At 43.1% G+C, this 288,358-nt stretch overlaps 1 protein-coding gene and 2 pseudogenes across 2 annotated transcripts; all 3 read left to right on the top strand.

Annotated features, from left to right (window-relative positions):
* Positions 1-10,453: 10,453 nt before the first annotated feature.
* On the top strand, positions 10,454-235,817 carry CNST (consortin, connexin sorting protein). Of its 2 annotated transcripts, none has more exons than XM_073628017.1 (11): positions 10,454-10,580; positions 85,388-85,818; positions 96,708-96,895; positions 103,624-103,654; positions 109,355-109,441; positions 113,646-113,760; positions 130,253-130,274; positions 132,711-132,808; positions 179,861-180,659; positions 226,091-226,226; positions 230,622-235,817. In XM_073628017.1, exons 2-11 carry the CDS (start codon positions 85,422-85,424, stop codon positions 230,825-230,827), a joined length of 2,079 nt encoding a protein of 692 aa, XP_073484118.1. In that variant the 5' UTR covers positions 10,454-10,580; positions 85,388-85,421; the 3' UTR covers positions 230,828-235,817. The 2 variants fall into 2 exon arrangements, with proteins under 2 accessions (XP_073484118.1, XP_073484119.1); XM_073628018.1 differs by having other exon boundaries at positions 96,711-96,895.
* Positions 185,836-185,951, top strand: LOC141142029 (5S ribosomal RNA; annotated as a pseudogene).
* Positions 235,818-262,377: 26,560 nt separating the features above from the next.
* LOC141141686 (5S ribosomal RNA) lies at positions 262,378-262,496 on the top strand (annotated as a pseudogene).
* Positions 262,497-288,358: the final 25,862 nt, after the last annotated feature.

Here is a 288,358-nt window from a genome sequence, read left to right on the forward strand (position 1 = left end):
GACCCATAGGCACGAAACTGCGCCTGCACGAGCCGCTGTACAGGTGTGGCAATTCAACGCTGCCTACCTGCCGCAGTATATCTGTGTGAGCTGGTTGGCAATCAGTTAAAGCGGTAGTAAAGTGTCCATGAAAAAAAATCTTTCCCTCTGCAAGGTAAAGTTATAATGTACTAGTATGCATCGCATACTAGCACATTATGAGAGACTTACCTGTGAAATGGGTCTGTCTAGCGGCGCACTGTCACCGCTGACAGGGCTTCCATCTTCACCTGGTCTTCCTTCTGGCATGTGCGTGGGAGTCACAGCCGCAGCACAGCTCTCTCAATGGCAGTGTCGCCAACCTACCAGATTGAAATTTACTGGCACAACCCCCAAAATTTACTGGCACCACCAAGTTTTTACTGGCATTTCACAAAATTTCCAAAATTACATTTTTAGGTGTAAATTTCAGTATTTAGGCTACAAACAGGTATGCTAGGCAAATAGCAATGTGATTTAAGGTAGATATTAAGGTAAAAAAACATATTTTTGTTATTTTCGACATAATAAGGAATTATCTAGTCCAATCACCTCCTGCCTCCATCACCTGTCACCATTACTCCCTGCCTCCAACACCCCCTGCCAGACTGCCTCCATCCCCCTCTGCCACCAACACCACCTGCTCCAGTCCACCCCCCCTCTGCCACCATCCCCTTCTGCCACCGACCCCTCTGCCACCATCATACCATGTCTCCACCCCCCTCTGCCTCCATCCCCCTCTGCCACTATCTCCCTCTGCCACCATCACCACCTGCCACCATCACCCCCTGCCACAATCCCCCTCTGCCACCATCATATCCTGCCTCCACCCCCCTCTGCCACCATCACCCCCTGACACAATCCCCCTCTGCCACCATCATATCCTGCCTCCACCCCCCTCTGCCACCATCACCCCCTGACACAATCCCCCTCTGCCACCATCATATCTTGCCTCCACCCCCCTCTGCCACCATCACCCCCTGCCAGACTGCCTCCACCCCCCTGTGCCACCAACACCACCTGCTCCAGTCCATCCCCCTCTGCCACCATCCCCTTCTGCCACCGCTCCCCTCTGCCACCATCATACCATGTCTCCACCCCCCCTCTGCCACCATCACTCCCTGCCTCCATCCCCCTCTGCCACCAACACCACCTGCTCCAGTCCATCCCCCTCTGCCACCATCCCCTTCTGCCACCATCATACCATGTCTCCACCCCCCCCTGCCACCATCACACCCTGCCTCCATCCCCCTCTGCCACCATCACCCCCTGACACCATCCCCCCTCTGACAGACTGCCTCCATCACACCCTGCCTCCATCCCCCTCTGCTTCCATCCCCCTCTGCCTCCATCCACCTCTGCCACCAACACCACCTGCTCCAGTCCATCCCCCTCTGCCACCATCCCCTTCTGCCACCATCATACCATGTCTCACCCCCCCCCTCTGCCACCATCACACCCTGCCTCCATCCCCCTCTGCCACCATCACCCCCTGACACCATCCCCCCTCTGCCAGACTGCCTCCATCACACCCTGCCTCCATCCCCCTCTGCTTCCATCCCCCTCTGCCACCATCACCCTCTGCCACAATCCCCCTCTGCCACCATCATACCCTGCCTCCACCCCCCTCTGCCACCATCCCCCTCTGCCACCAACACGACCTGCTCCAGTCCATCCCCCTCTGCCACCATCACCTTCTGTCACCGTCGGCTGGGCTGTCACTCTGTCCCAGACTCCCCCCGGTTCCCGTAGACTCTGGATTGCCTGGTCCTGGATGCAGGGCTCCCCTCCATTCCGCCGGCGCATGCTGCTCAGCCTCCGAGACCTGCTGCTCCAGTCCAGTGCTCCAGATTAGTGTTACAGATTTTAAATGTTGGCGCGCCTGGTGGCGGGATGTGCTAATACATCACTCGCCTTGCCACCAGTAAAGCGCGCCAGCGCCGCTCAGACTCCGTGAGATCCGCCCCCCCGCCGGCCGAAGAGAGGATCTGCTCGGCAAGCTCCGGAACTGCGCATGCGCAGTTCCAAGCCGGACCGATCACGGCTATTTTTTACTGGCACATTCCCGCTACTACGGACATTTACGGGCGGGGAAAAAAGTGCCCGTTTTTACGGGCTGCCCGTAAAAATACGGGCGGTTGGCAACACTGCTCAATGGACAGCGTGCCATCTATGGAGAGCACAGTGCATACGCACATTTGATGTCACCAACTGCTAAACCAGTAAATATCTTCCACACATTTAGGAGATATTCACAGTACCTACAAGTAAGCCTTATTATAGGCTTACCTGTAGGTAAAAGATAAACAAAGGAGTTTACTACCGCTTTAAGGGCTCTTTCACACAGAGCAGCTCCTCCTTGTTAAGTAGGGTGATTTGTGAACAGATCCTCTGCTGAATCAGAGATGAACGGGTCGGATGTCATTGTTTTGACGTGTGTCTGTTCAGTTTGTGCTTGCATTTACACAATGGACAAAGGCAGACCTGTGATAGCTCTATGGGAGGCCTAATGCAAAAGTGGAACTAAACCTATCAAACTAACAGTTTAAAAAAAACAGTTACATTACCAGCATGCTGAGATTGTAACGGTCACATTTGTTGTGCTCTCAACCGAACTGTTAAACCATCAAATGGTTGGTGCCATAACTGATAAAATGTGCAGTACCATGGCAACTGCAGATCAAACAAAGGCTAAGATGGCAGCTTCCTTGGCTGAAAAGGATAGGAAGGCTTAGTACTTTAGTTATGCTTAAAGCGGTTGTAAACTGCCGATTTTCAATGAAAAAAAAGACAAAAACCTGCAAGGCAATGGGATAATGTGCTAGTATGCATTGCATACTAACACATTATGAAATACTCACCTTGAAACAAAGCCCTCACTGTAAAGTCACCGCTGAGAGGGCTGACATGTTCCTCCTGTCTGTATTCCGGGTTCGCAAGCTCCAGCTATGTGATTGGCCAGGGCGAGGATGATGTCACTCCCGCGCCTGCGTGCAGGAGCCGCTGTTTCCGACATGGGCTCTGAAGCCACTGTAAGCCATCGGCTGCATGAACTCTGAATATCTCCTAAACTGTGCAAGTTTAGAAGATATTCACAGTACCTACAGATAAGCCTTCTTATAGGCTTACCTGTATACCCCTTTCACACCGAGGTGCTTTACAGGCACTACAGCGCTAAAAATAGCGCCTGTATAGTGCCTGTAAATAGCCGCTCCTGTCTCTCCTGTGTGAAAGCCTGAGTGCTTTCACACTGGAGCGGTGCGCTTGCAGGACGTTAAAAAACTTCTGCAAGCAGCATCTTTGGAACAGCGAAGGAGCGGTGTATAAATCGCTCCTAAACCGCTCCTGCCCATTGATATCAATAGGGCAGCACGGCTATACCGCCAGCATAGCGCTGCTGCAGCAGCGCTTTGCAGTGGTTTTAACTCTTTCTCAGCCGCTAGCGGGGGGTAAAAGAGCCCCGCTAGCGGCCGAATAGCTCCGCAAAATTTCTGGTAAAGCGCCGCTAAAATGTGGCGTTTTAACGCCGACGCACCCACCGCCCCGTGTGAAAGTAGCCGTAGGTACAAGTGGTAGTGAAGAGTTTACTACCATTTTAAATGGACCTGTGCCCGTTTACATCAGGCTACCTCAGATCCGTCAGGTCCAGAAAAAAGGATGCAGACTCGGAGGTAGGCGGTTGTAAATGGACACAAGCTGAGGCCGGGTTTACACTGGTACGACGCAACAGTCATACCACTTTGGATCCAACTTTGCCCTGCGACTTGAAGTCCCACATGCGTCCGACTTCAATGAACATGGATCCAACTTTGATCCCCGACAATACCAGGCACTGTGTCTTGTATGAATCTTTAGGGGGAACTCCACGCAAAATGTTAAAAAAAAAAAAAAAAAAAAGGCACACAGCTCGGCAGGTTAGAAAAGGGGGTGGGGACGAGAGAGCGCCCCCCTCCCGAACCGTACCAGGCCGCATGCCTTCAACATGGGGTGGTGGGTGCTTTGGAGCAGGGGGTCCCTGCGCCCCCCTGCCCCAAAGCACCTTGTCCCCATGTTGATGAGGACAAGGGCCTCTTCCCGACAACCCTGGCCGTAGATTATTGGGAGCTGCGGGCGGGAAGCTTATCGGAATTTGGAAGCCCCCTTTAACAAGGGGGCCCCCAGATTCCAGCCCCCCACCCTATGTAAATGAGTATCGGGTACATTGTACCCCTACCCATTCACCTAAAAATTCACCTGTTGGTGTTGTGGAGTGTTACAGTCCCATGGGCTCAGTCCCTTCTTTTCTTTTTTTCTATATATAGTCCCCCAATATGGGAGGATAGTAGAAGTATAGAATAGAAGAGAGGAAGTAGAAAGATAGGGGAGAGAGAAGTAGCAGACAGGGTGGGGGGGGGTGTGTTCCCACGATCATGGAACGTCGGGGAATCTGGATTGAATTATAACTGTGGAGTTTTGTGCCACTGCATATAGGGCTTGGGGGCAGTATGCTGTATTTTATATGTTCATGCATCAGCCTCGGATCTTCTCAGGGCTAGGCCCTCAGTCGAGTATATAAACATATTCCATTGCTGCCAGGTTTTGGAGAATGTCTCCTGTCTAATTTGCGCTGTGAGGATGAGGTCCTCCATTTTTTTTATTTCCTCTACTTTTTGGAGCCATAGGTCAATGGTTGGTGGAAGGGCAGATTTCCAGTGAAGCAGGATGCAGGCTTTGGCTGCATCTAGTAGGTGGCGGATCACCGATTTCTTGTATATTCTGTCAGGGTTGTTCGATGCATGTAAGAGAAAGAATGCTGGGTCGTCTGTAATGGTCCGGTCAGTAAGTTGTTGTACTGTTTCACGCACTACTCTCCAGAAGTGATTCGTTTGGGGCATGACCAAAAGATATGCAACAAGGTCCCTTTGTCTGCCCGGCAGCGCCAGCAAAGGTCCGATGTCGCTGAAAAAAATGTATGTAGTAATGTTGGGGTTCTGTACCATCTTGAGAGGATTTTGTAATTTGTTTCTTGGATCTTGGCACAAATGGAGGACTTGCGTGTGAATCTAAGAATGTGCTGCCTCTTGGTGGTATTTGGTGACGGCAATCTAATTCTTTTTCCCATTTGAGTAGTCCCGGGGGTATGAAATCTGCCGGGGGTGTATTTAAAAGATTGTAGGTCAGTGAGAGTGTGTGTGGTAGAACTCCCGTGGTGGTACAGAGTTCCTCCAGGGTTGTGGGCGTTTGGCTGCTGTCTGTGGAAGGTTGGATGGAGCCAAGGAAATAGCTTAGTTGAAGTGCTCTTAGGAAGTCTAGGCGGAACGGGCCTATGGGGTTAGAGAGTTCTGTGATTGTTTTCCAACGCCCTCCAGAGCTAAAGTGGGAGGCTTGGTGTAGGCCCCCGTCACCCAGACCCTGAAAGATCTCATCATGTAGACCTGGTATAAACAGGGGGTTTCCTAGTATGGGATATAGAGGTGAGTTCTGGGAGGACAGGGATGTCTGAGAAATGAGCCGTGCGCAGATCCGTGATGAGTTACCAATCAGTAGGTGGTGTTTAATCTCTGCTGGTAGGCCCGAGTAACACCATGGAGTTCCGCGTAGGGGAACTATACTTAGGGGATTGCTCCAGTTGGGTCCACAATTTGGTCTCTTGGTGGCAACACCAATCAATGAGTCTCCCCAAGTGCACAGCCTGATAGTAGGCACGGATATTTGGTAATGCCAAACCTCTGTATAGTTTGGGGAGGACGAGTAGTTTGTTGGTAAGTCTGGGTCTGTTCTTGGCCCAGACGAATTCTGTAAATGCTGACTGTACTTGTTTAAAAAAGGTTGTTGGTATGTGTATAGGTAAGGTTTGCATAAGGTAGAGGAGTTTCGGGAGGATGGTCATTTTTAAGATATTGCAGCAGCCTAACCTGGAGTGTAGACCAGATTGCCATTGATTTAGTAGTGTTTTGATTTTTTTTAGTAGGGGTGGAAAATTAATTTCGTATAATTTTGAGAATGTTTGGGGGATATATTTACCTAGATATTTCAAGGCCTTAGTTGTCCATTTCAATTTAAAACTGGATTAGAGGTGTGTAAGTTGTGTTAGCGGTATCCCTATGCCCATTGCCTCTGACTTAGCAAAATTTTTAGGTTGGAGAGCGCCCCATATGTTGTAAATTCTCGTAACAGGTTCAGAAGGGAGACTGTTGGGTGCGAGAGTGAAAACATCAGGTCATCTGCATAGGCTGACACCTTGGATTGAGTTTGGTTGATCGATATTCCCGCAATGTTCGAATTTAGTCTTATGTGGCATAGAAAAGGTTCAAGGGATAGTGCAAAGAGGAGGGGTAAGAGTGGGCAGCCCTGACATGTCCCATTTGTAATTAGAAAGGAGTCTGATGTTGCGCCGTTGGTCCTGACCTTTGCTGTCGGTGTCGTGTATGTTGCCGAGATCCATTTGATCATATTACTGCCTAGACCCACGTGTCTTGAGATCTGTATTCAGTAAGGATATTGGACGGTAGCTCCCGCATTGAGCCGGGTCTTTACCTTCCTTGGGAATCACAGCTATTTGGGCATGTAATGCGGAGTCATGTAGCATGCTCCCCTTACTAAGGTCATTGAAAAGTTTGATAGATGATTACCTAGGGATGGGAGTAGAGTCCTATAATACTGAATTGTGAGGCCATCTGGTCCCGGGGCTTTCCCTTGTTTGGTGTTTCCTGTTGCCAGCTGTAGTTCTGTCAATGTTATGGGTTCGTCTAGGAGGTCACATGTTTCAGTCGGTAAGGTGGGCATTGTGGAGGTGGCTATGTATTCCACTATGCGTTCCAGGGGAGGTTGTGCTATGTTCAGATTGTATAGAGTCTCGTAGTAAGACTTGAATTCTTGAGTGATTTGATGGGGTAGAGTTGCTTTTTGTCCCGTTGGAGAGTATATGTGTGGTATATAGGATGCCAATCTCTGAGATCTTAAAGATTGTGCTAGCAATCTTCCGCATTTATTACCCGATTCATATATCTTCTTGCGGGAAACTTGGAGAGCCGCCTTAGCTTTGAATTGGAGAAGGTCAGTTATCTGTGTTCATACTGTGTCCAGTTCGCTTCCCAGTGGTCTGGTTGGTGTCTGTTTGTGTTTAGCTTCTAGGGTCTGGAGTTTGTTAAGTAACGTTGTTAGTTGAGCAGTCCTTTGCTGTTTTGATGTCGCTTCCGCCCAGCAATTGTATGGAGACGGGTGGGGGTCATCTTCCCCTCACTCATCTCCATACCCAGCAAGTAACAGGACGTGATTGCCTTCTGCTGCTGCCGATGGCTCCGGTAAGCAGCGGAGGGCACCGGATCGCGGTGGGAGGGAGCCCCTCTCCCGCCGCCAATAAAAGTGATCTTGCGGCAAATCTGCTGCAGAGACCACATTTATCTTGTAGCGGACCGCCCGCTGAAGAAGGGGATACCGGGGTTATGGCAGCTAGCTGCGGCGGGCAGTCCGTAAGTGGTTAAAAACCTTTGTATTGTTTTATTTTTGACACTTTTTTTTTAGGTGAATGGGTAGGGGTACAATATACCCAATACTCATTCACATAGGGTGGGGGGCCGGGATCTGGGGGCCCCTTGTTAAAGGGGGCTTCCAGATTCCGATAAGCCCCCCGTCCGCAGACCCCGACAACCAACGGCCAGGGTTGTCGGGAAGAGGCCCTTGTCCTCATCAACATGGGGACAATGTGCTTTGGGGTGGGGGGGCGCAGGGCTGAGCAAGCAGTAACTGTCACAGTTGCTTGTGCTGTCAGTTGAACAACTATCAAGCCATCAAGTGACTGATGTCATATTTGATTATGTGTATTACCATGGACACCGCACATTAAACAGATTCTAAGATGGCAGCTTCCTTGGCTATAAAGAATTGGAGTGTTTAATTCGGCTTAAGAGTCAGCTTTAACCTCATCTGCTGCAACGTGAAGAAGCCCTTAGCTGGGGGCTTCCAGGATAAAGAAGCCAATTTTCAGGTTTTCTACAACTGGAGCACTCAGAATCTAGTGCAGCTGTGAATGGTAGCCAGTCAGCTTGTTCAAACCACTTTAGGACTGGGCCTCTTTTTGAGATGTGTTGTTTTCAAGTTAAAAACAGGTTTTACTGCTAGAAAATTACTTAGAACCCCCAAACATTATAGATTTTTTTTCTAACACCCTAGAGAATAAAATGGCAGTCATTGCAATACTTTCAGTCACACCGTATTTGCGCAGCAGTCTTACAAGCGCACTTTTTTTGGAAAAAATACACTTTTTGAATTAAAAAATAAGACAACATTAAAGTTTGCCCAAGTTTTTTTATAATGTGAAAGATAATGTTACGCCGAGTAAATTGATACCCAACATGTCATGCTTCAAAATTGCACCCGCTCGTGGAATGGTGACAAACTTTTACCCTTAAAAATCTCCATAGGCGATGTTTAAAAAATTAATTAATTAAAATTGTACAGGTTGAATATTTTAAGTTACAGAGGTCTAGGGCCAGAATTATTGCTCTCGCTCTACCGATCGCGGAGATACCTCACATGTGTGCTTTGAACACCGTTTTCATATGCGGGCGCTACTCACGTATGCATTCGCTTCTGCATGCGAGCTCGGCGGGACAGGGCACTTTTAAAATTTTTTTCTTTCCTTATTTATTTTACCTTTTATTTTTACACTGTTTAAAAAAATGGTGTCACTTTTATTCCTATTACAAGGAATGTAAACATCCCTTGTAATAGGAAAAAAGCATGACAGGACCTCTTAAATATGAGATCTGGTGTCAAAAAGACCTCAGATCTCATATTTACACTAAAATGCAATAAAAAATAAAAAAAAATTGTCATTTAAAAAAAAATGGCCCTTTAAGAGCTATGGGCGGAAGTGACATTATGACGTCGCTTACGCCCTGCATTGTTATGGAGACGGGTGGGGGCCATCTTCCCCTCATGCGTCTCCATGCCCAGCAAGGGAGAAGATCCTATCCGAAGATCTGCTGCCTCAGGTAAGCGTGCACCAGAGCGTGGCGGGAGGGGGCCTCCTCTCCTGCCGCCGATAAAAGGGATCTCGCGGCGAATCCGCCACAGAGACCACTATTATCGGAAACCGGACCGCCGGCCGAACAAGAGGATACCGGGGGTTATGGCAGCTAGCTGCTGCCATAACAACGATATTCCTCTTCAAAGTAAGGACGTATATCGGCGTGCGGCGGTCCAAAATTGGTTAAGCATTGACAATAAACCCTCGTTCACACTAAACACGGCTTTGAAATTGTGAGTTCATTTTAAAGCCACATTTTAGTCTGACTTTGGGGGGCGACTACTGAAACATCTGCGTGGGTTCATTCACAGATGTTTGTTGAAATTGCCCCCTAAAGCCTCGTAAATTGCATCGTGTGTATGAGGCTTTAGTCGCCAAAAGTAGTGCAGGAACTACTTTAGGAAATCAGTGCGGTGCCGTACCAATAGACTATGATTTGACATGCAATTTGACTTGCCAAATTGCGTCGATGTGAACAGGGGGCTAAAACCTGGAAGCTGATTGGTTACTATGCACAGCCGCACCAGATTTTGCACTCTCCAGTCTTAGTAAATCTCCCCAATGTCTGTTTCAACAAAATGACCTGATCAGACATTCGAGTGAGACAAACAAGGCAAATCGATCAGTTGTGTGGTGGAAAAATAAACATATATCCCTGAAAAAAAAATTTAAAAGTCAGCAGCTACAAACACTGTAGCTGCTGACTTTAAATAAGTACTTACCTGTCCTGAGTGCCCGTGATGTCAGCCTCCCGAGGCCGACCCGTCCCTCGGCACCGCCATCCTAAGTAAGGGAAAAAGGCAGTGGAGCCTTGGGGCTTCACTGCCAGCTTCCTACTGCGCACGCGCGAGCGGCGCTTTGAGAATGGCCCCGTGGTGTTCTGGGAACACACACAGTTCCCAGAAGGCAACGGGGCCGCTCACCGAGGAGCAGAACACGCCGCGGAATAGGAAGAGGCAGATTAGGAAGACTGCCTAGCAACAAGGGTTTAGGTAAGTTTAAATTTTTTTTTTCAAATGTTTTCTTCTTTAATTTTTTTAGGATTTTTCATGCAATTTTTTTTTTAGGGTGGCCCTCCACTTTAAACACTTATGATCGATCAATCCTGTATGATCATTTTTTTTCTGCCACAGTCGACAGACTGGGGTTGAATGGAATTGTCACCATGCATTTAGCTGTGCTATATTCATCTGGCTCGATCAATTGGTCGCTCAGTTTTATTGCACCGTGTATGGCTATCATTACACCCGGGCACTATGTACAATGTTCTGCGTCTTCTATCTCACAGAAAAAATAACGTCAGCTCGGAGGACAGAGCACACAGACAGCGTCCGCTGACTTCCACCTGTCCCTACCCAGCATGCTGTGCGCGCACCCTCCGTGCCTGCACACCCCGCCCCTCTGTGGTGACGTATCCCCGGGCTGGTCACGTGACGTGTCGGTGGCCTCATCTTTGTTGCGTTGGTTGGCTGGTGAGGGAGCGGAGAGCCCGGAATAGGGAGCCGGGACTGTTCTGTCATGGGGGCTGGATAACGACACCGCTACGGTATAGGTGAGTGAGAGCGGACGTGTATATATGGGGTCCTCTAGTAATGATGGCTTTCAGTCCTGTCACTGGTCATAGAGCTGGGGATGACAACGTTCATTACTGAATGGCACTTACTGAGGGGAGCATTCAGAATCTGGAGCAGCTGTGCATGGTAACCAATCAGCATCTAGTTTTCATTTTCAAAGCTCAGCTGCACAACCTGAAGCTAGAAGCTTATTGGTTCCTATGAAGAGCTGCTCCAGGCTTAGTAAATCCCTTCTTTATAATTGAAGTTATTAGGTGTCCAGGTATTAGAGGAGCTGATTGGCTGTGTGAATTCTTCAGTGAAAACCGGGCCTTTTATATGTAGAGGATTGTGAAGTGTATTGGCCTTTTACCCCCATATGATGGTGAGTATTGCTGCAGTCTTGTCTAGCTGTACCATGGCAGAGATGCTGCGGGTGGTGAAAGCGGACCTTCCCTCTAAGCGTTCTCCTTTCCTCCCTCCATCTCTTCCTTCTCAACAAGTTTAACCACTTGTCTACCATTTGCCATTAACCACTTACTGGGCACTTAAACCCCCCTCCTGCCCAGACCAATTTTCAGCACTGATGCACTTTTTTTGAATGACAATTGCGCGGTCATACAACACTGTTCCCAAATGAAATTTTTATCGTTTTTTTTTTTTTTTTCCTCACAAATGGCTTTCTTTTGGTGGTATTTAATCACAGCTGGGGTTTTTATTTTTTGTTGAACAAACAAAAAAAAAGATGGAAAATTTTGAGGAAAAAAAAAATCATGTTTCATAGTTTATTATAAAATTTTGCAAACAGGTAATTTTTCTCCTTCGTTGATCTGCACTGATGGGGACAGATAAGGCGGCACTGGTAAGTGACACTGATGGGGTAGCACTGTTGAGGCACTGGTAGGCAGCACTGTTGTGCACTGCTAGGTGGCACAGGTGGGCATGGATGACTCTGTGGCGGCTCTCCTTGATCGGGACCGATGTCCCTCTGAGAGCCGCGGGTGATCAGTTTTTTTTTTTTTTTTTTTAAATAGCCGATTACCGGCTCGGTTTACATCACATGATCAGCTGTCATTGGCTGACAGCTGATCACGTGGTAAGGGGTCGGAGTCTCATAGACTCACTGAACACAGAGCGAGCCGCACGCGCCCTGCAGGGGGCACGCAGGCCACTCGGGCACGGAAGGACGTCTATTGACGCCCTCCTGGGAAAGTAGGTCTGCGCTGTAGCCGTCGTTCGGCTATAGCGCAGATCTGAAGAAGTTAAAACCTGCATTTTTTTTTTTCTTTTGTTAGAAATGACTGAAACCCCTAAAAAGTATATATTTTCTGAAAGCAGAGATCCTAGAGAATAAAATGGTGGTAGTTGCAATTTTATATGTTGCACGATATTTGCACAGGTAACTTATCAAATGCATATTTTCAGGAAAAAGTACACTAAAGTGAATTTTAGTGCAAACACAATATTATAGCCAATTTTAAATTTGTTGGTAAAAATTTTAAAAGGTGGGGTTGCGACGAGTAAATAGATACCAAACAGGCCAAATCTGAATATTGCACACACCTGTAGAATCACAAAAAATTATGGTGCCCAAAATCCTCCCTAGATAATGTATTAAAAGTCTTAAAGCAGTTGTAAACCCTGTGAGAAAACAAACAAACAAACCAAAAAAAAATATGCATAGAGACAAGTGTAGGTGCAAACAACTCAGGAGTCATATAAATCTCAATGTGAATCTGCTAATAAATCAACATTCTATGATGGGACAGAAAAATGGTGAAATGTCCATATAACATACACAGGCTAATAAGTCTATGTGGTCATGCTGGAGGGGCTAAAAAAAAAATGAAGGGAAGCAAGCAGGGCTACCATCATAATGAGATAGAAACCATATTCCAGGAGCTGCAAAAAAACACAAGTGGAGAGGCGCCTCTGGGTGCAGTCGTTTTTTTAAAAACACAGCTTTAATAACACAGTAAGATCAACTCACATTTGCATGGAGATAAAAAGGCATGGTATCAATATGTTAGGATGACGCTCCAGATTCCTGTGCTGAGCAGGTTCATTGCTTTAAGCGATGATAATGTCTCTTCCAACAGATGAAAAAGCCGGCTCTGGAAGGCGGCCTCAGAACGAGGCGTGGAACGCAAGGGACAGCTGACTGCAGGGGGATAATGTCATCAAAGGTGGACGCGTTTTGTGAGCATGCGCACTTGAATGTACTGCAAGTTGCGCTCCTTTCTCAACAGACCTGGTCTGTCCCTTGCCTTCCACGCCTCGTTCCGAGGCCGCCTTCCGGAGCCGGCTTTTTCATCTGTCGGAAGAGACATTATCATCGCTTTCAGCAAGGAACCTGCTCAGCACAGGAATCTGGAGCGTCATCCTAACATATTGATACCATGCCTTTTTATCTCCATGAAAATGTGAGTTGATCTTACTGTATTATTAAAGCTGTGTTTTCAAAAAAACGACTGCACCCAGAGGCGCTTCTCCACTTGTGTTTTTTTGAGCTAATATGCACCCCATGCTAGCGCATTATGAAGTACTTACCTTAGGTCGAAGCCCTCGCAGCGGCACCCGGTCACCGCTCAGGGGGCTGACATGTTCCCCCGTCGTTACTTTCGGGTTGATGTCACTCCTGCGCATGCTTGCGGGAGCCCTCGGTTCGGGCAAGTAGCTCTGAGGTTTCGGCACAATAAGCCGGACCTTCAGAGCGCATGTGCCGCTGACATCAGGGGCTGCATTCAGGGTGAATATCTCCTCAACGGTGCACATTTAGGAGATATTCATTTTACCTACAAATAATAGGCTTACCTGTAGGTAAAAATCACAAAGCTTGGGTATACAACCGCTTTAAGTTCCCATTCACACCGTTGCGACTTGTCATACGATTTGGCAGGTCCAAATCGCATGACAAGTCGGCAGTGGAACTGTTCAAATCGATGCGACGTCGACTTTGCGGTGCTGCACCGATTTGAAAAAGTGGCTCCTGCACTATTTTTGTCAGTTTCGGGTTCGACTTGCAGGGTCATCTGTGTGTGAATTTGCACAGATGTCAGCCAAGTCGCACCTGAAGTTGCACTGACACGAGGCTTTGAAATCGTGCCATTTTTAAAGTTGGATTGAGTGTGAACCAGGGCTTACAGGTCTTCAGTTTAGAGTTAGCTGTGAACAATGGCCCTTGACTTTTTGCTCTCATTCTGATTTCTGTGACCATACCTCATATGTGAGCCTCAGTTATTATTTACATACATGCTTTTTTTTAGGTGAGGTTTGTGAAGGGGGTGCTTAAAATGTTTTAAATTTATTTTGAGCCTTTTTTTTTTTTTTTTCTTTCCTGTTATTGCTATCACATAGGGGGCTAATAATCCTCTAGTGCACCTATTCCAGCACAGATCAAGCTATTATAGTGGCATTCTCATTACACTAGCCGAGGAATGATAGCTGTGACCCCAGATGTGACCAAGTACCGGTAGGTGGGGTGAAACATGTCAGTGCTGGTTGAGGCCATATCCACTTCTGAAGCACTGGGTCGGTTTTGAGCAGAGTCAACCACAAATGTAATACATATTACTTCTGGGTTCATTAGTCATAGGAGGAATTGGGGAACAGATGTTCCCCTTGCTGTAACCAGGGAAGCAGTTTCCTGTGGTCTTTGGCTCCCCAGGAGAACAAGAGAACCTGAAAACCACGGCAGGAGCCACTGCAGAGGGCACCCCTATGAGTACCCCATCTAGAGCTTCCCGAACACTTTTATTAGAAACTCTTCACTGGCTCCTAAAACTGGAGCAGCAGCTTTTGAGCTTGATTCAACCTCGTGTCTACCATGACATTTATAAATGTACCTTAGTAGACAAGTGGATGAACACCAAGATTTTTTTCTTTTTTGTTTAAGTTTTGTTCTGAGGTCCACCCCCCCCCCCCCCCCCCCCCCCCGCCATCCTTGCCTAGGTGACTGACATTTCCAGCCTCCTGGTATATCTCCTTCTTACATCCCAGGAAGTACCAGAAATCCATGCAAGGCTGGGGCTGTTCAATAGTAACCACAGATCCGAGTGCTGCACATCTGTTCCTGTATGCAATGCTCAGATATTTCTCAGGGCGTATGCATCTCTGCACCTGTGTGAATGAGCCCTAAGGGAAATGTTAGAAATGAACGGCTATTAACAAGACTATCAAGTTAAGCTGTATTGTTGACACGTTTTACACTGATGTTAAAAAAAGTTTTGTTTCAAGGCCTCGTTTACATGGACGTACTTAAAGTGATACTAAAGTCTCAGGTTTTTTGATTAAAAATAACAAATATGTTATATTTGCCTGCTCTGTGCAGTGGTTTTGCACAGAGCAGCTCCGATCCTCCTTTTCTTGGGTCTCTCGCCAGTGCTCCTGGCCCCTCCCTCCTGCCCATTACCCCCACAGCAAGCAGCTTGCTATGGGAGAACCCACCCGAGCCACAGCTCCCTGTGTCCATTCAGACACGGAGTCGCTGCCCGCCCTGCCTCCTATCTCTCCTCATTGGCTCTCTAACTTTGACAGCAGTGTGAGGCAGTGGTGCCCCCTGTGTATCTCTGCCAATCAGGAAAGAGAGTCCCGGACAGCTGAGTCTCTCCTGCAAAATCGCTGGATCGGAGGCAGCTCAGGTAAGCATTAGGGGGGCTGCTGCACACAGGTTTTTAATCCTAATGCATTAAAATAAAATACCTTCTGCCTTTATAATCACCTTAAGCGCACATCGGTGCAAAAGAGCCATATTCACCCACACGGGGTGCACAGGTGTTGTGTGTATCCGCATTCATGTAGTCGCATTCATGCCAATTGGGACAAAGCGACTGCACGGACATTGCTGCTGATCCCAATTCGACATCCGTGTGGGTGCGTGTCCCCGAACTCACACTGTCTGTGTTTGGGGACACACACCCAAACCCACATGGATGTAAAATTGGGATCTGCCGATATGATTGGGACTATCTGCATGAGGATGCATGCAACACAATGCCTTTAGGCATCTAAATGTGGTGAAGACGACTTGCTGAAGTTCAAACTGAGCATCAGAATGGGGAAGAAAGGGGATTTGACTGTCTTTGAACGTGGCATGGTTGTTGCTGCCAGACGGGCTGGTTTGAGTATTTCAAAAACTGCTGATCTACTGGGATTTTCATGCAAAACCATGTCTAGGGTTTACAGTGAATGGTCCGAAAAAGAGAAAATATTCAGTGAGTAGCGGTTGTGTGGATGAAAATGCTTTGTTGATGTCAGAGGAGAATGGGCAGACTAGTTTGAGATGCTAGAAAGGCAACAGTAACTCAAATAACCACTCGTTACAACCAAGGTATGCAGAAAACCATTTCTGAACGCACAACACATTGAAGCAGATGGGCTACAGCAGCAGAAGACCACTCCGGTTGTGACTACTGTCAGCTAAGCGCAGGAAACAGGCTACAATTTGCACAGGCTCACCAAAATAGAACAATGGAAGATTGGAAAAACGTTGCCTGGTCTGACGAGTCTCGATTTCAGCTGCAACATTCTGATGGTAGGGTTAGAATTTGACATAAACATGAAAGCATGGATCAATTCTGCCTTGTATCAATGGTTCAGGCTGGTGGTGTAATGGTGTGGGGGATATTTTCTTGCCACACTTTGGGCCCCTTCGTACCAATTGAGCATCATTTACACTCCACAGCCTACCTGAGTATTGTTGCTGACCATGTCCATCCCTTGATGACTACAGTCTACTCCTCTTTTGATGGCTACTTCCAGCAGGATAATGCACCATGTCACAAAGCTCAAATCATCTCACCACTGGTTTCTTGAACATGACAATTGGTTGTCTGTTCTCCAATGGCCTCCACAGTCACCCCTTTTCTTTCCAATAGAGCACCTTTGGGATGTGGTGGAATGGGAGATTTGCATCATGGATGTGCAGCTGACAAATCTGCAGCAACTGCGTGATGCTATCATGTCAATATGGACCAAAATCTCTGAGGAATGTTTCCAGTACCTTGTTACATCCATGCCACTAAGAATTAAGGCAGTTCTGAAGGCAAAAAGGGGTCCAACCCTGTACTAGCAAGGTGTACCTAATAAAGTAACCGCTATGTGCGGCCCAATCTGGCAATATACAGCCCACACATGGGTGTATGCTTTAGTATACCTGTATGAAGGAGGCCTGATACAGCAATAAATAAAGTATTGGCATCTTATTTTATTAGAGTTTTCTATTGTGCCTGTGCTGCCAGTGGTGTTATACCAATGTGACTCAGAGGAACCAGACCATGATTGGTTGTCCAGGGAGGAGGTGACAATTTGAGCAGTTTTGATAGAGTGCAGAATTGTTGAACCCTCTGATTTTGTGTCATCTGTGTCTCGTTGGGAACAATCCCCTTCTTTTGAGATACAGCAGAAGTGAAAGGACATGACGCCAAGGTGAGGGAAATGTCCCTGGAACAATTGTTCCCAATGGAAGATCTCATCTCCTCATTCTGAAGACAACTCAAAATGTGGGATTTCCTTCACTGGACAGTGTTCTCTAGGACACATCGAGAGGGTAAATCTCCCCCGCAGGGACACAGGTAGTAGTAAATACCTGATAGTTTTCAGCCCCTCACCATCTAAACTAAACCTAAATAAAAGTTTTGGAAGCCGTGGAAGCTAAAGTTAGCTGTATGTAGAGGAGGTCACATAATGCATTTGATGGGAAACGCCTACAATCTAGAGGAAATGCAAACGTGCACATATTATATTGTGCTTGGTAAATGATGTTGATGATTGGATGTTCATATAATTTCTGACTCATGGACTGAGTATGAGTAAAGGCCATTTTACATATTTAAAACAAACCTGTTTATCCTTGGTGTCAGTGTTTTGCAATGCTCACTATTACCCTTAGCAGGTCCCACGCACACTGCTCATGGAAACATATTGGTGCAGGTTACAGACTGTTTCCTATGAGGCTCCCAGAAGCTTAATAGAGGCATCTGTCACTTGTGTATTCTTTCATAAAATCCCAGTCACCATGGTGATCACAAATTGACCAGGAAATGTCCTCTCATTTAGTGTTCTGAAATGTCCCATCTGCTCCATATCAAAATACTTTTCTCCCTTCTGTTCTGATGAAGTGGGTCCAGCACTGTTGAGTACCGTATGGGTCTGGTAATAATGGCTACATTATCCTTGATGTAAATACCACGTGATGTATCCCCCGCGTGCTGGGACTTTGAACTGGAGTGAATGTAGGTATTGGTGCCTACTTTTGTAAAATTGTATACTGGGGACCTGCTGCAATGATTTAAAGTGTTACTAAACCCAGGACCCTGCATTCACTATATCTGTTCTCCCACAAAATATACAGATCCTGATCCAGTGCTTGTGCTGTGTAATCTGCCCCTCTCTAAACTGTAAAAAAAAAAAACCCCTAAACCTGGCACTTCCTGTACGCCCTCTCTACACAGTACACAGGCCATGTGGCCTGCTGTCAATCACATCCAATGACGTGGCGCTCCGGGGGGCGGGGCCTAGGGATACAGTGAGCGGCTATGGCCGCTGGCTGTATCACGGGAGCGCGCCCGCAAGAACTCACCACCATGCGAGGGAGCTCGCATGAAGGTGATTAGTTCTTGCGGGGAGGAGCTGAAACAGCCACCGAGGGACCCCAGAAGAGCAGGTTCGGGGCCACTCTGTGCAGAACAAGCTGCACAGTGGAGGTAAGTATAACATGTTTGTTATTTAAAAAAAAAAAAAAAAAATTATCTTTAGTGTTCCTTTAAAATTATCACTGCCAGCCTCTCTATTAGAGGCTGGCATAGCACCCTGTCAGTAGTTTTAAAAAAACGAGTGTTCTAAATGCCAAATTTGAGCTGTCTTCAGGCCGGTCACTTGACTCGCGGCCGCTTTACAGCTCTGATACAGGGCTTCTGTGGAGGAGACGAGCTGCCACATAATTTTCCTGGCTGACGTCAGAGGGAGATCACGGCTCCTCCCACAGAAGCAATCCATCGGAACAGCCGCGAGTCATGTGACCGGCCTGAAGACGGCTCAAATTAGGTCTTTAGAACACTCTCTCTTAAAAAAAAAAAAAAAAACTACTGACATAGTGTTCTATGCCAGCCTTTAATAAAGGGGCTAACATAGTTTTATATAGATGGGTTAACAAACCCTTTAAACACAGCGATGGTGTGTCGCCGTACAGGTAGGTCGCTTCGCGCAGGCGAGCCAACCTGCCGCAGTTAATGTACGTGAGCCGGTCTGCAAGTGGGTAAATAGAGACATCTTAGGGGCTAGGAATTTCGAGGGTGAAAGAGACAAGGTAGCACAGGTCAGAAGGGCTTAGTCTGATGTTCACGATGGAAAAAAAATATAAAAGCTTTTAACAATTTCTATGTGTAGGGATATCCCTGTAGGAGCTGCTTTGTTTGTTCAGTCTGTTACTCTGCCTCTCAACCCTAATAACAGCCTCAGCCCCCTCTGGCACACCTGGCAATAGTCTAAGTGCAATGACCAATGAGAAACACGCACGTTATGATTAAACACAGAAATTCTTTACTACAATATTTCTATGGAAAGATGACTGGCAGTAACAGTATATATTCAAGTAATCAACTTGAGAGCAATAACTGAGATTAAGAGCAATATAGCTCAATCCTATATTCAAGCTTCTCTCAGGAGATTCCAAACCTGAAACTGTCCCCAAGAGCAGAGGTACACTTAAATGGCAAATCACAATGTGACACTTCAACTTGGATTGGTTACCTTTACTCAGGTTGGCTCTAGAAGTCCAGGCAGGAGGAGAGCAGAGGAATGACTTTGTGTCAGGCCTCTCTCTTCTGTCCCCTGACACCACAGGCCCAACTTAAACACTCTATACAAGTCAACACGTAATAGCTTAACTTCTTAGATAAACTGTCCCATACACCCAATGCATATGCAGAGCCCTGAATATGTGTGTGTGCGGATCCGTATGGCACTGGTAGCTTTAGTCCTTTTGAAGAAAAGATAAGATTTGGTGCACTTAAACTCCTGTAGCGGGCCCAAACATCACAACTGGCCCAGCTCATCAAGTGAAATGGGCAGGATGCTCCTCAGCAAGGTGAGAGGACAATGATGTCTGTATACAGTGTCCCAGAAATGGATAACCTTATCCCTTATTCCTGTGGTACTAAAAGTGTCAGCAAGATGACTACCAGCAACGATGTCTGTATATAGTGTTCATACTCCTTCTGTGGTGCAGTGTCTCTGTTTCCTGCAGATGGGCAAAATGCCCTTTCACTAAATCCTGTGATCAAGGCCCAAACGAATGTCCTGGAACAGCGGGCTTTCTTGATGACCCGACTAGTCACCTCACACTGGAACGCTTCACCGTCGGTGCAGGTGCGCCTTGATATGCACCTCGAATCCCCCTCTCTCAGGCTGGATGTCCTGACTGGGGGTGGAGGCCTGAATTGCGCGGGGAGATCTGAGAGACAGCATCTCTCCCTCAGGTCTGGTCTCTCTCGCTGCCTCATCGTGACTGACTTTCCCCTCAGGACACAAAATGGAGTCCTCAGCTCCTTTTTGTGCAGAGCATCCAGGGCTTTGTAGTTTCTCCCTGCATACCAGTCTATGGGGCCGTTTTGTGAGGGAACTGCATGTCCCAGAATCCATTGCAGCTCATCCTGCAGTTCAGTCTCTCTGATTGGCTGCTGTAACTGTGCCTTTAATTGGCTTTCTTCTTCCTGCCAATAGGGGCACAAGAGAGGCTACAGAATGAACAGCTGTGTGTGTCAGGGGGTGAAAAATCCCATGCAGACACTGACAGGTGCTTTCTCCCTAACTCAAGCTAGAAAGCCTGTGTACATTGCTCCGGCCAGCTTGGCGGGGTTGTGGGCATTGCGAGCATCAGCATCCAATACATGTGTTTGTAGTAAAGCTTCTAGACATGCACTGTCTGGATACCAACATGTGGGTCCTAATTAAAGCAGCATTTAACTGTATCTGAGGACCACAAAGTGATAACTATGTTTAATATTGTCCAAAGCAAACTCTGCTCTGCATCCATGTTTCCATGCTTTATTTTGTTGAGAAATCACTTTGAAAAACACCCCTCTAGCAGTTCTCGCTGCAGCCATCTTCAGCAAGGGCAGAAGAGTCTTGTAGCTTTTACTTCTGGAATCCATCTCCCCCTAGCTTGGGCATGTAGGCAGGAGGGTGTGCTTAGCTGAGAGAGACCCTCCTCCCCTCCTCCTTCTAGACTAGAAACCAGAAAGAAACTGAACAAATGTGTAAAAAAACAAAAACAAAAAAAAAAACCCAGGGGCCAGTTCACACCACATGTAGTCCAGTGCATTTTTTTTTTTTTTGTTTTTTTTTTTTTTTCTGTCAAAAACACATGGAAAGTAGGTTATATGGTTTCCAATGGCATAGTTCACACCAGTGCAGTGGTGTGAACTATGTGTAATGATTGAGTTAGTTTAGCTTTGCTTTAAGAAAATTTCTTTCTGAGAGATCAACTGAAACCTCAATAAAATACCACAGCCTATGAATGACTAGCAAGTGATCAATTGATACCTTAATCATGTGTATCTGGTTATAGTCACATTAAGTTGGTTCAATGTGAGAGCATGTATAAATGTGTAAAATATACATGGATCGTGGCTCCTACAGCTATATTCAATCCATTTGGCCTTATTAAATATTTATACTTTAGCTGTCATTCCAAGAAGTCTGATCCTTTCTTTTTGTTTGCATCAATGAAGCAAGCACATTATTTGGAGTCTGTTTCTGAAAGCTAATGCAAAGAAACAGTTAAGGGATTGTAAAGTCTCTCCAGGTTTTTCATCTTGATGCACTAAGGTGGAAAACCTTCTGTGCTGCAGCTGCCCCCAGACCCCCCCCCCCTTTTTCTTATCTGAGCCCATCCATTCCAGCGATGTGAACCAGCCGCCGCTGTCTCAATCCTCTTTGGTTATATTGATAGCAGCAGGAGCAATTGGCTTTCAATCACATCCATTGACATGGGGGGGCAGTCTGTCTTGCTGTCTGTGTTAATGGACGCAGCAGCTGGACTCGGGAGCGCGCTTGCACAGGTACCCCCATGGAAATCGGCTCTCTGTGGGGGCACCCGGTGAAGGGAAGGAGTCAGGGCCACCGCTGGGGCACTTCAGTAGAGGAGGATCCGTGCTGCTCTGTGTAAAACCCTTGCACAGAGCAGGTAAATGTAACATTTCTTTTTTTTTTTTTTTTTTTTTTTTATATAACAAAGTCATTTGAACTTTTACAATCACTTTAACGGTGTTGTCTGTGGATACCAGAAAGGCTACAATATGCATTCTGCACTAGGAACGCAAAACATGGACGTTGTTTAATGTCTGGTCTGCACAAGTTAGGTTTACTCTTGCTTACCATAAAAAAAAAAGTATGTAATTCGTGTTTCTTGAAAGGTCTGATGCATATAACATAAAGGAAACCTATAAAGAGTAATGTGTAAAAAAAAAAAAAAAAAAAAAAAAAAAAAAAAACTCTTTCTAAAAAGCTGACTCCTATGCTGAGCTCATAACTTCAGTACTTTAGATGTTGAGCATGAACAAGCATGTGGATCAAAACCTCTGACTTTACTTGATTTTTCTGATCTGCATATTTGTTCCTGGTTCAATTATTTTTGGGAGTGTAGCAATGGCACCAACTGTATTTGTCTCAATATTGGTTTCCATTAAACTCAATTCACACCTGTGCGGTTTGTTTTGTGTTAACGCGTTATGGTGTGCATTAAGGCAACCCATTCACCCAGACATTCATTTATTCAAGGCTGTTCATGTGCCACAACTGTCCTGAAATCTTACCTACACCATTTTGAGGAACAATAGGAATAGTTCAGGCAAATCCAACTGAGCTGGGTGCCAAGAGCTCTCTGATCCCCCACAGCTGTAATATGTGTCACTGGACCTGGCTGAAATTTGCCCAATTTTTTTGCATTTGTGCTTTTAGGTTATCTAGTAGGGCTGGATACATTTATGCCATCAAAGTAAAAGAGATGTTGTGGGGAAACCTCTTTCCCATGTGGCTCCCTGTGTATATTGGCTGCATTTCTAAATAGGTTCCTGAGACTCTCTTTTTATTCCTGAACTATACCTGTCTTGATCTTTGAATTATACAGCATGAACCTCTGTACATATTTTCAGTTTAATTCTTTAGGTTCCTAAAATCCAAATTTTAAAATGCCAACCAGTCTTTCATGGTCCTGCTCTGGCCCATCCAATTCTTCCTTGTGGGCCCCAGTGTGACTTGTGGCTTTACTTACCAATAGGGAGATGAAGATCTCGGGCAAAAGTGCACCCATGCAAGGTCTGGTCTGTATTTGCATATACCCAAAGATTTGGTCTACTGGAATCTTCTGGAAATAAACTTGGCATGTGTTTTTTCAAATTTAATCTTTTGGCTTTTCACAATAATGGGTTTTGCTTCTCAAGACTGGGTGCCTGAATGGCCAGTTACCAGGTTTGAATGCTGTTGTATGTGTGGTGAGAATCCTAAAAGTCTAAAGCTGACCATAGAAAATCGCTCAATTTCCCCCTTCGACACAGTTAAAGTGATTGTAAAGCTTTGTGTGTGTGGTGGTTTTTTTTTTTTTTCTTTGCCTCTACTGTACAGTTCATTTTGCACAGAGTGGCCCCCAATCATCCTCTTCTGGGGTCCCCCAGCGGCGCTTTCAGCTCCTCCCCTGCATCGTATAATCCCTAGGAGAAGCGCTCTCCTGGGGGGGTTACATTGCGGGCGTGCTCCCGAGTCCAGCATTTGCGTCCATAGACGCAGAATGTAGGACTTGGCCCGGCGCCCGCATCATTGGCTTTGATTGATAACAGTGCAGCAATTGGCTCCCGCTGCTGTCAATCTATCCAATCAAGACCAAAGCACCCCGGGCAGAGATGTCCAGCTTATCTCTGCCGAGGGAACGAAGGGGGTCAGGTGAGTAAAACGAGGGGGCTAGGGACCGGTCACTGTCAGGTTTTTGGATGCATTAAGGTGAAAAAACACAAGGGTTTACAACCCCTTTAATCCCTCCCGTGAAGCTCTTGTGTTCTTCCGGCGGGGAAGCCCTCCCAGTTGGGAGAACTCAGTGATTCATAGCAGCTTATAAATCTGACAGGCTTGTTTTAGCAAAGTTGATCGATTTTTAAGTTGGGTACATTCAGCTTGCCCATAGATGGTTCGAATCTTGGCTGGTCCCTTTTGAACTGGTCAAGATTTGAATAGTCTGTGGCCAGCCTAACTCCACTTTTAGACTCTGCAAAGTGGGAACAAACACTTGCAATCAAAGGCTTAAGTGTACTTCCATTAAAAATGGAGTTACACTTTAACCCAGTGTACATTTGACCCAGAGCTGACCCTAACCTACTCAGGAATTTCGGAAAGGGCTTCCATCAGGTGAAGTGTGGTGGAGGATCACAAATGGAAGGCAAGCAAAACTTGTGTAGTGGGCAGGCTATTCAACAACCTGCTACTTATCTCTGAATAGGCAAAATACAGATCCACTCTATCCTTCACTGCTACAAACAACATCATGGAGCGCACTGATGGATGGGAAACCTCGCTGGGAAGGGGCATCCGATGTATTATTTTTATTTTGGTTCTGTTTTGAGCAGGTAGATGACAGAGATTTGTGCAAATCAATGGGTGGATCATGTGTGCCCTCTAACCCCCCCCCCTCCTTTTTTATTTTTACTTTTTTTATTTTAATTTTTTTTTTTTTTTACACCACTTCAATACTGCCTATTGTCATATGATGTCCGCAGATGGGATCTCGCACATCACCGAGGAGCCGGTGTGCGTGCCTGGCGGCCGCGATGCCCGCTGGGCACTCGCGATCGCTTGTGACAGAGCGGGAACGTGGATCTGTGTGTTTGTAAACACACAGATCCACTTCCTGTCAGGGGAGAGGGGACAGATCGTGTGTTCCTAGTATATAGGAACACCGATCGGTCTCCTCCCCTAGTCAGTCCCATCCCCCTACAGTTAAAATCACTCCCTAGGTAACACATTTAACCCCTTGATCGCCCCGTAGTGTTAACTCCTTCCCTGCCAGTGACATTTATACAGTTATCAGTGCATATTTATAGCACCGATCGCTGTATAAATGTCAATGGTCCCAAAATAGTTTCTTTATAGTGTGTACCCCACTTAAGGGTAGTATAGTGACCATTAGGTATTTAGCCTAGGTTCACATTGTTGCCATTTGGTGGCTATTGCCGGCAATGGCACAGTTTGAATCGGTGCAACGACGCACTGATTCCCAGAATTTGTTTCTGTACTACTTTTGGCAACTTTGGGTGCCATTTCAATAGACATCTGTGCAGGAACCCGCACAGATGTGTCTGAAATCAGACTGAAATGCAGGTATGAAATTATGCACCCAACCTGAGCCAGTCACCTGCATCCCCTGGCAGGCTGGCACTCCCTGCCTCTGCCTGTCTCCAGTCCAAAGACTCCGGGAGTTGTAGTGGAAAAGTAAGCTGCTCTCAGTTTTTCTCTATGTATCGCTAAACTTCAGGTGGCACTGTTGCAGGCTTGCACCCATCCAGCGCTCAGCCAGAGCCAGTCACATGATGTGCGTGAGGCCCCGCCCCTGCTGGCCTCTAAAGACTCCATCTCCAGGAGTTATAGTTTCCTGCTGCGCGCCGCTGCTCAGTTCTTCTCTCCACCCAGCGCCACCAGGAACTCTAGCGCGGTCCGGACTACAACTCCTGGAATGCAGCGTGGCAACAACACAGCCAATCGGTGGCCAGCGCGGCCGACTTCCTCCACAAAAACAAAAATGTCAGCAGATAGCAGCTGTTTTGAATAGAGGTTAGGCGGCCTGGGGGAAATTTCCACTCTGCCCCCCTGCTTGAAACCCCCAAACATATTTGTGCAGCGGTCTTTCAAACGCAATTTTTTTTTTGGGAAAAAATACTTTTAATAAATTTAAACAAACAATAAAGTTAGCCCAATTTTTTTTGTCTTTTTTAATGTTGAAAGATGATGTTACGCCGCGAGAATCGTGATATTTATTCTAAGCAAAAAAATTGTGATTCTCATTTTAGCCAGAATCATGCAGCTCTAGCTCACAGGTGTGGAGAAGATGTCTCTTTGACCAGTTATTTTTTCTTCGATGGGAAAAGTCTTATCCTCGGCAGCATTTTATACCATTTCCATTTCCTGGGTTATGGCTCATCTGCTTTCTGGTAAAGCTTGGGAAGCACCATATCAGTAGTACAGTATGTTCTTTCTGGGTATATTTATGTTATTTGATGTACCTGTGAAGCAAGGAATGAATGCTCCTTGGATTGACAGCTTAGTACAGACCCTTTATCCTGCTCTGCTCCCCTGCTAATTGCATGCAAAGTTGATGATGAGGCTAAATCAAGTTTGTGCTTGGGTTCCCAGTAATTCCTAATCATGAGCCTCAATTTATTCCGGTTGTCTTAAAAAAAAGTTCAAGGTGATCTAAAGTGGAGACTTGAGTGAGAGATGTAGGCATGACTACTGGTATCCTCCTGGGGTCAAGAAGCCATCTGCACCTTTTAACTACACAGTGAGTTGTCTGCTTTCTGTGAAGGAAGGTCTCAACAGGAGTTTGAGCTCTGGGTGTGATGACAGATGGGGAAGATGAACACCTGAGAGTGAGAAACAGGATAGAGACTGAAGGGTTGCCAGATAACTATAGGCCATACAGGATACCTGACAAAGGAGCTGGCGATGAGCACATTGGTGGAACCTAAGAGGGGGAGAGGTGAATTCAGGGATAAATGTAAGCTAAAGGTCTCAAAAAACAAGATATTTCAAATCTTTCTAAGATAACAAGTGGAATTGTATGATGTTGGCCTAAAAGATATATTTTTCATAAATTTTATTTCAAATAATTAAGGGATCGTACATGGTAGGCATGTGCATTTCCTGTACCCCTCCTGGCACCCATGATGTGTGTATTGTGGTTTTGTTTTTTAACCATTTTACCAGCTGAGTAAGATGTTTTATGGAATGATCCTCTGTAGCCATTTGTCTCTGGTTTGCCATATAGATTGATCATAAGGTACAGCAAGAGATCAAACCTTTTCCCTGTCTTGCTTGAGCCATAAGACCAAATTCAGGTCTTCTTATTACCACTGCCATGGAGTTTGCTGCTAAATTCCATCATGAAGGAAGTCTGTCACAAATAAGTGCTACTCATCATTATTCCAGACTATCGCTAATCCTTGGTCATGTCACTTGTTAAAAAACAAAATAAAAAAACAGACATGGCCAGCCCCCTCATAAATGTTTTTTAGTTTTGAATGCAATATATCAAAATACATTCTGTGCCAACTGCTGTGTACCATTCTCCAAGATATAGACTGTGACAGACCTAGCCGGGAAAGAGACTTTTGGAGGGGACTGTATGCTAGCCTCTTATCGATCGGGGGCCCTTGCATTTGGGGGAACGGTGCTCTTTGTGAGCTTGTATGTCTGGGGACCCTGGATTTGCCATATTAGAATAGGGGCTGATTCATAATGCTGGGACAGATACTGTTAGGAGATGCTGATGTAAATTCCAACACCTGTCTGTCTATTGTCTGCTAAAATGTGTATTGTAAATAAATCTACTGTGGGATCTAAGAGTCATTAGATCTAGGGCTGAAACAACTAATCGATTAATCGACAACTAATCGATTATGAAATTAATCGATTACTATTTTTATAATCGATTAATCGGCCAGTAACATAATGGGGTTAAAAAAAACCCTAAAACGAGCCCTTTATAGAAGAGCAAATAATCGCTACTGCAAATATTACTTTCACAGTTCTATACTAAAAAAAATTAACCCCTTACAGTAGTGATTATCTGCTTTTTTTGTACTATAAAGGGCTAATTTTAGTTTTTTTAACCTCATTATGTTACTAAACTTCTTAGGCCTCTTTCACACGAGGGATCCATATGTCCGTTTTTCATCCTTCCGTTTTCGGATGAAAAACGGACATACATGTATCCCTATGGAGCGTCGGATGTCAGCGGTTTCATGTCCACTGACATCTGACCCGCTCCGATCCGAAAAGTGTAACGGAGGAAAACCCTACTTTTCCATCCATTATCGGATCGGGTGACGACGGACACTACGGTCCGTCATCACCCGATCCCCCATAGGGGAGAGCGGCGCTCTGACAGGTCCGTCGCTGCACAGTGTGCAGCGATGGACCTGTCATCTTCCTGCTCAGCGGGGATCGGCGGAGCCCTTAGACCTGGTTCACATCTATGTGTTTTTTGGTGCTTTTTGCAGAAATGCACTGCAGCTCATTTACATGTTTTCCTATGGGACACGTTCATGCAAAATGGTGCTTTTTTGGTTCAATATACTTCAATTGAAAAGCTGCATAAAAGCATGTAATGCGTTTTTGCAGCAATTTGTGTTTTTTAATCTGCCCAACAACAAATTGGCCAAAAAAAATGCAAAAATGCAAATCGCAGCAAAATCACGTGCGCAGAAATCAAAACGCACAGCAAAAAGCACTGCAGAAACAGATCAAAAGCAAACTGCATAGGTGTGTACCGAGCCTTATGCTGACCACACGGATCAATTTTCAGACAAGAATATTCAGACGAAAAATCTTTGTACATTCGCTGAATGAAAGAACGAACGTTCTTAAAATGACATTATTTTTGAAGGAAGACATTGTTTTTGTTTTTAATAAAAAAATTTGATCACTGAGTCTGATGATATTTACCAGATTCACCCTTTAATAGTATATACAGTATATCTCCTCTAATAGTTTATACAGTGTATCTCTTCTAATAGTATATACAGTGTATCTCCTCTAATAGTATGTACAGTATATCTCCTCTAATAGTATGTACAGTATATCTCCTCTAATAGTATGCACAGTATATCTCTTCTGTCTGTTATTCTCAGAGTGGATTTGATATTTTGCTCCCTAACCATATAGTTGGTTATTTATATGTTCCACAGCATAGAGATATTTAAGAATAAATTACCTTTTTTTAAAAAACTTTACACATTAACTAAATTATACACCACACTTTTTTTTTAAGGTTATTAATCGAATAATCGATTAATCGAAACAATAATCGGCCAACTAATCGATTATGAAAATAATCGTTAGTTGCAGCCCTAATTAGATCCCCATTGTTATTTGTGTTAATTAACTCTGCTATTGTGTGAAGAAGAGTCTATGTTGATTGATTGGATTTTCTGAACTACAAGACGGCCAGTCTGGCCTAACGGTCATGTCTGAGTCTTCTAGTCTGTCTAAAGGGATTAGTTAATTAGCTCGTGTTAATTAGTTAATTAGGTTACAGCTGTATTGTTAGAGTAATATGAGCAGGAGGTCTGCACCTACACTTTGAGTGTATAAAAGCCTGTATTTTGTCAATAAAGATAGATTCCTGTTTGAACTTACATACAGCCTGCCTGGTGTTTGTTCTGAGCTATCACAACTGGGTTAGAACGGCACATAGCTGAAGTTCTAATCCTGGAGCATTGGATGACCGAATCATCAGACGTTGCAATCTGATCCAATAGCTGCAGAGGAGTGTCGGGAGAGTAGAATCGAGCGAGAAAGGGGCTCGTTACATTGGTTGGCAGCCGTGGGATTTGCTCTCCAGTTACTGGGACACTCCAAACCAGCCTGCAGGAGAGCCACGCTGAAAGACTTACTTGGGAGCCGTGGAGGGAATGGTGGGATCGTGCTTCCTTGCCGTGAACACATCCAAACCATCACCTGGATCCATGGTAGCAGGAGAGGAGAGATACCAGCCACCATGGATGAGGAATTCAGAAGGAGGTTGCGAGAGAAGGAGATACAGCACAGAGGACCAGTATCAGAGCAGGTCCTGCTAGGATGGCTTGATTCTTTCCGCTGTGAACTCTGGAAGGAAGCGCTAGCCCGTGAGCAGCGACACCAGGGAAAAGTTCTCCCCTCCATCCATGTGAAGTACTGGTCGCAGTATGAAGTGCGAATGCTGTTTTTGGGGGAACAGCCGAACCAGGAGTGGACAGCCGAGTTAAGCAGGCTGATCCGAGCAGAAATGCGGTTGGACGAGAGCTACAGAGCCCTCCAGTGGTATGTAGCCCAAGTGTGCCCATGGACAGCGGATGACAGCCCCACGGAAGGCTTTGACTACGATGGCCTGGGATTGTTATACTGGAGGCTGTCCAGGGACCCTGACTTTGGAAGTGATCGGGAGTGGCGTTTGGAGGAAATAATGGAGCACAGAGAGCGGAGACTGAATGTCTCAGAAGTGCACTGGGCACTGGAAGATTTGGAGTTTCTGGCCGTTCAGGAATGGGAGTTGGAGATCGCCTACAAACAGCTGTTAGACTCTGCTCAGCAGCAGGGTGGTGCTCCCTTTGCCTGGGACTATCATGAAATACCAGTTGACAACTCTGAAATCCTGGCTGAAGAGTTGACAATGTGGCAGAGTAACGGTGTACTTTGCCAACCTGGCCCCGCAGCTATGGCGGCAGAGGTCTTATGGCGGATGCAGCAAGTGCTGACTGACCTTGATTAACCTGTTTCTGCATTGGATGATCTTGGATGGAGGAATGTGCCTGTCCAGCGGAATGCCAGAGAATTGGCAGTGGAAAATCTGAAGATTGCCGTCCCCAAACCTGAAGTGCTGACAACAGGGCAGAGCTCTGCTAACCTCTGCCCAGCACTGATGGCATCTTCTGGGTTCCACGGAGAGGAGATGGTGAACCTTTATCCCCAGACACCAGTTGCAGAGACAGGGGATTTGATAGACTTTTCTGCTGAGGAAGAACAACCTGGTGAGCCTCCAGCAGAAGAGGAGCTGTTATTAGGGCCAAACTTCACTATGCTCTGCCCAGCACCAACAGAAGTATCTGTGAAGTTACAAGGAACTTCCCCAGCTGAAGCGCTGGCAACTGGACAGAGGGTCCAAGATCTCTGCCCTACACTTGCGTCGGTTCCGGAGGCTCAGGGTGAGAAGGAGGTGGTCACTTCCCAGCAGCAGATCAGGATACAGGGGGGGAGAAGGGAGAGGAGGTGTTCGTCGTCCCTCCCCAACAGTTAGCCGGAGCAGATGGTGTGGGGTTTCCAGCAGAGGGGCTGGCAACAGGGCCGAGTACTGCTGGACTTTGCCCTCAACTAACAGAGCATGGATGTCCTGTGAAGGTGGATGGGACTTCAGTCTCCACCTGTATACCCCAGGGTTGCTGGGCAGTCGGCCCAGATCCCCAACAGCATGACGGAGTGAGCCCAGACACCCTGTCTTCTCTCCAGTGGCAGAAAGGACTCCAGGGAGAAGTGCCAGTCCAGGCCTCTCCCCAGCAGCAGATATGTTCTCTGAGAGAGGCAGAGGTTGGCTGGGTGAGTAATGCTTTGTTTGGAACAATTTGTTTGGGGTACTGTGTGGGTACAGGCATTAGAGGACTGGAACTACTGACTAACTTCGGAGTCAACCCGTCTGGGGTCTCCTCCTGTGTTAGTCTCCTGCCAAAAAGGGAGAAATGTGACAGACCTACCGGGAAAGAGACTTTTTTGGAGGGGACTGTATGCTAGCCTCTTGCCGATCGATCGGGGGCCCTTGCATTTGGGGGAACGGTGCTCTTTGTGAGCTGTATGTCTGGGGACCCTGGATTTGCCATATTGGAATAGTGGCTGATTCATAATGCTGGGACAGATACTGTTAGGAGATGCTGACGTAAATTCCAACACCTGTCTGTCTATTGTCTGCTGAAAATGTGTATTGTAAATAAGTCTATGGGATCTAAGAGTCATTAGATCCCCATTGTTATTTGTGTTAATTAACTCTGCTATTGTGTGAAGAAGAGTCTATGTTGATTGCGATAATGTTGATTGGATTTTCTGAACTACAAGACGGCCAGTATATATCATGGGTATATCATGATTATTGTAAGCCTTTTCATACATATTCTTTGTTGGTATTCCAAATATAAATATGTATATTTATGTTCATTTCTGTGCCTTTCAGACAATGGCAAAAACTTATCCCTGAAGAAGAAATCTAATCATTTTGAAATGCGTCGGATTATATGATTTTTTTTGCCACTTCTGTAGTGTATCATATTTGTTTTCTTTATAAATGTATATTATTTTTGTATAATAAAATTTATTCAATTTTTAAATTATTTCTATCTTTTGTTGCCTTAAAAATCCCAATCATATGAGGTTCCTATTTTTCACTGTTATGGGATGATGGCAACCCTTTCACACTAATTTTGGAGAAGTCTATATTTATTCAAGACGGCCAGTCTGGCCTAACGGTCATGTCTGAGTCATCTAGCCTGTCTAAAGGGATTAGTTAATTGGCTCATGTTAATTAGGTTACAGCTGTATTGTTAGAGTAATATGAGCAGGAGGTCTGCACCTACACTTTGAGTGTATAAAAGCCTGTATTTTGTCAATAAAGATAGATTCCTGTTTGAACTTGCATACAGTATGCCTGGTGTTTGTTCTGAGCTGTCACAACTGGGTTAGAACGGCACATAGCTGAAGTTCTAATCCCGGAGCATTGGATGACTGAACCATCAGACGTTGCAATCTGATTCTATAGCTGCAGAGGAGTGTCGGGAGAGTGGAACTGAGTGAGCAAGGGGCTCGTTACACAGACACTTGTGTATATATACACGTATATGTGTGTGAAAATATAGAAAACCATTAGCAGTAATGCATAATGCTCCAGATCTCCCTCTTTGCCCCCTTTGCAAGATTTTAGGTTTTTTAGAAGGCATATTTCACAATTTCCCCCCCCCCCCCTTTTTTTTTTTTTTTCCCTTTCTCTGAGTTCTGTAACATGAGAACTGACATAACTATTTATAGTCACTTTTTAAAATATTTTGACAAGTTTTGAATGTGTCCCCCTCCCATTCGGCTCTGCTGCTGATGTGGTTATGGTTTTGCATGTTTCCATTGAGCTGAGGTTTAATCTTGCTTCAAAGGAACGCCCTTGCCTCCAGTCCTAAAAATAGTTGCCAAGAATTTTTTTTCTGCCTGGCAAAATAGATTTTAACGTGATTTTGTGGGGTAAGGAGTCTTGTTCAGCGGACCATACAGTATATACTTTGTGAAGCAAAATTGTTTGATTTAAAATAATACACTACGATTCCCCCCAGGCACTGATGAGCCATATTTTTTAGTTTTTTTTTTTTCGGCCAATATTTAAAGTTGATTTTTGCCAAAAGCAGGGCTTGACAAATTTACTTTGAATCGAAGAGCCAGCTAAAAAAGTTAGAAGCCAGTTTTTTTTTTTTTTTTAACTAACAAAGCTTTTTTTTCAGTGACCAATACCCCTTCTCTTATGTAGCCCTCATGTGTATCTTTACAGATGCACGACGCGGGTTTACACACACAGAATACATGGAGGTGTCGGTATGTGAAGTAAAAAAAAAAACTTGAGCTCTGCTGCAGGTTGTGTGGTGTGTCAGTTGTTTTAAAAAAAAAAAAAATAAAGATGTTATCCACTTGCCTACTGGGCACTTTCACCCCCTTCCTGTCCAGGCCAATTTTCAGCTTATAATTTTTTTTTTTTTGAGACTGATAGAGCTATCTTTTGTTGGTATTTTAATCAACACTGTTTTTTTTTTTTTTAAATTGTTGCTTAAAAAAAAAAAAAAAAAAAAAAAATTCTTCTTAATTTTTGTAAATAAGTAATTTTTCTTCTCCACCGATGAAGGCAATGGTGAGGTGGCACTGATTATCAGTGTAAATGTACCTGTCAGAATTCCTCTTTCCTCATGCTGTGACAGCTGTAACTGGCAAGTCTGTTTGCAATGTGATCAGCTGTGATTGGCCCTTTTACCTCAATCCAAAGGACACATCGCTCAGAGTGTGCTCTGGGGGCACGCAGGGAGGCAATAGACACCCTCTGAGAAGTAGCCGACCACACGGTCAGCAACCAGCTGCCCAGTGCCTGGAACTACATGTCAGGTGTGTTGTGCAAAAGTCATTGCTTACGCCTGACAATGGGCTGACACAAGCCCAGGTCACTAATTCTAGTCACAATGGTGACCTGGTGCCTGGGATTTGCCAAGCTCTGGCCTAAAGTGAACCTTTGCTTGGCATATGCAGGTGTAAGCAACAGGATCACTTCAATCTCCCTTCCCTTCACTCCACTCCCTTACCACTCTATGTGGCTCCCGGGAGCAATAAAAAAACTGTTCTATGTAAGTTACTTGTCAATACATTGGTAGCTCACACAGTGCTGTGGACTTTTCTCTTGTGACAGTGCCTGATTACTATCAAAGGGCTCCCCCATACCTGGAGGTACTAGGTGTTTTCTTTTGGCCTCATGGGTGCCAGTCAAGACTCTTAACTCTTTTAGAGGCATATCCAATCTGTTCCTGATTACTTCATTACATTTATGGTGTCCTCCTGTGGCTAGGGCTGGGAACGAGAATAGTTGCCCTGTGAGAGCTTACACCTCCTCTGATAGTGGCTACCTCTAAGCCACACAGCGCTGTGACTTGGATGACAAAATAGCCTGCGATGGAGTGCCAGCTATAATTGCTCTATCATTCACAGGCAATGTCTCGTGCTGCTTCTTTTACATAATGTTTTGGTTTACACTCACTTTTTTAAATGTTAGCCCAGATAGCACTCCCAATATATTGATTGATTTAAATGATCACCATTCACACAGTGCCCAAAATTTACTATTTTCTCATATTTTTGTGCATTCTACTCCCCCCAAAGCATGCATTTGATGCTCCACAGTTGTTTCTGAAAGATAAAGTTCAATTCAATAAAGTGTTGAACTGTTTTACCTGCCAAGATTCAGGCACCTCTGTAAGATGGCGTAAATTCGTCAGCTTTCTTTACAGAAGGAGCACAGTTTGGCTTAGAACACCATCCTTCTGCTCTCTCCTTCCAGAATAATCATGATATTGTTGGCACAGCCTTAATAGTTCAGATTTCTGCTTTTATATTACAGGGTATTGCAAAAGGTTAATATAAAAACCTTTAGGTGCTTATTCACGATACATTTAAAAAGGAATAATGTAATGAATGCTGATTCATTAGAGAATATGCATACCTTCACCTTGTAAAACAACCCATTCAGTATAAAATAAGAATGAAAGGCAAAACATTTTGTGTGTGTATAAAAAACATTCTACATTAACTCCCCCACCCCTTTTATTTATTTATTTATTTATTGAGTGATCACATACCCTCTCTTTTCACCTGCATAAGGAGCTCAAATAACTGGGAGAGAAAAAGCAGCAGCACACTGAGCTTCCCAGTGAATGGCTGTGCAGTGAGGGCATGTCAGCAGAAGTGTGTTCATTAAAGGAGAGCACACTGAGTTCCCAGCATAGCTAGAGAACTGACCACAGCATGGTCAGTTTTTAATAGGAAAGCAGAGGAACTGACCAGAACACCAGGGATTTCACACAAAGCAATACAAAGAGAGAACAGGATACTTCTTCATACAAGTACTTGATACAGCAGGCACGTGTGTGTATCTATCTATCTATCTATCTATCTATCTATCTATCTATCTATCTATCTATCTATCTTTGTGCCTGCTTGAAAATACACTTAAAGTGGTGGTAAACCTAAGGAAGGTTACTGTCCTAACGTGCTAGTATGCATCGTATACTAGCACATTATGAAGAACTTGCCTTTAAAACGAAGCCCTCCAGTGGCGCGCTGACACAGTTGACGGGGTTTCCATCTTCACCAGAGCTGCACAATTAAGCGTCCAAAAATCGTGATCTCGATTCAACCCCCCTAACCATCTCTATTGCAGAGTTTGCAGATTCTTTCATATAACAAGTGGAGAGACTTATCTGCTCACTCAGCTGTCAAAAGAAAACATCCCTAGTATGCCAAGTTTTTAACATGAAACATTGTAACTAACTTCCTCCTTAGATCAAAGGGATACACTTCTGTGTGTAAAGAAGAAATCCAGGCAGTCTGACAAGTTTTTAACAACGTGTAAATGCAGAAAGTTTAACCACTTAAAGTCTAAATCTTTTTCTGACACTTGTTTCTTAAGGTAAAATCAATATTTTTTGCTAGAAAATTACTTTGAACCCCCAAACATTATATATGCAGAGACCCTAAGGAATAAAATGTCTATTGCTGCAATATTTTATGTCACGCTGTATTTGCCCAGTGGTCTTTCAAACGCATTTTTTTTTGGAAAAAATACACTTCAATGAATAAAAAAAAAAAAGTAAGTAAGTAAAGCCTCTGGGGAAAAAAAGTACACACTGCAAGACAAAGGCATAATGAGCTAGTATGCATAGCATACTAGCTCATTATGAATTACTTACCTGAGATAGAAGCCCCCCCGCATCGGCCCTTGTTCGCCTCCGACGCCGCCATCTATCCCGGAGTGACTTCCGGGTATCGCGACTCTGGCGCTGTGACAGGCCGGAGCCGCAATTACATCACTCCTGTGCATGCACGCTGGTGCTGCCACTAACTGGATAATCGCCGTTAGAAATGTCACGCTCACTGCGCCTGCGCCGCTATTTCTGCAAATATCTCCTAAAGGAGGTTGGGGAGGTTTGGGAGATATTTCTTGCACCTACAGGTAAGCCTTAATCTAGGCTTACATGTAGGTTAAAGTGGTTTTAATGGGTTTACAACCACATTAAAGATTTTACTGCAGTAAATACACCTCCTATTAATTGGGTCATAAAATTTGGCTCATAGAATTCATTCCCTTTTACTAAATTATTACTGTTTTTTTACAAGAATGGCTGACTAAATTCCACCTCACCTTCTTCTGCTTTATGGCCTAATGCACACAGGGCATTTTTACAGCTGCTCCTAGGGACTTCAGGTGTGTTGAAGGAAAAAAAAAAAAAAAAAACACACAAAAGTCCAGACTAAAACTAAAATCCCTGTGTCTATAGCCACCAACATTCTAACACTAACCTATCTAGCCCTGAAAAGAAAAAATCAGTATACATTTTCTGCAGGCGATCCGACCTCCAGCGGCCGAAGCTCTGCAGAGGACACGGACGACAATGGCTGTGAAATGAATGGGAAGTGACGTCACCCATAGACTTACTATGGAGCTTCTGATGACGGACGTGTCCTCTGCAATCACCCACACAGCGAAGCTGCGGCTGATAGCTCGGCATGGGATCAGAGCTTCTACCGCTGGAGGTCGGATCGCCTGCAGAAAAGGTATGTATACTGTTTTTTTTTTTTTTTTTTTTCAGGGTAGATCGGTTAGTGTTAGAATGTTGTTGGCTAAAGATGCAGGGATTTTTAGTTTTAGCATGGACTTCTATTTTAACCACTTAAGGACCAGCCTCGTTTTGACATTTTGGTGTTTACATGTTTAAAATAGTTTTTTTTTTCTAACACCCTAGAGAATAAAATGGCAGTCATTGCAATACTTTTTTCACACCGTATTTTTGTAAAAAATAGGACAACAGTAAAATTAGCCCAATTTTTTTATATTGTGAAAGATAATGTTATGCCGAGTAAATTGATACCCAACATGTCACGCTTCAAAATTGCGCCCGTTCGTGGAATGGTGACAAACTTTTTACCCTTAAAAATCTCCATAGGCGATGTTTAAAAAAATTCTACAAGTTACATGATTTAAGTTACAGAGGAGAATTATTATGGCTAGAATTATTGCTCTCGCTCTACCGATCGCGGCCATACCTCACATGTGTTATATGAACACCGCTTTCATATGCGGACGCTACTCATGTATGCATTGGCTATTGCACTTGAGCTCGTCAGGACGGGGCGCGTTTTAACAAAAAAAAATTTTATTATTTATTTTACCTTTTTTATTTTTACACTGTTTTTAAAAATAAATAAAGTCACTTTTATTCCCATTACAAGGAATGTAAACATCCCTTGTAATAGAAAAAAGCATGACAGGACCTCTTAAATATGAGATCTGGGGTCAAAAAGACCTCAGATCTCATATTTAGACTAAAATGCAATTAAAAAAAAAAAAAATATTTGTAATTTAAAAAAATGTCCCTTTTAAGAGCTGTGGGCGGAGGTGACGTTTTGACATCGCTTCTGCCCAGCAATTGTATGGAGACGGGTGGGGGCCATCTTCCCTTCACTCGTCTCCGTACCTGACAGGATGTGATCGCGCCGGGACCGGATCGCGGCGGGAGTGGGGGCACCCCCTCTTTCGCCACCGATAAAAGTGATCTTGTGGCAGATCCACCGCAGAGACCACTTTTTATCTTGTAGTGGACTGCCATAACTGCCATAACTAGCTGCTGTCATAACAACGATATTCTCCTTCAAACAGCTGCCGTAAAACTGCGGCGGGCGGTCCGCAAGTGGTTAACAACGCCTTCCTATGTTGTTCTATGTGTCCATGCACACATAGGCTTTTAGGAGCACTCAGTCACACCAGTACAACTTCGGGCACAATATACAATTTACAAATCGTACCTGAAGTGGCAATGTCTTAATAGGTGTACATGTTCATGTACTACTGTCTGTATCAGCACTACGTGAGCCCTGAAAGAAGTTGCATATTAACCCTTTGCTAGTTTAAACTTTTGTTCATAACATCACCTCCCTGTGACATGGACAAATTCCCTGTAATAGGAATAAAAGTGATCTAAAAAAAAATGTTAAGGGAAAGTGTAAAAATAAAATCATAAATTTTTTTTTTTTTTTTTTTTTTTTTTTTTTTTTAAGTGCCCCGTCCCCGCATGCTCGCACGCAGAAGCGAACGCTTACATACGTCGCACCCACATATGTAAAAGGCGTTCAATCCACACATGTGAGGTATTGCCGCGAACAAAGATCTCCTGTGTAATTCTAAATAGGTAACCTGTAAAAATGTTTAAGGCGTTGCCTATGGAGATTTTTAAGTATCGAAGTCTGGCGCCATTCCACGAGTGTGCACAATTTTAAAGCGTGACATGTTGGGTATCTATTTACTCGGCGTAACATCATCTTTGACGTTATACAAAAAATCGGGCTTACTTAAGTGTTTGGGTTTTTTTTTTTAATTCATGAAACTTTTTTCCCCAAAAAAAGCGTTTGAAAAATTGCTGCGCCAATACCGTATGACATAAAAAGTTGCAATGACCGCCATTTTATTCTCTAGGGTCTCTACTAAAAACACGTATATAATGTAATGGGCCCAGGTGGGAAGTCGTTAAATCGTACCCGGTGTAGCCACAGGCTAAGTGGCATAGGCGTTTTCAAACTGCAAAAAAACCCAGGGCCATTGCGTTCTGGGGCTTTGGCTGTATACAGCGTTAAGCTGCGGCAAGCATTTTTAAGCTATAGTAGTTGGATTTGGGAGTGGAAAATAGGGCAGAAAAACACTGCTTAACGCTACTGTGGCTAAACGCACATTGACGCCAATGCAAAACGCTTCTTAAAGTGCTTTTTTTTTTTTTTTTTTTTTTTTTTTTTTTTTGTTTTTTGTTTTTTGTTTTTTGTTTTTATTTTTGTTTTGTTTTTGTTTTTTTTTTTTTTTTTTTTTTTTTTTTTTTTTTGCCACTTTTTCCTGGTGTCAGTACTGGCTTTGGAGCTCGTTTTTTAAAACGCCCTGTGTGCATGAGGCTTAAGTGACTCATGGCAATTTTGTTCCTCCCTTTTTATATAAACGTTGGTATTGTGTAACCTTCTCACTTATAAAATCAGTTATGAGGTTCTGCCATAACAAGGATTGTGACTGAAATAAGTAGGTCATACTAGGCTTAGGATGTGGGAGTGAAGTATCCCTTCGCTCAGATTTAATAGTATTTCTGTAGCCAGCCCTTTCACCAGCTTGTACAAATCAATGACTGGCTGAAAGACGATGCAGTGTTGTACCTGTGACGGCACATCTAAGTGGTTACCCTCTGTCCTGACCCTGGCAGGGAATATGAATGGTTTGTTTCTAGAGCCCTCCTCCATCCCTGTACGTATGTATCCATTCAGATGTGTGGTTAGAGGTGCAGCTGTGGTGTCTATGATTTGTACAAGCTGCTGGCTGTGACTGTTCAACACCTGTGATTTCCAGGTAAACTACAAATGAACAATGCTCTGCTGCAGGTTATACTGTACATTTCTCTCATTCTCTCCCAACTGCAGGAGCTGGCTCCATTCGGTTGTGAGCTGCTACATATATAGTATTTTGAATATTTCAATACAAGGCGAGCAGAACCGCTCACCATAAAAGCAAACCTTTTATTTTATTGAAAATAAGCCACAGACATTCACCCAGGGCCATAGGAGCTGCAACGCGTGTCACTCCTCACAGTGAACCCTATACCTTTTTTATTTATTTAATTTTTAACCACTTGCCTACAGGGCACTTACACCCTCTTCCTGCCTATGCCATTTTTCAGCTTTCAGTGCTGTCGCATTTTGAATGACTATTGCGCGGTCATGCTACACTGTATCCAAACAAATTTTTTTTATCAATTTTGTCACACAAATGGAGCTTTCTTTTGGTGGTATTTAACCACATAAGGACCAGCCTCATTTTTGAATTTAGGTGTTTACATGTTTAAGACAGGTTTTTTTGCTAGAAAATTACTTAGAACCCCCAAACATTATATAATTTTTTCTAACACCCTAGAGAATAAAATGGCGGTCATTGCAATACTTTTTTTTCACACCGTATTTGCGCAGCGTTCTTACAAGCGCGCTTTTTTTGGGAAAAAAAAATAACTTTTTTGAATAAAGAAATAAGACAACAGTAAAGTTAGCCCAATTTTTTTTTTTTTTATATTGTGAAAGATAATGTTACGCCGAGTAAATTGATACCCAACATGTCACGCTTCAAAATTGCGCCCGCTCGTGGAATGGCTTTTACCCTCAAAAATCTCCATAGGCAATGTTTATAAATTCTACAGGTTGCATGTTTTGCGTTAGAGGAGGTCTAGGGCTAGAATTATTGCTCTCGCTCTAACGATTGCAGCGATACCTCACATGTGACCACCGTTTTCATATGCGGGCGCTACTCATGTATGCGTTTGCTTCTACGCACGAGCTCGTCGGGACAGGGGGGTTTAAAAAAAATATATATATATATATTATTTATTTTACATGATTTTATTTATTTTTACACTGTTTCAAAAAAAAAATGTGTAACTTTTATTCTTATTACAAGGAATGTAAACATCCCTTGTAATAGAAAAAAGCATGACAGGACCTCTTAAATATGAGATCTGGGGTCAAAAAGACCTCAGATCTCATATTTACACTAAAATGCAATAAAAAAAAAAAAAAAAAAAAGTCATTAAAAAAAGAAAAAATGACATTGAAAAAAATGTGCCTTTTTAAGACGTATGGGTTGAAGTGACGTTTTGACGTCGCTTCCGCCCTGCAGTGTCATGGAGACGAGTGGTCGCCATCTTAGCCTCACTCGTCTCCAGGCACAGCAAGGAGACAGACGCGATCACCTCCGCCGCTACCGACGGCTCTGGTAAGCGGCGGAGGGCACCGGATCGCAGCGGGAGGGGGGGCCCTCTCCCGCCACCGATTAAAGTGATCTCGTGGCAAATTCGCTGCAGAGATCACTTTTATCTGAAAGCCGACCGCCGCATGAAAACGGGGATACTGGGGTTATGGCAGCTAGCTGCTGCCATAACAATGATATCCGCCGCCAAACTTTGGACGTACATCGGCGGTCGGCACGTGGTTTAATCACTGCTGGGTTTTTTATTTTTTACTTTAAAAAAAAAAAGGGGGGGGGGTTTCAAAAAATTTTTTTTTTTTTTTTTTTTTTTTTTTTCTTGGTTATAAAAAAAAAAAAAATATTTACTGACAGAAACTAAGTAAGTAATTTTTCTCCTTCACTGATGTGCACTGATGAGGCGGCACTGATAGGCTAAACTGGTGGGCACTGATGAGGTGGCACTGATGAGGAGGCACTAATATGCCGCACTGATGGGTTGCACTGGGCATTAATGGGCGGCACTGATAGCCAGCACTGATTGGTGGCCACTGATTGGTGACACAGTTGGCGCTATATTGGAATCAGGGCACTGATGATCAGTGCCCTGATTATATGTGTAGATGTTCCCCTGCATGGAGATGCCGCTGATTGGCTCTTCTCACCACATACTGTCAGTGTGAGGCGAGGAGCGCCGATTACTAACATCTCCATGTTTACACGTGACCAGCTTTTATTGGACACAGCCGATCGCATGGTTAAAGATCCGTGGACGTGGCTCTTTACAGAGATTGGGGGTCGCTCAGTGTCCTAGCAACATGGCACGGCCACACTGCCCGTCCCGGCGCGAAAGTGTGGCCGTTCTGCGACACCGTCATATGATGGCGTCCCAGAACGAGAGCCGCCCCGCCATCATTTGACGGTGGGGGGCGGCAACTAGTTGAAGGTGTTTTGGTTTTACAGCAAAAAATACAACAGAGATGGACTTACATTACAGGCGTGTAAGGTGCTTATGACTATACCAAGTTATGTACTAATTAGTGTACACCAAGCTGGCAGTCCGTGAAGGAACAGACAGACCAACAGCATTAAAAAATGCACACGTTCAAACCCACACCACATATGACCCCATGTCAAAAGCAGATTTTCAAGGTCCCCCCATGTAGCAGAAAGTTCCACACAGAACAATCCCTGGTTATTGTGCAGGCAACCTTCAGATCACTGTTCCTGAGCTACATTAGTGGAAGACTCACTGAGTGAGTTGTGATGAAAGGCCACCCCCCCCCCCCCCCCAGAAATCCCCAGAAATCCCCAGAAATCCTCAGACATCAAACCAATTTAAAATTAGGGAGAACCCCATGAACGTTACGAAAGAAGGCGTGGGCCGAAAGAGGGCCCACGTCCTTCCAATGCAATAAGATGGTTTTACGTGCATAAAATAACAGTATACGTAACAAAGTCCTGGCGTGGGTACGAGGAATGTGATCATTAAGAATTCCTAAGAGTCCAAGCTCTGGGGTATGAGGTATTGGTAAATGAAGCTTGTGGTCAAAAAAAGCAAATGGATCTTTCCAAAAGGTTGAGAGTCCAGGACAGCTCCAAAACATATGAGAAAAATCAGCAGCAATCATCGCATCTAGCACATACAATATCCCGACCCAATCCCATCCGAACCAGCCTGGCGGGTGTGTTATGCAGGTAATGTATGAACTTAAATTGGATCAGTAGGTCAGCAGTGTTGATTATATCCTGAAAACGTATCTCGGTTGCCTCTTTCCAGTCCTCTTCAGAAAGCTCAGGCATTTGCGATGAGAGTTGTGGAAAGGATCCACCCCTACCAACTGGAGGTGACCATAAAAGGTCGTCGCCAACTTGGCAATCTCCGGAAACGATAAGAGGTCCTCAATAGATGATTCCATGAGCTCAATGGTCAACAACCCAAATTGTGCCCGAATGGCATGTCTTAGTAAAAGATATTTAACGAATTTATTGTCAAGACCGTATTTATGTCTGAGTGTGTCAAAGGGTAATAAGATATTATCCTCAACTATATGGGAGAGATGAGTAATTCGACCTCCACCATGGCAAGTCTGGATGACCAAAGAGCTCAGGGAGATTGGGATTCTGCCACAAGGGGGTCTGTGGCGAGTTACCCAAAGAGGACTGTCAAAATTTTATCCCCCCTCCCTCCAAGCCATAAAACTGACATCAACAGGAGAGAATCTGGAGCCCACAGATCTCATTGACCTATATAGCTCGTCCCTGAGAGAGGTAGGAGGTCCAAAGAGGGTTGTCAAGAGCCCTGTGGTGGGGGTCAGAGTGTAACTAAGCATGGACGTAGGTGAGTTGGGAAGCAATAAAGTAATTCCTTAAGTTTGGACAGGCCAGGCCTCCCGCGGTCTTAGCCGCCTGTAGTGAGGACCTGGCTATACGAGGCTGGCGACCGTTCCAGACAAAGGAAGAAAGGGTGGAGTCTATTTTCGCATAAAGTGTTTTAGGGAGAAAAACTGGGGCAGCTCGAAAAAATATAGAAATTTTGGTAAGAAAATCATTTTTAAATATATTTATGGGGCCAATTAGATTGAGGGGCAGTGATGTCTAGGTATAAAACCTTTCCATCATCTGTTTGACTATAGAGGTGATGTTGAGTTCTTCGTATTTAGAGAGATCGCCATGTATTTGGATGCCTAGGTATTTAAAGGATGACGTGACCTCTGTAGATATTCAATAGGAAAAGGGGGGCCTATGGGAAATGCCTGAGATTTTTCCCATGCCACCTGAAGCCCCAAAACTGCACCAAATTCCTCCACTACATGTAGCAGTTTAGTAAATGAGCTATCTCTACCGTCCAAGTATATAAGGGCATCGTCCGCGTAGAGAGAGATCTTATTTTCTATTGGACCAGAGCGGATGCCCCCTATCTCTGACGTCTGTACAGCCAGGGCCAAGGGCTCAATGGCCAGTGCGACCAGAAGTGGAGAAAGAGGGCACCCCTGCCTGGTACCCCTCTGCAAGGAAAATGACCCAGAAATATCTTTGTTGGTGTGAATTCTGGCCCTTGGGTCTGCATATAATAGTCGAATCTACCAACTGACCAACTCAGTGTCGAAGGCTTTTAACACGTCTAAGGATAGAACCAATCCACCACGTTTCGCGTGTGATGCACTATGGACATACGAATTTTATCAAAGGTGCTCTTGCCAGGCATAAAACCGGATTGGTCCGACAGTATGAGAGAGAGCATAACCATCTGAAGTTCAAAGCAGCATACACACGGGCGGACTTTTCGACTGGACTGGTCCGACAGACTTTTGATGGACTTCCGACTGACTTTTTAACGAACGGACTTGCCTACACACGATCACACCAAAGTCCGACGGATTCGTACGTGATGACGTACACCGGACTAAAATAAGGAAGTTGATAGCCAGTAGCCAATAACTGCGCTAGCGTTGGTTTTTGTCCATTGGACTAGCATACAGACGAGCGGATTTCTGGGTCCAGTGGAGTTACGTCGTAAAGATTTGAAGCGTGTTCCAAATCTAAGGTCCATCAGATTTTCGACTGGAAAAGTCCGCTGAAGGTCCAATAAAGCCCACACACAATCAGATTGTCCGCCGGACTCGGTGCGTCGAACTAGTCCGGTCGAAAAGTCTGACCGTGTGTACGCTGCATAAGAGTGAGAATCTTTGCTAGTATTTTTGTATCATTGTTCAGGAGAGATATGGGACGATAGGACCCACATTGCAGCCTATCCTTACCAGGTTTGGGTATGGCAACAATGAGTACTTCATTCATAGTCAGGAAGTGTCCTCTGCTTAAGAGTCCTGGAATGTCTTAAGGAGCCTGGGAGCCAGGTCCTCTATGTGTGCCTGATACCATTCTGAGGGGAGGCCATCTAGGCCCGGAGTTTTACTGGTTGTTAATAGGCGTATGGCCGTAGTTACTTCCTCTAGCGTGATAGGGTTATCTAAGAGGAGTTGCTGGGGAGGTACTAAGTGCTGGAAAGTCAAGTGATTCAAAGAAACCCATAAAGACTTGCTCTGAAGGTACAGTCAAATCCTCATAGAGCTTGCTATAGAATTCTGCAAAGGTTTGGTTGATAGTTAATGCATCAGAGGTAGTTGACCCATCTGGAAGTTGAATTTCAGCAATCAAACTGTCCTGAAAGTCCGTGTGGGCAAGATACGCAAGAAGCCTACCGTTTTTTCCCCCCATGCTAATGAATACGAGCAGAGAGAGGTATAATTGTTGCTTCCTGGTCAAATCCACCATATGAAGCTGCAGCGCCCAATGAGTGCCTGTCAGCATACCACATTTCTTGGAGGAAGGGCTACCCGTATGACGGGAGCGTGCCTCATCAAGTATCTTTTGGAGAGCCTTTTGCGTGGCACGCCCAACAGATCTGTAACGTTTAATAAGTGAGATATTGGAACCTCTGGCCACAGTCCTAAAAGGCATCCTAGACAGGGCCCCCGGCTGCAGAGTCAGAGTTGGAGGACCAGTAATTGGCCATGTCAGTTGGAATGGACTCTAGTATTAACAGCGTGTAGATCCAGAGAGGGCTGAGTCTCCAAGCCTGAAACGAGGGTCTGTGGCCCAAAGTAAAACCCACCTGTTGTATGGAATGATCAGACACTGTCTGGGACAGATATGCTATGGACTGGACACAGGGTAAAAGGTCACCTGTGGCCAGTGCTTAGTCTATTCTGGAGAGGGCAGCATAAGACCTGGACTGGCAGGAGAACACCACGTCTCTGGGATATATTTCCAGCGCCATAGATCCACATATGCATTGGTATTGCACCACACACAAAACAATTTAGATTCAGATTGTAGAGGTTTCAACCTATCTAGTTCAGGCTGCAACACAGAGACGGTGTCAAGCGTGTGTGGTGGCAACCAGATGAGTAGCACAAAGACAAGTGTGTCTTGCCTACAATCAAGCATGGTGGTGAGAGTGTCATGGTCTGGGGCTGCATGAGTGCTTCCGGCACTGGGGAGCTACAGTTCATTGAGGGAACCATGAATGCCAACATGTACTGTGACATACTGAAGCAGAGCCTGATTCCCTCCCTTCGGAGACTGGGCCACAGGGCAATATTCCAACATAACGACCCCAAACACAGCTCCAAGATGACCACTGCCTTGCTAAAGAAGCTGAGGGTAAAGGTGATTAACTGGCCAAGCATATCTCCAGACCTAAACCCTATTGAGCATCTGTGGGGCAAGGTGGAGGAGCGCATGGTCTCTAACATCCACCAGCTTTGTGATGTCGTCATTGAGGAGTGGAAGGGTACTCCAGTGGAAACCTGTGAAGCTCTGGTGAACTCCATGCCCAAGGGGGTTAAGGCAGTGCTGGAAAATAATGGTGGCCACAGAAAATATCGAGACTTTGGGCAGAATTTAGATATTTTCACTTAGGGGTGTACTCACTTTTGTTGCCAGCGCTTTAGACATTAATGGCTGTGTGTTGAGTTATTTATTTTTTTTATTATTTTACAAAAATGCAAGGGGTATACTTACTTTTGTGAGATACTGTGTGTGTATGTATGAGATATAGATAGAGATATATATATATATATATATATATATATATATATATATATATATATATATATATATATATATATATATATATATATATATATATATATATATATATATATATATATATATATATATATATAAATTATAGTGTAATTGCAGTTTGCAAGTGATTTACTGGGGTTATGGCTAAAGCCATAACCGTGGTGGTACTTTTTTTGTTTTTTTGCCAGCTGCTGGCTTTTTCATGAAAGTGGTCCAAGCTGCTCATAAGGTGGATCACTTACGGAAGGGGTCATCCCTTCCAGTCGCTCGCTGAAGTTTCTCCGAGAAAAGATCTGACAGTTGGGCTGGCTGGACACAGAAACGAACAGAGACCAGATTGCCTCTATGGCCTTGGAGGGCCGAAGCAACATCATGATGTCATGTACGGTTTACAAGGAAAGTAAAATGTTTTTCTTTTTTAATCTTTTGCTTTTAAAGGTAAAAGAGATTTAGGGTATTTTTGGCCACCAGATCTCTCCGTAGAGAGGACCTGTCATTATTTTGATTACAGGGGGTGTTTAAATTCCTTGTGATAGGAATAAAAGTGATCAAAAAAAAAATGTAAGGCACAGTGAAAAAAATTAAATAATAAAGAAAAAAAAAAATGAAAGCGCCCGATCCCTCCAGAAGTGCACGCATATGTAAGTCACGCAGGCATATCTAAATGGTGTTTGCACCACACATGCGAGGCATTGCCGCGAACGTTGGAGTGAGAGCAATAATTCTAGCACTAGACATCCTCTGTAAATCTAAATGGGTAACCTGTAAATAAATGTCAAAGTGTCGCCTATAAAGATTTTTTTAATTACCGCCGTCATTTTTTGCCATTGCACAAGCGTGCGCAATTTTAAAGCACGTTGGATATCTTTTTTTACTCAACATAAAATTTTTCATGTTTTACAAAAAAATTGGGGTATATATTGTGTTTCTTTTTTTGTTTGAGAGTTAGGTGTTATGAAAATGCCAGTAGCGTTGGCTGTAGAATGCGTTTTGCAGCAGCGGTTTTTAGCTGTTGCAATTTTTAGCTTTTTATTAGCAAAACTTTAATCCCACAAAAGCTTATGGCTCAAAAACGCTGACAAATGCTGAATAGCTGCGTTTTTCAGCGTTTTAAAGCTTTTATCAGATTTAGAGAGGTTTTTACTGCTGAGAAACTTCTTTTACCTTCCCTCTTAGATTGTAGGCTCTAAGGAGCAGGGCCCTTTGATTCCTACTGTATTAAAGTTTATTGTATTTGTACTGTCTACGCTCAAGTTGTAAAGCGCTACGTAAACTGTTGGTGCTATATAAATCCTGTATAATAATAATTTTAAAACCCACTAGTTCTGGGGGTAGGGGGGGAGATTTTCCAGCCAGAAAACACCCCTGCCAAAAAATGCTAATAGCCTATGTGTGCATTGACACCTAGGATAGCGTGCTGGGGAATTTTACTGTCAAAAACAGTAGCTGTAAAAACATCCAGTGTACATGAGGCCTAATAAGTAATTTTCTAGCAAAAAATACTAATTTAAAGTTAACAAAGTGCCAGCAAAGGCCTGGTCTCTAAGTGGGTAATTTTGTCTATAACCACTGCTGTTTATTTTATTATCAGTGTGTAGATCCTCTACAGAGTAACAACATATGTGGAGATATTGGCGGAGGGCCAGGGGATCAGTCATTATGTAGACCTATCTCAAGGAAAGACCAAGACAGTAAAATATATACAGAGGTGATAACATAAGCATGCATGGGAAGACTTCCTTTTGAAGCACAGAGCAAGGGAGAGTGGGGGTCATACTCAGGCACGGTTTTCATCAAACATGCCCTTAAAGAGCACTTATCTTTAAACAGGAAATACTTCATACAAGACTGCTAGGGAAGCAGTATCAACAGGAAGTTGAAGTTGATGGCATATCCGCATCAAAAGGATACATTACATGCAGTTAGAGCTGGATCTTCAAATACACTATAAAAATTCAAACATTTAGGAGACAAACCCCAGTAATGTTGCCTCGCATACATCAAGTCTCTAACACAATAAGAGGTTAGGAGTCTTGGTGTATATGTGTGACGGCGTTTAGTTTCCATTGCAGAAATTATGCCTACAATCCTTCAGTTGAAAAATTGGAAAGTGGGATAAAAAATGTCAGTTGAACAAGGATTGCAGCAACAGTTCAGGTATTCTGACAGCCGCAGGTGGTACAATAGCTGGCAAGTGGTGATTCATCAGTTTACGCTGTTCATGTGGATGGAGGAATCTGTTCAATTTCTTTCTTTCAACTGGCCCAATAAAGGAAATCTACGTATGTGGCTAGTTTGTTTTTGGATGTTGCCTTTTGTTGCTTTATTACTGGAGATACCATAGGGCTAAGTTCATACTTGCAAAGAATTCTAACTCTGGCACTAATGCAAACCAGTGCTCCATAGCATTTGCGCGTGTTAAATGTGCTTTTAGGGCACGTTTAAAAAAAAAATGCACCTCAGGTGCCCTCCAACGGATATCTAATAAATGCTTGTCAAATGTGCTGTGAACGCTACAGGCACGTTGCCATAGACTTGAATGGAAGGTGTTGACAAGTTTCAACTCCTTCCAGACTCATCATGTAGCTTCATTGTTGCCGCACAGTGACGTAAACAGTTCTGTCCATATTATCCATTGTAGGCTGCTTTGCTAGGCTTTTGGGGAGCAGCAACATTTGCCCCAAATACCTGTTTCTACTGCCAGTGTAAACGGTGCCTAAAGCTGGTTATGGATAGTTAAGTGTCGAACTCCAGGTCTTGGGTTAACATGTAGTACAGTGACTTCCATTCCCATTCATGGAACAAAACTGAGTAGTGCTGAGCACTGCTCAGCCATTCACAGGAACCTTGTATTTTATCAATTGGCTGAGGTTGAAAGGCAGATGACTGTTAGAATCTCCACCTCCAATCAGACGAAGACGTCAGTCAGATGAAGCCTCATTTATATAAACTCAAGGCTACTTTTGAATGGCTGAACAGTGCTGATTTTGTTCCGGGAATGGGACATGGTGGCCTAAATTGAGAGAGATGAAAAGCAGAAGATCATAGACTAGGAGATGGGAGTGGTTCAGACAGATACCCGGAAGATCCCCTATTGAAAGGCCATGGCTTAGGCCCATGCAGCATGGTGGTGCAACTAAAGGCTGAGAAACAGGAGAGCTGAGTGAGATGATCTGAGGGACCAATCAAAAGTCAAAGGCCAAGATTTGGGGCATAAGCAGGGTGCTTGCTGAAGAGCGAGCCAAGTCGCTCAGTATTATTTTGACTGTGTCTGTTTTGATGGTTAAGACCTCTGCGTGGGAAAACTCTGATGGAAGGAGATTGCATTGTTTTTAAATAAAAGTGGGACAGTGAGCTATAAACCATTGAAAAAAAAAAATACTACCACTGAGCTAACATACCCCAGTATGACCAAAGAAAAATATATTATTTTTTTTTTATAATATTTTACTGATCTAAAGCAGCAGTCATGTTAAATATAATTTTTATTGATGGTTTTGATAAGGTTTTCTGCCTGTAAAACTGGTGGTTATTTACTCCCTTCTTCTTTTTTTTTTTTTTTTTTTATTGTATACAGACCTTTTGATCACAGCATGCTTTAACCAGTGCCCTTTTTTTTTGCTGCCTTTGGCTGTATAGCGTTGTGGTTAAGTTGCCTCCCTGTCAACATAAACTTTTATTTGATTCTCTTCTGTCTGAATATGAATTAACTGTGATTAATTGACGCACAGACAGAGGACACAGTTGTCAAATAAAAACCTTTAGTTGAGCAGTTTAACAACCCTGAAGCTCAGTCCTCTTCACAAGCCTGAGCAAACACACTTTTTGTCTTAGGGGACTGCCCCAGCCATTGCTGCTTGCTTATTCATGTGACTAATCCATTTTGTAAATTGATTCAGAGATTGTATTCCAATGGTTTTTCTATTTTATCTAGTTCAGGCTCTTGCATGTGACTCACTTACGGTGTTGCCCTCTATAGGAGATATTCTCAACCAGGGTTCCTCCAGATGTGTCTGGCGGTTTCTTGAGCTGTAAATATAGCTGGCCATAAATTACTGACCGAAAAAAAAAAAAAAAAAAAAAAAAAAAAACTGAACAAATTTCCCCATTCACACATTCTGAGCTGGGTAAGGAATTCCTCCCCACTGTGCCATTGTATTCTGGCAGCGGAACTCCCCAGTCCTCAGAATACACTGATCAGCGCTGCAATTGAATGGCTGTAGCAAAAATATACCAACAAGCCAGTTCATTAAAAATGAATTGTTAGATCGACTTCTCGTGAATGGGAGCGAACCATACATGGATCAAATCTCAGCCGGTTCCTGCTGAACTGGCTGAGTTTTGATCCAGGTATGGCCAGCTTTAAGGGTTACTAATTCGAGGACCTTGCATTCATTAGATCTGGTCTTCCACAGTACACAGAACATGGAAGTGCAATTATTTTTCTAAATATAAACTGCTAAATATCTTTTCTCATCAGCAGTTAGAGCAGTCTTTTTTTTGACTTCTATCAGTGCCCGACCCAAGCACTGGTCGTGCACTCTGACTGTCCTATGAGGCTGCATGACTCCTGACCCTCTGTGTGGACAGTGCTGATTGGCCCTGTGCTGATCACATGCACCCTCCCCCCCCAAAAAAATACACATTGCGCAGGAGTAACTACTTTGTTTCCACAGTGAGTATAACCAGCAAGCTTTACTGCATACAGTGGGGCAAAAAAGTATTTAGTCAGCCACCAATTGTGCAAGTTCTCCCACTTAAAAAGATGAGAGAGGCCTGTAATTGTCATCATAGGTATACCTCAACTATGAGAGACAAAATGTGGAAACAAATCCAGGCAATCACATTGTCTTATTTTTGAAAGAATTTATTTGCAAATTATGGTGAAAAATAAGTATTTGGTCACCTACAAACAAGCAAGATTTCTGGCTCTCACAGACCTGTATCTTCTTCTTTAAGAGGCTCCTCTGTCCTCCTCTCATTACCTGTATTAATGGCACCTGTTTGAACTTGTTATCAGTATAAAAGACACCTGTCCACAACCTCAAACAGTCACACTCCAAACTCCACTATGGTGAAGACCAAAGAGCTGTCGTAGGACACCAGAAACAAAATTGTGGACCTGCACCAGGCTGGGAAGACTGAATCTGCAATAGGCAAGCAGCTTGGTGTGAAGAAATCAACAGTGGGAGCAATAATTAGAAAATGGAAGACATACAAGACCACTAATAATCTCCCTCGATCTGGGGCTCCACGCAAGATCTCACCCTGTGGGGTCAAAATGATCACAAGAACAGTGAGCAAAAATCCCAGAACCACACGGGGGGACCTAGTGAATGACGTGCAGAGAGCTGGGATCAACGTAACAAAGGCTACCATCAGTAACACACTATGCCGCCAGGGACTCAGATCCTGCAGTGCCAGACGTGTCCCCCTGCTTAAGCCAGTATATGTCTGGGCCCGACTGAGGTTTCCTAGAGAGCATTTGGATGATTCAGAAGAGGATTGGGAGAATGTCATATGGTCAGATGAAACCAAAGTAGAAACGCAACTCGTCATGTTTGGAGGAGAGAGAATGCTGAGTTGCAACCAAAGAACACCATACCTACTGTGAAGCATGGGGGTGGCAACATCATGCTTTGGGGCTGTTTCTCTGCAAAGGGAACAGGATGACTGATCCGTGTACATGAAAGAATGAATGGGGCCACATATCGTGAGATTTTGAGTGCAAACCTCCTCCCATCAGCAAGGGCATTGAAGATGAAACGTGGCTGGATCTTTCAGCATGACAATGATCCCAAACACACCGCCTGGGGAACGAAGGAGTGGCTTCGTAAGAAGCATTTCAAGGTCCTGGAGTGGCCTAGCCAGTCTCCAGATCTCAAACCCATAGAAAACCTTTTGGAGGGAGTTGAAAGTCCGTGTTGCCCAGCGACAGCCCCAAACATCACTGCTCTGAGGAGATCTGCATGGAGGAATGGGCCAATATACCAGCTACAGTGTGTGACAACCTTGTGAAGACTTACAGAAAACATTTTGACCTCTGTCATTGCCAACAAAGGATATATAACAAAGTATTGAGATGAACTTTTGATATTGATAAAATACTTATTTTCCACCATAATTTGCAAATAAATTCTTTCAAAAATCAGACAATGTGATTGATTGTCTGGATTTGTTTCCACATTTTGTCTCTCATAGTTGAAGTATACCTATGATGATTACATCAATTACAGGCCTCTCTCATCTTTTTAAGTGGGAGAACTTGCACAATTGGTGGCTGACTAAATACTTTTTTGCCCCACTGTATACAGACTGAATTTACTGTTGTGGGTTTAGTACCACTTTAAGTGACATACCATCTAATTGTGCCGGCATAGTTCGGGGCCAAACACTTGGCAGAACCACCATCATGCCGCCAGTGATCTTTTTTTAGCTTTCATTAAAGAAGACATTCTGGCCACCACTGTAATAGAGGCACTCCCACCTCCTTAATAACTCCCTGGCACACTGGACAGCTTTGAAAAATATTGTTTGGCAGGAATTTAGCTCCTTTGTAATAAAGTGAAGAGGCACTATGGGTTAAAGAGGAACTGCAGTCTGCTCACAAAATTTGTAATAAAACATCTTTGTCATTCTGAAGCTTCCCTCCAACCACTTTGCATATTTTATATATACTGTGATTCTGTACTTGCCAAATATGCTGCAGAAATCTCCTCCCTCCACTGAGTCTGGCTGCAACCATTTTAACTTTGGGCAGCCGAAGCTGCTGCCTGTTCACTTCCTTTATTTACACAGACACACAGAGGCACACCTCCAACTCTGCAGCTCTCATTGCCCTCTTAAGACTCATCCCCCCCCCTCACTTCCTGCAAACTCTCATAAGAGAGCTGTGCATGATGTCATAAGCCTAGGCTTTTACCAGGCAAAAAAACAGGAAGTGGGCTGTATAAGGCATTTACTGGCAGAAAAAAAATGTTTTACTATCCAAAGTTAAAACAACAAGGGCAAAAGATTTAATAGATGGAAAGATGGAAAAATTACTGAAGTTCCACTTGAAGTCAAAGGATGTTCATAACCTCTCCTGGACTTATGTCTATTATTTACATTTGACAGTTTTATTGCACTCTGAGGATGGTTATTGATGTATTTCCAAGAGCCCGAAGCAGATCCTTCAAGTCTAAGCATCTTCAACTTTAGAGTTGTGCCGCTGCTATCCCTGCCCATGTCCTCCTTCCCAGTCACAGAAGCCTTTGTATTATGTGAACGCAGTCACAAAATACAAAGGCTTCTCTGAATGGGCAGCAGAGGGGAGTGGCAGGCATAGCTGCTCTGTGTTCCTTTGTCTCCTCTGTCACAGCTCTTTGCTGTATGCCTTGGTAGAGCCTTATACCTGTCAGATATAAATAACAGAGATGTTCAAGAGATGTTGTGCATCTATTTGGGCTTAAAGTGATTGTAAAACTACTTTTTTTCTTTGTTATTTAAAAAAAAAAAAACAAAAAAAAACAAAACGTGTCATACTTCATGTCATAACAAACATGTCATACATAATGTCATAGTTTGTTTTGCACGGAGTGGCTCCTCCATATAACCCGCTAGGAGGAGCGCTCTCCCAGGGGGTTGCCTTCCAGCTGCACTCCCAAGTCTAGCATTCGGTGTCCATAGATGCCAAATGTAGGAATCTGCCCTGCCCCTAGCACCCGCATCTTTGGATTTGATTGACAGCAGCGGGAGCCAATGACTGCACTGATATCTATCTATCCATCCATCCAATCAAGAGCTGAGAGCGCGTTTCCGTCATGGGAAATTACAGGGCTCAGGTGAGTAAAACGGGGTGGGGGGCTGGGGGGCCGGTCACTAGAAGTTTTTTCACCTTAATGCATAGGAAGCATTATGGGGGAGAAAACACGAGGGTGTACAACCCCTTTAACTCAGTGTGCTTGCACTTTTTGCAAAGTGGCTGAATAATGGAATTCAGCTTCATGTACGCCTGTGTTTGTTTTTATTAGACTTGCCATAATCTTTTGCATGTTGATCATCCTTAAGGCCCCATTCACACCTGAGCGTAGCGTTTTCAGGCAGAAATTTGTGCGTTTTTTTTTTTTTTTTCCTGCGATTTTGTACAGGTCAAAAGGTCACCAATGTGAAAAGCGCCCAAATCTGCCTAAAGAAAAAAATAAGCTCCAGAACTTGTTTGAGCTTCAGGCGTTTTGGGGCTTCTGGCGTTTTGGAGTGGAGATGTGGACCATCTCCATAGAGAATAATTGATTTTTATTCTATTTTTTTCCCCTCCAGCGTTTTGTAGCTTGAGGCTTCAAGCTACAAAACGCTCAGGTATGAATGGGGCCTTAAGGAAACCTACATTAAACTGATGATGTCCCCTTCTAAAAATGTTAGCTGCTTGGCTTTTATGTTGATCCAATGGCTTCAGTTTTTTCAGTCAATGACCTAAAATAAAAAACATGGATTAGTAGCACCAACTTTATTGCTTGATTCCTGCTCTGTGTTATTGGCTTGGAAAGCAACAAATCTAAACACAGCCAGGCAGTTGTTTTTTTTGGAATGAGGTGATCAGTGGCAGGCTAAACTTTTAATAATGGACAGGGCAAGGTTATGAGACAGTTTTGCCTGCAGTTGCTTTGTAGACATGACAGAAACCTTCAGTTTAATGGGATATATTAAACTTATTCATTGCCTAGGAGAGAACATTACCAGCTGTGGGTTTGTAAATACATATGACTTTGGGATTCATAACTGAAACGGATACAGTAGGATTTTTCTCAATTGCTCAGTCCATACTACTAAACAATTTTGAGTTTTTGTCTTTGCCTCAGAGAGAGCAGATAAACACATTGGGTCATATATGGCAGCCATGGGGGGTAATGACCACCTCCTGGGGAGAGATGTAGTAGGTAGGCAGATGTATGTGTTCTTATAAAAGTAGTTTAATAAAGTGATTTAAAAAAAAAAACACTGCTTACAAATGTAAAGTGTTAGAGGCCTAGCAGTGGCGCTATTAATATTGCATCCATAGCTATTGTGTTGCACAACGATGCCACACTTTTGGTTGGTGCAGAAGCTTGCTTGCCCCGCCCCATCCTGCCTTGTGGCCTGTTGGCCAGTGATGCAGTCCATCCTGTTGACGGGCCAGTAGCAGTGTGTGGTAGAGTGGAGTCCAGGAAGTACCAGAGCACTGTCCAATCAGAATGTTTCTGGATTTGGTTGTGACTACAAACTGCTACAGGTAGGTCCCGTTACATCTTTATTTTCATTGCCATCAAAATGTGGTGTTTTTAAAAAGCAACCTACAGCCATATACAGTACTTGATTCAAAATTGCATGTGCTTTATGTCTTACATTATTTTAAACCTGGTATATTTGAGTATGTACTAACTGCTGCATTGAGTAGTTGAGTTAAAAAGAAAAATAGTGATGTCTGCACATGTGAATATCCTGGGGATAGTTTTCAGGAATTGAAAATATGTTTAATTAGCAAGGAAAGCTTTTATGCTGGAATTTCTCTTGCTGATCTGATGAATTGTATTCTAAAGCACAAAGTCCTACTAATGGAGTAGTTTTTAATATAAGCATTTAATTTGCATTAAATCCTGATAAAGTCCTATACCCCTTCCTCTAACATTATGCGTTAAAGTGCACCTAAACTCTATAACAAAAATGTAATGGATCGTAGGCTACCATTCCTTTAAATGGGGTGGCTGCAGTTTATTTTCTTTTAGGCGTTTATTTCCTTTCTTGTCAAGACAACACTCATAAAAATGTGTGTGTGTGTGTGTGTGTATATGTATGTATATATATATTAAAAGAACTACCCCTAGGCCGCTTGCCCCTGGCTTGGGCTACAAAAAACCTCCCATCTTTATCTCCACAACATAGATGGAAGGTGTTCTGTAGTTCAGAGGTGAACTGGGCAGGGCAGAATAATGTACAGGAAGTTACACGCATTGGAGTTCTGGTAGAATCAACAGGTAAATTTTAACCACTTAACCTCCGGTAGGTACCCCCCTTGTAACCAAGGCATTTTTTGCTATTCAGCACTGTACTACTTTAACTGGCAATTGAAAAGTCATGCAACACTGTCTAAAACTGTCTATCTCTCTAAAACTGAGCTATTAATATTTCCCCCCCGCCCGTGCCCCCCTCCACGACTTTTCCATCAAAATCAACAATGCAACCATCAGTCCCTCCCCGCACGCCAGGGTACTAGGTGTAACCCTAGACTCTGACTTGTCATTTCAGCCTCAAATCCAATCGTTGTCAAAAGTTTGTAGAATTCACCTCCATAACATCTCTAAAATTCGCCCCTTTTTAACAAATGAAACCACCAAGCACCTCATTCACTTCCTTGTTATCTCTCGCCTTGACTATTGCAACTCCCTTCTCATTGGCCTGCCTCTCCATAGGCTATCCCTTCTTCAGTCTATCATGAATGCTGCTGCCAGACTTATCCACCTCACCAACCGCTCAGTGTCTGCCAACCCTCTACTTCAATCCCTACAATGGCTCCCAATCACCCAGCAAATTAAATTCAAAATACTAACCACAACATACAAAGCCATTTACAACTCTGCCCCGAGCTACATCACCAATCTTGTCTCCAAATATCACCCAAATCGTCCTCTCCACTCTTCTCAAGACCTCCTACTCTCAAGCCCTCTCATCTCCTCCTCCTCCTCCTCCTCCTCCTCCCATGCTCATCTCCAGGATTTCTCCAGAGCCTCTCCCATCCTCTGGAACTCGCAACCTCCACCTGTCCGGCTATCCCCTACTCTTGCTACCTTCAGGCGATCTCTGAAAACTCATCTCTTCAGGGAAGCCTATCACGTCTCTAACTAATCTTTTACCACTTCCATCAGCTCATTCCCCACAGTTACAACCTTTTGTACCACCTGCCCCACCCTATTAGATTGTAAGCTCTTCTGAGCAGGGCCCTCTTAATCCTCTTGTATCTTATTGTATTATAACTGTATTGTCTCCCTTTTTATATTGTAAAGCGCTGCGTAAACTGTTGGCGCTATATAAATCGTGTATAATAATAACACTGTATGCAAATTAAATTTATATCATTTTTTTCACAAAAATGGAGCTTTCTTTTGGTGGCATTTGATCACCACTGGATTTTGTATTATAAAATGAGAAAACGTAAAATTTTGGCAAAAAAAATATATTTTTTTACTTTGTTATAAAACATATCCAATAAAATCAGATTTCCTCATAAATTTCGGCATAAAAGAATTCTGCTACATGTCGCAAGTGCTGGCAGTGATCAGGGATGATCTTGCCAACACTGCATTTGTGGGGAGATTATTCTAATTCTGATCGTGAATAAAATACTGATCCTTACAGACACTATACTAGTAATGGCGGTTATAGTGTGACTGATAACGTGGTGGGCAATCTGTTGCTAACTGACACTGGCTGGAAGGGACACTGACTCTGATGTCTCTACTGACACTAATACAGTGATCAGTGAATAAGGATGAGCTCTGGCGTGCAGAGCCCGCCAGGAAGTCGGCACTGTGCTGCACTAATCGCTGGCAGTGAGACATTTCCCGAGCTGTGCAGCCGCGCATCAGGAAATGTCTCGCTGCCTGTAATTAGCACAGCGCAGTGCCGACTTCCTGGCAGGCTCTGCACATGGGGTGTGCGAACACGCAGGAGCTCATCCTTATCGGTGATAATACTGTACACTGGCTGGGTGACTGGAATGATCAGGAGGGCAATTAAGTGGTTAACAGTCTGCTTAACAAGTGTATAGCAGTGTGCTGCTTTTAATCACTGATCATCTGGCTGGGTCTCTGCTTGCAGTTCTGAACTGTAACTGAAAGCAGGGAGAAATCCAGACAGATCTGTGTGTTGTGTTTGCCAACACACCCTGAGTGATTGGCTGTAACCTGCTGACAAACTCGTGCTGTGTCCAATCACAGCACAGGTCGGCAGGGCACTCACCTAGATCAGGAAGTACACTGCCATGTACCCATACTCCGTGGTGCCTGAGGCCGCCAACAGTAAATGTACTGCTGGAGGCAAAGCTAATAATATTTTGACATACCTGTAAATTCAATATCTTGGAATACAGTACAGGGCACATGTCCCCCCCCCCCTTTTTTCTTTTTGGTCTTTTTATTGCTTGTTAAAATAAAAAAAAAAAACTGCTGCCTCGTGGATTTGCCAGGGTCCAGCCACGTATAGATAATGGCATGCAATCCCTGTACTGTACTCCAATATATGGGATTTACAGTAAACCTACATAAAAATGTGAATTTTCTAAGTTTCTATGCCATCACAGAACTGCAAAACTTTCCGCATTCCTCCCTCTCATGCTCTTTTTCTGGCAGGGTGACATCATGGCTGCAGGGAACTCATCCTTGTTGGCCCTCCACAGTGCAAAGTGACCACATACAAAATTGAGAAAACAGTTTTCAGAAAGCGATTTTATTCAAAAATGTGCACAGAGAGCATTAGAGCAAAGGAGCAAATATTTGACATGTAAGATAATATGTAGCCTTTGCTTCTGTTTCTAAAGTGGTTGTAAACCCTTACATATACCCAGTGAAGTTACTGGCTTCAGGCAATACACAGAGATGAAACCAATTCCCCAACATAAGTTGTACCTGTTTATCTGCAACATTCTCTTCTCTATATCTGTTCAAAGTACAGAATTTTTAAAGCTTGTCTGCACCGTTAGGGATAAAAAGGGGCAGAGAGCTGAAGTTACTCTGCAGAGCTCAGTGAGAAGAGCTCTGAGAGCTGATTGGAGGGATGGGACACACCCCCCTTCACACAGATCACAGGAACAGAGCTGAGGTTGTCAATCAGCAGGAGCTCCCTCCGCTGTCACCTTTTTTTTTTTTTTTTTTTTTTGTGTGTGTGTGTGTGTGTGTGTATCTATCTATCTATCTATCTATCTATCTATCTATCTATCTATCTATCTATCTATCTATCTATCTATCTATCTATCTATCTATCTATCTATCTATCTATCTATCTATCTATCTATCTATCTATCTATCTCTCTATCTATCTCTCTATCTCTCTATCTATCTCTCTATCTATCTCTCTATCTATCTCTCTATCTATCTCTCTATCTATCTCTCTATCTATCTCTCTATCTATCTCTCTATCTATCTCTCTATCTATCTCTCTATCTCTCTATCTCTCTATCTCTCTATCTCTCTATCTCTCTATCTCTCTATCTCTCTATCTCTCTATCTCTCTATCTCTCTATATCTATATCTATCTATCAACCCCCCCCCGGTACAAAAGGCACTTTTGAGGGCGAAATTTTTTAGATAAAAACACTGTCATTAACAAAGATAACAGTGATGCACAGAATAATATACAGTATCCATATGTAGTATATCAACAGAAAAGCACTTCTCCTATAGCCCGACGCATTTTGGGAGATTCAGGATATATCCCTTCTTCAGGGACATGGAGGAAACAGTAATTGGAGATGCTCTGAAACAGATTGTCCTTTTTTCTGTAATTTAGACTGTCGAACATGGAAAACCTCATGGCTAAAGTGTACATACCAATACTAATTTCATAGGATAGAGTGTTAAACTTGGATGGTTAAAAATGGTACCAAATGGGTGTAGAGACACATATCCAGGCAGAGGGGATGGTTACCCAAGCAAAAACATGAATCCTCAAGGCTTGAGAGATCCCTCACAAGGGTCCCCAAAAGCAAAGTGAGTCCTCTCAACAGAGAGACATGCAGGCTAGTGTATAGCTACACTTGTTGGAATGAATCAGTCCTACAGGGCAAATAACAAGTGGTAAATAAATATATTTTACAGAAAAGAAGGCAAAACAATGAACATGTAATATATAACATATATCAAGCATTGCCTCCTTTTGTAGCAGTAACTTAAGTATGTTAATTATATTAAATAATAATAGAAAGATTGATTGAACTAAGTCTCCTTGTTATAATAGTAGAACCAGAGGATAAAATCAAATTGTTTGATGATTGTCATTGCATAAATAAAAAGCTGTTTTTAGTACTTTAGTGGAGAAATGGCGGCGTTTGTCTCACACAGAACCTCAGCAGGCAGCATCCACATGGAGGAGGTGTGCCCTCTGGGGTTATGTAAGGACGCATGCGCAGTGCAGGACGCGGTGACGTCGCACGTCATCACGGCAAGCACATGACACGTGTCGTGACTGCGCGTCACGTGCCTGCCGCGGTCACATGATACAGTAGGACGTCTAGGTGTCAGTACGAGAAAGCGTAACAGCACTACGTACCAAATTACAAGGCAAGGGTACTAGAGTAGGGTATTCACGGATAGGGTCAATATGGTTGCTTTGGCAACTGAACTATAGTACCCTTGCCTTGTAATTTTGTATGTAGTGCTGTCACGACGCGTGTCATGTACTTGCTGTGATGTCGCGCTCGTCACCGCGTCCTGCGCAACAGTCGGCGTCCCTATATAACCCCAGACGGCGCACCTGCTCCATGCGGATGCTGCCTGCTTGGGGTTCTGTGTGAGACAAACACCGCCATTTCTCCACTAAAGTACTAAAAACAGTGACAATTATCATAAAATCTGCTTTTATCTTCTTTCTTCATTTTTTTTCTTTCTTCTTTCCCGATCCCACCCAGTTGTGTGACGCTGAAATTACTTTTCACACAAAATCTTACACCTGCTTCCCGATTGGCAGGTAGAAGACCTGTTTCCCGATTGGCCAAAATGTCAGGCGATCCTGATGAGCCAGGGAGGAAGCCGCTGGAGCCAGAGGAAGCCTGCCACCTTGGAGCCGCTGCCCGGACCCCACACTGGCTAGCCTGGAGCTGCTGCCTGGACCCCGCCAATCTGGATGACACAAACGGCTGCCCCCCTGAACAAAAAAACCACCAGCCACAACTGCTGAGGTCCCTCTCTGTCCAGCGATGTCCACGAGTGTCTCAGCCGTCCGAGATTCTCCTTCCTGATTGGCTAAGACACAGCAGCGGTGCCATTGCTTCCCGCTGCTGTCAATCAAAATCAGCAGGGAGAGGGGCAGGGCAAGGTCGGGCTCTGTCTGAATGGACACGGGGAGCTGTGACTCAGCTTGAGTGCCCCCATAGCAAGCTGCTTGCTGTGGGGGCACTGATCAGGAGGGAGGGGCCAGGAGCACAGAAGAGGGACCCCAGAAGAGAAGGATCCGGGCTGCTCTGTGCAAATCCACTGCAATAGAGCAGGTGAGTAGAACATGTTTATTTTTTTAGGAAAACAAACGACAATTTACAATCACTTTAAGTGTGTTTTAGACTTCAAATCAGTCCTGTGTCCCGGTGGTGCTCCATGGATCCCAGATTCAAACTTTACACAGGACCCCTCATATTTCCTTGAGTTGAGATTGAGCCCCAACGTTCAGGTGTCAAGTACCAGAGTGTGGTCGGTGATACAAAGAAAAAGGGGAAGATCTTTGAACATCAACAGAAGAATACAGAGCTTTCTTTAACCAATTACTTTTTTTTTTAATAGAAAAATATAGCCATGATAGTACTTCTTATAATAGAATGTTTGTTTTTATTTCTACTTTTCCATCTGGGCCTAATGTTGTTGGCAGAGAACTTGGATGCAATAATTCATAAGTGCATGTTTATCCATTTAAGGCAGTCCTGCTAATGTCACGTCCATGATTTAAACAGGATTAATATGGATTTGAAGCTTCACTTCTGACTCTTTTGATGATTAATCAAGTCTTGAGCAATTTTTCAACTAAATTACAGTTGGAACATTACAGAAAACACGTGATCCTTTTCCCAGCACAGTAAATCTACTAAATGATATTAATTGTAGAGCATTTAGTACTAAAACAAATATAGAACTGGAGCCTGTTTAAAGATCAACTATCTGTTAGCCTAAAGTGGTTTTAAAGAAGTTCATCTTTTCAGAGCATATTAGACCTATATTTAGGGTGTAACATACTTCAGGAGATCTCCCCCTGTAACAGTGGGTGGGGATTTGTTTTCCTACACCCGCTGTCAGTTTAAAAACGGTGCAGCCACGCGGGTATCCACCAACTTGGCCGCATCATTAATTCACAGAGTTCTTTGAGTGAAATACAACTACCGTCTGCCATTGTGGCTGTCTGCTTGTAGTGCTTAATGATCTGCGAGGGCGATGATGAGCGTTCTTGTAGTTCATTGAACTTCCATCTTCCCAACTGTATGGTAGTTACGGGTAGACAGTTATATTGATAATCTGCAGGAGCCAGCGGGAAAACATATTTTTTCTAATGCAGAAATATGTGCATTTTAATACTTTTTTCCCAAAAGGTAAACTTGGCCTTTAAAGTAAAATTGTTTTTTTACCTTTTTTAATGCATTCCCTGCATTAACCTCCCTGGCGGTATGATTATGTCAGATTTTTGAATCTCAAAGCGGTACACTTGTTTTGCATAGAAATTTGGAGTTTTAGATTGTAGGCCTGTAATTCTTAGGAATAACTCGCGTAAATCTGTCCAAACAAGAGTCTAGTAGACATCCTGGGTATGATTAAAGTATGAAACACAAAATCTTTTGTACTACTACTTTTGTAGGTATTTAAATGATGTATACCTACTATATATATTGTTTACAGGTAGAGTGTATATAGGTCAAATAAATTCTGATAATCAGCTTTAATCGTAAGGTGGAGAAAAGGAAAGAGAAGAAAAAGGATAGAAAGGCAGAGGTATAGTCCACAAGGGTGTCCCGCTCGTCAGTTTATTATTCTTTTTAGTTCTCTTTGAAGCCTTAGAATGGGTGTCTCTGTAAGTCATTTAATCTGTTACCATGGCAACAGGACAGAGTCATTGAAATTTGACAGGAATTGTTGTTTTATCCAAGGATGCCAAAGTTTTTCAAATTTTGGAATTTGATTTTGATCGATGGCTACCATCTTAGCATGGGACATTGTATTATTCATTCTGTGAATTGTTTCTGCTAGTACCAACGTAGGAGATTTCCATGCTTTGGCCACTGTTTGTTTTGCAGCCGTTGTTAGTTGGATCATAAGTTTGAATTGAGAGAGTGTTGACCATTCCGGTTTTAGATTAAGTAAAGTTATATATGGATCTGGTTGTATTATTTTTTTAAATATTTTAGATGCAATCACGAAGACTTCCTTCCAGAAGGTTTGGATTACTGGGCACGTCCACCATATGTGTAAATGTGTGCCTATTTCTGGGCATCCTCAAACAAAGAGCTGAGGTATTAGGTGAATATTTTGCCACTCTAGCGGGTACAAGGTACCAGCGAGTTAGGACTTTATAATTTGTCTCCAGTGCTAAGATGTTGGGTGAGGATGACTTAGATGTGAGCCATATATTAGACCAGTCCGTGTCTTCTAAAGTTCGTCCTAGGTCCTCCTCCCACCTCTGAACGTAAGAGGGTATATTAAGATTTACTACTCCATATAATTGATTATAAAGTGATGAAATTGTACCTTTAGCAAATGGATCTTTTGTACAGATTGATTCAAAAATGGATAATTGGGATAATGGTGTATCCCCCTTTAGGAATGTGTATAGAAATTTTTGATTTGGAGATATCTAAATATCTCAGAGTTTGGTAGATCATATTTTTCTCTAAGCGATGGGAATGAAAGGAATGATTTAGATGCTATGAAGTCATTTAGTGTCTGAATGCCTGATGTTGTCCAAGCTTTAAAAGAATTTGGGTAGATCCATGCCGGATAAAAGGCCGGATTTCTGATAAAAGAAAGGAGAGGATTGTGTGGAGATTGTAACTGATATTTGGTTTTTAGTTTATCCCAGAGAGATAAGAAGTGTTTAGTTATGGGATTATGAATTTTAAAGCGGTCTTAAGGATCAAGCCATAACAAGTTTGATATTAATAGAGGGTCATTTTCTGAAGCCTCTATAAATACCCATAATGGGATTTCCTGTTTTGCATGGTATTTGGACAGACTGGCCAAATGTGCTGCTCTGTAGTAGTTAGTAAAATTAGGGTATCCCAGGCCTCCTTTATTTTTGGGAAGATGTAGTGTGTGTATAGGTATACGTGGTTTAGAAGAGCCCCATATAAATGAAGTTGCTCTTTTTTGTACTATTCTCAAAAAATAGGAAGGAATTGGAATAGGGAGGACTCTGAATAGATAAAGCAATTTGGGTAGAATAGTCATTTTGATTGCATTAATCTTCCCTATCCAGGATAAAGGAAGTTGCAACCATTTGTTTTATTAGATTTGTGATCTGTCTTAATACAGGAGGATAATTGGTTGAGAATAAGTCAGAATGAGATGCTGTTAAATGAATTCCAAGATATGGGATTGATTTTTCTGCCCATGTGAATGGGAGTGCAGCCCTAGCCGGGATCAATTCCATGTTTGTGAGCGAAATATTAAGCACTAGGCATTTCTTAAGATTAATCATAAGGCCGGATAGGGCTGCAAATCCATCAAGAGCTGGTATTAAGTTAGGACCAGAGACCTGTGGTGATGATAGAAAAAGTAATATATCGTCTGCAAATATACATAATTTGTGTGTAATACCTCCTACTTCAATGCCAGTTATAGTTTGGTTTGTTCTGATGTATTGGGCCATGGGTTCGAGTATAAGGGCAAATAATAAGGGAGATTATGGGCAACCCTGTCGGGTACCTCTTTCGATATTAAAGGCATCAGATTTGTATCCAGCGTATTTTATATAGGCTTTGGGTTTATTATATAATGCTTTGATCCATGTTAAAAAGTGGGGTCCAAAACCCCATTTTTGTAATGAATATTGCATATATTGCCAGGATACTGTGTCAAATGCCCTCTTAATATCGAGAGATAGAAAACATAAAGGGATTTTCCGTTTTTTAGCAATATGTGCCAATAACACTGCCCTGCGTATATTATCGCCTGCCTGTCTATTTGGCATGAAGCCTACTTGATCTCTATGTATTAATTTTCCTATAATGCTATTGAGGCGTTTTGCTATTATTTTTGCTAATAATTTAATATCAAGGTTTAACAGAGAGATAGGCCGATAATTCACACAGGAAGTATCATCAGAAAGGGGTTTTGGGATCATACAAACAATTGCCATTAGTGTTTCTTGCCGAAAAGAATGTCCTCCTAGAAGTTTGTTAAAAGTTTCAGTGAGAATGTTTTATAGTATAAAGCCGAGTAGCCGTCTGGGCCTGGTCTTTTGTTAAGTTTTAGGTCTTTTATGGCGTTAGCAACTTCATCTATAGTTATAGGCTCATCTAAACTGCTTTTTTGATTCTGAGATAACTCAGGTAAGGTTATTTTTGAGAAGAAGGATTCAGCCTCTGTAGGATTAAATTCATTGTTTGTCTTGTATAAAGTTGCGAGATGTGAGTGAAATTTATGGACTATTTTAACTGGATTACAAGTATAAACATTTTTTGATAATTTCAAACGTATTGGTTTGAAAGATTTGTTAGTTGAATTTAATGCCCGAGCCAAATATGTACCTGGTTTGTTTGTATTCATGTAGAAATTGTGTTTGGAGCGTTTGAGGGATTTATCAACTGACTCGGTGAGAAATAGATCGTATTCCAATCTAGATTTTTCCAGATGAGATTTTGTACTCTGGGATGGATTATCTTGGAATGATATGTAGACTGCATTAAAATTTGAGTTCTAGTTTTTTTGCTAGATTTTTGCGTTCCCGTTTAAATAGTGCCATTTGTCTTTGTATTGCACCACGCAAGACAGGCTTATGAGCTTCCCACAGTGTTATTGGGGAAATGTCTGTTGTATTATTAATTGATATGTATTCCTTTAAAGCTTGTTCAATGGCCATCTGATGTAGTGGGTGTTTGAGCATTATGTCCGGTAAGTACCACGTTGGGTCATGCGCTTTTGGTATGGCTGAGGCTATAGTAGTGTATACTGCATTATGGTCAGACCACGAAATCGGAATTATATCTGATGCAATAATTTCTGGTATCATTCCTATTGTTAGAAAAATATGATCTATTCTGGTGAAGGTTTGATGAGGGTGCGAGAAATAAGTGAATTTCTTTTTCATTGGGTTACTTTCTCTCCACGAATCTACCAGATTGTATTTGGAAAAAAGTTGAAAAAAAGGTAATCTAGAGGTTATTTTGGATGGTGTAAAAGGTGATTTATCTAGAAATGGGAGGAGGACCTGGTTCGAATCCCCGCACATTATCACTGTTCCTATTTTGTGTGTATTAATCACTTGTAATATATGTGAGAGGAATGGTGTAGGTTGTTTGTTAGGAGCGTAGTAGGAAATCACCGTGATTGCTGTATCCATTATATAACCCATGAGTATCAGGTATCTACCTTCTGGGTCTTTAATTTCTGATGATAAGGTGAATGGTATGGATCAGTGAAATGCAATTAGAGTACCCCTTTGTTTGGTACAGGCAGAAGCCGTGTAAATTTGTTGATAAAAAGGAGAAATATATTTTGGAGTAGAATCTTTGGTGAAGTGTGTTTCTTGGAGGCCTACTATGTGAGCCTTCTTGTTATGGAAAGTTCGGAAGGCTTTGGTCCTTTTTTGAGGGACATTTATTCCCTGAACATTCAGGGAAAGTATATTCAGTGGTGCCATGGCAACAGATCAAATAGTTTTGACTTACTTTTTGTTATGCAGAGCTGACTGCGCAGATCAACCTGTGTGGACTGAAGAGATGAAAAGATAGAAAAGAAACCAGTGAATTCTGGAGTAAAGAGTAAACAAAAAACATATGAGATTAGATGATACATTGTATAAATTATTTTTTGCAAGTAATCACAATTTACCCGTGAAAGAGAATAAATATCTCTCTCAGGGGAATAAGTGCCTTCGTCACACTCCCACATAATATGGTTGGGAGAATGAGGAGGGCTAATGGGGGTACACGGATCTTCTGCTTACAGGAGAGAAGTGCTATGTCAAAAGACATCAAAATGATGTTTCATTAATTGGAGTGCAGAATATAGTTTTTGTTGAAATTATTTATTCCAGGGTGGTTGTATATGGTTAGTCTTGCCCTAGGCTAAATAATTCAGTTAGAAAGGTACTGTTAATAACTTTGGTATTGATGAAGATAATTTGAATTATTTTGGGATTTTAACCCTTTTAGAGTAAACAATTACATATTTTATTCATATGTAACTGTTTAGATATGTTAACTCCATAAAATTGAGGTTATATTGCTTCAGATTAGAATAAACAAAAACATAGTTCTAGGAACTAGTTAGGTATTAATATATTTGTTTTATCCCTTTCATGACTAAGCCTATTTTTGAAATTTGGTGTTTACAAGTTAAAATCTGTGTTTTTTGCTAGAAAATTAGAGTACCCAAACATTATATATATTTTTTTTAGCAGAGAATCTAGAGAATAAAATGGCGATTGTTGCAATATTTTTTATCACACGGTATTTGTGCAGCGGTGTTTTAAACGCAAATTTTTGGAAAAGGGACACTTTCATGAATTTTAAAAAATCCAAACAGTAAAGTTACCCCAATTTTTTGTATAATGTGAAAGATGATGTTACGCCGAGTAAATAGATACCAAACATGTCACCCTTTATAATTGCACGCACTCGTGGAATGGCGACAAACTACGGTACCTATGAATTTCCATAGGCGACGCTTTAAAAATTTTTTACGGTTACCAGGTTAGAGTTACAGAGGAGGTCTAGGGCTAGAATTATTGCTCTTGCTCTGACGATCGCGGCGATACCTCACATGTGTGATTTGAACACCGTTTACATATGCGTGTGCGACTTCCGTATGCGTTTTCTTCGCTGCACGAGCTCGCGGGGACAGGGGCACTTTAAAAAACATTTTTTTTTTTTTTTTTTTTACTTTATAAATTGTGTTTTAAAAAAATTTTTTTTTTTTTTTTTACTTTTATTGCTGTCACAAGGAATGTAAACATCCCTTGTGACAGTAATAGGTGGTGACAGGTACTCTTTTACACTTCAAAGTATTCAGATCGCCAAAAACGGCGATTCTGAATACTGTGTACTTTTTTAAATTCAGCGCCATTGGCAGCCGAGTAAACGGGAAGTGACGTCATGACGTCGCTTCCGCGTTTACAACAAGAAGGCTGGAACGAAGCCGCTCACAGCTTCGTTCCAGCCCACCCCCAGCTGCCGAAGATACCCGATCGGACACCGGGCCTCCCGATCGCACGGGAGGCCCGGTAACAGCGGCGGGAGGCGGCGGGAGGAGGGGGATGTCCCCTCCCGCTCCTCCGGTATAACAACCGAGTGGCTTTTAGCCGCATCGGTTGTTATACTCGGGTAGCCGATTGCCCGCTGGAAACAATGGTACCGGGATGATGCCTGCAGCTGCGGGCATCATCCCGGTATAACCCCGGAAAGCCGAGTACGCATATCTGCGTACGGTCGGCGGGAAGGGGTTAAGAAAAGAAAGAAAAAGCTTCCATTACTTCTGGATTATTGAACATATTTGTCCTAAAAAGTAATAAATATATTGTTATTACCTGAAAATATATAACTGAACAAGAATTTCCTTATTTCACTTATATATTCTAAGGCTATATGAATCAGAAGTAATAAGAAATATAACTGGAATGTAACATGATCCCACAAATATAGGTTTTTTTATAGAGAACCATCTCTTAGTATAATAAATGAAGAGATATCAGGAATTAGGATGTCAGTCCATTGAATCTTCTTGGTCCATGGATGATGTGGCATAACGGCCTCTTTTGTGAGAATGAGGATTCCCATTTTGTTCTGAAATTTTCTGGGTGTTGCCTGAAGGTGAAGATGACGCCATTCTTCTGCGTGTGGGAGAGTTGCTGCTTGTGGGTTCTGTCAGATTTAATTTTAAAAGGGTTTGTTGTAGTTCATCTGCTGATCTGCTTCTGTAAATTGTACCTTGGTAGTTAAATCTGACTGAAAAGGGGAAGCCCCATTGATACATAATGTTGTGGCGTTGCAGTTCCATTAGTTGGGGTTTCATGGATCGTCTTTTAGTAATAGTAAGTTGGGATAGGTCAGCAAAAATTTGAGAATTGTGTCCTTGAAAATTAAGTTCCTTTTTTTCTCTTGCAGCAATTAGTATTTGTTCTTTTGTTCTGTAATAATGAAATTTTGTGATTATATCACGTGGGGGTCCGTCTTTCTTTTTGGCTGTGAGGGCTCTGTGTACTCTGTCCAGTTCTAAACGTTCAATAGGGATATCTGGCTTTAGTTCTTGTAATAGAGCAGTAATAGTAGATTGCAGGTCTGTCACAGTTTCAGGTATTCCCCTTATGCGCAAGTTTGAACGTCTGGCTCTATTTTCGTAATCTTCGAGCTTAGTTTGAAGTATTAAATTCTCTTTTTTTAATTGTTCCAATTCTGTTATATTTTCTTGGGTTGTAATTTCAATTTTATCCATTTTTATTTCTAAGGCTGCGGTGCGGTTTCCCAGCTCTCTTATTTCTTTGGTTAGGCTTTTTGTTATTTGGTCTGAGGTTTGTTTTAACCACCTCAATACAGGGCACTTTCACCCCCTTCCTGCCCAAGCCATTTTTCAATTTTTAGCGCTGTCGCATTTTGAATGACAATTGCGCGGTCATGTTACACTGCACCCTAATGAAATTTTTATCATTTTTTCCCCACAAATAGAGCATTCTTTTGGTGGTATTTGATCACCTCTGCGGTTTTTACTTTTTGCGCTATAAACAAAAGAAGAGGGACAATTTTGAAAAAACACATTATTTTTTACTTTTTGCTATAATAAATATCCAATTTTTTTTTTAACAAATTTTTTCCTCAGTTTAGGCCATTATGTATTCTTCTACATATTTTTGGTAAAAAAAAATTGCGATAAGCGTATATTGATTGGTTTGCGCAAAAGTTATAGTGTCTACAAAATAGGGGATAGATTTTATAGCATTTTTATTATTTATTTATTTTTTACTAGTAATGGCGGCGATCTGCGATTTTTATTGTGACTGCAATATTGCGGCGGACACATCGGACACTTTTGACACATTTTTGGGACCATTCACATTTATACAGCGATCAATGCTATAAAATTGCATTGATTACTGTGTAAATGTGACTGGCAGGGAAGGGGTTAACACTAGGGGGCGCTCGAGGGGTTAATGTATGACCTAAGGAGGTGATTCTAACTGTGGGGGGAGGGGACTGACTGGGGGAGGTGACCGATCGGTGTCCCTATGTACAAGGGACACGCCATCGGTCTCCTCTCCTCTCTGACAGGACGTGGATCTGTGTTTACATGCACAGATCCATGCTCCTGCTCGGTTACCCGGCAATCGCGGTTGCGAGGTCCCGAGCGACGCAGCGGGCACGCGGCGCGCGCGCGCGCGCGCGCGCCCCCTAGTGGCTCGCGAGGGCGTCATGACGTCCTCTCAGAACAACAGAAGCCTCGTCCCGCCGTCATATGACGGTGGGCGGTGGCTTAGTGGTTAAAGCCTTATGAAGCATCTTTTCAAATTGTAGTAATATTACTGGGGATACTGAGAAGGCTTGTGGAGAAGTTTGTGAGAGGATTTGTTATGTATCTGACTCAAATGGAGAGTCTTGCTGTGACATTTTCTGTCTGTGAGAGCGCCCTGATGCTGTATCTTGTGAGGTGACTGGAGCTGCTTTAGTTGCAGTGAGTGCCTGTGAGCTCTTTGTGAGGTGATTTTTATTTCTGCCACGGTTTCCTCCCAGTACCATATTTCCTGCCCAAACTTTCACAGTTTGTTCCCTGGGGCAAAAAGGTTCAAATGGATACCTTTTTGAGCCTGCAGGCTCCGCTTTTGTCCTTCTCTTCTCTCCTCAGCGGTGTGGAGCTCTAACAATGCATGTCTGCTCCGCTAGGCTCCGCCTCCTGTCTCCCTCGCTATGGACAATCTCAAGTTTCCAGGCAAAAAGAAGTGTGTGTGTGTGGATGTATATGTGGATGTATATGTGTGTGTGTGTATGTATGTATGTATGTATGTATGTATGTATGTATGTATGTATGTATGTATGTATGTATGTATGTATGTGTGTATGTATGTATGTATGTATGTATGTATGTATGTGTGTATGTATGTGTGTGTGTGTGTGTGTGTGTGTGTATATATATATATATATATATATATATATATATATATATATATATATATATATATGTGAGTATATCTATCTATCTCTCTGCATGCAGGGCACTAAGGACAAAAGGGATGTGAAATAATTTGATACAGTAATGTAATCTGTAAAATTACAGTGTACTCTGTATGTGTTCTGTATTTTGTACTTTTTGAATTTGCCACCGGGCTCCACACCCATGCGTCGCAATGCTAGCAGGAAACTGAGCCCGGGAGCACAGGGCATCGGGCAGATGATCTGGTGGAGGACACAGAGGGTGGACTTCGCAGGATCCTGGTGACAAGGTAAGTATGTTGTACCAGGATTCTGCAATGCAGTCCCGAGTGTGGCTCGGGGTTACCGCTAATGGTACTGAAATTTAACACCGAGCCACCTTGAGGGCTAAGGTGAAAAGAAACCCATTATCTGTTTTCCCCTTTCCTAAAACATCCCAGCTGCATCAGTGCTCCCCTCACTCCTTGGTCTCACAGGAGACACTTAGGGAAGTGGGGAGCCATAGGCTACTGCTGCAATCAGCCTAACTCCTGTTAGGAGGGAGCAGGGGGTGTAGCTTACCAGCACTGTGTGTGTCTAAGGGCTCTCACAGCCCGGCTTGGGAGTGTATCCGCAAGGGTGCCCCAATAGCACACAGCTTGCTAGGCACTCGGAGGAAGGAGGTGCAGACAGTGCCGGTGGGGAACTTCCAGAAGAGGAGTTAAGGAACTACTCTGTGCAATATTGTTGCACAGAGCAGGCAAGTGTAACCTTCTTCTTTTTTTTTTTTTTTTTTTTTTTGTTTTTTTTTTTGTTTTACGTTTTATTTGTTCTTAATTTTTTTTTTTTAATTGTCTTCATCATGTGAACTGCTTTATCTTTTAAAAGATTTGTAATTTCTGTTCAGCCAATCTTTTCATCCCAGACAAAACAGTCAAGTCCCAGCCCTTCATCCACCCTTTGTGCGAAGACCCCCCCCATCTCCCCGTAGGCACGTTGCCTTTGTTAAACTGACAGTATTCTGCAAATTAGTTTTGGCTGCATTCTCTTTACCCATTCTGCTCAGTAGAGTATTATAGGAAGCTAATATCAACGAAGATGATACTACTGTGTTAGAAACAATTTAGTAGATTTTACTGAAAACACAATTGGCTCAAATCTAATTCTGAACTTTTTTTTTTTTTTTTTTAATTAATTTTAATTAGAATGAGGAATGATGAAATTCCTGTTGGGTTTTACTTCAGTCTGTGTCCCCATTAGGAGCAGGAAGTGATACAAAACCCCTCTTATGTGGACACAAACTGCAGCAAAACCATTTTATTCTGAAAAAAGGGGAAGGGTTACAACCTCAGTCATGTTTTTAGGGCCTGCTATGATGGGTTTTGTCTGCAGCAGAATAGCTTCTCCCCTCATGCAAGTCAATGGGAATGCAAAAGCTGCTTGAAGCAGGCTGATGCAGCTTTTGGTCAACTGTCTGGGTTAAATGTACCTGAAAGTATTTTGCCCATCCAACACAAGCACTGACTGTCCTGGTGTCAAATGCTGACACAGGCAGGAAGAAGGCAAAATTGCCCCATAGGAATCACAGAAAGCAATGAAAAATTCTTCCAAAAATAAAAATAGTTTTGTTTGAATTAGCCTGAAGTTTAGTATATATATATATATAATTTATATATAATTATATTTTGTTTGTTTTTAAAACCTTGTTTCCTAATATTAAAATTTTTATTTGGACAGTTCTATTTCCTTATTACACATGGAAGGTGGCCATAGTAAAGCAGATGTCTCCCTGAGAATATTAGGTTGTGAGACCTCCAGGTGCCCTAAATCACACTAATACAGTTGGGTCCATATATATTTGGACACGGGCACAATTTTTAGTTGTGTGGTTTTTTTTTTTTTTTTTTTTTTTTTTTTTTTTTTTTTTTTTGGTATTTACCAAAACATATTCAAGCTATAGTTCTGTAATGGATATGGGCTGAAAGTGCGCACACTCAGGTTTAGTTTGAGAGCATGTAAATCTAAATCGAAGGAAGGGTTTAGGAATTACAGCTTTTAAGAATAGCTATAACCCCTTTTTCAAGGGACCAAAAGTAATTGGACAATTAAATCAAAAGCGGTTTCTTGGCCAGGTATGGGCTACTCCATTGTTATTTCTATATCAATTAAGCAGGTAAAAGAGTTGATCCTAAAGCCTTGTACACACGATCAGATTATTGGACACATTTTTTCAATTTTTTGTTGGATGCTAGTCTCAAATCGAAAGCGAAGAAGGTTCTCGCCATCAGAAAAATTTCGGACAACAGAATTCAACGTCAGAAGTGACGTAATGTGTTGAATTGTTTTGTATGAAAAGAAAAAAGGGTTGGGACTTTGTATGATAGGACAGTTACGTCACAATTGCCTCCATCCCTGTCAAAACGAAGCAAGAGAAGAAGTTGGGACTTTGCATGAAGCATGCAGATTTGGAAGCAAAAAATGAGCTATATGGTCTGATAATGTTAAATTAATTAAATATTGAAAAGTAAAATACATCAAAAGCATTGATACATATTGCATCTTCCATCATGATTAATTCATACATACAGAGTCCTATTGCACATTAACGATGATATTCAAATAAATTGGTGAAACAGTATGTACAGAATGTGTTACAAAACTGCATAATTGTAAAATTCTGGTATCAGAAGCTCGACGTGTTTCGCGCCTAAACTTGCCGCTCATCAGGAGCTGATGTAGACTAGATGTCTATAAAACGAGAGTATTGTATCAGGCAATAAGTAAATCTTGTATATGAAAAGTAGAAAACTAAAAAAATGACGGAATTGGCTTGAATCAACAGCCCATACTCACAGGTGAGGCAATGGAAAGGAGGTGGCAGTGGTTACGTGGGTAGCCGGGGACAGAATCTGACACGGGAGCTGAGGCGGCACAAGCGGCCGAGCAGGAGAGCAAGCCCTGTGCTGAAACGGTGAAATAAATGCAATAATCAGTGAAAAATGAAAAAAAAAAAATTACACACACACACACACCTGTGATAATGCAACGGTGTTAGGAACAATGGGAATGTTCCAACGTGGTGAGCACTAACATTAAGGATGGGAGAGAGAAATGAAAAAAGAGTAGAAGAAAGGAAAAGAAAATGTGAAAAACCAAAAAAATGTGTGACAGTGAATCAGTGTTGGAAGCAATAGGAATGCTCCAATCTAGTGAACGCTATCATTTGGAGGTGAGAAGACTCAATTGTGTGATAGTGAGATTGTGTTGCTAACAATGGGGATGTTCCAACATGGTGAACACTATCGGTGAGAGTAGGAAAACAGAGAAGCACAAGAGTATAAAGGAAGATAAGAGTAATTAGCTGAGTACAAGGTGTGTTACCTGAATATGTGAAATGGAAAGTGCACGCACTTGCATGGTGTTCCCAATCTGTGGCCCCTGTGTATGTGTGTTGGTAGCTGTGCTACGAACAAAAGCTTGCCTCGCCGTAGCCGCCAACGTCATGTTGGCGAATATAAAGGAAAAGGAGGCGCCGCCCCCCCCCCCAGGCCAGGCGGCCAGCGAGTGGCGCCAAACTGATCTCCCTCGTGTCAAACACCAGATGGATTCACGGAGCCCACGTTATGACGTCGGCGTCAGACGTGTTGCGCTGGATGCGTGGCGTCGATGCAGAGCGGGGCAACCACCCGCCCCCCCAAGGGGGGGGAGAGGGAGGACCCCCGATGTGCATCGCAGCTCCCTGAGTCAGACTAAGCCCCTACTGACATCACCATACCCACAAGGTCCACGCCCCTCACATATGTCAAACCCATGGAAAACAATGAGACTGTAAAAATAGATCAAAAATGGCATAGACAATATCAGGACAAGGGATATTTCTCAAACATAACCTACAGTATTGTAGGAAAAGAATAATAATTCTGGCACTGGGGTGTTGTGTCAGAAATGCTCTGAAAACCTATCCTGAATCTTGTCCCGCAGTGTTGCAGGGACCTGTGAGTATGGGCTGTTGATTCAAGCTAATTCCGTCTATTTTTTAATTTTCTACTTTTCATATACAAGATTTACTTATTGCCTGATACAATACTCTCATTTTATAGACATCTAGTCTCCTGATGAGCGGCAAGTTTTAGCCGTGAAACGCGTCGAGCTTCAGATGCCAGAATTTTACAATTATGCAGTTTTGTAACACATTTTGTACATACTGTTTCACCAATTTATTTGAATATCATTGTTAATGTGCAATATGCCTCTGTATGTATCAATCATGATGGAAGATGCAATATGTATCAATGCTTTTGATGTATTTTACTTTTCAATATTTAATACATTTAACATTATCAGACCATATAGCTCATTTTTTGCTTCCAAATCTGCATGCTTTATACAAAGTCCCAACTTCTTCTCCTGCATTGTTTTGTATGTGTTCTTTCATTTCTGAGCATGCCTAGTTTTGCTCTTCAGATTTTTTCTTTTTGGCAGAAAACCGTACTAATGAAAAGAAAATCGGACGTTGTGGTCACATCAGACAAAAATTTTGGAGCCTGCATATCGAGTTTTTGGCTGACGTAAATTAGTAATCGGCTTTAACTTTAGATTTTCTGACCGTGTGTACGGGCCTTAAGTGTGATATTTGCATTTGGAATCTATTACTGTGAACCTACATCAGGGGTCTTCAAACTATGGCCCTCCAGTTGTTCAGGAACTACAATTGCCATCATGCCTAGTCATGTCTGTGAATGTCAGAGTCTTACAATGCCTCATGGGATGTGTAGTTTCACAACAGCTGTAGGGCCATAGTTTGAAGATCCCTGACCTACATGATGTGTTGAAGGATCTGTCTATGCAAATGAAACAGGCCATTGTAAGACCCCATACACACTATTAGATTTTCTGCAGATTTTTGTCTTCAGATTTGCCAAAACCCATGTAGTGCAAGGGCCTGCCTTTTTGCATACAAATTGAAACTCTTAAGGTTTGACCTCATTATATGGTTTTGGTAAATCTGAAGACAAAAATCTGCAGAAAATCTAATAGTGTGTATGGGGTCTGTCACGAATTCGCACGTCCACGGTGACTAACCGCGACATGCGTTCCGTGACCGGGGGATATGAGGAACTAAGGGAATAAGGGGGAACTTATGCTGAGCATGTAAGACTGGCTGCGGTACTTTCACAGCCTGCACTACCTTTGGCCACCACTAGAGGGAGACTCCACTCCACTCCAATCCAGCTAGCTGACCACACACAGGCAGATACAAATCTTACATACAATCTGTTAATCACTCTTCCCACTGTCCCCACACCCACACACATAATAAACGATAGCCTGCCACCACCCAACAGTTTGTCCGCAGACTGGTCTGCTGAGCCACCACACACACAGATCTCTGTCTGGAAGATCTGTTAGCATACAATCTGCCAACACACAGTGCAATTGCATACCGATTGGCACGTAACTTAGACCGAGTACTTAGGCACTAAAATACAACAACCTCTCCAGAGATATGAGTCCTAGCTTAGTACACAGAAGTCACTTATTAATTTTATCATTTAATATCCCGAAAGTGGGCAGTGCATAAAAGATATACAAAGAAAAAGGAGTTACGAAAAAAAGATACAAAAAATGCAGAAAGACACACAATTTGGCAATTTGCTATGAAAATAAAAAGGGATAAAAACAGAAATAAACTTTACCCAAGTCTATCTTGTAGAAGCATACTGGAACATGTGGGAACTCCCCAGTTTCGAACTGGCTTCGTGGAAGAACAATGTCCATATCTCAGGCTAACCAATTTATTGAAATATGGATGCGGGCTGGACTTTAGCCCTTGGCCAATCAACCCTGGGGAGTGTTCCTGTCTCAGCCAACAAATGTTTTGTGTTCTGAAATGACCAGAGTCAAATTGGCCCAGAACGGCGCTGATTGCTGGGTCATGGATAGGATTCCCGATACCAGCACATCAGTCCGATCGCAACAGTACCAATCACTGCCTGCCTGCCGCAATCAGGCGCCATATAACAGTTTTGTGTGGTTCTTTAGGATTCCACCTCTGCTAAACATGCAGAGTTACATGTACACGTAACCCATCAGGTCTACGATCAAAAAGAATTATTTTCATCTCTCTGCCGTTAATATTTTAGCTTTTATGAGAGATAAAATAGGTTCCTTAGATCTCTTGATATTAAGCAAAGCTTGCAGACTGGCTGGGGCCTTATGAATGCCCCCTGCAGATCCGTGTAGCCAAGATGACTAGCAGTTTTCTTTGAGTCTCAGGAAGGTGGCAATCTATGTTTACTCTAATGGGAACTTTTCTTGGCATCTAGGTGTCACTTCGATCCTAGAAAAAACTATCTCTGTCCTTTTCAAATGCTAATGAAAGAACATATGTGCATGACTGACATTGAATACTATATTTTTAATAACCCAGAATTAAACTACATCTACAATTACACTACTTCTACAGATCACACCAAATCTTGTTAAGGCAAAACTATCCTACGCTTACATTTTCGTCACAGGGTCTAAGGCTTCAAAAGGAAACAAATCCATCAGAAAGATGGCAACATTAGGAGTAGTCAAATCAACAGTTTGGTACATTCTGAGGAAAGAACACACTGGTGAGCTCAGCAACATAAGGCCAGGACATCCACGGAAGACAACACTGGTGGATGATCGCAGGATCCTCTCTCTGGTAAAGCAAAACCCATTCACAACATCCAGACAAGTGAAGGACACTCGCCAGGAGGTGGGCGTATCATTGTCAATGTCTACAATCAAGAAGACTTTAGAGAGCAAATACAGAGACTTCACCACAAGGTGCAAACCATTCATAAGCCTGAAAAATAGAACAGCCAGATTAGACCTTGCCAAAAAACATCTAAAAAAGCCAGACCAGTTCTGGAAAAGCATTCTTTAGACGCATTAAACTAAGATAAATCTGTACCAGAATGACAGGAAGCAAAAAGTGTGGAGAAGGCTTGGAACAGCTCATGATCTAAAGCACACAACGTCATCTGTAAAACATGGTGGAGGCAGTGTGATCGCAAGGGCATGCATGGCTTCCAGTGGCACTGGATCATTGGTGTTTATTGCTGATGTGACGGAAGACAGAAGCAACCAGATTAATTCTGCAGTGTTTAGAGATGTACTGTCATCCCAGATTCAGCCAAATGCAGCAAATTTGATTGGACGGTGCTTCACAGTACAGATGGACAATGATCCAAAACACACTGCAAAAGCAACCCTGGGGCTTTTGAAGGAAAAGTGGAATATTCTGCAATGGCCCAGTCAATCTCCTGATCTCAACCCAATTGAGCATGCATTTCACTTGCTAAAGGCAGAAAGCAAAAGAACAACTGAAGACAGCTTCAGTTAGAGCCTGGCAAAGCATCAGAAAGGAGGAAACCCAGGCTTTGGTAATGTCCATGGGTTCCAGACTTCAGGCAGTCATTGCCAGTAAAGTATTCTCAACAAAATATTAAACATGAACATTTTTATTTATAATTTATATTCATTTGTTTAATTACATTTGAGCTCCTGAAAATGGAGGATGGGGGACTGTGTATAAAAATGGTTGCAGTTTCTAAAATTTGTACTTAAAGTGGGGTTCCACCCAAAAAACAAAAATACCTGGAAAAATTCTTAAACAAAAAACATTTGGATATTTTTTTTTTTTTTTTTTACTTACCTCTAAATGCCTGTTGCTAGGTGGTCCCTCGTAGTCTGCCTGTTCCTCTGCCTGGGCTGGTGACATCACTTCCCCCCAGGCACAGGAAGGGCTCCGCTCTGCTCCCTCCCTCCTGTCAATCATCTGGGACCCATTACAGGTCCCAGGTGATTGAGCGGCCAATCACAGCGCGCGGCGCCGCTCGTGCATGCGCAGTGGGTGCCAGGCTGTGAAGCCACAGCCTGGCGCCCACAGTTGAAATGCCGACGAGCGAAGGGGGGGGGACGAGCGGGGCTTCGATCCCCCGCATCGCTGGACCCAGGGACAGGTAAGTGTCCAATTAAAAGTCAGCAGCTGCAGTATTTGTAGCTGCTGACTTTTAATTTTTTTTTTTTTTTTTGATGGCCCCCCTGGGTTGAACTCCTCTTTAATGATTATGTTCAACCCCTTGAATTAAAGTCTGCACTTCAAATTTATTTGGATTGTTTCGTTTTAATTTTATTCTGGTGGCATACAGAGCCAAAAGTATAAAAATTGTGCCTGTGTCCAAATATATATATGGACCTAACTGTATTTGCTGTAACAGCTTGTGGTTTACCTGGCTAACAGAAGTGTTAATAGATGTGGTCAGTTAATGTATATCACTCCTCTGGATGAGAATTCACCTCGCGATTCAGATGGTCATCATCCCCCTTTTAAGGCCAGTTTCCAACGGTCCTGTTGTGTGAGCGTCACACTGGACTGTCAATGCAAAGGTGAGATTTGGATCATTTTTCACCATCCTGGATTTTCTCCCACCTATGCGGGTCTAAGAGTCTGAATTGACACATTCAAAATAATGCACTGTTCATGTGGTTAATATTTTATCTCATCAGTTTTATATCAGGGAGAATGGATAGGATGATGATAAGTGTGCCTATAGGCAGCATCAGACTCTCCTGACCTGCTGATGTCACAATGGGAGTTCTGACAACCGTCAGCCACCGTGGAGATGCTAATGGCTCTAAAGCACATGTGCCTTCATACTTTATAACTGGTTGTGATCTATCAACAAGCAAAACCATATATTTTGATTGGCGCCACAGGACAAAATGTGTTTTTTAGCCAACTATCACTTTATAAATCTTTCATGCTGAGCTGTACATAAGTGTTTGTGGCAATACTCTAATCCACAGGTGTCAAACACAAGGCCCGTGGGCCGAATCCGACCCTCCAGGCCATTTCATGTGGCACTTGCACCTCTCCTGCTTCTGCAGGAGAGCTCCGGCCCTCCTCTGGTCCTCCTTCAGACCCCTACTTTCTGCTCCCAAGCAATGCATCCAGCTTCTTTCCAGCAGCAGCATAAGGAAAGGGGGTGCACTGTGATGTTAGGGAGAGTAGGGGACTCAACTTCTGATGGTGGGGTGGCTCTTGAGCTAATGTAAGGGGAGGGGATGCGCTGGACATCTAATCTTACAGATACAACCGGCCCTTTTGAGGACAAGCATAATGCTGATGCGGCCAACGATGAAATTGAGTTTGACACCCCTGCTCTAATTCCATCCCTTATCCAATAGTAGAAGTAACTCTTGTCTGAAAACTTCAAATGGGAACTTCTAGACAAGAAAAGCTGTTTTGAAGGAGAAAACGTTATTGTACTGAGATTCCGGGCAGTGCTGAATCATTGATGGTGAGCCTATTAATTAATCATGGCATTTCATGACATTTTCATAGGTGCAGCTTATATGTGCTTTTGTTTTTGTCCTCGTCATACTTCACTGCCTAGCTAGTGTCTGACCTAAACATATATGCCGTCAGCAGTTCTCAGTTCCCTGGCTGCATACTTGTCCCTTGTTATTGTAATGTATGTAAATCCTCACAAAAAAAATTGTATTCTTTGTTTCTTTTGGTCTGCTATATCAGTTTGATAAGTGCAAAAAAAGAAAGTATCTTTCTATGGGGGCACTAAAAAGGGGGGGTGGAGGCAGGAGAACTGACAGCAGACACAGGAAGATGGTTTTGGGGCCATTCTGTGGTATTCCATTGCACAGAGCAGGTAAGCATGATCCTGTTTATTAAAGCAAAAGAACTGAGCTTCTCCTTTCTTCTTCCCAGGTCACACCAGGAATCGCACAGGAAAGTGCTCTTATTCCTCTGCGATTCTTGTCCAATTTGAGTCCGGTGCATTTTCAGCCCATTCCTTTGCACCAAAGTAGTGTATACTATTTAAAAAATAAATAAAAAATGCAACCAGATTGCATACTGCTTTTGGGATGTCGATGGCATTGCATTGACACCCACTGCAGATTGTAAGGGCAGTGCTTTTTGAACAGGGTGCAGAAAGCTTTCACAGAAAACAGGTTTCCTGCATCATTTTCTGGTATGAATGGACCCTAAAACCATTTATAATTGGCTGATAGATGACTGTTAGTATAGTCAGTGGCGGCCCATAATGCAGGGCACAGGGGCTCGGGACCTCCCCATCCATGTGTTCGGGCCCTTATCCACATGTGGGGGGGCAGAAGCATGGATTCCAATGGGGGGGGTGTTTTTTTTTTTTTTTTTTTTTTTTTTTTTTTTTTTTAAGCAAGTGATTAGAGCCAGAGACTAATTGGCTTCAAAAAAGGGCCCACCAAGTTGTGTGACATTAACAAATTAATATTCGCTATTGTCACACTGATTCCCCTCCCGGCCAATAAGGAAGTGGGTCCTGAGACCCGTTTCCGGATTGGCCAAAAGGAGAAGTGATCCTATTGGCCTAGAGGGAGGAGACTCAGGGGAAGCCCGACCAACCCACCAGCCACCACTGGAAGACGAAGGGGGGGACACTGAGGCCGGGACACGGAGGAGACTGAGGGGGGGAAGCTGCAGCCGGCAGGCACCCTCCAACATGTCAGTCCGGGGGCAGCACAGGGTAAAGCTGGATACACACCATGCAACTTTCTTTAGATTTTTTTTTCTTCTTTTTTTTTTTTTTTCCTTTTAGATTTACCAAAACCATATATAAGGACATACCTAAACGCTTTATTTGCAATCAGGCAGGCCCCTGCACTACATAGTTGAAGGTTAATCTAAAATCTAACAACAAAAGTTGTATAGTGTGTATCCAGCTTAAGTGAGCTTTGGGGGTGGGGGGGTGGTTTTGTGTATGGTGCAGGCTGGAGGACTGGAGCAACGGAGGGGGGTCCGGTGATATGGTCCATCTGCCGACCGATGGAGAACCGGCCGCCACTGAGTATAGTGTACCTTCAGTTTTCATGGATAGTCTGCTTAAAGTGATTGTAAAGCTTTTGTTTTTTGTGTGTGTGTGTTTGTTATTTATAAAAAAAATAATTATATATCATACTTGCCTCAAACCTGCAGTTCGTTTTGCACAGTGTGGCCCCGAACCTCGTCTTCTGGGGTCCCCCGGTGACGCTTGCGGCTCCTCCTCGCATCAGTAAACCCCCTGGGAGCAGCACTCTCCCTGGGGATTACCTTGCGGGCACACTCCCGAGTCCAGCATTTGCGTGCATAGACACAGAATGCCAGACTTGGCCCCGCCACCCGGCGCCCCTGTCATTGGATTTGATTGACAGCAGTTGGAACCAATGGCTGCGCTGCTATCAATCTATCCAAACCAGAGCCGAGAACCCCGGGCAGAGAGGTACGGCACGTCTCTGCAGAGGGAACGAACGGGCTCAGGTGAGTAAAACGGGCCTGGGGGGGCGGTCACTGTCAGAAGTTTTTTCACCTTAATGCTAGGATGCATTAAGGTGAAAAAACATGAGGGTTTAAAACCCCTATTAAGCAACTTCCTGACTGTCATGTGCAATGTACGTGTGGTTTTTTTTTTTTTTTTTTTTTTTTTTTTTTTTTTAATGCTGCTAGTGGTATTGAAGCCTAAGATGGCCCAAGTGTAATGTTTCAGAAAGCTCACAAATAAGTATATCATGGCGATTAAACGCACTGTAAATACACCATTAGCATTTTTAAGCTTCTATGTAGTAGTAAGAAGGAGATCATTTGAGGTAGTTGTCAAAAATGCTTTCTAGTGTAAAACTATTGTGCTCTTCTTACAAATGTATTTTATTCTCTCCTAAATATTTGTACCTACATGGTTCATCGCTATATTTAACTGGCAACTTTTTTTTTTTTCTAATTTTTTTGGATAGTTTGCTGACTTTTGAAGAGGTACTTGCTTAAAGCGGAGCTCCACTCAAAAGGGGAAGCTCTGCTTTTTTGCATCCCCCACTGCCACATTTGCCACTTTTTGTGGGGTGGAGGGGAGAGCGAAAACTCCTGGTAAGATCGCTGCAAGGCGATCTGCATCATGTCAGGCCCCTCCTCCTTTTTTACAGGCTGGAACTCTGGTTTTAAAGTGATACTAAACACACACTGTTTCATTTACATTGTCACTTCTATTTCTGAATGTAGATGATGGCACTGTAATTTAATTAAAAAAAAAAAATAATAAAATCTAACTTTTTCCTAATTGATATACAGCTTTCACATGACACAGATCTTTCCCAGCCTCTCTGTAGGGAAACATAAGCAAAAGGAGCTTCTAGTCCTCTGCTGCTGGTCATGTGTTCAAAATGAAAAAATAACAGCCTTTGGTATACAGAGTAAAAATAATCTTTATCAAACTGTTTTAAATTGTCATACAAAAATATATTTGAAATCATATGTTTATTATTTTTTGGCAATAACATGGTGTGGGTGGATTTCTGCCAGTCACAGGCTATGTCATGCCCCTCCAGCCTATGTCTTAGAATAAGAGGGAGGTGAAACCTCCATTAATCTACACGTAATATCCCGCCCCCATTGTGTTTAGCTGGTTAGTATGCATAGAGGAGGAGGGAGGGAATGGGCTGTCATTTACCACTGTGTATATGCCCACATGTGTGGCTCTATAGTCACAACGGTTGCTCAGATGTGATGGGGAGGAAATGCTCAGCATAGAAACTCTGAAAACTGAGCATGTGCAGAGCTGCCAACTCTGCTCTGCAAAATCCCTAGCTGAATAGGGGACCTGAACACAAGGTGTAGAGCAAGAAGGATTAACCAGGTTTTTTGCAGAATACAGAAGACGAATCTCGTAGTGAATATGAACAGCGTTTATTGATGATATTATTATTATTTATTTATTTTTTCTGATGTGGGTTTAGTGACTTTAGTTTACCAAACCTAACACTTCTGTTGTCTTGCACACCAAAAAGCTGTGTTAACCACTTCTCCCTTGGGCGACGTCAGTGATGTCGCATACTTTCAGTGGTGATATCTGAATGATGCCTGCAGTTACAGGCATCATTCAGATATCCTTTTTCTCAGCCGGCGATTCCCTGCACCATAAGAACAATCGTAGCGACTGTTTAGCCGATTGATCGTTCTTACGGGCGGTGGGAGGAGACATCCTCCTACCTGCTTGCCCGTGTGATCGGCGAGCTGGTGAATGAATCGGCTGGCGCCGGAAGTTTATGATGGAGAATCCTGTGGGCCAAATGGCCCCAGGAATTCTCTGACCTTTTCGGAGGCCGGGCGCGATGTTATGACGTCATGCCTGCCTCTGCATTTGGAAAAAATGGAGCCGCCTCGGCTGGGAAGCCGAAATCGTGGTCTGTGTGTGGTGTTATTTTTTTTTAAATTTTATTTTAGGCTAACCTGTAAAGATTTTTAAAGCTTCGCCTATGGGTATTTTTGAGGTACAGAAGTTTAGCGCCATTCCATGTGTGTACACAATTTTATAGTGTGACATGTTAAATATCTATTTACTCGGCCTAACATCATCTTTCACATTATGCAAAAAAATTGGGCTAACTTTAGTGTGTTTTTTTTTTTTTCCAAAAGAAAAAACGCGTTTGAAAGATTGCTTTGCAAATACCATGCAAGAAGTTGCAACGACCATTATTTCCTAGGGCCTCTGCTATAACAACATATATATATATATATATATATATATATATATATATATATATATATATATATATATATATATATATATTGTTTGGGGGTTCTCAGTAATTTTCTAGCAAAAAAACGATTATTTTTACATGTAGGAGAGTGGTTAATAAGCTGAAATGTCTGTATATGTATTGTACCTTTTTGAACTGGGTAACAAAAAGGAACAATGGAAAAGTATTTCTCTTAAACTATATCCTAGCTATTAATGCTGATGATGCATATTCTGATATATTCTCTCCCTTTTTTTTTTTTTTTCTTTCAGGATTTGTGACGGAGATGGTTTGTGTGTCACCATAATGAATACAGAAGAGAAACCACTAACAGCCTTGAAGACCAACACGGAGGATGGAACAGAGCTTTGCAGCGAAGCGGAGACAAAGATTACTTTACAAATGGCTTCTGATGTGAACGAGAACAAATTAAATGGTGATAACGAGCAGTCTTTGACGGAAAACGAAGATATTAAGCTTGAAGATAAGGATGTCCAAGATAGTATCAATAATAATGAAAGCTGCAACGTGATGTGTGGTCAGCTTAGTTGTAAGAAGGGATGTGAAGATTATGATCACACAGTAATGGACAGCTTGGCCTCTGCTCCCTTTTCCACGAAGGAGAATGCCACTACTAAAGGCAAACGTGTGTCTGGGAGGCGCAGTAACAGATATAAGAAAAACAGCAATGGAAAATCCACAGGTATTTTGTGAAACACGTGTTAACTATGCTTTATTAAAGTAGAACTATATACTCTCATTACAACTATTATGCTATTATGAGCTGCAGTGTTTAAAGTGGTATTAAAACCAAAAGTGTAAAATATAGCAGCTTACAAATCATTGGCTGTAGTAGCGGCTGCAGTAGTTATTTTTTCTTTTTTGGTTTGTTTTGTTTTTTTTTGGCTTTATTTTTCTAAGTTTTTTTTTTTTTTACCTAGTTATGTGGCCAGTAACACACCACCTTGTATTAGAGTGCCCACACTCTAAATTAAGGAGCATAGGGGGCACCTTTTGGACAGCAGCACTGTCTGGGGGACGGGAGGAGGGGAGGGAGAGGAGTGTGAGATGGACTAGCAGATTTTAAATACACTAAGAAATTGAAGCCAAATTCCTTCTCATGCTTTTAAAGTGAATTTCCAGTCTTTTTTTTGTTTATTAAAAGTCAGCAGCTACAACAACTGTAGCTGCTGACTTTTAATAAACACACACTCGCCTTTCCCACAATTCAGCGGTGCACTCACCCCAGCCGTGCTTTCCCCGTGTCCTCCCTCGGCGGCGCTGGCATCTCTACTGTGGGCGCCCAGCTGTGACAGCTTTCAGCTTCACAGCTGGGTGCTGACTGCACAAGCGGCGCTGCGCTCTTTGACTGTTCCCGAAGTCTTCTAGGACCTTTCATGTGTCCCAGAAGACTTCGGGAAGGAGAGCTTCTGCTTCTGATTGCCTAAGGGAGCCAGGTACCTGTCAAAATCGGATACCTGCTCGCTCCCTCCCCAAAAGCTCAGTTTCACAAATAGGAGCCATGGAGGAGGCGTTAAAGCTGAAGTTCCACTTTTGGTTGGAACTCCGCTTTAAGCAGTTACAGCAACAGTTTTTATTTTTTATTTTTTTGCTCTTTGAGATAAAGCTTTTACATTAGCCACTTACCGACCTCCTAACGTACTGGTGCGCGGCAAAGCAGCCTCCCTGTGCTGCATCACATACTTGGTATGCAATCCGCCCGCCGGCCCAGCAGAAGCCAATCTGCTGGTCTCAGCCAATAATAGTCCGCCGGCACTCGGTGACTGGTTCAATGATTTATGGAACAGAGCTGTGTGATTGTAAATACAATAGAAAGCTGTGTTCACTGACCGGGGATCCTGCTGTGTTTTCTTTTTCCTCGCTAAGCAAGATCCTTAGTAAAAGTAGCACATATCACACACGACACATAGGCACAGGTTTAACCCTTTGATCGCCCTAGATGTTAGCTTCTTCCTACCCAGCGTCATTAGTACAGTGACAGTGCATATTATTAGCACTGATCACTGTATTAAAGTGATTGTAAAGTCTCTGTTTTAAAGAACAAAAAAAGTACCTGCTCTGCGCAGTGGTTTTGCACAGAGCAGCCATATTCTCCTCTTTTTGGGTACCTCTTCGGCTCTCCTGGCCCCTCCCTCCTGACGAGTGCCCCCACAGAAAGCAGCTTGCTATAGGGGCACCTGAGCCACAGCTCTATGTCTCCATTCAAACACGGAGCCCTGCCCCCTCTCTCTCCTCATTGGCTCACTGACTTTGACAGCAGCGGGAGTCAATAAGGAGGAGAGTCCCGGGCAGCTGAGTCTCTTGTGCAACATCGCTGGATAGAGATGGGCTCAGGTAAGTATTAGGGTGGGCTGCTGCACACAGAAGGTTTTTTATCTTAATGCGTAGAATGCTTTAAGATAAAAAAAACCTTTTGCCTTTACAATCACTTTAAAGCGGAGCGCCGCCGAAAAATTTTTTTTTTAAAAGTCAGCATCTACAAATACTGCAGCTGCTGACTTTTAAAACATGGACACTTACCTGTCCAGGGCGCCCGCGATGTCGGCACCCGAGGCCAAACCGTCTCTCCGTCCTCGGGTGCTGCCGCCTCCATCTTCGGTAAGGGAATCAGGAAGTGAAGCCGTGCGGCTTCACTTCCCGGTTCCCTACTGCGCATGCGCGAGTCGCGCAGCGCAATACGGATGGTCCCTGCTGCCTCTGGGACCCGTGTGTTTCCCAGCAGGCAGCGGGGAGGGAGCCGGAAGTGGTGTAAATAACCGCAGATTCTGCGGCTATCTATGCCGGAAGTGGGTACAGATACCTGTAATATACAGGTATCTGTACCCCCCCACCCCCCTGAAAGGTGCCAACTGTGTCACCGGAGGGGGGGAGGAATCTGATGAGTGGAAGTTCCACTTTTGGGTGGAATTCCACTTTAATGTCACTGAGGATGTGAGTGGCAGTCAGTTCCCCCAAGTGTCAGATTGCCTGCCACATCGCAGTCCCCTTATAAGTCGCTGATCACCACCATTAGTAGTCTTAAAAAAGAATAAAAGAATTTTTTTTTTTTTTTTACTAAACACTGTAGCAAAAGACATTTTGCCCAAAATTCATGAAGAAATTAGATCTTTTTTTTTTTAAATGGAATATGTTTTTATAGCAAAGAATTTTTTTTTTTTTTTTTTTTTATTAGTCTTTTTTTTGTTTATATCGCAAAAAGTAAAAAACCCAGTGGTAATCGGATACCCCCAAAAGAAAGTTCTATTTGTGTGGAAAAAAAATATACATTTTTGTTTTTGGGTACAGTGTTTCAAGACCTTGCCATTACAAGTTAAAATAACACCATGCCGATTTTTAGCAAAAAATGGCCTGGTCATGAAGGGGGTAAAATTTTCCAGAGGTTAAGTGGTTAAAGTTGACCATTGTAAGCACCCCTGCCACTGTTAAATGACTTGTCTCTTCTTTGTAACTGATGCATTCTGCTGGAAAGCTTTTGAAAAACAGACTTGCTGAATTACCAGATAAAAATAAAGAAAAGAGCCTAAAAAAGAAAACGAATGCAGCCATCGCATCTAAGAAATGGTAAGCTGCAATATAATTCTGCTTTTGGATTTATTACCGCTTTAATTATAAAGCTAGGGTCACATCTAGCTTTCAGAATTTGTGAAAGACCCCCCAACCATATATTTTCTGAAAGCACATAAGTAGAATAAAAAGGTGCTACTGATTTTTTTTTTTTAGACCCCGCTGTATTTGCGCAGATGTTAATCGAACCAATATATTCGCAAAAAATACACTAAAAACATTATTGCATTTAAAAACACAGCTAATTTTACAAAATTTCTGCTAGAAATGTCATTATTGCTGCTGCACTGTTCTACACATCACACAGATGTGCCACTTTACAGGCAGACTAAGGGGACACCCCCCCCCAAGGCACGATATTTAACCACTTCCCATCCAGGCCAATTCTGACATTTCTCTCCTACATGTAAAATTCATGATTTTTTTATCTCGCACTGTATTTTTTTTTTGGAAAAAAAAAGTTTCATGCTTTAAAAAAAAACAAAACCTAATGTGAAAGATGAAGTTACGCCAAGTACATAGATACCCAACATGTCACGCTTCAAAATTGCACACGCTCGTGGAATGGCGCCAAACATCGGTATTTAAAAATCCCCATAGGCGACGCTTTAAAATCTTTACTGGTTACATGTTTTGAGTTAGAGGGGGTCTAGGGCTAGAATTATTGCTCTTGCTCTAATTTGATAAATTAAGCTTAAGCAATTGGGTCCTATCGGACCTAAATATTCCACTTTTAACCCATGGTCATTGCCTAATGATGATTAAATGTATTTTAATGATTTAATAAAGAGATTTATATATTTTTTGGCAATACTGTTACAAATTTTTGGAGAACACATATTAAATATTGTTGCCACAGTAACCCCTTACCCGGACACTAGTACCGGGTGCCCCCCCCCCCTCTTTTGTTTAGTGTAACCTTGAGCTGTGCTAGGATTAATTTTTTGCGTGTGAGTGCGCGTGTGCGCCACCGGCGTGGTGCACGTCAGGACGGCGCATGCGCCATGCGGTAGGCGGGTCGCCAATCGCTGATGCATGCGCTCACTCTCATACTAGTGCTTTTAAAGCAGGGAGCTCTGGCGTGCGCATGGAGAAGGCAGAGCGAATGGTGGGCACGTGAGCCTGGTGGTCTTGGACACAGCAGTGACAGGTTTAAACTAGTTATTGTTTGTGGGCAGTACTCCTGTTTAGTTCCTCATATGTAAGCAATGTCTTCCGAAAAACGAGGAGCAGGGAACAAGGCAAGCACAGGGGTAAGAGTCCTTCCACAAATAACAGGAGACCAACCCCATGCTGATGCAGCCTCAGTTTCTTCTGAAGGACCTGCGGCTTCTGACCTGGCTAAGCCATTGCACTTGTCAGGCATAGTAGCCACTACCAATGTACCTGCCTCGACTTATGTTACAAAGGATGATTTGGCATCTGCCTTAGCGGGTCTTGAAGGCAAGATAGCTGGCATGATTGCCTCTGTAACACAGGGGGGAAGGAAGCGTAATAGATCTCCCTCCCCCAGGCCCAGGCCAAGTGGTGAGTCACTAGAGCCCCAGGATTCTTATAGCCATATGGGTCCAGGTAACCTGGAACCAGAATGGGCAGAGGATCCGGAGGAGGTGGTCATGAACGACCAGGAGGTGGTAGAGGCTGAGGTTTCCTCGGCGGAGGATTCTGGCTCTGAGGAGCCAATTTCAGCCTCACATTGCCAGCAATTGTTTATCCAATCTCTAATGGAGATGGTATGAAGTGCGTTTAAGTTACTTCCAGTTCAGGAGTCTGCACTCCCTTGTTCCACTCTGGGATCTTTGCGACATAAGCAAATTTCCCAAGCCTTTCCCTTGCATCCATTACTGGAGCAGGTGATTTATGCAGACTGGGAGCATCCTGACAGGATATACTTACCTCCCAAAAGGTTTTCTCTTTTGTACCCTATGGAGGAGAAGTTTAGGAAGAAATGGAGTACACCTTTGGTAGACGCTGCCATATCTTACGTGAATAAAAACTTAACCTGTCCAGTGGATTATGCCCAGGTGTTCAAGGATCCGGCTGATAAAAAGCTAGAGTCCTTATTGAAGGCCTCCTCCTCGGTTGCCAGTGCAGCAGTTCAGCCTGCTATTGCAGCTATTGGGATTTGTCAATCCCTAAAGGATCGCTTTAAGAAGATAATAAAAAGCATTCCTTGCCAGCGGGAATCTGCTGAAGAGCTATCAGAGATCCCTCATGCCCTGTGTTTTGCGGTAGACGCTTTAAAGGACTCAATTCAACAGATGTCTCATTTTGCGTTATTATCAGTTCATATGCGATGAGCATTGTGGCTAAAGAACTGGTCTGCTGAGACACCATGTAAAAGGCTACTTGCTGCCTTTCCATACTGGCTTCCCTAAGATCTCAAGGAGTCTCCATAAGAGGATTCCTGGACGATCTACTTCTAAGGGATTGCTCTCGCCCTACACTAGTTCTAAACGTGTCAAGTACAGTGCGGGTCTTACAACGCCTAGGTTGGGTACTAAATTTGGACAAGTCAGCTCTTTGTCCAACCCAAACCTTGGTGTATCTGGGTCTGGCCTTGGACACCGCCCAAGAAAAGGTGTTTCTTCCGCCCTTAAAGGTCGCCTCCATAGTGGAACTTGTACAGAAGGTGATAAAAGAACCAACACCTTCTGTCCGGCTGTGCATGAGGTTATTGGGCAAGATGCTGTCATATTTCAGAGCAGTGCCATATGCGCAGTTCCACTCCAGAGTGTTCCAGAACAGTATCCTGAAAGCCTGGGACAAGTCTGCTCGAACCTTGGATCAGCCAATGGTTCTATCTCCACAGGTTCTATGGAACCTCTCTTGGTGGTTAAGAACCAGCAACTTACAAGGAGGGAAATCTTTCCCACCATTAGCCTGGAAAGTGGTGACCACAGACGCCAGTCCTCTCGGCTGGGGAGCAGTCCTAGAGAAAGCATCTGTTCAGGGAGTATGGTCCCAGACAGAAAAGACTCTGCCCATCAATCTACTGGAAATTCGGGCAGCTCGTCTGGCCCTGCGATTCTGGATGTCCAGATTGCGGGGTTTTCCGGTCAGAGTTCAGTCCGACAACTCCACAGTAGTGACGTATATCAACCACGAGGGGGGTACCAGGAGTCGGGCAGCCCAAAAAGAAGTAAATCATATACTAACCTGGGCAGAAAATCATGTGCCGTTTCTATCGGAAGTGTTTATCCCGGGGGTGGGCAATTGGCAGGCGGATTTCCTGAGTCGCCAGAAATTGTTACCAGGGGAATGGTCCCTACATCCCGAGGTTTTTCTACAGATCTGCCAATACTGGGGGACCCCTGATGTGGATCTGCTGGCATCCAGATTCAATGCCAAACTGGACAGGTTTGTGTCCAGGACCAAGGATCCGCTTGCTGTCGGGATAGACGCGTTAGTGGTTCCTTGGGATCAGTATTCCCTGATATATGCTTTCCCCCCCGATCCAAATTCTGCCACACTTACTACGCAGAATACGGGAGGAATGGAAGCCAGTGATCTTAGTGGCCCCAGCGTGGCCCAGGAGATCATGGTACTCGGAGATTGTGAAGTTGGCAGTAGGAGATCCGTAAGTTCTTCCTAGCCACCCAGACCTGTTGTCTCAAAGGCCCATATTCCATCCTTCTTTACGGTTGCTGAATTTGATGGCCTGGCTATTGAGACCAGACTACTGAAAGACCGTGGTATTATGGGTTCAGTCTTGTCCACTTTGATAAACGCTAGAAAGTCAATTTCTAGAACTATCTATTATAGAGTCTGGAAGTCATACATTTCTTGGTGTGAGAAAAGGAAATGGAACCCTCGTAGGTATACGATTGGAAGGGTGCTCGCCTTTCTCCAAACAGGGGTAGACTTGCAGCTTGCTTTAGGGACAATCAAGGGACAGATTTCGGCCTTATCATTTTTTTTCCCAAAGACCAATTGCATCCCATTCTTTGGCACGAACCTTTGTCAAGGTAGTAAAGCAACTGAGGCCACCGCGTAAACCACCTTTGTGTCCTTGGGACCTAAATTTGGTACTGTCAGCCTTACAGAGTCAGCCCTTTGAACCTATTAGGCATATCCCTTTGGTCCTATTGACCAGGAAATTATTTCTTCTAATGACTATAACATCAGCTAGAAGGGTGTCAGAATTGGCTGCCCTTTCGTGCAAGGACCTTTTATGGTTCTTCAGGAGGACAAAGTGGTCATGTGACCTCGTCCAGATTTTCTATCAAAAGTGGTTTCCAAATTTCATTTGAATCAGGATATAATTTTACCTTCCTTTTTTCCAAACTCTAAAACCAGGGAGGAAAGGTCGCTTCACTCACTGGATGTGGTGAGAGCAATAAAAGTTTACTTGGAAATGTCAGCTCCTTTTTGGAAAACTGACTGCTTTTTTGTCTTGCCTGAGGGTCCTAGAAGAGGACAGCTGGCAACATGTTGTTCTTCTATATCCAGGTGGATTTGCCAGACTATTGTCCAGGCGTATGGATTAAAGCGTAGGGTTCCACCCCGCGATTTAACAGCACACTCCACTAGAGGGGTTGGTGCATCATGGGCAGCACGCCAGCAGGTGTCTATGGCTCAGGTTTGCAAAGCAGCCGTTTGGTCTTCAGTTTATACATTCACCAGGTTTTACCAGGTGGATGTGAGGTCTCAAAAAGAGACTGTGTTTGGCCACAGCGTGTTGCAGGCTGCTTTTATAATTTCAGATCCATTGGGTCTAAGGATGATGTGTCCCCCACCCCCTCAGATGCATTGCTTTAGGACATCCCACATAGTCATTATTATGGTGCTCTGTGTCCTGTAATGTACGATAAAGAAAAATGGATTTTTAAAACAGCTTACCTGTAAAATCCTTTTCTTGGAGTACATCACGGGACCCAGAGGTCCCTTCCCTCTTTTTCTGGGATCGTCATTGCTTGCTACAAAACTGAGGCACTTCCTGTGTAGGAGGGGTTATATGGGAGGAACCGTCTTACTATTGGTTGCCAGTGTCCAATCACCTAAAGGTAAGCGTATAACCCACATAGTCATTATTATGGTGCTCTGTGTCCCGTGATGTACTCCAAGAAAAGGATTTTACAGGTAAGCTGTTTTAAAAATCAGTTTTTCAAGCATTACTTTTAATTTTGATTATTATGGCTTACAGCTAGTGAAAACCCCAAATGCATCATGTTGGAAAATTAGAATATTGTATAAGACCAATTAAAAAAAGAATGATTTTTAATACAGAAATGTTGACTTACTGAAAAGTATGTCCATGTACAGTATAGTATGCACTCAATACTTGGTCGGGGCTCGTTTTGCATGAATTACTGCATCAATGCGGCGTGGCATGGAGGCGTTTAGCCTGTGGCACTGCTGAGGTGATATGGAAGCCCAGGTTACTTTGATGGTGGTCTATAGCTCGTCTTGCATTGTTGGGTTTGGTGTCTCTCATCTTACTCTTGACAATACCCCACAGATTCTCTATGAAGTTTAGGTCAGGTGAGTTTGCTGGCCAATCAAGCACAGTGATGCCATGATCATTAAACCAGGTATTGGTACTTTTGGCAGTGTGGGCAGGTGTCAAGTTTTGCTGTAAAATGAAATCAGAATCTCAATAAAGCTGGTCTGCAGGGGGTAGTATGAAGTGCTCTAGAACTGCCTGGTAGAAGGCTGCACTGACTTTTGACTTGATAAAACACAGTGGACCAACACCAGTAGATGACATGGTTCCCCAACTCATCAGACTGTGGAAAATTGTGCATTTCATTTGGAAAGCAAGGTCCCAGAGTCTAGGGGAAGAGTGGAGGGACACAGAACCCAAGTTGTATGAGGTCCAGTGTGAAGTTTTCACAGTCAGTGATTATTTGGGGAGCCATGTCTTATGCTGGTGTTGGTCCACTGTGTTTTATAATGTCCAAAGTCAGCGCAGCCCTCTACTAGGAACCTCTGGAGCACTTCATGCTTCCCCCTGCTGACCAGCTTAGTAAGACATTTCTGTATACATTTCTGTATAAAATATATATATATATATATATATATATATATATATATATATATATATATATATATATATATATATATATATATATTTTTATTATTTATTTATTGGTCTTATGTAATAATCAAATTTTCTAATATACTGAATTTTGGGTTTTCACTAGCTGTAAGCCATAATCCTCAAAAATAACAAATGCTTGAAATATATCACTCTGTGTGTAATGCATCTAAATAAAATATAGGTTTCACTTTTTGAATTGAATTACTGAAATAAATGTACTTTTTGATGATATTCTCATTTTATGAGATGCACCTGTATGTATGTGTGTGTGTCTGTGTAAATCCCAGGAAGTGAACAGGCAGCAGCTTCAGCTGCCCACAGTTAATATGAATGTGGCCAGACTTGGTGGAGGGGGATTTCTGCAGAATTTTTGGCAAGTACAGAATCACAGTATATATAAAATAATATGTGTTCTAATTCAGTAATAGAAGCATTATGTCCAGATTAGTGCAACCTTAGTATAACGTTGGCAGTCATACCCAGATCCCACGCAGGGGCTTGTCATTTTGCTACGAGCCCTGGATTCTGCTTGGGTGCTCCCCTAAGCACTTGCTGCAACATGTGTAGTTAACTGCAAAGTGCTATACATCCAGGGCCATGGTCCAGCCCTATGGAACCCAGACCGGGAAAACCCCTCCAGGTGTATGGCCACCTTTGTCGGGCAAAACCCGGACCCTGGTTGGGGACCAGCTGTATGGACATGGCTGACCTGGTCTAATATTTATACCTTCTCCAAGTTTACCATTTGGATATCCAAGCCGATGTGGATGCAGTTTCTTGCAGCAGCACTCTAAAATGGGTCTGTTTGACCCTTGTTATTGATAGGCGTGTTAGAACAGTTGTTTGCCTTGTTGCCCACCCTTCTAATTCATTGCTTGGCAATGGCTCAATGTCTGTGAATATCCAGCCTGTGTTCTGTAATGTACAATTAAATTCCATATCTCAGACTACAGGACACAGGCCACCCTCCCCTCTGTTCCTGTGTTACTCTGCATTGCTTGCCCAAAAAACTGAGCACTGAAAATGGGGTTGGGTTAAAGGGGCATGTCCAGGGTCTATGAATATTAAACCTGTGTCCTGTACTGTACTCCCATGACTTGGAATTTTACAGGCAAGTCAAAATTCCTCTTTCTGGATTTGCAGTGTTTTTAAAGGTCTAAAACAAGGGGAATTGCACATTTTATATTAGTTGTGTACAAAATGTTTTTATCATTTTATTTATTACACATCTGACACAGATTTGTAACTTTTGTTTCCTAACACCTAAATGATCAATCTGCTGCACACACTCATACAAATGTCAGCCTATAAATAATGAAAATCGTCCTTTGTCTTTGAAGCTGAACTCCAGCCCTACCTTCAATCTTCCAAAGTTTTACAGGCTCCTCTGCCTAGGATTGCCCACTTCTCCAGACTGGCATCCACCCATCAATGTATTTTGACACTTGCAGAACTCCTCCCAAGAGCCACTTCTGCTTCCATCAGGGCTAAGGGCTCTTGAGATTAGTACTGAGGTAGGGTGCTTTGATATGTTTAGTAAGCTATGAAAAACAACCCCCTGCCGAGCACTCCCACCAGCAATTATGCACCTTTTTATTTCATATAAAAGCACAGAGACCTAGTGATGTCACTAGGTCGAAAATAAGGTATGTAACGAAAACAGATTTTATTTAAAAATGTAATTTTATGTTAGCATGACTGTACTACATGTGTTTTTTTTTTTTTTTTTTTTTTTGTCTCACCCCAAAAAGATACGATTTGTAGTGCCTAGTATCGTTGTTCATTACTATTGCAGTTAGTACTTTGTTCAGGTATGCAGCATATATACAGTTTCAGTTTCTGTATGATGTGTTTTTTTTTTTTTTTTTTTATTATTTTTGTAAACGAGTTTGGATTACTATAAATACTTTCTATGTTTACTGGATACTGTATGTGATGAAACCTTTGCTGTGCATGTTTTCCAGCAGATGCCGATGGGATGCTTTCTGATGACAATGGGTTTGTGGAATCTGCCCATGAATTGGCAACACTAGAGTTAAGCGTCACCAGTGAACCCAGGAATCAAAAGCAACTCAGAGATTCTCTTTTTTCCCTCATCAAAGAAGGGTTTGAACAAAAAGATGTCAGGATGCTTCCCACGTGCCTTCACCAGGTAACAGTTTGAACGTTGGTACTATTTATTTTTGCCTTTTGTCATTGCATATATTCTGAAGCTGTTGTATGTCCAAAGCATCTTGTTTTTCTTACTATAGATACTAACAGGATAGTATTTTTTTTTTTAAAACATCCATAAATTAGAGTGCCCCAAAGAAGAAGCATAATCACAGAACACTGGAGATTTGAGCAATCCTGCAAAACTAGGCATGTGTTGAAAAACATTCATAAGCAGAGGTTACTTTGAGTAAAAACTGAATTGCAAGGTGATTAGTTATTCTAGAAATATTGACAGCTGGAGTTCTTTGCACATCTTTTATTGGGCTTGATCCAATGCTGCCTTCCTCCAAGCTTCTCCATTAGCTGCACAACCAGTAGTGGCAGATGGTAGAGACAGGGCCAAATCAAGTTTTTCCTGCAGGATTTTGTATAAATTCTAGGTGCCTCTTTCCCCAGATTTGCTGATTTTTATTTTGATGCATTTCTCACTGCCAAAACCTCAGCTTGTCCTTCTTCTTTTTTTTTATTTTTATGATATGATCAATATGAATTGCTTGGGTTTGACAGGTTTTGTTTAAATGCTCACTCCAGTGCCATCATTTTTCTCTGCATTGGGTGGATGGAATGACTGAAAGGGCTGAAGTACTACCTAATTGCTCTTAGCTATCCTTTGCACAAAAGGGATAGCCTTGTATGCGTGCCGCTGAATCCTTTTATTCATGCTTATTTAGTTTGAGGCTTGTATGATTTACCCCAGGTTGTCCAACAAGAGGATTGCCTTTATTTCCTATGGGGACTGTTTACACCAGTGTGCTGCATTGCTGTGCATTTGGGGGAAAATAGTACAGGTACGTTGATGGTTCCATAGATTTCAATGGTAGTGGATGAAAAAAACCTGTTTTGGCATGGATTTTCTTGCATTTTAGCACAAGCAACCACATGTAGCATCCTCTGCTATATTTGGCTTTCGTTGGCCTAACAGGAAAAAAAAAAAATTAAAACGTGTTCCAAAAACAACACTGGAAAATGCTAACCCAAAGATTTGTGAACCCAGACTTGGAAGATCAGCAAGAAAATGGAAGTTATGGCCAGGAGAACGGTGGCAGGAGGGCTTATTGGACAAAGGGGTGTGGGGGATCTTCCTAAGGGAATATAGGACTGCCAATAAAAAGTCAGCAGATTTAATAATCTGGAGAGTAGTAGTTTTTTTTTTTTTTTTTTTTATAAATATAGAAGGCCTTCGCGCTACTAAGATGTGCTCAAAATGATCTCTTATAAAACTCTAAAAATGAATAAATAGAAATTGGTAAATAAACAATTAAAATGACCAAAGTGTGTACCGTACAGTAAAGTGCAATCAGATAAAGCTGTCTGCAGCAGAATCTTCCAGTGTTCACAATCCACTTATAAATGTATACAACAATTATAATGTGCAAAAAGTGCTCAATAAATAAAGTAGATATACACTGTGTAAATATTGTCCAATAAAATGGGATATTAAAGAGTGCAAAAGTGATTAGTCCATAAGTTGGTAAATCAATCTAGGGGCATTATATTCAATATGATGGTAGTCTCTTAATTAAACATTTTTTTAAATGAATGTCCAAAACAAATTATGCAAAAATATGTTTTGAATAAATTATACAGTAGGCAGGCGAGAAGTTTATAATCCCATAAATGAGCTCACAGAACTCTCACCTCCAGATCTTGACATGTCAGCATAAGGTAATAAACAGGGATGTATTCCGTTATTCCAACTTCCACCACCAGGGGGTCCTCCATTCCATTAAGTGTAAAACCTTGATATTTTGAAATGTCAGCATAAACCATATACAGGAATCTATTCCGCTATTATAACATCCACCACCAGGGGGTCCTGTGTTCCACTAAGTATATAACCTGAATGGGTACTCCACATCCACGTCCTCATGTAATCTCGTGCCCACAGCAGGGGGGGGGGGGGGGGAAATGGGTAAGGATGGGAGAGAGATGAAGCTCCAATGGTGTAGTATGTTAGCGATAAATACATTTTATTTAGAAGGTAAAGTTGGACTCTCACATTAAAATTTAAAAAAACAGGCATAAACAGCTAATATGGCGTCTGGACGCCGTTCTCACATCACTTCCGGTATACTTCAACCTCCGGCCACTCCCTACGCGTTACGTCATCACGTGACTTCATCAGGGGATCCGGATTGGCTGTGGCATCTATCTTTATATCTAATGAAACCGGAAATAGAGTAGCGGCCATTTTGTTGTTAAACATAGTGGACCACCACAAAATGGCCGCTACTCTATTTCCGGTTTCATTAGATATAAGCATAGATGCCACAGCCAATCCGGATCCCCTGATGAAGTCACGTGATGACGTAACGCGTAGGGAATGGCCGGAGGGTGAAGTATACCGGAAGTGATGTGAGAACGGCGTTCAGACGCCATATTAGCTGTTTATGCCTGTTTTTTTTAATTTTAATGTATTACACTTAATGGAACGGAGGACCCCCTGGTGGTGGAAGTTGGAATAACGGAATACATCCCCGTTTATTACCTTATGCTGACATGTCAAGATATGGAGGTGAGGGTTCTGTGAGCTCATTTATGGGATTATAAACTTCTCACCTGCCTACTGTATAATTTATTCAAACATATTTTTGCATAATTTTTGTGTATATCTACTTTATTTATTGAGCACTTTTTGCTCATTATTGCTGTAGCGCGGAATCACTATAGAATTGTTGTATACAAGTAGTTTTGTTTTGTTTTTATGTATGTTGGTCCATGCAAGTTGGAATATACTGACTCCCAGACATGTAGGACCAGTGATCGTTGGAAGACCGTAACTGTGCAAAAAGGAAAATAATTGTCCAAACATTACATGTCACCTGGAGTAAGGATTTAATGGGTGACTGTAATTTTTATTAATTATCCCTAATAGGAAAAAGCAGTATGATTATCCATAAATGACATTTCACCTAGTATAAGAAGGATTTAAAGGATGACTGTGCTTTTGGTAGAGTCATCCATTAAATGTCCCCACCCCCAAGTCGTCTTCTCTGTCCCTGCTGATCTTTACTGTGCAGCCCAATTATGATTTGCACAAATGTTAAGTAAATCCTTATTTTAGGTAAAAGAAAAAAATAAACATTTGATTACACACAGTTAAAATATAATCTTCAATCCGCTTTTGTGTTTTTGTATACATATTGAGTTAATAAACTGTGTCGAGTGGCTCAAATTTGTGTATGCCTACGAAATGATGGAAAATGTCAATACCCAAAAATATACATAGTACTTTAAACACCTCTTACCGCTCATCAATTTAGAGTGAACTATACATGAGGGCTCTAGAATTATTTCTCACACTGGCATGGGGGAGGTGGGATAGCCAGTTAGTGTTGTGCAATTGTTGCTCCCATATGCATGTGTGTCCTAGGTACATGTATGCGTCTTTTCTTTTCTTTTTTTTCTTTTGACTAGCCCCCTATGTGATAGAATAGTGGTTGCATTGACTAGTTCTCTTTATGGAGACAAGTGGACACCTGATTTATTCTCTGCCTTGTACCTAAGCAAATCAAAGACAGGTAGTTTCTATCAGCTCCTTACCTGGCCACAGCAACTAGGATCTGAGCTGTGACCCAACAGCTTGAGTTCATATTTAGAAGAGATTGGGGAATAGATCCACGATCTCCCTCCACTTCCACTCACTATCCTGAATCACATTTTTTTTCTATTCTTCTACTAAAAGCTGTCATCTGAAGAGAACAGTTAACACAAGCTTGTTTGTATCCTATAACTGCTGCACCAAAGTAGTTGCAACGGTGTCAAAATGTATTGTTCAATCTAAGAACGTGCTACAACAATCATAAAATGCACCTATATAAAATGAAACCAGCTACACACTGTGTGCTTCATTGAGTGCTACCATAGAAGGTCACCCAAGCAAGCAAAATTAAGGTGAACACTAACAGGAAAAAAGAGAAAAAAACATGCACGTAGACATACAAAAACATGAAGACATAAAAACAACCACAACACGGTCCGGACACCAGTCTGACATTCACAGTGGAATTGAGGTGCAACGGTGGCTGTAAGATCTCTTTAACATGGCCAGCTTTAAACATCTGTAGTTAAGTCACTGTTTTGCTTCCCCCAACCGCCCCAAGTCTACAATGCCCCAAGTTCACATGCCGCAGTACTTGGCGTTGCAGCAAGTTAGGTTCACCCATTAAAGTCAATGTGGGTGCGCATGCCACCCAGCTTTCGCTCCTGGCTACATGGACAGGGTCTTTCAAATCCAAACAGATTCGTGGATTGTCAGGGCATCTACGTTCTTGCACCCCTCAGGCTGGGCCCAACTTTCAGATCTCTCTGGATCCGCTTACCAGTTCCGCAATGGGCAGATGGAAACTATTGCAACTGTCTTGCTTTCTACATTCCCTTCCGGACCCTGCAGGCTTTAACGGCGCCTTCTATTCGTCCTATCATTCCACCTCTTTCTCTTCCCCTACCCAGGGCATTTTTTCAGCCGTAACGTGGCAGAACGGCGTTCCCCCCCACCTCTGGCTGCCCTGTCCTCTCTCTACAACCTGTCACTAAACACAGAAGAAGGTCAAAAGTTTTTGCACTACTCACTTCTACCGTCTTCTGTGTGTTATATTACCAGAGCTTGTGCAGTGCTGGGAATTTGTTTGTTGGTACCCTGAGTCCCAATGTCACAACTACCCGCATGTTATTTCCACCTCCTGTGGTGCATCGGAAGCTGTCTCCAGTCCCGCCCCTGCCTGTCAGACCTTAGCAGCCCAGAACAGAGTGATGCGATCTGGCTGTAAGCTACAGGTCTAGTAGGCGGAGACTGCACAGTGTTGAAAAGAAAACACAGCTGCTTGCTGCCCTGCTGTAAAGCTGTAAACAGGTGGGAGAGAGCTGTTAGGAGAAAGGGAGGAGGGCGGGCGCTTATGCAGAGATGCAACAGTGGAGAGGCTGGATCTGTAAAGCAGACATGCCAGCTGGGGGGGGGTGAGGGGATTTGCCAAAACAGGTAAGAGCTGCGGAGGATAATAGGGAAAAAGTAAGAGCTGTGTAGGGAGGGGCAGGTTGTGTAAGATGACCACCATCCACAGCTATGGATGTAAGCTCTGGATATGGGGGAGGGGGGGGTTGGGGGGGGGTGTGAGTTAAAGTGATTGTAAAGGCTTGTTTTTTACCTTGCGGGCACGCTCCCGAGTCCAGCAATTTGCATCCATAGACCCGAATGCCGGACTCAGTCCACGTCATTGGATTTGATTGACAGCAGCAGGAGCCAATGGCTGCACTGCTATCAATCTATCCAATCAAGAGCCGGGTACCTGTGGAGAGAGGGAAAGCGCATCCTCGCTGAGGGAAATACGGGGCTCAGGTAAGTAAAACCGTGGGGGGGGGGGATGCATTAAGGTGAAAAAACACGAGGGTTTACAACCCCTTTATGTTGTGGACAGTGGTATAGAACTGTGCTCTGATTTGGCTAACATGGAAGCTGTGGACTGAGAGAAGAGGGGAGCTGTGAACATGGAGGCATTGGTGAGCTGTGGACAGGGGGTACAGAGATAAACCAAAGAGGTGTGCAGAGGTAAGCAATAGATGGTTACTTTGGGAGGGGATATCTAAGTACTGCTCTTTATAGTATCTCATCACAAATTGTATCTTTTTGAAGTGATTAGCGATCTCCTGGACAGTGAGTTAGTGGGTGGAGGCAGTGGAGGACTCAAGTGGGATAGACACTATAAGAAAATCTGGTGAATCTCTTCGTCCAAAGAATTTTCGTACGATTTTCGTATAGTGTGTACACAACTTTAGACAGCCGCTTCCGAATTTTTGTACGAAAATGAAGGGACAAACGCCAAAATGTTTCTTGTACAGGAACAGAATGAGCGATTTTGGTTTAATGTGTACCGTTTTCATACAAGAAAAATCAGAAAAGAGACTGCACGTGATTGGAAACCATAAACAACAACAACAACAAAAAAAAAAGCCTTTGTCGTACGAGAATTTTCAGACGAGTTGTCCATCGGTTCCAATTTGCTGTGAGAAAACGAGGAAAATCAGACGATTGTTCATCTGATTTTCTTATAGTTTGTACCCCACTTTAGTAGAGAGTTTAAAAGGTTAATTAGTGTTGATGTGGACTGCATGAGTGGGTGTTAATGAGGATGATAAAATCGGTCTGTTTAGCAATGTGGAGGCAGGAATTGTATTTTTGGAGGGCAGATTTATATTGTTTGAAGTCTTGCTGTGAAGGTAGACTTCTTGCACACTGGACTTTTTAAAACCGCCAGTAGCATTAGCTGTAGATGAGTTTTGAAGTGTTTTTTAGCTGTAGTGTGACTATTTAAATCTTACGGAGTACAGTCTTTTGTAAAGCGTTCGTGTTTTGTTTCTGTATAATTTCAATTCTATATTCTCTGATGCTGGCAATGTGGAAGCATTGTTTTGAATGCTCTTGCAAGTGGAAAAGGCACCTGTACTTCTAGATAATGAAAGTTAATAATTGCTGTAATTGTATCTATTGGCTTTGCACTGTTTGTTCTACATAATTTTTTTTTTTTTTTAAGGGCGCCTTGTGGCTTTGAATGGAGATGAAAGCAGACATTAGAGCTCAATGTAAAGCATGAAATCATTAAACGTGATTCCTGTTCTTGTACTGTAAAGGTAACCAGTATTGACCTGCTATGTTTTCCATTCTCTCTATAGATTGCCGAGACATATTTTCTGGAGGAAGACTGTATCCTTTTCTTGTATGCTGACATGACAATATTAGTCAGTAATGTAGCCACATAACATAAACACGTTGCTTCTTTTTAAAACTGTTTTGTTAATCTTGTGTGCTTAAGGCTGGGTTCACACTGGTGCAAACACAGCCATTGTATGTGATGCGCACCACATTGCTGTGCAGATCACTGTGCAATGGGAATTCAGCCATATAGTTTGTATGGCTGAATTTGCATCACATTCGGACCAAAATGATACAGGACCCTTATTTGGCCCGCACTGGGATTTCTGTACCATTTCACAGTTCGCACTGCGCTTTGTGAACTGATCTGGGGTTTCATTAACTTTACATTGACACCTGCAGTGGTGCGCAAATGTCAGAGTGAACTGTCTGCAATTCAGGTGCGATGCAGGAACCCGCACAGGATTTGCAGGGTTTCCCGCATTGCACCAGTGCGAACCAGTGTTAATTTTGGCAGCAAATTTCGATTTAGTTTTAGTCTTAGGACTAAAATGGCATTTTAGTTTTAGTCCCATTTTAGTCTTCTGCAATTGTTTTAGTCGTATTTATGGCAGAGTGGGAGGACAAATATGTGTTTGGTAGAAGACTTCCTCAATTCAAATTTTATCAGAGATTCATAGATGACCTCCTGTTTATCTGGGAGGGATCAGAAGAATCTGTGATTCAGTTTCTAGGGGATCTGAACACTAATTCCAACAACATCAAACTGGAGTATGTGATTAGTGATCGATCTGTTAATTTCCTGGATTTAACTATCGAGATGGATAAGAATGCTTTGAGGACTAAAGTATATTCTAAAATCAACGGACCGTAATATTTTTTTGTCCATCAGAAGTGGCCATCACCCGGCCTGGATTAAAAACAATACCATATACTCAAAGATTCCTTCAGAAGGGATATAAGGAGAGTTTTCTGGACAAAACTATTCAAGAGGTAGCAGAAATCCCTAGAGAACAGTGCTTAAAAGAAAATGATGACTTATTAGTGGATAACCAACATCAGTGGGGTTTCATAATGGATTTTCATTGCCAGTATAAGGAGATTGAGTTGATCTTCAAAAAACACTGGCACATTCTATGCAGGGACAGACATTTGGGTGAGGTTCTACCGAAGCAACCCAAATTCATCTACAGATGGGCCCCCAATATTGGGGGTTAGGGTAGTAAGAAAAATTCTAAACCCACCCCATGAACAAGCCATTAAAATAGATTTAAAAGGCTTTTATGCATGTAGGAAATGCATCTGCTGCAGGACTGCCAAGGTCAGCAACAGAGGTAGAACTGAAATCACCAATAGGCATGAAGAATCTTTTGCAATAAGGGAATGTATTACTTGCAATTCCTCTTATGTAGTCTATGTTTTATGGTGCCCTTGCGGGCTATTTTATGTAGGTCGCACTAAGACTTTTAAAGATACGAGTTGCAGAACATATGGCAAACGTCAGGAAGGGGTTCAAGCATCATAGTGTGTCTCTTCACTTCAAAGAGAAACATGACCAGGACCCGAGCCTGCTGCAATTTTGTGGTATTGATCATGTTCATCCCTCTTGGAGGGGATCCAGTCGGGTCAGGGATCTATCTCAGAGAGAGACCCAATGGATCTTTTTGATGAAGAGTTTATTTCCAAGAGGGATTAACATTGAATTAGACTTGAACTGCTTTATCAGCAATTTTTAATGGGTGCAAGTAATATTATCTACAGCATCAGTCCCTATGGTATGTTATTAATATATATTTCATATACACATAATTTTTTCAATTTAATATGCACTCTATGAGCATTTTCCATCATGCTTAGGGATAGCATTGGGGTACTGTGCTTAAATGATGAACTTTAGAATGGGGCTGGTTGGCAGGAGATGTCGCACTGCTGCTTATCAGTCTGCATGCATTCTCTGCTCACAGTTATCTAAAAGATAGTTCTAATAACATCTAATTTCTATTTTTTACTTTTTCTGCTATATAGATTTTTTTTTTTTTTCTAATTTTAATTTTTTTTTTCTTTTTTTTATATTTTAAATCATTGGTCATGTTTATAGGTGTATTTTTTAGAGATAATAAACTCACGTGTGTTGATCATATGATTAACTATAATAATAATATTTACCAAGTTGTGTACTTACTCATCACTATTTTGAACTTTATTAAAACATCACTGCAATAATAGGCTGTAAAAGGTGGTGTATTGCGGAGATGGGGACACAGGAAGTGAGCAGGAGCTAGTTGCTTTGTCTCCGCCCACTTGGGGAGTCTAGGAAATAAAGGGAGAAGTATTATGCCGTACTGCCAATCCCATGAATAAGTCAGTTGTGACGGAACATGTCGGGGTGTGGCTATATGGCAAGCATCTGAAGCGTGACGCAAGACGTTGTGACGTGACACGCTGCATCGAATGGTGGAGGCTTGAGACTAGGAGTGGGTGAGCCTGCACAGCTGACACTCTATCCTGGGTCCGCCGTGACCACTATAGATCGCTTTTCCAGTGAATGGAGTTTGTTCCGATTTCCTTTGGAGTGGTTTTTGGCCTGCTTTGGTTTTTACACATGTGAGTGCTATGGTTTGAATTTTTAATACATTTGCTGTACTTTATCACACTATTTGGAGCATTGTTTTCATTTTCATGTGGAGCAATCACTTCTTGAGGAAAAGGATTTGTTGCATTTACGCTCGCTATTTGGAGATCACGTTTGGAATCTGGAGATCACATTTTAACCCCCAATAAGTGTGGGTTGAGGCGAGTTATGCCAAACACGAGAGTGGGAGGCAATTGTAGCTGGTGAGTGCAAATCTTTAAGTGGGAGTGGAAGCACAAACACTGAGGTGTGGTGGAAGATCACAAAGAACAACCAAGAGTTTTCATTTATAGATTTTTTTTCAGACCATTCATCGGAATATTCATAATTTATGAACTTTATGTCTACACTTTATTCATTATTTTCACATCTGTCACAGGGTGTGTTGTTTTGATTATTATGTGATATGATGTGTTTGCTCAGTGTTCACCAATAACTTTTTTTTGTCAGATCACATTCATATTGTAACTAATTTTCAATGAGGGTATTATTGTCAATATTCACACATATACTTTTACTGTTCATTTAGATTGATCATTGCTTTCATAAGCACATTTTTATTTTTTCATTTTTTATTTATTTGAGCGCTACTATTTATTCCACTTATCTCTAGAGGTTTAAATTCAGTCACGTATTTAGTCGACTAAATCTCCAGTACATTTTAGTTGATTAAAATCTAATGGGTGTAATTAAATTGTAATGCATTAGTTAACATTTGTCTACAATTTCCAAACTCATTATATACTGCTGGTGTGAAAAATCTAATATGTTATTTATTATGGTATTGAGGTATGAACATGCACTACAGACCAGTGTTAATTTTTAAGTCAAATTTCAATTTAGTTTTAGTCTTAGTCTTTTGACTAAAATGCCATTTTAGTTTTAGTCCCATTTTAGTCTTTTGACTAAAATGCCATTTTAGATTTTAGTTTTAGTCGTATTTCAGTCATCTCAGTTGTTTTAGTCGTATTTTAGTCGACTAAAATAATATTCATTTTCAATTAGTCAACTAAAACGTTTTAGTCGACAAACTTAACACTGGTGTGAACCCAGCCTAAAACATCCTAAACAACGACATACTATCTTTCTTAGGTTTCATTCACACGAGGCGGATCCGCTGCCACGGAGTCTGCCTCTGTCCGCCAGCTCAGCGGAAGATCTCTCTGTTGATCTCCGCTGAGCCGGCGGATGACAGGTCCCTCTCTGCTCACTAAGCAGGGAGGGGCTTGTTGAGCGCCGCTGGTTGCTATGGAGAGATTGGACGAAAATGGACAGCATGTCCGTTTTCATCAGATCTCACCCAATCCAATCCGCCAGGGATGGATGTGAACGTAGGGCCATCAGTCTGATTTTAGCGGATTGGACCGGGTCGGATGTCAGCGGACATGTCACCACCGACATCCGATGTTGCATGTAACATGGAGCGCCCGTTCAGGTCCGCCGACAAAACTGACAGACGGACCTGAACGGTCCGACAGTGTGAAAGGGACCTTACACCATTGCAGTAACACAAGCAAATTACATGTTGTTTATATTAGTATTATCCTTATTGCCCACTATGATTGGACCGCTATGTATGTGTTTGTTGATATTTTATTCTTAAAGTAGACCTAGCGTCAGATATATATTTTATGTTAAAGCCTGAATAAAAAAAATAAGAACATTTTTGGCTTCTGCCATTAATCACTTTTTTAGATTTTCATACAGTTTGTGTCGCTGAAGCTTCACATTCATGTGACCTTCAAAACATGGGGCTCACTGTTGGATCCTGCCATCTTGTTTGGAATGGCAGGAGACTTGGGAGGTTACTCTGTAGTCACTTTTGGGGTGCTGAGCAGAAATCTCAGGCCTGCAGTTTATTCCTGGTGAGTGTGGGTTTATCAGTGTAACCTGGTCTTATAATAACGATTAGGAGAATGAGAGGTTTGTTTACATTAAATATTATGCTATGCAGCTGCGGGTCCACGGAGTAATTTGAGAAGATCTTAACTTGGCCTCATAGTAGCATGTATCCTGCTTTCTGGCCTCACAGAGCACTAAGTCCTGGTCCCAAAAGTTCAGCTGCTGAAGAATGAAAGTTCGGCAGAGCACCCTCTGGCAGCCCCAGGATGCGTAGATTGTTTAGCCGATTGTGGTTATCTGCTTCCTTGGCTGTCGATTCTAGTGTCTTTAAACTTTGGAGGGTATACAGGGTGGCAGAGTGATCCCTAATAGTGTCATCTGGGTCGCCAATATGGCATTCTGCCTCTGCCAGACGAGTAAGGAATTTGTTCATGTCTCTGCGTATCAACCAAATATCTGTTTGGAGAGTGTCCATCTTACCAGTAAGTTAGTAATCCCCTGCATAAGAGCAGAAAAGTTAGCTTGCTCCATGAGTGCCTGATCTGTCTTCTGTTTGAGTTGTTATGTTAGCAGTGCCAGCTGACTGCTTTCCCCCCACTCCAGACTGATCCAGCTCGATCGATTGATGTTGAGCTTTCTTTGCTACTGCTTCACCAGATATGTAAATTTGCACTTTTTATGTTGTAGGCAGCACCAACATAAGTCAGAGGAGGAGGGGAAGATGGTACTGTATAATGGTGGGACAGGGTACCACCTGGATAGCAGTTTGAAAATGTTCTGAAGATAGAAATTAAAGGTGGGCAAACTATGAGTTGACATGAGCAGGCACAGGCTTTTTAATGGAAAAGTCTATTTTGATTTTTTTTCCTTTTGTGGAATTGTTTTATATGTAACATTTTATATTTTAAGGTTGACCTTGCATAAAAATGCAAGGTACTATTTTCTAGACTCCACCCCCTCATGTAAAAATGCTGCAAAAAACAAAAAAAAAAGTCTAAAAAAGATTTAATCGTTATACTGCGGCTTCTGACCTCTTCACCAAGGCACCAGAGATGTCACTCAGTCTTTTGGGGAGTCCTGGGAAAGCTGAAAATCCCAAATATCATGTAAATCAATTTTTAGCACTGTGCCTTAAGAGGTTCACAGAAAATCTGATTACTAAATGAGAATCATGTTGGTTATATTATTATTTTATTAATAATGCTGCCTTTCAGGACTGCTAGTGCTCTTTTCCTTTTTATGCATCAGATTTGGAAAATCCTTAACAGCTTAATTAGATGAAAAAGCAATGCAGTTTATCCAACTGGAACGAATATATCATGAGCAACTACTTGCAAATCTGTCCGCTATTCAAGAGCAATGGGGTGAGTAAACCGGCATTGTATGCATCTTGTTCCATGCCACATGGAATGCTTTAATTAGATACGGTTCACATGGGGTTTATCCATGCTGTTCATGTCAAACTACAGTTGATGATCAGTCTATTTGCTTTTCTTATTTATTTATTTGAAACATATACTGTACAATTAAATTTATTAAATGATCAGGCCAATTGAAGTATACACACACATGCATATATATGTATGTGTTGTGCTTATAAGTTTGCATACCCTGGCAGAATTTATGATTTCTTGGCCATTTTTCAGAGAATATGAACACACAAACTTTTCTTTCACTCATGGTTCGTGTTTGGCTGAAGCCATTTATTATCAATCAACTGTGTTTACTCTTTTTAAATCGTAATGGCAACAGAAACTACCCAAATGACCCTGATCAAAAGTTTACATACCCCAGTTCTTAATACCATGTATTGCCCCCTTTTAACGTCAATGACAGCTTGAAGTCTTTTGTGGTATTTGTGGATGAGGCTCTTTATCTTAGATGGTAAAGTGGCCCATTCCTCTTGGCAAAAAGCCTCCAGTTCCTGTAAATTCTTGGGCTGTCTTGCATGAACTGCACATTTGAGATCTCCTCAGAGACTGAGATGGCCACTCCAGAACCTTTTTTTTATTCTGCTGTAGCCAATGACAGGTGGACTTGGCCTTGTGTTTTGGATCATTGTCATGTTGGAATGTCCAAGTACGTCGCATGCACAGCTTCCTGGCTGATGAATGCAAATGTTCCTCCAGTATTTTTTGATAACATACTGCATTCATCTTGTGAACAATTTTGACCAAATTTCCTGTGCCTTTGTAGCTCACACATCCCCAAAACATCAGCGATCCACCTCCGTGTTTCACAATAGGAATGGTGTACCTTTCATTATAGGCCTTGTTGACTCCTCTCCAAATGTAACCTTTATGGTTGTGGCCAAAATACTCAATTTTGGTCTCATCACTCCAAATGACTTTGTGCCAGAAGGTTTGAGGCTTGTCTCTGTGCTGTTTGGCGTATTGTAAGCGGCATACTTTGTGGCATTTGCGTAGTAATGGCTTTCTTCTGGTGACTCGACCATGCAGCCCATCTTTCTTCAAGTGCCTCCTTATTGTGCATGTTGAAACAACCACACCACATGTTTTCAGAGTGTCCTGTATATCACCTGAAGTTATTTGTGGGTTTTTCTTTGCATCCTGAACAATTTTCCTCGCATTTGTGGCTGAAATTTTAGTTTGTCTACCTGACCGTGGTTTGGTTATAACAGAACCCCTCATTTTCCACTTCTTGATTAGGGTTTGAACACTGCTGATTGGCATTCTCAATTCCTTGGATATCATTTTATATCCCTTTCCTGTTTTATACAGTTCAACTACCTTTTCCTGCAGATCCTTTGACAATTCTTTTGCTTTCCCCATGACTCAGAATTCAGAAACGTCATTGCAGCACTGGATGAAAGATGCAAGGGTCTGTCAGGAGTCCAGAAACTCATTGACCTTTTACACACACACACACACACACACACTAATAACAAGCAACAGATCACAGGTAAGGATGGTTACCTTTTAATAGCCATTCAAACCCCTTTGTGTCAACTTGTGTGCATGTTATCAGGCCAAAATCACCAGGGTGTGTAAACTTTTGATCAGGGTCATTTGGGTAGTTTTCTGTTGCCATTATTTAAAAAGAGTAAACACAGTTGATAATAAATGGCTTCAGCCAAACACTAACCATGAGTGAAAGAAAAATGTTTTTGTGTTCTCATTCATATTCTCAGAAAAATGGCCAAGAAATCATAAATTCTGCCGGGGTATGTAAACTTATAAGCACAACTGTGTGTGTGTGTGTGTATGTATATATATATGTATATATGTATTGTGGCAAAAAGGTTATACTTTTATCAGATGTGAGGGAAGATTTTGCTAACTCTTCTGTTTTTTATTGTATTTTTTTAAGGAAGTGCCATTGGCTTCCTAACCCAGAGGAATCAAGGAAAAATTCTTGGTTATTAAAAAAAAAAAAAAAAGCCATTTACCTGCTCCGTGCACAGACCAGCCCTAAACCTCTTCAGCAGTGCCTGAAAATAGATCAACTGAACATGTGCGGAGCAGGATAAGACAGTGTATTACTGGGTTTTAAATAATAATTTTTTTGTAAATTTATTTTTGTTAAAATTTTTCATAGTACAAAAGAAGGAAAACAAAACCACACCACGCAGGGCAGGATTCCTAGAAAAACAAGTAGCAATTAGACAACACCCAAAAACATCCACCCAGTCCAGGCTTGCCATCTTGTGCATGAAGGTATAAAACCTTCCCGGATGCAAGTCCCCTAAAAAGGGGCAGGAATGCCAATATCATATTATAGACTAAAATATAGTTATTTTGCAGTTCTCGAGGCAATAAGGCCATCAATCGCACCTACATACAAATGTTTAAGCAACAATCAGTCCCTAAATAATCCCATTGTTAGGACAAGAATTACAGAGCTATGTGCACCCATATCCATCACCACCCAGACAACCTCCACCCTAGCAGTACAATCCTTAGGCTACAGAAACAAGGCTATCCAACCAGATCTTCCAAACTTTATCAAATCTTTTTGGGCATCCCCTGCCCCCCTTATGTGCTTTATAGAACATTAATCTCCTTATTCACAATCCCTTTACAGTATGATAGTGAAGGGCATCATTGGTTTCTTCCAATAGAGGATCAGCGCCTCGCACGCATAGAAAAATAACAGGCTAAACAAAGTGCGCTGAGCCCTAGTAGGTACTAAGCCCTCCACTAAGCCAAGCAAGCATGTTGCTGCCGTCAAAGGCACAGAGGTAATCTCCGTTATACAGTGCCTGGTGGCAGACCAAAACTCTTTGGCTGCCTGGCAGCACCAAAAAGTGTGGCTAAAGTTGACTGGAGACTGAGCAACGCCAACATTCTACCGATGTTCCCGGGTAAATTTTAGATAACTTTGCTGGGGTGTAATATATCTTGTGTAGGAATTTAAAATAAATTAAGAGGACTTTAGCTGACACTAAGTGAGTGAAAGGGACGCTCTACATATCGTCCCACTCCTCTCCTCCCAAATTCAGTACCTCCACCACCTAGTGCTACCTGCACTTGGTTACTGAGGGGGGAGAGACAGGGAAAAGTTCTTTATATAATTCTGATGATAATGTTTTTTTCATGGCTTCATCCAGTATAACATTCTCCAGAATTGAGGACCTAAGTTCCAGCTTAGTGGAGACGAAAGCGTGTCGCAATTGGAGGTAGTGAAAGAGATAGGGATTAGGCCCCATTTAGTGACATCACCCAAGGTTTTTATCCCCTTTGACACCCATATGATTGGATCTGGTATAGTGAGCAGATGGGGAAAACGGGGGTTCCTCCACAGCGGCAAGGCTGGTGACAGGGCAGTAGAAGCAGGTGCATAGACATTTTATTTTTAATGTTTTATATAGATATACCTGCAAAAGGGGCCAGCCTGAAGTGATCTAACAGACCTTTATTCTCTGCCTAAAGTTCAGTTTTAAGGAAAAAAAAAAAAAACTTAAGCCTTAGAGCCACTTTAACATACACTTTCCTTACTAAGGGAAACAGGCTTTTTTTCCAGTTTGGGAGAGTAGAACTCTAGTGGGAACATCCTAGTTTAGTGGAAACACCCAAAATGCATAGGTATTCAAAGGTAATAAAGAACAGAGTTGGCAACAGTGGCTGAGTGACCTCAAAACTGCAATTCCAAAAAATAAAGTCCTCAGTTGACTCGCCACCCTTACCACGCACCTGTAAGTAATATAAGGCAATACAGGGCAAACTAAAATGGTAAACTTCTGGCATACACATTTGTTTAGGCCTGTGCTTGGGGCCTTACTGGGCAATAGTAATATTGATGGGGACCATCTATTGACACTGTTAAAGTGTCCAAACTGGTTTCTTGCAGCAACCCTGGTTTTGAGGCACCACTGCCACCTGAGGGGTCAGTTAAAGAATTGTGTGGACAAAGCAGTGTAGGTGGGACTTTTTTTCTATTAGGGCAGCCTGCTCAGTATTTCAGCTATTCAAACTTGCTACCCCCAACAAAATCTGTCTTGTCTGTTGTAACTGGTTGTTCAGCAATATATCATTCTAACGGTTTAGTTTTCATATGATAGAGTGAACCATACTTTAATTTTTGCTACATTCTTTTTCAACTGTGTAGAAAGAAAATGGAAGACAAGCAACCCTATATCCTCAACCTCATCCCAGAATTCAGAGAAAGGACTAAGCAGTCAAGAGCTTAAAAGACTTTCCACTTTGTGTAGCTCACATCAAGAGTAAGTGTTGTTTCACATGTATACTACAAGTAAAATGATACCTTTTTACCCCTTTACCTTTTAAGTTACACAGGGTAAAATGTGATGGCTAATCATTACTGAACTTCATTACAGCAGGATGATCGAGAAAATTCTCATACCAAAAAACAGAAATCGATGAATCCCTTTCTGCCCACAATCTGTATATTAAAATTTCCTGCCATAATGCCTCATGGCAAGGATACTTTAATAAACACTCTTCCCTTTTGAGACCCAGCAGCAGAAACTTTGTGCAGCCCATGCTTATTTTTCCACTTGTCTTAGAAGACCCAGGTTTTAATGAAAAGCAATTGAAAAATTGATCAGTTCTAATATCCACTTTCAGGTTCTGTAATGGCTAATAGAAAAGTGGTAGACGGTAAAAGAATATTAGAACTAAGATGAGAAATGTATGCATGTATCGTTTAGGGTGGAAGTAAAGTGAACGCAAACACCAGGGAGGCAAAACAAGGATTAAAGTGATTGTAAAGTAAAAAGTTTTATGAGAAAGAAAAAGTCATACTTGCTCTGTGTAATGGTTTTGTACAGAGCAGTCCGATCCTCCTTTTCTCGGGTCCCCCGCAGGCATTCAGGGCCCCTCTTAGTTGTGGAGTGCCCCCATAGCAAGCCGAATGCTGTGGGCACACTTGTATGTTTTTTTTTTTGTTTTGTTTTTTTGTGTGTTTTTGTGCTTGTATGTTCACTCCCAAGCCCACTCTCTGCATCCATAAGGCACAGAGAGCACGGCTCAACCCCAGCTCCCCCACTCCCGCCTCACTGGCTGTGATTGACAGCCGCTGGAGCCAACGGCTCCTGCTACTGCATCTCCGCCAATCAGGAGGGATAGACCCGGGAGAGCCTCAAATATCATGTACAACATCGCTGGATTGAGATCGGGCTTAGGTAAGAATTAGGGTAGCTGAGGGGGGAGCTGCACACTGAAGGTTTTTTACCTTCATGCATAGAATGCATGAAGGTATAAAACCTTCAGCCTTCACAACCAATTTAAAATGGTATTTAAACCAAAAGCAGACATTTGTTATATTGCAGCTTACTTGTTCTTAGATGTGATGGCTGCATTTGTTTTCTTTTTTAGGCTTTCTTTCTGTTTTTTTCACCTGGTGATTCTGCCAGTAAGTTTTTCAACAGAACACGCTGTCCAGCAAATGTATCAGTTGTAAGTTTTGAGAAAAAACATTTACCACTGACAGGAGTGCTTACAGTGATACAATGATCCGCTTTAAAGCTAATTTTTTTTTTTTTTTTTTTTGCTTTATACTAAAAAAGATGTTATACTTACATACTCTGTGAAATGATATTGCACAGAGTGGTCCCTTACCACCTCTCCTAGAGTCCCCTGCTGGTGCTCTCCACTCCTGCTCTCTGCCATGCTCTAAGGGGGCACCTGTGCAGGCTTGCTCCCGAGCCAGGCTGTGTGCGTCCATAGACACACATAGCTTGGCTCGGCCATGCCCCCTGCTACCGTCTCACAGGATTTGACTGACAGCAACAGTTTTCCTGTGAAACCATGAAGAGGGATCAATGCTTCTGCAGATGGGACAGCACTGGATCGTGAGAGGAGACCAGTAAATGTTTAGGGAAGGGGAAAAGGTGGCCAGAACAAGTAGTGGGATGTTTTTTACCTTAAAGGAGAAGTATGGACTTTGTAAACAAAAAACATTTATACTCTCATAGGTCCCCCACCGGCTTTAGATCAAACATGCTCGCTCAGTCCTCCTCCTCTGTTCTGAGCAGAGATCTGGGACTGTCAGTCAGTGGCTCTCTGCTCTCCCTTCCTGCACTCACTGGAGCGCTGGCTGTGGTGGGGGCAGGAGAGCTGGCTCAGGCTCTCGGCGGATCGCTGAGAAGTTGAGACAGGTGCCGGTCCAAGCTGCTGGGTGAATCCCGATTATATGGTCGGGATTTTTTTAGAGCCTGGACCGGCTCAGTGACATCAGCTGACAGCAGGCTTTAGCCCTCTGTTGGCTGAAAAGGGGTCACAGGAGTACAGAACAAACTGCGCTTCTGTGATCCATAGCAGAAGTATAGGCAAAAAAGCTTTGGCAATACTTCTCATTTTAACCACTTCAGCCCCGGAAGGATTTTACCCCCTTTGACGGCTTTCACACTGAGCCGGGGGTGTCGGTGGTAAAGCGGTGCTATTTTTAGTGGCGCTATTCGGCTGCTAGCGGGGGGTTAAAATCCGCCTGCAAAACGCCGCCTGAGTGGCGTTTTGCCGGTGGTATTGCAGCGCTGCCCCATTGTTTTCAGTGGGGAGCAGCAACTGGAGGAGCGAGTTCACCGCTCCAAAGAAGCTGCTGCCAGGACTTTTTGTAACGCCCTGCCAGCGCACCGCTCCAGTGTGAAAGCAACCGCTTTTTTCAGGCACTATATTTTTAAATTTCTGCTATAAAACCTATCCAATAAAAATATGTAAAAAATCTAATTTCTTCATTAGTTTAGGGCAATTTGTATTCTGCTACATACTTTTGGTAAAAAAATCCCAATTGGCGTATATTGATTGTTTTGCGCAAAAGTTATCATGTCTACAAACTATTCGATAGATTTTAGGGACTTTTTTTTTTTTTAATTATGTTTATTGCATTTCGAACACATACAACACAAGTGCTATGATACAACCGTATTACAGTTCAATCAATTATAATACATTTATATGGGCGTTAGGTGTGTATTACATCAGTAGTCATCAAGGTGGTGCGTGCACCCCATTCCTGACTTGCAGCCTCATAGGAATTGAAAACCCTCTCCAGTTCGATTTACAAGACCCCAACTCATATCATCGCAAATTATTACCCAGTCTTAATTAGGCCGTTTCTGGCTCAGCTAACCAGTTATGCCAGACCTTTTCATATTTCATTGGGCATCCCCTATTCGTGTATGTGTCCTTGTATAGGGGGAGATAATCATTGACCAAACGTTTCCATTGCATCAAAGAGGGAGGGTTGAGTTTCTTCCATTACATGGCAATTTTCTTCCAGGCGTAAAAAAGTAACAACCCCATTAGTGTACGTTTTGCTATGGTCGGTACAAGCGTTTCAATCAGTCCCAAAAGACAAACCTCCATTACATGTGGCAGTGTGGTTAGTGCGACTCTGTTTATCATGTCAAGTACCTCCCTCCAATATTGCTGAATTCCAGGGCAGTGCCAGAAAATGTGTGAGAAATCCCCTGGTAAGATTCCACACCTCCAACACTCAGCGGAGTAGGCAGGGTTCATAATGTGGAGTCTATGTGAAGTGAAATATGCTCTGTGTACGATTTTAAATTGTACTAATCTATCTCGTATGGAGACTAGAGAGGGAAATGGGAAGTCCCACACATCATCCCAATCATCGTTATCTAGGGTGGGTATATCGTGTTGCCAGCGAGCCCAGAGTTCATCTAGAGATGGCAAGGATATTGAGACCAGATGTGTATATAATTGTGAGGTAGGTTTCTCGGCACTGTTAGTTCTAAGTGTTCTCTCCAGCCCCAACTGAACTATGGTGCATGTGGAACGTGGAAATTGTGCGGCAAAGGCATGTGACAATTGGAGATAGCGAAATTGGTAGTGATGTGGTACATTATATAAGGAGGAAAGATGTGATAAGAGTAATAAGGACATTTGTGATACTATTTGTGATAGAGTTTTTATGTTGTATTTGGTCCATGCATAAGGATCTGGGAGTTTATAGATATGTGGTAGATTTGAATTTAGCCATATCGGGGCATTAGGGTAATTCTCTGTCGGTTTATATTTTTCTATTGCTAGACCTGCTCGCCATGCTCTCAGGGTGGTGCGCATAGAGGGTGTCAGGGGGTACAGGGCACGAAGGCCTCTAAAGACCAGGAACTGGAGGGCCTCCAAGGAACCCACTACTGTGGCCTCAAGGACTGTGGATGAATTGGTTTTATCAGGGTGTAGCCACCAGGCCACCGTTACCAGCTGGGTAGCTAGAAAATATCTGTAACAATCAGGAAATGCCATACCACCCTGGGTTGTCGGCCTCATCAAGGTTGTCAGTCTGTATCTGGGTGGCGAAGAACCCCACAGAAAAGATGTGAACAATTGGTTAAATTTTGTAAAAAAGGATCTGGGTACCCATTGTGGGGAGTGACGAAGGAGATAGATGTATTTGGGAATGATTTTCATTTTATTAAGATTCACTCGCCCCCAAACGGACAGAGGTAATTTACGCCATGAGTTAAGTTTCGTCTTAGTGTCTATAAGCATTGGGGTTAGGTTTAAAGAAATTAAGTCTGAGGCTTCTGTAGATATGTGAACCCCAAATACTTAAGTGTCTACCCACTGTAGGGGACAGTCCGGAGGGGATGTAGACCTAGCCGCTTGATCTATCGAAAATAACAAGGATTTGGACCAATTCACCTTAAGTCCAGTGACTTTCGTAAAAGTGTTTAGTACAGTCAACGCACCCTGCAGGGATGGGCCAGCGTCATTGAGGAACAGCAGCATGTCGTCTGTGTACAGGGCTACCCTCTCCTCCAATTGGCCAATACGGAGACCCCTGATATGAGGGGAGGTACGCAATGGCTAAAGAGAATAGGGCTGGGGAGAGAGGGCAGCCCTGTCGAGTTCCCCGATGTAGTTAAAAGGGGGTGGATAGTCCTCCCCCCAGTCTTACCGATGAGGTGGGGCATTTATATATTACTTGAAGCCAGCGGATAAACACTAAAGGAAATCCCATCCTACGTAATGTTTCCCACAAAAAGGGCCACTCTACGGTGTTGAAAGCCTTTTCTATGTCAAGTGAGGCTATCGCTCTTGACCCCGTGTTGTGGTGTTGAGCATGGATGTTAGTAAACAACCTTCTAAGGTTTACATATGTGGATCTACGGGGCATAAAACCAGTTTGATCTGAATCTATTAAGGAGGGGAGGAGAGGATATAATCGAAGGGCCAATAATTTAGTTAGAATTTTAAAGTCATTATTTAGTAACGCAATTGGTCGGTAAGAGGCGCAGGATGTTGGGTCTTTAGGAGATTTGTATATGAAGGTCAGGTACGCGTGGTACATGGAATCTGGTAATTTGCCATCAGCTAAACAGGTGGTGTAAAGTTGGGCCAGCAGAGGTGCTAATAATTATTCGTGTGCCTTATAAAAATCAATTGGGAGGCCATCTGGCCCAGGTGCCTTCTCAGGAGGGACGGAGTGTATGGCGTTCAAGACCTCTAGGGCCGTAAATGGTTGAACCATTATCTCCCGCTCTTGATCTGAAAGCCAACCGAGTGCCAGTGGATCCAACAGATCCTGCAATTTCTCAGGCTGGAAATCAGAGTTTAAGGTGGACGTATATAGGGTTTTGTAGAAGGCGCCGAAGGTTTGCAGGATCTCTGAAGGGACCGTTACCTTCTCACCTTCAGAGGTCTGCAATTCAGAGACAAGTGTGAGTGGTTGGTCGTTTTGTGCCAACATGGCCAGAAGACGGCCATTTTTATCGCCCTGCTCAAAAAACCTCTGTTTACCTCTAAGGGCCTCGAGTCGTGTGACCTCAGATAAGTGTAAGTGTAGTTCTCTCTGCACTGCCATCGATGAATCAAATTGAGCAAGGTTGGGGATCTGAGCTGTATTTAGATGTCTAATTTGATACCGCTTGCTGTAGTGATTGAGTCTCAAGTGACTGCTGTTTCTGAATGTGTGCAATGGATGAAATGTACTGCTCCCTAGTGTAGGCCTTGAATGCATCCCAGACATTGCCAGTAGAAGAGGACTCGGCATTTCGTTCCCAGAACTGAGCAAGTAGGGGGGGCATTGTGTCAGTCAGCTCCCAGATGTGAAACCCAGTGTGCTCCCAGTCTCCAAAGTGCAGCACTTCTAGATGCAGGAGAGCGAAGTACCACTGCCAAAGGGCTATGGTCTGATAGCCCGCTTGGCAGATAAGATGCCTCCAGCACATCTGCCATCATAGCAAGATTAGAGAAAGCCAAATCTATGCGTAATGCAGTTTTATAGGTTGTGGAGAAACATGAATAGAGTCTGGTGGTAGGGTGTTTCCACCGCCAGATCTCTTCTAGACCCATGGTCTGAGCCCAGACAGATAAATCTCTATTATGGTGTTTGGGTGGGATAGGTCTATCTACAGTCAGGTCCATAAATATTGGGACATTGACACAATTCGAATCTTTTTGGCTCTATACACCACCACAATGGAATTGAAATAAAACAAACATGATGTGCTTTAACTGCAGACTTTCAGCTTTAATTTGAGGGTATTTACATCCAAATCAGGTGAACGGTGTAGGAATTACATCAGTTTTTATAAGTGCCTCCCACTTTTCAAGGGACCAAAAGTAATGGGACAATTGGCTGCTGAGCTGTTCCATAGCCAGGTGTGTGTGTTATTCCCTCATTATCCCATTTACAAGGAGCAGATAAAAGGTCCAGAGTTCATTTCAAGTGTGCTATTTGCATTTGGAATCTGTTGCTGTCAACTCTCAATATGAGATCCAAAGAGCTGTCACTATCAGTGAAGCAAGCCATCATTAGGCTGAAAAAACAAAACAAAACCATCAGAGAGATAGCAAAAACATTAGGCGTGGCCAAATCAACTGTTTGGAACATCCTTAAAAAGAAAGAATGCACCGATGAGCTCAGTAACACCAAAAGACCCGGAAGACCAAGGAAAACAACTGTGGTGGATGACCGAAGAATTCTTTCCCTGTTGAAGAAACCACCCTTCACAACAGTTGGCCAGATCAAGAACCCTCTCCAGGAGGTAGGTGTATGTTTGTCGAAGTCAACAATCAAGAGAACACTTCACCAGTGAATACAGAGGGTTCACCACAAGATGTAAACCATTGGTGAGCCTCAAAAACAGGAAGGCCAGATTAGAGTTTGCTAAACAACATATAAAAAAGCCTTCACAGTTCTGGAACAACATCCTATGGACAGATGAGACCAAGATCAACTTATACCAGAGTGATGGGAAGAGAAGAGTATGGAGAAGGAAAGGAACTGCTCATGATCCAAAGCATACCACCTCATCAGTGAAGCATGATGGTGGTAGTGTCATGGCGTGGGCATGTATGGCTGCCAATGGAACTGGTTCTCTTGTATTTATTGATGATGTGACTGCTGACAAAAGCAGCAGGATGAATTCTGAAGTGTTTCGGGCAATATTATCTGCTCCTATTCAACAAAATGCTTCAGAACTCATTGGACGGTGCTTCATAGTGCAGATGGACAATGACCCGAAGCATACTGCGAAAGCAACCAAAGAGTTTTTTAAGGGAAAGAAGTAGAATGTTATGCAATGGCCAAGTCAATCACCCGACCTGAATCCAATTGAGCATGCATTTCACTTGCTGAAGACAAAACTGAAGGGAAAATGCCCCAAGAACAAGCAGGAACTGAAGACAGTTGCAGTAGAGGCCTGGCAGAGCATCACAAGGGATGAAACCCAACGTCTGGTGATGTCTATGCGTTCCAGACTTCAGGCTGTAATTGACTCCAAAGGATTTGCAACCAAGTATTCAAAAGTGAAAGTTTGATGGATGATTGTTAATCTGTCCCATTACTTTTGGTCCCCTAAAAAGTGGGAAGCACATAAACAAACTGTTGTAATTCCTACACCGTTCACCTGATTTGGATGTAAATACCCTAAAATTAAAGCTGAAAGTCTGCAGTTAAAGCACATCTTGTTCGTTTCATTTCAAATCCATTGTGGTGGTGTATAGAGCCAAAAAGAGTAGAATTGTGTAGATGTCCCAATATTTATGGACCTGACTGTAAGTCTGCGGACAGGGTGGCATTAAAATCCCCCATTATTAGTAGTTTACCTGGGCCGAAAGCTGCAACCTTCTCCATAACCGTATATAATAAATCAGGTGAAAAAGGTGGAGGTATGTATAGTCTAACCACAATATATCTTTGAGACCATAATGTAAATACTACAATGACAAATTTACCCTGTTGGTCTGTACACACTTCATCAATCACACAAGGAAAGTTTTTGTGATTTTAGGATCGACACTCCCCTTGCGTACGTGGAGTACGTGGCATGGATAGCCCTCTGTATCCACGGGTTTTTTAGCATCAAGATTTTGCTGCCCATGAGATGGGTTTCTTGGAGGATAATGATCTGGGGGGCATGAGACTTTAAATATTGAAATAGTAAGGCCCGTTTGAATTTGGAACCAAGACCCCTCACATTCCATGAGAGGACTGTGAAGGAATCCACTAAGGGGTTAGCCATTTGGGACAAATAAGAATGACCAATTAGGATGAATGAGGAGGCGCACCAAGAAACAACCCATGAACAGCATACATCACACCAGGTATCAACAGCACTTAAACAGGTTATAGCACCTAGAACAAAAAGGAAACCAAAAAAGGAACAAAAACTTAAAAACATTTCTTGAACAACCCAAGCATGATGTGCCTTCCTTACTATGTCCCATCTTCCCCCAAAAAACAAGGGGGAGAGGTTGGGAATAGTTTTACCCCTAAACAAAAAAAACTTAGAAGTGCAGTCACAGCTTAAATTAGTGCACTACACTCCAGTCATCAGGCGACTGGCCAATATCCGTCTCCTTCTTCTATAGGTAGGGTCCTGGACACAGAACCATTAGGAGCTTACCAACCGGTAAGGAAACGAGGTGGGGGGGGGGGGGACGACTTGTGGTGACTCAGTCCCATAGGGCTTCTTCTGAGGGTAGGTGTGCTGTGTGTTCAGCAAAAGGTGAGCAGTCCAGCTCTCAATATAGCGCTCGAGTGTTCATGTAAAAAGGAAGGATAGGGGACTGAAATACTGAAGGGGGGGGGGGGGGGTCAGCATAGACATCAGGATCTGCAGATCATCAAACAGGGGTGGCACAAAGGTAACAATGGAAGTTTCAAACCTTTAGCAAGGTAAATCATACCCAGGTAGCAGTGTTCATCTCGTTGTGAATTCAACCACGACCATCCAGCCGTGATAATGCTGTTTCAGGTTCCGTGAAGAAATGCGCCCGTTCACCATCAATTTACATGAAGCTTGCTTGGGTACAGTAGGCTGAATTTTAGGCCTTTTTCTCTGAGGCGACGTCTTGCTTCTGTAAATGAGCGGCGTCTCTGCTGTATCTCCGGAGAATAATCAGGAAAGAGCATAATTCTGGCATTATTAAAGCGCAGTTCCTGCTTTTCCCTGGCTGCTGCAAGCAACTTGTCCTGGTCTCTGTAATTCAGTAATCTGAGCAGGAAGGGCCGCGGTGGGGCTCCAGGAATTGGAGGAGTTGGGGGAACTCTGTGAGCCCTCTCCACTACATATGTAGATGGCATTGCAGGAATATCAAGCAGGGAGAGGAGAAAGGTTTCTGCAAATTCCGCCGGCCTGGAACCCTGTGCATGCTCGGGGATGCCCAGTACACAGATGTAATTTCTCCTCAATCTATTTTCGGTGTCAATGGACTTTTCCTGCAGGGCTTTCACCTGCAGCTGTAAAGCACGGAGGTCCCGGGAATCAGACCTAGTATCATCCTCCAGCTGGGAGATGCGGGCTTCAGCCTCTGTGAACCGGGACCTAAATTTGTCCATGTCACGTCTAATGAGGCTGACATCTGTGACCAGGTGGTCAATCTTGACCATAACTGAATCATTGCCTGCCTTGATAGCCGCTAGTAATTCTGCATGTGAAGCCGCCTGAGCGGTGGTCAGCTCCGAGAGGGTCTGAGTGCCGGCCGACATTGTGCTTGCGGAAAGCCTCATGGGCAAGATGGCGGCTGAGGACCTGGTACAGGCCGTAGAGGAGGATCTGGGCTTACCCGGTGACGGCGGAGAGGTCCGCGTGGTGCTGTAAGTCCTCTTAGACCCCAGGGTGCCGGATTAGGAAGAAAAAGTGGAATTTTCAAGCCCGGAATATCTGACAGGATAAGTGCAGGAGCGGAGCTCAGCCTCAGCACATCTTCTCCGCTTCGGCCACGCCCCCCGACTTTTTTTTTTTATACTAGTAATTGTGGCGTTCAGTGAGTTTTAGCTGGACTACGGCATTGCGGTGGACAAATTGAACACTAACTGACACTTTTTGGGACCAGTGACACCAGTACAGTGATCAGTGCTAAAAATATGCACTGATCACTGTATAAATGACACTGGCAGGGAAGGGGTTAACATCAGGGGCGATCAAAGAGTTAAATGTGTTCCCTGGGTGTGTTTACCAACTGTGTGGGGGTTGTTGACACTGGACAAATAAAGATCTGTGTTCCTGATTACTAGGAATCACAGATCTCTCTTTGTGACAGACCGACGTTACATAGGCAGACCACCGTTCTGTCATTCCCCAGAATGATTGCGGCTGCCGGCACCACTGATTGGCTCCCGCTTTGTCGGAGAGGGAGAGAGGGAGTCGCTGGCGGCACGCAGGCGCCCCAGACCAGGGAGCGTTGACAACTGCCCTGCCACAGCATATATGCTGTGGGCGGTCCGGAACTGGTTAATGCAGGGAATGCATTAAGGTAAAAATATGTTTCAAATTTAGAACCACTTTAACTTGTCAAAGAGATGGTTAAACCAACAAACCCCATGTTCAGCGCTTATAGTGGCAGAGCCATTTTGCTCTGGACATCTTTTCTACTCAAGTTTTTTTGTAATTATGTAACAATTGATAAATGCTGGTCAGCAGCTTGTTTTAGAAGTGCTTCCTCTGATTTGTGACTGTATAAAATTGTTGGCACACTATTCTCTTATGTAAAATGTAAAGCAACATATTTTCTAAAATGACATGTATTCTCCTTTGGGAGTTAGCAATTCTTGGGAATGAGCCTCAGAACACAGCTTGTTTTATCTCTGCCACTGCCAATCTGCCAGAGAAATGTATTGAAGTGGTTGTATACCACTTTAGCACATTTTTACCTACAGGTAAGCCTATAATAAAGCTTACCTGTAGGTAAAATGAATATCTCCTAAACCTGTACGGTTTAGGAGATATTCACCATGCATGCGCTCTGAATTTCCGGCGGATGCTGTCTGAAAATCGGAGCTCCTTGCCAGAAAGAAGACTCCTGCGCGCATGTGGGGGAGCGATGTCATCACCAACCCGGAAGAATCGCTGAGGAAAAATGGCAGCTCCCTTGGCAGTGACCGAGACAGTGCGGGGGCTTCGTTCTAAGGTAAGTATTTCATAATGAGCTTGTATGCGGTGCATACTAGCTCATTATGCCTTTTGCCTTTTTATAAGTTTTTTTTTTTTTTTTTTTTTTTTTCTTTTGACTATACAACCGCTTTTAAAGTGATATTTGTAAAATCTCGTTTAACCACTTGAAGACTAAAAAATTTGAAAAAAAAAAAATTCTTAGTTTCTGTCAGTAAATTTTGTAATTAAGTAATTTTTCTCCTTCACTGATGTGCATTGATAAGTGCCCACCAGTTCAGCCTATCAGGTGGCACTGATGAGGAGGCACCAATATGCTGCACTTATGGGCACTATTATGCCCTACTTAAGTGGCACGGATAGGTGGCACCGGTGGGCAAGGATATGTGGTACTAATGGGCACTGATGGGCAACATTGGGCAGCATTGATGGGCAGCGGTGATGGGCGAGACTGATAGCCAGCATGGACTGGTATCATTATTGGGCACTGATTGGTGGCACTTGTGGGCAGTAGTGGGCACTGATTGCTGGGAGTGGTGGGCACTCATTACTGGCACTGATTTGTGCGACTGGTGTCGCTATTGTAATCAGGGCACTGATGATCAGTGCCCTGATTATATGTATAGATGTCTCCTGTGAGGAGATGCCGCTGATCTGCTCTCCTTGCCACACACTGTCAGTGTGAGGCGAGGAGCGCCGATTACCGGCATCTCCGTGTTTACAAGTGATTGGCTGTGATTGGACACAGTCGATCACATGGTTAAAGAGCCACAGACGCGGCTCTTTACAGAGGTCGGGGTCACTCCGTGTCCTAGCATAAGATAACAAAAACCTTCTGCCTTTACAACTTTAACCGCTTCCCGACCGCCTCACGCAGATAAACTGCGGCAATAGGGCACGTACAGGCAGATTAACATACCTGTACTTTGCCCTTTAAGAGGCGGCTCCCGCCGGGAGATCTGTGAGCGTGATCGTGGGTATGTCCGAGGGGATACCCGTGATCGTTTCACGGAGAGGAAGAACGGGGAAATGCTAATGTAAACGAGCATTTCCCCATTCTGCCTAATTACACTGACACTGATCACAGCTCCCTGTCACATGTCCCACACAGCCCCTCCCCCCCACAGAATCATTCCCTAGGACACACTTAACCCTTACAGCGCCACCTAGTGGTTAACCCCTTCACTGCCAGTCACATTTACACAGTAATCAATGCATTTTTAATTGCACTGATCGCTGTATAAATGTGAATGGTCCCAAAATCGCGCCAGAAGTGTCCGATGTGTCCACCATAATGTCGCAGTCACAATAAAAATCGCTGATCGCCGCCATTACTAGTAAAAAAATGTAATAAAAATGCCATAAAACTATCCCCTATTTTGTAGACGCTATAACTTTTGCGCAAACCAATCAATATACGCTAATTGCGTTTTTTTGGGGGTTTTTTACCAAAAATATGTAGAAGAATACGTATCGGCCTAAACTGAGGGGAAAAAATGTTTTTATATTTTTTGGGGATATTTATTGTAGCAAAAAGTAAAATATAATGCTTTTTTTTTTTTTTTTTTTTTTTTTTTCAAAATTGTTGCTCTTTTTTTGTTTATAGCGCAAGAAATAAAAACCGCAGAGGTGATTAAATACCACCAAAAGAAAGCTCTATTTGTGGGGAAAAAAAGGATTTTTGTTTGGGAGCCACGTTGCACGACCGCGCAATTGTCAAAGTGGCGCAGTGCCGAATCGCAAAATGTGCTCTGGTCTTTGACCAGCCAAATGGTCTGGGGCTTAAGTGGTTAAAGTATAACTAAAGGCAAAACTTTTTTTTTTTTTTTGTTTAGTTGCGGACAGTTGGGATGGGTTAGAACACTGTTTTTTATTGCTACCTCTGGCCCCATTGGGGAGATTTAGTCTCTCTATTTCTCCTGTTTACTGGTATCCTCAAAAGTGAAAGTAGAGGAAAATCCCAAATTTTGAGTTGTCACCAGAACAATAATACAGGGGAAGTCTTTAAGGGGGACACTAGTTCTGGTGACTTGGGGAGCCCCAATGGATTCCCTTAATTTGCAGGGATTATCTCTCACTTTCTCATTTGGCTATGGAACAGGAAGTGAAGGTAAATCTCCCCAATACATTAACCTGTAATGAAGGATGTCTGTCTTGCATGGTCTATCTGAACTTCGGGTTCTGCAGGGGTTCTACGCGAGGATCCTTCCACTTTTCCCCCAAACCCCCCCCGGCCCTTGAGGCACTATTACATCCAGTGACACCAACAATGGGGGATCATTTCTACCAATACAATACATACAAAAACAATGGGACACTATTCCTTCCACTGACACCAACAGTGGGGCCCTATTCCTTCCACTGACACCAACAGTGGGGCCCTATTCCTTCCACTGACACCAACAGTGGGGCCCTATTCCTTCCACTGACACCAACAGTGGGGCCCTATTCCTTCCACTGACACCAACAGTGGGGCCCTATTCCTTCCACTGACACCAACAGTGGGGCCCTATTCCTTCCACTGACACCAACAGTGGGGCCCTATTCCTTCCACTGACACCAACAGTGGGGCCCTATTCCTTCCACTGACACCAACAGTGGGGCCCTATTCCTTCCACTGACACCAACAGTGGGGCCCTATTCCTTCCACTGACACCAACAGTGGGGCCCTATTCCTTCCACTGACACCAACAGTGGGGCCCTATTCCTTCCACTGACACCAACAGTGGGGCCCTATTCCTTCCACTGACACCAACAGTGGGGCCCTATTCCTTCCACTGACACCAACAGTGGGGCCCTATTCCTTCCACTGACACCAACAGTGGGGCCCTATTCCTTCCACTGACACCAACAGTGGGGCCCTATTCCTTCCACTGACACCAACAGTGGGGCCCTATTCCTTCCACTGACACCAACAGTGGGGCCCTATTCCTTCCACTGACACCAACAGTGGGGCCCTATTCCTTCCACTGACACCAACAGTGGGGCCCTATTCCTTCCACTGACACCAACAGTGGGGCCCTATTCCTTCCACTGACACCAACAGTGGGGCCCTATTCCTTCCACTGACACCAACAGTGGGGCCCTATTCCTTCCACTGACACCAACAGTGGGGCCCTATTCCTTCCACTGACACCAACAGTGGGGCCCTATTCCTTCCACTGACACCAACAGTGGGGCCCTATTCCTTCCACTGACACCAACAGTGGGGCCCTATTCCTTCCACTGACACCAACAGTGGGGCCCTATTCCTTCCACTGACACCAACAGTGGGGCCCTATTCCTCTCACTGACACCAACAGTGGGGCCCTATTCCTCTCACTGACACCAACAGTGGGGCCCTATTCCTCTCACTGACACCAATGACGATGCAATGTTTACTTCACAGCCCGACTGACAGAGGAAATCCCCACTAAAGTCCGAAGAACATTAAACTGTCCCTGTGTTTAGAAATTTTGAAGACCGCAGGTTTAGGCCAATCCAGCAGTCTGAAAATAGCTGCATTTAAAGTGTAGGCACATTTTTAAATAGTTTTAACAGGGTTGGAAAGGATTAGAACATCTTTTCAGGTTTTCGCTGCCTGTCTGTGCTGGGGGAGAATCAGTCTCACCCTTTGTCCTGATGACTATTGTCACACGTTTGATGGGAAATCCAAACTGTTAGGGCCCTTAGGGCTGTCACCTGAACAGGAGGTGTAGAGGAAGCTTCCAGTGGGGTCACCTGTCCCAGTGGGGATTTCCTCTCTTTTGGGTATAGATATCTATTCACTTCCTCTGGACTAGGAACACAGGGAAATCCCCACAAAGTAATACAAAGAGCAAAATAAAAAAACTGAAGGGGTTTTAATCTTTCCATAGGATATCCAAAATAGAACTTAAAAAAAAAAGTTGGGGTTTAAGATGTACTTTAACTGTTTACTTTGAAGCAGATTTTCAGATAGCTGAAAAATGTTTGGTTTGGGTATTTTGCTTTTATCCCATTGATTGACTTAGGCCTCATGCACACAAGACGCCGGTGCAAACTCTGCTGAACACGTGTTTTTAAAAGCTGAAAACGGCGTTTAGAAATGCCTGTTTTGCCACGTTTGCATGCCGCGTTTAGCCGCGTTTGCGTCTAGAAGCGTTTGTAGAGCAGAGAATGATATTTTGCGACCCAACTTTGGGGCCCCGTATCTCGGGGCCACTTGGTGCTAGGAACCCCAAATTTGGTGTGCTAACACAGTGGAACTAGCACTACAACATATCAAAATCCTAGCACCAAGTGGCCCCGAGATATGGGGCTCCAAAGTCAGGTCACAAAATGTCATTCTCTGCAGAAAAGTGCTTGACATTGTGCGACCTGACTTTGGGGCCCCGTATCCCGGGGGCCACTTGGTGCTAGGAACCCCAATATGTTGTAGTGTTAGTTCCACTGTGTTAGCACACAACATTTGGGGTTCCTAGCACCAAGGGGCCCCAAAGTCGGGTCACAAAATGTCATTCTCTGCTGCAGTTTACTATCATATTTCTGTGTTTTCTGGTCCAAAAAATAGGGTTCCTTTTAAAAACACTTATAAACGCAAATGCGGCTAAATGCGGTACCCGCGTTTAGCTGCGTTTGGCGTTTGAAACGTGGAAAACTTTTGCATCTGAACCCATTTTTTTGCTTCTGGAAAAACGAGGTTAAACGCAACTGCCTAAAAACGCCAAAAAACGAGACTGTGTACATGGACACATAGGATAACATTGAATGAGTTCAGGGGCAGTTGAAAAAAGTGTCCAACTGCCTCTGAACGCGCGTTTAACAGCATCTCGTGTACATGAGGCCTAAAGGTGTCTGTGGAACTGCTGTAGCGTTTTATTAATTTTTTTTTTATTCTTTAAAGATTTTTATGATTTGCTTGGAATGTTGTGTGTTTTTTTTTTTTTTTTTAATATATATATATATTAGTCAGCACATTCTTCTCAATGGTTGTTAGAGTTCAAAAGTGTACTGGTTTGCCGTCACGTTTTATAACGCGCTTCTATTAAGACGAGAATGTTCTTGATGTATTTAAGAAAATATGTACAATAATTATGGTGTTTGTTTCCCTTTCGCCTTGCTAAGCCAGTATCCAGTACAATCCAATGATTATGTAAAAGTTATCATCCATAGTCTATTTTTTTTTAATATCCTTTTAACATGTATTTGTTGCAGGCTAGTGTAAGGAAAATAAAATGCATATAAGTGCCTTGTGCAGCTGTTCCTTTCAACCTGGTATGCACCAATGAAACCATTCCAGTATTGGACAGGTTCCATGCTAATATTAGAAGTAAAACTCTTCTTGCAGTATCATCAGGGTTTGTTTCTGTTTGGTGTACATGTGAATGCTTTATTCTAACTATTTTTACTTTCTGTCTTTTCTTCAAAGCCCTCAAGCTGTCAAGTGGAAGGTAAGTCTGGAGACCTATATGTATCTGTTTTTGCATTTAGTCTGAGCATATAGAATTTTTAGTAAAGATTTGTCTTTTTATCCTCTGTCCTCCTCCCATTTTATTAATGCTTTTCTTAGTGAGTTTAACAGGCTTTGCGTGAAATCACACAGATTAACCACTTCAGCCCCCAGAAGGTTTTACCCCCTTAATGACCAGGCCATTTTTTGCAATATGGCACTGCGTTACTTTAACTGACAATTGCGTGGGCGCACAACGCTGTACCCAAACAAAATTTTATGTCCTTTTTTTTTCCCCCCACAAATAGAGCTTTCTATTGCTATATCACCTCTGTGGTTTTTTTTTTTTTTTTTTGCCCTATAAACAAAACAAAAAGACCATTTTAAAATAAAACATTTTTTACTTTCTGCTATAATACATATAAAAAAAAACAAATTTCTTCATCAATTTAGGCCAATTTTATTCTTCTACGTATTATATTTTTGGTAAACAAAAATCCCAATAAGCATATATTGATTGGTTTGCGCAAAAGTTACAGGGTCTCCAAACTATATATATATATATATATATATATATATATATATATATATATATATATATATATATATATATATATATATATATATAGTGTTTGTTTTTGGTTTTTTGCGGGACTGCGACATTACAGCTCACAAATTTGACCCTAAGTGATACTTTTTGGGGACCAGTAAAACCAATACAGTGATCAGTGCTAAAAAAAAAAAAAAAAAATGCACTGATCACTGTATAAATGACACTGGCAGGGAAGCGGTCAACATCAGGGGCGGTCAAGGGGTCAAATGTGTTCCCTGTTTGTGCTTTCTAATGCCCGGTACACATGATCCGATTATCGGACAAATGATCGTCCGTTTTTTTTTTTTTTGCATGCTGATCTCACGTCGAATCTGAGTTTACTAAAGTCACGAAAATTCCCGTACAACAGCATAAAAATTCGGAAGTGATGTCATGTGTTGTAATGCATTTGTATTGCATTTTCGAACGATAGGTGTACTGATGAAACGAAAATCGTACAATCTGGCATCGTACGGAAAAAATTTCCGTGCATGTCCGATAGAATAATATCGGATGAACTGTCCTGATCGGCTCTCGAAAGCTCTGTACTAATGATCCGATTATCATACGATTGATTCGAATGTGGCATTTTTCGTACAATTTTCGGATTGTGTGTACGGGGCATTACTGTTTGGGGGAAGCACTGACAGGAAGAACACTGAGATCGCTGTTCTTGATTAGTAGGAACAGAAGATCTCCATGCTTTTTTACATAGGCAGATCCCTGTTCTGCCTCTCTGTGGAGCAATGGCGGGTGGCCGGCAGACATCGCGTCCGCCGGACCCACGAATTGGCTTTCCCTCTGGGCAGCAGGCGTCCACTGTATCTATTGCCTGAAACAACGTACAGGTACATTGCTTTGTGCAGTAGAGCCGCTCTGCGGCAGTATATATGCGGTGGGTGGTCTTTAAGCGGTTAATGTGTGTGTATGGACTGGTGATAAAAGCACTTGTGTGCCTTATATTGTTAGTTTGCATGTCTAACACTAACACCCTTGACTTTGATGATCAACACCCAAGCCTATGCTAACCATCTTCACAACACTACTCTTTGGTGTAATATGATCCATGCTAGGTTTACACCGATACTTATTCTAATATTCGTGTTGAAACTGTATCCGTGCCGATAGTGAGTATTTGCATGAGTACTCGAGCAAATGCTCTGATGCCCAAATCTGATACCTTCTGCGGTGCGATTGGGCGAAAATCTCACTGCAAAGAATCACAAGCGATTTGAACAGGAATGCGGTGCGATTCCTGTTCGATTCGCATACCGCTCCTGTGTGAACCCAGGCTTGTCATAGTAACTTGGGTTCAAACAAATGTGGTGCAGGAAAACGCATGGGATTTGTACAGAAATTGCATGTGGTTCTCTGCAGTGCGATTTAAGCCCATTCATTTTATATTGGCTCAAATTGCAATGCTAAGGTATCGGTACTCGGTATTGGCGAGTACTTGACCAAAAATTATCGGTCCTTTCCGATAAAAATCTGGTATCGGTGCAACCCTAATCCATGTCCTATCACTTAACTTTCTTTTCAGTTGATAGGGTTAGAACCTCTGTAATATTTTTGCCTATTTTATCGCTGGGGATTTTCACCATCCCTGTTTTTTTCAGGTGACCACTGTAACTGGGGGGAAAAAGTGATTGAAAATAAAATAATTTACAGAGCATTTACTGAGTAGGGATTTCCTCCCACTTTTCTGTTGTGTCTCTATAACAGGAAGTCTCCCCAATGGGACAAAAATAATTTGGCAGAGGTTTTAACCATTTCCTACTTTACCCAAGTAAAAGAAAATCGCTAGATCCAATATGCAATTTATTTTATATATTTTTTTGGCTACAGGTTTCAGACAAATCATTGCGGATTCCGAGTCTCCCACAGTTATTGGCATCGGCTGAGACATGTGACATAGATGGCTCATTTACCGTTTGTCCAGGCAAGTTCTTTTTAGGTTTTTAAAACATATTTTTTTTAGTATTTGAAATATTACAGCTGCTGGTCCCAATTTGACAGCTGTGTAGGTGCAGCGTCCCCACCACACAAAACTGTGACCGCCTGTGTTTAGAGACACAAACCCACACCTGCATGGTTGTCAAATTGGGGCCAGCAGCGTTGTGTGTTTTCCATGGATGTAGAATGTGATGTAGAATCTGTTCTGAACATTATAAAATCATTATGCAAACTGTTGTCGCTATATAAATCCTGTAAAATATTATAATATATAAATTAAGAAGCATGTCATGTACTTGTTTCAAGTAAACATTATACCACTCCTTCAAATGTCACAGAAGCACCATTTTACCTTTTTAAGTATAAAGGTCATACCTACTGTAGGCAACCACAATAGGCCTGCAATTTACCTTTCTTAGCAAGAAAACCTTCCCTTGTGTGCCCCTCTTAAACTGGTTTAGCTTTGTTACTAGGAACTTTACTTCCCTAACTAGTACTACAGTCCAAAGTTGGTAAAGGTGCTCTCCTATTTATTTCTATAGATCTGATAGCTGAGCAACATAGAAGGGTTCATTGCAGAATTTGAGTTTTTTTGTTTTACCTACTACCTAATGAGAGATGAGAGGGGTGATCTCTATCTGTTTTTAATATTTCCACTTGCCGACTGCCCTACAGCAATTTTACTGCTACAGGGTGGCAGCTGTGTGCCGGATCACGTATATCTACACGATCCCGCACTTGCACTTCCGGTCTGCTGCTTCTACTGTGGATATGCACAGCAGAAACTGATCTGCAGTTGCCTGGCTCTCAATGTCCGCCAGCACCCGCCAATCATCGGGCAGAGACTCTGAACGGAAATCTGCCTATATAAACAAGGCAGAGTTCCTTGCTGGCAGGGGGGATGGGATGGGATGGTTTCTGTGTTCCTGCAAAGCAGGGACTCAAATCCATCTCTTCCCCTAGTAAAAGCAGCACACATAGTAAACACAAACACTGGCTAGGCTGTACACTGACAGAATGACATATGTAAACAAGGCAGATTGCCGTTCTGTCAGTACAGAAGGCATGGATCCTGTGTTTCTGTAAAGCAAGAACACTGATCCATGCCTTCCACTAGTAAAAGCATCTCCCCCACTACACTGAAACATTAGCTAGGCACACAGTTAACCCTTTTGATTGCCCTTCCCAGCCAGTGTCATTATTACAGTGAGCGTATATTTTTAGCACTGATCACTGTGTGAGTGTCACTGGTTCCCACAAAGTGTCAAAAGTGTCAGTGTCTGATTGTTCGCAATATTGCAGTCCCACTATAAGTCGCTGATTGCTGCTATTACTAGTATAAAAAAAAAAAAAAAAAAGAATAAAAATTTTAGTATATATATCTCAGTTTTCTAGACGCTATAAGGTTTGTGTAAACCAATCAATATGCGCTTATTGAGATTTTTTACCCAAAATCTGTAGCAGAATACATATTGGCCTAAATTTTATGAAGAAATTAGATTTTTTTTTTTTATTTTACATTTTTATTAGATCTAGTTGTATAGCAAAAAATAAAAAATATTGTTTTTTTTTGGGGGGGGGGGGGTTTTTTGTTTTTTTAAATTGTTGGCCTCTTTTTGTTTTATAGTGCAAAAAGTAAACGCAGTGGTGATCAAATACCACCAAAAGAAAGTTCTATTTGTGTGGAAAAAATGACACAAATTTTATCTGGACACAGCATTGCAATTGTCAGTTAAAGTAATGCAGTGCTGTATCGCAAAAAGTGGCCTGATCATAAAGAGGGGTAAATCTTCCGTAGGTCAAGTGGTTAAGGTACCAATACACTTTTTGTTACAGATACTACTTGTGGAGGGAGTGGGACTTACTGTTTCGTTTCCTACATGCATATTTTTCAAAGTGATTATAAAAATAAATTATAAAAAAGTGCTTTTGCAGATTTTTTTCAGTAGACCACATGATTAAATATGCTTTCCGTAAGCCTTTGTCTTTTGTTCACAGTATTGCCATTATTTCAGGAAAAAAGTATTTAAATTTATAAATTAACTGAGATCGGGCTTTCTTAGAAACCAGATCACAGATGATCTGAATGAATAAACATTTACATTTGAATAATTTTTTTTTTTCACTTAAAATTTTCTAATGGGTAATTTTATATGTTTCGTTTTTTTTTTTTTTTAAGTCCATGAGGCTCTTTTGCCGGCAGCTTCTTTTATCGACAGCTTCCTCTACATGCACCCTTGTCCTATGTGCCAGTGCACATCCCTTTCATTGAACGTCCAGCCGAAACGTGTTTTCTTAGTTTTAGATAGATTGTAGAAGGTTTCAAACCCCATCAGGTTGTTACTGCTGCTGAAAACTTTTACACAATAGGCTCAGGCTGACCAGGTAGACATTGCCACATAGCCTTCATTCCAAGCCTAGGGTGACAACACTGCACCTCCCATAGATGCATTAGAGCGAGTAAACCTTGTTACCCTAGCACAGATCACCAGGTATATATGTATATATGTATGTATATGTGTGTGTAAATGAGCACATATGATCTTTAAAGATTAACTTCCAATAACTCTTAGCCAGGTAGCATAGTTTATGTTAATTTTATTTACTTGCATTTTCTTGATGACTATCTGCTTATAGCAGAATTGCTATATAAAGGTCACAGTTTCAAAACTTTACTAAGCATACCATCGTTTTTGCTTTCCCGATACCTTCTTGGTCAGAAACGCAATCTGATAGCTTGCTTGGAACAAACTATTGCTATTTCCAGATGGCTGTTAATGTTATTGAACTACACAAATGAGAGTTGGGAAAGATCTATAAAACCTTTCTGAAAGTGAATCACAAGGCCTGTATTGATTATATTCACGTGTTTGGCATCTTTTCATAATGTTATCTGTTGTTTCTTTTGGGGGCAGCGTATGGCCCGAAGTACTATGAAAACATTATCCAAATATATGATAGTCTGCAAAAGCATCCTTTACTTATATTTTCTAATTTGGATGCATTTCAGAAAAAATACAATGAAGAAAAATTATTTACAGATTTATCTTACAGCACTGGTTATTTTTGAGTAACAAAAAATTATTAGTTAATTATCAGCTACACATACTCAGCTGCTCACTTTTAATAATTGGACACTTACCTGTCCTGGAGTCCAGTGATGTCGGCACCGCAGCTGATGTTTCCATCAGCTGTCAGGTGCTGCTGCCGCAATTGCCAATAAGGGAACACGGTAGTGAAGCTTTCACTCCCTATATAACCCCTCCTGCTTCCAGGAGCACATGGTTTTTTTTTGCCAGTGTCTAAGGTGTTGGTCATGAGTGAAGATGTGCTCTGAGGAGCTCCAGGAGGGATCCATGCTGGATTTAAATAGCCTCCATAGACAAGATCCATCCAAAGTGCCACTGAGGCCTAAATGGATGGTACCTGGGGCCTCGTATCTGAAGAACGAGGTTTTGCCTGTAACGCCTCTCTTTGTAGGGCTGGACCCCGGGACCCCCTTAGGTCTTGCTACATTACCTAAAGCTTTCCTGGTTGGGTGCTTTTACGGGTCCACGTGAGTGGAACCCCGTTATAGGGACCCGTCCCTTGAAGGTTTGCTAAACACAGCCCCTGTGATGGGTGAAGGTTGGATTGTCTGTTAATTCAGAAAATCCTGCGGCAGGGATAAGGTAAGGGAAGAAACTTAGGAACTGAAAAGTCCACCTATGTATTCTTCTATTACGGAAAAAATGTTGGCATGCCTTAATTCTCCACTAGAGGGAGTCTATGCGCATGCCTAAATCTGTTGTCTTCACTGTAAAGCTTGGTCAGTCTCTGTGTGGCCGCAGCAGTGTGTGCAAGAGGTAAAAGAAATCTGCCAAATGTTTTCTTTCTCCCCCCTGAAGGGATCGGAGGATTAGGGGGACATCAGTGCTGTACCCACCTTACATTACATTTCCAGTTTGTAGCCCTGCCCTTCTGGCTAGCCACAGCACCCCGAGTGTTCACAAAAGTGCTGGCCCCACCTTTAGCCAGGTTAAGGGCACAGGGCATAACAGTCGTAGCGTACCTAGACTATCTATTGCTAATAGATCAGTCGGTGGCTCGTTTGGAACAAAGCGTATGCACTATAACCAATTATCTGGAAAGTTTGGGTTGGATTCTCAACCTAGAGAAATCTTCCGTAATACCAATAAAAAGGCTGGAGTACTTGGGTCTGATCATAGACACAGGATCAACTCCATAAGAGAGCTGGTGCGGATGGTCAGGTCAAAAGGCAATCCCTCCATTCGCCTCTGCATAAGGTTGCTAGGAGCCATGGTGGCTTCATTCAAAGCAGTTCCCTATTCCCAGTTCCATTCAAGACTGTTGCAAAACAGTATCCTGTCGACTTGGAACAAAACAATTCAAGCTTTAGACTTGCCAATGTGGCTGTCCCCAAGAGTGTCCCAAAGCCTCACTTGGTGATTACTAACCCAGAATCTGCTGAAAGGAAAATCCTTCAGACCAGTCATCTGGAAAGTGGTAACAACGGATGCCAGCCTTTCAGGCTGGGGAGCAGTACTAGAAAAGTGACAGGGTCAAGAACCGAAAGAACCTTGCCCATCAATATCCTAGATTCGGGCAGTGCGTTTGGCTCTAAAGGCCTGCACTTTCAGGTTATGGGATTGTCCTATCAGGATTCAATCCGACAATGCCACAGCTGTGGCCTATATCAATCACCAAGGGGGCACCAAAAGTCTCTCAGCACAGAGAGAGGTGAACCATATTCTAACTTGGGCAGAAAGGAATATTCCGTGCCTATTATCTTCATTCTTCATTCTGGGAGTAGAGAATTGGCAAGCGGACTACTTGAGTCGCCAGCAGTTATTCCCAGGTGAATGGTCTCTTCACCCCAACATATTTCGGGCTGTTTGCCAAAGATGGGGGACTCCGGACGTAGATCTTCTAGCGTCCAGGTTCAACATGAAGTTAGTCAACTTTGTGGCCAGAACAAGGGATCCACTCACATTCAGAACAGATGCGTTGGTGACCCCGTGGGATCAGTTCTCACTGATCTATGCATTCCCCCCTATTCAGTTGCTGCCTCGACTTCTTTGCAGGATTAAGCTGGAAAGAAAGCCGGTAATTCTGGTGGCACCAGCATGGCCCAAAAGGTCATGGTATGCAGAAATCGTAGATGGCAGTGGAGGGCCCATGTTCCCTCCCACTACGTCCAGATCTGCTCTCAAAGGGACCGATATTCCATCCTTCCTTACGGTCTCTAAATGTAACGGCTTGGCTATTGAAACCCACGTTCTGAAGAAACGTGGGCTTTCCAGGTCAGTTATCTCTAATTTAATGCAAGGAAGCCAGCCTCCAGAACTATATATTATAGAGTCTGGAGGGCTTATGTTTCCTGGTGTAAATCCAAGGGTTGGCACCCTTGGAGATATATCATAGGCAGAATTCTTACCTTTCTACAATTAGAGGTAGAAATGAAATTGGCCTTGAGTACTATTAAAGACCAAGTCTAAGCTTTATCGGTCTTATTTCAAAGACCACTTGCTACACATTCTTTAGTCTAGGTTTTTATGCAAGGGGTGACGTGACTTAATCTGCCCGTCAAACCTCCCTTGAACCCTTGGGACTTGAACTTAGTTTTGTCTGTGTTACAAAAACAGCCATTTGAACCGATACAACATATTCCTCTAGTCCTTCTGACAAAGAAGTTGGTATTTTTGGTTGCTATATCCTCAGCAAGGAAGGTTTTTCGGAATTGGCTGCTCTTTCTTGTAAAGAGCCAAGAGCCATATTTGATTTTTCATGAGGACAGAGTGGTGTTGCGCCCTCGTCCAGGTTTTTTTACAAAAAGTGGTCTCAGGTTTCCACCTGAACCAAGATATTGTATTATTTTTTCCAAAACCATGTTCCAGGGAAGAAAGGTCACTACATTGTCTTGATGTGGTGAGAGCAGTGAAAATCTATTTAAAGGCAACTGCTCAGATTCTTAAGACTGATGTCTTATTTATTCTGCCAGAGGGTCCTAAGAAATGACAGGCAGCGTTGAAATCCACTGTCACTAAGTGGGTTCGGAATGTAATAATTCAAACTTATGATTTAAGGGGAAAGATTCCCCCTTTTCAAGTTAAGGCGCACTCTGCCAGGGAAGTTAGTGCTTCTTGGGCAGTGCGTCATCAGGCCTCCATGGCTCAGATCTGTAAGGCCGCAACTTGGTCTTCAGTGCATACATTCACAAAATATTTTCAGGTGGATTTAAGGAGGTATGAGGATATCGCCTTTGGGCGCAGTGTGCTGCAGGCAGCAGTATAGGTCCTCAAGTCTGGGGGTACCCTCTGGGGTGTCTCCCTCGCCTCAAGTAGCATTGCTATGGGATGTCACATTAAGTAATTACTTAAGGCTCTGTGTCCCATGATGTAGGATAAAGAAAATAGGATTTTTATAACGGCTTACCTGTAAAATCCCTTTTCTTGGAGTACATCATGGCACACAGAGGTCCCTCCCCTCTTTTTTGGGATTTAAGTATATTGCTTTGCTACAAAAACTGATGTGCTCCTGGAAGGAGGAGGGGTTATATAGGGAGTGAACTTCCTGGATTGGGTATACCTGCGTCCATCACCTGAAGGTGACCTATAACCCATTAAGTAATTACTTAAGGCTATGTGTCCCATGATGTACTCCAAGAAAAGGATTTTTACAAGTAAGCTGTTATAAAAATCCTATTATTCAGTTTTGACCTAAGTTGAATAATGCTCGTGCTATAGGTGCAGGCCATTTATTTACCTCCTGAAGCCTGATTGAAAAAGTCATCCCGTCCTGCCTTGTTGCTAAAACATTGCTAAGAGACTGCCAGCTGTTACTGTTCACTTCCGCCATCACAGGAGCAAGCTCACAAATTCTGAGCTCAAAGCTACTGCATCAGGGGAGAGAATGCACATGAGGGGTTTTGAATCGGAGAAAGAGCTTACACCCATAGCAAGAGTCTTAGACAACTTTGGTCAAAGCTGGTTTTATCTACAGGCGCCCTTTTCTGCATAGGTAGCTTTTTGGTAAAGGTGAACTAAGCTTTGAAAGTACCTGCAGCAACAAATAGATATTTCTGTAGGAAAAAAATGATCTGTGCAGCAATCGGTCTTTCCTCTCTAAACATTTGTTTAGGCATTCCCTTCTGCTCTAAAATTGAATTTTAGCTAAATTATCAGTCCATTCACATGTGATTTTTATATCCATAGGTTATAATGAATTCAGTCTGTGGAAGTTTCAACAAGCTAAAATGCTTATTATTTTAAGTAAACCCGGTTAGTTTTTGCTAAATAGGTCTGGTGTGATGCTTCTGCACCATGTTATGTTTGATTTCCACTGTATTGCTCAGTGACGACTGAAGGGTCGAGTCATATCATACGGTCAGTGGATCACTGACCTATTTTATGAGCTGCATTGTTCTGCTGTAAAAAGTATTTGACAGTTGGGAGAATTGTCATGTTATAAGGTGACCTTTGTACTGTTGAACATAAAATAACCATTATATATAGTTCATCTGATGTACAGTTGTGCTCATAAAACTTTACATACCCTGGCAGAATTGATGATTTCTTGGCCATTGTTTAGAGAATATGAATGATAAAACAAAAACTTTTCTTTCATTCATGATTAGTGTTTGGCTGAAGCCATTTATTATTAATCCAGTTGTTTACTCTTTTTCATAATCACAACAGAAACTACCCAAATGACCCTGATAAAAGTTTACATACCCCAGTTCTTTATACAGTGTATTGCCCTCTTTAACATCAAAGTCTTTTGTGGTATTTGTGGATGAGGCTCTTTATCTTTTCAGATGGTAAAGCTGCCCATTCCTCTTGGTAAAAATCTTCCCGTTCCTGTAAATTCTTGGGCTGTCTTGCATGAACTGCACGTTTGAGATCTCCCCAGAGTGGCTCAATGGGATTGAGGTCAATGGACAAAGATGGCCACTCCAAAACCTTCACTTTATTCTGCTATAGCCAATGACAGGTCGACTTGGCCTTGTGTTTTGGATCATTGTCATGTTGGAATGTCCAAGTATGTCCATGCGCAGCTTCCTGACTGATGAATGCAAATATTCTAATAGGGGAATGGCGCTGTTCACAGACAATTGAAAAACCAAAAAAATGAAAAAATATTAAAAAATTGACAATATGTGAAAAGTGTACACCAAAGTCCACAACAGACTGGGTGAAAGATTCCTGCTAAAATACTGCAACCTATTCCATTGCGTGTATTACGTAAGATGTGGGTGTGCAAATCCCTACCATTGGTGAAAAATAAAAATCATATGAAATGTAAGAAATAAAGAAAAAAGTGACATTTAAAAAATATAAATATTTAAAAATCCCACTGAGACGTGCCCAGTGACATAAAAATATATGTAAATAGGCCAAGTGACATAAAAAATATAAAATATAAACATCTGTAGTTCCTCTGACATAGACTGTGAGAATCAAAAATATAAGTGCAAACAGAATATGTATATATATTATAATAAATGTATCAATCAAGAAAATGTATCAATCAAGAAAATGTAAAAAAAAATAGAATGGACTCATATGTGGATGTGTGCAACCAAAAAAAGTGAAATAATTAATGTGCACCCATAAAAATAGTCCAATATAAATTGTGCAATATATGTGAAGGAGATCCCTGTACACAGATGGTATGTGTATCCAACAGGTGTATAATCCCCAGCAGGTTTTCAATACTGATGTATCCGTGTTTTATAGGCCCCCACTTGTGCCCTTACTCACCAGAAAGCCCAACCCCTGCAGGGGTGAAGGGCATGAGTAGATCCTGTGGCCGGAATCCTGGACGCCTGAAATCCCCCTCTCAGGTTCCGTGAACTCCTTCCCTCTTAATCCACAGTGTTCCTGGTATGATGTAGACCTGGGATCCTTCAGTTGCTTCTTGTTCTCTTTGACTGTAAACCTTCTACTTGGCTGAGCTCTGCTTCACCTTATATTCATTCCACCCCCATTCACTAACATGAGACGACTTTGGATTGGCTCCTCAGGAGATTTACAGCCTATATGGGGGGTCTTCTGAGTCGGGAGAGGCTGAACCTGACAGGATGGATGGATGGATGGAGAAGAGAAAAAAAAATAATAAAATGAATAAAAATAAACTTTAAAAGGCATCCGGAGCGAGGATGAAAAAAAGGGTCCTTTTTTCGTCCTCGCTCCGGACGCCTTTTAAAGTTTTTTTTTTTTTTTTTTTTTTTCTCTTCTCCATCCATCCTGTCGGGTTCAGCCTCTCCCGATTCAGAAGACCCCCCATATAGGCTGTAAATCTCCTGAAGAGCCAATCCAAAGTCGTCTTATGTTAGTGAATGGGGGTGGAATGAATATAAGGTGAAGCAGAGCTCAGCCAAGTAGAAGGTTTACAGTCAAAGAGAACAAGAAGCAACTGAAGGATCCCAGGTCTACATCATACCAGGAACACTGTGGATTAAGAGGGAAGGAGCTCACGGAACCTGAGAGGGGGATTTCGGGCGTCCAGGATTCCGGCCACAGGATCTACTCACGCCCTTCACCCCTGCAGGTGTTGGGCTTTCTGGTGAGTGAGGGCACAAGTGGGGGCCTATAAAACACGGATACATCAGTATTGAAAACCTGCTGGGGATTATACACCTGTTGGATACACATACCATCTGTGTACAGGGATCTCCTTCACATATATTGGACAATTTATATTGGACTATTTTTATGGGTGCACATTAATTATTTCACGTTTTTTTGGTTGCACACATCCACATATGAGTCCATTCAATTTTTTTACATTTTCTTGATTGATACATTTTCTTGATTGATACATTTTCTTGATTGATACATTTATTATAATATATATACATATTCTGTTTGCACTTATATTTTTGATTCTCACAGTCTATGTCAGAGGAACTACAGATGTTTATATTTTATATTTTTTATGTCACTTGGCCTATTTACATATATTTTTTATGTCACTGGGCACGTCAGTGGGATTTTTAAATATTTATATTTTTTAAATGTCGCTTTTATTTATTTCTTACACTTCATATGATTTTTATTTTTCACCAATGGTAGTGATTTGCACACCCACATCTTGCGTAATACACGCAAAGGAATAGGTTGCAGTATTTTAGCAGGAATCTTTCACCCAGTCTGTTGTGGACTTTGGTGTACACTTTTCACATATTGTCAATTTTTTAATACTTTTTCATTTTTTTGGTTTTTCAATTGTCTGTGAACAGCACCATTGCCCTATTAGAATATATCGTAGTACGTGGATTTCACTCCGGTGTCTTCCGTTTGCCTGGGGGGCTGCAGTTCCTTGTCTTTACTGATCCTAAGCGTGGAATATTTGATCTCCATGATGAATACAAATGTTCCTCCAGTATTTTTTGATAACATACTGCATTCATCTTGCCATCAATTTTGACCAAATTCTGTGCCTATGTAGCTCACACATCCCCAAAACATCAGCGATCCACCTCCTTGTTTCACAGTAGGAATGGTGTACCTTTCATCATAGGCCTTGTTGACTCCTCTCCAAATGTAGTGTTTATGGTTGTGGCCAAAAAGCTACATTTTGGTCTCATCACTCCAAATGACTTTGTGCCAGAAGGTTTGAGGCTTGTCTCTGTGCTGTTTGGCGTATTATAAGCAGAATACTTTGCGGCATTTGCATAGTAATGGCTTTCTTCTGGCGACTCAACTATGCAGCCAATCTTTCTTCAAGTACCTCCTTATTGTGCATCTTGAAACAGCCACACCACATGTTTTCAGAGGCAAGAAAGGGGGCTGCCATCATGACAAATATGGAGTGTGGTGGTCCCATCCCTTACGTAATGAATCATAGAACAAAGAATCCCCCTTAGGTTGGGACTTTGACAGTCCACCAGAACCGTTCAAGTAAAAAAATATTTTATTGATCTACTTTAAAAAAGACGTAAGGGCGTCTCTAGTGTATATAAAAAAATCAAAGAAAAACATTCCATACAGCATAGAAACAAAATCAGAAACAGAGAAAATATACAAGGTGACAATGGTTAATATACTCTCATGGGGGTAGTGTACCCCGATACCTGATGCGTTTCCGGTAACTCTGGTACCTTCATCGGGGGTTTTGAGAGTTGTAAATGTTGTGTACATGTATGGATTCCCTAGGAATGACTCTGTATTCAAGTAGCACCCCTGGCCCTTCAGATCAAATATTGTATTATCGTTTGTGCCAGATCGGAAATATATAGGAATGGTACATGTGTTGAAAAAATGTTGTCAAAACGAATGAAAGGTGAGCCAAATGGGGAAGAACCATTTATGGGAGTCTGTTGCATGCCGGCTGCATGCCGGGAGGAAAAATATCCAAGGACAATCCCTTTTTGGTTGGCTCAAAGACCATTCCTTCACGTGCGTGGGTCTCACGGGGGAGGGGGGGGGGTGCCTACCGCTATCAGTGCTGGCTCTCTGTTTCTGATTTTGTTTCTATGCTGTATGGAATGTTTTTCTTTGATTATATACACTACACATGTTTTCAGAGAGCCCTGTATTTCACCTGAAGTTATTTGTGGGTTTTTCTTTGCATCCCCAACAATTTTCCTGGCAGTTGTGGCTGAAATTCTAGTTGGTCTACCTGACCGTGGCTTGGTTTCAACAGAACCTCTAATTTTCCACTTCTTGATTAGAGTTTGAACACTGCTGATTGGCATTCTCAATTCCTTGGATATCTTTTTATATCCCTTTCCTGTTTTATACAGTTCAACTACCTTTTCCCACAGATCCTTTGACAATTCTTTTGCTTTCCCCATGACTCAGAATCCAGAAACGTCAGTGCAGCACTGGATGAAAGATGCAAGGGTCTGTCAGGAGTCCAGAGGCACATTGACCTTTTATATACACTAATTACAAGAAAACAGATGACAGGTGAGGATGGTTACCTTTTAATAGCCATTCAAACCCCTTTGTGTCAACTTGTGTGCATGTTATCAGGCCAAAATCACCTGGGTATGTAAACTTTTGATCAGGGTCATTTCGGTAGTTTCTGTTGTCATTATGATTTAAAGAGTAAACACAGTTGATTGATAGTGTTTGGCTGAAGCCATTTATTAACCATGAGTGAAAAGTGTTTTTGTGTTATCATTCATATTCTCTGAAAAATGGCCAAGAAATCATAAATTCTGCCAGGGTATGTAAACTTATCAGCACAACTGTAGATGCATAGATATATTTTTAAGACCTATCTTAAACAAATCTATTGCATACATACAGTGCATTGAAAAAGTCTTCATACCCCTTGAAATTTTCCACATTTTGTCATGTTACAACCAAAACCGTAAATGTATTTTATTGGACTTTGATGTGGTAGACCAACACAAAGTGGCACATTATTAGTGCAGTGGAAGGAAAATGATAAATGGTTTTCCAATTTTTTTTACAAAAAAATGCGAAAAGTGTAGTGTGCATTTGTATTCAGCCTCCCTGAGTCAGTACTTTTTGTAGAACCACTTTTTGCTGCAATTACAGCTGCAAGCCTTTTTAGGTATGTTTCTACCAGCTTTGCACATCTAGAGAGTGAAATTTTTGCCCATTCTTCTTTGTAAAATAGCTCAAGCTCTGTCAGATTGGATAGAGAGTGTCTGTGAACAGCAATTTTCAAGTCTTGCCACAGATTCTCAATTGGATTTAGATTTGGACTTTGACTGGGCCGTTCTAACACATGAATATGCTTTGATCTAAACCATTCCATTGTAGCTCTTATCTGTATGTTTAGGTTCGCTGTCCTGCTGGAAGGTGAAACTCTGCCCCAGTCTCAAGTCTTTTGCTGACTTGAACAGGTTTTTTTCTAAAATTGCCCTGTATTTTGCTGCAGCCATCTTCCGATTAACTCTGACCAGCTTCCCTGTCCCTGCTGAAGAAAAGCATCCCCACAACATGATTCTGCCACCACCATGTTTCACGGTGGGAATAGTTTGTTCAGGGTGATGTGCAGTGTTAGTTTTCCGCCACACGTATCATTTTTGCTTTTAGGACAAAAAGTTAAATTTTTGTCTCATGTGACCAGAGCACCTTCTTCCACGTTTGCTGTGTCCCCCACATAGTTACATACATAGTAGGTTAGGTTGAAAAAAGACACAAGTTTTATCAAGTCCAACCTATGTGTGTGATTATATGTCAGTATTACATTGTATATCCCTGTATGTTGTGGTCGTTCAGGTGCTTATCTAATAGTTTTTTGAAACTATCGATGCTTCCCGCTGAGACCACCGCCTGTGGAAGGGAATTCCACATCCTTGCCGCTCTTACAGTAAAGAACCCTCTATGTAGTTTAAGGTTAAACCTCTGTTCTTCTAATTTTAATGAGTGACCACGTGTCTTGTTAAACTCCCTTCCGCAAAAGTTTTATCCCTATTATGGGGTCACCGGTATGGTATTTGTAAATTGAAATCCTATCCCCTCTCAAGCGTCTCTTCTCCAGAGAGAATAAGTTCAGTTCTCGCAAACCTTTCCTTGTAACTAATATCCTCCAGACCCTTTATTAGCTTTGTTGCCCTTATTTGTACTCGCTCCATTTCTAGTACATCCTTCCTGAGGTCTGGTGACCAGAACTGAACAGCATACTCTAGGTGCGGCCGGACCAGAGTCTTGTAGAGTGGGAGAATTATCATTTTGTCTCTGGAGTTAATCCCCTTTTTAATGCATGCCAATATTCTGTTTGCTTTGTTAGCAGCAGCTTGGCATTGCATGAACCTGCTGAACCTATCATCTACTAGGACCCCCAGGTCCTTTTCCGTCCTAGATTCCCCCAGAGGTTCTCCCCCCAGTGTATAGATTGCATTCATATTTTTGCCACCCAAATGCATTATTTTACATTTTTCTACATTAAACCTCATTTGCCATGTAGTTGCCCACCCCATTAATTTGTTCAGATCCTTTTGCAAGGTTTCCACATCCCGCAGAGAATTTATATTCCTGCTTAGCTTGGTATCGTCCGCAAATACAGAGATTGAACTGTTTACCCCATCCTCCAGGTCGTTCATGAACAAATTAAATAGGATTGGTCCCAGCACAGAACCCTGGGGGACCCCACTACCCGCCCCTGACCATTCTTAGTACTCCCCGTTTATCACCACCCTCTGAACTCCCCCCTGTAGCCAGTTTTTAATCCATGTACTCACCCTATGGTCCATGCCAAAGGACCTTATTTTGTACAGTAAATGTTTATGGGGAACTTTGTCTAATGCTTTTGCAAAATCCAGATACACCACATCTACGGGCCTTCCTTTATCTAGATGGCAGCTCACCACCTCATAGAAGGTTAATAGCTTGGTTTGGGAAGAACGATCTTCATGAATCCATGCTGATTACTGCTAATTTTACAGTTTTCTTTACTAAAATCTTGTATATAGTCCCTTATCATCCCCTCCAAGAACTTGCATACTATTGATGTTAGGCTAACTGGTCTGTAATTCCCAGGGATGTATTTTGGGCCCTTTTGAAATATTGGTGCTACATTGGCTTTTCTTCAATCAGCTGGTACCATTCCAGTCAGTAGACTGTCGGTAAAAATTAGAAACAATCGTCTGGCAATTACTTGACTGAGTTCCCCAAGTACCCTCGGATGTAAGCCATCTGGTCACGGTGATTTATTAATGTTGTTTCCCAAGTCTAATTTTAATTGTGTCCTCTGTTAACCATGGAGGTGCTTTCTGTGATGTGTCATGAGGATAAACACTGCAGTTTTGGTTACTGAAGCCCCCCTGATTCCCTTGTGAAGACTGAGGAGAAGAATAAATTCAATACCTTCGCTATCTCCCCATCCTTTGTAACCAGATGTCCTTCCTCATTCTTTATGGGGCCCATATGGTCTGTCCTCCCTTTTTTACTGTTTACATACTTAAAGAATTTCTTGGGATTTTTTTTTTTTTGCTCTCCTCCGCTATGTGTCTTTTGTGTTCCATCTTAGCTGCCCTAATTGCACCCTTACATTTCTTGTTGCATTCTTTATAAAGTCTGAATGCTGATGATGATCCCACAACCTTTTATTTTTGATGGCTTTCTCCTTTTTGCTTTTATATGCATTTTTACATTGAAGTTAAGCCATGCAGGATTTTTGTTCACTCTTTTAAATTTATTACCCAATGGGATGCTTTGGCTAATGCCCTTATTTAATATGCTCTTAAAGCAAACCCATCTCTCCTCCGTGTTTTTTATTCCTAAGATTTTATCCCAATCCATACCTTCTAGCAAGGTTCGTAGTTTAGGGAAGTTGGCTCTTTTGAAATTCAGTGTCTTTGTATTCCCCTTATGTTTCCTATTTGTGTGATTTTATACTGAAGCCAATTGACCTGTGATTGCTGTTTCTTAAATTGACCCGTATTTCTACATCGTGATCAGGTCTGTATTGGTAATTAGCAGATCAAGTAAGGCTTTATTTCTAGTTTGTGCGTCTACCAACTGAACCATGAAATTGTCCTGCAAGAATTTTAGGAACTAGCGAGCCTTAGACAAATGCATGGTTCCCTCCGCCCAGCCTGTTTGGGTAATTAAAATCCCCCATTATGATAACACTTCCCATCCTTGCTGCTAATCCAACTTGTGATAGGAGAGCTTTCTCCCCCTCCTCCCTCAGGTTAGGGGGCCTGTAGCATACTCCCAGTATTTTCCCCTTAGCGTCATCCCTCTGGAGCTCTACCCATAAGGATTCCACCTCCTCCCTAGCTCCCTTACTGATGTCATCTCTCACGTTCACTTGTAAATTATTCTTGATGTATAGGTATACTCCTTCCTCTTTTTTACCCTCTCTATCCCTGCGATAAAGGGAATACCCTTGAATGGTTGTCAGCCAATCATGAGAGCTGTTGAACCAGGTCTCTGAAATTCCCCCAAAATCCAAATCCTCCTCGTACAACAGTATTTCTAGTTCACCCATCTTGTCCGCCAGGCTCCTGGCATTGGTGAACATGCCACGTAGTTTAGAGCGGTCCAAATAATATTCTCTTATTGGGTGTTCCAAGATTACTTACCTTGGGTTTATGTGCTTTAGTCAGCCTACCACTAATGCCCCCAATACTACCCTCTGGAATATGTTCCGCACTGACTATCTCTACCTCTGGGCCCTGCCTCCTTCCCCGTTGCCTAGTTTAAATGGCTTCTTGCAAACTGAAAACGGGACTTGTGGCTTTCTTTCAACAATGGGAAAGCATGGGATTTGTAACCTTTTGCTATGACTTTCTGGTCACTGTCGATAAGTTTAAAATACAAGCTTTTGCGCTGTTGTTTAGGGACATTTCTAAAAAAAGCAAACAATATTAACTATGTGTGATGGTACGCTGATTTTGTTTGTTTTGTTTGGTGACTTTTCCCAAACCCATCCCCAGGTCCCACCAACATTGTTTAGTTGCTATCCACACTTGTCGAAAGTTTAGGATGACACTGGTTTTAGTGACCCTGAAAAAATATAAACCAACCCTCTGCCTTTGCAAAGTATCCTCCTAATGTTGAAATTGTGTGTTTCAGTGAAGTGTGATTTGGCATTTGAGCAGTTTTCATTTTCTGGATTTTTTGGCAAAAAGTAGAAAATAGACTTTTTCTAATTTTTGTCAACTGATGAATCTAAAACCAATTACTGTTAAAGCATTTGTTAACCCCCCCCCCCCCCCTCCAAAAAAACAACCCAGATACTGTTCCTTTTAAAGCATGTTATATAGCACAGTGCTTGTGCTGTCATTTGGCCCCCTGTATACCCTAAAAAAACCTGGCTGATCCTGCCTGGCTATACCCTCCCCTCTGCAAACCGATAATAATCATGGCTGCTGAGTTCTGACATGTGGTCCGCTTGCGTGATTCCGTCAGCTGCAGCCCTGCTCTCTGCAGCTCTCCCTGTGTCTGTGTCCTCTGTCCTCCGCTCCCCCCCCCAGGCGCTCAGCTGATTGTCAGCTCTCTGTCTCTCCTCTCCCCCTCCTCCCTGAATGACGTCATTGGGATGGCTCGGCCCCGCCCACTGCAGCTGTGAGCCGGAGAGAGAAGGAGGAGAGGAATCTGCTGTGGGACCGGAGCGGAGCTTATATCAGTACAGATCTGCGGATTTTTTTTGCAGAGCACAGGCACAGAGATACATGTTAAGGTACAGAGGGGATAAGAATATTTGCTAGAAGTGGGTTAACAAGCACTTTGAAGCATTAGAACTTTAAAATAAATATATATATATTTATATTATTACATCTGTGCTATACATGCTTGTCTCCCAATGTTTTATCGCTTAAAAAACACCAAGTACAGAAAATACTTATTGATCTGCCAGCAAACCAGTATGCTCTGAACTTCCTGCTTGGGCTAATAGTGTTTCTTCTGCACTGAAATCCCAACCAGGTTTCAGGTTATAGAACTCTGATTTTTTAAATCCTTTAAAGAACAGTGTTTTTATAAACTAAGATTGTTCCGTTTTACCTTTTTAAGAAAATAATTTCACTCTGTGGAAATCATTAACCACTTCAGCCCCGGAAGGATTTACCCCCTTCTTGACCAGAGCACTTTTTACAATTTGGCACTGCGTCGCTTTAACTGTTAATTGCGCGGTCATGCAATGCTGTACTCAAACGAAATTTGCGTCCTTTTCTTCCCACAAATAGAGCTTTCTTTTTATGGTATTTGATCACCTCTGCGGTTTTTATTTTTTGCGCTATAAACGGAAAAAGACCGAAAATTTTGAAAAAAAATATTTTCTACTTTTTGTTATAAAAAAAATCCAATAAACTAAATTTTAGTCATACATTTAGGCCAAAATGTATTCGGCCACATGTCTTTTGGTAAAAAAAAAATGTCAATAAGCGTATATTTATTGGTTTGCGCAAAAGTTATAGCGTCTACAAACTACGGTACATTTTCTGGAATTTACACAGCTTTTAGTTTATGACTGGCTATGTCATTTCTTGAGGTGCTAAAATGGCAGGGCAGTACAAACCCCCCCCCAAATGACCCCATTTTGGAAAGTAGACACCCCAAGGAAATTGCTGAGAGGCATGTTGAGCCCATTGAATATTAATTTTTTTTGTCCCAAGTGATTGAATAATGACAAAAAAGAAAATTACAAAAAGTTGTCACTAAATGATATATTGTTCACACAGGCCATTGGCATATGTGGAATTGCACCCCAAAATACATTCAGCTGCTTCTCCTGAGTATGGAGATACTGCATGTGTGGGACTTTTTGGGAGCCTAGCCGCGTACGGGGCCCCGAAAACCAATCACCGCCTTCAGGATTTCTAAGGGTGTAAATTTTTGATTTCACTCTTCACTGCTTATCACAGTTTCGGAGGCCATGGAATGCCCAGATGGTACAAACCCCCCCAAATGACCCCATTTTGGAAAGTAGACACCCCAAGCTATTTGCTGAGAGGCATGGTGAGTATTTTGCAGCTCTCATTTGTTTTTGAAAATGAAGAAAGACAAGAAAAAACATTTTTTTTTTTCTTTTTTCAATTTTCAAAACTTTGACAAAAAGTGAGGTCTGCAAAATACTCACTATACCTCTCAGCAAATAGCTTGGGGTGTCTACTTTCCAAAATGGGGTCATTTGGGGGGGGGGGGGGGGTTGTGCCACCTGGGCATTCCATGGCCTCAGAAACTGTGATAGGCAGTGAAGAGTGAAATCAAAAATTTACGCCCTTAGAAAGCCTGAAGGCAGTGCTTGGTTTTCGGGGTCCCGTACGCAGCTAGGCTCCCAAAAAGTCTCACACATGTGGTATCCCCGTACTCAGGAGAAGCAACAGAATGTATTTTGGGGTGTAATTTCACATATTCACATGGCATGTTTGAGCAATATATCATTTAGTGACAACTTTGTGCAAAAAAAAAAAAAAAATTTGTCTCTTTCCCGCAACTTGTGTCGCAATATAAAATATTCCATGGACTCGACATGCCTCTCAGCAAATAGCTTGGGGTGTCTACTTTCCAAAATGGGGTCAGTTGGGGGGGTTTTGAACTGTCCTGGCATTTTGTGCACAACATTTAGAAGCTTATGTCACACATCACCCACTCTTCTAACCACTTGAAGACAAAGCCCTTTCTGACACTTTTTGTTTACATGAAAAAATTATTTTTTTTTTGCAAGAAAATTACTTTGACCCCCCAAACATTGTATATTTTTTTAACCCCCCTGGCGGTATTCCCAAGTCTGGCTCGGGGTGGATTTTCAATACCAAAAGCGGTATCCCTGAGCCAGACTCGGGATCGCATCGCAGGATCCAGGAAGAGTTTACTTACCTTGTCCCCTGGATCCTGCGATGTCTCCCCGCTGTGATCAGCGAGCCGCCGTGTCTTGCTCAATTCACAGTGCCGAGCTTTGTTCCCTGCGAGCGTTGTGACGCACGGGGACGGAGTTCGGCAGCAAATTCAAAAAGTGAAACACACAGTATAGATACAGTATACTGTAATCTTACAGATTACAGTACTGTATCAAATAATTACACATCCCCTTTGTCCCTAGTGGTCTGTCCAGTGTGCTGCATGCAGTTTTATATTATAAATACTCTTCTTTCTGTCTGGATACTGGAGATTGTCCATAGCAACCAAAACTGTCCCTTTACATCAAAAGTGGCTTTAGAGCAGCTAGAAAACAGCGATAATAAATTAGAATCACTTGCAGAATTGAGTGATAGTGATTTGTGGGGAAATCCGTCATCAAACACTAAAAGTAACGAAAGCGACAATTCTGCAACTGAGCAAATTTCAGTGTTTTTGATTTGATTACAATATTGAATAATTTTTATTATTATTATATTATTATTTTTTATTTCGTTTTTCAAACTTTATCATACCCGGGATGTCTACTAGACTCTTGTTTGGACAGATTTAAGTGAGTTATTCCTAAGAATTACAGGCCCACAATATAAAACGCCAAATTTCTGTGCAAAATAATTGTACCGCTTTCAGCACCTAAAATCTGAAATAATCATACCGCCAGGGAGGTTAAAGCAAATGCCCTACAGATTAAAATGGTGGGTGTTTCATTTTTTTTTTTTTTCACACAGTATTTGCGCAGCGATTTTTCAAACGCATTTTTTGAGGAAAAAACACACTTTTTAAAATTTTAATGCACTAAAACACACTATATTGCCCAAATGTTTGATGAAATAAAAAAGATGATCTTAGGCCGAGTACATGGATACCAAACATGACATACTTTACAATTGCGCACAAACGTGCAATGTCAACAAAACAAATACATTTTTAAAAGCCTTTACAAGTTACCACTTTAGATTTACAGAAGAGGTCTACTGCTAAAATTACTGCCCTCGATCTGACCTTCGCGGTGATACCTCACATGCATGGTGCAATTGCTGTTTACATTTGACGCCAGACCGACGCTTGCGTTCGCCTTAACGTGAGAGCAGGGGGCGACAGGGGTGCTTTTTTTTTTTTTTTTTTTTTCTTTATTATTTTTTTGCTTTTTTATCTTATTTTTAAACTGTTCCTTTCATTTTTTTTAATCATTTTTATTGTTATCTCAGGGAATGTAAATATCCCCTATGAAATTGGGGTCTATTAGACCCTAGATCTCTCCTCTGCCCTCAAAGCAGCTGACGACACCAAGATCGGTGTGATAAAATGCTTTCTCAATTTCCCAATGGCGCTGTTTAAATCCGGCGAAATCTAAGTCATGAAATGCTCGTAGCTACCGGTTTCTTAGGCCATAGAGATGTTTGGAGCCACTCTGGTCTCTGATCAGCTCTATGGTCAGCTGTCTGAATCACCGGCTGCATTCTCAGGTTCCCTGTTGAGACAGGAGAGCCAGAGAAAAACACGGAAGACGGTGGGGGGCATTCCCTCCCACTGCTTGTAAAAGCAGTCTAGAGGCTAATTAGCTGCTAGGATTGCTTTTACATGAAAGCCGACCGCTGGCTGAAAAGAATGATACCAAGATGATACCTACACCTGCAGGCATCATTCTGGTATAACCACTCAAAGTCGTGAATGGTGTACCTGAAGACAAAAAAATGTTTAACAATAAAACACAGTAAACGGTAAAGTATAAAAAATTGCATACCTGAAAAGCAAACATGATAAAACATAATAACAATAAAAACTTGCAGAATAGAATACAGTAAAAAAGAGCAGAACAATAGAGAGAGAATAGAGAGAGAGAGAACAATAAAACGACAGCTATTTTTTAAAATTTTATATATTTTTTTTTTTTTAACACTTTTTTTTTGTAACTAACTATTATAACTGTAACCGGTTCCAGGTTCGGGTCTCTCAAAATGCGATGGCATCTTGGGAGACCCTGTGAAAGTGTGCCTAGTCTGTGCAATGCTGTACCCTACGCTAATACTCAACTAGTGAATGGTAGCGTTCAAAACATTCACCAATGCAAAGACCAGGATTGTCAGGACAGGAGGGACAATAATAGCGGGTGTCACGCCTATATCCGCGCTTGCTGCAGACACAACATCTTTTTGGGGGGGTTCGTTGGGTAGGGGTACTCGGGAGGACATATAGAAAATGCCTCTCATGCAGCCGACTGCATTTGGTTGGGGATGTGAATGGGGTAATTACGGGCGCTGCAGAAGTGGTGGGTTCCCAATTAGGATTGGCGAATGCAGCAGGAAGGGCATTATGGGCACGACGGGCCTCTTTGTCTTCTTCTTGGTGGCAGCGGGACACTACTTGTGCTTGCCACCTCACCAGCTTGAACTGCACTTATGGGACTCGCCACGTCACCAAGTGTTACTGCAGTGCTGGTTTGACTATGACCGGGGTGTACTAGGCCGCTGGTGCTTGCCAGTTCACCAAAACGCTACCAAAAAAACTGTTAGTGATCGCAGGGATCGGGCCGGACTCTGCGAACGCTGCAGTTATGCGTTTAGTGTTTTGTAAGTGTCAGTGATCGAGCGATACTGCACTTGGGTGGGCTGGGCTGGGCGGAGGGGCAAAACGCAGGTGCTAGCAGGTATCTGGGCTGATCCCGCTAACACTGCGTTTTTGGGAACCCTACACTGCTGGGGACGCTAGTATAGATCTGATCGGATATTGATCCGTTCAGATACTATACCACTAAGGGAGGCGTATGCTGCGTGCGTGGGTGTTAGCGGTACTGGCGCTAATCTGACGCTGCCTGGGGCGACGCATATCACCGCCGGGCGATCAGGGGGCTAAACTTTTATTCGGTAATAAACGGCGCGTGCCCTGACACTATAAAAAATAAACGAACTAACCAGCGTCACCCGTAACAGTTATACGGTGATCAGTGGTGAAAGGGTTAACTAGGGGGCAATCAAGAGGTTAAAACCTTTAGTCGGTAGTATATGGGGGTCCCTGTCGCTATAAAACGCTGACGGTGAACCTAAAAAATATTTACCTCCCTAACTAGCGTCACCAGCGACACTAATACAGCGATCAGAAAAATGATCGCTTAGTGACACTGGCGACGGGGTGATCAAGGGGTTAAAACTTTATTAGGGGGGGTTAGTGGGGTACCCTAGACCTAAAGGGGGCTAACCCTAACTGCCCTAACACACTAACTGTCACAAACTGACACCATGCAGTAATCAGAAAAAAAAAAGCAAAACTGCTTGGTGTCAGTGTGACGGGGGGGGGGGGGGGAGGGGTGATTGGGGGGGGGATCGGGGGTGTTTTGTGTGCCTGACATGTTCTACTGTGTGTGTGTTTTCACTCACATTACAGTCTTCTCTCCTCGGCGCTGGAACGGAAACTGCCGAGGAGAGATTACATCGTTTCCTTTGCTGTTGTTTACCATACAGCAGCATAGGAATGATTTCATTGGCCGGCGGCAATCGCGAGGGGGGGCCACGAATGGATGGCCTCCCCCTCACCTCCGATCGCCGCTGGACAAAAGGCGACCGCCTCAGGCACCGGGGTGGGGTCCAATTGGACCCCCCGCCCGCGGGAGGCAGATCACATACGGGTACGCCTGTGCCATTCTGCCGACGTATATCGTCGTGAGGCGGTCGGCAAGTGGTTAAGGAGTGAACAATTTGATAACCAAGCAAATGTGAAATCATCAGTGTGAACAAACAATAAAAGTTAATGTACAGCAAAAGTCCATTAAACAGCCAAAAGTGACCATTAGCCCTTTCACGGCCAGAGCTGTGTTTGCGTTTTTTGCACACGTGTTTAAAAATAGTTTTAGACCAAAAGATTGTATAAACCCCCCAAAATGCTGTATATTTTCTGAAAGCAGACACCCTAGAGAATAAAATAGTGGTAGTTCCATTTTTTTTTTATGTTATATGATGTTACTGCAAATACACTAAAGTTGACTTTAGGGCACACAAACGCAATTCATTTCCCAATGTATAGTAAAATATAAAAGATGAGGTTGCACCGAATTAGATACCCAACATGTCAAACTTGAAATTTGTATGTGCCCGTGGTGAAAAACTTCAGGACTCTCTATTTTCCATAGGCAATGCTTTAAAAGCCGCATATAGGTCATCCGTTTAGTGTTACGGAGGAGGTCTAGTGCTAGAATTGTTGCTCTTACTCTGGCAGATATGTGCGGCGATATGTAACATGTGTATCGCAATTAATGCTTTTGTGTGTAGGCACCCCCAACACGTACGTTTACATTCCTACGTGGGGTTGGAGGGCCTCAAAAGTTTGGAGGCAGGTTTATGTGCATGGGTGTAACTTTTTTTTTTAATTTTTAACAATTTTTAAAAAAAACTTTTTTTTTTTTTTTTTTTTATCTCATAGGGGGAAAAAAAATCCCCTATGTATATTTTTTTTTTTTTTGTGACTAGTTCTATTTAATTCAGGGTTCACAAGACCCGCTGGATTTCTTGAATTGGAAGCAATCCAGTGACAGCTTCCATCTGACAGCCTGACAGCCAGAAGGCAGTTTGTCAGATATAAACACACTTCCAGTAGCTGCTGCCAAAAAAAAGTCTTTACAGCCTCTTTAAGAGAGCTGTCCACACTGCAGATATGCACATGGGTCTGTAGGCACAGGGGTGCCTTGGCACACTTATATACTTGGAAGAGCATTGCTAGTTTTCTGCCAAAATTCCACAAAAAAGGTAAAAAAATGTTTTTGAGTTTTGCCTAGGCACAATTCATGCTTGTAGTAAATGTTACCTATAACATAGCAAATCTTCACTTTTGTGAGTTAAGATTCACTTCAAGCCACACAAGTGTATAACCTCTCCCTAGTGCGCCCCCACATGCACCCCAACATGGGCTCTTGAATCTATAACTAACAATCTTCAAAAGTAGACAGAGCTTCTGAGTAGTACAGTGAGATTGCTTTAAGCCGTCCATAGATGGATCGAATGTCAGCCAGAATTTGATCCAACTATGATCTATCGTTCAACTTCAGTACAACCCTCCTGTCGGATTTCTTGTATGCACTTATCTCCAGAGGCTATAGCCGCCAGCAGTAATCATTGTGTTCTGCTTGCAGGGAAGGCTCCCCGCCAGCAGAACACAATAGTGCTGCGGGAGGCAATCGAGCGATTTCTTTTCTTACAGGAATAAAATTTACATCATCTATGGCTTGCCTTAGGGTATGTTCATTTGTGGTACAACGTATCGACTGGTGTGCGGTGGGAATTGGCGGAATCACAGCAGTGCCAATGCACCTATGGAGTACATTGCACTGTTCACTTTTCTTTTTTTTCTTAATGAAGTTTATTGAAATGTCACACAGATAAAAAAATCATTAAAGCCTAACTTTGCTTAATTCCGCCCCCATCTCTTCTGATGTTGGCACCTTTTCTGGGGGGGGGGTGGGAGCAGGTACCTGGGTTTGACAGGTACCCACTCCTACTTCCTGTCAGATTGCCGTGGCGATCCCCCCACCCGCAACCATCTGGGAAATGTCATAGGCCCCAGAAGGCTGAGGGACCATTTGCAAAGCACAGCATGGCAGGCAGTCGGCTGTGAACATACCGGTGCCGAGGACCCGATGAGCAGTGCTAGACCCTTGGACAGGTGAGTGTCCTTTTTATTACAGTATTTGTAGCTACTAATTTTCTTGTAAAAAGGCTCAAGAACCGCTTAAGATTCTGTTCAAACCTAGGTTTTTTTTTGCGCTTTTTCCTGCTGTAAGCCTCAGCTCTAAAAACGCCCAACAAGACATATCCCATTAATTTCAATGGCCCCTGTTCACATCTGAGCATTCTGGCGCCTGAAACAAAATGCCGTTGATCAAAAAAGTACAGGAGCTTCCTTTTTGGCAGATTACAGGCGTTTTACCGCTTTTACATTGGTGACCTTTTAACCTTGAAAACGCCTGTACAAAAACTGCAAAAACTCCGGAAAAAGCGACTGTAAAATAGCAATGCCTAGATGTAAACAGAGCCTTAAGGTATGGACTTTGTGGATACAGTATGCTCATCCTTCAATGCCCATAGAAAGTTATACTTCTTTATAGGCGCTGTCCCTCAAAACCTCAACTTGAGTATCTACAGTGTCCTCACATCTCCCTTTTTACCTTTTTTTTTTTTTTTCCCACTCTTTCCCTATGTCTCTCTGCTGTGGAGACTTCTTTTTCTCTTATTTACATCTTGAAACAGACTTCGTTATCCACCTGGATATAAGCCTGGTACACATGATGAGACTATCAAACGAATGATCATATTTTTATTTTTTTGCATGCTAGTCTCATATCGAACATGAATACAAGAGGTACAAAAAGTCTCATAAGACAGAGTACAACTTCCTGCGATGAGTTAATATATTCTTTCATTTCGGAGCATGTGTGGTCTTGGTCAGTTGATTCTTTATAGACGAAAACTGTACTGAATAAACGAAAATCGTTCATTCTGTTATTATAGCAGAAAATTTTTCATGCTTGTCTCTTTCGGATAACTACGCATGAACTGTCTTAATCAGCTCTCGCAAAGCTGTGTACCAACGATCAGATTATCAGACCATTGCTCCCAAAGCGTTATTTTTTGTCCGATTTTCTCATCGTGTGTATTCAGCTATAGCAACACATCCTAGTCAGCTGTGAAGATATGCACTATTTAGCTACCAAACCCTTTTCTATTACTGGCTTACTGTTTCGGTTATTTACAGACATTTATTATGCCTATTATTGTAATTATGTTTTTGGTGGTTATAATCCTAGTGACTAGCAGTGCATTGTTTGTATCTACCTGTTTTCTTATGTTATGACCTGTATTCAGAAATATTTTGATAAAAATATATAGTAAAAGTGAAATGTCACACAGTGACATTTTATTAAAGTGGAACTACACTGCACCTCAGCAACACAAACCAAAAACACTAGTCAATTAATATTTTATATTCTAAAATCAAACTCGCCCATCCATCCATGTCACCATGCTTTATTTTGTTGAGAAATCACTTTCAAAAACACCCCCTAGCATTTCTGCCCGTGGATATCTTGAGTAAGGGCAGATGATTAATGTAGCATTTACTTCCTGGAATCCATCTGCCCTTAGCCCATGCAGGCAGGAGGGTGTGCTTGGCTAAGAAAACCACTCTACCCCTCCTAAAGGCACATGGGATGTATGATGTAATTTACCCAGCTCTGAAAACCAGGAAATAACTGAAGAAATGTAAAAATTTAAAACAAGTAAATATGATATACTGTCCTATCTTTTTACTAATGCTAGCAGCATAAGGAATAAAAATAATCAATATTGATTGAGAGAGTTAATTTCTGTTGGCCACTCACTGCGCTGCACTGGGAAAAATGCCTGCCATATTTTTTTTCAGCATGCACCACCCAGGTAGGAGAAAAGGCATTTTGACTTGCGGTGCAACTAGGCTGGAATAGCCACCCAACACAGTCCCACTGCACCTGGTGTGAACATATCCTTTAAAGTGTAACTATAATTTTTGTTAAGGGTCCTTTCACACTGGGGCGGGGGCGTTGACGTTGGTAAAGCGCCGCTATTGTAAGCGGCGCTTTACCGTCGGTATGCGACCGCTAGCGGGGCGGTTTTACCTCCCTGCTAGCAGCCGAGAAAGGGTTAAAACCACCGCAAAGCGCTTTGCCGTCGGTATAGCCGTGCCGTCCCATTGATTTCAATGAGCAGGAGCGGTGAAGGAGCGGTATACACTCCGTTCTTTCACCGCTCCGAAGATGCTGCTGGCAGGACTTTTTTTACCGTCTTGCCAGCGCATCGCTCCAGTGTGAAAGCCCTGGGGGCTTTCACACTGGAATGAAAGCAGCTGCACTTTCGGGTCGGTTTGCAGGCGCTATTATTAGTGCAATAGCGCCTGCAAACCGCCCCAGTGTGAAAGGACCTTAAAAGATAAGTTCACCTTTTGTAACATTTTACATATTCAGGGTGTGACATGTTATGGATGGACCGATTTGCTCATAACATTGCCTTGCAACATTTGCATATTAATATTTATAAGTAAACGACATCTGCCATACATCTGTGATTTATTATCATACAGGATATTTATAGCGCCAACAGTTTGCTCCCTGCTCTTGAGAGCTTACACTCGGTAATTTATGTATATTATATAAAGTGTTGAGTTCTTTCCCTTTTTGCTCCATGTTACTTGTTTGTTAGCATTACTTTTGCCGAGCAACTGTCTTTGCTTGCTAACGCCATGACTACACTGCATACAAACCCAGAAACAGCAGCTGGTGTTTTCTTCCTAATCCTAAAAAGATCAACATTAATCATGCAGGTTTCATGCTCCAAGTTCGCTGTGTACGAGTGCGAGATACCCCTTTTTCTGCCAAGTAAGGAGCAACAAGTAATTCAAGAGACAAGTTACTGGGATGGATTACTAGCATTCCCCTTTGGCTTGTTTGAAAATGTGTGTGGAATTAGAGATGGTATTTACTAATGTTAGCATTGTAGTACCATTGAGGTTTGTTAATGTCATGACAGTAATATCTCTGGCAGTAAAGCACTGGCCCGCTTATTTTCAGCAGAGATTGAAGACTCAGAATATATCTATCCATATGCCTAACCGTCTGTCATTTCTAGTGTTCTCTAAATTGAGGTTGTGACATTTAAATAGGAGAAAAAAAAAATATTTCTGTATTTGCAGACTGTAATGCCGTGTACACACGATCGGACATTCCGACAACGAAATCCTGGCATTTATTTCCGACGGATGTTGGCTCAAACTTGTCTTGCATACACACGGTCACACAAATGTCGAAAATTCCGAACATCAAGAAAGCGGTGACGTTCAGCACGTACGACGAGCCGAGAAAAATTAAGTTCAATAGCCAGTGCGACTCTTCTGCTTGATTCTGAGCATGCATGGAATTTTGTGCGTTGGAATTGTGTACACACAATCGGAATTTCCGACAACGCATTTTGTTGTCGGAAAATTTGAGAACCAGCTCTCAAATTTTTGTTGTTGGAAATTCCGACAAAAAATGTCCGATGAAGCCTACACACGGTCGGAATTTCCAACCACAAGCTCCCATTGAACATTTGTTGTCAGAATTTCCGATCATGTGTACGCGGCATTACTGTTTTCATTCATCTTACTTTTGTTAACCTAGAACACTCAAGGAGCTTGCAGTCTGAGGTCCCTATTTCCAGTACTTTTTTTTTTTTTCTTCTCCGAGAATAGGTGCAGGAATCCTTTCTCAGTCACTGACCGTTTGTTTCACCCACTCCCAGTACCCCCACCTCCTTTAGAGAGCCAAGTATCATTTTGTGGTGCTAAGTAATTTGCATGGAATTTATTAATGATAACAAGAAAAGTAGATCCCCCGCAGCCAGCAGCAGTAGTTCTCCCCCACCAGTAACTGTAGATTCCCCAGCAACAAAAGACCCCTGAGAACAACAACAGATCCCAGCAGCCAGCATCAATAGACTTTCCAGCAACGGTAGACATCTCCCTCAACAGCAGATTCATTCAAGCATCAATAGACCCTCCAGCACACCCTGCCATTACATATAATCAGGGCTGTAGGTGTCAGAACTCCGTTCCCCCACATTCCCGTTGAAAAAAATCCTCTTTCACATGCATACATGCACATACTAAGGCCATTTTAAACCAATTTTCCAGCATCTTTCAACTTTTTCCTGCCAAGGCACCCTTTAGAATTGCGCATAATCCCAGGGCACACCAGTCTGAGGGCTCGTTCACACCAGGCAGTGCATCCGAGCCTGAACGCTCCCACACCTTGCATTCTTTAATATGAGCTGCTCTATGCATGAAGGTAAAACCTCTCCCCTCAGCCTCCCCAATACTTACCTGAGCCCAACCCCGATCCAGCAATGTGCACAAGAGCAGCAGCTCTCCCGGGTCTCTCTCTCCTCATTGGCTGAGACACAGCAGCGAGAGACATTGGCTCCCACAGCAGGACACAGCAGGCGAGGAGGGGGCGGGCTGAACCACGGCCTGTGTGTCTTGTGGGAATGAGCACCCCCAAAGCAAGCAGCTTGCTGTGGAGGCACTCAGCAGAAGGGGCAGGAGCCAGGAGCGCTGGCAGGGGGGGGACCCATAAAGAGGAGGAGGATCAGGGCTGCTCTGTGTAAAATCATTGCACAGAGCAGGTAAGTATGACCTGTTTGTTTTTTAACCACTTAAGGACCGGAAGATTTTCCCCCTTGTTGACAGGCCATTTTTTGCGATACGGCACTACGTCGCTTTAACTGACAAAGTTATAATGTCTACAAAATAGGGGATAGATTTATGGCATTTTTATTATTATTATTTTTTTTTTGTTTGTTTTGTTTAAATAGTAATGAGAGTAATGAGCGATTTCTTTTTTAGCGGGACTGCGACATTGCGGCGGACAGATCGGACACTTGACTTTTTTTTTGGGACCACTGACATATATACAGCAATCAGTGCTATAAATATGTGCTGATTATTGTATAAATGACACTGGCAGGAAAGGGGTTAACACTAGTGGTGCTCAAGGGGTTAAATGTGTTCCCAGGGAGGTGTTTCTAACTGGGGGGGAGTGTACTGACTGGAGGAGGCTAGAGATCACTAGGAAGAGACAATCACTCTCTACTCCCCTGTCAGAACAGGGATCTGTTTGTTTACATCGACAGATCCCCATTCCTGGCTCTCTGTGGAGTGATCGCGGGTGACCCGTGGACATTGCGGCCACACACATCGGCTCCCCCGCCGTGCAGCGGGCGCGTGCCTGCTATAGCTCTTAAGAGCCAACATACACCTACGGCGATTTGCGGGAACGCGCTGACCTGCCGCAGTATGACGAAGGCGGCTGGTCAGCAAGTGGTTAAAAAATAAATAAAAAACTGTACCTTTTTAGTATGACTTTTTATTGTAAAGTCATGTGGCATACTGGGTGCACAAAATAATATTCCACACCCCAAACATGCATAATTGTATTGGACTGTATGGTTCAGTGCGCGTTCTCTGACCTGCTATTTGGGAAACCATCTCACTATAGCTTGATAACGAGGAGCGTTACTCTTTTATACATGCAGACCTTTACAGTATGTTAGTCATTTTGTTTATAATGCGCATCCTTTGCCTAATGATGCTGTTTAATTATTTCTGGGAAACAGTAAAATAATTTTAGTTTTGAGATTTTTCAAACAGAACACTGTGTCTAAATTAGACCAGTTTCCAGTCTATTATGCTATAATTTTAATAAGATGGTTAATCAAACCTTGACTGTTATTTTTTTTTTTTTCTTTTTCATTTAGCAAATAACAAAAGCCCTTTTGTTATGACAGCTACTTGGTATCTTTGTGAGAAGGGAAACTTGCTTCTAATCAGAGCTGTGTTGTGGCCATTGCCAGGTTGTTATCTCATTACATGATAGTCACCATGTTTTCAGTTTGAGGTTGTATTACACAGGAAACGGTGAAGTCTGTAGTAGTTACTCCAGTTTCATGTTATTCCAGAAATAGTCAAACATTCCTTATGATTGTCTAGTAAAACTTCTATATACAAAGTATGCACTTCGAATACTCAGTACGGGACACTTTGACAGTATATATATGCAAGTGCTTTACCCTTCACATTTTTGCCTTCTGCTCATGCCATATTATATTTCCATATATGGTTAATGTAATTTCTGGTAGTTTGCTGGAGGGAGCAGCACCTTGTCTTCATGTATGTTCTCCTTGGGGAATTTTTTTTATTATATAATGTGTAAAGGTGTCCACACGTAACCTTTATATGTTTGACCTGGTTTCTAAATACCCTAGAGATCCCAAATGTGCATGATGCATACTCTAAGCTAATCTCAACTTTGGCTCCAGATCAAGAGCTTTGTATGCAAAATGCTACTCACTTTGTCTCCGGCTTCACTGTGTCTCCAGCTCTGTGGTGTCTCGTAGCCATGACACCTATGCCGAAATCAGTAGATAGGGTCTCCCCCAGCCCCTCCCACTTCACATGCCTCACCAGTCAGCTGACCTCTAGTCTCTGCCCCCCCAACCATGCCGTGAACTGAATGAGTGGCTGCAAAGAGCCTGAGTGGGCGGCCGCGGGTTTCAGAGACAGCCCTGATGGGCGGCCACAGGCTTCGGAGACAGCCCTGGTGGGCGGCCACAGGCTTCGGAGACAGCCCTGGTGGGCGGCCACAGGCTTCGGAGACAGCCCTGGTGGGCGGCCACAGGCTTCGGAGACAGCCCTGGTGGGCGGCCACAGGCTTCGGAGACAGCCCTGGTGGGCGGCCACAGGCTTCGGAGACAGCCCTGGTGGGCGGCCACAGGCTTCGGAGACAGCCCTGGTGGGCGGCCACAGGCTTCGGAGACAGCCCTGGTGGGCGGCCACAGGCTTCGGAGACAGCCCTGGTGGGCGGCCACAGGCTTCGGAGACAGCCCTGGTGGGCGGCCACAGGCTTCGGAGACAGCCCTGGTGGGCGGCCACAGGCTTCGGAGACAGCCCTGGTGGGCGGCCACAGGCTTCGGAGACAGCCCTGGTGGGCGGCCACAGGCTTCGGAGACAGCCCTGGTGGGCGGCCACAGGCTTCGGAGACAGCCCTGGTGGGCGGCCACAGGCTTCGGAGACAGCCCTGGTGGGCGGCCACAGGCTTCGGAGACAGCCCTGGTGGGCGGCCACAGGCTTCGTAGACAGCCCTGGTGGGCGGCCACAGGCTTCGGAGACAGCCCTGGTGGGCGGCCGCGAACAGGCTGTGAGAGTGGCGCGGGCTTCAGGAACAGCCCAGGATTTGGTGACCCCTGGCAAATCATCATTCGACCCCCAGGTTGAGAACCACTGCCATAGATGGATCAAAATGCAGCCAGTTCAGGAGAAACTAAATGTAGTTAGATCCCATCCATCTAGTACAACAAACCTGTTTTTTGTACTACTATTTGTTTTTGTTTATATGGCCTTCTCCATTAATCACTTGATTTTTTTGCTATTCAGCACTATGCTACTTTGCCTTTTGTGTGGTCATGCGGCACTCTACACAAATTATATTTCTTCGTTTTTGTCATACAAATAGAGATTTTGGTGGTGTTTGATCACCACTGGGTCTTTTTTTATTTTTACGATCTAAATGAAAAAAGACCAACAATTGTGGGAAAAAACTATATTTTCCACCTTCTGTTCTAAAAAAAAAAAAAAATATCCAATTAAAAAAAAAAAAAAAAATCAAATGTCTTGATAAATTTAGGCCAAAATGTATTCTGCTACGTCTTTGGTAAAAAAAAAACAAAAAACAATAAATATATATTAATTGGTTTGAAAGTTATAGTGTCTACAAACTATAGTATTCATACTGGAATTTACAAAGCTTTAGACGCTGTGAAAGAGTGGTGGGCAATCTGGCCCTAAGACACTATTTGGGAGGGTCACTGACATCGCTTGTGACACTAATGCAGTGATCCGTGATAATACTGTACACTGACACTGGCTGGGAAGGGGTTAACATCTAGGGGCAATCAAGGGGGTAACTGTGAGCCTAACAATGTGAAATATGTGCTGCTTTTATTTTACTTTACTATCTTGTCCCTTTTTTCCTTTTTTTTTTTTCTCCCTGCTCTGCAGAGAGAAGAAACAGCCAGATCTCTGTTTCCTGTACACAGAACTCTGTGCTTTTATATGTGTGTGATTGGCCTCAGCTGACTTCAGCCAAAATTATTGGCTGAAATCAGCTGCCAAATTCGTGTTGTGTCTAATCACAGCAGGGGGCACACGCATGCGTGCCCCAAACCCTGAATAAAAGGCTGCAACATACCAGTATGTCACCCAGCCTGCATATGCCATCCGCTCACAGTAAAGCTACTGTGGGTGGCCACAATTGGTTAAGCAATAAAAATAATTGTCTTTTTAGAGTTCTTCAGTACTCTGCAGCAGAGGTAAGCGCCCCGATTGATGAATTTGGGAGGTCCCCAGGTGCAAAGAATATCTTTATACATCCATTGGGGTGACCTTTAGGCCATTAGATCATATAGTACATTTTTAAGGAATGTTTAAAAGTTCAGGAATTTAAAAAAAATAAACCATCCTACTCCCCTAGATGGCTGCAGCACCAATCCCAGCTGCACCTGTCCCCTGCCGCCTCTACACCAAAAATTGTGCAATTCATAATCGCTGATCACTCTGCAGTCGCTGGCTCTGTGTTCTGCCCCCTAGCGCTCGCTGGAGCACCAAGCTCTGGAGGGAACGGAAGCAGCTTGCTCAGTCTCCCAGCAGCTCGCTGAGCCAGCTGCCGGTCCAGGCATCTTGGTAGAGCTTTACTGTAATGTCAGGATCTTTCCAAAGCCTGGACCAGCTAAGTGACTTCAGCTGACAGCGGGCTTTAGCCTGCTGTCAGCTGATAACCGGTCACAGAAGTGCAGAGGCAAGTGCCATCTTTAGATTCATGGGAGAAGTAGTGCCAAAATAGCTTTGGCCCTACTTCTCCTTTTAATGACCAGTTTAATGTACAGAAGATTATAACCTAAAATGTAAAAAATCATGGGAAATCTATCTATGTATTGGATTGTAATCTGCTGGTCAGCAGCAATGCGCATGAATGCATATAGACACTCAAAATGTGCCATTGCTTCTAAAGTTGTACTGTCTTGTGTTCATGTGAACACTATGATATAGTGCATGCATATCTGCAAAACCTTACTTATTTTGCTTTGTCCATGTTGTGAAATTTACTTAACCACTTGCTTGCCAATTTTCAGCTTTAGGTGCTGTCGCACTTTGAATGACAATTGCGTTGTCATGTTACACGGTACCCATATGACATTTCTTTTTCATACATCATGAAACACGGAGTCGGGCTAATTTTCATTACCTACTGGGTTATACTCCATGGAAAAGGGGTATGGCTGGAAAGTCCTCGATAGAATACGGCACCTCATCCCAGTAATCATAAACAACAGCAATAGGGGATAGGAGAGGGGATTATAACGGTGCCAAGGAATTTAAAGATTTATTACACATAGGTAGTTAAAAAGTATAATTTTATTAATATACATAGTAAAAAAGGGTACAAAGGACAAGGGTGTAATATATATATAAAAATGAAGTAACTGAATAAACATACAAGGAGTACAACAGAGACCGGCCAGTGTGTAAGAAGGCAGGTCTTTAACAGGTAATAAATTCCTATATGTTTCGCCAACTTTGGCTTCCTCCGGGAAAGATGGTTATACCTGTACACTTTCGTAAATTCTAGATAGAAAAAAAAAAGGGGAAAACAAATAACAGTATATGCTAATATTACATATGAAAACAATATTGATTTATCAATTTTTTAGTTAAATGAATGCCGGTCATGGCTAGAGCTCCCCCTAAGGATAGACAAACAAAGACCTAGCAAGCAAAAAAGAGTACGTTCAATATGTAATGTATTGTATAGGGATCCTTTGAAGGATTAATAATCCAAATCAAAGTAGGGGGGCTAACATAGCCTCAAAATACTTAGTGTGTATGTAGTAAAAACAAGAACAAAACACAAGGGCGCCCAAAATGCTGAGTGACTATGAAGACTGAGAAAGATGAAGATTTCCACTAAGACGAATAAAGTCTCAGATGTAATATCACTGAAACAAAAAAAATAAAAGAATACAGACAGTGTAAAAATATATAATGTAATTCCAGCAAATGACCAAAAGGAGTAATTGATTGCAAAGAGGTAGTGAAAAAGTGAGGGCACTCACCAACAAGACTAGCATATGGTTAATAATAGAGTAAACTCTTACTATTAACCGTATGCTGGTCTTGACAGACAGACATTTCTCGAGCGCTGTTTTGCTATTGGCCCCTTCAATTCAATTCAGCAGGTTTCTCGTTTGGCTCTCTCATCTGTACATATGCGCAGACTCTTATGGCTTAAGAACTGGTCAGCCGAGCTTCCTTGTAAAAAGTTATTGGCAGGTTTGCCTTTTCATGGGGAACGTTTATTTGGTGATCATTTGGACAAATATATCCAAAAGATCTCCAGAGGGAAGATTTTTCCATTTCCTGTGAAGAAAAGCACCAGACGTCCCTCGTTTAAACCTCAGGGACTGCTTCCTCCAATGTCTCGGCATCAAGGCAGTTCCGCCGCCAACAGGGCGCTAGGGCCAGGGCCAGAAGAAGCCCTGGGTCCAAGATTCTTCTAAACCAAGCCCTCCTTTTGAGTGGACGCCCCCATTCCATCGAGTGGGGGGAAGGCTGCTGTATCTTGCGGACATTTGGAGAACAATAATTCAGGACGAGTAGGTCACCTCAATTATATCTTGCAGTTACAAGCTAGAGTTGTGGGGGGTTCCCCCTCAGAGGTTTTTAAGATCCAGCATTCCCTCGGATCCTCCAAAAATAAACTTATTGCTTCATGCGCTACATCATTTAATACATCAAGGACTGATTGTAGAGGTTCTGGTATCCGAAAGGGGCACCGGGTTTTACTTAAACCTATTTACGGTTCAAAAACCAAACTGGGACACAAGGCCCATTTTGGACCTAAGATCCCTGAACAAGTATCTACTGATACAGTCCTTTCAGATGGAGTCTGTCCAATCAGTAGTAGCCTCACTCCAGAGGGGAGATTTTCTAGCCTCCATCGATATAAAAGATGCATATTTACACATACCTAAATTTCAGCCTCATCAGGTTCAGGTCATTTTCAGTTTGTGGCTCTACCCTTCGGGCTGGCTACAGCTCCCCGGTAGTTCACAAAGGTCCTAGCACCAGTACTGGATCTTTTAAGAGCCCAAGGGATCTTGGTAGGGCTGCAACTAACAATTATTTTCATAATGGATTAGTTGGTCGATTATTGTTTCGATTAATCGGTTAATAACCTTAAAAAAAAAAGTGTGGTGTATAATTTAGTTAATATGTAAAGTTTTTTAAAAAAGCAATTTATTCTTAAATATCTCTATGCAGTGGTAAATAGTAAGTGATATACAACCAACTATATATTTTAAAGAAAATATTCCCGCGCTATCAGATATGGAATCAGCTGGGGGTGGAAAAGCTGCTAGCACCGATTTTGGTATACACCTGACTTTATTAGTAAATATATATAAATGGGTGGTACTGCGCTGATCCTAAATAAAGGGTGGTGTGGCTTAAATAATAGGCATCACACAAAAAAGATTATTCAATTGGTGCGTAGTGCTAACCTAAAACCGTATAAATATCATAACCTTAAAAAGCTTCCAAAAAAACATTCATATAAAAAATTAATATCACCGTGATGTATGACTGACTGAGTCAGTAACAGAACAACACTAAATGCAGTGCAGGTAAATTGTGATTTAAGCTATGTGCACACACAGCTCATAAAAAGTGACATTGTGCAATGTGCAATATAATACAATTGTAGTGACAGTATGCTAGACTCCACATACAGTGCAAGAAATGTAAAAAAATCTAAAAAAATCAAAAATCAGATACAATATGAATGTCCCAAAATAAGAAAATAATTATTACAAGTAAAGTCCTTTTGTGAAAAAATATATAAATGTGGCAGCAACGTTCAAGCATGCAGACGTTGCAATTAGAGTGCTCAAAAGTGAATCACATCTGGTGCATCTTCGTGTGCAAACACACAGGTGGGTATTGGCCCCTTACCTTAGGGTAATAGGGCAAAAGCATATGGCCAGACAAAGCCTTTATGGTATCCACCTGGGGGTTCCAGCGCTCACCGTCCTAGATCCTGGGATATGGTTCTCTCAGATACAGTGCGGGGGGGTATGTAAAATACAGATAGAGGATTTATAGTAGTCACTGGCCAGTCGTTTTCTTCTGGCTGCTTTATTCTGTCTGAATCCGGTATTGGAGCTAAAGTAGAATCGGCTTGTTCCACCAGGACATCATTTCTTGTGCATGTATCATATTTGCCATTAGCGATGATATCAGTGCCAGAGCATGATCAGATCACCATCCTGGAAAAGCTTTTCCAGGATGGTGATCTGATCATGCTCTGGTACTGATATCATCGCTAATGGCAAATATGATACATGCACAAGAAATGATGTCCTGGTGGAACAAGCCGATTCTACTTTAGCTCCAATACCGGATTCAGACAGAATAAAGCAGCCAGAAGAAAATTACTGGCCAGTGACTACTATAAATCCTCTATCTGTATTTTACATACCCCCCCGCACTGTATCTGAGGGAACCATATCCCAGGATCTAGGACGGTGAGCGCTGGAACCCCCAGGTGGATACCATAAAGGCTTTGTCTGGCCATATGCTTTTGCCCTATTACCCTAAGGTAAGGGGCCAATACCCACCTGTGTGTTTGCACACGAAGATGCACCAGATGTGATTCACTTTTGAGCACTCTAATTGCAACGTCTGCATGCTTGGACGTTGCTGCCACATTTATATATTTTTTCACAAAAGGACTTTACTTATAATAATTATTTTCTTATTTTGGGACATTCATATTGTATCTGATTTTTTATTTTTTTAGATTTTTTTTTTTTTTTTTTTACATTTCTTGCACTGTATGTGGAGTCTAGCATACTGTCACTACAATTGTATTATATTGCACATTGCACAATGTCACTTTTTATGAGCTGTGTGTGCACATAGCTTAAATCACAATTTACCTGCACTGCATTTAGTGTTGTTCTGTTACTGACTCAGTCAGTCATACACCACGGTGATGTTAATTTTTTATATGAATGTTTTTTTGGAAGCTTTTTAAGGTTATGATATTTATACAGTTTTAGGTTAGCACTACGCACCATTTGAATAATCTTTTTTGTGTGATGCCTATTATTTAAGCCACACCACCCTTTATTTAGGATCAGCGCAGTACCACCCATTTATATATATTTAACCAACTATATGGTTAGGGAGCAAAATATTGAATCCACTCTGAGAATAAGACAGAAGAGATATACTGTATATACACTATTAGAGGAGATATACTGTATACACTATTAGAAGAGAAATAGTTTTTTGGCCAATTTGTTGTTGGGCAGATTAAAAAATACAAATTGCTGCAAAAACGCATTACATGCTTTTCTGCAGCTTCTCCATTGAAGTATATTGAACCAAAAAAGCACCGTTTTGGGTTAAAAAAAAAAAATAAAAAAAAGTCCTTGACCCTTTCCAAATACGCAGCAGCTGAAAAAGATAGATAGATGTGAACGTGTCTCATAGAAAACCATGTTAAATGAACTATAGTGTGTTTCTGCAAAAAGCCCCAAAAAACACAAAGATGTGAACCAGGTCTAAGACGTTTAGTAACATAATGGGGTTAAAAAAAAAAACTAAAATGAGCCCTTTATAGTACAAAAAAAGCAAATAATCGCTACTGTAAGGGGTTCATTTTTTTACTGTAGAACTGTGAAAGTAATATTTACAGTAGCGATTATTTGCTCTTTTTGTACTATAAAGGGCTAATTTTATTATTTTTAACCCCATTATGTTACTGGCCGATTAATCGATTATGAAAATAGTAATCGATTAATTTCATAATCGATTAGTTGTTTCAGCCCTAGATCTTGGTGCTTGGTTATCCGTTCGACCTCCTGCTCAGATAACTCACTACAGGCTCTAGAACAGAGCATAACATGCACAGTGCGGTATTTGGAAAGCTTAGGCTGGATCATAAATACTGAGTAGTCAACCTTGAGACCAGCTTAAAGTCTAAAGTATTTAGGTCTGATCCTAGATACAGTTAAAGCAAGAATTTTCTTGCCACCCGTAAGGATCTGTGCCCTAAAGGTTCAGGTGCATCTGATAAGGGCCACCAGACAACCCTCCATTTGGCTTGGTATGAGTCTTCTAGAGAGGATGGTATCCTCCTTCGAACCAGTGCCCTATGCCCAGTTCCATTCCAGACCTTTACAACAGGACATCTTGTTGGCCTGGACCAGAAGAGGAAAAGCCCTGGATTATCCAATGTGCTTATCTCCTCGGGCACGCTTAAGCCTAAACCGGTGATTGCAGGATCAGAACCTGCGAAAGGGAAAATCCTTTCTCTTGGTAACTTGGAGAGTAATGACTACAGATGCCAGTCTCTCAGGCTGGGGAGCTACCCTAGAAGGGCTCACAGCTCAGGGGAAATGGTCAGGGACAGAACAGATCCTGCCCATCAGCGTCCTGGAATTACGGGCAGTACGTCTGGCCCTACAGTCCTGGACGGTGGAGCTTCAGGACCGCCCTATCGGGGTTCAGTCTGAAAATGCCACTACCGTGGCCTATATAAACCACCAGGGCGGTACCAGGAGTTGTTTAGCTCTGAAGAAGGTGAACCACATACTAGCCTGGGCAGAGGGACATGTGCCGATTATTTCGGGAGTAGAGAACTGGAAGGCAGATTATCTCAGCCGCCAGCAGATCTACCCGGGGGAATGGTCCCTACGCCCAGGAAATTTGCTAGCTATGGGGATGGCCAGAGGCCGACCTATTGGCATCCAGATTCAACAACAAGCTACAGCAATTTGTGTCCTGAATAAGGGATCCTCTGGCAATCGGAGCAGATGCTCTGATAGTTCCAAGGAGACAGTACTCCCTGGTTTATGCTATCCCTCTCCTTCTACATTTGTTGCGCAGGATTCGGAAAGAGGGGGTTCCAGTCATTCTGGTGGCACCAGCCTGGCCCAGAAGGCCCTGGTTCCCGGAGATTGTGAGACTGACAATAGACGGGCCATGGACGGTTCCACGTCGCCTCGATCTAATGTCTCAAGGTCCTATATTCTACCCCAATTTACAGTCTCTAAATTTGAAGGCATGGCTATTGAAGCCAGGGTGTTAAAGAACCGTGGCATGTCGGGATCATCAGTATCTACCCTAGTGAATGCTAGAAAAGTTGTCACTAGGAAAATTTATCATGAGGTCTGGAAGAATTATATTGCTTGGTGTGAAGCCAGACAATGGCATCCTCGGAAATAAGTAATTGGGAAAATAATCTTTTTTTTCTCCAGTCACCTGTGGTAATCAAATTGGCTTTGAGTACAATCAGGGGTCAAGTTTCGTCCCTATCAGTATTCTTCCAAAGGCCTTTAGCCTCCCATTCACTGATCTGAACCTTTATGCAGGTGGCAACTCGTTTGCCTACCCCCATTAGGTCACCTATGTGTCCTTGGAACTTGAATTTGGTGCTGTCTGCGTTACAGAAACAACCATTTGGACCTATCAAGGAAATTCCATTAGACTTTCTGTCACGCAAGCTAGCCTTCCTGATGGCTATCACCTCGGTTAGAAGGGTGTCTGAGTTGGCGGCCCTTTCATGCAGGGAACCGTACTTGATCCTTCACCACAACAGGTTTGTGTTATGACCTGTTCCATCCTTTTTGCCAAAAGAGGTGTAGGTCTTTTTATTTAAATAGGGACATTATTTTGGCTTCTTTTTTCTCTCAGCCTCGTTCAGCCGAAGAGAGATGTCTGCATTCTTTGGACATTGTCCTGGCTGTCAAGGTTTATTTGTCTAAATCCGCGGAGATCCGAGGATCAGACTCCTTTTTTGTTTTACCAAAAGGACCCAAGAAAGGGCAGGCAGCTTCCAAGGCTTCCATTGCCATTTGGGTCTGTCAATTGGTCATTCGGGCCTATGGTCTGAAACTTAAAGCTCCTCACTTTTTAGGGTGAGAACTCATTCTACCAGGGGTGCTTTTTGCCATCAGTTATTTGTGGCTCAGATTTGTAAGGCTGCTACCTGGTCTTCAGTGCATATGTTCACAAAATTTTATCAAGTGGATGTTTGAGCAGTCGAGGATTTGGCTTTTGGCCGCAGTGTACTGCGGGCTGCCGTATAAGTTCTGATGGCTATTGTTTGGCAGGGTGTCTCCCTTCCCTCAAGGCTATTTCTCTGGGACATCCCAGTAGGTAATGAATATTAGCTTGACTCTGTGTCCCATGATGTATGAAAAAGAAATAGGATTTTTTCATCATACTTGCCTGTAAAATCCTTTTTCTTGGAGTACATCATGAGACACAGGTCCCTCCCCTCTCTTTTGAGGATGCAGTGCTTGCTACAAAAATGAAGTGCTTCCTGTGTGGGAGGGGTTGTATAGGGGATCACTTCCTGTCTGAAGACCTTTGGTCTACCAGTGTCCATTCACCTGGAGATGGAGTATAACCCAGTAGGTAATGAATATTAGCCTGACTCTGTGTCCCATGAAGTACTCAGTGTTTTACAGGTAAGTATGATGAAAAAAATCCTATTTTTTCAGTTTCTTCACACAAATAGAGCTTTCTTTTGGTTGTATTTAATCACCACTGGATTTTTTATTTTTTTGCTAAATAAAGACCGAACATTTTTGGGAAAAAAAAACAAAACGTTTTCATAGTTTTGTTTCAAAAATTTTGCAAACTGGTACTTTTTCTCCTTCATTGATGTACGCTGATGAGGCTGCACTGATAGGCTGCACTTATCGGTGGCATTGACAATGAGGCACTGGTGATTGGGCACTGATTGGTAGCTCTAATGGGCACTGAGGTGGCACTGGTGGGCACTAGTAGGTACTGCTTAGCAGTACTGATGGGCACTGGTAGGTGGCACTGGTGGGCACTGTTTAGCAGCAGTGGCTGTCAGTATGTTAGGGTAAAAAAATATTACCAGCTTCTGTTTACATCATGTGATCAGCTGTCATTGGCTGGATCACGTGGTAAAGGGCTGGGATCAGCCCTTTACTTCAATCTGTGATCAGCCGAGTCCCAAGGACTCGGCGGTCAGAGCGCGAGCGTGGGAGGACGTACATGGACCCCCTCCTGGCAATTTAAGTCCGCGCTGTACCTGCCGTTCAGCTATAGTGTGGGCTTCAAGTGGTTAATATAGAACTATAGGCAAAACTTTTTTTTCATTTTGGTTAGAGTAAGGGAGGGTAATGACCCCTTTCAGATTTTTATTTATTTTTTTGCCATCTGTGTCCCGTAGCCAAACAGGAAGTGAGGGGAAATCTGTGCAAATTAAGGTTATTTCTTGGGGACCCCAAGGTCACCTGAACTAGTTTCTCCATGTGAAGATATTTGTGATTTTCTTTACTTTCAATATTACAAACCGAACAAATATTGAGTGAATCTCCTTAACGCACAGCCAGCAGTAAAAACTGACAATCTTTCTAATCCCTCCGCACTCTACCCAAGATGATAAAAAACAAAGTTTTGCCTTTAGTTGTACTCTAATGGGGACCCCAGAAGAGGAGGCTTGGGGCTACCCTGTGCTAAATTATTGCACACAGCACTAAGTATAACATCTTCATTATTAAAAAAAAAAAAAAAAAAAAAAAAAGCTAGGCTAGAGCATCAAGCCATTGTTTTTCCATTTTGTAATTCGTCAGCAGCTTCTTAACAACAGTTTTTTGGCTTCCTAAAACAGATGTGGGTTATTATATCAAGTTTCCAGGGAATGCTTAAAGTGCTTCTGTAATAGTCTTGAATTACTAATGTACAAAAGTGCATGGGCATTTTATTTAATAGTAGAAGAGACGCTTAGTCATTTTAAAAGACAAATTTTTTTTTTTTTTTTTCAGCTAATTCAGTTTTTTTTTTTTTGGAATTGAAGCAAGACCTCAGTATGTGTTCTTTTTTTTTTTTTTCTTGTTTATTGCCTTTGTGTTTATGCCTGGATGGTACCCTGGCCATAGACCTCACGTGGCAGGTGTAGGCAATGGTACTATCTCTAAATGTGAAGCATCTGAAATATTCATTTAATGGACTTGAGTGTCAGACCGCTTTTTTGTTTTGACCTCTTGCCACCATATAACACTAAAAGCCTGTACACCTGATAAGAAAAACGTATGCACAATCGGCCGACTATCTGATCGTTGGTATGGTGCTTTCAACATGTCGATTCTGACTGTTCGGGCGAAAAAAAACTGAAGGTGCAGGTGATCATACGTGAACGCAGCGTCCGATTTTCGTTTAATTTGTAGTTTTCGTCTGGGGGAAAAAAAAGATCAGTGGAGCAAGACTACGCATGCTCAGAAATGAAAGAATACATTACAATACAATTCAAAAAATTACATCACTTCCAAATTTGTATTCTGTGGTAGAATTTTCATAAGTTGAGTAACCTAATTTTCAATATGAGACTAGCATGCAAAAAAAAAAAAATTAAAGAAGCGACAAGACAATATTATCGTGTGTGCGAGGCTTTACACTGGTTAAAAAAAAATACAACCTCACCAACCACTAGCTCACCTGAAATGGATAGTTAGTCATCTACTTTTATATGTTCCTGAGTTGTGGCACAGTCTGACCATGATGAAATAACACAGACAAGTACACAAAATAGGGCATACATTTGTTTGTACTGCTGAAAGATACAGCTAGGACAATAGGGGGTTGCTGCTGAAAAGCATGGCCTGCAAAGACTAATGTAGGTAAGGTTACCCATAGATGTAAGATAATTGTTCATTCATCAGTCAGCCGTTTTTATGTCTGCTCTGACATATTCTTGAGTAGGATATACAGTTCAGTTGGTTTCTTTTCTATTTTATTTTTATTACCTTAACTGATCTATGTTGTTTCCGGCAGGATTTTGGTTAGCCCCAGGGGTGTTTGCTTCCCCTTCTGTATTCACATGATCAAGCCCAGGTTCACAGTGAGCTGCGGGAATGAAGCTGTGCGAGTTCAGCTGAACTTGAACGATTTCACTGCCGCATGTTAGTCCCGATTTCGGCTGCGATTTCAGAGATATCTATGCAGGTTTCTGCACAGATGTGAATGTAAATCACAGCCCAAAATTGCAAAAAGTAGTACAGAAACGATTTTTTAAAATCTATGCAGAGCCGCAGATGCGGCATCGCACCAATTAGGATGGTGCCATTGACGGCAATCGCTGCCGATTTGTCATGTCAAATCGCATGTCAAAATGTTCCAGTGTGAACCAGGGCTTAATGTTACTGGTGATGTCCTTGTCCGTCAGTTCCCTGCAGCGTCAGAGTCAGATTGCCCACCGACATCACAGTCCCATTGTTAGTAGCTGATCACCGCCATAAATAATAAATCCAGTATATATACCATATTTTGTAGACACAAAAACTTTTTAAAGCAAACCAATCAATATACACTTATTGGGGATTTTTTTTTTTTACTTTAGACCTGTAGCAAATACGTTTTGGACAAAAAAATTTTGAAAGGAAAACTTTTTTTTTTTTCAAATTTTCATCCTTTTTTTTTTTTAGTTTATTTTGCATAAAATAAAATGGTGATCAAATACCACCAAAAGAAAGCTCTATTTGTGTGAAAACAAAAACTTTGGGTACAGCGTTGCATGACAGCGCAATTACTAGTTAAATTACCTCAGTTCTAAATTGCAAAAAATTGCATGGTCATGATGGGGTAAAATCTTCCGGAGCGCAGGTGGTTAAATTTTGACCTGGATATGAACTTGGCTCACCTCTTGAACCAGAGAGACCACCCAATATACAGTGGGTCATGACTGGGAAACCTGCTCTATATTTGCATTACAAAGTGCCTGGCAGTTTGAGACTTGGGCACAAACCAGCTAGGGTATGCTGATATGTAGGTATCGGTAACTGCTATCTTTGTGTCACTTCAGGTTCATTTTAGACCCATCTCGATAAAGTATCTGTTCAAGGGAAACTTTTTACATTAAATTCTCTTTATTCCTGAAATGCCCTTCCTTTTTGTGACATTAATGAAATAAGTATGACCGCCTTACTTGCACACATGGCTGTTTTCCATTGCGTTAATGCACATAAACCTCCTTTCTGTTATTCATATTCTAGTATATTGATTATCAATATACAGTAAAACCTTGGTTTGAGAGCGTTTTGCAAGACAAGTAAAATTTTTAAATACATTTTGACTTGATATACAAGTGATGTCTTGATATACAAGTAGCGTCATGTCAACTGAGTATAAAAGAGGAGAGGCGCCTCTGAGTGTAGCAATATGGTTACATTTTATGAAGGTACAACATGTAGAAACTCATATGGTTGATTAAAAGAGTCACATGTTAGTATGCAGGAAATAGGAGTAAAGCTATCCACATAGACTGTCCTCCGCACCGCCATCGACGCTGTCTTTCACGCTGCGCTCCACGAGCGGTTCAATCGCTCTACTGCAAGGGGCTGTGTGGGGGATGGTCTATGTGGACAGCTTTACCCTGGATGCCTGCATACTTAGATGTGCATCTTTTAATCATCAACCATGAAAGTTTCTAAGACCCCTTTCACACTGGAGGCATTTTTCAGGCTCTTTAGCGCTGAAAATAGCACCTGTAAATCGCCTGAAAAAAAGCCTCAGCTGCAATCCTAGTGTGAAAGCCTAAGTGCTTTCACACTGGGGCGCTGCGCTGGCAGGGCGTCACAAAAAGTCCTGCAAGCAGCTTCTTTGCAGCGCTGTAGGAGCAGTGATTACACCGCTCCTAAAGCGCCCCTGCCCATTGAAATGGGCAGCGCCATCGAACCGCTGGCAAAGCGAAGCTGCTGCAGCGTTCTGCGGGCGGTTTTAACCCTTTTTCGGCTGCTAGCGGGGGTTAAAACCGCCTCGCTAGTGGCCAAATAGCGCCGCTGAAACTACGGCAAATCGCTGCTAAAAATAGCTGTGCTTTCCCGCCGACGCCCGGGCGCTGGCAGTGTGAAAGTGCCCTTTATGTTGTACCTTCATTAAATGTAACCATATTGCTATACTTAGAAGCGCCTCTCTTTTATACTTTGTAGCACCTGATGAAATTTGCTTCTAATCCCCTTGTGGAGGCTGCCATTTGTGGATGGACATTTTATGGTTACACAACCAATCACATTGCTATAATCTTTTTATATGGACTTTAAACTGAAGGATTTGTGAATAAATGGTTGTGGAGTTTACATTATTTCTTATGGGGAAATTTACTGTGATGTACAAGTGTTTGGATTACAAGCATGTTTCTGGAACAAATTATGCTCGCAATCCAAGGTTTTACTGTATCTGTGATAGAGAGATTCTAAACATAATATTCATAATCATAAAACTCTGTGTAGATGCAGTGGAACAGATAAATTGACAGACTCCTACTAAAACCACTAAGCACTCAAAGCATGTTTTGTCCATGTTTCGTATTATCAAAAGCATTGTATATAGTAGAACCAACTTTTATAGTTCTGTTAAACACAGTATATTGAATGGCAAAGTATCCAGTAGACAGTAATTACAATTGAACATGAGCGTGTCCTGAAAAGGTTTACTGGTCTTTTTTACAAAATATCAGGTGACGAGCAGATGCTGTGAATGTACGAACAGTAATATTGTCTGCTGTATTATGCCTTCAGAGCTGTATATTCTAAGCAGGGAATAAAGCAGATTTATTGTATATTTTCCATTTAATGTGACCTTTGCTCTGGGTCTTCTCTGCATCATTTGGCAGTATTGATTTCCAATGGCTTGCGCGTGTAATGAGGAAAGGGCTTTGATGAAAGCAGGCTAGCATTGTTCCAGTGCATGAGCATAGTTGTTACACAGTGCCTGGACAGCATGGCACATTGCTGTTTCTAATGATGCAGGTTGTCCTGTTGTGTGTCACTGCTAATTGCACCTTACCTCACACATCTGCATGAGGACACGCGACATGTGCCAGGATGGGTGGGGAAAGAGCCAAGTCATTAAATATTAATGTTCTGATTTCTAAATTTAGCTGTAGTCTAGTCACGGCTAGCCTGGGATACATTGTGTCCTAAACAATGAGGCCTGGGTTGTTATCAAGTCACAGTTTATAGCACTGTCCTTTTTATCGGCACAGCCGGTCTGTTTTTTTTTCTTTTTTAAGCAACTTAAACCATTTTTCTGTTAATGTTCAGGCAGAGAAAGTGATCTTGGCAGCAAGACAGCAACAGACAGGAAGCCTGGCGTGGCAGTTATGAACTTACCGCCCGATGTCAGCGCTGCAAGCTTGATAACCAGAGGAGCTGACGACCAAGCTTTGCACAGTCAGAGCCACAAAGAGGAGAAGCATCTGTCCATCTCTGGAGCAACCTTGGAGATTCACACCCAACCTACAGGGACAGAAGGCAGGGCTAATCCTGACAGCAGCTTCTCTACTGGGGATGCTGGGAAGAATAACAACCTCCTGCAACCAGAAGCAACAGCGAACAGCAGCAATGTGTCAGAAATAGAAACATTCTCCAAGGAGGGAGTAGAAGAACAAGCAGAGAGCCCAATGGTAGACAAATTAATTTCAGCAGCCACAGTTTACTCAGATTGTGTTTCTTCAACTCAGGATGATACTACTGAAGGCAGCAGTTCTTTAGAGGGCTGTAGTTCTAGCACAGAAGACCCTGCCACTAGGGATGAAATAACGGATAAAAAATGGATTATTCATTCGGAGAGCAAAACAGGTGAACTAGGACAATCTTCTGAGAGTGGTGCTGATCAGATATGCTCGAGAGAGAGTTCAAGCAGGGCTCAACATCAAGCAGCAGTTGAATTCATTGCAAGTCTCTTAAACGGGGACCTGAAAGACAGCGAGAGTTTCCTGTCTCACTTGGAGTTTCAGGAAGAGACGTTTTCTGAAGAAGACATGTCACCAAGCCCAGGAGAGTCTGTCTTGGGGGATAGTTTCCTTTCACTGGATGAATTGGCAAAGAGGATAGAGATAGAAGAGGTAAGTGTTATTTTAATTTTTATATATATCCAATTTTGGATTCAGATTTGTTTTTTAAACTGGTGAACTTTGTGGTATTCAGGAAGTTTTAATTCCTAAGGTTTACGTGTGTGTGTGTGTGTGTGTGTATGTGTATATATGTGTATATATGTGTGTGTGTATGTGTATATATATATATATGTGTATATATATATATATATATATATATATATATATATATATATATATATATATATATTATATATTTTATGGTACTTCTATAGTGCTGTTCATTTATGCAGCAATTTACACATATATTGTACATTCACATCAGTCCCTGCCCTCAAGGAGCTTACAATCGAAGGTCCTTAACTCACATTCATACATACATGGGCCAATAAACCTACCAGCATGTCTTTGGAGTTGGAGATTGAAAAGGGAAAGGCTATTTTCCTTTTTATATAACCAATTTTGGATTCAGATTTTTTTAAACTGGTAAACTTTGTGGTTTTCAGGTAGTTTTAATTCCTAATGTTTACGTGTGTGTGTGTGTGTATTTATGGTACTTGTATAACTATGTCAATTTATGCAGTCATTTACATATATATATATATATACATTAACATCAGTCCCTGCCCGCAAGGAGCTTACAATCTTAGGTCCCTAACTCGCATTCATACATACATGGGCGCCAATTAACCTACCAGCATGTTTTTGGAGTGTGGGAAGAAACTGGAGTACCCAGAGGAAACCCATGCAGGCACAGGAAGAAGTTGCAAACTTCAAGCAGGTAGTGCTGTGGTTGGGATTTGCACCAACAACCTTAGTGCTTCTACGCAAAAGAAATCTGGAGCATTGTGTGTGTGTATAAGGCAGTGGTGTGATCCAGGGGTAGAGGGCAGAGAGCCAGAGCATTGTGTGTGTATATAAGGCATGTAAAATGAATATTAGGGGTCCGCAGGATTCAAGATTGTGAGTTTGGTGGTTCATGAGGTCCAAAAAGTTGGCGACCACTGCACTAGAGAACACCTGTGAATGACGCTGAACTCTGGATTTAAAAAAAAAATTCTATTCAAGTATATATTCTTAACTCAAAAAAAGTCCCTTACGTTGCTCTCATGCCTCTTTCAAATCTTCAAGTTCTTTTTTTTTTTTTTTCTTGCTGCTGTGATCCAGCTTTGTGTTAGAAGCGGGCTACATTCATTCTCTATGGTCCCACTGTATGTAGGAACAAGGCCACCCTCTCCTGTTCACTCCTGAGAAGGACAAGGGACTATGAGATTTGTAGTGTGTATAAAGCAGAATGCATGACCACTGTTAAAATGCGCTTCTAACTCCAAACGAAAGGAAGTAGGGGGAGGTTTGGGAGTTCACTGAGGATGTTACAAGGAGCCCGAAAAACACAAAACAATTTTCTGAAATATAGATAACATATTGTATAGATTCTTTTTGGAGACTAGGGATATTTAATGTCACTTTGAACTACCGTGTTAAGCTGGGATATAAAACTACCAATAAGCATTGTCTCGATCACTTGCCAACCACCCCAATTCTGACATTTCACATACACGTAAATATCAGCATTTTACAGGCTACCAGTTTAGAGTTACACAGGAGTTCTGCCCCTAGAATTAATTGTTTTTGCTCTGACGTTCAAGGTGATGCCTCACATGTGTTGTGCAATCGCAGTTAACATATGCATGCAGGACCTACATGCGTGCTCGCCTTTACGCGTAAGCATGGGGGTTTGGGGACGCTTTTATATTTATATATAACATAATTTTATTTTTATTTTTCTTATGTCAATAGTTTTTTATTGTTTTTTTTATGCAGTAAATTCAGAAGGATACAATGTACACAATGTGCAATGATTTATATTTAAGTCGTACATGGAGGTACGGATACAAAGTAAAATGTCTGGTTGTCCAGATAACAGAAAACTTGGAACTGTCATAATCGTACCTGGAGTGACTAAATGTTAACCATAACTTGAGTGTTCTTCCCCCAGGAACCCCATTGGGAACTCTTTTGTTACCCGGGGGAGGAACATCCCATGTGGATATTATCTAACATATAAAGGATAAAGATCAGAAAGCGTTAATATCAGAAAGTGTTAATATCAACAGTTATCTGATTTGTAAGTATTAAAGAAATGTCGCAGCCCCAGACCACAGCTCCCAAGGCTCCCATTTTTTCAGTCCTTTGTTTAGGAGGCCTACGCTGGAAGCCATCATTGTTTTGAAGCTATAGTGGAGGTTCACTGTGTCAAGAGTGTGTTCTACGGATGGGGTTTTGTCAGTTTTCCACATTCTCGTTATGCATAGTCTTGCGGCCAGCAAAATGTGGGTCAGCACGTGCCTATATAATTTTTTTTGTTTGTTTTTTATTTTTCGATCAACTTTATTGCTTTCATAAAGGATATATAACATCCCTTGTGATAGCATGGGCTGTGACAGGTCTTCTTTATGGAGAGATCTGGGGTCTATGACCCCAGATCTCTCCTCCGGCTTCCAAAGCATCAGAACAAACCAGGACCGGTTTGATCAGATACTTGCTTTAATCGTACATCATGGAACACAGAGTAATTACTATGTGGGTTATAGTCCACCTTCAGGTGCCGGACTCTGGCACACCCTAAACAGGAAGTTTGAGGGGGTTTTGCTTCCTCCAGACACCCCCACCTGAGTTGAACTCTTCCCCTCTTCATAAGGCTGAGTATAAGGGATCGGCACTGCCATTTTCTTTCACCTCCCCTACTCGGCGGGGGCTTCCAGGTCTCCTCCACGCCATCCCTCCCTCAATCACAAGTCGATCCCGACAGATCGGAGGCCCGTGCTTGCGCGGGAAAACTCCTTCTTTTTTTTTTTTTTTTTTTTTCTTTTTTTTTTTTAAAGAGAAAGGAGGGGGGGGCGCGATGCCAGGTAGGGGCGGGGCTTAGCTTGGCATTGGCATCCTCCAACGCGGTAGTGTGTTTTAAAAAAAAAAAAAAACTCAAACTGTGCTGGTTGCAAAATTGTCAGAGAGACGTAAGAGCAAAGAGGAGCATGAAAGAGGGTTTGGTGACACAGGCATTTCCTATTTGACACATTTACTATTTGCATCAGGCTGAGCATTAATAGCAGCGGCAGTGGCTGGACTATTGCTCATGCAGTGGATGCAATTTTTTCTGGTAGTACCTCTGCTTTATGCATCAGGCTAGGGGGGGGGGGGGGTTGAAACATCCCCAAAAAAAGAGCTAACGGGGTCTCCCTCAAGCTCTGGAAAGCCTCCTCATCTCTACAAATGGCATCCTCCCCTGGGAGGGGGTGGCTGGTCAGAGTGAGCATCGGGGACATGAAATGTTCGCAACTGTTTTTAACACTAAAGCCCCTGTTTATTTTACTAAAAAGATCTTTTTTCCTCAGCCATGATAGGTTTAAAAAAAAAGTTTAGCGACTTTAATCGCACTCCATTGTGGGTCAAAATGCGGCAGGTTCTCTTGCATTACCCTGGACCCTCAAACTGAGGAACTAGAGGTGCAATTTCTTGCTGAATGGTCCGCTCCACATTTATGTACCCTTAACTGAGTGTTTGGGTTCACTAAAGCCTCCTCAACCTGTGCATGCCTTTCCTGTCCATTCATTGTTGGAAAAGCTTTTTGTATCTGAGAGGATCACCCAGATAAGCATTATTTTCCCTCCTAAAACGTTTTCACCCTTTATCTTATGGAGAAGGAAATTCACTAAGTAGGGTATACCAGCAATTAACACGGCTATATCCTCTGTGGATAACGGTTTGACTTGTCTGGTAGACAATGCTCAAATGCTTAGGGACAGCACTCTTTTCTCTGGCAGTTGAAGTTATCCTGCTCAGCAGGCCCAGGATCTGGCAGCTTTATGTTTACAATAGTTGCTATGAGAGATTCTATCCTTCAGGCCTTGCGCCCTTCGCTAAGCACCATGCAGAAGCTCCTGGCTAGTCTTCCTTTTTGCGGTGAAACAGCTATTTGGGGATGTTTTGGATAATACATTCAAAGAAATTCTAGTGGAAGAAGTACCCCTTTTGCCATTTAAGAAAAGGAGTAAATTTATTTTCGTTTTAAAGCTCCTTCTTCTGTGCCAGGGGCATCAGCTTCCAGGCAGTCACGACAGCTTCCGCCGTCAGGTTCTAAAGAGGTCTTGGGGAGAAACCTACAAGATACTGAATCCTCCTTATGAGGAGGGGCCCCCGTTCGCTCAATAGGGGGAATTCTGCAGTTCTCAGGGATTTGGCAGGAAGAGTGTCAAGACGAATGTGGGACCTTCTCAATAGCTCCAAGGTACAAACTGGAGTTCCAAGAGTTCCCGTCTCCTCGTTTTCTCAGATTAAACGTTCCTAAGGATCCAGAGAAAAAGAAATCTTTCTCTCAAGCATTAGACCATCTTTTGGCAAAAAGTGATTATGGTGGCCCCCATGTAAGAGCAGAGGTTGGGGTTTGGTTAAATCCTAATGGACGTTCTGGATCTCAAAAATCTAAATTCAATTCCTAAATGTAACCACTTTTTTTTTTTTTTTTTCCGACATGGAGTCAGTCCAATCAGTTATCTCCATCCTACAAGGAGGAGAACTTCTGGCGTCAATCGACGTCAAAGATGCATACCTCCATATGCCTATTTCCTCGCTCACTAGTAATATCTACTTTTTGAGGTGGAAAATCTTAATTTTCGGTATGTAGCTCTGCTTTCCGGTCTAGCTACTGCACTTTGAGTGTTTACAAAGGTTCTGGCCCCTCTTCTAGCCAGATTAAGGGCCCAAGGTATAACGATTATGGTTTACCTGGACGATCTGTTCTTGATAGTTCAGTCGGTAACCCGCTTAGACCAAAGTATGGTCACCACATTCAACTACCTGGAATATCTTGGTCGAATTTTCAACCTAGGAGAAATCTTCTTTAAAACCATGAAGAAGGCTAAAATACTTGGGCCTGATCATAGGTACACCCAGAAAAGGGTATTCTTGCCCCAGGCAAATATCAGCGCCATGAAGGAACTGATTTAGGTGGTCGAAGCAAGATGAATTCTTCTATTCAACTTTGCATGAGGTTGTTGGGAAAGATGGTGGCTTCATTCAAGGCCGTTCCTTATGCTCAGTTCCAGTCGAGACTGCTGCAAAACAGTATCCTATCGGCTTGGAACAAAGGGTTCAAGGGCTCTAGATTCCCAATGTGTCTGACTCCAAAGCCTACGGCCACATCACCCTGAAAGCGCCCAATCTCGTCTGATCTTGGAGGCTAAGCAGGGTCGCGCCTGGTTAGTACCTGGATGGACCACCTGGAAATATCAGGTGCTGTAGGTTGGGTACGCCGGAGCCTCAATTTATGGTTAATATCCAAAAATCTGCAAGGGGGAAAATCCTTCCTTCAGTTACCACGGAAGTGGCCCAGATCAGAAATGGCCTTGCCCATTATCGTTCTAGAAATTCAGGCAGAGCGCTTGGTTCTGAGGGCCTGAATGTTCAGTTTACGGTATTGTCCTGCCAGGATTCAATCCGACTATGCCACAGCAATGGCCTATATTAATCACCAAGGGGGCACTAGAAGTTGTGCGGCCCAGAGAAAGGTGAATCATATTCTATCTTGGGCAGAAAACAATGTACTTTGCCTATCGGCGGTCTTCATTTTAGGAATAGAAAATTGGCATGTGGACTGCTTGAGTCGCCAGCAGTTGTTCCTGGGAGAATGGTTCCTTCACCCCGATATCTTCCTGTCAATATGTTGAAGATGGGGGATCCCAGACATAGATTTGTTTACGTCCAAGTTCAACAAAGAAATTGACAACTTGGTGTCAAAAACAAAGGATCCACTAGCATGCAAAACAGATACCTTGCTATTCCCGTGGAATCGGTTTTCACTGATTTATGCATTCCCTCCTATTCTACCTGCGTCCACGATTTGCAGGATCAAGCAGGAAGGGAAGTTAGTGATTCTTGTGGCCCCAGCGGGGCCCAGGAAATCTTGGTATGCAGAGATCGTAAAGATGACAGTAGGGGACCCATGGACCCTACCGCCATGGCTAGACCTTCTTGTGCAAGGTCCGGTATTCCATCCTACTTTACAAACGCTAAATTTAATGATTTGGCTATTGAGACTCACACTCTGAAGAAGTGTGGGGTGTCAGGTTCAGTGGTTTCTACCTTCGTTAATGCAAGGGAGCCGGCCTCCATAATTATATATTATGGAGTCTGGGAAGCATATGTCTCCTGGTGTAAAACCAGGGGTTGCACCCCAGGAAATAGGTCAAAGGTAGAATATAAGGGAGGCAACTTCCTGTTTAGGGTGTGCATACATAGTAATTACTATGGCTCTGTGTCCCGTGATGTACTTCAAAAGAAAAGGATTTTACAGGTAAGCTGTTATAAAAATCCTATTTTCACAATCCAGTAACGGCTTGTTTACAACAAACCGAAACTGGAAGTGACAAAATCCTCATCTCTTCTGGCTTCTGACGTCACACAGTGTCTAGGGAAGTCGATGCCTCTGGTCACAGCCTTAACAGCTTCCCTGATGGGACAGGAGATTCTGGTAAAGATGGCGGCAGGAGAGGGGACCCCACCTGTTTAAATAACTTAAGACCCATCTCCCTGCTCCTGTTTGACTCCAAGCTTTTTGGCCACCTTGTCCACAACCATGTGAGTTGCTACCTGACAACAGCTTTCTCAATCCCCCTAGAGTCTGGCTTCCACCCAAAACATTCCACTGAAACTGCCCTGCTAAAACACACTAATGACCTACTAACGGCTAAAACAAATGGCCATTACTCCATACTTATACTCTAAGACCTTTCTGCTGCCTTTGACACAGTTGACCACCCACTCCTCAATAAATTCCACTCGCTTGGCTTCCGCAACTCTGCTCTTTCCTCATTCTTGTCTTGCCTATCTCAGAGCACTTTCAGTGTCACATACAACATCTCCTCCGTTTACTCTTTCTGTTGGGTACCCCAAGGCTCTGTCCTTGGGCCCCTCCTATTCTCTCTCAACGCCTCCTTCTGGGCTAGCTGATAACCTCCCATGGCTTCCAATACTACCCCTGGATCGGGGATGAGGCTCAGGGAAATAATATGGTGTGGCTATGCATGAAGGTAGAAATCTTTGAGCCTACACAACTACTTTAAACCCAGAAACAAAAATGTAACGTATTGCAGCTTACTAATCCTCGGATGTGGTGGCTGCATTAGTTTTTTTTTTTTTTTTTTTTTACCCTTTTTCCCTTTTAATTTACCTGGTGATCCATCCAGTAACACACTTCCTGTTTTGGGGTATCTGCATTCTGGATGAAGTAGTAAGGCAGACACCCTTTTTGACCGCAGCATTGTTGATCTGGGGAGAGGGTAGTTTTTAGGCAGGCCGTTCAACGTATATTTTCTTTTCTTCTTCTTTTTTTTTGTTTTTGTTTTTTTTTTTTTTTTTTTTTTTTTTTTTTTTGTTCAACCAGCAAGTTGAATAGAAGAAAAATGCCGATTTGCCCTATTAATACACTTGGTGCTGATCTGGGAATCCTTCCTTCAGCGCTATTGTGTTCCACCAGTGGGAATATTTCCTCGCCGGTAGACTACAATGATCAGTGTTACCAGCTATAGATGGCAGCAGTGATCATTCGGGAAAACCTGATAGGCTGGTTGTACACAAATCGATCGATTCACATGTGTACAACCAGCTAGCCCATACATGGAATCAAAATTCGTCCCGTCCCTGCTAATCTGGCTGAATCTTGATCCGTGTATGGCCGGCCTTAGACTAGCTGATTTAGATGGACTGGACTAAAAAATTGAAGCTGAACTCCAGCTCACACTTTATAAGCCATTACAACAAACTGTTTTCATTCTAGCATAAATGTTTTACATAAATTAATATAAGCGGACATTTCTGAACACTCCTGTCAGTGGTAAATGGTTTGTCCCAACCCTCTTAACTGCTACTTTGTCTGGATTGCTTGGTCTGTTAAAGTAAGTTGAAAAATAAGACTTTCTGGCTGGATCACCAGGTGAAATAAAGGTGTGAAAGGTACAGTTGTCCTTTAAGTTTCCCAAAACTGAAGTGGGGCTCCATTATAATGGCTGTAGTTAGTTTGCAGGATTTGTTTTTGGACCGTTTGTGTTCAATATATGAACCATGCAACACTTAAAAATAAATATCTTTAAAGTGATCATGTATCACATGGGGTTTCACCAATACTAGGTATTGGTGCTGAGTATTTACATGAGTACTGGTACTCCTGCAAATGCTCCGATATCCAAAGCAGATACTTTTGGAGTTCAATTTGAATCTTCAATGAATCACATGTGATTTGAACAGGAATGCGGTGCGATTCCTGTCAGAATCTCTTTCGGTTTCCCACATCGCTCCTGTGTGAACCCAGGCTTGTCAGTGATTTCAGCCTGGATTCACACAGGAGCGATGTGGGAAGCCGCATGTGTTGTTTTTTTTTTTTTTTTTTTGTTTTGTTTTGTTTTTTTGTATGGGCTCAAATCGCACAAAAAAGGTATTGGTACTCGGTATTGGCGATTTACTTGACCGACAATATCGGTACTTGCCAGTAAAAAAAAAATAGTGTCAGTGTAACCCAAACACCCCATGACTAAGCTCCATATGTGGAGTAAAACCCGTTGGGGACGTGACCTGGTTGGATCCTGGGCTGAGGCTGCCATACACCTTCTTACGGGGTTTTGCAGAGATGTCCAGGGCTTTTCCGTTAGGTGCAACCCTTAGTATCACATAAATATTGACGTGTGACAACATAAACAATTAGATTTAACGTAAGAAAATGGTGAACAATAATGTAGAATACATAAAAGTAAATGGAAAGTCCATAGTCCTGCTACCATCAGGAGATCCCATGAGTGTGGATGGATTTGGATGACCATATAGAAAGGGTCGAGATTGTTTGATACAAATGCGCTACTTGCTGTGTTAGCAGCTGTGGAGCTGGCGGGTGCAGTATGGTCCTCAGTCACAAGCGGTGTTGAGTAATCAGATGGTGGGAGTCACGGATTAATTAACTGGACGTTTATGGACTTTTCATTTACTTCCATTTTTTTCACTTCATCTTTCATTGTTTATGCTGTCACACGTCGATATTTATGTGATACATTGTCACTTTAAGGATATCATTACTTTGAGGCGCTGCACTTTGGTTTACAGATTGTTTTTGGGGGTTTGTATACTTACCTGCTGCTAGCTACTTTTATATAACTTTAGCGCTGACTTCTATCTATTTTGTATTTCATAAGATGTAGATGTTTCATGAAAGAGGAAATAAAGAAACCAAACTCCATTTAATTTCTCAGCTGTATTTTTCGACAAATTGATATCCTAGATGTAGTCTGTTTTCTGAAGAAGCCTTTGTTTTTGGATGAGGCACACTTGTGTGGAGGACGTATGTCTCCACTCCTTTCCTTGTATGTAGCAAGATCTAGTTGTAATCAGGGGTGCTTTAGCCTGGACAGAAATGTCCATCTACCAATGGTTTACCTCTGGGATCTGTAGGGCAGTTAAAAAAAACATCAATCCTGTCTGAAATCTTGTGAGCTGAAAAATTCTGCCAGTTATGTGACGGTTGTTAACGCTTACTAATGTAGATTTTACCTGGTAAGAAGAAAAATGTTGGAATTTTTTGTCCTTCCTACATTTTACATGTCTGTGCTGGCGAGCTGTAATTGTTTGGAACTGAACTGATAATTTCCTTTGCTCTTTTCCTGTAATGTATAGAAAATTAGCCCGGTAGTCGGTTGTAAGAATGTTTCTGGTTTTTGGGAAGAATCCCCCCCTTATACTTGGATAAGTAACCATTGACACCAATGATCTTTTTAGCTGAGAGGCAAAAATTGTTCATTCAGACCCACTGCAAAGGTAATTCCCACTTTTCCCTTTCCCTGGAGTTCAGCTTTAACAGGGATGTAAAGTGATTTATTTATTTTCTTTCTGTAATGCTCAGCACAAAAAAATTAGTCTGCTCACACTCTTCATCTGCGCACTCTGCAGTATTACCTCAAATGTTATCAGCTTACGCCAGTTCACTCATTGAATGAAAGAACCACCCCAATGTTATGGAAATGAAATGGGGAAAGTGCTCTGTATTCCTAGCACATTTTTGTCCTAGGGTAACAACACTGCTTCACTTCTTCTCCATAGGTACATTACAGTGAGTGAGAATTGTCACTCTAGGACAGGTAAGTGTGTTACTTGAAGAAGAAAAGATAAGTAAAGTGGTAGTTAAGTCCGCTTTGCAACAAGCAAGTAAGCTTATAACAAAGCTTATCTCTAGGTTAAATTAATATCTCCTAAACGTGCACCGTATAGGTGATATTCCAGTGAGCAGCAGCCGGAGACATCACCAGCGCACGCGCTCTAAAGGGACAGCATACCCATGCCATCTCTTCAGAGCTCTGGGTCGCTGCCGTGACTTTGGTGTGCATGTGCGGGAGTGCTGTCATTGGCCGTTCAAACGGCTGGAGCCCGCAAACCCGGCAGGAAGACTGAATCTGTCAATGGTGGCAGTGCGCTGCTGGAGGGATCCATTCTATAGGTAAATCTGCGGTGCATACTATGGCTTAAACCTGCAAGGGGACCTTCTTTTTTTTTTTTTTCTCTGTACACATACCCACGACTGTTACAGGTGGTGGAGCGCAAGGAATCTCAAGAAGGGGCAGTGGCGGAACAGCTTGTCTTCATACTGGTATGTAGAAAGTGGGAGGCACAAAACAGAAGAATAGATTGAGTTAACTAGTCAAAGCACAGACTTGTATACTGGATCAAATTAGAATGGGTCAAGGGGAAAGGGGATGGTCCTTTGTGGGCAGGGCAGTGCATGATGGTCCACGTAGAATGCAGGGTATCTTCTGATGTATTTACATCACTGGTATGATCATTGTTGATGCTGTAAATGCACAAGTGAGCAGCTGAACTTTCTTTGAGGATTCAGCAATTGTGCTTGCAGGTTAGGCAACTATATAAGTGAGGCTCTGGCACAATGCCATTGTGTGAAGCTGTTAACGTTTCCTTTCCTTCACTTGGTGGGTCGCTGATCTGAAATGAGCAATATACATTTGATGTCAGAACATCTACTAAGCTTGACCCGGGTCAGGAACTCGCAACTTAAAACCAAGTCAGTGGTGGCAACTCCTAGATTTTAACCTGACAGCTTCCGTAAAGTATACGTGTAACCTTTAAAGGGTTAGCTCACCCTTACAGAAAATAAAAAAAGTAAAGGTGAGCAAACACAAAACAACCCATCCCCACATCCCTGCTGTATTTACCTCTGGGGTTGCCACACTGTCAGCACCCCCGCAGTGAAATGATTGCTCAACAGCCCCTGAGGCAAGTACAAAGGGGAATGGGGGAGGGGGTGTCTGTTCTTAGTTCACATTTTAAATTATTATTTTTTTGGTAAAGGTGAACTAACTCTTTAAAGATCATCCTCAATGCCCCTCTACAGTTTCTACCTTTTCTATATCCTGCACTTCTCTTTTCGATTGTAAGCTCTTACGAAAACTGCATATATGGGATCTGTTTCTCTGCCAAAGAATTTGTATCTCTGTCCATCCATTTCTGAAATTTAAACCGTTTTGCCACATTTATAGGTCTGGGCCCCTTCCCTAGCCTGTGATGGTTAAGTTAAAGGAGAAGCAGCAGATGGATGAGTTCATCTCTGTCGCTCTCCCTACTTCTATAAGCATGTTCCCTGCACTGCAACCAAGTCAAATTCAGGTGCGTGTATTGAAAAAGTAAATTTTAATGATTTATGACTAAATATAGATGCACTTTAATTTTGTCTTTTATATCTACCTGAGCATTAGCTTTAGGGCACGTTCACACTATGTGCAGTTACATGCGATTTCCTCATGGATTAAGGCAGGTAACTGCAATGACAGAGAGAAAGCTATGGTTTTCTATGTGTAGTTTTCACACCAGAATGCTGTTTCTGTGCATTCCAGAGATGTGCAATGTTATGCAACGTGTTTGTATAATATTGCACCTCACTGGATGGCACTGCATGTTGCTGTACAGCAGGCAAGTGCAAACGGGCCCTTAAAGCGAAAGCTAACTGTGGCAAATTTTTTTATGCATGGCATAATAGCACAATATGAAATACTTACCTTAGAACGAAGCCACCACGCTGTGAGCTCTGACAGACTCTTCCATCTTCACCCGGTCTTCCTTCCCAGTTCGCGCCCTCCGGCCGTCTGATTTGCTGTGATGACATCACTCCCACGCACGTGCACAGGAGTCACGGACTGAGGCGCAGAACTCTGTAAGGAACAGCACAGGTATGCCGTCCCTTCAGAGCGCGTGCATCGGGGACATCACTGGTTGCATAAAGTGTGTTGCATAAAGTGTGAATATCTCCTAAACCGTGAAGGTTTAGGAGATATTCATAGTACCTAGAGGTAAGCCTTATTATAGACTTACCTCTAGGTACAAGCCTACAGAATGGGTTTACATCCACTTTAATGTGTGTCGGGGCAAAAGTAAACATGCACTTCATCTCTCAAAGTTTTATCTTGAAATCCCATGCAACATTGCATACATTGATTTCTTTCCCAGCAAAACAGTGCTGGTCCCTTTACTTCCAAGAGCCTGCCCAAACACTGTTTAGGGAGAGGGCTCACTAGGGATGTAGTTGTAGGGACAGACATGCCTATGTCTCTAAGAAATGACCTCCCAGGTGATGATGTCAGAGGGAGCAATACAAGCTCTCTCTGGCTGTGTCTTTGCATAGTAAAACGCACCAACTTAGGCTCGCCATACATGGTTAAAGGGAACTAAACCCATCGATTTAACTTTACCCAAAATGGTCACTTTCAAGGCACGCCGTGAATGGTTAGTTGCTTGTGATCTCAGCCATACTGTCAAGTCATCAAATGGCTGGTGTCATAAGTGATTATCTGTGCAGAACCGTGGGAACTCCAGGTCAAAATTGCGGCTTCACAGGATCTTCAGAGAAATTTGTGTATACCTAGTTCAATTGTTTTTTTTGTTTTTTTTTATTTTAATTGCAACTCTCTTGTAAAACTTTGGTAAAACAGGATTTTTATCGCCCTTTTTTTTTTTTTTTTTTTTTTTTTTTTTTTGTCCTTGCAAGTTTTAAGAGTGACACAGTTAAAATCTCCTACCACAATGAAAATACTCTGTTTTTTTTGTTGTCTGCACATGACCTCATGTAGTAGTGTGTGCTAGCCTAACATTAGCTTGAAGGTTGACATAGATGGCTGTAATAAAAACCATTGCAAATTCACTCGGCCAGTGAAAAGGTCTTTATTTTAATATTAGAACTCAATGTCCAGGCAGCAGCAGCTCTCAGTAACACTGGTGTCTGTGCACCAACTGTTGTTTATATATACACATACCCCCCCCCCCGAAATAGTTCGCCCTGCTAAACCCACAGCTAAGTCAGGGACATTTTCATGCAGCCAAGTTTCCGTAATCACCATAACACAGCTATCCATACGGTGGTTAGTAATCCGTAGCCTCAAATCATCCATCTTATTAATGAGAGAGCAAGCATCGGTCAGAGAGAGGCTGGGTATAGCAGGATTATACAGGGCTGCTCTTGGCCTGGCCCGAATATCGGCTCGCTTTCCCTCAACTTGCCATCGGTAGGCCTTGCACACCCATCCAGAGAAGCAATCTTCTGTCTTTGCTGCTTCCCCCACACCATTGTCTGTGCCTCCACACAGAGGCGCTTTCAGCATCAGCACATAAGACTCTCAAATACAGGATTTCAGTCTGTGTGTAGGTTCTAATTTTAGGTGTCAAGCTGCTACCTATTGGATAGTGCTGAGCTGCTATGTCTGCGCATGCCACCGCCATGCATCCTGAAGGACTTATGTCATCGTGCAGGCGTGTGGCGTTAAACGCAACCCATCAAAAGACCGATGCACAGGGCCAGCAAAGTGGATGCCGATAGATCTGTACCTAAAGTATATCTCCTACATTATGCATGTGGATGGATTTTTACCATATTTAATATATATTACACAGTGAGCACTAGATGGTTCTCTTGTGTTATGTATGAGACCATAGACCAATGATGGCGAGCCTTGGCACCCCAGATGTTTTGGAACTACATTTCCCATGATGCTCATACACTCTGCAGTGTAGTTGCGCATCATGGGAAATGTAGTTCCAAATCATCTGGGGTGCCAAAGTTTGCCATCATTGCCATAGACCTTGAGCCTCCTTGTCAGCAGGTTTGGGATTTGCTGGACCTGGAGGATGATATTTTCAGAATGCTGTCTTTTGCGGTGGTCTAAGAGCCTGGGCAGATGCCATCCAATGTATGCTCTTTTGTGGCCTTCTGTAACCTAAGAGGTCAACACGTCAGGATAAGCATCCAACTAGTAGTGACCCCCAGAATTGGATTCACTGCAACCATTTTTGTTTTTTTGGACATTTTAGTTTTGTTTCACATTAATATTCGCAAACGTGTATAAAGTTTTTAAGAGATTCATGGTGAAAGTGTGTATCTATCTTTTTTTATATAGATATATAGATATATAGATATATATCTATATAGATATATAGATATATATCTATATAGATATATATCTATATAGATATATATATATATATCTTTTTATTGGAGCACTGCACTTTTACACAGAACATATTCGTGTGTACTGGTTCTATTATAATTAATTGGCATATTATATAACTTACAAATGGCTGTTTTTTCTGTATTGTCAGGCCTGCTGCATACTCAGGATTTCGCACTCCTCTAGGACAGAGGCTCGCGGGCCGAATCTGGCTCGCCAGGCCATGTAATGTGGTCCCTGTACCCAGTTTTGCAGCCAAAACCTGTCTGAACTACATTTCACCACCTCTGGCTCTCACCCTCCGCTCCCACTCCCTGCTGTCAGTTGTAAACACAGAAGCCTTCTGTGTTTACAAGGGACTGCTTTGCTCAGTGGCTCCCAGATCTAACAGTTCCCCGCATGTGCTCACGGCGGTGACAGATCTCCAAAGAGACAACGATCTCTATGCAAAGTGAGGCAGATACACCTGCAAAGGGGTGGGGGTGGGGGGGGTTACTAGAATGGGCCAGGTAGTAGAGAGAGATGCAAGGAACCTTTTGGGCGGTGGATGGGGGAGTTGGAATTGCATTTACACATTCTGCACCCTGTACACAGCACACCCTCGAACTCTGCATTCGGTATGTAGCGCAACCCTAAACCCTGCTGTCTCTACATAGAGCACTCTGTACGTAGCGCCCCCCAGAACCCTGCACTCTGTACACAGAGCACCCCAGATCCAACCAGTCTTTTGGACAACCATACTACTGATGCGGCCACGATAAAACAGAGTTTGACACCCCTGCTCTAAGTGAACCACTGAAGAAAAGGTGCGCCATCCCTGATGATCTGGACATTTGGCTTTCTGTCAATTTGTAGTATGTACCACAAACAGTTGTAAATTTGTTTTACATAATATGATTATGGCCCTATTGAGGTTTAATGTTTTAACCCATGAGATGCCGAATTGAAATGCTGAAGCTTCAGTTTGTAATTATGTATGACCACAAGGGGACAGTAATATTTTGCTTAATACTACACATTGGTTGTGCTTTACTCTTCCTGTTTACAATGCAAGTCTTAATTGGTTGACTAATTGATAAGCACGCCATTCAAAAATAAATACTTTTCCCTATGAAAAATGTTGTTCCGTTTTTGTAAATAAATGTTGTATTTATTGTTTTATTTATTTTGCAAAATGCAGGAGGTATCTAAATAAGCAAAAACAACATTGACAGCAACTGTTGGTTTCAGTGCAGACACACACTGGAAGTCTTCAGCTGCCTTGGGAAGGTTTTGAGTTGGGGACCACACTAATCCGAGGTGCCTTGACGCAGCAGTTGGCTTACACATGTATTTGCAAATGTATGCAACAAAAAAACCTGAGCACCTTCTGTATTGTTATGGATAATAATGTATAGCTGCAAAACTCTTATTCCTACCTACCAGCTTTGCCCAAGTGAGCTCTGTGCTGGGTGCAGTTTACCAGCGATTATGCCTTATTGTGTTTTATGTTGAAGGAACTTTACCAGCCACTTTGCACCTCTGTGAAAAGACAGAACATAAGCAAAAAGGGCACCTGCTTAGCTCAGTATATCTGTGTCTGCCAGTTATGTGGATAGACATGTGAGGGACACTGAAAACCATACGAGGTCTGAAAATGGTGACCTAGGAATTTGCTTGTGTGTCATTCTAGGCATTAACACAGTCACACAAACACAGGTTGTTTGCTTTTGACCCTGTTTTGATGTAGTACTTACACTCCTAAAGTTAGTTCTTTAAAGAAAAACTTTCATGAAGCCATAGAGAAAGTGAGTGGGTGCCTGCACTAAAACACAGAAAAATCTCACTCACCAGCAAGAAAAGTGATCGAGCAGCACCTCTTTACGTCTGACCAGCATGGAGCAGCTGAGTGCTCTCCACCAGCGAAAGGATTGCTAACGTAAAGCCCAGATAGAAGCTGCAGTCCTCATGTGAATATTATGGTTGGCGCCTTGCCAGAATCAGATATGAAGATGCGAAGCGGTTGTAAACTACGCCAGTAAAAATAAAAAGTAAACTTTGCCCTGTAAGGCAATTTCATAATGTGCTAGTATGCATAGCATTCTAGCACATTATAAAACACTTGCCTTAGAAAGAAGCCCTCCAGTGGTGCGCTGTCACAGCTAACAGGGCTTCCATCTCCCCCCAGCCTTCCTTCCAGGTTCATGGGCTCCGGCTGCATGAGTGGCTGGAGCTGCAATGACGCCATTCCCGCTCATGCGGCAGGAGTCCTCAGCTCCAGCACGGAGCTCTGAAGGTTCTGAGCGGTATGCTGGACCTTCAGAGCGCATGCGCCGTTGACATCACCTCCTGCGGGTTTAGGAGATATTCATTTTACCTACAGGTAAGCCTTATAGGCGCACTTGTAGATAAAAATTACAACGCAGACTTTACTACTGCTTTTAAAGTAGAACAGCACTGTATCCGTGCACCATAATACTGTTTAATATGTTTGTTTATTCAAAAACCCCTCCCTAGCATTTCTGGCCACGGCCTACTTGGGTAAGGGCAGATGATTCATGTATCAAAATTCATAAATAATTGTGTCTGCGCTAAAGAATTTGATAGTAATAAAACAAAGAAACAAAAAATCAATAATAAAAAATGTAAATATGAACTATAACTTAACAAAAAATAAGTGCTATCAATCTGTGATAAATAAATATCCAAAGTGCAACATGCATAAAGTATATAAAATCCATGTGCTGATTCAGATATCACAAGAGTATTCACTCCTTCAATAAAGTGATATGTAGAGTTCATAAAGTTAATGAATAACAAATGTAAAGTGCAAAAATACAGTGTCCATTATCAGTGGTGTCCATCATACTCATCCAAAACAGCGTGCAAAAAAATATATATATATAGCATGCTCCAGTGACCCCCAACAGCATATGCGCTCACCTCTGAGCATGTGACACAGTACCTAAACTATGTCAAATCACGCTTGGGAGCCACTCCTGGGCTCTTAAAAGGTTTTTTGCTGCAGAGGGGGGGCACTGGAGTCTCCTTCCCTCCCGCCCGTGGATGACCTTTCTGCCCCGAAGCTGGAAACCAGGGGGATACCACAACTTTGCGACCGGGACCACATCATTCATACTTCACGCTTGTACCCCTGCAGGGGTGAAGCGCTCTGTTGGAGGTGAACATCTGCATACCTTTTAAGAGCCCAGGAGTGGCTCCCAAGCGTGATTTGACATAGTTTAGGTACTGTGCCACACGCTCAGAGGTGAGCGCATATGCTGTTGGGGGTCACTGGAGAGCACTGGAGCATGATAGATAGATATATAGATATATATATATATATATATATATATATATATCTATATATATATATATATATAATATTTTTTTTTTTTTTTTTGCACGCTGTTTTGGATGAGCATGATGGACACCAGTGATAATGGACACTGTATTTTTGCACTTTACATTTGTTATTCATGAACTTTATGAACTCTACATATCACTTTATTGAAGGAGTGAATACTCTTGTGATATCTGAATCAGCACTTGGATTTTATATACTTTATGCATGTTGCACTTTGGATATTTATTTATCACAGATTGATAGCACTTATTATTTTTTGTTAAGTTATAGTTCATGATATTTACATTTTTTATTATTGATTTTTTGTTTCTTTGTTTTATTACTATCAAATTCTTTAGCGCAGACACAATTATTTATGAATTTTGTTATGCACACGGGTATGAAACGTGATTAGTGTTTGCAGCTTGCCTTCAATAGGAATTCACTCTAGAGGCATTTATCCATCTGTGGCTCGCAAGGTCCTTCTATACTTAGATGGTTCATGTAGTGTTTACTCCTTGGAATCCTTCTGCCGTTAGCTCAGGCATACAAGCAGGAGGGTGTTCTTAGCTCAGCAAACCCCTCCCTCCGTACTGAAGACTCTTGGAATGTATCACATCATTTGCCTATGCATGGAAACCAGAAAGTAACTGAAGAAATGTAAAAAAAAAAAAAAAAGTTCAAAACAAGTAGATATTATATACTGTACTTTCCTATCTATTTACTAATGCTAACAGCATAAGGATTACAAATAACCAATGTTGGGGCCTTGCGGGGTCCCCTTCTGATAGCAATATAGGGTCACCAAGTTGCTATGAAAAAGAAACCCTGCGAGGCACTGAAACATTGTTTTTTATGCTTTATGTGACATTGTCTACATGTGCAAAAAGATCATTTGGAGTGCTGGTGACTTTGCATTTTTGTATCAGAATGGCAGGTGTGACATGGCCCTGAGGGAAAATGTATAGCATCAGCTTTCTTATGTCCTGAGTCTCAGAGAAAATGATTACCTCAATTTGGACTCTACATAATGATTTCAGTAGTTGGATGTCAATTATCCTCATTAGGAGTAGGAGAGGTTTTGTGAAACACTGATTCCAATGTGAAATCACCTCTTCCACATTTTGGAAAATCACTTTTACTGGCTATCGAACAGTGTGCCTACTACTAACTAGTGCATTGTGCGCTACTACTTTTTATTTAATATATTCTTATTTCTGTTGCCAAAAAACAATTGTTTTATAAAAGACCAAATCATAATGAACAGTTTTAAAGCGGAGTTCCAGTCATATTTTTGTTTAATAGGTCAGCAGCTACAAAAAGTGTAGCTGCTGACTTTTAATTAACAGCCACTCACCTGTCCTATGATCCAGCGGTGCACTCGCCCGTGCTGTGTTCTCCCCGTGTCCTCCCTTGCGGCACTAACATCCGTACTATGGGCACCCAACTGTGACAGCTTGCGGCTTCACACCCGGTGCTCACTGCGCATGCTCGAGCAGTGCTGCCCTCTGTGACTGGTCCTGAAGTCTTCTAGGACCTGTCATATGTCCCAGAAGACTTCGGAATGGGGAACGTCCGCTTCTGATCACCTAAGACGACCGGAACGGAAGTGGGAGCAGGTACCTGTCAAAATCGAGGACCTGCTCCCAACCCCCCCCCCCCAAAAGCTCAGTTTCACAAACAGGAGCTGGGGAGGAGACCTTAAAGGGGAAGTTTATTTTGAGACATCATACTACTGATGACTTCTATAGATTAGCTTACTACCACTGTGCATAAATGTGTACAACAGTGTAAGCGGCTTTTTTGTACATGGCTTTATGCTAACCTTGTCAGCTGTCCAAGGTATAGCTGGAAACCTTTTAATTGTTATAGATTTTTTTTTTTTTTTTGGTACGTTTTTTTTCCAACAGATTAATCTGCTGAACATTATGGTGAAATCTAGAATGATGACATATATTGGCCCAGTTAGGACATTTAGGTGATGCAGGTTTATTTATAACAGCTGGGAACATACAAGATCATGTTTAAAACATAGGAGCATGCAAGTTTTATTTAGTGAGGGGAAAAAGTATTTGATCCCCTGCTGATTTTGTACGTTTGCCCACTGACAAAGAAATGATCAGTCTATAATTTTAATGGTAGATTTATTTTAACAGCGAGAGACAGAAAAACAACAAACCCCCTTGCAAAACATGACTTGGTACTTGGTGGCAAAACCCTTGTTGGCAATCACAGAGGTCAGATGTTTCTTGTAGTTGGCCATCAGGTTTGCACACATCTCTGGAGGGATTTTGTCCCACTCCTCTATGCAGATCCTCTCCAAATCATTAAGGTTTCGAGGCTGACGTTTGGTAACTCGAACCTTCATCTCCCTCCACATATTTTCTATGGGGTTAAGGTCGAGACTGGCTAGGTCACTCCAGGATCTTAATGTGTTTCTTCTTGAGCCACTCCTTTGTTGCCTTGGCCGTGGGTTTTGGGTCATTGTCATGCTGGAATACCCATCCATGACCCATTTTTTAGTGCTCGGCTGAGGAAATGTGGTTCTCATCCAAGATTTTGACGGTACATGGCCCATATATTGTCCCTTTGATGTGAAGTTGTCCTGTCCACTTAGCAGAAAAACACCCCTAAAGCATAATGTTTCCACCTCCATGTTTGACGGTGGGGATGGTGTTCTTGGGGTCATGGGCAGGATTCCTCCTCCTCCAAACACAGAAGTTGAGTTTATGCCAAAGAGCTCGATTTTGGTCTCATCTGACCACAACACTTTCACCCAGTTCTCCTCTGAATCATTCAGATGTTCATTAGCAAACTTCAGACCGGCCTGTATGTGTGCTTTCTTGAGCAGGGGGACCTTGCGGGCGCTGCAGGATTTCAGTCCTTCATGGTGTAGTGTGTTACCAATTGTTGTTTCTGGTGACTGTGGTCTGAGCTGCCTTGAGATCATTGAAAAGATTCTGTAGTTCTGGGCTGATTCCTCACCATTCTCATGATCTTTGAAACTCCACGAGGTGAGATCTTGCATGGAGCCCCAGACCGAGGGAGATTGACCGTTATTTTGTGCGTCTTTCAGTTGCACATAATCGCACCAACTGTTGTCACCCTCTCACCAAGCTGCTTGGCGATGGTCTTGTAGCCCATTCCAGCCTTGTGTAGGTCTACAATCTTGTCCCTGACATCCTTGGACAGCTCTTTGGTCTTAGCTATGGTGGAGAGATTGGAATATGATTGATTCTGTGGACAGGTGTCTTTTATACGAGTAACAAGCTGAGATTAGCAGCACTCCCTTTAAGAGAGTGCTGCTAATCTCAGCACATTTACCTGTATAGAAGACACATGGGAGCCAGCAATCATGTTGATTGATAGGGTATCAAATACTTATTTCATTCATTAAAATGCAAATCCATTTATAACTTTTTTGATGTGCGTTTTCTGGATATTTTTGTTGTTCTGTCTCACTGTTAAAATAAACCTACCATTAAAATTATAGGGGATCAAATACTTTTTTCCCTCTCTGTATATAGTTTCTTACAATGCAATCATATTGGGTACAATATGATTGCTTGCGAAGATGTACGACATTGTAACTAACCATGAATCTTTATTACAAATTTGTAACAGTCATTGTGTATACTTTCACCTAATTAAAATCCTTATCTACAGAGTAACTCTCAATTATTTAATTATTAAGTCAAACTCTTTGTGTCTTGATAAAACTTCTCCATCCCAAGGACAAAAACGTGTTTACAAGTTTTGGAGATTGAACTTCGTACACCCCACTCTGTGTTAAACGTCTTATGTGTTTAACCATACAATTCTATATATGTATGTATTTATATTTTGATTAAATATGCACTAAATTTTTTACTGTCTGTATGTATTGATGCAAAGTGAACTGTTTTCTTTAATATTTTCTAATTATTAACTTATATATTCAAATATAAACAAAGTACAAGCAGACCCATATCTGTGGACTTATCAAGTACATAGTTTTCCCACCTTTTACTCTAGTAATTACAGATGTTGGGTTTTAATTTATTTCTCATCAATGTCGCTCTCCTTGAAAATATAGTACAGTCAAAAGCTCAACTTCAAAGTTGCGTATTCTCCATTATTAAATAATATACATGTTTCTATAGGCTAACAGCTATTGCTTAATATTGCATTAATAATCATGATAATATGAATATCAATAATATTTATAACGCATGCAAATTACTGTGAATAATATGAAATACATGGGTTTATATGAAATCCTATTAAACATTCTAAAGGGGGGGTAGGTAGGTTTACTGTAATAATTGGTAATTGGGGGGGGCGGCAAGAGGAAAGTCTAAGAGCATGCTTAAAAGTGGAGGGGATTCTGGGAAATTCTGTTCCGCCCTGATATGGGTGAATAGATTTTGTCAGGCACAAGTCATGCAGGTCACAGCTAGGTGTCCGTATGCTGCTAAAATTGCTTTTCTGCTAACTAAAGGATCAAAAGGTTTGTAGGGGGGAGCGTTGGTTACAACCTGAGGAGCAATTAGAAACCCCTTTAAAGTGTAAGTTCTTCTGCATCAAAGTGTATCACATCCCATTAACTAGGATTAAAACAAACACTTCCTATAATGTAAGGGCAGTGCAAGATTTCAAATGCTCTTCTCTCCTATTTGAATGTCGCATGCGCACATGGTCTGATTTGGCCATGCTGATCGCTCAGTTCTCAGTCTTCTTGGAGCTGAGAATGGTGACTGTCATTCACCACTATCTGCTCTGGAGCGCCTGGCTGGGGAGGGGGCAGGAGCACCTGGGTCAGGCTCTCAGCCTCAATCTGAGAGGCTAAGCCAGCTGCTGGCCAGGCATCCTGGTGGATCCTGACAAGATGATTGGCCTCCTTCCAGAGTCTGGAACGGCTCTGTGACATCAGCTGCTAGCCTGTTTGCTGCTTCTGGGTCACAGAAGAGCAAAAGTAAATGCACTTCAATGACCCACAAAAGTATGACCAAAAAAGCTTTGTCTGTATTTCTCTTTTAAAGAATTTTGTCATCACATAATGAACAGGATAAAGTTCACTGACTCCTAGATAGTACAGCTGCAATTACTTTTGCCAAAAGCTCTTTATACACAGTCTTAATTTCTAGACCAGCCTTTTTCATGGAGGAACCTTTGAATTAATAGTATATCACCAAAATTCACCAAAAATGTTCTTTTTTAAAGTTTGTTCTATTTAAATCCAATACTTTATGCAATATACAGTGGATATAAAAAGTCTACACACCCCTGTTAAAATGTCAGGTTTATGTGATGTAAAAAATGAGACAAAGGTAAATCATTTCAGAACTTTTTCCACCTTTTTAATGTGACCTATAAAACTGTACAACTCAATTGAAAAACAAACTGAAATCTTTTAGGGAGGGAAGTAAAAATAAAAAACTAAAATAATGTGGTTGCATAATTTGTGCACACCCTCTTAAAACTGGGGATGTAGCTGTGTCCAGAATTGAACAATCACATTCAAACTGATGCTAAATAGGAGTCAGTACACATTTGCCATCATTTAGAGTGCCTCTGATTAACCCCAAATAAAGTTCAGCTGTTCTAGTAGGTCTTTCCTGACATTTTCTTAGTCGCATACTACAGCAACAGCCATGGTCCACAGAAAGCTTCCAAAGCATCAGAGGGATCTCATTGTTAAAAGGTATCAGTCAGGAGAAGGTTACAAAAGAATTTCCAAGGCATTAGATATACCATAGAACACAGTTGAGACAGTCATCAAGTGGAGAAAATATGGCACAACAGTGACATTGCAAAGAACTGGACGTCCCTCCAAAATTGATGTGAAAGACTAAAAGAAAAATGGTCAGGGAGGCTGCCAAGAGGCCTACAGCAACATTAAAGAGGTGGTAATCCCTTGTCTTTTTTCACCTTAATGCATGAAAAAACACCTGGTAGTGACCCCGTTTTACTTACCTGAGCCCTGGAATTTCCAACAGCGAGGACACGCTGTCCCTCTGCCCGGGGTTCTCGGCACTTGATTGAATAGATTGATACCAGCGCAGCCATTTGCTCTGTCAGTCAAATCCAATGACGCGGGGGCAGGGCCGAGTCGTACATTCAGCGGCTATGGACGCTGAAAGCTGGACTCGGGAGCTCACCCGCAAGGTAACCCCCTGGGAGAGCGCTTCTCCTAGGGGGTTATCTAATGCGGGGAGGAACCGCAAGAGCTGCCGAGGGACCCCAGAAGTCGGTGTTCTGGGCCACTCTGTGCAAAACGAACTTCACAGTGGAGATAAGTTTGACATGTTTGTAAAGCTTCAAATTTTTTTTTTTTTCCCTAAAATAACAATCACTTTTAAAGCTGCAGGAATATCTGGCAAGTACTGGCTGTGTGGTACATGTGACAACAATCTCCCATGTTCTTCATATGTCTGGGCTATGGGGTAGAGTGGCAAGACGGAACCTTTTCTTACAAAGAAAAACATCCAAGCCCAGCTATATCTTGCAAAACACGTCTGAAGTCTCCCAAAAGCATGTTGGAAAATGTGTTATGGTGTGATGAAACCAAGGTTGAAGTTTTTGGCCATAATTCCAAAAGTCATGTTTGGCACAAAAACAACACTGCACATCACCAAAAGTACACCATACCCATAGTGAAGCATGGTGGTGGCAGCATCATGCTTTGGGGCTGTTTTTCTTCAGCTGGAAGAGGGGCCTTAGTCAAGGTAGAGGGAATTCTGAACAGTTCCAAATACCACTCAATATTGGCACAAAACCTTCAGGCTTCTGCTAGAAAGCTGTACATGAAGAGGAACTTCATCTGACAGTGACCCAAAGCATACATCCAAATCAACAAAGGAATGGCTTCACCAGAAGAAGATTAAAGTTTTGGAATGGCCCAGCCGGAGCCCAGACCTGAATCTGATTTGAAAATCTGTGGGGTGATCTGAAGTGGGCTGTGCACAGGAGATGCCCTCGCAATCTGTCAGATTTGGAGTGTTTTTGCAAAGAAGAGTTGTCAAATTTTGCTAAGTCAAGATGTGCCATGCTGATACTCATAACCCAAAAGACTTAATGCTGTAATAAAATCAAAATGTGCTTCAATAAAGTATTAGTTTAAGGGGGTGCACACTTATGTAACCGTATTATTTTAGTTTTTTTATTTTAACTTCCCTCCACCTAAAAGATTTCAGTTTGTTGTTCAACAGTTGTGACCTATACACTGAGTTGTACAGTGTATAGGTCACATTAAGGGTGGAAAAAGTTCTAAAATTATTTTATCTTTCTTTTTTTTTTTACATCACAGAAACCTGACATTTTAACAGGGTGTGTAGACTTTTTGTATCCACTGTACATGGTCTTGATGAAGCGGATGGCCCAGCGAAACGCGTACACCAACCTACAATTTAATTGCAAGTCTATGACATTGATATGCTTTGTAACTCGCAGAGGTTCTTTTTGTATATTTTCAGAGTTTTTAATTAAATGTTTTTGTTACTTATGTGTACATAATTTTTTTTTTTTTTTTTTAATACATCACTGTGTAAGAGTGGTTGGTTCTCAAAGGCAAACAGAAAGTCCCACTTCAAAATATTGTGTGTTTTCCATGCTATTATCTGGGACGATGCCGATGAGAAACTAACCAAAGAATTTACACCTGGCACCCCACCCCAGTTATGTGTGATGGATAACCCTTGAAATCACTTTCTGGGCACAGAGAACCCCTACTTCCAATTATTATATCTACAGCTTATGGTACATTATTGTGATGGTCATTGGGGAAAATTCTCCTTACATTTGTGGTTATTGGCAAGAATCTCTCCTTACAGATGGCTAAAAGGATAATTGCTGCCAGTTGTTACTCATCTGAGAGGCAGTAGTTGCTTGTTCCTCAAGGAACCCGTAGCAACCACTGGAGGATCCTCTAGGGTTCCACGTAATCCTGGTTGAGAAAGGCTGTCTTAGACATTACATCTATATATCCATGAAGCAATTGTACTTGTCTAGGTTCTTTGGCAGGTTTACAGAACTTTTCACACCAGTTCTACATTTAGTGCATGTGTACTGAAATTTTGTATCATTTCGCTCTCCTATGAAAAAATGATCAATGATCTATGTAAGCTCCTTCCCCAGAACGTACTGCAAAAGGCCTTATGCCACCCCAAGTATTGGGTTAGATTCTGCCATATACTATTTAATTGTATTTGCCAATGCCATGCCATTCATACTGAAGATAAAACTTGTGTTTCTTATTTATCACCTAATTCCTTATCTTAGGGTGGATTTAGTGAGGTTTCCTGTTCCCATGATCAAAAGATGATGTTGGTTTGCCTACGGTTGCTTTTGGCCTACCGGCTCTGTTTCAAGAAAACATGTTGCTAATTCTTTCATCACATAATCTGTAATTACTGGTGAGGTACTGCTGCATTCTTTTATTGTTTACACGTGTATTGAAAGGTGTATCTTTGGTCAGTCGAACTGCATGAAGGCTTGACGTTCTTTGTTGAAATGTACAGCCTGTAATTATTGATTGGGTCATTTTTTCCACTTTGCTGACATAGAATCTCTTTAATGCCTGGGCACAGGGAATACATCTTGCACACAAGTTTTCATTTTGGAAACCAAGTTGTTTTCATGCTTTGTTTTTTCATTGACTGTCTACTTTTTGTGATTTGTCTTATGTTGCGTTGTGATAAATTCTCATTTTAGTTCACACTAATGCGATTTATCCAGAACGCATGGAATCGTATGACAAGTGAAATTACTTAGGTCTCTGAGGAGGCCATTCACATATATGCAGTGTAAATCCAATGCAATTTTAAAAACGGTCTTGTGGGATTTTTTTGCAGTACAGTGCGATTTTTAGCTCCATAGACTCAAATAGAAGCTGTATGCAGACCTGTCCTAAAGTATCACAATTCCAGCACGTTTTCTTGAAGTCTTTGCTTTCTTCCTCACCTCCCATCCCTGGACCATGGGATCAAATGCAGGAGCGAAAGCATAAACATGACCTAAATCGCAGCTGTATCCATAACTCATAAAAATCTCATCTGAATCGCATCAACTCACACTGCAGCTTCTCCTTGAAATTGCACTGCAAAATGGATTCAACTCTAACTGCATCAGTGTGAACCTAGACATAGTCACCTGTAGCTGTGACAGTGGCAAACTGCAGTTGATAAGATTTTGTAACTCTGTACATTTGATCTTGTGATTTTATGTACCTCTGCCATACTGCACAGCCAGTCATGATTTCCTGATAATACAGTTCAGCTTCTTGTGTCACCTTTCTGCCTCCAGCAGTGAATGAGCGCCATCTCTGAGCGATGAGCTGACCCAGGAAGCAGTAATGGTGGACCGCTAAGTGGTAGTCCTCTTACTAACTAGCAGAGGTTTGTGTAAATAAATTTCAGGACAAAAATTACAAACCATTTGGCAGGTAAGACCGTAAGATCCTTTTCACACTGGGGTGGTTTTCAGGCGCTTTAGCTCTGGAAAATAGCCTCTGCTAAGTGCCTGAAAAGTGCCTCCCATTCATTTAAGTGTAACTTTTCACACTAGGGTGGTACGCTTGTGGGACATTCCAAAAAGTCCCGCAAGCAGCATTTTTGGGGCGGTGTGGGAGCGCTTTATTTAGTGCTCCCAAAACGCCCTGCCCTTCGGAATGAATAGGCAGTGCTTTTGAAGCGCCGCAACTCTGGAGTTTTTAACCCCTTCTTTGGGGTTAAATGCACGCCGCTTAAACATCGCTAAATCGAGCAGCGATTTAGCACTTGCGCGGCCCCAGTGTGAAAGGGGTCAAAATTTTTGCATGTCAAATATAAAGTAACTGCACGATTAGTAATAAAAACAGGCTAAAAATTACAGTTTGTTTGAACACAGTATATAATCATCACACTGTGTACTAAACCAAAGGCACCACCTTAAGTATACAGGTCGGTAACTAGGGATAAAACACTCCTGCTTAGTACAAGAACCTGTTCACTTATAAGGGAGAAGTACCTTCTACTTATGTTGTGATAACAAGCGTGTGCATAGTCCCCGTACAGCTCAAGCGTATTAGATATGTGTTCATGTCATAGTAATGACCACTTTGTGGGAATGATAAAAAAAGAAAAATGGATGCTTGTTAACATTTAGTATACTGGCCATGGGGAACTTTCTTCTGAGTGTGCGTTCTTGTTTGTGAGTTTCCTATGGGTTCATAATACCAAAAAAAAAATCCAGCTGCTTAAAGCAGAACATTACCCTCTCAATCAACATTTAACTATTTGAATCCTTATGCTGCTAGCCTTAGTAAACAGATAGGAAGGTATATTATATTTACCATATTTATCGGTGTATAACACGCACATTCATTTTAAGAGGAAAATTTCAGGAAAAACAAATTACATTTTAAATAAGGAACTTTGAAGCAAAATAAGGGTCAGTGCCCATCTGATCAATGCCCATCTGCAGCCTCACAAGTGCTATCAATGCAGCCTCATCAGTCCACATCAATGCAGCAGCCTCACCATTGCCATCAGTGCAGTCTGATCAATGCCCATCTGCAGCCTAGAGGGACAGGGAGGGCGGCAGGACGAGCGCCGACAGATTACATACAGTGAGAATCTCCTTTGATGGACAGAACAGTGGTCCAAAGGCTTCCCAGGAGACGGGACTTCCTATTACAGAGGCCGCCAAGTGAACAGGAGATTCTCCCTGTATGTAATCTGATGGTGCTCGCCCCGCCCCCATCCCTGTCCTCTCCAAGGCAACTAAAATTGAAGTATTGGCGTATAACACGCACTTGCTATTTGCACCCGATTTACAGGGTGAAAAAGTGCGTGTTATACGCCAATAAATACAGTACTTGTTTTAAAGCAGTATTAAACCACAAAGCAAATATTTTATATTGCAGCTTATTTCATAGTGATGGCTGCATATGTTTTTCTTTTTTAGGCTTTCTTTCTTATTTTCACTTGGTGATCTGGCCTGTAAGTCTGTTCTGCAAAAGATCAAGCTATCCTGAAGATGTAGCAGTTACTATAGGGTTGTAGTACATTTACTACTGTCCTGACTTGCTTACAATGATCTGCTTTTATTTATGTAGAATGTTTGTTCCAAAAGGAAAAACTGTTGCTGTACTGCTTTAAAACTGTTAGCTGGAGTTTGGCTTCAATTTGTTATGCCGTGTACACACGATCGGACTTTTCACCTGCAAATCCGACCGTGTGTGGTCTCCATCGGACTTCCGACGGACCGTTTCGGGCGGAAATCCGACGTACTTTAGATTTGAAGCCTGCTTCAAATCTTTACGTCGTACCTCCGCCGGACTCAGTTCCTGACGGAAAGCCCGTTCGTCTGTATGCTAGTCCGAAGGACCAGATACGACGGAGGAGCAGGTTGCTGCATCTCGCGCTCGCTGCAATAGGAAAAACTAATTTTCCCATTGCGGCGAGCGCGGGGGGCATCCCAGGCCCTTAGGTCTGGTATGGAACTTTAAGGAGAACCCCCTACGCCGAAAAACCGGCGTGGGGGTCCCCCCAAAATCCATACCAGACCCCGATCCGAGCACGCAGCCCGGCCGGTCAGGAAAGGGGGTGGGGACGAACGAGCGCCCCCCCCCCCTCCTGAACCGTACCAGGCCGCATGCCCTCAACATGGGGGGGTGCTTTGGGGGAGGGGGCGCCTTGCAGTGCCCCCCCACCACAAAGCACCTTGTCCCCATGTTGATGAGGACAAGGGCCTCTTCCCGACAACCCTGGCCGTTGGTTGTCGGGGTCTGCGGGCGGGGGGCTTATCGGAATCCGGGAGCCCCCTATAATAAGAGGGCCCCCAGATCCCGGCCCCCCCACCCTATGTGAATGAGTATGGGGTACATGGTACCCCTACCCATTCACCTAGGTAAAAAGTGTCAATAATAAAACACAACACAGGTTTTTAAAATAATTTATTAAACAGCTCCGGGGGGGGGGTCTTCTTCCGTCTTCGGGGGTCCCTCTGGTTCATCTTCTCCCGGCGTCCGGTTGGTTCTTCTCCGCTCTCCGGCCTCTTCTCCCGGTGTCCCAGGTCTTCGGCCGGCCCCTCCGCTGTCTTCAGGTAGCTCTATTGCCAGCGGAGGTCCGGACTTCTTGGCTTCTTGTGTTCTCTTCTCTTCCCCCAGATGTTGACACGACGCTCTCTCCGGCTGGACTGGTCTCTGAGGGCTGCGTTGTGACTTATATAGGCGGAGACCCCGCCCCCATATGATGTCACAGTCCCTGGGCATGCTGGGACTGTGACGTTTTAGGGGGCGTGGTCGACCGCAAGGCGCCCCCTCCCCCAAAGCACCCCCCCATGTTGAGGGCATGCGGCCTGGTACGGTTCAGGAGGGGGGGGGGCGCTCGTTCGTCCCCACCCCCTTTCCTGACCGGCCGGGCTGCGTGCTCGGATCAGGGTCTGGTATGAATTTTGGGGGGACCCCCACGCCGGTTTTTCGGCGTAGGGGGTTCCCCTTAAAGTTCCATACCAGACCTAAGGGCCTGCGACGGGGCTCGCAAGGTTTCAATCTCGCCAAAAAAAGCGGCGAGATTGAATTCCTTTTCTAGTCCCGTCGTACCCAAGTCACGTTCAAAATGAACGGACTTGTCCGTGTGTGGGAAAGTCCGTTCATTCTGAAAGTCTGGCGGAAGTCCGTCGGGAAGACCGGATTCCAGAAAGTCCGGCCGTGTGTAGGCAAGTCCGGCCGTTCAGAAAGTCCGGCGGTAGTCCGCCGGAAGTCTGGCGGCAAGTACGTCGGACCTAGCTTTCTAGAAAGTCCGACCGTGTGTACGCGGCATTAGTGTATCTAAATCTAACACTCCTCTCCCCCAGACTGACAGTGCTGCTGTTCAAAGGTGCCCCCTATGCTTCCTAATCCAGAGTGTGAGCAGTCTAATACAGGAGGTGTGTTACTGGTCATATAACCAGGTGAAAACTGAGGGGGGGGGGAGCCTAAAAAAAGAAAACTAATGCAACCATCACATCTAATGATTGGTAGGCTGTAATAAATTACATTTTTGGTTTTGGGTTTAACTACTTTGACTCCCAGGCCTATTCTAACACGTCACACATACATATCAAAATCAGCACTTTTAGCAAATCAGCATTTACTAGATAATTACTTGGAACCCACAAAAAGGTTGTATATTTTGAGAAAGCAAAAGCCCCTCAGAAAAAAAATGTTGGTTGTTGCACTTTGTCACATGATATTTGTGCAGCGGTTTTTCAAATGCATATTTAATGAATATTAGTGCACATAAACGCAATATAAAACTTTTGTAAGACTACAATATAACACCTTGTTTGGTAAAATAGAAAAGTTGATGTTCTACCGAGTAACTTCGCGAGCCTTTACAGGTTACCAGTTTAGAGTTACACAGAGGGCCCAGTACTAGAATTATTGCGCATTTGCACACGAGCACGGGTGGACTGGGGCACTTCGCATCGCCTAAAAGGTCATCTTCGTACAATCAGTTAGGTTAATCCAGCTATTTTGTCTTTTGTCACGGTTACGTGAGGTTTTTTTGGAGTTTTTTTTTTTCCAAGATGAAAAAAGATCCCACAAACACTTTTAGGTATAACATTTAAAGCAGAACTCCGGGATTTTCAAAAAAATCCCCCGTTAGTACAACACACACACACACACACACACACACACACACACACACACACACACACACACACACACACACACTAAACAGGCATCGCATTTGTGAAATTTCTTACCGTTTAAGAGATATGACTGACTGAATTTTCAGGAAGTCAGTTTTCTGATTCAAAAAATGCAGCCTGTATTCTGGCAGGGAGGATCTCTTAGAACATTAGAACAGTGATTGCATCATATCCTCTTTTCTCTCTCTCTCTAACTGTAATCAAACTACATTTCCCATGAATACTTGGGATGGGAGTGAATATGGGAGGTACACTAGGCTTGTACATGTAATTGTGACCTCGCCCACTTCAACATAGATTGTAAGCTCTAACAAGCAGGGCCCTCTGATCCCCCCCCCCCCCGTATTGAATTGTATTGTAATTGTACTGTCTGCCCTAATGTTGTAAAGCGCTGCGTAAACTGTCGGCGCTATATAAATCCTGTATAATAATAATAATAAATCACACCCCCTCATTCTGCAGCCAGCAAGCCATACATAACACACGGTATGATAGGTTACAGCCTTATAAATGCAAAGCATTTTAATATAATAATTTAATACATTTTAAATTAAAACAATGCATTTAATATAAATGCAAACCAGTGCAGCTTATCAATGTCCACCAGCGCAGAATGTCAGGCACCACCAGTGCTGCTTGTCAGGGACCATCATGTCAGTGACCACCAGTGCCACTCATCAGGGACCACTAGTGCCACTTGTCAGGGACCACCATGTGAGGGACCACCAGTGCCGCTTGTCAGGGATGACCGGTGCCACTTGTCGGCGACCACCTTTTCAGGGACCGCCAGTGCCACTTGGGGACCACAATATTGCCATTTGTCGGTGACCACCAGTGCAGAGCGGGATTATTATCAGTATTGCTTGTATATACACAGCGGGGATCTCCGCAGTGTCTGGTATTGTTATGAGAACGCCGAGTGCTGATGTCCCGCCGTTGTTATGATTGACAGCGCACTGTTCCTATAATGGCGGGGGGTCCGGACATCAGCATCGGTGTTCTCATATACTATACCTGACACAGTGGGACATCCCCGCTGTGTCATACAAGTAATTACTGATCATGATCCCCGCTCTGCACGGAGATAGCAGGTGGGCGGGGTCAGGCGAGGATAGAGTGGAGGGGGACTATTACATAGGAACTACAGAGCTCAGAGGAACATGGATGGCAAAGTGGGTGAAGGTAGGAGATCAGCAACAAGGACATGGGGGAAAAAAATTTGGCCGGAGTTCTGCTTTAATTAAGTAATGACGGATACAGAATAATTTTACAAAATGTAACAAGAATACTTGGCTATAGATGCCTTTTCATTAAGGGCCCCCCCCCCCCCCCCCCCGTCTTGGCACAGATGATCAAAACCAGGCACATGCATTTCAGCAGCCCTGGGACGGAGCAACTACTACGAGGGGAGGCCAATACGTTCGTACCCTCACCAAGATCCAGATGTGCTAGGGATCTGAAATTTAGTCCATTGACTCTTCCTTCTCTAGATATCCACCTCCTATGGTTGCACGCTTCTCACATCTATGGAGGAGCCAGTTTCTTTTCTTTTTTTTTTTTTTGGTATTACTCTGCAATGAGGCCGCTCGGGGGAACTGTCGGATTCAACGTCTGAGTCATATATTGTCCTTGTTAAGAAGGCTGCACATAGGAGCGGACGGTGACGCATTTCGGGGGGGGTGTCACCTTTTTTCTCAAGTATTGGACAATTTATGCAGAGGGCTGCGCGCCATGCTCTCATACACAGGGTTCATATTACATTGCCAGTATCCACTTCAATGCTGCACAAGGAAAATTAACAAATGAAATATGCAATAAAAGGTTTTAAGGACTACTAGGCTTAGCAAGCCTACTATGGGAAAATATAGAATATGATAAAGCAATTAAAAAAAAAAAAAGGAAAATATATATATATATATATATATATATATATATATATATATATATATATATATATATATAAAAAAAAACAGATTTATAAATTCTGCATCTAATTGATAAACAAAAAAAAAAAACCTTTTGCTGTGTGCAGTGTGTGCCCGACATAACGGCAGGCAGGGGATTACCTCCTCGCTCTCCTCCCAGCCGCTGGCCCGGCTCTCCAGCATTTCAATTAACTGCTCCTGGCTCAGCTTCTCTTCCACCCAGAGGAGCAGGGCGCTCTTGTGCCGGGAAACCACCGACTCGGGAGCCCCCATGTCCCTGAGCCTGGTCATCTCCTCCCTCAGCCGGGCCTGCTCCAGTAATACCCTGGGTGAAAGCGACAGCAGCGGGAATGAAGAGCCGCCAGGGATCCCCAGCTGGACTGCATTCTGATGGCGCTTGCTCCTCCAGCCATGTCAGTAGCTTCCGCCGCTAAAGGCGTTCCCTAATGATGACAGTGCCGGGCAGTACTCTGTGTCTGGAAGGCCTACGAGGCCTGGTCCATCTCCACCTTCCCAGCGAAGACCCCACAGCCCACGCGCAAGGACACAATTTCTAGTCGCCATGGCGACCTGGTGCCTGGGATTTGTCGAGCTCTGTAATATGTTGTAAACTGACCCCCTACTAATCTCCCTAGCTGAGAAATGTAAGTCACACATCTATCTTCAACCACTAGCTCCTCAACTTTCACCAACACACTTGGTTCTGTGGCAGTTGACGGACAACATTCCCTTTTGATCATCCTGTATATTTGTGCGACCACACTTGAATTTTCTCTTCCATCGTTAGACAGTCTCATATGATGGACAATCCTCTCTATACACAGCTGACATCTCTTCATGGATTATTTGGGCAGATTTCCCTTGAAGATGGAGGAACCTAATCACGGCTCGGTATTCAACTTTGTCTGGCATGACACCTACTCCTTTTCTCTTGGCTTGTTGCAGTATTACTAAAACTGCAAAATTTCAGATCTCTAGCACATCTAGATCATAGTGAGGGTAAGAACTTATTGGCCTCCCTCGTACAAGCTTTGGCTGTGGTGTATTCAGGACCAGTGTGTAAGTAATTGACCAATCGTAACTATTTAGAGAGTGGGTATCACCTTTTAAAGAAGATTGTGGGCTCGGTCATATGGTCAGTTTACAATGACATTCCTATAGCATTAGGTCAGTTAAGGCAAACCATACTTATATCCTTATATAGCCCCTTAACCAGGTTCTGGAGGCATTCCTATACGTAAGTGAGCCACAATCAAGGAAATATTAATTTCTTCATCACCAGCCATAAACAGTTCAATCCTCTGCCAGTTCAGCAGAGACCGGCTGAGATCCAAACTATCTATGGGCAGGCTGATTGTATTCAAGTCAATCCTTTGATTTGACTTTGGTACAACCAGCATATCAGATTTTTTACATGAGATAGCTGCTAGCAATAATCCCTATGTTCTCCTGGCAGGGGAAGGATCCCCACGCTTCCCTGCTGGAAGAACACAGAGGGAAGGATTCCCCCATCAACATTGACTGTGTTGATAGGGAAATTGAGTGGTTTTCTTTCCTGCAACCCCTAGTTGCAGGAAAGAAATTCTTCTCTATGGCCTGCCTTAGTTACTGCATTGTTTTGGAACACAAAAGTACTTTGGCAAAGGGGTGTTTCTTTGCAGAAATCAGAAAGTTGGCTCCCTGGACATTGTGTTAACTAATCAAGGATTACTGTTTAATATGCGGTTTTCTTTGGGCTTTTAAAAACTGTAATACTGCTCAGCTGGTTTGATTTGACTGAGCTTGTTAGAAGCTAAGGCATGTATTTAGTCAGTAGATCCCTGCCTAAAACCACCACAATATTGAAATTTCTCAGCATTTTAGATGGAGACAAAGCTCTATAATAGCTTTGCGGTTTGGTAGATTTGCTTGGAGGAGTCAGCAGCTGGTGGCTGGTCAGCTATGTAAACGAGTAGAGGTAGAATAGTTTTTGAGTTCTTTCTTATGCAAAATGCACAGTCCAGTGCCACGTCTTAAACGTTGGTTGTTAAAAAGCCTTGCATAGGAAGATTTACATTGCACTTGTTAAGGAAATGGTTACAAAGTTCAGTGCTAGCAGTCTGCTCTTACGTTTATCAGGAACTGGAGTGGAATGACACTTGCGCATACAGTAATCAGGAAATATTCCACTCTCCAAGGATACTAGTTTCTGAAATCTCCGACGATTTGTGATGTGTGCCTTGCTGTCCAAGCACTGTCCAGCATCATAACAGAATAAATGTCACGGTCTAATGGCTGTTTCAAGAATGGAGCTACTGGTGGCGCTGAGGTAAGCTACCAATCTTCATTTCTGAAAGAATGTTCTTGTAAATCATAAATCCCTTCTTACCAACTAATCATGTTTCCCATGAAAAATCTCCAAAGCAAAAAAAGAGGGAGGGGGGAGGAAAAAGGAAACCAGGGACTATCTCCGTACCCTGAAAGATTACATGTCAAGTAAAAATGTATACAATTTACTGATACATGATTAAAACATAGAACCCCCCCCCCCTCCTTTTTTGCTTTGGTGATTTTATGTGGGGAATAGTCTCCTTGCACTCATTTATTATTGCTATTTGGATGACGGTACCCCCAATTCTTTACCCTTTAGTTAGTCATTTGGAGGCCTTATTGTGCAACTAATCATGGATCTGCAATCCTCCTTGTTGTAGTAAACAGAAATGAGCACACTGTGATCTTTTTGGTGTTGATGCATTTTGGTTAATGCTGCTGCATTTTAGTTTAGTTTATGTCCAGCAGAGACATATTTAGTATATAAAAAGCAGTTCAAGTCGTGTGTGTTTTGTGGTTTAGTGCAGGTTTGTGACCTGACAAATTGGTAGTTGCTGCGTTGTTGCAATAGTACTGTGGACCTAATCAAATTGTCTGTATTGGCTAATAGCAACTCAGCAGATTAAAGCGGTTGTATAGTCAAACTTTTAACTTTTACCTACTAGTAAGCCTATGATAAGGCTTACCTGTAGGTAAAAAAAAAATCTCCTAAACCTGTACGGTTTAGGAGATATTCCCCTTGCAATGAGCCGCTGACTGCAGCGGCGCATGCAGACAGGGGATTCTCCGCTGAAAGCCCGGCAGATGCCGGACCTTGCCGGAAAGAAGTCTCCCGCACGCACTCACAGCGCTGGAGCCGCGATACCCGGAAGACACACCGAGGCAACATGTCAGCTACCTCGGCGTGGACCAGGTAAGATACAGATGCCTCGTTCTAAGGTAAGTATTTCATAATGAGCTAATATGCTGTGCATACTAGCGTATTATGACTTTTACCTTACAAGTGTATATAAAAAAAGTAAGTGTCAGCGGGTTTACTACCGCTTTAAGACCTTCATTCTCCAACAGTCCTTTTACACAATGCAGTGTAGAATGTTGTCAGGTCACCTGGGACCAGGTGACAGATGCACTCTGTAGGAGTCAGAAGTGCACCGCTAAGGTAGTGGACCCTAGGACTGACTGCTGCGGATTGAACCCTGGAAGGTTCAGGAAGCAGGTCTACAGGATAACTAACATGGATCCCAGTGGGAGCTAGAGCATAGATTCCCCAGGGCGCGGAGTCTAAGAGCCAGCGGGTGTTCACCAGAGCCTCTAGTGAGGAGGATGGACTGCGCTGCAGTCTGGCTTCAGGTCGCGGCCCCCCACGGTCTCACAGCTCACGCCCACCGTAGACTACAGGAGAAAAGGAAGGAGGCAGCAGGCTGGAACGGCAGGGAAGTAAGGGGTAAGCCAAAGGTCAGGGCGACTAGCAGACGAGGATAAACATAACACGCCAGAGGTCAGGGTAACAAGCAGACAGGGAGAGTCGAGAACAGGCCAAAGTCGGTAACAGGAATCAGACGTAGGAAACACAGCAAGTACACACGGAGGCTAACACACAATGGTTGATCAGTCCTGCTGGCTTGCAGTGCACAGGTTAATATAGGGTTCCCTGATAGGGCCTGGGGTAGGGCCATGCTTAGAGGAGATGTTATAAAACCAGTCAGGTGAGAGGCAGCTGGTCTTTAAAGATGAACACATGGAGACAGGTAAGCTGACAGAGAAAACTCTACTGCATAACAATGACAAATGTATTCCGACTGCTTGCTTTATGGTCACACTCCTCTGTCCAAGTGTATGTCACAGCGACGTGAGGGTTTAGAAGATTTGTCCCTGGTGCTCAGTAAAAATAAAAATTGTAAATTTAAGCGGTAAGTGCACAAGGTGAAATGCTTCCCATTGGACATAAACCCTAGTAATTCAGAACATTTTAGAAGGTGGCTAAATAAATTTTTTGCTATTCAGCACTGCAATACTTTAACTGGCAATTGTTTGATCATGCAACACTGTATGCAACTGAAATCTATAAAACTTTTTTCACACAAATAGAGCTTTCTTTTGGTGGTATTTCATCTGCACTGGGTTTTTTATATTTTATTGTATAAATGAAAAAAGACAAAGTGTTCGGGCGAAAAAAACTATATTTTCTACTTTGTTAAAAAAAATATATCTAATAAAATCAAATTTCTTCATAAATTTAGACCAAAATATATTCTGCTACAAGTCTTTGGTAAAAAACAAAAAACAAAAACAAAAAAACAATGTATATATATTTGTTTTTGTGTGAAATGTGTGGCGTCTAGAAACTATGGTGTCTATATATACTGGAATTTACACAGCTATAGACACTATACTGGTAATGACAGTGATCGACTGTGATAGGGTAGCGGGCAATCTGGTGCTAACAGACACTGAGTGACAATGACGTTGCTAGTGACACTAATACAGTGATCAAATATAATACTTGTACACTGTACTAATGACACTGGCTGGAAGGACTTAACATCAAGGGGCAGTCAAGGGGTTAACTCTGTGCCTAACAAATGTAATATGCGCTACTTTTACTCAGATATGGCTGGGTTTTTTTTCTACCTTCTTTTCAGGGATTGGACACAGCTGATCAGCAGGTTTCAGTCAAAATCTTTGGCTGAAACCTGCTGAAAAAAATGTGGTGTGTCCAGTCACAGCAGGGGTCAGCAGGAGGCGTAACCATGCATGCCCCCAAACCCGTAAGGAAGCTGGCAACGAACATGTACATTGTTGTGCCCACGTCTGCCGCCTGCTCACATTATATTTACTGTGAGTAGGTCAGCAATTGGCTAAATTGAACAAGCCGAGGCTAGAAGCTTGTTTGCTATGCAGAGCTGCTCCAGATTCTGTCTGCTCCAGTTTTAATAAAATACCCCCATTGTATTCATAGGTTCCACAGATGAATACCATATTGTATTGTACCATTACTGGTAGGCAATGCTGGTCAATGGGTGACGCAGTTATCTCATCTAATATATTTTATCAACACGCCTCAAGTCCAGTTCAACAATTTTTAGGTTTTGACAGCTCACATTGCTAAATGGATTTTTTATTACCAGCGCACCTCAAATCCAAATCAACAACAGTTTTATTAACTTCTATAAAAGTCAAAAAAGAGAGATGCAATGTTTTGGGGCAACTTCCACATTTCTAGTAACAATATGATGATGTTTTGATGGCACATATCATTTACACAACGTTTACTGTTTCCTTCCTTGTTTTTATAAAATATTGTATTTTCAACATTATTCTATCATTATGAAAAGCCAAATGTTGTTTTCTTGTACATTATATCATGATAGTGGTTACTGAATTATTTTGCATGTTCTGTCCCTGAAATTTGTTTTTGTGCCTGAAAAGGCCCATTTCTGATTTATGATCCTGACAGGAACTTTGCAGCATCCAGATTTCTAAATACAACACACACCTGCTTCGGATTGCTAACAGACAGAAAGTTGCAAACACTCCCTGTAATGCCCACACTAATACCCAGTGTGGTCAAAAACTATAGCTGGCAAATGTAGCTTTGCCTATAGCAGCCCCCGTTCCTTTTAGGTGAGCAGACCTACCGGTGCTTGGTTGCCCCCCAGACCTTACACAATGTGATTGATTTACTACAGGCACATTGACCTACTGACTGTGCATTTTGCAAGTGCAGTTGCCTCAGAGCTTGGTAGATGAGGTAAAGCTTCACAAAGAATACACATACTGTACACATGCATAGAAAAAAAAAGCATGTTTCCTTGCTTATGATTGGATTATGGATATCAGCAGAGCTTTGCCCCCTTTTCTAAGCTCAGAAGCAACTGCACTGGCAAAGTGCACAGTCTATTTGCCTTCAGTAAATCAATCCCAATGCTTGTCAATGGTCATGTGGTACAAGAGGCAGAGTGAAGATTTTAAGCACGTCTTGACCGCACTATAGCTGAATGACTGCTTTAGTGCAGTTGTCCATTTCTGGGAGGACATCTATTGACATCCTCCCAGAACCGCGTCCATTGCAGTGTACATATGGCGCACTTTGTGGTTGCTGTGTCCTTCTGATCAGGGTAAAGGGCCAATCACAGTGGCCCTTTACCATGTGATCAGCTGTGTCCAAGAACAGCTGATCACAATATAAACACACTTTACCATTATCGTCATTCCTTTCCTCACACGCTGTGATAGCATGAGGAGAGTAGAGCCGGTAGCCGGAAAGTGTGACAGGGGACAATCTACACTGATAATAAAGACACTGATCATCAGTGTTCTGATAATCAGTGCCGCCTCATCAGTGAAGCCTCCTCATCAGTGAAGCCTCCTTAGCACACATTAGTGAAGGAGAAAAAATACTTATTTGCAAAATTTTATAAGAGAAGCAAAGATTTTTTTTTTCCATTTGTTAGAAAAAATTATAAAAAAACTAGTAGTGATTAAATACCACCAAAAGAAAGCTCTATTTCTGTGAAAAAATAAAAATTTCAAATAAGTACAATCTTGCATGACCGCGCAATTGTCATTCAAAGTGCGACAGCACTGAAAGCTGAAAATTGTCCTGGGCAGGAAGGGGATGAAAGTGCCCAGTAGACAAGTGGTTAATAAAGTGCCTAAAGTACTTTGGGACAGGCAGGTGTGGACTGATGTTTCAGAGGGAGAGCAGTAGCAATATCCGGAAGGCAGAAGGTCTGGCTGCCAGTCAGTAGCATGGGGTCATGCAGAGAATAAAGCTGGCAGCAGGCAGTAAACATAACACAGGGACAAGCAGAGGTCTTGGCAGGTAGCTGAGTATTTCAGAGACAGGCTAGCTAGAGCCAGAATCAAATATCGGTGAAACGGTGTTAGAGGCTGGTGTAGACAGCATTGTGACAGGCACAGAGCTCTGTGTTTGTGATTTTCAAATAAAGCACCCAAAGCACCTCATCCCATAAGGACAAAAGGTTTGTAAGGGACAGCCTAGCAATGAGGACACTGTACATGGGGGGAGATCATTGCCAGTCCCCTGGCAGGGGTGGGGGCTTCTCTCCAGAGCAGGCCTTGTTTTCTGGCAATGGACACGCAAGCCTGGCAGAAGAGTGACTGAGCGACGGACTAACAGGAGAAGTGTGTCTCACGTGGCTATCACTTCTCAGTGGGTGAGTATGACAGCTCAGTGGTCCATCAAGTTAGGGAGAAAATATGTAAAAAAAAAAAAAAAGGAGAGGTTTCTTTGCCCTTGCAATCTTTTTGCTGGTTAGTTGCCACCTGCAACAGGATTAGAAGTGTGACACCTTAGTAGAGCATATGTCTCTGGAAGCACATGTCTGGATACTTGCTTGCTGCTCCTAGAGCTTTTGAATTCAATGAATATTTTTCTGTTCTTGGATCTTTCCATTCTGCAGAAATTTTTCAGATTTCGTTGCTCCTTTAATGGGTCATTGGTAGGAATGAGATATACCTTTTTTTTTTTTTTTTTTTTTTTTTTTTTTTTTTTTTTTTAAAGTTTTGAGTCTGGGCTATTTAATTAAAAAATTTTTTTATTGACAAATATGCAAAAACAACATGTTGGTACAGCATCAAACACGCTCAACATAAGCGTAAAGAATTAGTGTTTGGTACATAAATACACAAGAAGTACTTGTTCACAGTTGTATATTCTTGAATGTCCAGTTCAAATAAAAAGTGACTGCATACAAGTACAAAGTAATTTGGTTTCGTTATTACATTGCTCCCAGTACAACATTTTATTTTCCCATTCTCACACATGTTAAGTATAGAGAAAAAGTTGCTCACAGAGTAGACATGGTAAGAGTGGAGGAGCACCAGATGTTCCACACCTTATCGTATTTCCTGGGACAACCCTTATGCTCAAAAAAAATTTATTGCCGTAGTATCTGATTTACTATCTGAATCCATTGACGAGTAGATGGCTGAGCAGACTGATTCCACTTAAGTGCAATAGCCTGAGTCAGGGCTATTTTAGTTGTACACTTTCTCCGCTGTCCATGGATACTAGAAAAGTCACACTGAGACATTGACTATCCTTGTTGAGCTGGTGTACAAGTTCAGCACTTGATAAATCCACTAGATTATGAGCTGGCTGCAACCTCAAACCCTTTTTAACCTTTACTTGAAAGTTAAAGCTCATTCTCTGCACCTGTGCTGGTTTAACTAAATCTAGTCTATGAAGATCAGCAAGTCTAAATTAGAACTGACTGCTGTAACAATGGTAAGAGTGTTGCGAAGAACTGATCTTATTTTGCCACTTGGGACCAACCAGCCTAACTTGGAAAACAAACATATAGCATGTATAGATAAACTAATATGAACTTCAGGAGCCATTTTTCCAGACTAGCCAGCCAGCATGTTGTCCTAAATGGTGACTGTAAATCTAAACAGCTAATTGCAAAGTTAAAGAATCTAATTGCCCACCAAAATAACAGTAAAGCACATACTCTAATGAGCTAGCTACCCCTGCTGTACTTTATAACTACCTAACCTCAGGAGGCGTTCTGAAGACTCCGTGTCTCTATCCCAGCCTGCCTTTGTACTGCTAGTCAATGTAACCACTGCGGGGACAGCCATGTTGAGATCCATCCTTCTCTAAACCAGGGGTAGGCAACCTTAAAGAGATGGAGACCTACCTAAACAACATGGGAGAAGTCAAAGATCACAGAGAACAGTGTCACCTCCTCCCACCTGATTTAAACCTCCAATTGCTACCATGTCACAATCGTGCAGGATATATTACAAGTCCATGGCTAAGCAAAGCAAACCCTCAGGAAAGCTGCAGGTACACTGCACTGTACCTGCGGTGTGTGTAAACCGCAGCCCTATACTAATATGTCCAGTGTATTCCTTCACACTGACCTGAAAATCTCTTCTTTCCTGCTGCTGGCACCTGGAGACCTAGCCGGGATAAGAGGTGGAGTGCAGTTGGTGCTACTCCGCATGGGACAGGAGCCAGCACTACAGAGGAGGCATCGGCTTATGCAGCTTTTGCTCCCTACTACAGCTCCAACTTTACAAGTAGTCCCTCTGCATTGCACTCTGTTTGAAGCCCTAAAATGGTGGGTCAGCAAGCCTAGGCCGTGATCTACCTATCACCTGTCTGTGATCTACTGGTAGATCACAATCTACAGGTTGCTGACCCCCACTCTAAGCTAACAACTCTACCTCCTACCTGCCTATCCTGCCTAAAATTCCTGAAATATGCATGCTTTTACAGGTGATTTTAACTTTCAGCAGTTATGGAACTATGCAGTATGGAGACAAATTTCAGGCAGTTCTAATTACTGACAATTTTCAACTTTTGAACGAATATGTAAGTGAACTAATGAGTGATTTCAGGTATTTTCTTTAAAACCTTTTAGGCATCCATTATTTTATTGAGTTGAAGATAGTTGGTGCCAGCAGAAATTGAGAGATTGTTAGGATCACCCTTTTTGTTTTGGCTTAGAGTGGAGAGGGATTAGAACATCGGGCAGTTTTTATTGCTGTCTGTGTCCCCGTTGAGATTCACTTTCTCTATTTGTCATGTTTACTCCCCATTCACACCAGTGCGACTTATCATGCAATTTGATCATTTCAAATAGCATGACAAGTCGCACCCTATTGTCTGCAGTAGAAGCAGTCAAATCAGTGCGACTCCATTGGAGTCGCACCGATTTTGAAAGTAGTTCTTGCACTACTCTTTGCAAGTTCAGGTGCGACGTGCATAGACATGAAGTCACACACGTCTTACAAGTCACACTGACATTTGACTTTGAAATCGTGCACCTTCAAGTGGAGGCGCACGATTTCAAAGTCAGATTCAGTGTGACCGAATCCTTACTGTGAACTGAAAGTAAAAGAAAATCCCAAAGTTTGGGTTGAAACCAGAACAGGAATAGAAGGGAAATCTCTTTCTGGTGACACTCTGGGGTTCCCTTAGGGCCTGATTACACTTACTTCATAATGTGGCATTGGGCACTCTTTTTTAAAACACTTTGAATGCCAATCAAAGCACCTGTCATTAAATAAAATAGTTACCTTACAGTCCTGTTCACATGTTTGCTTGGCTTAAAAAATTATACCCCATGTTACTTTCTTGGTGCTTTGAAGCATCTCCAAAGCCTCCGTAGAAGTCTGACAAAGCTTGCTTACAGCACCTGAAGCTTTTGAGGGGCATTATTTCAGCTATTTTGGAGGGATTACCGGTATTGGATATCCTAGGATGTACTGGGAAACCAACAAGTGAACCGGAAAGACGACGACGGCAGTCACTTTCGGTTCATGTGTATATATTCTGGAAGTGTCTGGTGCAGACGTCAGATCTGGCGTGTAGCATGGAGCAGAAGGAAAGTGAGCAGGGTTTAGACTGGAGTGGAGCAACTAGCAGACGGCACGCGTTGTATGCAATATGGGAATGTTATAGAATGTTATATTAACTTTGCATTTGTGTTTTTTAGGGGGGAAAAAAAGCTTGCAGCGGCGCTTGGGTAAAATAAGATTCTCACGGGTAAAAAAAAAAAATGTTGCAGTGATGCTCAGGTTTTTTGTTTGTGAGGTTTATGTGACCGTGAAAAAATTTTGATTCGTGGTGATCAGTGACAATGTCTAGGGAAGTACAGGGTGCAGTGTCTCCTACTTGCTCTGTCCATCTTGGGCATCATTGCCTGGCAGCCATTCATGTACCTCATGAGGTTGTAGATCACCTCTGGGTGACCAAGGGACTTCAGAAAATTCATGGCTGAGTGCAATACACTGTTCTTGGTCTGCATCCACACACATTGTTTTTTTTTTTGTTCACTGTGTATGTAAAAGGAAGCCATATTTGTTCATTCTATATTTGTTCTGTGCTCCCTGCTTAATCGTATCTTTACATTTTATTGCTTTTCTTATCTAGATGTAGGTGAATAGGTCAAACTTTATTAGAATGCTTTTTCTGAAAGCTTGTTAGTTTATCTTTTTAATAGATTGTCTTGCAGCAGGTTTTTAGCAAGGATGTTTACTGCATGATCTGAAATACAGAAAACCACTACAGGGCACACCTACAAATATGTACAGTATATTATATATCATTTTAAAAACATGTCATGGAAAGTGAAATGTAAAAATCATGTCTAAAATTACTCTCAAGAAAATGGAATGTGAATAAATACTGCCTTTAAAGTGGTTGTAAAGGGAGAAGCATTTTTTTATCCCAATGCATTTCATGCATTAAGGTAAAAAGCCTTCTGTGTTGGGCTCCCGCCCAGCCCCACCTAAATGCTTACGTGAGCCTGATCTTGATCTGGTGCTCTCCTCTCTCTCCTCACTGGACATGAAGGCAGCAGTGGAAGCCATTGGCTCCTGCTGTTGTCAATCACAGCCTGTGAGGAGAGTGTGGATAGGGCCAAGCCATGCTGTTTGTGTCAGTAGACACACACAGCCAGGCTTTGGAGTGAGCCTGCACGAGTGCCCCCAAAGCAAGTGCTTTGGAGGGGCACTCGAAAGAGGGGAGGAGCCAGGAGCGCTGGCAGTAGACCCCAGAAGAGGAGGATAATGAAAGTATGACATGTTTGTACTTTGTTAAAAAAAAATCACTTTAAAATATAATATATTCCTTTTTAAATGAAGCCAAACACCATACAGCCATTATGCAGAACATATCCTTATGTTGTCTTGTTTTTTTTTCTTTAGGTGAGCCCCGTTGCTGGTTTGGTGTCCATACTAAAGAAGCGTGATGGCAGTGAGGGAGAAAAGACTTTTCAGCCTTTACAGAAACAGGCAAAGAGGAAAGTGCGGTTCCAAGAAGCAGAAGATGCACTTGAACAAGGTAGGTTCTTGCTTGCACTGCTCTGTGGAATAAAACCGTAAATAAATTACCGTATATACCCAAGTATAAGTCGAGGCCCTAATTTACCACAAAAAGGGAAAAACTTATTGACCCGAGTATAAGACGAGGGTGAGAAATACAGCAGCTACTGTAAGTGGAAAAAGAGGGTCAACAATGTCCATCTGCAGCTGTATACCTCCCTGTGTCCTGTGCATATGTGCATGTGTCCTGTGTATGTGTGCATGTGTCTGTGTGCATCCTACCTGTGCCCTGTGCATGCCTCTGTGTGCCGCTCTGCACCGATCAGCGTGTGCTATTACTATTCGGCGGCCATTCACTGTTCAAAAGCCGCGCCTCCTCCTCGTCCATGATAGGCAGAAAACTCCATTTCCCAGCAGTCAGCGGTCAGCCTATTACGGACATTCTCTCATCCTCATACCATGGACGAGGATGAGAGAATGTCCGTGATAGGCTGTACACTGACTGCCTATCACAGACGAGGAGGAGGCGCGGCTTTTGAACAGTAATTGGCCGCCGAATAGTAATAACACACGCTGGCCGCTGTCTGCCTACATGACACGCTGATGATGTAGGCAGACGGCGGTGACTCGAGTATAAGTCGAGGGGGGCACTTTCAGCCCCCAAAAAAAGCTGAAAATCTCGACTTATACTCGAGTATATACAGTACACTTCAGCTTTTTTACAGTGAAGGTGCCATGAAAATAAACATTTCTAGTGGGCAATATATAGGAGCTAATTTACTAAAACTTTAGAGTGCAAAATCTGGTGCAGCCATGCATGGTAGCCAATCGGCTTCTAACTTCACCTTGCTCAGAGATCCTGTTCCCTTAAAGCACAATAAACAGCACACTGCTTGTGCTGTGTAACCTGCTCCGCTCCTCTCTAAACTGTAATAAACCTGGCTGATCCTGCCCCAGTCTGTGTTTCCCTCTCTGTGCTGATCACGGTAATCAGGGCTGCTGAGCCTTGACCACCGTGGTCAGCGTACGTCCCTCCGTCATCCGAAGCAGTCCTCTGCTCTCTTCTCTCTCCCTCACCCCCTCCCTCCCTGCATGTCGGCTCTGGGTCTTTGTCTTGGTCTCCGCTACTCTCCACCAAACTCTCCTGCCCCCCTTTCAGCAGTCAAAGCCCTGTGAAATACCTGGTACTTCTAAGTATGCAGGAACATGTGATCCTTTTCCTTTTTTTAGAGGAAATGAAAAACAGTGCAGTGCTCACAACAGGAAACAGATCCATAGGTTGGACATGGAATCCAAACATAGGTGCTTTGGCTCACTGAGTGTCCTCAATACACCAGGGTTCAAGGTGAAGCAAAAAATGTGGCCGGCAACTGCAACATCCATATAAACTTCTTTATTTCTTGCACAGAAGTAAAATTCTACTTACTTCTGTGCAAGAAATAAAGAAGTTTATACGGATGTTTAAGTTACCGGCCACATTTTCCTTTCTATTCCTTTTCTATTGTGCCCGAGTGTAAAGTGACAGGATTACAGGATCAGCCTGTCCAAAACTGAGGAAACATCTTAGTAAGAACTGTTAAGTTTCCAGGACTGCACATTTGCTGTGGCCTTTGAGGGGTTCCCACTTTTCCAGTTAGAATTAATTATTTGTATTTGATATGACTGGTAATTCAGAAGAAGGTGCTGGTGCATACAAAGCTCAGTGGAAACCCCCCAAAACTCCTAGGTGGACAAAAGTAGAGTTCTAATAGGAATTCTGAGAGCTGAAATATCTACAATGTATGTATATAACCAGGGGTTGAATTTTAACCCATCATGCTCCACCTATAACTTAAAGTAGAAGTTCAGCTGAAAACGAATTAACTCTAAGAGCCCTTTCACACTGCCAGCGCCCGGGCGTTGGCGGTAAAGTGCCTCTAGTTTTAGCGGCGCTTTACTGACTTTTTTGCTGTGCTTTTCGTGCGCTAGCGGGTCGCTTTTAACCCCCGCTAGAGGCCGAATAAAGGGTGCAAAGAGCTGCTGAAATCCATGGGCAGGGGCACTTTAGGAGCTGTGTACTGTATTAGCTGCTTGCAGGACTTTTTTTGACATCCTGCCAGCACAGCGCCCCGGTGTGAAAGCACTCGGGCTTTCACACTGGGATTGCAGATGAGGCTTTTTTTCATGCAATTTACAGGCCCTATTTTTAGTGCTAAAGCACCGCAAAAACACCTCCAATGTGAAATCTAAATCTACTGGCAGCCACATTCTAAGACAAATCTATTTAGTAGAGCCCTTTCACACCGAAGAAATGGTTAAATGCGCCCATGTATCGCCGAAGCGCCTGGGCAGAGGCGGTGGAGGAGCGGTGTATACACTGCTCCTCCACCGCCCCAAAGATGCTGCTTGCAGGACTTTTTTTCAACATCCTGCCAGCATAGCGCCCCATTGTGAAAGCACTCTCACATTGGGGTGGCAGAGGAGGCGTTTTTCAGGTGCTATTTTTAGCCCTTGTGAAAGTGGTCCTACTGTAAAGCAAAAATCGCTATACATACCTTTTCTGCAGCCAATCTGGTCTAGTCCCATGCTGAGCTGTCAGCGGCTGCTTCTCTGTGTAGGCGTGTGTAGGAGAGGTAGCCAACAATGGAAGCCCCATAGTAAGTCTATCAGTGACATCCTTTCCCAGCCATTGTCTGCTGTCTTTCATGCAGCATCTGCTGCTGGAGACTGGACTGGATCGGCTTTAGAAAAGGTATGTATAATGATTTTTTCTTTACAGAGTTAGATAGATTAGTGAAAACGCTATGCCAAAAGAGGATAGGCATAGAATAGTGCCACAACATAGAACCTGTGAGCTATAGTGTCAGAAAAAATATGATTCATATATCAAAATTGACAATTTATTACAAAAAATAATAAATAATTATGTATTTAGACAAATACAAATTCATAAAACCATCAATCCTCCACCATACAGCATTCATAGACAACATTTTCTTGGGACAAACAAAATGTCTGGACACTTCACATGTATCTATAATAGGGACCTTGTAAATGCACTGCTAGAGGCAATAGGCCTAGGCAATTGGGAATTTGGTCTTTGCTTCATGAGTGACTACCCATGTTGTCAGCATTACTTTGTATTTCCCGTTTCTCCTCTGATTACCATCCACCCTCAAGCCTCCAGCACAGTGTCCCATTCCGTGTGTACCCTCCAGCCATATATTGCAGCCCTCAGGATTTTAGATTTTTGAATTTTGCATTTGGCCCCTCTATATCCACATTAGGACTGTGTGGCACTGGCGGTGTCTCCTTATTTTTTGCCTATTGCCTCTAGCAGTGCATTTACATGGTCCCTATTGTAGATGCATGTGAGGTGTCCAGATGTTTTTGTTTGTCCTGTTTGTCTCCAGATAACGTTGTTTATGGTGGAGGATTGATGGTTTTATGAATTTGTATTTGTCTAATTACATAATTTATTATTTTTTGTAATAATTTGTCAATTTTGATATTTTAATCATATTTTTTCTGACCCTATATCTCAGAGGCTCTATGCTGTGGCACTATTCTATGCCTATCCTCTTTTGGCATAGCGTTTTCTCTGTTGTTTAGCCATTGAGCCCCACCTCTATATGGGGTGAGTGGATGAGTGCCTGGCGGTAATACCGTTTTAATTTGATTGGCTTGGCTTCCAAATCTTTTTATATTCATAGATTAATCTTAAGCCTCGTACACACGATGCGATTGCTGGCAGGGGACTGTCTGTTGACAGACTGTTCTAAAATCTGACCGTTAGTGTGCTCCTTTTGACAATTGTTGTCCAATTTTCAGCCAATAAATGTTGGATGGCAGGCTAGTAAATTTTCAGTGGACAACGGTCTGTTGTCTGATTTTCGTATGGTCAGTACACAAATCCGTCGCACAAAAGTCGAAAGTACAAACACGCATGCTCGGAATCCATGCTCACCAACACAAAATTAGCAGAAGGGGCCCAAAGGGTGGCGCTCAAGAGCTGAAAATCCTCGTAGTACGTCACTACGTTCGTGTTTGTTGCACGACAATTGTGTACTGTTGGTATGCAAGACAAGATCCTGGCACGCGCCCTTTTGACAAAAATCAGACGCTCGGTTGGCCAACAATCGCATCATGTGTACGAGGCTTTAGAATGTGGCAGTAGATTTAGAGTTAGTTTTAGGCTGAACTTCTACTTTAAACATTACTTTTGGGTTGACTGGCCTTTTATATAGTTGGGCTTATAGTATTGCCCATGAAGGATTGAAGTGACAACACAAACTAATTATTTCTTAAAATGGGGTGTCTGATATGAAAAAGTATTGTCATTTTGTGTATAGTGCATATACATTTTATTTTAATGCAGAAATGCTAAATAAATGCATTGTACACCTCTAACTGTATATGTATTTTTGTATTTCAGAAGAGATAAGCGGAGGCTCCTGCATTTTGCTTATTGCACTCTGCATTGTAACAGTGTTCCTCAGCATTGGTGGCACCGCTTTATACTGCACATTTGGAGATATGGATTCCTCTGTTTGTAAAGATTTTGCAGCAAACGTGGACTTCTACTATACTCAGGCAGTACAGGGAATAGAAGAAATAAGGCATTGGCTGTTTATCACATAGTTGACCGAACCTGGTCTGGAAAGCATTTGTGGCTACAGACTACCACTATAGCTTGCAAAAAAACATGAACTTGGATTACAATCCAACCTGCCTAATGAACATTTCAATTGTATTTTAAATATTATAAAAGAAGAGTCTATGGCTGATTATTTTAAATGAATATAAAAATACACTAAGCAATTCATAGTGGTGGGAAATCGGTACCAGACATACCACTAAAAATACCACCAGTCCACCTACTGTTTCTATAACCTGCGGCATTACATTTTTTGGTCAACTTTGTTTTTATTGGGTAATTCCATGAAAAGCCTTCTATGGCTAAGTTCTCCCACGTGGAAGATTTCTGTGTACAATTAATTTTTTGCGGCATTCTGTTTTTAATGCAATAAGACTGTGTGTGTGTTCTGTAAACTTAGACTCTTAACTTATATATTTTTTATGCAGTTTTTATTTGTGTGTTCTGTAATTTTAATTTCTATTCAGCTGTGGTCGGAACACTGAAACAGAATCTGCTTGTCATGTAAACCATGATATTTTATTGTAGAAACTTTGCACCCTCTTCCTTATCATATGTTCTCTGTTTTACTTTCTTGCTGTTACTTTGCAGTTTGACAGAACTGAAAAAATCCCCGTACGGTTTTCTTAGATGTCAGCAGAATTAAATACGTTAAAGGCTTATTCCACCAAGTGCATAACAAGTTGTACATGGATTAGGCCCCTTTCACACTGATTCGGTGCCCCTCTCCTGCATCGCAGTGTACCCACAATTTTTGTGCGAGCTAGCTACACTTTACCATAGATTTCTATTGTGTCCTGCGGTTTTGGTGCGCTTTCAGAAAGTGCACCAAAACTCCTGCATGTAGGAATTGCACCAAAGCCGCAGAACATAATAGAAGTCTGTGGCGAAGAGCAGCTAACCACACGAAAACCGCAGGTACGCTGCGCTGCACCCACATTGTGGGAGTAGTGTACTGGATCAGTGTGAAAGGGGCCTTAATAGGAGTAAAGTAACCAGTGAAATAAATACTTGCAATAACTGGCCTCTTGTTCTGCTGCTTACTGTTTCCCATGGGGCTGACTTCTACTTTAACTGTAATCTCTGGGTTGCAAGGCAGTCTGCAAATTTCCTTGAAATCTTTGCCATGCTATTCAGCGAGGAAGGAAAATAATTTATTTTATATAGTGATGACTTCCCATATAGTTCTTTACAGAGAATACTGGATGCTTCACCTCAATGTGTGTCTTTGAAGATGTTTACAGTCTAAAATCCCTCCCACAGTTGGAGATAAAAACATCTAGGTATTGGTCAGGACCACTTTTGCCATATAAAGCGCTTTAATTCTTAGTAACATTGATTCAGAAAGGTGCTCAAACTGCCTATGATGCAAACCTCCAGCTCCATTGCATTCTAGAACAGAATTTGTCAGAACAGACAATTCTTTTTAATCGCCTTCGGTAGTTTTATTTTCCTGTTCTTAGTTAAAGGGTAACTCCACTTTCGTGGGAGGAAAAAAATGGCAAATAAAGAAAAAATAATATAGCGTATACAATTGTGGCACAAGTTATATTGTAATTGAATGTTATTAAAAATTACCTTACCTTTTCAATCTGCAGTCGTGGTAGTTTTCTGAAAATGCAATGCAATATGGCTACCTGGAGGCGTTCTGTACACAGAATGTGTACAAACCGCCCCCCAGATATGTCATTTCCTGCTTGTATGTTTGGTCCACCGATTTTCCCAGAAGTCTGCACTAAGACGCATTTCAGGTGTCCCCTGCAACAAAAATGTCATTTTTGGTTATATACTCCCAATAGGAAATCACGTCTAAAGGGATGCAGACCGTGCAGCTTTCCTCATTAGTGCCCTGCAGCTGATTGATAATTATAAAACCACTCCCATTAGATTCACTTTCCCACATGGGCACAGACAAACACACATTGATTTCTTCAGAATAACAAAAGGTAGGAATCTGCAACAAAGTTTGTTAAAATCCTTGTAAATAGATCGCCCAGTGGGGAATGGGTTTTTTTTTTTTCAACAAAAGTGGAGTTGCTCTTTAACAGTAGTGATACCCAGTATGGTCCTCTAATCTTGGCATCTCCTCTTTGGATGGAGTAAAGGAGGGTTAAAACTACTGTCATGAAGACTCGACAGGAAGTGAGTGGATAGCTTTCCCCATATATTCTCCTCTGTTCCTGTTATGGTGGCAACTCAAAATGTTGGATTTGCCCTCACTTTTATATCCAGTGACACTGGTGATCAATTTGGTTAGAAAGAGCAAATCTCCTAGGACATAGGCAACAATGATACCGAAGCCAAAGCTTTTTTGACCATACTTTTCTTGTAGGTCACAGAAGTGCACTCTCTTTTGCTCTCCTGTGAACCAGAATGAGCTGACAACGAGCGAAAGCCTGCTGTCAGCTGACATCGCAGAGCTGCTCCAGGCTCTGGAAGGATCCTGACCACATTGTCAGGATGCTTACAGCTGCCTGATTGACAGCTGGCTCCGCTTCTCAACTTGTGGCTAGGAGCAAAAGCCAACTGCGCCCACCCCCTTTCCAGCCTGGCACTCCAGTGAGCGCTGGAAGGGCAAAGCAATGAACGATGAATGACAGTCACCACTCTCCACTCCAGTCGGTCATTTGATCGCTCAGTTTTAGAGCCAACATGGGACAGCTGCTGCAGTATTGAGGCAAGTGTGTACTGTACGTGTTTTTTGTTTTTGTTTTTTTTAACCGCATACATGTCCCATACACATCCTTTTAAGGTACTGCTTGGCATGTAAAGGTAATTAGTTGAACATTCATACCTGGCCACAGGTTCACTTTAAACTCTAGAGAAAAATATGTGAATATCCCAAGAGTACAGCCTTGATATGATACAACCACCATGTCTGGCTTCAACAATCATCCCACTGTCAAAGTATACATTCTGCATTCAAATGTTTGCTGGAACAACAGCTGAACTGTCTTCCCGTGTTTGCATAACTTATTTATTGCATTGCAGCCACATAATTGACTGTTTGGCTATTTGCGTTCAGTAACAGATGTTCCTAATAAAGTGGTGACTGAGTGTAAATAGATGCAAAGGTTAAGAGTGACCTTACTTTGTCACCTAAGGCAAGTGTTATGCCTCCCCCCCCCCCCTTCCATTCATCCTCACCCTTTTGCATGCCCCTTCTTCCCATACAGCCTTAGGGTCACTATACATGTTACATTTTGACTGTACACTGTTTGCACATCAACTTTAGATTTACCAAAATGATGCAATATAAGGACCTACCCAGTCTATTGAATCAATCTATATTCATTCAGGCCGGCTCTGTAGAGTTGATGGCAGATCTAAAGGAGATTGTACAATCAGATTATTGTGTGTGTGTGTGTGGTGAGCTTTACCCTCCTTCATGAGGATTCCCTCTACCACTCATCCTCCTACAGCCCCTTTTCTCCCACGCATCACCCTCCTACATGCCCCCTTTCTCCCACGCATCGCCCTCCTACATGCCCACTTTCTCCCACGCATACCTCTCCTACATGCCCCCTTTCTCCCACGCATCGCCCTCCTACATACCCACTTTCTCCCACGCATCACCCTCCTACATGTCCACACATCACCCTCCTAAATGCCCCCTTTCCCCCACGCATCACCCTCCTACATGCCCCCTTTCCCCCACGCATCACCCTCCTACATACCCCCTTTCCCTCACGCATCACCCTCCTACATACCCCCTTTCCCCCACGCATCACCCTCCTACATACCCCCTTTCCCCCACGCATCACCCTCCTACATGCCCCCTTTCCCCCATGCATCACCCTCCTACATACCCACTTAATCCCACGCATCACTCTCCTACATGCCCCCTTTCTCTCGAGCATCGCCCTCCTACATGCCCCTTTCTCCCGAGCATCGCCCTCCTACATGCCCCCTTTCTCCCACGCATTGCCCTCCTACATACCCACTTTCTCCCACGCATCACCCTCCTACATGCCCACTTAATCCCACGCATCACTCTCCTACATGCCCCCTTTCTCCCACGCATCACTCTCCTACATGCCCCCTTTCTCCCACGCATTGCCCTCCTACATACCCACTTTCTCCCACGCATCGCCCTCCTACATGTCCACGCATCACCCTCCTACATGCCCCCATTTCTCCCACGCATCAACAGTCTACATGCCTCCTTTCTCCCATGCATCACCCTCATATATACCCCAATCCTCACCTTCCTCGTAATTACTCCCCCTTCCATTTAGCCTCTTGCAGTACTGCCTATATAAGAGGGAGCAATTCGCAGGTGTTTATTTCAATTGCTAATACATGGAACAAGATGAGGCATAAATGAAGCAAGAAAACTGTGCATTGTGGGAACTAGAAAGCCTTAAACTATTGTTTTCCTGAGCAATCATTGCTGGCAATAATTCCTCTGGACTTGGTTGTACTGGCAGGCCCAGTACATTTTCATTGATAAATATATTTATTTTGTCATTTTAATGGATATGTGCATCTCTTTTGATGTGTTGAAGCATGAGAAAATGTTCTGTTTGATTTTAAAAATGTATGTTTTTTTTTTTTATTGAGGGTGTGTACATTTTGCTGTAAAATTTCGTTTTCAACTCTCCCATTTGAATGGTTTCACGAAAATGTTGAATTCTATTTGTGTTTAAGACAAAAAGTACATCACTTTGAATGTAACAGAATGGGAAAACATTTATTCAAAGTGACATGATAGCACTGTAAAATGAAAGCATTTATGGGCAAAGATTTAGAAGAGAAATTATTTTAAAATGGTTATACTATATAAGGAGAACGTTATATATCCCCTTTTCAAAAATCTATACCATAAGGTTTATACACAAAATTATATTAGGTTGTCCTCACACAAATTTTGGTGTTCACTGGTCTTACCTTGTTCTGTTTTTCTGATTGTTGTCTCCATGATCTGTGCATAAATTAATTTGCCCTCTCTGTAATTAAAGAAAGGATATTTTATGTGGTTGTTCTGCTGTCTTTTATTGCTTATCTTGTACCAATGATATTAAGTTGTATAATGTTTTGCCATTGCAAGCTAGAAATCCCCGTTCTGATACCTGCCTACATAGTTGGCCAGGAGTGCAGAGTGATGCACAGTATCAGGTAATGTTGTAAAGCTTTTTCAGAACCTACAGCTACCTACTGTACATGTCATTTCTAGCCTCCTTTGGCGAAATCCTAGCTTTTCAGTGCAACCATCAACAAGGGTTCTATAGGACCACCATTATTTCACTGATGAGATTTCTGTCTGGTGTCCACATTACAAGTGGACCAATGAAAGGTTTCATTGTAACACTGAAAAACATAAATGTAGAGCCTAAATTACAGTCCTGTTTCTAGAATGACTTAAAGCTGATTTCCAGGAATTCTGCTTGTAAAAAGTGAAGGCACACTATGAGTGATATGTCCATGGAGGTGCGTGACCTCTTCTGGGCTTATCTCTGTTATTTGCATCTGATAGTTTTATTGCACTCCCCGATGATGGCTATTGCTGTATTTCCAGGAAGCATCCTCAACATTAGAGTTGGTGCAGCTGCTATGCCTGACCCTCCCTTCCACCTGCCCTACCGCAGAAGCCTTTGTATTAGAGCTGCACAAAATGACAATCCCAATTTTTTTGCTTAGAATAAAAATATCACGATTCTCGCGGCATAAAATCTTTTGCATTATACAAAAAATGCTGCGTAAATACAGTGTGACATAAAATATTGCAAAACCATTTTATTCTCTAGGGTCTCTAAAATATATATATATATATATACACACACACACAGTGGCTTGCAAAAGTATTCGGCCCCCTTGAACTTTTCAACCTTTTGCCACATTTCAGGCTTCAAACATAAAGATATAAAATTTTTATTTTTTGTGAAGAATCACCAACAAGTGGGACACAATTGTGAAGTGGAACGAAATCTTTTGGATTTTTGAAACTTTTTTAACTAATAAAAAAATGAAAAGTGGGGCGTGCAAAATTATTTGGCCCCCTTGCGTTAATACTTTGTAGAGCCACCTTTTGCTGCGATTACAGCTGCAAGTCGCTTGGGGTATGTCTCTATCAGTTTTGCACATCGAGAGACTGAAATTCTTGCCCATTCTTCCTTGCAAAACAGCTCGAGCTCAGTGAGGTTGGATGGAGAGCGTTTGTGAACAGCAGTTTTCAGCTCTTTCCACAGATTCTCGATTGGATTCAGGTGTGGACTTTGACTTGGCCATTCTAACACCTGGATACGTTTATTTGTGAACCATTCCTTTGTAGATTTTGCTGTATGTTTGGGATCATTGTCTTGTTGGAAGATAAATCTCCGTCCCAGTTTCAGGTCTTTTGCAGACTCCAACAGGTTTTCATCCAGAATGGTCCTGTATTTGGCTGCATCCATCTTCCCCTCAATTTTAACCATCTTCCCTGTCCCTGCTGAAGAAAAGCAGGCCCAAACCATGATGCTGCCACCACCATGTTTGACAGTGGGGATGGTGTGTTGAGTGTGATGAGCTGTGTTGCTTTTACGCCAAACATATCGTTTTGCATCGTGGCCAAAAAGTTTGATTTTGGTTTCATCGGACCAGAGCACCTTCTTCCACATGTTTGGTGTGTTTCCCAGGTGGCTTGTGGCAAACTTTAGACGAGACTTTTTATGAATATCTTTGAGAAATAGCTTTCTTCTTGCCACTCTTCCATAAAGGCCAGATTTGTGCAGTGTACGACTGATTGTTGTCCTATGGACAGACTCTCCCACCTCAGCTGTAGTTCTCCGCAGTTCATCCAGAGTGATCATGGGCCTCTTGGCTGCATCTCTGATCAGTCTTCTCCTTGTCTGAGCTGAAAGTTTAGAGGGACAGCCAGGTCTTGGTAGATTTGCAGTGGTCTGATACTCCTTCCATTTCAAAATGATCGCTTGCACAGTGCTCCTTGGGATGTTTAAAGCTTGGGAAATCTTTTTGTATCCAATTTCGGCTTTAAACTTCTCCACAACAGTATTACAGACCTGCCTGGTGTGTTCCTTGGTCTTCATGATGCTCTCTGCGCTTTCAACAGAACCCTGAGACTATCACAGAGCAGGTGCATTTATACAGAGACTTGATTACACACAGGTGGAATCTATTTATCACCATCAGTCATTTAGGACAACATTGGATCATTCAGAGATCCTCGCTGAACTTCTGGAGTGAGTTTGCTGCACTGAAAGTAAAGGGGCCGAATAATTTTGCACGCACCACTTTTCAGTTTTTTAATTGCTAAAAAAGTTTAAAATATCCAATAGATTTTGTTCCACTTCACAATTGTGTCCCACTTGTTGGTGATTCTTCACAAAAAATTAAAATTTTATATCTTTATGTTTGAAGCCTGAAATGTGGCAAAAGGTTGAAAAGTTCAAGGGGGCCGAATAATTTCGCAAGCCACTGTATATATTATAATGTTTGGGGATTCTAAGTATTTTTCTAGCAAAAAAAAAGATTTTAACTTGAAACCAACAAATGTCAGAAAAAGGTTTAGTGTTTAAGTGGTTAAACTTCCCTCATTTACACACCAAAGTGTATTCCTTTGATCTAAGACCCCTTTCACACTGAGGCGCTACAGCGCTAAAAATAGCGTCTTCATAGCGCCTGTAAAGAGCCTCTCCTGTCTCTCCAGTGTGAAAGCCTGAGGGCTTTCACACTGGAGTGGTACGCTTGCAGGACGGTAAAAAACTCCTGCAAGCAGCATCTTTGGAGCGGTGAAGGAGCAGTGTATACACCGCTCCTGCCCATTGAACTGAATGGGCACCGCTGCCGAACCGCCGGCAAAACGCCACTGCAGTGGCGCTTTGTGGGTCTTTTTAGCCCTTTTTCGGCCACTAGCGGGGGGTTAAAACCGCCCCGCTAGTGGACGAAAACCCCGCAAAAACGACGGTAAAGTGCCGCTAAAAATAGTGGCGCTTTACCGCTAACGTCCCAGTGTGAAAGGTGCCTAAAGGACAAATCATTAAAATGTTTATACTTAAGTTCCACTGCTAAAGAATGTTGTGATTCTTGGCAGACAGGGTAGAGAGAATTCTCTGCATAGAAAGAATAAGGAAATACTTTGTCAAGATCGCAACGGGGGAAAAAAAAATCACGATAGCTATTAACGTTTACTCGTGCAGCTCTACTTTGTATTTTGTGAACTCATTCACAAAATACAAAGGCTCCTCTAAATGGGCAGCAGAGAGGAAGAGTGGGCATAGCTGCTCTGTGTGCCTCTCTCCTCTCAGCTCCAAGCCTCCTGGTATGCTCCAGCAGAGAGCTATAAACCTTTCAGATATACAGTGGGGACGGAAAGTATTCATACCCCCTTAAATTTTTCACTCTTTGTTATATTGGAGCCATTTGCTAAAATCATTTAAGTTCATTTTTTTCCTCATTAATGTACACACAGCACCCCCCCCCCCCCCCCATATTGACAGAAAAACACAGAATTGTTGACATTTTTGCAGATTTATTAAAAAAGAAAAACTGAAATATCACATGGTCCTAAGTATTCAGACCGTTTGCTCAGTACTTAGTAGAGGCACCCTTTTGATCTAATACAGCCAGAAGTCTTTTTGGGAAACATGCAACAAGTTTTTCACACCTGGATTTGGGGATCCTCTGGTATTCCTCCTTGCAGATCCAGTTCTGTCAGGTTGGATGGTAAACGTTGGTGGACAGCCATTTTTAGGTCTCTCCAGAGATGCTCAAAGTCAGGGCTCTGGCTGGGCCATTCAAGAACAGTCACGGAGTTGTGAAGCCACTCCTTCGTTATTTTAGCTGTGTGCTTAGGGTCATTGTCTTGTTGGAAGGTAAACCTTCGGCCCAGTCTGAGGTCCTGAGCACTCTGGAGAAGGTTTTCATCCAGGATATCTCTGTACTTGGCCGCATTCATCTTTCCCTCGATTGCAACCAGTCCTCCTGTCCCTGCAGCTGAAAAACACCCCCACAGCATGATGCTGCCACCACCATGCTTCACTGTTGGGACTGTATTGGACAGGTGATGAGCAGTGCCTGGTTTTCTCCACACATACCGCTTAGAATTAAGGCCAAAAAGTTCTATCTTGGTCTCATCAGACCAAAGAATCTTATTTCTCACCATCTTGGAATCCTTCAGGTGTTTTTTTTTTTAGCAAACTCCATGCGGGCTTTCATGTGTCTTGCACTGAAGAGAGGCTTCCATCAGGCCACTCTGCCATAAAGCCCCGACTGGTGGAGGGCTGCAGTGATGGTTGACTTTCTACAACTTTCTCCCATCTCCCAACTGCATCTCTGGAGCTCAGCCACAGTGATCTTTGGGTTCTTCTTTACCTCTCTCACCAAGGCTCTTCTCCCCGATAACTCAGTTTGGCCGGACGGCCAGCACTAGGAAGGCTTCTGGTCGTCCCAAACGTCTTCCATTTAAGGATTATGGAGGCCACTGTGCTCTTAGGAACCATAAGTGCAGCAGAAATTTTTTCGTACCCTTGGCCAGATCTGTGCCTTGCCACAATTCTGTCTCTGAGCTCTTCAGGCAGTTCCTTTTGACCTCATGATTCTCATTTGCTCTGACATGCACTGTGAGCTGTAAGGTCTTGTATAGACAGGTGTGTGGCTTTCCTAATCAAGTCCAATCAGTATAATCAAACACAGCTATCTCAAGGATGATCAGAAGAAATGGACTGCACCTGAGTTAAATATATGAGCAAAGGGTCTGAATACTTAGGACCATGTGATATTTCAGTTTTTCTTTTTTAATAAATCTGCAAAAATGTCAACTGTCAATATGGGGTGCTGTGTATACATTAATGTGGAAAAAATGAACTTAAATGATTTTAGCAAATGGCTGCAATATAACAAAGAGTGAAAAATTTAAGGGGGTCTGAATACTTTCCGTCCCCACTGTAAATAATAGAGATAAGCTGAGGAGATGTCATCCACCTACTTGAAATTAACTCATAGTGTGCCTGCAAAGTACTACAAAGTGGCCAAACTCCTGGAATTCAGCTTTAAGGGCCAGTTCACGCCACAAAAACGCACTCTGGCCACGTTCTGGATGCCTTTTTGCTTAAAGTTCACACCACTCCATATGGGTTTCTGCATGCATTTTTTATGTGTTTTAAATGCATTCTAGCGACTTTTTCCCCCTTTTTTTTTTTTTTCTTTTTTTTTTTCACGTAATGCATTCCGGTGGACTTTTGATGTGTTTGATGCACTGGACTGCACAGGTGTGAACTGGCCCTTAAATGGGTTGTGAACCCTTATATTTTTTTCACCTTAATGAATCCTAATCGGGGCCACTCTGTGTAAAACGAACTGCACAGTGGAGGTATGACAAGTTTGTTATTTTTAAAAAAAAACCTTACAATCACTTTAACCACTTAAGCCCCAGAAAGATTTGCCCCCTTAATGACTAGGCCATTTTTTGTGATATGGCACTGCCTGGCTTTAGATGACAATTGCATGGTCCTGTGACATTGTACCCAAACAAAATTGATGCCCTTTTTTTTCCCACAAAGCTTTTTTTTGTTCTTTTGGTGGTGTTTGATCACCTCCTGCGGTTTTTATTTTTTGCACTATAAACAAAGATCGACAATTTTGAAAAAAAAAATAAACTTTTTTACTTGTTTTGCTAAAAAAGTGTGTGTGTGTGTGTGTATATATATGTATATGTATATGTGTGTGTGTGTGTGTGTATATATATATATATATCACATTCATCAGTTTAGGCCGATATATATTCTTCTACATATTTTTGGTAAAGAAAATCTCAATGGTTTGCACAAAAGTTATCGTTTCTACAAACTATGGGATAGATTTAGTTACTTTATTTAATTTACTAGTAATGGTGGCAATCTGCGATTTTTAGTGGGACTGTGACATTGGGGCGCACAAATCTGACCCCAAATGACACTTTTTGGGGACCAGTGACATTATTACATTGATCAGTGCATTTTTATAGCACTGATCAATGTAAAATGACACTGGCAGGGAAGGGGTTAACTGTGTTCCCTCAGCATGTTCTAACTGTAGGGGGGGATGGGCTCACTGGGACATGACCGAGATCACTGTTCCCGATGACTGGGAACAGTAGATCTGACATGTCCCCTGTCAGAACGGGGATTTGCCTTGTTTTACAAAGGCAGATCCCCGATCTGCCTCTGTATTAGGTGATCGCGGTTCACCAGCAGACATTGAGTCCGCCTAACCCGCGGCCACGCTTGTGCAGTGGTAGCATGGCGGCCAGCGCCCTCCCGAGCAGCCTAACAGGTATGGTGATTCATGTAGCGCTGCCAACCTGAGCTGGTCGGCAAGTGGTTAAGCTGTATTAAACCTAAAAGCAAACATTTATTATATTGCAGCTTACCAATTCTTAGATGTGATGGCTACATTTTGTTTTTAGGCTTTCCTCTATTTTCACCTTGTGATCTAGCAAGTAAGTCTGTTTTTCAAAAGAACAAGCTCTTTCCAATGTATCAGTTAGAGTTGCGACAAACCATTTACCACTGACAGGGTGCTTATAATGATCAACTTGTATTTATGTAAAACCTTTATCCCAAAAAAGGAAAAATAAACTGCTGTAAATGCTTATAAAGTATTAGATGGAGTTTGGCTTTCAGGTGTTAGTGTATTTAAGTCTGCTAGAACATCTAACACTCCCCTCCCTCCAGATTATAAATGCTGCTGTCCAAAAGGTTTGGTAAGCTGCAATATATTACATTGTTTGATTTGGGTTTAATACCGCGTTTTACCACTTTTTTTTTTTCAGGCTGTCCTAGTATGACAACACTCACCATACAGCACAGGGATAATGGAAGCTGGACAGGACAGCTGAGATCTCCCTCTGTCCAGCTGTAGATAACATACGTAGCACCCTGATGGTTAGGCAGGGTTGCTAGTAAATTTACCTGCCAGGTATAGTTGCCTTGGCCAATTGATAAGATGGAATCAATTGATCTCCTAAGTCTGGAATTGCTGCATTTCTCTCTTATGTCGCTAGGCGGCCAGGTACCTGGCGACATTAGATAAAACAAGGGCAATGCAAGGACAGATTAGGAGTATATGGGGTAATCTCAGCCAATGGGCAGGGGTTATCTTAAATCCTCTGGCTTGCTGGGAGAACCTAAGATTTGGGTAGAGTCAGGTGATTGGTGTTCTATGCCACCTCGATGGTTGTCTGGGCGTGTGTTCTGCTGCCCCAGGCTGCTAGGGTGTCTGAGGGCCTATCCAGAAGTAAGAGAGCAACGCAGGGTTGGGATTGCAGCTTGCAGTCCAACCGTAAGGGACGGTTCTGCTCGCCGGAGAACCTGTCATAGTAGGAGGTAGAGTGGAAGTTGTCACCACTAAAGGACTATCCACCTTATTACCAGGAACCACAGTTAGTAGCTGAAGCAAGTACCAGAGCAGTATTCTCACCAACCGGGTATGGTGAAGAATTGGGAAACTTCAGCAGGTGTCAAGCCAGCGACAAAGCCAGCAGAGGTGACGCTTGCAGAGCAGCCTTGTGTGCCAAGTGAGGGACCGAGCAGGCCAGTGGGGTGAGGCTTGAGTATCTATCTGTGAGTGCCAAGCTAGGGACCAAACAGGGAAGCGGGGGTGACTGTTGGAAGAGCTCAGGAGATCCAGTGGCAGTGGATCAGCAAGTCTAGTGCGAGAGACTGGGAGCTCGGTGGAGTGAAGATCTACAAGAAGTACAGAAGTTCGTTACAACTTGTGTTAAAAACTGTTATAAGACTGTGCCATAGGAGACAGCGACCCTACACATGCAGATGTAGTGTCTTGCTGGATGTCTTTCCTTCATGGCTGTCTACCTATAGAAGTCTCGGAGTCTGCTAATTCACATTGCAACTACTAAAGGGTGTCCTGGCCCTTAACACTCTCTCCCACAGTTCTGTTCAAGAGAAAGTAAATCTCTTTGCATTCAAGAAGTGTCTGGTGACTGTGAATCTACCTTGCACTACACCCACCATGCCTTGTAACCCACTCTACATAGATGGATGTCAGCCACCCCTAACTCTGGAGGTAACTATTAGTCCTAAAGAGGCACGGGATCTTGCTCCACATAGATTAGTGGGGTACGTTAGTTCTCAGAACAATATTAATAACTGCACACAGAAGGAATCACAGCGCCCACTGGGGGACATGCTATGCAGCACACCTGCAAGACTGCAGAGATTTAACACAATTGCCAGACAAGATGAAAACCAGGACTGATTAACCACTTAATGCCAAATTTACATACATGTACATAATTTGGCTTTAAGTGGTTGTACCAGAAAGATGCCTGCAGCTACAGGCATCATCCTGGTATTGTTTTTTTAAAACCGGCTCCCGGCTTTTTTTCATAAATGCCATCTGAGCAGCTAATTAGCCGCTTGATTGCTTTTACAGGCGGCAGGAGGGGGGCGACCCCCCACGCTGCCCGTCAGTGCCTCTCCAGGATCTCCCGTCCCAGTGGCAAGCCCGGAATGAAGGCCGGCAAATCCAGCGGCCTACCACCGAGATTGTGGAGGACTGGTAGGTCCGCGATTTATCCCTGCGGTATAGAAAACAGGAAGCTGCGTCACTTCAGTTTCCTGGATGTAAACGGCACCATTTTTAAATTGGTAAAACATCAGAACACACCGATCTTGGTGTGATCAGATGCTTTAAGGGCAGAGGAGACACCTGAGGTCTAATAGACCCCAGATCTCTCCATAATGGTTACCGGTCACTGCCTATTGCTGTTACAAGGGGTGTTTACATTCCTTGTAACAGCAATAAAAGTGATCAAAATGTAAAGAAAATGTAAAAAAAGAAAAAACTTAAAGCGCCCCTGCCCCACAATGCTTACACACAAAGGCGAATGCACGCATTGGCCCCGTACACATACAAAAATGGCAATTGCACCACACGTGAGGTATTGCCACAAACATTAGAGCAAAAGCAATAATTCTAGCACCAGACCACCTCTGTAACCTTAAACTGGTAGTCTGTAATGTAAAGGCTTTTAAAGCGTCACCTATGGCGACATAGTTTGTTGCCATTCCACTAACATGCTCAATTTTAAAGTGTGACATGTAGGGTATCTATTTTATATTTGTATCTTTTATATTTTACCAAAAATGTGTTATTTTATGTTTGTGTGCATTAAAATTTATTAAAGTGTATTTTTTCCAAAAAATGCATTAAAAAAAACGCTACACAAGCACCATGTGACATAGAAAAATTGCAAAACCATTTTATTCTGTAGGGCTTCTGCTAAATATATAATATATATTTAGCAGCATATACAAAGGCCTATGACTTGTGGACATTCAAGTATCTACATATTTTTAACAAGCCGTAAACTAGTTTTATGTGTAATTTTATTTATTTTTTTCCAAGTTTTTAAAAAGCAATACAAATCATGTGAAAATTTTACACATTGGATGAATTATAAGACAATAAAAGGAAGACCACATGACCCAGAGTATGTCATATCCTAATAAAACCTGGATCTCAGGAAAATATGAAGTCTACATTCATCAATGTTCTCAAAACGTCCAATATCAATGTACAAATAGAACCTCTGGTCACTAACAACAACAATGTACCAGGGGCCAAATATCTCACAGCAGATCAACGAGTGTACATGCTAGAAACAACTAGTGCGATCTTCAGTAAGTAAATTAGTTTTAAAATTAACCCTCATTGACTTTTCTAGCTGTAGACATGGTGGAGCGATTTATGCTCACAGTTCATAGCAAAAGCACTGAAATGGTTCTCCAATACATATCTGCTCCCCCTCCCATCAGTGACTCAACCTTTCAGCCATGTAATCTTCAAACCAACCTTTCTCAGTCAGGGTTCTCTGGAACTCTAGGTTTCTCCTGAGGTTGCTAGAGGTTCTTCAGCAGTGAACAGATTGGTCCTCCATCCACACTTATCATCAAAGGGGTAATTTGCCACAAGCTACTGATATGAGTGGTCACTTTTACACTGACAACTGATGTTAGAAGACACTGTGATTTTAACTGAGTTTTTCTGTTCTTATTCTTTTTATTTTATTTTAAGATTATTACTGAAATTAGTTCTGTTGTATACAGTAGAGGGGGTGTTGAAAATGACTAGCTCTGGGTGTTAAAAATGCTAGGTATGCCACTTTTTTATTTAAACCTTTCTAAATCTTATTGATCATGTCAATGAACTGTTGGGTATAATTTTAATAAAGGGTTCCCCAATAAAATGATTTAAAGGGTTCCTCTTAGGTAAAAAGAGGGCAGATATCCTGAGAGGGGACAGTAGGGTGGGTTAAGCTTTTGAAAGAGACTTTAGTGCTTCTACTGTCATTGGGGGCTTGTTTTAAACCTTTTTTTCACACCTTATTGGGAATGTGTACAATGTAAATGGTCTGGCCATAGGTGCTCTTTAAGAATAAATAACACTCCTATTTTTCCATTTTGATACCTAGTGGTGGTTTGCAACAATAGGATACAGTAACTGAGTTCCCTTATCATTGAGGAATAGGTCAGTTTATAATGTTGGAACCCAGGTTTTCCAGCCAGTCCTATAGATAAAAGCAAAAAATCGTTTTTATTTAAAAACAGGAAAAAAAACAGGCTAACAGAAAACGGAAAATGTATTATCAATACTTACCGTAATTTTCCTTTCCTGATGGACTCCATGGCAGACTACGTGTGGGTTAACCCCACCTCCTCTCCAATGCTATACGACCCCACTCCCATAAATTTGAGCTCACCATTAGAGACTGCGTTCCGTAACTAGCCAACTCTTTGACCGATGGGTGGGAACTCCGTCTGTCATGGAGACCATCAGGAAAGGAAAATTACAGTAAATATTGATAATAAATTTTCCGTTTTCCTTACAGACTCCATGGCAGACTATGTTTGGGAAATAACTAGCCAATCCACACGGGTGGGTATACAGATCAAAAAGAAATTTAATTTAGCCCGTCAACTGACAGGACTCTTAAACCAAAGTTCACAGAAGATAGAGACACAGGCTCTATGCAATAATGTGACATAAAGGTATTAATGGAGGCCCATGAGGCCACTTTACAGATAACGTCTGGAGCCACATGCCGGGCTGCTGCCCATGACGCCGCCATACCCCTGGTGGAATGTGCTGTCACTGCCTCTGGAGGAGCCAAGCCCATGGCCCTATAAGCTTGCTGGATGGACTGGACAATCCAAGCCGCAATGGTTCTGGACAAAGCTCGCTTCCCTCTGTTACTGCCTGAGTGCAAGATAAACAGGTAGACGGAGCGTCTAAAGGAGGAAGTAACTTGCAAGTATTCCTTCAGTATTTCTCCTACATGCAGAGGATGAACTTCAGAGGACCCCAGGGTCCTGAATGTAGGTTGGATAATTTCTTGGTTCTCTTGGAACACTGAAGTAACTTTCGGGTTTGAGCCGAGCATAGCGATGAGGACCACCCGGTCCAGAAAGAAATTCAGGTAAGGTTCTTCATGACCCAAGTACCCGATCTCCGAAACCCTTTTGGCCGAAGTGATGGCAACTAGGAAGGCAAATTTTGCAGAAAGATCTTTTATAGAAAGCAGAGCAAATCCTGCGGTACTGAGACCAGACAGTGAGTCGAGAACAAGGGGAAGATCCTATTTGGGAAATCTTGGTCTTCTTTGGGGCCTGAGTCTTGTCGAAGAACTGCTGGATTAAAGGGTGAACCGCCCATGATGTTCCAGAGAAGGCTGACAGAGCTGAGACTTGAACTCTGAGAGAGCTGATGGATAGAGACAGATCTAGGCTGGATTGGAGGAAGCCGAGGATATCCTGGATCCCTGAACGATCTGCCCATAGAGGATTCAACGAACTTGGCCCATATCCTCCCATAGACTTTATGCATGCTCTCTTTTCTCGAGCTCATGAGGGTGGAAATCACTCTTGAAGCGCACCCGAGAGATTCCAGCCTTTCCCTCTCAAGAACCAGACCATCAGTCTTAGTGACGCCGGACAAGGGTGCAGGACTGCCCCCTAAGAATGAAGATCCGGCCTGGTAGGAAGAGGCACCGGGTCACTGAAGCTGAGCTGAGTCAGGAGGGGAAACCATGGCCAGTTCGGCTAGTAAGGTGTTATCACTACCACCTCGACTGCTTTTGCTTGGAGTCTCTGTAAGAACTTGAGGATGATCAGAAGCGGGGGAAAGTCGTATGCCCTGTTGAAGCTCCACTGATCTGTCAGGGCGTCTACTCTGAAGGCCTGGCTGCAACGGCCCCGAGTGTAATACTTCTTGATCTTGAAGTTGCAGGGGGATGCAAATAGGTCTACTTCGGGATTGACTCCCAAGGACAGGATCCACTCGAACATCTGCACATGAAGTGACCACTCGTTATTGTCTAACTGTGTGTGAGACAGGAAGTCTGCTTGGACGTTGTGGACTTTAGGGACAAAGATCGCTGAAATATTGGCCAGGTTTTTCTGAGCCCAGGACATGATGGGCTCGACTTCTTGGGGCATTGTGGAGCTCCGAGTGCCCCCTTGCCTCTTCACATAGACCGCTGTGATGTTGTCCATTCTCAGTAAAACTGACTCCCCTTTCAGGAGATGAGTGAGAGATTGAAGGGCACACCAGGCTGCCCACAGTTCCTGGACGTTTGAGCCTGGGTTGTGAAGACGTGCATCCCACTTGCCTTGAGCGAGTTCTCACCCGCAAAGGGCTCCCCAACCAGCACCGCTGGCACCGGTCGTGACTTGTGACCCATGAGAAGGGGGCAATGGAGTGGCAGGTGAGCAGATTTCTGTGCTGAAGCCACCAGAAGAGGCAGTTCCTCATAATTGAGGTTATGTGAATGAACTGATTGCCGTACCCTGAGTTCCACTGACGGAGAAACCCTGTCTGGAAAGGGCGTAACCTCCACAGAGACTTTTTGACCATGGGGGTCATAGAGACCATCGTGACAATAATTTTTAGGCACTGTGATGCCTTTAGGTGTGAGGAGCTCAGAGCCCGTGAGATTCTCCTTCGGATGACTGGGATCTTCTCCACTGGGCGAGAGATGGTGCTTTCCACCGTGTCGAACTGGGCCCCTAGGTATACCAGGCGCTGAACTGGTTCCAGATGGCTTTTCTCTAAGTTTAGGAGCCAACCAAACTTGAGCAGTGTGGTGATAACCTGCTCTCTGTGGATCAATAGCTGCTTCTTGTCTTGGGACAGTAGCAGGAGGTCGTCGAGATAGTGGTACAAGCGTATCCCTTTAGTTCTGATGAGGGCCACTACGGCCAGAAGAACTTTTGAAAAGAGGTTGTGGTTGTCAACCCAAAAGGGAGGCAAGTGAACTGTAGATGTTCTTGCCTGACTCTGAACCTTGAGGTATTTGTGGAATTCTTCTGCCACAGGCACATCAAAATAGGCAGCTTTTAAGTCGATTGAGATTAGCCAATCACCTGGCTGAACAGCTTGTTGGATGGTAGAAAAGTCTCCATTTTGAATCTTTCATATTTTATAAACTTGTTTAGGTAAGTTAGGTCTATCACGGGGCGCAATGAACCGTTTTTCTTCTGCACAAGGAAGAGAGGGGAGTATACCCCCTGAAACTCTACGCCTTTTGGGACAGGCACCACGGCTCCTTGTACTATCAGTAAATCCACGTAGGACAGTAACACCTGCTTCTTTTCTTCTGACCATGGAAGCAGGGTGGAGAGAAATCTGGGGGGAGGAGTACTGGTGAAGGACCATGTGTGGCCTATGGAGACCGTCTAAATGGTGCAGTGGTCCGAGAGTGAAGCCACCCAGACGTGTCGGAAGAGAAGCAGATGTGCCCCTACCCGATCCGCCTGGGTGGGCCAAATCTCAAAATGACTTGGCCGTCTCTCGTCCACTGGACGCCTGGCTTTTAGCAGACTTTTGGAAGGATGTTCGACCTCTGCTCCAATTCCTTCTGAAAACTCGCCCAGGCCTGTAAGAGCGTGCTTCCCTTGAAGTACTGCGTCTTCTGCACTGAGGCTTTTTTTGACCAAACAGACGCCTATCCTGGGGTAGATAACCCGATTTCCCACTTGGCTTGGGCTATGGCGCTATCCAGTCTGTTACCAAACAATGATGGCCCTTCAAAGGGGATCCTACACCAGGCCTGCTTAGATGCTGGATCAGCGAGCCAAGGGGTGCAACCATAGGGCCCGCTTAGCCGTGACCGGGGATAGCATAGTCCGGGCCAATAGGCGGATCAGATCGATAGAAGCTTCCCCCAGGAAGGCCACTGCTAGCTTCAATTCCTGGACTGCCAAGCCCTTGGCTAGATCTTCTGAGACACCCTTGAGCACGGAGTCTACATTTTCTGTCCAGGCTTCCATAGCCTTGGACGTAACCGCGAGGGCCAAGGCGGGTTTGCAAGCCATACCGGCTAGCCCATAAATTCTCTTGAGATCTTGGTCTATTCTCCTCTCAAGCCCATCCTTGAAGGACACAGCGTCCCCTAAAGGAAGAGCGACGTGTTTGGCCAGTCGCATCAATGCCTTCGCCTGGGCATATGAAAGGTCGTTCCCACCACCGGACATACGGGCCTGGGGCCGCACACCCCCCCATGGTTGGGCCCTGGGCTATCTTCACACTGCTAGGACGTATGCCCGGCAACAACCTTGATCGATTTTGACGTCCGCAAAAATGTAAGTGCATTGTTTGTAGGTCCAAAGAGGAGGACAAAAAAAGAACGCAGTCTCTAGTGGTGAGCTCAAATTTATGGGAGTGGGGTCCTATAGCATTGGAGAGGAGGCGGGGTTAACCCACACGTAGTCTGCCAGGAAAACAGCTTGTCCTCTGCATGGAAAAACAAACAAAAATAATCCATCTATTTCTGGTACACAAAAATAAAAAAAAACTTGGCTCACTGCCTGCATACTTGTCCCGTAATACTTTTTTTTTTAAAGTTCCCACCTGCCTTAAGGGGTCCCAAAGAGGAGGTCTCCACAGTTTAGCAACCGTGTGCTCCACTCCAACTCACAGTCATCTGCAGGCAGGTTGACCCTTTTGGGTCCAAAGTCCCTGTAATCAAGTCCAGAGGCTCTTTCACATTCAAAGTCTTTCAGAGCCTCCAAATTATGGGTCCCAAATGAGGACTTGCCAATCCAGCGAGAACTGTAAATCAAATGGACCACCCCAGAACGCCTCATTCTAGGTGGGTGAGAACTCCAAAACTGTCTTTTATCATTCCCCTTAAAGAGACTACAACCAAAACAGTGGGGAAACATATCTACCTTACCGGACCCTTGCTTGGTGTTCTGTACACTAAAATACACTTGTGGCTCCTGGGAGCCTCAACTGCATTGTATTTTTTCCAGTAGATCTACATTATAAAAAAACACTGTACCCCTGGATTATTCAAACTTAAAATTTTACATTTTGAAAACCATGCACGAGTGCCTGTATTTATGTGTGCATAGTCAGGTACAGCATTTTTGTAACATAGATATGGGCAAAAACTTGCTGTGGCTCCTGGCATCCATGACAGCAAGCATATTTTACATACAGTATTTTAGCCGATACACCTAATATACAGCCGTGTGCAAGAGATCTTATCTATTTTTCAATACAGAGAAAACAATCATTGGGTATTGATTAAAGGGGTTGTAAAGGCTCGTATTTTTTCACCTTAATGCATCCTATGCATTAAGGTGAAAAAACACCTGTCAGTGACCGGCCCCCAGCCCCCCCCCACCCCATTTTACTTACCTGAACCCTTGAACTTGTCCCACGGGGACGCGCCATCTCTCTGCAAGGGGGTTCTCAGCTGTTGATTGGATAGATTGCTAGCAGCGCAGCCATTGTCTCTCGCTGCTGTCAATCAAATCCAATGACGCGGCCGCCGGGGTCTGGGCCGAGTACTGCATTCGGCGTCTATGAATGCCAAATGCTGGACTCGGGAGCACGCCTGCAAGGTAACCCCCACCAGGAGAGCGCTTCTTCCAGGGGGTTATCTGATGCGGGGAGGAGCCGAGAGAGCTGCCGAGGGACCCCAGAAGAGCCGGTTCGAGGCCACTCTGTGCAAAATGAGCTGCACGGTGGAGGTAAGTATGATATGTTTGTTATTTTAAAAAAAAAAAAAAGAACCTTTATGCCCTGTACACATGACTGGACTTTCCAGCAGACTAGGTCCGACGGTCTTCCCGACGGACTTTTGGCGGACTTCTGACAGACTTTCCAAACGAACGGTCTCGCACACACACAACCGGACTTTCCGGCAGAATAGGTCCGATGGTCTTCCCGACAGACTTTCGATGGAGTTACGGTGGACTTCCGAACAAACGTACTTGCCCACACACAGACTAAAGTCCATTAATTTTGAACGTGATGAGGTACAGCGGTACTAGAAAAGGAAGTCAATCTCGACGCTTTTATCAGCGAGATTAACACCTTGTGAGCCCCGTCAGAGGTTACCAGGCCCTCAGGTCTGGTATAGATTTTAAGGGGAACCGAAAAAACGGCATGGGGGTCCCCCCAAAATTCATACCAGACCCTTATCCGAGCATGCAGCCCGGCCGGTCAGGAAAGGGGGTGGAGAAGAGCGAGCGCCCCCCCTCCTGAACTGTACAAGCCCGCATGCCCTCAACATGGGGAGATGGGTGCTTTGGGGAAGGGGGGCACCCTGCGGCCCCCCCACCCCAAAGCACCTTGTCCCCATGTTGATGAGGACAAGGGCCTCTTCCCGACAACCCTGGCCGTTGGTTGTCGGGGTCTGTGGGCGGGGGGCTTATCGGAATTAATAAGGGGGCCCCCAGATCCTGGCCCCCCACCCTATGTTAATGAGTATGAGGTACATCGTACCCCTACCCATTCACCTGGGGAAAAAAGTGTCAATAAAAAAAACACGAGACAGGTTTATTAGGCAGCTCCGGGGGTCTCCTTCCTATTTCGGGGGTCTCTTCTGACTTCTCTGCTCTCTCCGGCCTCTTCTCCTGATGTCCGGTTCTTCTCCCGCTTTCCGGTTCTTCTTCCTCTCTCCGGTTCTTCTACCGGGCTCCTCCACTATCTTCTGCTCTTTTGCCACTCTCTTGCTAGCGGTGGCCCTGTCTTCTCCGTCATTTTCTTCCCTGTTCTCTTCTTCCGATGTTGACATGACGCTCTCTCCTGCTGTAATGCTGTGTTCATGGTGCGCAACGACTTATATAGGCATGGGGCGTGGTCACCGGGTGATGTCACCCGGTGACCCCGCCCCTTATGACGGCACAGTCCCAGCATGCCCCGGGACTGTGACGTCACAAGGGGCCGGGTCACCAGGTGACATCACCTGGTGACCACGCCCATGCCCATATAAGTCGTTGCGCACCGTGAACACAGCATTACAGCTGGAGAGAGTGTTGTGTCAACATCGGAAGAAGAGAACAGGGAAGAAGATGACGGAGAAGACTGGGCCACCATTTATTTTATTTATTTTTCTGGGCGCTAAGCTCACCATCGCCAAGGCCTGGAAGAAACCCAAAGTGTCCCTTAAGGCGACGATCCGGAAAATCTCCTGGATTATGGCCCAGGAGAAGCTCGCTAGCATTCTCGACAACACAAAAGACCAATTTGAGGCTATTTGGGATCCCTGGGCAAATTTCATTGGTGTCTCCCTGATTCCGGGCATGCAACCATAACTCAGCTGGATGTTGCGGGGATGCGGGACATCTCCCCGCGGGTTGGCTCCTATATCTCTCCTCTCTCTCCTTCCCCCTCCCCTCTTCATTTCACACTCTTTTCTCTCTTTTAACTTGCCTTAAGTTTTGATTCGCAGACAGTCCGATGGTTTAAGTGACACTTATGATCCCAGATGGTTTCTGTTCTAAGGGGTTAAAATATTCTGATGATGTTTCCCTAACTGGATATCTATATTTCAGCAATGTTTGATGGGGGTTGGGGGGAGCTGTCGGAGGTTTCGCCGGTCACAGTGAGTTCCCTTTTGGGGTGCCGACGGAATCTCTCAGGTTTCCTACAACTACTCCATGGATAGTCTAGGGAAGTTTCCTCTCTTTAGTTCTTTCTTTAGGTAAACGGTGTTGTTCTTCTAGATTATCTGTTAAAACCACAGGCCGGGTCCTAACCCCTAACATTTATTTTTGATTTTCGTTTATTTTCTTTGTTTTTTGTGTTTCTTTTGCCTGAAATGCCTACCCCATTGGGGTCTAACTGTATGTGATATGACTACTCTGCATACATGTTTAGTTGACTGTACAACTTGCTTGTTGAAAAAAACCAATAAATATTTTGAAAGAGAAGATAGCGGAGGAGCCCGGCAGAAGAACCGGAGAGCGGGAGAAGAACTGGAGAGCGGAGAAGAGGCCGGAGAGCGGGAGAAGAACCGGACACCGGGAGAAGAGGCCGGAGAGAGCGAAGAAGTCGGAAGAAGACCCCCCGGAGCTGCCTAATAAATTACTTTAAAAACCTGTCTAGTGTGTTTTTTTTATTGACACTTTTTTCCCCAGGTGAATGAGTAGGGGAATGATGTACCCCATACTCATTCACATAGGGTGGGGGGCCGGGATCTGGTGGCCCCCTTATTAAAGGGGGCTCCGGGATTCCGATAAGCCCCCCCGCCTGCAGACCTCGACAACCAACAGCCAGGGTTGTCGGGAAGAGGCCCTTGTTCTCATCAACATGGGGACAAGGTGCTTTGGGATGGGGGGACCGCAGGGCGCCCCCTTCCCCAAAGCATCCACCCCCCCATGTTGAGGGCATGTGGCCTGGTACGGTTCAGGAGGGGGGGGGCGCTTGCTCGTCCCCACCCCCTTTCCTAACCGGCCGGGCTGCGTGCTCGGATAAGGGTCTGGTATGGATTTTGGGGGGACCCCATGCCGTCTTTTTGGCATGGGGGTTCCCCTTAAAATCCATACCAGACCTATGGGACATTGTCGCCACTTTCCCGCGCTAGCTGCAATAGGAAAATGTGTTTTTCCTATTGCAGCGAATGCGAGATGTATAGTACCCTGTCGCCGAGAACCAACGCGATGGGATCACGCTGGAAACATTCTCGCGGGCAGGTGCTGTAGCTGCCTTTGCATCGTATTTGGTCCGTCGGACCTGCATACAGACGAACGGGCTTCCCGATAGGAACTGGGTCCGGCGGAGTTCCGGCGGGAAGATTTTAAATACGTTTCAAATCAGAAGTCCGTCGGATTTTCGATCAAAAAGGTCCGTCGGAAGTCCGATGGAGCCCACACACGGTCGGATTGTCCGACGGATTCGTTCCGGTGGACAAGTTCGGTCAAAAACTCCGCCCGTGTGTACAGGGCATTAGTGTTACTTTAACTCATGTTACATGATGGAAATTTCTCATATGAGCTTACATAAGCATACATGTTCACAGGTTCATTTAGACGCAGTAGTATTTTAGAAATACATGTCATTATTATAGAATAAATGATTCCCTAATAAAAAAGAACTTGGACTCATAAAGGAAATCGACAAATGACATCAGTAATGTTAAATAGAAAGATTATTCTTCCCTGTCAGTTGAAACCCCTATCAGGGTTTTTTTTTTTGTAATGTCTGCATCTAATCGGGGAGATTTTCCTTCAGTTCCTGTACCAGAAACACGGCAGTAGTTAAGAGGAAATCTCTCCAAAGCAAGAAAATATACCCTTTATGCAGTGGTAAAGAGAATTAGTTTCCCTCTCACCTTTTGTTCCCATGACAACTAATGAATTTTGAATTTCCTATCAATTTCTGTACTAGAGATAATGGTCACCGGAAACATTTAACACCAGATAGGGTTCATAACCCTTCCTTTTTTTTAGTCAAAACAAACAAAAAATGTTTTTAGCTTAATATACAAATGAATGCAGTATTAATTGTATTTTTTTAAAATGTCTTTTTTGGTAAGAAAAGGCAAACCCAAATTTACTTCCTATATGGTTTCTTAATCTCTGGTTCTTTTGTGTATTCTTCATCTGTGTTTGGTGAGAACTAATTGTTTCATGGTGCATGTTTACGTCACAATATTCTCTTCTACTCAACAAACATACTTGAGGGTTTCAAAGAAAAGTACCGAAATGGACAACTCATATGCTTAAAGTGTTACTAAACCCACAACAGTAAAATCAGTGTGTATATGTTTGTTATACTCACTGTGGAACCTAAGGGATTAATCCTCTGCATTGTGCAAAAGGACTGTTTGATCCTGTCTTTTCTGATCTTCCTCTTCTTCCACTATCCCCAAATCATCTCCTAATAGAACAGAGCCCCAGGAGGCACCCTGCACATGTAGTTTGGTGTGTATTGCTAGAATGTTTTTTTTTTTTTCTGAGAGGGTACATGTGATCACCACACGGCCAATCTGCAGCGTCCAGACAAAGTCAGAGGTCATGCAGACTCATAGGACGGTCAGAGAAGAATGAAAATTTCTCCTACAAGCTTTAACCAGTGCTCGGCCAGACACTGATAGAAGTCACAAGACAGCAATATACTGCTGATGAGAAAAGGTATTGAACAGTTTATATTTACTAAAATAATTGTATTTCTATGTTCTGTGTACTGTGGGAGACCAGATATAGTAAATGCAGGGTCCTCGGTTTAGTAACACTTTAAGTTGTCTGCAGCTTGCAAAATGTCCACCTTTGGGAACATGTTACACGTTCCACCCATTTTTGGGGTGGAACATGTAACATGATCTCATTGCTGCAGCTGCTGCAGGATTTTCTCTGATCACAAGTGTAAAGGAGCCCTTCTCCCTCCAACCAATAATGTAAAGGAAGTTCTTTTCACCACTGACCATCAATGTAAGTATCATGATCAGGGGTCAGGCTCAGAGACCAGTTGTAATAGCAGTAGCAGGACTACCACCAACCAGCAGGATAGGTACACAAGCAGTCACCCTGGCGGATGACTTAGGCTCACCTGAAGTGCAGAGTCTAAGTACTAACCGGTGTTCACCAGAGCTCCTGATGGTGGAGATGGGTTTTGCTGCATGTTAGTGCCAGGTCCCGTTCTTCAGGATCGCCACACCAGGAGGTGATCAACCTGGGGTCCAGTACCAGATAAGCAGATAAGGAGCAAACAGAAAGGTAGTCAATAAACAAGCCAAAATTAAGTAATAAGTAATCGCAGGTTGGGATCAGGCAAAAGCGGAGGTGAGGAACCAACCAAGGGTTGATAACGAGTGGTAGCAAAATATGGACGGCAGCAGGAAAGACAAGAGTGAGATACTGGCTGGAGAGAGCACAATAATCTGGCAAACAGGAAGTACAGAGACATGGCTTAAATCAGAAAGTTCATGGGAGGAGCAAAGAGTTCAAGGTTCAAGACAAACAAGGTTCAAGGCAGGATCATCCATGGAATTGTTCAGAGAACTGTCCAGCATTCCAGGGGGTTCAAAAAGAAGAGACATTGACTGACACAGCAGAGGTTCTAGGTTCAAATCCATGCCCTGACAGTAAGGAAGCTCCCCACCCCAACCACCAATGTTAGGGGGCCTTTCTCCCTCCAAGTAGCAATATATGGGAATCCTCTAACTGACCACCAATGTACAGTGCCTTGAAAAAGTATTCATACCCCTTGAAATTTTCCACATTTTCTAGGGCTGCACTCCCATTCACATGGGCAGAAAAATCAATCCCATATCTTGGAATTCATTTAACATCATCTCATTCTGACTTATTCTCAACCAATTATCCTCCTGTATTAAGACAGATCACAAATCTAATAAAACAATGGTCGCAACTTCCTTTATCCTGGATAGGGAAGATTAATGCAATCAAAATGACTATTCTACCCAAATTGCTTTATCTATTCAGAGTCCTCCCTATTCCAATTCCTTCCTATTTTTTGAGAATAGTACAAAAAAGAGCAACTTCGTTTATATGGGGCTCTTCTAAACCACGTATACCTATACACACACTACATCTTCCCAAAAATAAAGGAGGCCTGGGATACCCTAATTTTACTAACTACTACAGAGCAGCACATTTGGCCAGTCTGTCCAAATACCATGCAAAACAGGAAATCCCATTATGGGTATTTATAGAGGCTTCAGAAAATGACCCACTATTAATATCAAATTTATTATGGCTTGATCCTAAAGACCGCTTTAAAATTCATAATCCCATAACTAAACACTTCTTATCTCTCTGGGATAAACTAAAAACCAAATATCAGTTACAATCTCCACACAATCCTCTCCTTTCTTTTATCAGAAATCCGGCCTTTTATCCGGCATGGATCTACCCAAATTCTTTTAAAGCTTGGACAACATCAGGCATTCAGACACTAAATGACTTCATAGCATCTAAATCATTCCTTTCATTCCCATCGCTTAGAGAAAAATATGATCTACCAAACTCTGAGATATTTAGATATCTCCAAATCAAAAATTTCTATACACCATTCCTAAAGGGGGATACACCATTATCCCAATTATCCATTTTTGAATCAATCTGTACAAAAGATCCATTTACTTTTGTGAGATACTGTATGTGCCACTTTTGCTAGGGGTGTGAATACTTTTTCAAATCACTGTATGTATATATATATACATATATTATATTCTACTGTAAAAAAGTGTTTTGATTTTCAATTATGACTGAACTTCGTGGCAAAAAGAAATTTCTAACTCTATGATACTATTGTAGTATAGTGCCATCTAGCAATGTTTTCATGTCTGCTATTGTTATGAACATTTGCTGTAGTCTGACCTCTAGTGGTTATTTATGCATATTACATATCATGTGGCAACTTGAAGAATAACAAGACATCATTTAGTTTTCATGTGTAAAAAAAAAAATGCATAAAATATGACCTACTTTTGGTATTCAAGAAAATGTAGGTTTGTTGATTTTTTTATGATGACATCTTTATTGGTTTAAAATAATTTAAGGTCAAATAAAGCCGGGGTTTTATACATTTACATTTTGCCTTCCCTGCCTCCTAATTGACATGCTAATCTATTTTTGAATGAAACATTTTCATTTATTTTACATAGACCAAGTGGTGTCATTAATGTGTTTTTTTTTGCTTCTTATTACACTACAGGCAGATCAGCTGGTTGGGGGTGAATGTCGGTGTGGAGGAGTGGGCTTTCCCAGGTAGACTGCACTTACTCACAGTGTGCAGTGAAATCAGAGTGAGCCGTTTCACAATAGGAGAGCATTGAACGTAAACTGGAGAATCTGGCATTTTGATTTGAGAAAGCATAATAGATGAAAGAAAAGAAATATCTAAATAGCCAGATAGCAAATGCTAAATAGGGAAAGAAAGTGGGAAATTGCTTGGTGGACAAAAATTTCAAGATTGAGACAGAAAAAATACTTGAAACAGGACTAGATATCTGGACAGAAGTTTATTCAGATAATGGAACAATAGAAAGAGCAAGTAAGTGGGATACCTAACTACTTCAGCTCCCACACCTGTATACCTATGGACCGCTGTCATTTTTACATTATTGGGCTTGAGTGTCAAGGTTGGTTTTGACCCTGGTCATGAAGGGGTTAAGATAATAATAAAGTATTACTTACAAAAAACAAGGCTTTCTATTGCCCATATTGTCTTGCAAAAATGGATTTATATTCATGCAATCTGTAGACAAAAAAAAAACTAACTAAAAAAATGCTTTCTTAATCGTACATCATGGGACACAGAGCCATAGTAATTACTATGTGGGTTATAGGCCACCTTCAGGTGATGGACACTGGCACGACCTCAAACAGGAAGTCCACTCCCTATATAACCCCTCCCACTACTGGGAGTACCTCAGTTTTTTCACCAGTGTCTAAGGTGTTGGTCACGAGTAAAGATGTGCTATGCTGAGCTCCACTGGAGCAATCCTTGCTGGGGATAGCTATGCAGTCGGATCCATTCAAAGTGTCTTTTTAGGCCGAATTGAATGGTTCCTGGGCCTCGTGGCGGAAGAAACAAGGTTTAGCCCGTAACACTTCTCTTTTTAGAGAGCTGGACCCCGGGATCCAGTGCTTTTGGTTTTTTTCAGCCATAAGTTTTTTCTGGTGGGGTGCTATTACGGGTCCAGGAGTGCGGATCCCCCGATAAAAAAGGGGGCCCCAGTTCCTGAAGGTTTTTTTAAGCCCACCATGAGAGGTGAAGATTGGGTCTTTTGGTTTAACCACAAAATTTGCTGTGGCGGGAAAGGTAAGTGGAGACTTCTAAAGAATTTTTGTCACGTACCTGGTATCAGAGCCCAACTGTAGAAGGAGACCTCTCTTACAGCCCTGGCTCGGGGACCACTGTGGTTGCAACAGTGGTACAGGAGCGCAGTGTGGTAGGAGTGCCTGTATGATCCATGGTAGCAGGATGCAGGTAGTAGAGGTGATCCACCGGACGAACTTGTAGCAGAAGCAGTAGGAAGCGGTGGTATAGGTGCGGGTCAGCGACCCCTGGATCTAGGCGGAGCTGAATCAGGAACGGACTAAGCAGAGTGAGACAAGCCGGGTCGGAACGGGCAACAGGTAGTACAATCAGCAGGCAAAGGGTAGTCAGCAGGCAGGCAGAGGTTCGGCAACAGGAGATCAGAAGTTTCAGAAGTAGCAAGGTCAAGCAGGCCGGGTCAGGAGAGGAGAAGGCAGCAGTAGTCAACGAAGCAAGGTCAGGTAACACAGCAGGTTCAGGATCAGACTCAGGTTAAGCTGCAGATCAGACAGCACTGTACCAAAGCAGCTGCTGGCCTTTTAAAGGGGAACTGACGCCAAGCTGAGTCAGCGTGTGCGCACGCGCGCCTGCCGTGTGCTCTCGCACACGCGTGCCTGCCTCGTGGCTCTGCGCACGTTCACGCGCCGCTGCCTGGTATTTGTTATGAACTGTCTCCTTTAGGAAGTAAATGTTGTCATGCCTAAAAGTCACCACTGGGGACTGTATAGAGCACGTACCTTGTCATGCTTTCTCAGATCATGCTGTGTCAGCAGACGCTGACAGACCTCTCTCCGGCTAGCAGTCACAGGACTCCGGAAAGATGTTGGGGGGGATTTTCCTCTAAAAAACACCCCCCACCCGGACAAAAGCTCTCCCCCTCTTTCTGAGTAGAGGGAGAAGCAGAATGATCGTCGGATGCCGCTTCGTTCTCCACTGCCTCCTTACGGCGGTTTGTCACAGCCCTCCTCCTCCTCACCACCCTCCCCCCACACACACACGCCGATCCCATCAGATCAGAGGCCCGCGCTCACGTGGGAAAACACTCTTTTTTGAAGAAGAGGAGGGGGAGGGCATGGTGGGAACATGGAGTGGGTGTGGTTTAGCGCGGCGTTAGCGTGCAGCAAAGTCCAGCGTGGGGGTACTTTTAAAAGACTCTATTTTTTGCTGACTGCAGCTATCGGAGAGACGCAAAAGCTAAAAAGGGGCATGTAAGTGGTGACACAGGTATTCCTTTGGCACATTTACTAAAAGCATCAGGCTGAGTGTTAAAGAGCAGCGGCAGTTGCTGGACTATTTGCTCAAGCAGTGGATGCGATTTCTTCTGGTAGTCCCTCTGCATTTGTGGATCGGGCTATGGTCAGAAGGGGGGTAGAAACACCCCAAAAAAGGGTTTAAAAGGGACACCTTCAAGCTCTAAACACTCTACATTGGCATCTTCCCCTGAGAGTTCTGGGGTGGCCGGTCAGAATAAGCGATCAGGGCTATCAAATATTGTAATTGTTTTCAGCACTGCAGCCCCTGTCTATATTACTGAAAAGGGCTTTCCTCAAGCCATGCTGGAAATGGCTAGCAGCTTTAATCGCATCCCAGAATGGGATAAAATGCGATTTCCCTCAGGGGACCATGAGCAGGCTGATGACTCCTCTTCTGAGGGGTCAAATGCGGGGGGATCAGCTTCACAATCTGAAAGATTGATGGTGCAATTCTTACTGAATTTGTCCGCTTCACTTTTTTTTGCTACTCTTCATTGAGTCGGTTGATATGCCCACTTTCTTGTTTGGGTTCACTAAAGCCTCCTCAAGCTGCGCATGCCTTTCCTGTGCATTCATTGCTGGAAAGGCATATATATATATATATATATATATATATATATATATATATATATATTCTGAGTGGCACCCAGATAAACATTTTTTTCCTCCTATAAAGTTTTAACACTTTTTCCTATGGAGGAAAAATTCACTAAGATGTGGGAGATACCAGCAATTGTCGCTGATATATCCTCTGTGAATGAAAGTTTGACTTATCCGATAGACAATGCTCAAATGCTTAGGGATCCAACAGATAAAAAGTTGGAAATTCCTCTTAAAAAAAAAACAAAACACTTTTTTTCTGATGACTCAACCTGCACTAGCAGCAATTGGTGTATGTCAATCCTTGAGAGACCAGTTGAAACAGGTACTCAAGGTTATTCCTGATCAGCAGGCCCAGGATTTAGCCGAGTTACCAGCGGCATTATGTTTGGCAATAGACGCCATGAGAGGTTCTATTCTTCAAGCCCTGCGCCTTACGCTCGGCTGGTGCATAAGCATAGAATCTTATGGTTAAAAGATTGGTCAGCCGAAGCGTCATGCAAAGCTCCTGGCTAGTTTTCCTTTTCACGGTGAACGGCTGTTTAGGGTTAATTTGGATAAATACATCCAAAACATTTTTTAGTGGAACAAGTATCCTCCCCCCTCGATCGAGTGGGGGGGAAGACTTCCGCAGTTCTCAAGGGTCTGGCAGGAAGAGTGTCGGAGCCTACAGCCACACTACCCTAAAAGCGCCCTATCTCATCTGATCTCAGAGGCTAAGCAGGGTCGGGCCTGGTCAGTACCTGCATGGGGGACCGCCTAGGAATGCCAGGTGCCGTAGGCTGCAGATGGGTGACTTCCTCAATAACTCTAGGGTTCAAACTTGAGTTCCGAAGGTCCCCGTCTCCTCGTTTTCTCAGACTCCAGAGGATAAGAAGTCTCTCTTTCAAGCATTGGACCATCTTTTGTCTCAAAAGATTGATCTTAGTGGTTCCCATGCAAGTGCAGGGATTGTGGTTTTATTTAAACCTTTTCACTTTACCAAAATCAAATGAGTATGTCAGACCCATTCTAGGTCTCAAATATCTAAACCGGTTCTGAATATCCACTCTTTCCGCATGGAGTCAATCAGATCAGTGGTCTCCGTCCTACAAGGTGGAGAACTTCTGGCGTCAATAGACATCAGGGATGCATACCTCCATGTACCTATATTTCCCGCTCACCAGAAATATCTACATTTCAAGGTAGAAAATCTTCTTTTTCAATTTGTAGCTCTGCCTTTCCGTCTAGCTACTGCACCTTGAGTATTTACAAATACATGAAAAAGGGGACTGTGGGACTTTAAATGAGGCAATTGACTTGTGGAGGTAAAGTATATAGTAATCAATTTTTATTTGTAACAATAGTAAAAAAGTATTTTCATATGTACTATGTACTATGTCATACTTTGGTCTAAGCGGGCTACCGAGAGCAGATCGTCTAGGTAAGCTACAATCGTTATACCTTGGGGCCTTTATCCGGCTACAGGAGGGGCCAGACCTTTGTAAATACTCAAGAGGGGGGAATTTGGGACTTTGAATGAGGCACAACGTTTGTGCCTCCATCCCGGGTTCAAGTACATGAAAAAGGGGAATGTGGGACTTTAAATTAGGCAATTGACTTGTGGAGGTAGAGAGTATATAGTAATCATTTTCTATTTGTAACAATAGTAAAGTATTTTCATATGTATACATGCACAATTGCATAAACATAATGGATACATATACATTAGCTTGGCAGCACATAAAAGATAGTAAATGTTGATAAATATAATACAAGGTGTTTCATATTAGCAGGCATTAGTACATCATATGCAAAAGAGCTGCTATAAGATAGGTACACATATACATTGATAATTGCATAGTACTCAATGAATCTTAGATGTATAAAAAGTATATATGGGCCAGTAAATAAGTAATGAGCCGGACCTGTCTGAGCACCCCATGGAAACTCGAAGCGTTTCATGGCTATATGCCATTCATCAGGAGTTGGGAACAGAAGTAAACTGTAAATATAAATAAATATGTAATATTAGTAAATATGTTCTACCCCTTTAAAGGGAGAAAAGACCTCATGGGGAGAAAGAGATCTGTACTCACAGGTCGGCTATAGCACTGTGCTTGGCTAGCATCGAGGAGGTTGTCTGTTCCAGAGCTGAGGCAAGGAACCCCACCCCAGCCAAGAAAACCTCTACATAGCATGCCTGATTGCTGCAACACATTCCACATGAGTGGGGATGATTAAAAGTATGGTGTTCTGAAAGAAAATGTATGAAAATGAGAAAAATATGTGTAAAAACAGTGAAATAAGTAAAAAAGTAAGAAAATGTGAAAAAACATGATGAGTGTTTGAGAGAAAAAAAAATGATAGGTGTATATTGTAATGAGTGTTGTGTATGTATAAAAATCCACACATACACCAAAGTGAGTGGGTATGTTGCATTAGTCAAAAGAAAAAAAGGAAAAAAAGAAAAAAAAAGGGGAAAGGGCTGAAAAAAGGAGAAAATGTGCATAACTTACGTGTGTCTGTATCCAGTGAATAGACTGTGTGTGTTACCTCCCTGGTGTCAAACACACAGTGAAATGGTAGGCAATCAAGCTCACCTGCTTAAGTAATCCAAAACATATGAAAATACTTTTTTACTATTGTTACAAAAATAAAAAATTAATATATACTCTACCTCCACAAGCCAATTGCCTCATTTAAAGTCCCACATTCCCCTTTTTCATGTACTTGAACCCGGGATGGAGGCACAAACATTGTGCCTCATTCAAAGTCCCAAATTCCCCCCTCTTGGCTATATGCAACAGGGATGGAGGCAATTGATTTTTTGGATTGGCAGTGTTCCCCTGCCATCCATGTGTGAGGTCTGTCTTGGTTGTTAGTGCACCTCATTTAGGGTCCACACACTCGAGACATCTACAATGCTATGGCACCTGGCAGTATACTTGACATTGTACTATAAGTATATCTGCATTTGATTAAACTTATACAAAACAATGACATATGCAATATCTGTATTAGATATACTATTTGACACCATGCCAATTTTCTCCAGTTACAATTTATTTATACCAAAAATGTTTCTCTACTGGGCCTATGTTGTTCTATATGACTCCATTCACACTGAGGCTGGCTTGGATCGGGGAAGGGGGGCGCCCTTTTCTTGTCTTAATTCCGGAGCTGAGATGCGCAGCAGTGCTTCCCTCCTGAGTCTCGTTTGAGATATTGGTGGGGGGCGCTCCTGCACATCGGCGTCATGTTACGACCTGTTTGTGGCGTCTTTTGATGCCGCAATACAGGGACATCCTTGGTCCATCTCACCTCGAAGATGGGGTTTTGCGTGGCTCCACTTTGGCGCCTGTGCCGGTGGTGGATTTCACTGCCAACTCCTACTCTCATTCGATGGTGTGCATGACGTTGGTCGGGGACCCGCCCCACACCTGGATTACTTAAGCAGGTGAGCTTGATTGCCTACCATTTCATTGTGTGTTTGACACCAGGGAGGTAACACACACAGCCTATTCACTGGATACAGACACACCTAAGTTATGCAAATTTTCTCCTTTTTTCAGCCCTTTCCCCTTTTTTTCTTTTTTTTCCTTTTTTCCTTTTGACTCATGCAACATACCCACTCACTTTGGTGTATGTGTGTATTTTTATACATACACAACACTCATTACAATATACACATATCAATTTTTTTTTCTCTCAAACACTCATCATGTTTTTTCACATTTTCTTACTTTTTTACTTTTTTCACTGTTTTTACACATATTTTTCTCATTTTCATACATTTTCTTTCTTTTTTTTTTTTTTTTTAAGTTGTTATTGATTCATACATTTTCTTTCAGAGCACCATACTTTTAATCATCCCCACTCATGTGGAATGTGTTGCAGCAATTAGGCATGCTATGTGGAGGTTTTCTTGGCTGGGGTGGGGTTCCTTGCCTCAGCTCCGGAACAGACAACCATTTGGGGTCCCATCCTCCTCGATGCTAGCTAAGCACAGTGCTATAGCCAACCTGTGAGTACAGATCTTTCTCCCCATGAGGTCTTTTCTCCCTTTAAAGGGGTAGAACATACTTAATAATATTACATATTTATTTATATTTACAGTTTACTTCTGTACCCAACTCCTGATGAATGGCATATAGCCATGAAACGCGTCGAGTTTCCATGGGGTGCTCAGACAAGTCCGGCTCATTACTTATTCACTGGCCCATATATACTTTTTATACATCTAAGATTCATTGAGTACTATGCAATTATCAATGTGTATGTGTACCTATCTTATAGCAGCTCTTTTGCATATGATGTACTAATGCCTCTTAATATGAAACACCTTGTATTATATTTATCAACATTTACTATCTTTTATGTGCTGCCAAGCTAATGTATATGTATCCATTATGTTTATGCCATTGTGCATGTATACATATGAAAATACTTTACTATTGTTACAAATAGAAAATTATTACTATATACTCTACCTCCACAAGTCAATTGCTTCATTTAAAGTCCCACATTCCCCTTTTTCATGTACTTGAACCCGGGATGGAGACACAAACATTGTGCCTCATTCAAAGTCCCAAATTCCCCCCTCTTGAGTATTTACAAAGGTCTGGCCCCTCCTGTAGCCGGATAAAGATCCCAAGGTATAACGATTGTAGCTTGCCTAGACGATCTGCTCTCGGTAGCCCGCTTAGACCAAAAGATGATCTACAGTCAACTACCTGGAATACCGAGGTCAGTTTCTCAACCTAGAGAAATCCTCTATAAAAACCTATCAAGGAGATTGGAATACTTGGGTCTGATTATTGATACAGCCCAGAAAAAGGTATTCTTGCCCCAGGCGAAGGTCAGTGCTATAAAGGAACTGATTCAGATGGTCATAGCAAAGAAGAATCCTTCTACTCGACTTTGCATGAGGTTGTTGGGAAAGATGGTGGCTTCATTCGAGGCCGTTACTTATGCTCAGTTTCATTTGAGGCTGCTGCAAAACAGTATTTTGTCAGCTTGGAACAAGTAGGTCCAAGCTCTAGATTTCCCAATGTGTCTGTCTCCAGGGTGCACCGGAGCCTCAGTTGGTGGTTGATAACCAAGAATCTGCAGAAGGGAAAATTTTTCCTACCAGCTACCTGTAAAAAATGGTAACAGCAGATGCCAGCCTTTTGAGTTGGGGAGCAGTCCGGGAAGAAGCAACTGTCCAAGAGAAATAGTCCAGATCAAAAATGACCTTGCCCGTCAACATTCAAGAGATCGGGGCAGCGAGCTTGGCCCTGAGGGCCTGGATGTTCAGGTTACGGAATTGTCCTGTCAGGATCCAATCCGACAATACCACAGCAGTGGCCTATATCAATCACCCAGGGGGCACGACAAGTCGTGCGGCCCAGAGAGAGGTGAAATATATCTTAACTTGGGCAGAAAACAATGTACCTTGCCTATCGGCAGTTTTCGTTCTGGGTATAGAAAATTGGCAGGTGAACTACTTGAGTTGCTAGCAGTTGTTCCCGGGAGAATGTTCCCTTCGCCCCGATATCTACCTGGCAATATGTCAAAGATGGGGGATCCCAGACGTAGATCTGTTTGTGTCCAGGTTCAACAAGAAGATCGACAACTTTGTATCAAGAACAAGGGATCCGCTAGCATGCGGAACAGATGCCTTGGTGTTCCCGTGGAATCAGTTCTCACAGATTTATGCATTTCCTCCTGCTTCCACAACTGCTTTGCAGGATCAAACAGGAAGGGAGATCAGTGATTCTTGTGGCCTGGCGTGGCCCAGAAGATCTTGGTATGCAGAGATCATAAGGATGGCGGTAGGGGACCTATGGACCAGACCTTCTCTCTCAAGGTCCAGTATTCCAACCTACCTTACAAACACTAAATTTAACGTTTCAGAGAAGCGTGGGCTGTCAGGTCCAGTGGTATTTACCTTGATTAATGCTGGGAGCTGGCTTCCAGAATCATAGATTAAAGTCTAGAAAGCATATGTCTCCTGGTGTGAATCCAGGGGTTGACACCCCAGGAAGTATGTGATAGGTAGAATCCTTGACTTTCTGTAGATGGGGTTAGAAATGAAGCTGGCCTTGCATACTATCAAAGGCCAGGTTTCAGCCTTGTCGGCATTATTTCAACAACCACTTGCTTTGCGTTCTTTGGTTCGTAGCTTATTCAGGGAGTAACGCGGCTTAATCCTCCGGTTAAGTCACCCCTGAACCCTTGGGACTTTTTTTTCTGTCGGCATTGCTGAAACAGCCGTTTTGAGCCGAAACAGCATATTCCCTTGGTCCTTTTGACAAGGAAACTAATTTTCTGATAGTCATATCTTCTGCAAGAAGGGTATCAGAGTTGGCTGCTCTTTTTTTGTAAGAGCCATATTTGATTATTCACAAGGATAAGGTAGTATTGCGTCCTCATCCTAACTTTCTACCGAAGGTAATGTCTAGTTTTATCCAAACCAGGATATTGTTCTACCTTCATTTTTTCCAGAACCCTGTTCTACGGAAGGAAAATTACTACATTCTACATACATGAGACCACTCGAGGTCTACTTGAAGGCGACTGTTGTGTTGCCTGAAGGTCCTAGAAAAAGGTCAGGCAGCATTGAAATCTACTATTTATAAATGGATTCAGCAAGTAACTGTTCAGGCTTATGGTTTAAAGGGGAGGATTCCACCCTCTCAAATCAAAAGCGCACTCCACTAGGACTGTTAGTGCTTCGTGGAAGTGCATCACCAAGCTTTCATGCTTCAAATCTGCAAGGCCTCAACTTGATCTTCAGTCCATACATATACCAGATTTTATCAGGTGAATGTAAAAAGGCATGAGGATATCTCCTTTGGACGTAGTGTGCTTCAGGCAGCAGTATAACTCCTCTGGTCTCATGTTGCCCTAATTCCATTGTCATACCTCCCAACCATCCCGGATTCCGCGGGACCTTCCCGCTATTTCAAGTGTGTCCCAGGGTCCCGCGGATCTGGACTAGAGTCCCGGAAAACGAAGCCGAAACACGTTTCGGCACTGGGATCCATTCCGTGTGAAGATTCCGGTCAGCAGGGCATTTCTGTGCACTGCACTTCTGCACTGCCCCCCTCCCCCGCAGGAAGAAACAACCTCTGTACAGACCACTGCACACCAGTGAGTACTACCACTCTAGTTTCATTTGCAGCGGGGCTGACCCGGCGGCATCTTCTGCTTTCCATCTTCGACCTATCATTCAACTTTTTTACCGGCTCTGCTTATTGTCAGTGGGCGGCTCCATTTTCCCCCGCCACCAAGCCAGCAGTCCGTGGCTGGGAGCGGGTGCACATCTCCAAGCTGAGCCGTCAGTGTCATCTCTTTCATTGCCAGCTCTGTCTCCACCCACCTCCCAGCCTTTGGGAGTCTTTGGCTGGGAGCGGGTGAACTGTGTTGTCTTTGGCTGAGGGCTCCAGGAGGCGGCTGGGGTGAAGAGTCGTTAGGACGGCCAGAACCGATTGCAGGGAGAAGAGCTCTGAAGATCTCCTTGCCATGACTAATGGACAGTCTGATCCAAGAGCGAGGACGTGCAGGTAGACAGAAACAGCAGCAAAGAGATCCTCTGGATGGAGCAGCTCCGTGACCCCCTGTGACCACCCAGCTATGAGAACAGGCACTGCATGGAAGTTACTGTGTCACACACACACACACACATACCCACAAACCTTCCCACAGGAGGGCTCCCCCCTTCCCCTTCTCCCCCCCTTCCCCTTCCTCTCCCCTCACTCTACCCCATCTCCCTCCCCCCATGACCCTTCACTCAGCACATAGCACACCCCGCAACCCTGCACTCAGTATGTAGCACACCCCGCAACCCTGCACTCAGTATGTAGCGCAACCCTGCACTCTGTATGCAGCACACCCTGAAACCCTGCACTCAGTATGTAGCACACCCCGCAACCCTGCAATCAGTACGTAGCACTCTGTACGTAGCACATCCCTGCACTCTGTATGTAGCGCACCCCACAACCCTACACTCTGTATGTAGCGCACCCCGCAACCCTGCACTCTGTACGTAGCACACCCCACAACCCTGTTCTGTGCATTACACCCTCCTGATCCCTGCGTTCTGTGCATTACACGCTCCTGACCCCACGCTCTGTACATTACACACCCACATTTTTCCGTGTCACACGCCACAGGTTGTCCCCTGCCTCAAGTGTCCCTCATTGGGAAGTTCAAAAGTTGGGTGGTATGTTGTTCTGTCTCCCTCCCCTCAGTTGGCATTGATCTGGGACATCCCTCATAGTAATTACTATTGCTCCGTGACCCGTGATGTACGATTAAGAAAATAGGATTTTTATAACAGCTTACGTGTAAAATACTTTTCTTTGAAGTACATCATGGGACACAGAGGTCCCTCCCCTCTTTCTGGTGTACACGTGGCATTGCTTTGCTACAAAACTGAGGTACTCCCAGTAGTGGGAGGGGTTATATAGAGAGTGGACTTCCTGTCTTAGGGTGTGCCAGTGTCCATCACCTGAAGGTGGCCTATAACCCACATAGTAACTACTATGGCTCTGTGTCCCGTAATGTACTTCAAAGAAAAGGATTTTACAGGTAAGCTGTTATAAAAATCCTATTATATTTATTCCATTTTGACCGGTGTAAAGCCTCATATACACTATCAGATTTTCTGCAGATTTTTGTCTTCAGATTTACCAAAACCATATAATATGAGGTCAAACCTTAAGAGTTTCAATTTGGATGCAATCAGGCAGGCCCTTGCACTACAAGGTTTTGGTAAATCTGAAGACAAAAATCTGCAGAAAATCTAATGGTGTATATGGGGTCTTAGGCACCTTCCACATGAGGCGGACTCCACCAGTTTAGCAAGGAATCTGTCTGCTGATCCCCGCTGAGCAGGCAGATGGCTCGTCCATGGCCACTCCACTTATGCAGAGTGGACACAGACACAGCCCGCTCTCCTCTATGGGTGGTCAGATGTACACCGTGTGCACAGTTATTAGGCAAGTTGTATTTTTAAGGATTCTTTTCATTATGGAACAACTACAGTGCTCTTGGTCAATCCAAAATGTTAATAAACCTCAAACCTGAATATTTAGGTAAAAGTGAGGTTTTGGCCTTCTTAGGAGAATATCTATGTGCACAATTATTGGGCAACTATAAACCTGGGTTCACACTAGTGCGATGCGGGAACCAGTGAGATTCCAGCGCCAGTTCCCGCATCGCTCCTCTCCCGCAGGCAGTTCACGCTGCTTTGTGCGAAAGTTAATGATACCCCCAGTTTAGTTCACAGATCGCAGTGTGAACTGTGAACTCGCACAGGAATTGGATCGCATAGGTGAGAACACCCATGCGATCCAATTCTAGTGCATGCAGAAACAAGTCCCTGCACTATTTTCTGTGCGAATCCAATGCGAGTTCAGCCATACAACTTTATGGCTGATCTCGCATTGCTCAGAGATCGCATGTGATTGGCACTTGCGATCTCTGAGATTGCGCTAGTGTAAACCCAGGCTTACTGTGCAGAATTATTATGCAACTAAATAAAAAATTAAAATTTTGGGTTGAAGATGAACTCAAAATCATCTCCCGAACCTACTGCCAGTTTTTAGAAGACACTTTCTTCAAGCAGTGGTACAGGAAAAACTCTGCATCTTTCAAGAAGACCATGATATTTATGCAGGACAATGCTCCATCGCATGCATTGAAGTACTCCACTGCATGGCTAGCCCATAAAGATCTTAAAGATGAAAGAATAATGACATGGTCCCCTTCCTCACCTGACCTAAACCCTATTGAGAACTTGTGGGCCCTTCTTAAACGGGAGATTTATGCTGAAGGAAAACAATACACCTCCACACACAGTGTCTGGAAGGCTGTAATTGGTGCTGCACAAAAAGTTGATCGTCCACAACACATCAAGAAACTGTTATTGAAAAGAAGGGGGGGCTAGATTGGTGACTGATTTATTTATTTTTGTTGAAATATCAGAAATGTTTATTTGTAAATTTTGAGTTGTTTGTTTATTCCCACTTTAAAGTGGTTGTATACCCCAATTTGTCATTTTTATCTACAGGTAAGCCTATAATAAGGCTTACCTGTAGGTAAAATTAATATCTCCTAACCCTGTATGGTTTAGGAGATATTCCCTTTGCACGCAGCTGCTGACGTCAGCCGGAGCCCCGAACCCGGAAGAAACAAGTTCTCAAGGGCAAGATGTCAGCTCCCTCGGCGTGGACTGGGCTGCGACACGGGGGCTTCAATCTAAGGTAAGTATTTCATAATGAGCTAGTATGCGGTGCATACTAGCTCATTATGCCTTTGCCTTGCAGAGTTTTTTTATTTTCTTTTTTTTTCAGGCTACAAAGCAACAAAATATGATTATTTTAAACGGTGTTGGGTGATTCTTTTCTACATCCACTGTAAGTTTGTACCTCTCTTTCCATGTCTGAATAGTGATTATAATCACTGTGTTGTTTTGGCAGAAGCAGCTGTCATAGCTGATGTATTTACACAACAACTCCTGGCTGTCATTCTGACAGCTGGGAATTGCTGGCATGTGGGGAGGGGAGCTGCAGTGGGACTGAATGACAGAGTGAACAATGATGTGTGTTTTGAAGACAATATATGGGGTGTGCATAGCACACCCAATGTCAACAGTTGAGTAAAGGGAAAAAAAAAGCAACAAACATTTCTGAAAATTTTTTAACCACTTTCCGACCAGCTCCTGTACATATACGGCGGCAGATTGGCACTCCTGAGCAAATAGCTGTAAGAGCCAAGAGGTATCCTTTAAGAGGCATAGCAGGTGCGCGCGGGGGACTCGCTGCATGTGGCCGGCAGGCGCGATCGCCGCTGGCCACCTGTGATCGCGGGCACGAGAGCCAGAATGGGAATTTTTATGTTTAAACACACAAATCCTCGTTCTGACAGGGGAGTAGAGACAGATCTGCTGTTTGCAGTAATTGCGAACAGCAATATGTCTCTTCCTCCAGTCAGTCCCATCCCCCTACAGTAAGAAACACTAACTAGGGAACACATTTACCCCCTTGATCACCCCTAGTGTTAACCCCTTAACTGCCAGTGACATTTACAAAGTAATCAGTGTATTTTTATAGCATATGCTGTATAAATGTCAATGGTCCCAAAAATGTGTCAAAAGTGTATGATCTGTCTGCTGCAATATTGCAGTCCCGCTAAAAATCGCAGATCACCGTCATTACTAGTAAAGAAATAATAAAAATTCCATTAAAATGCTATAAGTCTATCCCCTATTTTGTAGAAGCTTTAAATCAATCAGTATATGCTTATTGGTATTTTTTTTACCAAAAATATGTAGAAGAATACATATTGGCCTAAACTGATGAAGACATTTTGTTTTTTAAAACATTTTTTTTGGATATTTATTATAGCAAAAAGTAAAAAATATTGTTTTTTTTTTCAAAATTGTTGCTATTTTTTTGTTTATAGCGCAAAAAATAAAAACCGCAGAGGTGATCAAATACCACCAACGGAAAGCTCTATTTGTGGGGAAAAAAAGACGTCAATTTTGGGTGCAATGTGGACTGACCACGAAATTGTCAGTTTAAGCGACGCAGTGCTGTATCGCAAAAAATGGCCTGGTCATTAAGGGGGCAAATCCTTCCAGGGGGTGAAGTGGTTAACCCCTTCCCGCCGACCGTACGCACATCTGCGTACTCGGCTTTCCGGGGTTATACCGGGATGATGGCCGCAGCTGCAGGCATCATCCCGGTACCGTTGTTTTGAGCCGGCGATCAGCTAAACGTATATAATAACCGATGCGGCTAAAAGCCGCTCGGCTGTTATACCGGAGGAGCAGGAGGGGAAACCCCCCCCCTCCCGCCGACTCCCGCCGCTCTTACCGGGCCTCCTGTGCGATCGGGAAGCCCGGTGTGCAATCGGCCACCTTCGGCGGCTGGGGGCAGGCTGGAACGAAGCTGTGGGCGGCTTTGTTCCAGCCTTCTCAAGGTAAACGCGGAAGCAACGTCATGACGTCACTTCCCATTTACTCGGCTGCCAATGGCACCGGTTTTAAAAAAAATATACAGTGTTCAGAATCGCCGTTTTCGGCGATTGTGTTTAAAAAAAAAACATTTTTTTTTTTTAAATTTTATTGCTGTCACAAGGAATGTAAACATCCCTTGTGACAGTAATAGGTGGTGACAGGTACTCTTTATAAAGAGTACCTTTATAAAGAGTACCTGTCACCACCTATTACTGTCACAAGGGATGTTTACATTCCTTGTGACAGCAATAAAATTTAAAAAAAAAAATGTTTTTTTTTAAACACAATTTACAAGTATAAAAAAAAATAAAATAAATTTAAAAGAAAATGTTTTTAAAGCGCCCCCGTCCCCGCGAGCTCGCTCAGTGAAGAAAATGCATACGGAAGTCGCGCCCGCATATGTAAACGGTGTTCAAATCACACATGTGAGATATTGCCGCAATCGTCAGAGTGAGAGCAATAATTCTAGCCCTAGACCTCCTCTGTAACTCAAACCTGGTAACTGTAAAAAAAATTTAAAGCGTTGCCTATGGAAATTCATAGGTATCGTAGTTTGTCGCCATTCCACGAGTGTGTGCAATTATAAAGGGTGACATGTTTGGTATCTATTTACTCGGCGTAACATCATCTTTCACATTATACAAAAAAATTGGGGTAACTTTACTGTTTGAAAAATGGAAAGTTATCAGATCTCATCACAGGATGGACTGTGGAGATCTCATATATAGAGCAGTGCCAACGTCCTATTTTACAAGTCTTAGAGAAATGGGAGGGAGGGGGGTAAAAAATACCCAGGAGAACGAAACAAATGGACTTTGTAGGCACCAATCATAAAAATCAATGTAAACTTTTATTTATACACAATTATTAAAAAGAATCACATAGACGTAAACATTTTTTTAAGAAAACGCAATACATTGCGGAAAGTGGTAGTATGTATCACTACATAAATGTATGAGAACGGATCAGGGGAAAGCCCCTACATCAAGGGAAGGGATGATCCCCTTCCGTTCCCATCCAATAACCTCAAACTGATATAGCTCGGTAAGGCTCTACATGTTTCGCAAATTTGATTGCTTCTTCAGGAGCTTGTTTGGGTTACCTGTAATGGGGAATAATGGAGAAAGACATACACCAAAAAACATAGAGTAGCATATTAATATTATTTTTACATAAAGACTTTTCAATAATGCGTCTCAATCAAAACCACTGAGTACCGTGAGAAAGCAATCCCAAAGGCCCAAAGTTCAACACGCATATGGTGACATGTGATTACATGCGGGGACGTGTCTGGTAGGAAAGTTTGTATCACCAATAGGCTCAAGGGGAGTAGTGACCTAGAGAATCCCAACTGTCCGAAGAAGGGGGAATAATGACTAGTGTACATATGTAGTAACACCGAGACATTCAAATGTAGGTAGGAGCACAGGGCACAGTTAGATGGGGGGTAGGGGTCAGGGAGGAAAAAACAAAGGGAAAAAAAGGGGGAAAGAGGCAAACGGGGGGGGGGGAGAAGGGAGAAAGGGGGGGAGAGGGGGAGGGAAAAGGGGAGCGGAAATAAGGGGCAGGAGGGAAAAGGAGAAGAAAAAGAGAAAGAAAGGAACAGAAGGGGAGGTAGACAGAGAAGCTGGGATATGGCAATTGATGTACCAGCCAGAGTAAATGGATCCGTCTTCAGATCAGATAGAGGTTATGGGTAGTTGAAAAGCCATACACTTAGAGACAAAGCCTCCAATGATCAAGGTGCATAAGAGAATCCAGAGACTTTAATCTGGTGAATGTAAGAAATATATCTAATTAGCCAATATTAACAACAACTCCTTATAATATGCCATTCTACCACTAACTCAGAAGGCATGAACAGATCCTCATATAGTTATTATATATGGGTCTGCCTGTAGGACTAAGTAATTGTACATAGGAGGCTGCTCTTACCTTATAGAGTAATGCAGGTTGAGCAGGTCTTGTAAACAGCATGAATCAGCTAATTGCTTGTAAACCTGGCACCAGATAGATAATCACTAACATGGCTGCAATAAGGCTCTGATCCTATCCCAGCAGGGAGCTACCTAATAGGATCCCAGGAACGCCGTCTAGATAGGGAGTGAAAAGGACATCAAGGTTTTATCTACTTGCACAGATACAGTACATCTACAGAGCGTTTTAGTATAGATTTGTGTAAGCTCAGCATATTCTTACCAGACAGTTGTGTTGTTCAGATATGACACCCAGACATCAGAGTGCCATGGGAGGTGGTGACGTGGTACAAGGCTGTTGCTGACAGCCTTAAGTACACGTCCCAATCAGGTGTGTAGGCTATGCATCACCTGATTCAGCCGAACGGAGCTGCGCGCGCGCTCACGTCCCATCGCGCATGCGCAGTGGTCAGAAAGGCCTCTGTCATGAAACGATGTGAGGAGGGAGAGCAGTCCTATAGGTATCAGATCTGTGGGCTCCCCCCAGTGGTTCCTCCTAGGTACAGCGTGTATAGCGCTGTAAAGGCTGGGACCAACAGGTGGAAAAAATCTGGAGATAACAGCGCACATACCATAGGGTGTGCATTGTAAGTCCAGGGGGAGAGGGGTGGATCTGAACCAAAGCCGCAGACACCATCCCCTAGGGGACGAGGGGGGGCAGAATGCGGCTTACCGGCTGCACATGTAATCCAGACACCAGCAAGTTGATAGGGTTCCGGGGTCGGCTTACCACAGTACTTGTCACAGGCCTGAGACACCGGGCCAGTGTACATGATTAAAATGTTAATTACCATGAAGGAAGTAAACCCATTCATGGTGATACAGTTCATAAATACATACTCATAGTTAGAAATAATAAGAAATACAATGTGCATATACATTTTGCAAATAGCAGTGTGATTACAAGTTTGCGATTTCCTGCGATTAACCAATCCCTTAACTTGGTAAAATCATTAATATCCATACACAGCACTGGCAAGGGGTATGTTAGACTGTGTTTAGCTGCAGAGGTGCCCATAATGGTTGGAGCAATGGACAGGGGGATCCCCCATCCCAAAGAGGTAGAGGCCATTGGATTGATGGTGCAAACTTCTAGGACCAATAGACTGTGGTAGGCTACGTGTTACCTAATTACTAGAGATCATTGGGCCTTAGTTGGTTGCCATATGGGTCAACCTTAGATTTTTATCCAAGGAAGGATTTGTAGGATTGTACCTCATTGATGCCTGGCCACCGGGTGGCATTTAGGCGTTCAATCCACTTGGCCTCTTGTTGGAGTATCCTCCTGTCCCAGTCGCCCCCCCCTTGGGTCTTGAGGAATTACTGCTAGGACAATAAAGGTTGCCACAGATGTGTCAAATCTGTGGCATAAATCGAGGTGCCTACTGATGGGACTAAGCATTTTACCGTTTGTTGAGTAATATACGTAATATACAGAATGTCTCACCGTTGGGCAATTGAAATTTGTAGCCTGTAGATACCCAGGGGCAAAAAGGGCAGCGTCCACACGTGTATATACCCCCTCTATTGGTCGTTTGAGCCTGTGAGGGTGCAAAATGGCTCCTGGTCAATTTGTCACGCAGGGATGGTGCTTTTTTAAAAACGATCTCAGGATAGTCTTACAAATATCTATTTGATGATCAATACATACGCTCCAAAAAAGACAAGGAACTTTCTGAAAGCATCAAACACTTCACCATGGAGGAATTCAGGGCCTTCAGAGATCTTATCCTCCTACTGGAGGAGAATGAGAGGTCCGAGTCTCCAACAACTCCGACTGACACGACTACCCTGCCAGTGCCGAAACCCAAAAAATTTAAACCAAGTCCAAAAAATTTCCAGACCTCACGAGTAATCCACACATTTGGGCATTCCTTACAGCCGCCACGAGTGACCTAAGGCGACTGACACTAGATCCACTACCAAAAAATCTACGATCTGACCAACTACAATCCCTAAAAAAACTACGTAATTGCCCTGATCTGATCATTAAACAGTCAGACAAAGGGGGCAATATTGTACTGATGACTGAACAACAATATATCAAAATGTGTCTCAACATTTTAAACAACAAAACATGGTATCGCAGAATCACTGCGAGTGTCAGCCACCGGTTTGCTAACGAATATAAATCTCTTATAGGGGAGGCATACTATACGGGCTTGATAGACCAGGACACTTACAACTTCTTGGACAACAAATTTCCTCGCATGGCTACATTCTGTGCATTACCAAAGGTCCATAAGAGCCTGAAAGCCCCCCCTGGTCGCCCCATAGTGTCGGCAATAGGCTCATTGACAGAGAATGCAAGTAGGTTTGTTGATTTCTTTCTGACTCCTCATGTCCGGCGACTACCTTCATATGTGCAGGACACCCTAGACCTCCTTAAACAAATTGAAGGGGTAACGGTCCCTCCCGATGCCCTGCTCGTGACCCTGGATGTCGAGGCCCTGTACTCCAGCATCCCTCACGAGCAGGGTGTCGGGATGGTCCGCTCGTTCCTCATGGAGGAAGACCATCACGTATGGCCCTTCAATGATTTCGTGTTGAAACTACTTCTGTTTATATTGACACACAATTGCTTCCTTTTTAATGGTTCCCACTACCTCCAGGTACAGGGCGTGGCTATGGGCACATGCTGTGCCCCGGCCTACGCCAATCTGTACCTGGGGGTGGGAGCGTTATGTCTTCTCGAATGAACAACTTATTAGCCACACCAATGAGGTGCTGGTGTGGCTAAGATACATCGATGATATTTTCATCATATGGACGGGATCCCAACAAACACTGGCCTCTTTTGTAGACCATCTAAATAGCAATACATTTAATCTAAAATTCACTTACAATAGTGATTTACACAAAATTTCGTTTTTAGATCTAACGATCTACAAAGACGCCAATCTGTGTCTGGCCACTACACTTTACCGCAAAGAGACGGCAGGGAATACGATACTTCATGCCTCTAGCGCCCACCCTCCCACCCTGGTACGAAGTATCTCCTATGCACAGTACATCCACCTTAGGAGAAATTGTACCACTGACAATGAGTTTAAACACCATGCGGATTCACTGAGGGAACGTCTCCTCAAACGGGGTTACTCTAAGTCCCTACTCCGCAAAGCCTTTAATAAAGCCTGGGACCAATCTAGAAATGCACTCCTCTTTTCCAAGGAAACCAGGTGGGAGGAACACCCAACGACGAAATTCATTACAAAATACTCGCACCAACAGTACCAATTACGCAATATACTACAGCAACACTGGCATATTTTATCTGAGGATCCTATCCTAATGAAATATGTCAGTGACTATCCTGAGATCGTTTTTAAAAAAGCACCATCCCTGCGTGACAAATTGACCAGGAGCCATTTTGCACCCTCACAGGCTCAAACGACCAATAGAGTGGGTATATACACGTGTGGACACTGCCCTTTTTGCCCCTGGGTATCTACAGGCTACAAATTTCAATTGCCCAACGGTGAGACATTCTGTCCACGTTTTTGGGCCGACTGTAACACCCAAGGCGTAATATACTTGATGATGTGTAGATGTGGGATATTCTATGTGGGTAAGACCATCCGCCATTTATGGCAAAGAATACGTGACCACGTATATTACTCAACAAACGGTAAAATGCTTAGTCCCATCAGTAGGCACCTCGATTTATGCCACAGATTTGACACATCTGTGGCAACCTTTATTGTCCTAGCAGTAATTCCTCAAGACCCAAGGGGGGGCGACTGGGACAGGAGGATACTCCAACAAGAGGCCAAGTGGATTGAACGCCTAAATGCCACCCGGTGGCCAGGCATCAATGAGGTACAATCCTACAAATCCTTCCTTGGATAAAAATCTAAGGTTGACCCATATGGCAACCAACTAAGGCCCAATGATCTCTAGTAATTAGGTAACACGTAGCCTACCACAGTCTATTGGTCCTAGAAGTTTGCACCATCAATCCAATGGCCTCTACCTCTTTGGGATGGGGGATCCCCCTGTCCATTGCTCCGACCATTATGGGCACCTCTGCAGCTAAACACAGTCTAACATACCCCTTGCCAGTGCTGTGTATGGATATTAATGATTTTACCAAGTTAAGGGATTGGTTAATCGCAGGAAATCGCAAACTTGTAATCACACTGCTATTTGCAAAATGTATATGCACATTGTATTTCTTATTATTACTAACTATGAGTATGTATTTATGAACTGTATCACCATGAATGGGTTTACTTCCTTCATGGTAATTAACATTTTAATCATGTACACTGGCCCGGTGTCTCAGGCCTGTGACAAGTACTGTGGTAAGCCGACCCCGGAACCCTATCAACTTGCTGGTGTCTGGATTACATGTGCGGCCGGTAAGCCGCATTCTGCCCCCCCTCGTCCCCTAGGGGATGGTGTCTGCGGCTTTGGTTCAGATCCACCCCTTTCCCCCTGGACTTACAATGCACACCCTATGGTATGTGCGCTGTTATCTCCAGATCTTTTCCACCTGTTGGTCCCAGCCTTTACATCGCTATACACGCTGTACCTAGGAGGAACCACTGGGGGGAGCCCACAGATCTGATACCTATAGGACTGCTCTCCCTCCTCACATCGTTTCATGACAGAGGCCTTTCTGACCACTGCGCATGCGCGATGGGACGTGAGCGCACGCGCAGCTCCGTTCGGCTGAATCAGGTGATGCATAGCCTGCACACCTGATTGGGACGTGTACTTAAGGCTGTCAGCAACAGCCTTGTACCACGTCACCACCTCCCATGGCGCTTTGATGTCTGGGTGTCATATCTGAGCAACACAACTGTCTGGTAAGAATATGCTGAGCTTACACAAATCTATACTAAAACGCTCTGTAGATGTACTGTATCTGTGCAAGTAGATAGAACCTTGATGTCCTTTTCACTCCCTATCTAGACGGCGTTCCTGGGATCCTATTAGGTAGCTCCCTGCTGGGATAGGATCAGAGCCTTATTGCAGCCATGTTAGTGATTATCTATCTGGTGCCAGGTTTACAAGCAATTAGCTGATTCATGCTGTTTACAAGACCTGCTCAACCTGCATTAGGTAAGAGCAGCCTCCTATGTACAATTACTTAGTCCTACAGGCAGACCCATATATAATAACTATATGAGGATCTGTTCATGCCTTCTGAGTTAGTAGAATGGCATATTATAAGGAGTTGTTGTTAATATTGGCTAATTAGATATATTTCTTACATTCACCAGATTAAAGTCTCTGGATTCTCTTATGCACCTTGATCATTGGAGGCTTTGTCTCTAAGTGTATGGCTTTTCAACTACCCATAACCTCTATCCGATCTGAAGACGGATCCATTTACTCTGGCTGGTACATCAATTGCCATATCCTAGCTTCTCTGTCTACCTCCCCTTCTGTTCCTTTCTTTCTCTTTTTCTCTCCCCCCCCCCCCCCCACCCCAGGGTCCTCCCCCCCTCTTTTCCCACCCCCCTCTCTCCCACTTTCAATTCCTCTTTCCTTTTTCTTATTCAGGCCCTTGGGCTTAAGTCTACAGATAATGGATACTTAAGGTAGCGAAGAGGAGGAAAAAAGAAAAAAAAAAGAAGAAAGGACAGAGAAAAAAAAAAAAATGACTTCATACAAAGCTACGTTATCTTTTTTGAGGTTAATCAATTTAATTTAATCAATTTAATTTGATTTTGTTTCTGTTTTTTTTTCTTTTCCTTTATTATCTATGCAATGTTACGTATTACAATAACATCTCGCTAGACATCCTTTAAATGTTCAAGAGTGTTTGCAAACATAATATTCTGTGTTTGCAGTTTACCGCTAGGCTAGTAAGCCAAGATGAAGACTCTTCTTAGTATGTCGCCTGGCCTCGGCCTTGTGCGGCCTGAGACCTGGCTTAAATCTTTGAATGTCAGTATTACCTGCCGGATACCGGCAGTTTTATACCTGTTAATTCTAGATGTATCCATCACTGTTTTGTACTATTCTGTTGATATATATTTTCAATAAAACTCTTTGTACAAGAAATACTAGGGAGTGTTTTTCAAAGTGATTTCTCAGCAAAATTAAGCATGCAGAAATGGATGGATGGGGGAATTTGCTTTAAATATTAAAAATTAATTAACCACTTGAGGTCCAGGCCATAGCCGAATGATGGCTACAGCGCGGACGTCAATCTCCGGGAGACCGTCATAGGACGTCCTCCCCTTTCCTCGTTCCCCGTGCGCGCTCACGTGCGCGCATCGGGGAAATTCTGTGCTGGCCGTGTCCCTTGGACACAGCCAGTCACAGATCGCAGTAAACGGCCAATCACAGGGGCTGTTTACAGCGCTATCGCCAGTTCCAATGAGAGATGATCTCAAATGAAAACATCTCTCATTGCCGTCTCTCTCTCCTCACACAGAGAGTGCCTTCTGTGAGTTCTACAATACATTTAACTGTTGTAAAAGTGATCAAATAGTGCCCAAACAGTGCTCAAACAGTACAGTGGGATCTGTGCCAATCAGTGCCCACCTGTGCCAATCGGTGACCACCTGTGCCAATCGGTGCCCACCAGTGCCAATCTGTGCCCACCTGTGCCCATCTGTGCCATTGGTGATCAGTGTCCAGACATCTGTGCACATCTGCAATCAGTGCCCACCTGTGCCACCTCATCGGTGCCCACCTGTGCCACCTCATCGGTGCCCACCTGTGCCAATCAGTGCCCATCTGTGCCGCCTCATCAGTGCACATCTGTGCAATCAGTGCACATCTGTGCCGCCTCATCAGTGGCCACCTGTGCTGCTTCATCAGTGCCCACCTGTGCCACCTCATCAGTGCCCATCTGTGCCGCCTCATCAGTGCCCATCTGTGCCGCCACATTTGTGCCACCTCATAAGTGCACATCTGTGCCACCTCATCAGTGCAATCAATCAGTGCACAACTGTTCCGCTTCATCAGTGCCCATCTGTGCCACCTCAGTGCCCATCTGTGCCATCTCATTCATTGTTTGGGACCTGATATACCCCCTACTGGAAAAAGGCTACCACCTGTATGTAGACAACTTCTACACATCTCTGCCCCTGTTCCACAACCTTCACCGGAAAAAGACGCCTGCATGTGGCACCATAAAAAGGAACCGGAAGGGCTTTCCTCAAAGTCTTGTCAATAAGAAGTTGAGGAAAGGAGAAACGGCAAGTCTGCGGAACAAGGAGATTTTGGCAGTGAAGTGGAGGGACAGAAGAGATGTCTACATGTTGTCTTCAATCCACAATGATACCTTCGTAGAAATCCCTAGAAGAAATGGCCCCATTCAAAAACCAAAATGTGTTTATGAATATAATTTGTTCATGGGGGGAGTCGACTTCAATGACCAAATGTTGGAACCATACCTTGCCACAAGACGGACATACCATTGGTATAAGAAAGTCGCAATTCATTTTTTTCAATTGGCCATATACAATTCATATGTAATTTACCGTAACTCCACCCAAAACCCCAAACGCTTCCTTGGCTACCAGGAGGAAATTTACACTGCCCTTATATTCCCGAACGGCCCCCCCAGAAACTATCCGATCAGATGTTCTTAGTCGACTCTCCGAACGCCACTTTCCAGATAGACTCCCTCCCAGACCAACAGGCCAACGACGTAAAAAAAAATGTAAGGTGTGTACCAGAGCAGGAGTCAGAAGGGACACATCTTATTACTGTGCCCAATGCCCTTCCGAACCAGGCCTCTGCATAGGTGAATGCTTTCGCCGTTACCATACTTCAATAAATTATTAGTGAAGTATGGTAACGTAATCCTCAGTTCCTGCCTTCACACCCCTTATGCCACTACCTGCTCTGTAACTGACCCTGGCTTGTTATTCGACCACGCTTCTGCCTGCCAATTCTGAACATAACGCTGCCTAATCTGGAACTGACCCAGGACTGTTATTCGACCATGCTTCTGCCTAACGATTCTGTACATACCTCTGCCTGATCTGGAACTGACCTTGGACTGTTTGACCATGATATTTGCCTGCCTCTTGGACTGATTTTGTACCCTGCAACGGGACTAGTGGGATTCAACACAGGGGTCTCACATATGTGAGGGGCTCCAGAATTGTTTTTCTGGATGAAGAAAACAATTTTTTTTGTTTTCTCATTCCTAGATTAGGGTCTGGAGACTCGGGGGCTTCAAAGAGATTTGGGTGGGAGAAGCCTCTACCCCTGTCCCCATTCTGTCCTGAATGAGGCCCTACTGCTGCCTGTAGGACTTACTGCCATTATGTCCCTGCCTGTTGCACTGACCACACCACATGTTCCTGCCTACTACCAGGACCAATATTTATGGCACTTCTGACAATATCTCTGCCTGCACTAACCCTGGACTGTATATGGACAGTATCCCTGCCTGCTGCCTGGACAATTGTGTTTGCCGTTGCTGACCAAGTCCCTGCCTGCTGCCTGGACCAGTGCTATCCTCCTGTGTACAACTGAGCTACTACAACCACAGGTAATCTTTTGTTTACACTTTGCTCAGCATAATGTATTTTGGGGTGTAATTCTTGGTATGTGCATGCTATGTGTTCCTGGAACACCTGACGGTGTTCCTTGCATGTTGGATCTCTGTATGTGGTCAGGCTGTGTAGAAGTCTGACACATGTGATATCGCCATACTCAGGAGGAGTAGCAGAATGTATTTTGGGGTTTCATGTTTGCTATCTAAATGCTATGTGTTGGAAATATCTTATAAACTGACAACTTTGTGTAAAAAAAAATGCGTTTTCATTTTTTTCCACATTTTCCAAAAACTTCTGGAAAAAAATGAACCATTCAAAAGTCTCATTATGCCTCATAGATTATACGTTGGGGTGTTTGCTTTCCCAAATGGTGGTATTTTGTGGGTGTTTCAATTGTCCTGGTGCTCCAGGGCCTTCAAAAGTGTAATAGGTGATCGAGAAATGAGATGTGTAATTTATGCTCCTAGAACACCTGATGGCGCTCCCTGCATGTTGGGCCTCTGTATGTGCCCAGGCAGTGAAAAAATACCACACATGTGGTATCGTTATACTCAGGAGGAGTAGCAGAATGTGTTTTGGGGTGTCATTTGTGGTATGCACATGCCATGTGAGAGAAATAAGCTATTACAATGACAATTTTGTGAAAAAATAAAAATAAAAAAATAAAAATCTTAATATTGCAAAGAATTGTGGGAAAAAATTACAACTTCAAATAACTCACCATGCCTCTTACTAAATACCTTGAAATGTCTACTTTCCAAAAAGGGGTCATTCGGGGGGCATTTGTACTTTCCTGGCTTGTTAGGGTCTCAAGAAATGAGATAGGCCACCAGTAAATCAGATGTGATAATTTTTTTATGATTTGCACCACAGCTTGTAGACTCTAAAACTTTCAAACAGACCAAATAATTTACACAAATTTTGGGTTATTTTTACCAAAGATATGTAGCAGTATAAATTGTGGCCAAAATTTATGAAGAAAAATTAACAATTTGCAGAATTTTATCACATAAATTAAGAAAAATTCGCTTTTTTTCAAAATTTTCGGTCTTTTTTCATTTATAGCGCAAAAAATAAAAAAGCCAGAGGTGATCAAAAACCACCAAAAGAAAGCTCTATTTGTATGGAAAAAAGGACAAAAAAATCATTTGGGTAGAGTGTTGCATGACTGAGTAATTGTCATTCAAAGTGTGAGAGCACTGAAAGCTGAAAATTGGTCTGGACAGGAGGGGGGGTTTAAGTGCCCAGTAAGCAAGTGGTTAAATAGTGTTTTTGGTTTGTGGTGCTCAGATACAGTGAAGATCCTCTTTATCCTGGGTTCGCACTAGTGCATGCTGAACACCACATGTGATTCGCACAGGAATTGCACCGCAATCCTGTGCACATTAGGGTTGCCACCTGTCCGGGATTCACCCGGACAGTACGGATTTAGAGTAATTTTGAATCACGTGTCCGGGACTCCTGCCGCCTTGAACCCGGACACATGATCCAGACCGCACTGTGGCTCAGAGCTCCATCTGTTCAGCTGGGGTCCGGGCAGGAACATTACTACAGGTTATTATGCTAATACAGCTGTTCAGACAATTTAATCAGTCCCGACCCCCGCTTCTATAGTATCGCCAGGGAAGGTAATTGCTGGGAATCGCAGCTCACATGACTTTCTCAGACAATGCCCAGGATCCTACAGGAGGAGAAGAGGTGCCCGGCAGACACTGAGGGCACTCGAACGCTGGACAACTTTACAGAGGACAAGACCGCTATAGAATAAAGAGTCTGGCCAGCAGTGCCCTGTCAGTGTTAGGGTGTAAGTGGAGAATTGGAGGACAGAGAGCTGGATCGGGGATAGGAGCTCCATGATCGGCCGATCAGCATGTACAGTAGACATGTGCATTCGTTTTCGTCCGAATGCATTTTCGTTATCGTTTAAACAAACGATAACGAACGTGCAGAATCCGAAAACCAAAAGATTCGACATAAACAAACGCTTTATTTTCGTTGCGACAACAGTTCGATATGGATAGGAGATTCGACATGACCCTGACAATAGGGATCTGTGTCCATCGAACTTGTGGTCGAATGTGCCTAACCTTAGCTCTATTAGTCCAAGATTATTCTACATAAAGAGAAAAGATTTGACCTAGAGAGAAAAGATTAGAAATAGAGAGAAAGGATTCGACATTATAGAGACAATAGCAAAAAAGGTCGAATGTGCCTAACCTAACTCTATTAGTCCAACATTATTCGACATAGAGAGAAAGGATTCGACATGAACATTCAACGAAGCAGTTCCCGCGAGCGGACATTCATGGTCAAGTGCTCCGCCCATAGGCTATAGAAGAATTCTAATATTGGTTGTCTAGTTATAATAATTAATAAATATAATTATTACTAGTATCATACGACATTAGAATTCTACTATAGCTTGTAGGCGGAACATTCGACCGGAAACGTATGATTGCGGTGTCGTACAGTTTAGCTGCTCCATCGAATCTTCTTAGAACATGCAGTAGACACCATCAGCCTGCAATGACAGATTCGACCTTAATTATTTCGGATTTTCAGACTAATGCATTTTTTAACTAAACAAAATAAATAAAAATGAATTTCAGGAGTAACTAAATGTATTTTTCGGACGAAAATGAAATTCCGAAACGAAATATTTCAGTGTGCACATGTCTAATGTACAGTATGTAGCTTAGCACACAGACAGCTGACCGTGAACAGACCGTGCAGGAGACCATCCGCAGAATCAGCTACATCCACAATACCCGGCTGGGTAAGAAATGCACTGATCTGAGAAGGGAGAGGGGGGAATTCTCCATGTCACTCTGCCCCCTCCCTGTCACTGTGCCTGCCCCCTCCCTGTCACTCTGCCTGCCCCCTCCCTGTCACTCTGCCCTCCTCCAGGTCACTCTGCCCCCTCCCTGTCACACTGCCCCCTCCCTGTCACTCTGCCCTCCTCCAGGTCACTCTGCCCCCTCCCTGTCACACTGCCCCCATCCCTGCCCCATCCCTGTCACTCTACCCCCTCCATGGCATTCTGCCCCCTCCCTGTCACTCTGCCCCCTCCTTGTCACTCTGCCTGCCGCCCCCTCCCTGTCACACTGCCCCCTCCCTGTCACTCTGCCTGCCCCCTCCCTGTCACACTGCCCCCCTCCCTGTCACTCTGCCCCCTCCCTGTCACTCTGCCCCCTCCCTGTCACTCTGCCCCCCTCCAGGTCACTCTGCCCCCTCCCTGTCACTCTGCCCCCTCCCTGTCACTCTGCCCCCTCCCTGTCACTCTGCCCCCCTCCATGTCACTCTGCCCCCCTCCCTGTCACACTGCCCCCTCCCTGTCACTCTGCCCCCTCCCTGTCACTCTGCCCTCTCCCTGTCACTCTGCCCCCTCCCTGTCACTCTGCCTGTCCCCCTCCATGTCACTCTGCCCCCTCCCGGTCACTCAGCCTGCCCCCTCCATGTCACTCTGCCCCCTCCATGTCACTCTGCCCCCTCCCTATCACTCTGCCTGCCCCCTCCATGTCACTCTGCCCCCTCCCTGTCACTCTGCCCCCTCCCTGTCACTCTGCCCCCCTCCATGTCACTCTGCCCCCCTCCCTGTCACACTGCCCCCTCCCTGTCACTCTGCCCCCTCCCTGTCACTCTGCCCTCTCCCTGTCACTCTGCCCCCTCCCTGTCACTCTGCCCTCTCCCTGTCACTCTGCCCCCTCCCTGTCACTCTGCCTGTCCCCCTCCATGTCACTCTGCCCCCTCCCGGTCACTCAGCCTGCCCCCTCCATGTCACTCTGCCCCCTCCATGTCACTCTGCCCCCTCCCTATCACTCTGCCTGCCCCCTCCACGTCACTCTGCCCCTCCCTGTCACTCTGCCTGCCGCCCCCTCCCTGTCACACTGCCCCCTTCATGTCACTCTGCCCCCTCCCTGTCACTCTGCCTGCCCCCTCCCTGTCACACTGCCCCCCTCCCTGTCACTCTGCCCTCTCCCTGTCACTCTGCCCCCCTCCAGGTCACTCTGCCCCCCTCCCTGTCACTCTGCCCCCCTCCCTGTCACTCTGCCCCCCTCCATGTCACTCTGCCCCCCTCCCTGTCACACTGCCCCCTCCATGTCACTCTGCCCCCTCCCTGTCACTCTGCCTGTCCCCCTCCCTGTCACTCTGCCTGTCCCCCTCCATGTCACTCTGCCCCCTCCATGTCACTCAGCCTGCCCCC

Source organism: Aquarana catesbeiana, linkage group LG04 (assembly GCF_042186555.1).
Source record: "Aquarana catesbeiana isolate 2022-GZ linkage group LG04, ASM4218655v1, whole genome shotgun sequence".
Lineage (NCBI taxonomy): Eukaryota > Metazoa > Chordata > Amphibia > Anura > Ranidae > Aquarana > Aquarana catesbeiana.

Coding starts and splice junctions, on each gene's coding strand:
- CNST (XM_073628017.1), top strand. CDS start 85,422: ATGAATACAGAAGAGAAACCACTAACAGCCTTGAAGACCAACACGGAG. Junction 113,761..130,252: donor TTGTGTAGCTCACATCAAGA/GTAAGTGTTGTT, acceptor TTTTCTTCAAAG/CCCTCAAGCTGTCAAGTGGA. Junction 130,275..132,710: donor CTCAAGCTGTCAAGTGGAAG/GTAAGTCTGGAG, acceptor TTTTGGCTACAG/GTTTCAGACAAATCATTGCG.